The 246132-nt window shown below is 38.3% G+C and overlaps 7 protein-coding genes, 1 long non-coding RNA gene and 1 other non-coding gene across 19 annotated transcripts in view; 1 reads left to right on the forward strand and 8 right to left on the reverse strand.

Moving 5' to 3' along the window:
• Positions 1–30431, reverse strand: part of LOC109039665 (uncharacterized) — a 206515-nt gene extending 176084 nt beyond the window's left edge. The window contains exon 1 of one of the 2 annotated variants that reach the window (XM_019055259.2): positions 29260–30431. The gene's annotated coding sequence lies outside the window, so the exon portion shown is untranslated. The remainder of the gene's footprint in view (positions 1–29259) is intronic. The other variant, XM_019055260.2, reaches the window with a different exon arrangement.
• Positions 21597–21669, reverse strand: TRNAM-CAU (transfer RNA methionine (anticodon CAU)). Its single transcript has one exon. It is a non-coding gene; the product is annotated as a tRNA-Met (tRNA).
• Positions 30432–33385: 2954 nt separating the features above from the next.
• LOC109039538 (uncharacterized) lies at positions 33386–35758 on the reverse strand. The gene is made up of 2 exons (XR_011899127.1): positions 35617–35758; positions 33386–33576 (listed from the first exon to the last, which is right to left on the reverse strand). It is a non-coding gene; the product is annotated as an uncharacterized lncRNA (long non-coding RNA).
• A 5946-nt stretch (positions 35759–41704) lies between these two features.
• Positions 41705–64813, reverse strand: LOC109039604 (zinc finger protein without children). 3 transcript variants are annotated; one of them, XM_019055164.2, is made up of 18 exons: positions 64658–64813; positions 61053–62887; positions 59376–59860; positions 58719–58881; positions 58085–58317; positions 57502–57700; positions 56753–56901; positions 55873–56162; positions 54814–55055; positions 53772–53947; positions 52763–52901; positions 51370–51749; positions 50091–50439; positions 49161–49282; positions 48148–48298; positions 46761–46860; positions 45504–45708; positions 41705–43880 (listed from the first exon to the last, which is right to left on the reverse strand). In XM_019055164.2, exons 2-17 carry the CDS (start codon positions 62875–62877, stop codon positions 45534–45536), a joined length of 5178 nt encoding a protein of 1725 aa, XP_018910709.2. In that variant the 5' UTR covers positions 62878–62887; positions 64658–64813; the 3' UTR covers positions 41705–43880; positions 45504–45533. The 3 variants fall into 3 exon arrangements, with proteins under 3 accessions (XP_018910709.2, XP_072152097.1, XP_018910708.2); XM_072295996.1 differs by having other exon boundaries at positions 41705–45708; XM_019055163.2 differs by lacking the exon at positions 64658–64813 and adding an exon at positions 64084–64575 and having other exon boundaries at positions 41705–45708.
• A 5070-nt stretch (positions 64814–69883) lies between these two features.
• Positions 69884–138092, reverse strand: raw (NDT-like domain-containg protein raw). Of its 5 annotated transcripts, none has more exons than XM_072296000.1 (16): positions 137693–138092; positions 129624–130099; positions 93914–94026; positions 91595–91709; positions 81524–81735; positions 81119–81231; positions 80301–80512; positions 79834–79942; positions 79352–79446; positions 78168–78231; positions 76668–76737; positions 76009–76197; positions 75184–75298; positions 74716–74845; positions 73548–73631; positions 69884–71979 (listed from the first exon to the last, which is right to left on the reverse strand). In XM_072296000.1, the coding sequence occupies exons 4-16, from the start codon at positions 91699–91701 to the stop codon at positions 71836–71838; spliced, it is 1644 nt and encodes a 547-aa protein (XP_072152101.1). In that variant the 5' UTR covers positions 91702–91709; positions 93914–94026; positions 129624–130099; positions 137693–138092; the 3' UTR covers positions 69884–71835. The 5 variants fall into 5 exon arrangements, with proteins under 5 accessions (XP_072152101.1, XP_072152102.1, XP_072152098.1 ...); XM_072296001.1 differs by lacking the exon at positions 137693–138092 and adding an exon at positions 134221–134350; XM_072295997.1 differs by lacking the exons at positions 129624–130099; positions 137693–138092 and adding an exon at positions 95839–96598.
• A 106-nt stretch (positions 138093–138198) lies between these two features.
• LOC109039582 (N-acetyltransferase family 8 member 3) lies at positions 138199–142104 on the forward strand. Its single transcript, XM_019055119.2, has one exon. It carries the CDS (start codon positions 138335–138337, stop codon positions 139121–139123), a length of 789 nt encoding a protein of 262 aa, XP_018910664.2. The 5' UTR covers positions 138199–138334; the 3' UTR covers positions 139124–142104.
• Positions 142105–144851: 2747 nt separating this feature from the next.
• LOC109039579 (ATP-binding cassette sub-family G member 4) lies at positions 144852–187579 on the reverse strand. The gene is made up of 11 exons (XM_019055113.2): positions 187037–187579; positions 166169–166292; positions 159107–159296; positions 158278–158423; positions 154927–155165; positions 153764–153946; positions 152983–153161; positions 151057–151225; positions 150256–150356; positions 149294–149449; positions 144852–148268 (listed from the first exon to the last, which is right to left on the reverse strand). The coding sequence occupies exons 1-11, from the start codon at positions 187107–187109 to the stop codon at positions 147909–147911; spliced, it is 1920 nt and encodes a 639-aa protein (XP_018910658.2). The 5' UTR covers positions 187110–187579; the 3' UTR covers positions 144852–147908.
• A 3228-nt stretch (positions 187580–190807) lies between these two features.
• On the reverse strand, positions 190808–212928 carry yps (Y-box binding protein ypsilon schachtel). 2 transcript variants are annotated; one of them, XM_019055196.2, is made up of 7 exons: positions 212684–212928; positions 210010–210073; positions 197705–197973; positions 194501–194649; positions 193530–193643; positions 191807–191908; positions 190808–190897 (listed from the first exon to the last, which is right to left on the reverse strand). In XM_019055196.2, exons 1-7 carry the CDS (start codon positions 212745–212747, stop codon positions 190850–190852), a joined length of 810 nt encoding a protein of 269 aa, XP_018910741.1. In that variant the 5' UTR covers positions 212748–212928; the 3' UTR covers positions 190808–190849. The 2 variants fall into 2 exon arrangements, with proteins under 2 accessions (XP_018910741.1, XP_018910740.1); XM_019055195.2 differs by having other exon boundaries at positions 194501–194658.
• Positions 212929–214844: 1916 nt separating this feature from the next.
• Smyd4-2 (SET and MYND domain containing, class 4, member 2) lies at positions 214845–238058 on the reverse strand. 3 transcript variants are annotated; one of them, XM_019055246.2, is made up of 11 exons: positions 237930–238058; positions 234582–234797; positions 233749–233920; positions 232059–232188; positions 231046–231257; positions 229329–229533; positions 228249–228489; positions 225063–225195; positions 223253–223460; positions 221390–221602; positions 214845–216589 (listed from the first exon to the last, which is right to left on the reverse strand). In XM_019055246.2, exons 2-11 carry the CDS (start codon positions 234762–234764, stop codon positions 216241–216243), a joined length of 2046 nt encoding a protein of 681 aa, XP_018910791.2. In that variant the 5' UTR covers positions 234765–234797; positions 237930–238058; the 3' UTR covers positions 214845–216240. The 3 variants fall into 3 exon arrangements, with proteins under 3 accessions (XP_018910791.2, XP_072152105.1, XP_072152103.1); XM_072296004.1 differs by having other exon boundaries at positions 237793–238012; XM_072296002.1 differs by having other exon boundaries at positions 237756–238012.
• Positions 238059–246132: the final 8074 nt, after the last annotated feature.

Here is a 246132-nt window from a genome sequence, read left to right on the forward strand (position 1 = left end):
TTGCCAGAGTCGTAATTTTTAAGTAATTCTATATGTAAATGGTCTGTATAGTATTACAAGGTACTGCACAGTGCATGCATTAGTACAAAACGACATGTGCATGGAAAGAAAGTTACGCGAGGCTAAATTTACAGGAAATGAAGAGAAAAAAATAACTTTTATATGATGAATTCGGAGCTTCTAAGGGAAGAACTTCGATGACTGAACCGGGAGCCTAATATCTCAATTGCAAAGTTTCAAATTTTCTGAGCATGCTTCATTTTTTTTCAAGAAGACTGAGCAAAAATATACTCGCACATTGCACTTTTACAAGATAACCATGGAATAGTCTAAGAAAATCGAAGAAAATTTCCAGACATCAAGTTCATTTGTCTGTTTCCTGGAAAAGAGATATGAGCAGAAGTTTAGAAATGTTGTAATTGAGATTTGCGGTTCAGAAATTTAACCACCTGCTTTAATAGTCCTAACCTACTTCGGAAAAACGCGCCTAGCAAAGGAAGCTCACCACGACCTTCATCAGTCATTAATACGCAAATTTTACGCAACAAGTTGCTCATCAATCTTCATCAGGTGAAAAGTAGCGATGATGTTGGAACTTAATTTTTGTCTCACACGATTATACATTGCTCAGATTGTTAGTGGGAGGTCTCTAAAATGAATTGTCTCTGCTTCTATGATGCCAAGTGAATTTCTGTTTTGCACGCTGTAATATCCTGCCGTGATAGCGAAGAGAGCAGTAGGCGCAAGAATGAAGTTTTGAGAAAAAAAAGTTTTTTATTTGCATGCATATCGTGGTACGTAGGAATTGCAAAAAGGTGGCAGAAAACACTGAAATTTCAGTTCACGGCGTGACTCGAAATTGTGTGAGTACACCCCGAGCATATTCTGAATAAGTCATGGAAAATTTACAAAGAGTTTTAAGGCTTTGTGCAGGCAAGGGTTTCTGTCAAAACAGTGAAAAACGACATGAAACTAGGCGACAAGAAATGCAGATCCCTGTGCTGCCGTAATAACGAAGAGAGCAGTAAGTGCAAAAATGAAGTTTTGAGAAAACGGGCTCAGAAGCGTCTGACCGAAAAATTGTATTGAAAGAAGCCTCCGTTCTTTGTCAAATTGCCACTAATCGTCCGGAAGACTCCTAGAAGTCGTATGGATTATTAAAAATCGACTGATTTTATTTCCATTACATGAGAAGGGTATTTTTCATTTTCATGCTAGGTTATTGCTAGGTAAGACAACCGTAAGTGCTATCTTCTGCATGCTTTCGTGGTTGCGTTTTGGACGCACAACAAACAGATTTTCAGGTTAGAAATAATTGGCAGAATATGGCGGCACTTTACTGGAAAGCACTGTTTTCATTGGCTCTCATGTAGGGATGGTCGAATATTTAGATATTCGAATATTCGATATTCGAATCATCGGCACCGAGATAATCGCATCACATTCGAATATTCGCTTCCGAAGTATTCGAAATCGCAAATTCGAATATTCGAATAATCGCATTTAAAAGTGTCAAAAGTGTCATTTTATCCCTTACGGTTCATAAAAAACAAAAAATCGAAGCAATAATCGAAAATATTCGAATATTCGCTTCCGAACTATTCGCAATCGCAAGATTCGAATTCTCAAATAATCGCAATAATCGCATTCGAAAAGTTTCGAATATTCGAATATTCGCATTCGAATTCGATATACGTCCATCCCTACGTCATCCTCATGCACCTGCGGCTGTCTTGAAAAAAACTATGTCATTTTTTGTGCACTTACGGCTTTCACATACGTCTCGTTTTCATTAAATTAGAATGAATTTTGCTGTTTTAGCTGTCTCAGTAATTTCATCTAAAAGAGTTTAGACGAATTTTGAAGAAAACTCGATTTCGAAAATTTTGCACTTACGGATCTCTTCGCTATCACGGCAGTACTGCTCTCTTTGCTATCACGGCAGTTCTGGCAACGTTGCCTGTGTAACCGGTGGGATCCAAAACTGCGCTGGAACCAGAAGCAGAGGACCGAGTCCGTATTTTACGGCCGTCGCGTCAGAGCGGTGCGAATAAGACCCGCTCGGATGCAGCTGGCCGTGGATTAATTTTCAGCCTACCCGGCCCGGCGCCGGAAGAGAGTCCCATCACGGGATGTTGCAAAATTGAATACACGCCACTAAAAAGACTGCATCCAGACTGCGTCAGAGACATGGGAAGAGATTGTTTCAGATATGAGAGAAGCTCGAACTCGGCCGATCTAGAAAAATACTCTAACATGGACCTATTACAATATTCAGGTAGGGCAAAATCAGGAGTTGCTCCTGAAGGAGAATTGGACCACGTTTTGCAATTTGGAAGTATAAATTCTAGCCCGGTTTAAAAACAACGCATGTGCCATTAGTTTCCCTATGCACATAAGCGTTTTTCCAGAAGAGTCAGAATTTATAGTTCAAAATTGCAAAATGCAGTCCAATTAATCTTAAACTGGAATACATTTTGCAGTAATGAACTAGAGTATCTGGCGTATTCTAGGAACAATGTACGTGCCATAAGGTTTCCCAGATAATTAAGATCCAAATATTTATCACAAATATCTATACTTTATTTAGCATGTATACATATGTATATATTTTGCACCAATTATCTCAATCGTAATGTACAGCACCTGTACATTCTGTAATCTAGATAGGGCCGGTGTCGTACCAGCCTACCCATTATTGTCAAAGTAGTTCTTAGTTCCTAGTTATAAGAAATAGAGTTAATACCATGTAGTCCTCTATTCTTTCAATAAAGGAAAAAAAAAAAAAAAAAAAAAAAAATAAGGTTTCCCATGCTGATAGGTGCTTTTACGGCTGAGCCAGAAATATTAGGTCCTCATGCAAAATGCATTCCAAACTCCAAATTACAACAAGCGCATTTTTATTCTTGCATCACAACCTGTGGTTAGAATTTTGCATCGCCGCAAACCGAGTTACGCGTTTCTGCAGTTTCACCATCGAAGGGTTGGGTAAAATCCTGCAACAATGTCTAAGGATCATCCATGTTCCACGAGGAGAACTCATAAAAGAGCGGAAGAAAATGCATGAGTGAGCTGTTTTCCACATTTGCAGATGAGGAGGGACCGTGTATAAATCATTCCCCTTGTGCACGCAACTCCTTGCACTGCTCTGCACAATCCTGTCCTTAATTCCTAGAGTCAAACCCCACGTCTATTCCGTCTCCTTTGCTTTGAAATTCTCTTGTGGGAAGCGACGTAACACATAACAAAGAATGCAGTAAATTTTTATTGACTCGACTGTATTTGACCCACGATGAACGAGAGAGCACCGAATTGAATATTCTTTCGATGGATGCGGTTATGATAAGCAAATAAAAACTACTTTGCGCTCGTAGAAAAATTTAAGAGCCTGGAGCAACTTTAAATATTCATTGGACTTATTCATGAAAAACCACGTTTGTTTAGCAAACGTGGTTCTTTTAAAAATCACGCGAATGTAAACAAGTCAAAACTTCCGCTCCCATAGGATCCCGCCAATTCTGTGCCTTGCTCGGCAAAATATACAAATTGGCGCGCCAATTTTCAAAATAGCGAGGACTACTCGCGTTGAGTGGTCGAGCTCCGGAGAAAATTTCTTGAGCCACCGCCCACCCGCGGCGCGCTATGATCCAAACCTCAAGAATAGGAAGAAATAAGTCGGATAATGACGGAAATTTCACGAAAGTTTCGTAACAGGTGTTTTTCGAGTCGCTAATTTCGAATTTGATGTCAAATTGCCTACATTTTAACACCCTGGCCTATAAATTTCTCGTTTACAAATACGATATATTTCGATTATTATGACACGCTGCGGCGCGGCGTGCTGCCAGATCGAAACGCGCGCTGACGCCTACAAACCTAAGGGGATACTTCAAGCATTGCGCGATGCGTGAAGTATCCAGTTAGGTTTGTAGGCGCCAGTGCGCGTTTCGCGCTGGCAGCACGCCGCGGCTCTCCCGGCGGGCGGGTTGTAACTTGGTTGTGACCGATTTCTTGAGGAGAGAGCTCCCTGGCGGAGAAACTCGTATATCGTGTATTTTTTTTTTTTTTTTTTTTTTTTTTTTTTTTTTTTTTTAAATTACACACTGGTCGTATGAAGCAATTAGTGAACTCTCAACGCTTGATGCGAAGTGTAGTATTGAAAGGCGCGTCGTGCGCCATGCGCGCTAGAAGTTAATGTTCCCGACCGAATTGTGATTCAATTGCATCAGACTTCAAAAGTGCGGAAAATTTTACTTTAAATTGACTCCTCAAAATCCAAAATTGGCCCAGTCTGGGCCAATAAATGATAACTAATAATAATAAACTTTTTCCGTAGAATCTACGTCGATTTTGCGATCGAAGAGAAATTTGTGGAAGGTGCGTATCGATAGTTCCCTCTTTAGAGCGTCATTTTTGGGCCCAGGATGGATTGATTTTGTATTTTCATGCGTCAATTTGAAGTGAAATTTTCCGTACTTTTCAAGTCTGATGCAATTGAATCGCAATTTGGTCGGGAGCCTTGACTTTTAGGATCATGACCCTCCTCCCTTTTACTACCCTAGGGAAGCTGAGGAGGGGGGTCGGAACTGTAAAATATGCGGTCCCATACTTTGTGCGACAGAAAACAACCGAGAAAGAAGCCTGGTTCAGGTGGTCAGAAACACCCTGTATGCAAAACGGATAGCCCCAAAGCACAGAAAGTTGCGTACATGAACGTCTCTTCTGGAGAGCCATTACTAACAAATGTCTCTAGTAACCAAAACTCTGAATTTGTATATTTTCTCTATATTTCAAAAATCTCTTATTGTCAAAGAAATGGTTGCTCTTGATAATGCTCAAACGCTCAAAGGAATATACTTCCCTCAATAAATACAAACAGAGAAAATAAGCTAGGAACCAGCTACGAATCAAACTTTTAATGAGGGAACCGCAGAAAATCTGTATGTTTGCCCTGCCCAGAGCCCAGGTCCCAGGTACAAATAATGATCCTCTTTCCATGAGCCTTCCCAATGATGCCTTTTTTTCCATGAACACGTATACTTATGGACATTAGGAGAGTTTATATCCGCATTTTCATGCTCTGAAAGAAAACATATGGCATAGAGAAGATGACCCGAGCGTTTCGAGGATGAATAGCAATTTCATGGGTGGAAGCAGCCATCAGCCTTTTAGAAAAGTTAGAACTCCCTTTAGAAGATTAAAAGAAAAAGATAATGCTATTTCCATCATGACAACGTTTAAAGTTTCCTAAATCAATTTAGCGTCAATACTTCCGTCCCAGAGCTTGCAATCTAATTGCACCGAATACTTTGTCGGAGCGGTTGAGTTTTTTAAAATCTCACAACCATCGCTGTTTCCGCATATCCTGTCTTCATTGTTTTCGCGTTCGCTTTGTGCAATCTTGAGATGATGCTGTTTGCGTCTGGCGCGAGAAAAATAACAAGCTAGGTCAACTTTTGTCGAACTCGGATTTATCGAGAGCTCCATGCAAACTCCGGAGAAATACTTCCAGCAGAACACGAAATAATTTCTCTCGCAGTGTGTAAACAACATCCTCCTCTCGCGCCCACCCCCCCCCTTCCTCACTCAATCGAAGAAGTGAAACCCCTTCAAAGTGTGCGTTTGCTTTTCCAAATTGGATTTTTTCATCTTGTCGCCGTTATAAAATCCACAAGAGGTAAGTAAGGGAATTGTGGAGTACAAAATTCATTGCAACACACGGACGCAATCCAAAAGATTATGTGGACCGGTAGTGCGGTGCGACGAAAATATTGAAATTAAATTTGATTTCAATAAAATTGCAATTTTTTTATCATTGAATTGCGATGTGGTTACATCATTTAGTCGATTTATGCCAATTTTAAACAATCATCAAAATGAGCTCCATGTGTAAGAGAGGTAGGCAATACGCAATGCAATGATAAATTGCAACTTATTTCAATTTTATTGCAATAAATTAGTTTTATTTCTATCCTTAAAATATTCGATGTACAATATACCTTATGTATGTAAAGTTACTTTTTTTATTTTTTTTAATTTTTTCTTTACGGAATTTTTACTTTATTCTGAAGACATTTATATTTTTAAAACGTGACAAATATTTGTAAAGCCTTTTCCAAGCGACATTAATCTCAATCTCAATCAGCCGCAGTTGTGCAAACAGAAACTGCAAAAATGAATAAAAGAGGGGAAAAAACCAAGAAGCACGCAATCTTTAGTTTTAACCCATTTGTACATCGATCTTTAAGTGTCAAATACGTCAAATTTTGAGCGTTTGGTTGCGCGTACACCTCGCTGCAGCACGATAAAATCACAAAATGTAAAAGAAAAAATTAAAGTGCTTTGGAAATCATTAAATTTGACACGGAACCACCAATATGTAAAAACACACATTATATTATTATTCTCCTTTGATAAATTGATACATATTTTTCCCCATCAATTTAAATGAGAATAATTAATGCAGAGTGTGCAAACATTTCAAAATCATGAGTTAAAAAACACTGACTATGCGAGTATAAATTTTAAAGCCTAACAGAGCGGAGCAGCGCGCCGCGGCGTGCTGCCAGCGCGACAGGCTCACTGGCGCCTACAAACCTAAGTGGATACCTCACGCATTGCACAATGCTTGAAGTATCCACTTAGGTTTGTAGGCGCCAATGCCGCGCCGCTCGCCGTGCGGCGGCGCCTGAAGCAACTATTTCACAACAGAGGTGTTGCACAGTATTATACGAAATTGAACGTATTAAGAATGACAGGCATCCTTTAAAAGTACAGATCTTTCCTCGCAAAATAAATCAAGATACTTATCGTACACGAGAAAAATCTAAGAGCCTTTAGCTGAGGCAAATATAGAGGTTTATCCGGTTCAGGTATAACAAGGTGGGAATTTATTGAAAGATAATTAAGTCCTGTTACACCAAAGAGGTGTAGAGAGTTTTAGTGAATATTGTCTCATGGAATTGACGCTCCCCCATTTTTACCAAAACTCTCAACTATTTATTATTTTCCGTTGGACCAAACAGACAAAACAAAAAAACAAGCAAACCCTCATTCTTCCAAGACATTATACATTTTCATCCAAAAACATCGTGAGCAATTGTCGTTTGCATTTACAAGTGGGCCAATTGGGGCCAATACTTGTGGGGTTATACCCACCACATTCGACCTAGGAACTCATTTTAGCAACAACCATTCCCCTTTGAGCATAAGGAGGTAAGTGGTTTTGCACCATGGTTTCTTCCATCTGAGTTGTAATAGTTTCGTATGCGGTACGATCAGTGAAACTCTATCACGTATCACACGATAGCGTGCGTTTAAACGCTTTATCTCTCGGTCTCTCTGTTTTTTGCCAATCAATGAGATTCAATTACACGATTCCATGTACGGGTCCATTAGATTGAGTTATATTTTAATTTTACGTAGGACAATAGCGTGCGAAAACGGAATGCGAAGAAATGAAAAGGTTTAGAGTTAAATGATTCCAGATGCGCGCGATTGAATTAGGCAGGTCATCCAGATCGGTGCTTTGAATTAATTTAAGTCGTTTATCAATAAATTTCTGACGTGCTTAGTTTTAATCTCCGTGTCGAATCTTATTGAATAATTTAAAGCCCGCCCTAACACTTTTCTCTGGACAAAAAGTAGCTCGAATCGTTTAAAATAATTTAAAATTGATTTAGTTTTTAACATTCATATTTTCTACCCTAGATGGAAGCGAATGAGGACTACGAGTATACGGTCGTAACAACATATTAGTTCTTGACACCTCCTCTCGAGACTTCCAGTTGGATGTAATTTTGCAGAGTGGAACAATCGTACTTAAATTAGCCGTTGCAACATTTGCTCTATACCGATCATTTTTTTTAAAAGCACACCATACCGATTGGATTGCATTTTTCAGAAAGGAATCAAGAGCATTCAAATTTCGCTAAGACTGTGCAACTTGTTTTACATTGCAATTTTAAACTGATCATCTAAACAAGTTGTATCTTTATTTACAATGAACTATGAATTCAATATGAAAATTACCATTGTGAATTTAATTTTCTGCGTTATTTCGGTAATTTTTCTGCAAATAATGTAAGTCAAACAATCGTAGCAACACTGGAATGCTCTTGGTTCCTTTTCGCAAAATTTAATTCAGTTGATTATCGTGAAAGTTCCTCAAAGTAATATTCTGGCTTACAAAATTTTGTGAAAAAAAGCTCAATAATAAGATATATTATCGGTGTTTGAGTTTAAAATCAAATCAAATCGAGGAGGATATCTTCAATAACTAAGTAATATTAGACAGCTGTTTCATGAGGAATTTCATTTGATGAAAACGGTATCGGCGGCAATGAGAGATGTTTCTTAAGGAGAAGACGGGGAGGGAGTGCCCCAACTACCCCACGAGAAAGTGCATAGGAACTATTTTTGAATGAGAGGGATGTTATAAATTTTTATATTGAAAGAGCGTCCTTGCTAAAGAAAGTATTCCTCTATCCTTTTCCTCCCAGCACTCATCCCCTTTTCTCCCCTTTATTTCTTCAAAATTTACCCGTAAATTAATTTTTCTACAATTTGTTCAATAGGTAATTTAAATGGGCGTCCCACCAAAATTAATGACCAAAATGATGATTATCTTTGAGGCTAACTGACTGAATAGATCAGACTCTTGGGTCATAGATTACATTACATATAATATTTTTAAAAGGATTTTTGTCCCACCAGTGGGATTATAAAAAATTACCAATCCTTCTATGAATGCTCTATTCATTACAAGTTCCAAATGCAATGCGTGTGACTGTACCCTCTCTTTAAAAAGATTGCTTTTCACTCAAAATAACTATAATAAATAGATAATGACTAGCAGTAGTATATGCATGCGATTTAATGGCTCCGAAGCAACTATTTACAGCTTGCTTAAAGAGCAGCAACGGTCCATTCTTCTATCTCTCGGCAACCCTGAGCGTGGTTAATGGAGTTTTAATTCCTCGAGTTCCCGCACGAGCAGCACAAGCGCAAAGGCTGGCGCCGCGATTCGCACTTGAATTGGCGAATTGTTGCCGGTGGATGCTCCTTATAAATTCATTACCCTCGACCACGATTACTCTCCCTTGAAAAATTGCATTAACGGTCTTCAGCGTTGCTCACGCTGCGAGGCGGACCGGGCTACATCATGATTTCCCCGATTAAATAAATTGATGCTCAGTTTCCAGGTCAGGAATGTATGTCATCTGTACATTCTATTCGCCGCGTTGCTTTTAAGTGATGAACGTGTCGCCGTAATTTTAAAGGCGTCCGTCTTTCACATCTTCAACTCATTTCTCGATATCACAATGATGGGGTATGAAAGGCGAGTTTTTTTTTTCTTTTTTTGTCGCTGACGCGCTGATTTTGGATGAGCACCAGCGAAGTCGAATCATTCTTCTGATCATAACGACGGTGTAAGTCGGCAATCTTATAACTCAGTTTGTGAAAATTGAAGAATTTCTCCCTTCTCCCCGTGATTTTCCATTTTTAATCACACTATTTGCTTACGAGGTGTACGGTTTGACGGTGAAACTCCGAAACCACATATCGACGGTGTAAGTCGGCAATCACATAACTCGGTTTGCGATGTCTCAGACTTCCTGTCATAATTTATTTTTTAAGTGGAAAACCACTCAACGGCAATTCTTTAAAACTGCTATGATTTTCCTTCTCTGTGCGGAGAAAGAAGGAATGATGTCAATTTGTTCTCCTTGAACAAAATAACATAAAGGCGGAGATTTTCAAACATCGCAAACGAGATATGATATTGCGGACTTACGCCGTCGATAAATATCACTTGCAGGCAAGCTTTTCAATTAGAAAGACCTTTAAGGTTAGTTTTGCTTTAAAAACTGTCCAACTCGGAAAAAATTAAAATCCTGTTTTATTGCGGGAAAATGGACCTCCGTGTTTTGGGAATTTTTTATTTATTTTCATAGGTTTTCCCCTTTTTGTGTTCCATTTTACACTGCGAATATGGGCGCGAACTTAGTTTTGTTTCAAAAAGCGCCCTACTCCAAGGTCTGAGAACGAGCTCACATTGCACCGATAAAGGACCAAAAAGTTTCATATTTTTAGCTATGGAGCTCTTTTTGGGAACCAATTATTACCGGGAAACAATTTTCATTCACCGAAAATTTCTTATTGATTTTGCTCTCCTCTTTTTTCCGTGACTCGCATTTCTTTCCGGAGTTGAGCATTTTTCGAAACAGACTATTTCATTAATTAGGGAGTACAGTTTTGGGACTGTAAGTATGACAAACCATGCATGACACAGCAATATATGACGCATAAATTTCGACGCAGCAGGGATGGCGAAACCTGCCGCAGCAATGTTTTTACCGCAAAGTTTTTTAATGTTTTGCATTACTGTAAAGCAATGTGTTTTAATCTTTTTTGTGTACAAAAAGAAACCGTTTCAATTTTTTGGTTGATCTTGCAAAACGAAAGAAATCGGACAATCTTAAGATTATTGCAATGCTAGCTACAAAACGCAGTCTGCGTGTTGTCGTACCCTCACCTGTGATACAACTATTCGAACATCTACGTAGTTAAAATTGCATAGTCATCAAGATGAAGGAGTAAGTAACTTTGTGCTCGTATATACTTACACGATGTTAGAGGTTAGACATCAATTGTTTTCTTTGAGAACTGAATGAGAACTGTTTTCTGTGCGCTTGGAAGCTATTTATTATCTATTTACTATCCATTATTATATTATCGGTCAAATATAGGTAGGTCTTCACATGGCAATGTACCACGACATTCCAGCAGCGACAGTCCGTATCCTTGGCATCCAAGCAGACAGGTTTTCCGCGCTTGGGATGACTACTAAGGACGTTCAAAAATTGGACTTCATTTTGCAAACAGCAACTACAATTTCTGACTCATCCTCAAAGCGCGTATGCACATAGGGAAACTAATGGTACATACGTTGTTTCTAAACTGAACCAGAAATTGTAGGTCCGAATTTGCAAAATGTAGTCCGCAATCCCTCTGCGTTGGACGGGGAATGATAGTCATCTTCAATGTTGAACTTCTTTAGAAGCCTCGGAACTCCCGGAGGAATTCTTTCCGCTCTATCAACGGTTGGCAATTGGATCGCCAGGTGAGAGACAAAATCGTCGGAAACTGTTTTTTTCAATTTAGAACTGCAAAAATTCGAACTGTTTGCCAAGTCATTCATCCTGTAATATTTTTTCTCCTTTCTTTTTTTTTCGTTTTTTAATTTTTGTTTTTGTTTACTACTGTACAATAAATATTTGTAGTAACGGCTATTATAACAAACTTTTGAAAAAGTGTGAGTTTCAAAAAGATAACTTTTGAAAATATTGATAAATTTCATGTTTTAGAAAACTCGAATTTGATATTTTCCCAATTAAAATTTACGAATAAAGGTGAGTAACAAAGCGTTCAAAAAACTCTTAAACGAACTACTGTCCTTGGTCAACTCTTAAAGTATTGGAAAATATTGTTAAGAAACTTTGTAAAAAAATAAGTAAAGGCTTTTCCGGAGACTTTTATAAATTTATTTTACCCCAAAATTATTCCAAAAAAGTTTTCTGAAACACTGTTTTTAATGGTTTTTAAGAGCTTAGGGAAAGTAAGTGATTTTTAACGGTCGTTGCTGATGGGGTAGGAAAAAAGAATGGCAATCATCCGAGAGTTGGCGCTATTTGGCCGCTGAAGCACAATGCGTGAAATTTACTAGGTCCGTTAAGAAACTTTTTAAAATATGCAATCCACAATTTGTCAAGCAGCCATGATTTTAATAATTAATTGCCTGTTTATCTCCAGAATGCGGTAGTGCGGCTCTGGGCGGGGGCTTAGGTCGCGAAAACTACTCTCCCAGTTCCGGAATTCGGATTTTCCCGCTTCGCTATCTCCGCGGATTTTTTTCATCCGCAGTTTCTCCTAGTTCAGTCTCATTACCAGCATCTTCCTTTTCTTTGACGTCTTCGTAACTTTGCCTAGTTTTGCAGTGTTGCCGGTGATTTTGACCAAAAATATACACGGATCGAATCACCCATGAAAATCTACGACCATAGTTGAGAAGTGCGTGTTCCCATTGCACAGAGAAAAATACTTAAATCACCATCACAAGGAAAATTTACTTTGTCACAAAAAGTGGAATGACTGATAAGCCCATTATGAAATTTAATCACGTCGACGACAAGTTTCCTTGTCATGATGATCATTTTTTGTTGTGACAAGGAAAAACATATCTCCAGAACTCTCGTCAACAAAAAATTATCATCATGACAAGAAAAATTATTGTTGAGGTAATGAAATTCTATCATGGGTTTATGCGTCACTCTACTCTTTTACGACAAGGACAATTTTTATTTTTTTCCGTGTGTAACATTTCAATAACTGCGATTATATTTTATTTTCTTGAAAGGAAACTAATCAATAACCTTCTTGTAAGTTATACGAATAAATTTAAATGAGTTTTGGAAATTCACTGAAAAATGTCAAGAAAAGTGGTTAGTTACCTTATAAAAAAATTAAAAATTTGTCGAGATTTGCAACGCCGAAATGCGGTAGATACGCACATTTTTATTTTAACCATCAGTACAGGGATGGATTGAATTGTAGGCCACACGTTCTCCAATAAAACAATAAAGTGATGAAATCATGTCACAGAACGCATTGTTTGATGAATAATTTAGAAAGAATGTTTGTCGAGTGGGAAACGATGAAAGCACTTTTACGAATGCAACTCTATGATCTCCAGTGACTACCTAGAGAAGCGTCATTTCCTCTTATTGCATGAAACATCACGTAAAAATGTCACGTTTTCATTGATTTATTTTGAATTCTCACTTTATTATGGTTTATGAGAGTAAAGCTGCATCGTTCAATGTACACCTTTGTTGCACTCAATTATCTCAACATATCATGCTTGCGCGTACATATTTCACTTACATTAAAAGCAAAATTGGAGTCCATGAAAATGAAAAAATAACCCCACCAAAAAAACTATTGTAACGGTGATTGAATTTTTTTCTCCATAGCATCGCTGATTATAAGTACCGTGTTTTATATTTCATTTGCACGCGTTTTTAACTCATTTTTCTGAATGGAGATGTTGCATGTGTGAGGAATTTACGATTTGGCTGTTCATTCTTATGTAAAAGTTCGCGAGAAACACGATGGTGCCACTGGTTTTCTCTGAAATCATCTCCCAAGCTTAAAAAAAAGCTCACAACTTGAGGCCAAAATGGAGGGGATATCCCACGCTATTCTGAGAGTTTACCTCTACATCAAAACGAACTCTCCATGCAAAGATAGGGAGCAAATACATTATCAATGATGCCGTGTTTTCAGTTTTAGAGTCTCCAAATAAAGTGGCAGCCCTGTCAATGTATTTGCTCCCTAACTTTGCATGGAGAGTTTTTTTTTATGTAGAGGTGGACTCTCAGGGTAGGGTGAGATATCCCCTCCATTTTGGCCTCACTTTGAGAGCTTTTATTGAGCTTGGGAGATGATTTCAGAGAAAACCAGAAGCACCATCGTGTTTTTCGCGAACTTTTACATAAGAATCAATGGTCAAATCGCAAATTCCTCACACATGCAACATCTCCATTTGCGACGAGCTAATGACTTTCATTGTTAAAAAAGTTCCACAATGAAATGATATATACCTATACCTAAAAACCAACCGTTTTTTTCATGCATAGCATTGAATTAGGGGAAACAACATGAATGATGTCATCTAATTCGAGCAAGGATCTTTGTGAACGTCTCTGGTTTGAAAAATTCAACTTCCTTCTATAATGCAACATTGTATCCTGAAAACTTAAAGGCATTAAAAACTATGGAAAATTTTCTGTTTGCTCTAATATTTCCTCAGAATTTTGGGAAAATAAACTTTTTTTGTCCTACAGAGAAAAACGATGGTACACAATGTAGATGGATACCTATGTACATATTCTTATGAGTCTCAGGGCTCATGTCTTAATGCATGCAGTTCCGTTTGGCAGAAATACGTCCAATTTACTCTTTATAAACGTGTTTTTAAGATCTCTTAATCTGTAAGCGCCCTGAAAAAATGTATCACAAGATCAAAAATGTAGTTCCTTTGGGTTCAAAGCGACAACAATGTAGCTTGATGTCGTTATTTTTTAGTTTCTTGTCCCCATAAAACGATTTTGAAACCCTTACGTTTTGAGTCTGAAAGGAGCTACCTCGCAGAGCAATATTTGAGTTGGAAACTCAATATCTCCTTGATAACTTGCAAGATTGTTTGCTCCCTCTCGTACCTCCGACCTTCATAAACGTTCAAGGAATCTCTAATTGCGGTGGAGGCTTACGCATAATGGGCTTCTCTCGGTAACTACTACGACTCAGTAAATTCAGTCTTAAGGTTGCTTTATGCTATTTCTGCAGAATGCAAGAAGCAGATATTTGAGCCAAATGAATCTGTGGGGAAGAAAAAAAAAACTAAACAAAAATGGGAAGGGCCAAGCCTCATTTCATCAAATACGTGAGGTGAGCATTTATCAGAAAAAAAGAATGAAGAAATGGCTTTAATTTTTCCATCTCCCTGAATCAATTAGGAGATATTGATGGTTAGAAAATATGATATTTTCCAGAGAAAATAATACACACTCTAATTTCCACATGCAAAAAATCAGGGGGAAAAAACTCCTTGCTTGGTATAATCTAATCACTTAAATTGCCCAAACTTCGTAAAATAAATAAGGAACGTTGATACTGTAATTTTGTTTTTTCTAAATTGGAGGAAGATGGGGATGACAATCAGTGACGCCGCGCCGAGCCTAATATCTTGTTTCGATGGTAAAAATTTCAGGAATAGCAAAAAGTAATGGGCTACATCAAACCAGAAACCCTACGTTCAATATCAATTATTGAGAAATCGCCAGCGAGGCAAAATCCTACAATTAAGATTATTGTATACACTTCCAAAAAGTTGGATGGATATTTTTTAAAGAGAAATCAATCTATTTACTGCATGAAGGAAAACAGTTTAGAGTTTCAGTATTCTTAATCCCGATTTTCCATTGAATTGAATGGAAAATGAAATATGACGTAAATGTCGCAGCATCTATTTAGATTCTTCGGGAACGCAATCGTCACGACGTAAATTGCTAAGCAAAAGTAAACTATCCTTAAGTCCTCATAACGAGTTTTTAATGAGTGAAAGAGAGTGAAAACTAAGAAAGTTCTTATGATTTAGCTTTGAAAATGAATCTTCACAAAAAAGTTACAGCGCTGAGTCTTTTTAAAAATACAAAATACCAAAGGAAAAACACAGTTGGTTTTGCAAACACTAGGATAAGTCCGCGCCTACCTAAAAATTTCTAAGATCCTAGAATTTTTTGTTTTGTATCATGTATTTTTCACAGAGGCTGATCGTGATGATTCTTTGCAAGGATTTACATCAAAAGCTGTAAAGTTGAATTTTACTCGAAAGGTCGTAAAAATTCTACTTATATGATTCTACATTACAAACCACCCTGAACCTCCTTTGGTCACAATGTAAACTATACAGAGCCTCCTGTGGAAAGGACCTGATTATGGAACTACTATGAATACAACCTTACACTGCAGCAAAGTTTATGGGTTAATATAACTCGCCAGCCGGGGGTAATTCCCAGATCTCTACTCATTTTTTCTCCCGAGAAAGAATAGAAAATTCAAAAGAGGGGACGGCGGCTTTTATTCCCCGGAAATTAATTTATGCCGCTTAAAAATTTAAGAGCGCCATTAAAAGCCACTTTAAAGCCGCAAAACATCTGTACTGAGCTGACAACGCAGCAAGGATTTCGCATCGCATCCAAAGAAGCCAGTTATTCTCGCATTGGCGCATCTCTCGTCATTCGTTGGCCATTTCACCGTCCAATTCTATTTTATAGCCCAGTTTGTGCTTTCCGCTCAGGTAGCCGTACATCAGTGGCAAGGCGTGAATGATCGATTATCGATATTTCCCCATTTGAAGCTATCGTGAAAAATCGATTATTAAGGAACACCCTGTTTATCGATCCTTTTCCATAGGTTTAAATGGCAGATTAATCGATGAATCGAAAAGCACGCCACGCCGCTGCCGTACATCACGCGGCGTTCCTCTCCGAATCGATGAGACGTAAGACGTATGAGAATTTCGATTGAACAACACCTCTGCAGCTACGTATGTAAACATGGATCGACATCGAGGTCGACCCGACGATGAATCTCCTCTGAACTCGCGTTCCCCGGCGGAATTTATGACCGAAATGGTTTCAATCAGAGTGGCATGAATCAATGCCTCGGGGTCTCAAAGGGGAATCATGCGGTTTGCGCTTTACGAGGCTGGAACTTATCACATTATTACAACCCCCTTAAAAACACGTTTGGTGAAATGTCTGTGGCCTGCAGCTGCCGAGTGACGAGGTACCGATGCGCCCATCCCCAAACGACCGTGCATCCCGAATATTGCAGTGGCTGAAAATGTAGAATTTTGCTGATGCTCGCGGGAATGGAACTCCAGGGCTGAAGACTTCAAATTCAGATACCTAAGCCTTTGCTGAGACCCTTATTCTGGGGACAGAGTATTCACATAGAGGGATTTTGGTCATTTGTACATTTTTTTAGTAATTTTAAAATAGTAATGGCACTTTTTGAGTTTTACACGGAAAAAACGAGTTTAGGGCTGGTACCTGCGCGGAAAGTCCCAGCCCTAACCGGGTAGGTAAAATAATTGCTTCACCTCATACTCCATTGGGGCAGGCCCGGCGCGGGTAGAGCCCAAACCTACCTGCTTCAGGGTTCAGCCCTACTCGGTAAGGGCTGGACCCTATACCAAGGCTGGGCCTGCCCCTGTGGGGTATGAGGTGAAGCAATTCTAGGGCCCAGCCCTAATCTCATTTTTTCCGTGTAGGCTGTCACAAGACTCCTATGACCCTAAGTTAACATCGTAAATTGAACCTTGCGGTGTTTGAGAGGCTCATCCCATAATTTATTATTCAGGGGAATTTTGTGCTTGACATTTTTGCACAAAATTTTGTCGAGAATATCGTTGAAAGAACGAAAAAATTTCGACTTTTAGTGCAAAATCGATGACCCCTCTTTGGTCAAGCAAAATGCTCCAGGAAAGTGAATATTACAAATTTGCAACGTCACGAACCGAAATATTCGATTTGGTATTTTCACCGAAGCTTCTTACCTGAGTGTTAAGCAATGGTCTTTTCCGAGGTGATCAGACAACGTTTATTGTAAATGAAGCTAATTACTACTGCTCCGTGAACGGGATGGTTTATGGGTTCAGGGCTCCGAGAACTCGTCTGCGAAAAACTAATTAAATACATGTACCCAGTAGACAAAGCGTTTAACAGCTTTTAAACTCACACAGCGAGAAATTTTGAGCTGAAATTTTTTCATCCCTTTGTGTTTTATTTTTTTTCTTCTTTTCTTGATGTGTTTCAAAGCAGGGGAAATCAAAGCACGACAACTACCTTTCCATCTAGGCCGCGGACAAGCGTCGCGAGATATCAGTTTCGACCAGTCGCAAACGGCCAGTAAAGACAGGGGGAAAAGCGCAACATAGCCGGGGATTGAGGCATACTCGATTGCTCGGTATTCAACAGCGCGCGATGGGGCTTGGACTGTGAATCCTAAAATCTGGACAGTCACCCCCCCCCCCCCCCCGCCACCCTCCCACAACCCGGCCACGAAAATCGTCAGTTCTCCCGACGAGGTTCCCGGTCAATCGAGGCCGGTCGATCCGTGCCTATCGCGGATTTGCAGAGTACTGATCATTCCTTCTTCCTTGAGTTTCTGTACCTAAAAGAACACGCCGCATCTTTTATTGGGAGTTGACGTGAGGCTTAAACCACCCTAGGCTTCATCACTAGGCATAAAGTGGCGATGACCTTCGAATTTAACTTTCGCCTAACCTGGTTACATACATATAGCTTAAATGAGTGCTCGTTGCGCTGGTCATAGAATCCTGTTTCGGTGCTTGATTCTCGTGGATTAGTTAAAAATAATAAGATTCGTTGAAATAAAGACTTTCTACATTCAATTTTAGCGCCTATTAAGGTAGGCAACCCCAGTGCGTATGAACGGCTGATGGTTGCCTACCGTTCAGGAGCTTTCGGAGGACGATCTTTTTTTTACTCTGCAATTAAGAGCTTTTAGTTTTTGGTAAAACACACTGCTTACTTCCTTTTTTTTATCAATGCATTTTGAAAGCTTTCACGTGACGCAGTCGGAATGCAATAATTTTCATGAGCGCAAAATTTACAGCCATTTTTAATGTACAGATGTTGCGCACCGTCTTTCTACGGAATCGAAGGCACTTGAAATTACAAAAAATGAAAAAACGCTGAGAGTTACCCCCAAAACTAAATTGTCATTTGCATTAGACGTTTGGCGCCAGAGTTACAGGCATATTTCGGGGGAATCCTCAACTTTGATGGGCTGTAGCGCCGAAAAAAGCGTTTTCAGAGAAAACATTTGGACCGCGTTAAACAGAAAGGAACCAAGCCACATCAGCAATTGCCAAATTTAATCGGGCAAGTTAATTTTTTTCATGAAATAAAACGATTGTGCGGATTTTCGTGCAAATTTCAGTGGGAATTCTCCATAGTTTGAAGCAAATTCCTTAAAAATTTCAAAGGAGTCCGCATAAACGATCTCTCGTAAAAAATTAAATTGCCCACTTAAATTTGGCAATAGCTGATGTGGCTTAGTTCCTTTCTGTTAAACTCGGTCCATTTATAGAACAAAAAATTACTTCTTATTTTGACCCAAAAGATCGATCCCTGAAGTCTGGTACATTAATACTATTTATCAGGTAGGAATCTAGTTTCTTCGGGGCGCCATGCGAAATGTCAAATCCAGACATGGGGACGATCCCAAATCTGCGGAGGGGCGAGAAAGTTCAAAAAGACATAAGAATCAATGGAACTTTCCGTGAACTTTGCACGGGAGCCCTCCCTCGGCCCGAGTTTATCCATCTTGTCGGTTGGTGGTACTCGCCGATAAGCTCGTTTAAGCTCCATGCTAACGAGTGTCTCATCGGGTGTGAAGTCGTTTCTCGGTGATGAGCCGCGACTTTTCTCCGCAATGAGACGCCGAGGTTAATGTCACACGACCTCCACTGTTTCGCTTGAGCGAAGCCGACGCCGCGCCTTGCCACGTTGTCAAAACGATGCGATTATTTGCCGAATTGACGTAAGTACAACGAACACGATTTCGAGAAATAGGAGAGAACTGTATTATTCGATCATAGCCAGTCGGTTAAAACTGTACCTAGACCCCCTCCCCCATGGCGGATCCAGAAACACCTCGAAGGGGGGGGGGGGACATTTGGTGAAAAGGAGTGGAGGCCTGCAGGGACAACCCCGGGCTGGAAAAATTTTCTTAAAATAACCCGCTCCGATCAAATTTTAGGCAACTTGAGATTTTTGATTTAAGATAAGATTTCAGATTTTTTTTCTCTTCATTCGTCCTTCTGCTTTTGGCCCGGGGAAGGGGAACGCACCGAGGTGCCCCAATGCCCCCCCCCCCCTCTTGGATCCGCCGCCAGAGCTGTTACATACCATAGGGATTTACGATTCAAGTACATTTTTGTACGTGCAATTAGCGAGAAACACGGTGGTATGTGCCGAGTGATTTCTCCAGAACGAACTCCCACGCTCAAGAAAAGCTTTTAACGTTGAGGCCATAAAGGCAGAGAATAGCCTAAGTAATGGTGATAGTCCATCGCTGAAACCAGGGAAACTTTCCATTCACAGATACACTGAAAAAAATACGCCGGCCGTGAAAGCAGTAGGCCGAAAGTTCCGGGCGTAGCACCCGGAATTTTCGGCCTCTCAGCCCGAAACGGACGGAATGTCCATGTAGTTCGTAACTTTTGTATCAGTGTGGGAAGCAAATACATCGGCAGGGTTGTCTGTTCTAGCCTTGGAGTCCCCACACAAAGTATTTGCCCAGCAAATGCATTTGCTTACTATCTAAAGTGTTTAACCAATTTCAAATATTACGTATTGTAAATGATTTCCGAAATAAAATGTATTGCTGAATAAGTTGGAGATAACACTGACTGATTGTAAGATACAGAGGTTTCTACAGATACGTTCATAATCGATATCAAATCTGGGATATTTCGTCACCTTCCGGCATGAAGGCTATTTCCATTTAAATCTTCCGTCACATTCTTAATGCGCAATGATACAACTATTTGAACTCTCCGGAATGCGTGAGGTATCACGCCGCATTTGAAGGCGTTTTCAAAACAGCCAAGTTCCGATACCCGGATTATCGTTTTGCATAGTTCTTATTATTTTGTTTTCATTTCTAACCACTTGTTTAATTATAATCCTCCTATAAAAACCACCCATTTGCTAAATACAATTCTAGCTGAAGCGCACTTAAGCGTATTCACCACTGCAAAAATGTCACAGGAAATCGACAAGCCCAGCGTGCACGGAGGCTCCTTCCATTTAAATCTTACGTCATATTGTTACGGCGCAATGATACAACTATGTGAACTCTCCGGAATGCGTGAGGTATCACGCCGCATTTGAAGGCGTTTTCAAAACAGCCAAGTTCCGATACCTGGATTATCGTTTTGCATAGTTCATATTCTTTTGTTATATTCCATACCACTCGTTTATTTTTAATCCTCCTAGAAAAACCACCCATTTGCTAAATACAATTCTGGTCGGAGCGCACCTCAGCTATGCATTCACCACTGCAAAAATGTCAAAGGATATCGACAAGCCCAGCGTGCATGAAGGCAGGCCAGCTACAAGGGGGGGATACTGGGTCCCTGGTACCAAGGTCCGGGCCCCGGAGGAGGCCCGTGTTTCCCGTGAAAAACCACTACGAATTCACATGCAACCCTTGTTTCGTAAGAAAAAGTGAATAATTTACCCTAAAAATTTCGCAAAAGGTGAATAGATTTTCAGAAACACGCTGGGGCACTGTAGAATTCTTCTTAAATTTTCAAAGAAGTATACTTCCTGGAGAATTTATATCTATTTTCAAGATTTTCAGTACAGAGGGATACGTTTAGTAACTGCGTTTCATTTTCTTCCGTCGTCAGATGCTGAGAGTCTCCAGTCTGGGCATCCTCGACTTCAATGGCTCATGGCTCAACTCCCTTGCCATAGACAAAACGAAGAGGGAAACATACTTTATGGAAGCTTCACAATGCGTCCGATTAGTCGTATAAATTCTAAAATTTCTCTGGGGATGCCCCTCGGTACCCCCCCCCCCCTCCGTGCTTGGGGCCCGGACCTTAAAACTGGTATCAGGGCCCGAGATGGGATGTGGCGGGCCTGCTTCCGGCCAAAGTATCATAAGCGCCATGCGACGTTTGAAAATTTCAGCCGGAATTTTAATTTTTAGAGAAAAATTTTCGCTGGAATCTTTTTGAAAATTTCACCGAATAGTATAGGCTGCACAAAAAAAATTCAGTGAAATTTCCGGACAGCTTCGTTGAACAATTTCTCTGTCAAAAATTAAATGGCAGCGGAAATTTTTGAATGTCGCATGGCACTTGTGATACTTTGGTCGGAAGGTGACGATTTATCATTGCGGCAATTTCTTGCATGCCATTAAAATTTTGCCCCGAGTGAGGATCGAACTCACGACCTTAAGATTATGAGACTTACGCGCTGCCTACTGCGCTACCGAGGCCTACGAAAGACGTAACGATGGTCAATTTTCTATAAGTTGACGCAATGACGCACCTCATCCCGCCAGCAGCACGGTGGTCTTTACTTTAACTCTTGCGTATCTAAGAAACAACGATCTGATTCAGAGCGATTCAAAAATAATCTGAATAGATCCGACTATAGATCCACTGATAGATGCGGCTTCCCCAGCCCAAAGGTAGGAGATGCTGTGACATCTATGAAACTGTGCCTTTGTCGATCGACAGTGCCGCGGTGAGATTCGAACCAAGAATCTCACGGATTGGTTACGATTGCATATCGACGCCGCCATCCATTGCGCCACAATAAACACTGTGTACCAATTCTGTTGATCTATCGCTTATCCATCAGATGGAATCGCAGTATAGAATCGCAAATAATTTTATCATGGATTCACCATAGATAGATCAGCTATGCAGATCTATAGGCGGAATCTATAATACTAAATAATCAGCCTGCAGGAAACGATCGGACCCTTCACTCTAAATCTGAGGCCTTGAGTAAATCCGCATTTGCAATCTATACTACAAGCTTTCAAGCCTTCTGAAGTTTCATTTCTGGTAACGCTCAGCTCTAGTGTTCTATCCTGCCGATTTTCATGATTTTTTCGGCTATCGATAAGCAATTGTTTCTAGATAAGCCCGCTCTATTCAGATCATGAAAATATGATCCAGGTTTTTGTATATGCCAAAGTTGCGAATTCTCCCATTTAACAAAGGTTTTTCGTTTTTCGTCACAGTTTGTTTGAGCGTTCCACTGGGCCGATTTCCATGATTTTCTGGCTATCGACAGGTGGTAGTCCCTAGATAAGCCCACTTTATTCAGATTTTGGGAATATGACCCATGGTTTTTATATTAGGGTTGACTGGTGAGCTTAGCAAGGTTAGGGGGCAGTAAGCAAAATTTAATCTTTCCGCCAATGAAAAATTGTGGGAATTTCAAATTTGGCGTAAAATTGACTGAACTAGAGATGTTGGATCTTCGCTCTTTCCTACGTTCCCCCATACATATAATCCGATTTTAGAGTGGACAGCCAGGAACCTTACAAGCCACATCTCTAGTTCAGTCAATTTTCCGCCTTTGAAATTCTCACCATTTTTCATCAGCGGGAAGTGCAAATTTTGCTTACTGCCCCCTAACCTTGCAAAGTTCACCTGTCAACCCTAATATAAAAACCATGGGTCAAATTCCCAAAATCTGAATAAAGTGGGCTTATCTAGGGACTACCACCTGTCAATAGCCGGAAAATCATGGACATCGGCCCAGTGGAACGCTTAACAAAGCCATGCGAAGCGGGCCTTGGAGGATGCGAATAAGCGCCCCCCGGACCGGGGGTTGGGCCGCATGGACGCCAGGGAACATAGCCCACCAGTTATTATCTACAATTGAGTCACTTGACTTTTAACCAGCCAAATCGAATTGATACGCCTCCGCTAGGATAATCCCAAAGTCAGTTGTATCTAAAATTCGTTACGGAAACCGCGCAAACCATGGCTTTGCGGCGAGGGGGAGATGAGGAAAGAGGCCCTTGTAAAGTTTTCCCGCGTTAATTAGTGGATGCACTCCCGCTTAGCGCGGAAATCTGTTTATAAAACGGTCGTGTTTCCGCTTACACCCTTGTTTCCGTCTGCGCGCCCGTTTCTGCCCCCGCGACGGCCCGCGCCGGCGGCTGTTGAAAAGTTAAAACACTGGAGTTCGCGTCGTGACTCCGGCTTCCGTGGCCCGGGTTCCGTCGGCGGAACGCGGCAAGGCGCGGAGCGGCGGGCAGAAACAATTTAGAAATCCTCCGGGAGAACTTTCGGACGAGGTTGCCTGCCTCCGACCAACCCTTAGTTTCCTTTCGTGGATTGTGCATTCACGTCGCACGATCCAACAACCCCGGACGTAGTGCGTCCCTTGCACGTGAGTTGACCTGATTGCATATTGATAGTAAGTAAAACTAGAAAAACACGTGCCTTAATTCGGTGTTTCCGAATTTCCGCGTCTTTCTTGAGGAGCTGACTGAAACAGTGGTGTAAATCCAGCGGCGCACGGTGGATCGAGTCAACGGGAAAGTTTGGATATGAAATTTCAGATTAAGAACTTATGTTTATTACGTCACATTTTAAATTTTTAGGGGTGCTGTATGATGCAAATCTCACGAGGAAACCGATGAAACCGCTTTTAAAACCTCAAATTTTGATATAAACTGAGGTGCGAGCTTTTTAAGTTTCGGCATTTCGTCCGACATTTCCAAGTGACTCGGTTCACTGTGCGGCGCGCGGCGAGTTGCACTGCGAGGACGCAGAGTAACCAAGCGCCTCTAATGGTGCTCTTGCATGTGTCAGGAATTTGCAATTTTAGTGATCGTTTTTACGTAAAATTTCGCGAGAGACATGATGTTGCCACTGATTTCTCTGAAAAAATCTCCTAAACTCAAAAAAAGCTCTCAAAGTTGAGGCCATGATGGAGAGATATCCCACGTGTTACCCTGAAAGTTCACCTCTATATCAAGTCAAACTCTCCATGCAAAAGATAGAGGGCAAATACATTAGCAGGATTGCTACTTTGTTTGGGAACTCTAAAACTGAAAACACGGCAACCCTGCTATTGTAGGTATTTGCTCACCATCCCAAGATAGCGTGGGATATAACCTCCATTAAGGCCTCAACTTTGAGAGCTTTTTTGAGCTTTAGAGTTTGTTTCAGAGAAAACCAGTGGAACCATCTCTTCGTTTTTACTAAGAAGACATCTACTGCGCACGAGTAGTTGCACACATGCGTGGGATGTGGATATCTTCAGTCGTTTTGAATCTTGGCAATACAGTCTGAGTCCGCGCCGCGCGCTGGTGAATCGGTGAGTACCTGGAGTGCCAAAACGCCTTCACTTCCGTGCGTATGCAACACGGACATCCGTGGAGCTCGAATAGTTGCATCCAGGCGTTTATAATGAAATTCGTTCAGTGCTAGTCGCATGAGATACTAACTGAGGACGCTTGGCTTGTTCATCTTACACCTCAACTTAATTTCAGCGTCATCCATTCTGCCGTGTTAAGAAAAAACGCCGTATGAACATTCGAGAGTTGCCAAATTTCCTTCGATAAAACATGTATTTTTAACGAAATACATGCATATTTTTCCGTGGAACTTTCAGATATTTTAGATGAAATTGCGTAAAAAGTTGTGTGAAAATTTTGGAAACAAATATTCATGATTTTCTCGGTAAATTCGGCTTTCACTGAGGGAAATTTGACAACGCCTGAAGGTTCATACGGCGTTTTTCCTTAGCGCGGCAGCATTGCACCGATGAAGTAAACTATGCCTAGATTTTATCGCGACATTGTCAATTTTCCGAAAAATGAATTGATAGTTAAGAAAAATAGTACAACGTTGACGATCCTCAAAATCGCAAAAAAATGTAGGTGTTTGAGCGCGATTTGTAGATTTTCCTTTTATGTACATTAATTAACATTCTCCCATGATGTTATTGGGCTACGCATTTCTAACATTTGAGGTTTCTGCTTTTAGAAGTTTGCGGATCTGAGTACCGTCCACCTTATGACACCAGTAAACTTTACAAATGGAGATGGAAATATAAGAATCAGAGCTTATTTGTCTCATATGGTGTTCTCAGAGACTAGTTTAAGGGTATTAAATACAATTTTGATTTTTTAAAAAAATCTGACTGATTGTGGTGTTTTACAATACATTCTCCTATTATATTTTTAAGAAGGTAGATCAATATGAGACATCTACCTGCAAAATTATTAGAGAATATTATCGGAATATCATACAAAACATGGAACAGCAATGATTAGCCATTCATAAAAAAAATAAAAAAAATCTGATCGTAAATTTGCAACGTCATAAATCGAGATACGTAGCTCTGTATTGTCACCATCGATGTGTACGAAAATAATTTGAAGTCATAACTCAATTTTCAGTGTCGTAACACCGATTTCAATTTGTTTTAGGTGATAAAGTTTAATGTCATCTTCCAACATCAAACGGCTTTCATCGAAATCACATAAGAATGCCGCTTGACATGTTCATGAGATGGCCCCTTCATCTTCATCGGTATTTATGGCACAATAAACACCCTGAATGAGCACGGTATTCGCGGAATCTAATAAACTCTGCTTTTGTAAAATTGTGCGAGAAACATAATGCTGACACCGATTCTGTCTAAATCAACGCTCAAACTCATAAAATGGTCTGCTCGTCGATCCGTAATGGGACAATATGTGCGATATTGGGGGCTTGCCTCATTATTCACTCAAGTCTCCTTGCACAGATAGGGCTAAAATACGTGTTGAACATACATTCGGGGTTGATTTTAGGTTTCATGACTACGCTTATCAAGAAATTCAACAGGAGCCTGTGCCACGTAGTATCCACACTGCATAATGAAAGTTCAAACAGGGATAGTGTTTCAAGCTCTCGCACAATCTCGCCTGAGAGTGTTCCAATCACAGCAACAGAGCTCTAGACAAGGTAGGAATTAAATCACCACGTCGTATGTTTAATCTTCAAAATTTTACGAGAAAATCCAATCATACAGCAGGAAGTCTTGAAATCAACCTCTAGGCAGGATACATACATATAAGTGTTTAAAATTGACGTCGGCTAAGTGACAAAAATATAAATGACGTCATTTGTGTGATCTAAATTCTATTCGTATTAGGAGTTGATTCCTCGCCTATAAATTGTATTAATTGTTTTCTACCTTAGATTCTAAAGAGAAACCACTTTATTTTCTGATTCAGAACTTTTCTAGTTGCCCATTCATAAATTTCTGGGACTAAATTTGAGAATCTTCGGTTGGTCCAACAACTGATCCCATGCAAAATTTTTTGTGAGTGGTGCTACAGTTTCTGTGAAAAAACGATGTCTAAGCTCAATAAGACCTATCAAAGTTGAGATCGTAATGCAAAAGTAACACATCACGGATAAAAAAAAGCACGAGTTTGTTGTGTGATATGGACATTTCCTATTATTTGTGGTAGTACACGAATTAATTGTTGTAGTACACGAATTAATTGTGGTAGTACACGAATTAATCTTGGACGTACCCCAATAAATTAGGTTACTAACCCAAATGTTGCGGCACTACCCTAACTTGAGTTGCGGTTCTACCACAATTAATTAGGAATGTCCGTATCATCCAACAAATTGTGGTAGTACCACAATTTTAGGGGATATCTCCTAACACTTTTTTCCGTGATGAGTGTAGAAGAGTCAAAAGGAGATTTTTATATAGCTCTCAGGCATCCTTTCTCACGAAAAAAAGTGAATTGCTGATTCAACAATTCAATTGTTAGAAAATATGTCTGACATTGCGTTTCAAATGTACATTTTACAATAGTTGAAAGCTAATTTAACCACGGGGGTAGTTAAATTAGCATTTTTTTATTGTATAATCAACATTGAAACACGTCGGACACTTTTTTTCACTACAAAATTGTTAAATCAGCACTATCATTTTTTTCCGGGCTGCGATGTATTAAGCTTTGCATTCATAGAGTTTGATAAAAAAAAATTCGAAGTGGAAAATACATCATTTTCTGCCACTCCCGGTACGATCTCAACCATGGGATTCCATTAAGAAATCAACAGCAATTTTTTTTTTTTCATTTGTCCGTACTTTTACATACATTAAGTTGATCAAATCGCAAATTCAGCACTTGTGCAGAAATCCTATAATTTTCAATATCAAATCCTTATTTTTTGAATGCTACTTATCATTCTTAAGAGAAATATTCTAAGAAGAATGGAAAAAAAATACGAGTATGCAAGAAGGATATGTAGCCGGCCTTTAAAAAATGTAAAAGAGGTATATAGGGAATATGCAACATTGCTAGTGGTGCTACTTCTTTTCTAGTTTCAGCATTTAAGTAAACAACGTAAATATCGTAGTTTGATGGAAACTTTCTGGGTCCCTCTCACGTCTTGAGCTTCCAATGAAGGAAACTTACGTTGGTCTAACGCCTCAGTTGCGGGAAAAGTTTTGATTGTGTTTCCGCAGACAACTCAGAGAAAGAAAGAATTTAGGTCCTTTCAATGTAAAATGAGTTCTAGAATTAAACTATTCTATCTTTTTCTAGTAATACAAACGTACGTATACGGATGGACCGGATATTTTTGTCAAAACCCTTCACTAGTGATAAATTACTCCACACAATGAGAATATTCTGACTTTACTTACTGAGAGGATCCTAAGTGCATTGCATTTTGCAAAAAGAAACCAGGAGCATTGCAATGTTGCTAAGATTGTGCAACTTCACCCATTGCAATATAACGATTTATATCCTGAAAAAATATGCAGTTTACATAGTAATTTTGTCCTAAATTTACAGTTTTTAGCGAGTTAAATAGAAACTGTTTAGAGATAATCAGGTATTACTTTCAAGACAGAAGGAGCTGCACAATCTTAGCAATATTGTAATGCTCCTGGTTCCTTTTCGCAAAATGCAATCCTAGTCTGGCTCCTAAAAGACGGTTTTACATTAAGGTTTTTGTCCTTTTGTGGATAGGCTTGCCTATCTGTTTTATTAGACTAGAACAAGAAAGCACGAACATGTTCGTGTCTTCCTCATTTCTGATTTCTGATATTAAATAGATACCTCCTTATGTATTTCCTTTGCCACGGAATCGAGACAATTGAAAGCCGTTCCTTGACATGAGGAACTTCTCCTTACAAATGAAGAAAAATTAATGGGAGAATCCACCTCGAGGAGTATAAAGTGTACATTCTTCAAAATTTGAAAAGAAAAAAAAAATAAAGCCCTGTGTTATTCCGAGTCATTAAAATTTCGTCTCAGACACAACCATCCTTTTACTTTGAATTGCATTTATCGAGGTAATACATTCAAGCCTCATGATATTAATAAAGAAACTAAAAAACTAGGTGTATCTGCTTGCATAACGACGCGTGTATCTTATAATATTGTATTTTACCAGAGAAAAGCCAGCCGTTGGTTTTTTATTTGATTCATGGAACTTCGCATAGAGCCCGCGAGTGGGCTTGATCAAAGAGGATGGCCAATTCAGAAATTTCATCCAAATATTAATTTGAAAATATCAGATAATGTTCTTATTATAAAATAAGATAAGAGTGGAAATTTTGGAAAGCTGCAATTAAGACACTACGGATTTTTGCTTTCTACGTCGATATTAGATCTTATTTATGGGTGGAGTGGGATAACTTGCCCGCATCACCGCATCGTCAGAACAGCATATATTTAGATTATACCCTGCCGAATTCGTTATCTTTTACTTTTTCTAGGCCTTCTCCCACCTAAAATTTACTTTCAATTCGTCTGACATGTAGAAAATCTGCAGCTCAACATCGAATCAATAGAAAGGTTTTCATCCGTGAAACGGTAAACATGCCCACATCCCACAATCATACGCATCACAATGGCGGGTAAAAAATCTGGAAACGCCTTCATATCTCGCTGTATGCAACACGCACATCAACAGAGCAGATATATTTTGCATCTAGGGTTTGGTTACCAGCCACGTCGCATTTGGTCTGTTCAAAGTGTTTCAAACCCTCAAGAAGACATTGCCAAACATTAAAACATTGCACTTACCTTCACTTTCAAAAATTCACCTCAGAGGGCAAGAGATAACGTCTAATGAACGCCGGTAACTCGGCTGGTGAGAGATAATAAAACCGGGGTGAGCTTCACAAATTATAAACAATGTATGAATTTAATCAGAACAATGCGAAAAGGAGATGAAATTATTCGTGTGGAAAGGGTAGTTAAGAACTGGACCGGGAGTTTTATGCCGTACAATTTCGTGAAATCTAGGTCAGCAATTCCATTTGCGCAATTTTTCAAAATGCCGTCACAGTGTACCTACACAGTTTGATTCTTCACATAAGGCGGATTTTTGAAGACATTATAAACATCAGAACAAGGTCTTGCTAAGTAAATTTTCAACTGTACATGAGTTCTTGAATCACAAATGACGAAGTGACAATCGAAAAACGGGCAGAGATAGAATATAGAAATATGCGGACACGAAATGTTTCCTTTCGGATAATGTTCTGTCTGCGTTACCCGAAGCCAGAATGCAAGTTCACAAGCGTTCTGTGCCAGTTGACCAAACCCAAACTTTCAAAACCCGGAAATTCGTTTTACGACTAATCCGAAAATGACCACCAAAAATCCGTAATTATTACGGTTCGCGGGTATCGATAAGCAGTAGTGCGACGCCAGAATACCGAAAAGACGGTAGGAAATATACGGTCTCGCGCGTTGCCGATGGTGAGAATGAAGGCGCCGAAAAACCATCAAAATCGAATCGACTGTTTTTGACGCGTTTCCGTTGCAATTAACATTTCAAAGGAGGGTCGCGCAGCGCTGCATTAATCGGGTCGTCAATTCACAGAGAGAGATATACCGGCTGAGTGCGATGAAAGATTTTGTAGATAGGCGCGTGTCTGGCGTGTTGCCGATACGCCGGGCGAAACTTGGCGAAATGCGTGTTGCGTTCCTCGCGGTCGACTACCACCTGTGTGAGTTTACCGGATACACAGCGAGGGCACCGCCCGGCGAAAAGGGGGGGGAGGTTAGCGTTCAAAAGCCGCGACGCGATGTTACGCCGACGCAACGACCCCCTGACACCCACGGACCATCCCCTAACAGACTGTGACGTCATCGTGGGGACTCCATTGAGGCAGGTTTCGAGTCCGTCGAATTGGGTCCAAAAAATAACGTGACCTCGATTCGTCTTTCTTCGACGAAAGAGCGTAACTGCGATTAAATGTTGCGAATATTCCATTCGCAAATTATATTTTTACTTGGGAATTGTTAGGTTTTTCTAATTAAAAATTTAATTGATTTTTTATCAAATTCTGAAGAAAATTTAAAAAAAAATATCCGCCAAAATTTTTGACGGAAATTGCACTGGTTTGTTCTGGTAGAAAATTTCATTGTCGAGCTGATTTGGTGATCTTGAAATAGGTTACGCTCCTCCGTCTAAAGAGCGCCGTATAAACCTTTCGAAGTTCTTAAGGGCATGTTAAAAAAGGGCTTTCCTCTGCCCCTTCTCAAAAACGCAGGAATTTCGTTCAATTTTTCAATCTCCAAAAAACCTCATGATGAGACAAACCTCTAGTGAAAGCTTCGGCTTAAGTTCAAAGCTCATTTTGGCAATACAGCATTGAGCTTTTTGCATTTCTCTATTCGCAACGCTATTATTTTGAAGTCGGCCGTTTAAAAACAAACTTTTATCGATTTTTTTTTTTTTTTCATTTTCCTGGGCACCATTTCATCTATGATTTGACACTATGATTTAGTGAACAGTCTCGATACTGGGTTGCAAATATATACGGGTGTCTCAGACCACCCGTGCCAGGCTTTTACCTCGATTACATTAATGCGGTTGACGTCTGGGAAAAGGAATGGATCCCTGGAGCCATGGAAATCCAACTCTTAAAGTTCTTTCCTGATTCGACTCCTGTGTCTCAAGCATCATCTGACCTAAAATAACCGGAAAAAAAGCCTGGCACGGGTGATCTGGGACACGGTGTGTGAACTTTGCAACGCTGTATCAGGACTGATCTCTACATCGTAATATCAACAACAGTGTTAATTCCAACGTAACATCAACATTACTGATTAAATTGTGCCCCACTATATGAGAAACAGTCGAAGAAAGTTGATTTTTAACCGAAGAATTGAAAAATATAGCCGCATCAAACGGGTACTTTTTATAATTTTATTTGTTAAACGACACTCGGGGTGGTATAAGACATAGTCCCTCTTATGCTAATATGTCTATCAACATAAGCAACGCGTTCAATACTGATAGTAATATCTTGATACAACTCTTCGTACCTCATGAACACGCGTGTTGTCTATGGAAAAATGGAAGGCGGTCACTCTGGTCCACGAGGCAGCGTGTGGCGCGCCGTTAAGAATAAGTGGTCATATGAAATTCGCTAATAAAAAGTAAGGCAAGACTGGACGGGAAAGGATATTTTCGCGCCATGTTGCCATGTTTACGTATTAGGATATCCGGTCCCACCATCACACCGAGTTGTGATAGCGTATCGCAGCGAGCACGCACTGCTTCATGGGCTAGAAATACTGGAGCACCTTCAATTTTTAGCATGAAACACGCGTGTCCATAGAGCACGAATAGATGCATCTAGGCATTATTACCAATATCGAATGCTCGGATATCATTACTGAAGCGTCCGCGAAAACGCTGTATGAGCAAGCACTCGAGCGTTGTCAAATTCCCTCCGATTAAATTCGAATTTCCTGGAAAACTTGTAAGTTATTATTTTTTACCTTTGAAGAGGTTTTTCTGCGGAATCTAATCTCATGATTCTAAAGATTAGAAGGAAATATAGCAAAATGAGACTGAAGTTTCTCAATATACATCCTTGTTAAAATCGAACTGTTTACGGTAATTTTGCTATCTTGGAATGGAGTTACTATCCTCTGTATGGGGAAATGACGACACAGAAGAATTTCTTGACGGTATCAGCGAAAAAAGCAGTAATTATTGAATGTGTGAATTCAGCAGCAGATGTGAACTTTGGACCATCGCCACCGAATGTCAGAAATTAATCTACAACATGTCCTCAGAAATCTTTTGATCAACGTAAACAAGAAACGTTTGAAGGAGAGTTTTCTCATTTTTACCAGATGTGAAGCTATGTGATGTGTTTTTCATTCCGTAATTTGTAAGCTGTCAATGATCAAATACACAAATGAATATTTTACCAGATGTTGGAGCTCTCGTTGAATTTTTTCATTGGATCTCACGAATGCATCGATGGCCATAGTACATGTGGAGTCGAGAAATAAAAGACAGAAAAAGAGGAGCAACGCATTGGTGAAACACGAAACCACTTATCTTGGTTTACGACTTCACAGACTTCCTGCCATACTTCATTTTTTAAATTGAAAACTATACTCTAAGTCAATTTTTAAAAACTGTCGTGATTTTTCTTCTCTGTGCGAAGTCAATTCTGTAAAAACTTCAAGGAATGATGTTGATATGTTCTCCTTTTTTGAAAAATGGAATGGGAGCGGAGATTTTGAAACATTGCAAACGAGATACGTGGTTTTGGAGCTGCAACATCGAAAGGTTTTCCAGTCATTCAAAATTAATGGGCATTAAATACGCAGATATTCTTACATCTAGTAAGTGCGGAAACTCCATCAGTTCAAACCTTTTTAAAAATGATTAAAATACGCCACTTATTGTAGTTATTCAAAATGCAACACACAACATCGTTCCTCGAACGAAGGAACGTAACTCCATTCCAAGGTTGCAAAATTGACTTAAACAATGCAATTTCTTTCAAGCATGTACCTACGTAATATTCGTCGAAACTTTTTCTGCTTTTTGCACGAGATTAGACGAAAAAACAGTGTACTTTTCAGTTAGAAATTCTCAAAATTCTCCTCTTAAAAAAACAATTTGCCCGAGGAAATTTGGCAACTTTGATTTGTAGTTACGTTCTTTCGTGAGAGAAATGATGACGAAACAACAAAAGCTAAATAAGTGCTTGATAAGTCTCTTTAATGTACAAAAGTTACCTTACAATGTTACGTAAATTCATTTTTAAGAATTGAGTGGGCTGCATTCTTTCCATAAATAAGTAGGCAGGTTAGACGAAAGCGCAGAGATTGCGGATTTCTGCGTAGCACCAACTTTCCTTCTAATTCCCTTGTTAAAACTCCCTGAATATAGCTGTCTCAAACGTCCTCGTTTCAGCATTTTGATAGAGCGTTTCAAACCCGCTGAGCCTTGATTCCAGTTTTACGCTCGAAGTCATCGCACCCGTCGAAAATATTTACCGATTCACAGCGGTTGTTGATGCATCGTTGAGGTGCAGGAGAGTGGTACCAGGAAACAACGCAGTCGGAATCCGTCCAGCACTAAGAAATTGCAAACCAATCAAAATTAGTTCCGAACGGTCACAGAGTTAGTAAAAAAATGTTTCATTTGCATGCAAGTTGTGCTACCTAAGAATCCCCTAGTAGCAGAACCGTAGAAGGAAAAGATAAAGATTATGTACGAAATTTAATTTTTTTTATATATAACGCATGTATACGAAACTGTTAAAAGTGAGCATTTTTATGTAACCATTATATAAAAAAAAGTAATAATTTTTGTGAGCTTTTCGCAAACGTACTAAAAATCTTCTAATTCGCGAAAAGTTCACGAAAATAATGACCTTTTTTTTATAAAATAGTTACATAAAAATGTTCACTTTTAACACTTTCGTATGCATGCGTTATATAAAAAAATAAAAAAATTGGGTATTATAAAAAAAATTACCTTATCTAGCTTTTATCATTTTTCATATATTATGGCCACGTCTGAACTTTGATTTTTTTTTAATATAAGCGTTACACGTTTTTTATATAAAACTACCATTTAGATAACAGATATGTTCTGTTATCTAAATTATCTGTTCAGATATGTTGGGCAAAATAGTCGTAAGTGCTATCTTCTGCATGCTTTCGTGGTTGCGCTTTGGACACACAACAAACACATAATAGTCAGGTTAGAAATTAGCAGAGGAGGGCGGCACTGTGCTTGAAAGCACTGTTTTTATTGGCTCTCTGGAGGAATAATATCACTTACTGCTGTCTTGCCTGAAACTACGTCGTTTTTTGCGCACTTAAGGCTTTCTCATCGGTCTTTTTTTAAACAATTAAGATAAATTTTGCTGTTTTTGCTATTTCAGTGATTTCATCTAAAAGAGATTAGGCGAATTTCGATCGAAGGAAGCTCGATTTCGAAAATTTGACACTGACTGCTCTCTTCGCTATCACGGCAGTATGCTGATTCTGGTTTAATCAATCCATATAATTGACGAATTTAAAAATCAATCGAAGAGTGGACAGAGATAGACTGTACTCGTAGATATATGTGCTTCGATTGCAAATTTACAAATCTGCAACTCTCCACTCACGTATTCTTTTTTCCAAAAGAAAACATATTTCCCTGAAATAATTATAATTTATTTTCAGAAAAATTTGAAGAGACCCATTGGTAAAGTGTTCGTTACGGCCGATTTTATTTAACGGGAGAATATGAAAGTCCATTTTTTTAAAAAAAGAAGTTCTTGAAACTGTAAGAAACAAACATTTTCTGAAACCATATACATTCCACTATCAGAATAATATCTTCGCCACGCACTTAACGCACTTCCCTGGAAAAACGGTGCTTTAAGAACCCATTAGATTCCAATCAGGTTTCCATAGGCGCCCAATGAGATTCACGAAATTCCAATGGGAACCAATGAGTAGTTCATGGCATCCGATAGGAACCTATGGGGATCCAACGGGATCCATGAAATTCCAATGGGGACCCAATGGGATCCATGAAATTCCAATGGGTCCCAATGGGAACCATCATGAATTGCCGGTGGGGATCCAGTGGCCGGCACGGGTTCCAAAGGGAATTTCTCTACGGGTTCCTATGGGACAATTTTACCAGGGTTTCGGGTTTGTTCGATCGTAAAACGAGTTTTGTGTTCAGAAAACCGTGATTAATTGTAATTCTGCCGACGCTTTTCACTTTGCCTTTTTTTTTCATGGTTATAACTTTCACACACTGGGAGGAGTATTGGTATGTTCTTTGATTGATAAGTATTCGGCCGCGCTATGAAAAAAGTCGTATGAGCCCTTAAACGTCGCCAAAAATCCCCCGATAAAAACCGAATTTACTGGGCAAATTGTGAGTAGTTTCCCCCAAAATATTCAAAAAATTAAGTACGCAATTTAATATAAAATATCCGAAAATTTCAAGGAAAAATATGCATGAATGTTGTCTAAAACGCGTGTTTTATCAAGGGAAATTTGGCAACTCTCGAATTTTCTTTCGGCGTTTTTCCTTAGAGCAAAGCGGCAGTATTGTGAGCTGTATCGAAGGTATTAACACTACTTGTTCTAGTCGTAATAACTTACAGCTTTGGCGTATTGAGCACTCCCCTGGTATACTGAAATAGCCATAAAAAGAGCGAACATTAAACTTCGGTAGAAAAGCATTTTGCACTGGATTACTTCGTGATTAAGAATGCGACGTATACACCTTGATGTTTTCACTTCACTGTCAACAGTCATTCAAGAGTAGAGGAGATCGCACACGAGTGTAAAAAAGCGTTTTGTTTTTGTTTATGTATTTGACGAGATATCAGCAACACTGAATTTTCCTTCCAAAAGAGGAGAAAAACAGCTTTGTTGTTTTTTTTTAGAGCCGTAGGGCGCCACAACACAGCTCCAGCAAAAAATCCAAGTTTGTCAGACTGTAGCGCCATACAACCGTTTCAGGACATTTCATCGACGATTTTTCGTCCACGCACCTTTTTGCGTCCCGTAATTTACTTCCACGCGAAAAATAGACGACAGTGACTTTTTCCAAGCGTCATATTTTAGTCCGTATGTAAAATTATATTCACAATATTGAAATGAGAAAATTGAGAGAGAAGGAGGTGTTGTAATGGTAACTCATTTTTTGAATGAAATGTTACCTCTCCTCTTTTGCTTCATCTTTTCAAATTATTGTAATCTTCCGTCGCATTTCTAAGGCGCAATGATACAACTATTTGAACTCTCCGGAATGCGTGAGGTATCACGCCGCATTTGAAGGCGTTTTCAAAGCAGCCAAGTACCGATAGCCGAATTATTGTTTTGCAAAATTCCTATTTTTATGTTTTAGTTTCTACCATTGGTTTGTTTTCAATCCTCCTATAAAAACTACTCATTTGCTGAATACACTTCCGGCTGGAGCGCATTTTAGCTATGCATTTTGGCACTGCAAAAGTGTCAAAGGAAATCGACAAAGCCAGCGTGTATAAGACTATTAGTGTATTTTCCGAAGGAAATACACTATTTTTCGATGGTAATCTTCCGTCGCATTTCTAAGGCGCAATGATACAACTGTTTGAACTCTCCGGAATGCGTGAGGTATCACGCCGCATTTGAAGGCGTTTTCAAAACAGTCAAGTTCCGATAACCGGATTATTGTTTTGCAAAGTTCCTATTATTATGTTTTATTATCTACCATTTGTTTGTTTTCAATCCTCCTATAAAAACTACTCATTTGCTGAATACACTTCTGGCTGGAGCGCATTTTAGCTATGCATTCACCGCACGGAAAAAAATAAATTGCTGATTCAACAATTCAATTGCTAAAAAAAGTGAGTGCAATGTTTCAACGTAGATTTTACAACAAGAAAATGCTACTCTAACCACATTGTAAACTAATTTAACCACGGGGGTGGTTAAAGGGGCATTTTTTTGTTGTAAAATCTACATTGAAACATTGCACTCACTGTTTTTAGCAATTGAATTGTTGAATCAGCAATTTAATTTTGTTCCGTGCACTGCAAAATGTCAAAGGAAATCGACAAAGCCAGCGTGTATAAGGCTATTTCGTTTGTAATCTTCCGTCGCATTTCTAAGGCGCAATGATACAACTATTTGAACTCTCCGGAATGCGTGAGGTATCACGCCGCATTTGAAGGCGTTTTCAAAACAGCCAAGTTCCGATACCCGGATTATCGTTTTGCATCGTTCATATTCTTTTGTTATATTCCGTACCATTTGTTTATTTTTAATCCTCGTATAAAAACCACCCATTTGCTAAATACAATTCTAGCTGGAGCGCACTTCAGCTATGCATTCACCACTGCAAAAATGTCAAAGGAAATCGACAAGCCCAGCGTGCATGAAGGCTATTTCAATTGAGGACACCGCACCAAGAACAGCCTATAACTTGAAACCGCGTTTTGAGAAAAACGCATTTAAAGTTTTGTTTTTGATGTACTGCGCAGACTTTTCTATGCAGGTACCCTGTTTTGGTGTTTTTGGGTGACCTAACCCTTGTATTGAAGGATGCCGGGTAGATTTGCGATACATTTTGGGTTTACACTCTAATATATTTAATTTAAAAAGGCGGTTTAAAGGCCATTATTACACCCAACAGTCATTTTGGTGGCAATATGAAGTATAAATCATTTTAATCACGCATGATTAACGCAAAATGAAAGAATATCGATAGTGAGTAAAGAAAGGGGTAACTAGCACCTTATAGGCCCTTAAGTTTATAGGCCCGCTTATAGGTCGTTCTTGCACCCATCGATCCAGTGGCCTGACTTAACTCGGAAAAAAAAGGTTTTTCGACCTCGAGCCGTTACCTATCTATATTCTATCGCTACCACAGCATAGTCCAGGGTACGTAGAATCCGAAAAGCAGATGGGCGTAATAACGACCTATACGCCTATAGGCTGATCTTGGTGCGGTGTCCTTAATTGTCATTAGTGAATATTTGCTTTTATTTCTATTCTTAAAATTTTCTGTGTAAACTATACCTTACATATACCTTTCTTTTCTCTTTTTTTTAACGAAAATATTACTTCATTTTAAAAACATTTACAATTTTAAAACGTGGTAAATATCTGTGAAACTTTTTCCAAGCGATGGCATCGATATTAATTCTTAATAATGAAATAAAGCCTTAGTTGTGTTGAAAAGAACAATACAAAAATGAATAAAATAAGAAAAAAACCAAGAAGCACGCAATCTTTCGACGGTGTAAGTCGGCAATCACTAAACTCGGTTTGCGCGACGTCGCAGTCCTGTCATACTTTATTTTTCACACGGAAAACTACTCAACGGCAATTCTTTAAAACTGCCGTGATATTTCTTCTCCGTGCGAATAAAATTCTGCAAAAACTTCAAGGAATAATGTCAATTTGTTCTCTTTTAAAAAAATAACATAGAAGAGGAGATTTTCAGACACCGCGAACAAGATATGTGATTCCGGACTTACGCCGTCGATTTGTATACAAATCGACGGCGTTATAAATGGATCTTTTAGAGTCAATTAAGTACGTCCGATTAATACGTGCGTCCATGGTTGCGCGTGCACCACGCTGCAGCTCAGTAAAAGCACAACTCTTATAAAAGAAAAAATTAAAGTGCTTTAAAAATCATTTTTGACACAGAACCACCTTAATATTTACAAAACACACAGTTTGTTTTCCTTTAATACGTATTTTTTTTTCGTCAATTTAAATGAGAACACTCAATCCATGCAGATAGTGCGAACATGTCAAAATCATGAGTTGAAAAGTGCTGACTCCGCGAGTTTAAATATTAGAGCCAAAGACAGAGCGGAGCAGCGTGCTGCCAGCGCGATACGCGCACTGACGCCTACAAACCTAGGTGGATACCTCACGCATTGCGCAATGCTTGAAGTATCCCTTTAGGTTTGTAGGCGCCAATGCGCATTCCGCGCTGGCCGCTAGCCCTTAAGTAGGCTAATCTGACTGCGTTAAGCGAAAGGAACCAAGTCACATCAGCTCCTGCCAAAAATTTGACAGTTTAATTTTTTACATGAAAACGGTTGTGCGGATTTTTGTGCAAATTTTAGTGAAATTTCTGCTTAGCACAAAGCAAATTCTTTAGAATTTAGGTACCTACAAAGGAATCCGCACAAACGTTCTCTTGTAAAAAATTGAATGCCCAATTTTATGCAAGATCTGATGTATTGGTTGCATTGGTTCCTTTCTGCTAACCACAGCCCAATTTTTCTTCAAGAAAATAAAATATGAGCGGATATTTTGAATCACCGCAATGAAGATACGTGTTTTGGCACTTGAGCCATCAATATACAGTATTTACGGTATTTCGTGGGAATGCTCTGAGAATACTTCGTGGAAGAGCACGGTATAAAATAATGGGAGGAAGTTCTTGCATTTTTATTGAGTAAGGAGATGTAAGGATCCCCCACGCCCGTCCCCCCTTCTTAGCCAAAAAAAAATTAGTCATTTTTCTTTTTCAAGTGAAATTCTACGGAAAAAAACCCCAGAGCTCCCTTCCTCTCCTTATTTGTAGGAGTACTACAATAAAGTTCCTCCTCCTCATACTGGCATTTGAAGAACTTAAATTTATTCTCACAATTCACTGACGTAGGTACTCTTGTATTGTCCATGGCCGGATTTACCTACTTGCCGCCCATGGGCCGCCTGTATTTTGCCGCCCTCTTCTCATTCATTCTTTGAAACATCAATAAAAACCATCAAGTGAACGTGCCGGAGGGAGAAGGGTGCATAAGACGCGTTCACTCGTGTTGGACACATTTTTTGCGTAAGCCCTGTCAACACTACTAGCAAAAGTTCACGGAACTTCGAAGGAAAGTTCAGTTCCGTACACCTATCTCTGTGGTGACAAGGCCTTTCATTTGTAAGAAATGAACTAAAAAATTAAGAAAGAACAAACATAAATGTGGTTTAATAATTTTAACTTCCGCCGCCGTGCCGCGCTGACCGCACTGTGTTTGGCGCAATGCGTGAAGTATTCATGTAGTCTTGTAGGCACTGTGCGTTTCACGCCGCGCCGACGGCTGTTGACCGTACTGTGTTTGACGCAATGCGTGAAATATTCATGCAGTCTCGTAGGCGCTAATATGTGTTACATGCCGACCGCCGCGCCGCGCCGCGTCGAAGGCTTCTCCTTTTCATCTCAAGTCCTCGTCATCATTTCTCTTTGCACCGCGCCGCTCCAGGCCAAATTACGTGTTTGGTTTCTCTCTTAACTCAACTAATGAAAGGTGCGCAGTCTTTTGTACCACCGAAATACTTACGACAAAATTAGAAATTAATGAACTCTCAGGAAATGAGAGATTTTGTCACCTATTCTTGTTTGTAATTTTTTTCTGAATCCGATTTTGTTGTACCTGCATTTAAAAAAATTGCAAAATTTGTCGCCCCCTAATTTTGCCGCCATGGGCCGCGGCCCATGTGGCCACCCCCTTAATCCGGCCCTGCTCTTGTCTTCCTTTCCTGATCACTTTCTGATTTTCTGTAAAAACGTCTTCCGCTTCGTCGGCGATTCCAAAAGATTTCAGGGTAAGTATTTAAAAAACTATGGAAGCACTAGTTTAAAAAAGGTGCCTGATATTGACAGGTTTTAAATTTTAATCAAGGTTCTGTACTAAGGATTGTCTTTATTTGGCCATACCAATGGCCAAAGTGCAGGACCACGTACCTCCATGGCAATGTTTCAAAATTTCTACTCCTGTGTTATTTGTTCCACTAGAAACAAGCCACCTTCATTGTTTAAAATTAATACAGAATATTCTGCTGACGCCATCTCCTCGGCCTGGCTACATCATCGAAGCCTGCCAATATATTTTTTAAACTGGTCCCATTTTTGGCATTTTCAAAACATAGTTTCTTTGCCATTTCAAGTTTAAATAAATCGAAAAAATTGCTAGAAGCTCAGTTCACACTGCATTTTAAAAAAATCAATTTTAAAAAATGGGTGCCATTGTAAAAGGAGGGCCGACTTTTAATTTTCATGGAAGAGGAAAAATTGACCTTTCTGAAAAATTTCACATTTCAACTGGCTTCAGCTACACAGCCTTGGCGGCATTAGAATCACAATAAGTACAGCGATGCGATGGAATATTGATAGGAAGGTTTACGGACAGTAGGTCTAGAAGAAAAAGGGCTACCTTCTTCGGTCTACAGTCAAAATGTCTACATGAAAATGCCTATTAAAATAGTGTCTATAGTAAAATATGTCTGCGGTATTAACATGTCTTCGGTTTGATTGCCTACTCCAAAAACGTCAAAGTACGTATTTATGTCGTCTGATAAGAATCTCATTTGAAAGTGTATCCCCAAAGACAGGACGAGACTGTGGATGCTGCAGAAGCTGATGCGTAAAAATTGTGAGTTACACTTCGCGAATAATTCACCATATAAATATCAACATGTATATTTTATAAATATTTTATTTAATTTTTAATTTTATAAATATATTTTATATATTTTTAGTGGCCAACATAAATATTTTGACATTTTCTAAGTGGGCAAACAAACCGCAGACATTTTAATAGCGTAGACATATTTGACTGTAGACATAATTTAAGTAGGCATTTTAATGTAGGCGTTTTGACTGTACACTAAAAAAGGTAGCCCTTTTTTTTGTAGCCCTTTTTTCTGTAGACGTACTGTCTGCATACCGATAGGAAGAATACACATGTTGGAATTTACAAACTTCTTTATTGTTTTCTCTTATAAAAAAGCACATAGAGAAAAGCCGATACAGGATGTTGTGTGAATACTTAATTACAAGTAAGGAGTTGCTTCTTGTTGCAAATATACAGATGCATTAGAATTTACTTACGCCTAAAAATATGATAAAAGTAAGTTAGCGATAATTAATTTAAATTGTTGAATCATCTCGTTACTGACAAATCAAACGGAATAATTTATCTTTAGGTGGGTATTTACAAGACTATGCACTGCTAGGTATGTCTCCACTGCATTTAATTTCTAATAAATAAATGAAAAAAAAAAAAATTAACCTAATCTTCAATTGACCTATGGCTTGAAGGTACATTATACATAACTGGGACAAATAGTGAATATTACTTATTTATTACTTTTAAATACATTAATTACAATATTTTGAATGCCTCCAAAACCAGCACTAACAAAATAGAAACTGTGTTTATTATACAAAATTAGTGCACCACAGAAGCGATTTGATCAAAGTTAAATCACTTTAGATACCCACAATGATAATGTGGGCAATTCATCAATAATTAGATTTCATTTCATATCTCACAGTTATATCAAACAACTGTTACTACGGACCCCTTGCAACTTGAGGCTTTATAAAAATAGCTTCAAAAGCTTGAATCAATAAGAAGCACCACAAACTCTTAGTAAACTGAAAAAGGTTTCCATACCTAAAAATTGCCTCCTTACAAAGCTAACAATGATCCTCTACTTAGAAGTGAGGAAACTAAAAACAGATCAATGATAGAATTTGCTAAAAATTGTGGGTAATAAACATGACTAAGTTCAGTTACTTCAGAGCTATTAGTGATGATCATATGTCTAGTACAGCAAACTGTATCATTTCTTTCAGTGCGATTGAAATTTAATGACAAAAGATGATTTCTATCGAGTAGAGAGTTTTTTGTACTATAGTACTCGCCTAATTGTTTAATTTTTACTAACTTTGGTAGACATTTGTGCTGTCAAATGTATCATACTTGCAAGACAAAAACATTTTGCGATGAACCATGAAGGATGGTCCCCGATTGACCCTTAACAGATATCAAATGGAGAATTTTAAACAATAGATAATGCAGGAATAGATTAATAGCAAAAAGAAAGGTTGCCGGGACAAAAACCAAACCTTCGAAGAATCCAGATAATTACTCTGTTCAGATAGAAAATAACATTTTGGCCATAAACAACCAGAAAAGCTCTATGTGTGACCTTCTGGATCAAGGTTAACCCATTTTTCTCTGAATTTATGAACAGTAAGAATAGTGACAGAGTGAACATTTTTCCTTTTTATTTTGAAGGTGCTCATTATTCCATCACAATTTCAAAAAAAAATTGAGAACTACCAGGTGGTGAAGGGAGGGGGAGTAGAAAAATGTACATGATGAAACTAAAATATTCAGCCTGAAATACCTGTCTTAAAACAAAAGAAAAATTGAAAAAAATCTGGGATTCTTCCACCAACCAATGAGTGTAACTTTAATAGCAGCAAAAAAAAATTAGGTTCTACTTTTAAAAAGACCATCTTAAATTATGATAAAAATAATACATTACACATCACAGCTTACTTGTCTTCGAAGTACGTCTCTTCCTTAATAGTGCGCACGCACTCGACTTAGTTTGAAAACAATCCAATAAGTATTAAATAAAAGATTAAGTCTTGCCTCTACTCAACAGGAAAAAATAGTATAATAGGTCTGTTACAAAATAATTAAATTTGCAAGAGAAGCAACAAAAACATTCTCAGAGGCATGTTGCAGTTATCGCACAGCAATTGTTAATTCAGGGGTTCCCAAATTTTGCGCACGAGACTAAGCCCACTACCACAACCAAAGACAACTTAGAACAAAATATAACCATTGCTTATTTTCAGTAAATGTGGCAAGTACATAATGATTGAATACAAAACACATCTTTGTTGTGACAGATGTCTACTATGTTCCACAAAGTTTCTTTGATTAATAAGATAATAACTTTAGAGATGGGATTCTGAGCGATGAAATAGACCAAAATAAATAAAAAGGTCAAAAAAGTCTGGAATTCCATGAAACTAGGTAAAATAATAATAAAATGTTTAAAAAGTAGATGTAGTTAAAAAGTTGACCCATAGCAAAATATTTAGCGCTGCCCCTTTTCTCCTACAAAAAAAGAGAGAAAAAGGATTATAAAATCACTTATAACAAAATTGATGAGAATATCGGTTGAATGCAGGTAGAGAGGACAAATTCGTTTCTGCCAGAGGGCCATTCATGAAATACATAACGCTGAAAATTCGAATTACTGCTCCCCAACTGTGATGCCTCTCCCCCTTATGGTGTAACTATAACCGTACCCCCTACAGCTATTACATAACGCTCAGTTTGACTTCCCTTCCCTAGAGCCTTACATACTTTAAGAACAGCTCTCAGTTTGATAAGAAAAAAAATGTATCCCTCGTTACGAGTAAATTTCAATAGTTGAGAACTCGAAGTCCTTATCTAATTTTCATGACTTTGGGTCTGCTGCGACTTAAAAATGTTAAAAATTTCAAAATACTTCCACTGCTGAGTAGATGGTCAAAAAATAAATAATAATATCTAAACTTATCTAAATTTACTATCAAAAAATTTAGTTTACATTGCACATTTTCAAAATATTATTACATGCATGTTACGCCTCCTTATTTACACCTTTTTTCAATGGAAATCGTACTATGATACTTAGCTGCTTTTTCCCTTTCTTTACCTCAAAATACAACAATCAGTCTGAAAGAATTTCTAAAAGTCATAATGATTAGAGGAAAATACTTTAGCAACAATTTATTGGGCCCTTTGTATTGTATATTTGTAAATATGGCATTAACTTTGAAATTTACAAGAAGGATTATGCTTACTTTTAAGTGAGGCATTGAACTTAGTAAAAGAAATCTTTGAAAGACATTCTCAGAAATAATGAGGATTGAAGGTTTGATTAACATTCCAGAAAAGAAACAAAAAAAATTTATCAGAACTGTAACTCTCATTTCCACAACTACCAAAGAGCAACAACATTAGTCAAACAACTACGCAAGTTACAAATTTGTGATTGAAGTAACTCAGAATACTAGTTGCACTTTTTTAGATCTCAAAATTGTAATCATTTCATGCAACTGATGAGATTCCTCAAGGGAAAAAATCATTTCCAGATACAAAATCTTCTACAAACAGAACCCAACTCTGACGAAGTTAAATTATTATTCGAAATTCCCTCGAGACTTTAACATAAAAATAATAAAATTTTCCTTATATAAAAAAGCTGGGAACTTCGACACTTACTCGAAAATCATAAACTACTCAGGCTTTGGAAAATTAATAAAATCAGACACAACTCGACAGGGAAACTGCAGGGATGCGTACCTCGGTTTGCGAAAATTTCCTAGCCTTTTTCATTTTCCAACGGAATAATACCCCACATCATCTCTTGAAAACTTTTCTAATTCTTCTTCTTGTTTAAAGGATATTCTGTAAAAGTTTCAAGAAATGGTGTAAGTTTGTCCTGTTTTGATAAAATAAAATGAGAACGGACATTTTGAGGCACCACAAAAAAGAAACGCATAACTGCAGCTTCATCATCAATATGCTTTCTTCAAACCAAACTTTCAGTTCAGATTCTCGGGGTGTTGCTTTTACTGATAGATCAATCACAACAACTTAAACAAAAGCAGATCATCATGAATAAATCTGACGATACAGAGACAACACAAAGGTTAATGACTTTGCTTAATTAGTTGCTGTGATACCTACGATATTCTTGTCGCCATCCCGGTGAGCAATTTACATTGTCAACAAAGCTATATTGACTTCTTTCACCATCTTTATCCGATTTAACATTTTCACAAGAGATTTTTTGTCTAAAGCCATGGTTGAATACCAGACAGGACTATCAGGAACACAAGACCTTTCTGGCAGCAGGTAAAAAACGTCATTCCTTGTCTTCACACTTTCTGGGCTGTAACATGAGAAAAGTTTCATTACTTTGCGGATACAGCTATTTAAAAAATAAGATTATAGAAAACCTTAACTAAAACTGGTAAGGGTTGCTTCTTATAAGCCACCTTAGTTTGATCCTTCCACTCAGAAGCCAAAATGGCCGCTATAATGTGACACTATAGGTCAGTGGCTTCTATTTTTTTTTTTAAATTCATTTTCATCAAGTGCTGAGAGTTGAGATCCCAGATATTTCTTCAGATTTTTTAAACGGAAATTGTCGGAGAAAATGGATTTTGAAGTTGCCAAATCTGAACCCATTCGAAGTAAGATTTTTGGCAGTCTATCATGATATACGCAGGCGAGGTAGTCTCGTCCAGTAAAAGGTTGGCGAGAGGGAGTGGAGGGGGAGATCAGACGGTGTAATCTGCCCGATGATTTGTGGGAGGGTCGATTCCGATTGCTTTTCAAACGCTTTTCAAACGAAAGTGCTTTTTCAAACTTTTAAAATTGCTTTCTGGTTTTTTCATGAGAATTTACATTCAAATGAATAGTCGGATGCACCGCAAAAATGTTATGTCACTGATCCGATCCATTCCTCAAGGAAAGAACAGAGAACATAGATATTTCTTCTTACTTCATATTCCATAAGATATTCCATCTATATACAACTTTCAGCAGCATATGCATATCTTTTGAAGAAAAAAACATATGGCAGTGTGCATTTCCTGAGCATATTATGAGGCAAAAAGTAAATTAAAGAATTTGCCGAAGCACATGATACTCTTTCTGACCCAATATTCTGTGTAGGAAAACTCCCTTCTGGGCTTTAAAAAAAGATTGCAACAACTCCAGTGAGGCAACAAAATACACAGGCGCAATTCACAATAACAGAGGGTTGCAATTGTGAAGATAGTTCCGATTAAAACGCATCAGGAATAAACATGAGGTTTTTTTAGTGATAAAAAAATCAACTATGAAGCAAAAAGAAGCTAATTCCTGAATTGAATGTTTTTGATGGATTTCACAATCAAAAGTAACTTATAAAGATGGAATAAAAGAACATAGACTCACCATTTGGATAGGTAAAATTCATATAATTTGACTGGACATCTCAATGGGTTCTCCTCATTTTCTTTCTGTTCATACATTTTCTTCTTCCGAGAATTGCCATCTAAATAATTAGGGTGGAGATACTTCATTAGAAAAGATTGCATAGCACTGAGATAAAATCAGATGAAGTGAAAGATCAGCCATCGTTAATTTAGGATATGATTGCAAAGAAAAATTACAACACCTCTCTCCAATATTGATAAATTTGTATGAAAGCTGCTGATTAACAAATGATATGGTATCTATATTTGTAATAAACCGAAAGTAACGAAAACTTAATGAAACGAAACAAATGGGAAATTGAGGTAACAAACTTTCAGCTAAATACTTAATGAAAATATAGAAAGTCGAAACTAAGAAACTCACTCACAAAACAAATTTAAAATTGCCGACACATTTCGGAGCTTCCCGGCCCTTTCTTCAAGGCCTTATTCCAACTGTTGGAAATTATCAGTTGCAAGTCGGCAGTCGGAATTTAGCCTTGAAGAAGGGGCCGAGGAGCTCCGAAACGCGTCGGCAATTTTAAATTAGTTTTGTGAGTTTTGAGTTTTTTGGTTTCGACTTTCTTTATTTTCATCTATACCTGTGTTAGTGCATCTACTCTAGATGTCTGTGGATAACTTGCATCCAAAATAATTCTCTCGAATAATGAGCACCAAGATTTTGGCGACAAGAGATAGACATATTTGTTCAGGTTTCCTGAGGGTGTCGGCAGTAAATTAATCATGAAGTCGGTAAATATAATATTTCACCAACTAAAATGCTCTATAGCTGATATGCAATTGTATCTTGTTGTACTGTTTCTTGAAATGTAGTTTTTCTGGAGACACCGTTTCCTTATTTTTTTTTCAAGCTCTGCCCAGTCGTATCTCATGATAGTGTTTTTAGAAATGACGTTATCTCTTATCGGTCTCTTCTATCATAGCTAATTTTTCCTTCTCTTCCTTCATAATTTCATGTTTCTTGCAATATCACATTAGCGGCATGGAATCCCAGTGCTTGGTTTATTATTCATTGTTGTAATATTTTATTTAATCTACCTTGATGATGGCTATTAGCCAAAAAACTTCAGTATATTTCTGTATGGTGATACTGTAGTATAAAAAATTGTTTAACCTAAGAGCATCTAACGCAATGCTTGTGTTCCTCTTAATTAGTATGATGCTAATAGACGAGCTCAACTTTGATCAAAACAGAATGAAAAAGAACTGATACTGAATTTTAATTTTCCTTGTAATGAAAATTACATTCAAGCCTTTGAATCTCCTAACCCATTTGTCAGGTAATCCGTGGGAGAATTCACACTTCTTTCTACAGGCAATATTGATCATCATTCAAAGGTGCTTACCCAAAGAGGATTGCGGCGGATAGAATCTTAATAAAACATTTCGATTTGCTGCAGGTTGATGTTTGCTCGTAGCTGGAACTGCAGCACCTCCAGATCTTTTCCAGTGTTTCATGATGTGTGCAAAAGATAGTTGATTGTGCTCATCAACAGTCTGTGAAAATAAATAAGTTGGTATTATACAAGCTGAACCATTTATACATGCATACACTAGGGGGATACATCCCCTGAACGCTGCGCAGCCTGATCCCATGAAGCAATCGGCGCCATCGAAAGGCCATATCGCTGCCTTTTATTTGTAGTTGCAGCGTTAATGAGATTTATATTTTCATGATAATATTTGCTTAACAAATCTCCACAAAACTTTCATGACAGGAGTAGTAAGAACCTAATGGACTGATCCAGATGCAACATTGCAAAGTTTCAACTAAGGAATCATTATATTACTCAAGGACAATCCCAAAATTTTATAGGATTAATTATAATATAGATCGATCAATGAACCATGTTGCAGTATGACAATAAAAGGAGATTCACAGATGATTGTACAGTGAATCGAGAGGCCAGAATCGAAATCTCCAAGTTACGTGTTACAGTATCCCCCAGACTAGACCTTTTAACAAGATAGGGGTCAAGCACATTGGGTTGGAGCCCCATAAAGGGTGGTTATTTCTCCCTTTGGCACGTATACAAAAGTAGTCCTGCTAAGGATGAAAATACAAAGTTTTGACTTACAGGAAACTGTTGCTACCATAGAGAAAACATAGGGAGTGGTAGCGAGAGAAGAAATGAATAATTCTGTACCAGGAAGCAAACGCAGGTTTATTGGAAGTTGTTTTAGCATTGGGTCATATTAACATGAAGCTGTAGTCACTGGCTGATAGGTTGATGGAAATGTACTTAAAGACTAAATCTGAAGGGGGCTGCCTTGCCACTATTTCTTATATGATTATACATGGACATATGCATTCTAGCCTAAATTCTTTGAGAGTCAAAAAGACTTGTACATTACTTACCGCCAAATTGAAGTGTTTTGTGTTGAAGAACATGAGAGTGTTAAGCAACACATGAGGCGAGTGAGCACCTAACTGTTTACTTTCCCAAAGATGTTCCTCTTCTATGCGCGTAACGATTTGTCCTGGAATTACGTCAAATAATTATATGAGAAAAGAAAGTAAACAAATTCTAACGGTAGTTAGTTACAGGGGAAGCATTGTAATTTTTTTGCGAACAATAACAACTATGACTTCATTCGACAACTATATACTTCCTAAAAATAACAAATTATGCTACAGCAAAAGCGCTGAGATTCAATGGAAGCAGTCTGAATAAATAAGCAATAGGATGGCTCCTCTCCACCACTTTGATGTGATGGTGAATGAAAACTTTTGAAAGTTTCAAAGGCCATATGTCAGTGGCATGGCGTGAATTGCGGTATATCGATTCTTATGCCATTTAAACCTATGGAAAAGGATCGATAAACAGGATGTTCGCAGCGAACACCTTAATAATTGATTCTTCACAATAGGTATAAATGGCATAACAATCGATACATCGCAATTCATGCCATGCCACTGCTATATGTAGTAAATACAAAGTAGTATACAGTAGATGCAAGAGTAAGGTAGAGTCAAAACAGCAGCCTGATTGTTGAAACTTCAATTGGCTTTGTCGGCAAGATGATACAAGATATAGCCCTGTCTGCGCTGTGTAATAGATAGATTTTTGATTCTTGTCCTGCGAACATAAATTTCAACGATCAGGCTGCAGCAGAGCAAAACTTTGTTAGCTCCAGTTGGGCAGAGTTATGCAAAATAGTCTGAGTAGGTCATAGTATAAACTATGAAATTATATCCAAATAGGTACAATGACCCAAATGGCAGCAAACTGAACAAAACAGAAACAGAACAATGCAAAAAGAATACATGAATCCAATGCGAACTTACTTGTGCCATCATACATTGATGAGAATTTAATTCCGATTTCATCCAGTCGATCGGTGAACCCTTCATAAAACGGATCCGTGAACAAATTATCAACTCGTCCATTCTCGTAGAGATAGTGCTGAATACCAAGGCAGAAGTAAAAAAGCGTATCTGGTGCGTACTCTGTTCCGTTGGGCTTCTTGACTTCTTTCAAGAAAAGGCAGAGAGTGTAGCTCAGCTCATCGGGTGTCAACTTAAGGAGATCTGTCTTGAACAGGACCGGTTTTCGCCCAGTTTTAGCACACGATCTCTCTAGCTCTGTGTTTTTCATCATGATCCACTGTCGCCAGGCATTCACACCATAGGTGTACTGAAAAAACCAGATGGTAAGAAGAGATTAGAGTTTGGTGGATCATGTATTGAACTTTTGAAATCATTGGGGCTGTTTCATTGATTAACTCAAACGACTGGATACTAACTGACTATATCAAATTGCATGGAGCATTAAGGCTCCATCGGGAATAACTGCGCTGCAAAAGCGATTGTACAAGAAACTAAGCACACGAGGTTGGTTACCTACCATTTTACAAACAAGCTGCCTGAGCGAGATTATCAATATTTTATAGTTAAAATTTTTGATCTGAATTTAGATGACTGTCACTTGGTAGTAAGGTGAATATAATAATGAGGACCACGCTTAGCAAAAAGGAACCAAGAAACATCAGCTATTGCCAAATTTAACGGGGCAATTCAATTTTTAACAAGAGAACGTTTGTGCGGATTCCTTTGAAAATTTCAAGGAGCTTGCGTTGTACTATGCAGAAAATGCACTGAAATTTGCAAAAATATCGGCACAACCGTTTTCATGTAAAAAATTAAATTATCCTTTTAAATTTGGCAATAGCTGATGCGGCTTGATTCCTTTCTGCTTATTACGGTCCATACAGGATTCACAGTGAAAATCAACATGATCAATACTCCATCAAAAGACAAAAAGATTCAAATCATGGTTGAATTTTTACAGCATCTGATAAATAAATATTAAAGAATCATAGGCCAATCAAGGAAAATTGAACATACTTGAATCATAACTTCATTTATTGATGTAATAGGGTTTAGATTACCTGGTTTACCCCGATGGTGCCTTGGGGCCAAATAAGGAGAATGAGAAAAAAAAGAGTGTGAAACAAATCCCTTACCGACTATTTGAATAATGAAGAAAAAAATAAATTTCACAGGTAAAAGTAAGATTGGTCCAACTTTGATATAAGTAAAACAGTATTGAATTATTAAAACTCACTTTGAGGTTCATGTTGGCGTCAGGCCGAATTATTTCTAGTGGTGGGGATGGTGGAGCGGGAGAATCCAAGCCATCTTGCGATCGCCTAATCCGCTTCATACCAATACTTTCGGCCCCATAACCAGAGGTAGAAGTTCTTTTTCTGGCGGCTTTTTTCATGATTGGTGGGCTTGGCGGATCGATATCGCGACTCTGCTCACTTGGCGGCCGCTCGGTGGGTACTATGGTTGATGGTTTGAGGGTGTCTTCTATATCTGCTAGATCGTCTAGGTGCGGTGCTTTACAGCTTATACTTGATTTGACGCTTACGGTAGGAGATTGATTGCCAGCTGAAGAGAGTGCCCTTGCATCATCTTCAGATTCGTTATGCAAGCTTACATCTGAAACAAGTGTAATTCAATACTTCAGTAAAAAATTGTGTGTGAATTTTTTTAACCTATTTTTTTAAAAAAATAGTCAAGACACTTTCACAAGTATAAATTATATTGTTTGTCATATTCAAAATGCAAAACAACGTATCTTTGTATGCAAAATTGCAGACTTCCTGTCTTACTTTATTTGTTTATTATTTTTTTTCGAAAACTGGTCAAAACAATTCTTTGAAAAACTTACTTGATTTTTCTTCACTGTTGGGAGCATGTATTCTTTATAAATTTCAAGCTATAAAATTCGCTTGTTTTTTGTCGAAAAAATAAAATAGGTGCTAATATTTTGAAACATTACAATGGAGGTACAGGATTTTGCACTTCGACCATCAATGATTGCTACACCAACATATGATCGGTACAATTTTTTCATTTGCTTATGCATTTGTTAGAAGCACTATATCTTATTCTACAATAATTTTAAGTATTTTTTTTGAATTCTCAGAGCACAAACATTTTCCAGAGAAAGAAAAATAGGAGGGAAGAAAGAGTTAAAAACAAATTAAAAGCATACGAGCATTTTGAGTATTTTCATAAACCGCACTTCCAGAAAAAGTATTGCAGTTATTAAATGATCTTTCATGATTTATGATTTAACGAAGGTACCTAAAAGGTCGCGTAAAGGGCTGGCAGCAGGGCATTGACGAAGAGATGTTGTGATATCAGTTGCCCGATTATCTCTGGGAGGATAGGCATATATGGCATTAGGGTGTCGCAGATTGTAAGAGTGCATTGTAGGAGCGACTTTATATATATGCCTACCCATAAAGGTTCGAAGAATACTAAACCTTAGATAACTTGATATAAAAGCTATTCATTTATTCACTCAGTGGCTTATTGTGTATGTGCATTTTTGCGACCATTATCTTGATACTTTTTGGACCCAATCTTCAGAGACTAGGAATAAGAGCGATGTGCTCAACTGAGATAGAAACTGAGAATAGAATGATCAAAAGCAAATTTCATACCTGCACCAATGTCACCTCCCACATCATCATCTTCGTCTGAGCTGCTCGTTACATCTTCTTTCTTTTCCCCAGCGACCATTTCTGCCATCATCAATAACTCTGCTTCAAAAGGATCTTGCGGAATTTTCTTTTGAATTTTCTATAAACATAAAAAAAGTAAATGTTCTCTTCCTTACAATAAAAAAAACTCTGATCCATGACTGCTAAAATCATAGGATTCAGCGTCTTGTATACAATTATAATAGATAAATAGGATGGTTACAAGAGGTTACATTGCTTTGCAATCAATCACGAGTGACAACTTGGAAACCACAAAAGAAAATTTGTATCGAGAGCTTCTTTCCAGGGATCCTTGAAAATTTAAAATCGTTGGCTGAAGTCAGAAACTGCGTACCTCAGATTTTGAGATTATAAGTCTCCGCTCAGGTATTATTTTTTTAAAGGAAAACTAAACTACAGCTTTTATTGAAATTTTTTGTGAATTTCCTTCACTTGTTCTGCAAAATCACACAAAATTGCAAGGAAGCGTTTTTTTTAGTTTCTCTACAGTGATATCAGACATAATCGGAGATTTTTAAACATTGCAATAGAGATACGTATTTTTCCCATGCAACTATCAAAACGCTACTTACAAGGAAAGAAAACTGAAAGTTTCTCAAAAGGTACGCACTGTTGGTGTGACATGAACAACGCTTTTTAACATATATACTTAAATTGTTTAGTCTAGCTTGGGAATACTTTGACTGTTTCTTCAAAATAAAATCCTCTCTTGTGACGTTACTTGTATTATATTGGATTCATAGCTTCAGGCCGATGAGCATACGATTCTACTTTCACACACTTTCATCTCTACACTTTTGATCACTACAACTTTAACTCTCTTTTTACTGGTCAAAAAAGCTTTTTTAGGTTCAGAAACACATTTCTCTCTAAAATTGACCCTAGGAAAACCTCTTTGCACGGGAAATCCTGAATCATGCTTGAGCCCCATTTGATAGAGGTGACTAACCTTGATTTGCTTCATGATTCCTTTGGCTGAATTTCTGGTTGTAGGAATGAATATAGGAACAGGGATTGGTATAGGGATTGGCATTGCAAAAGGCACCGGTAATTTGTACATGGCGCAAGGGAGAGGTACGTATATGGGTACAGGAATAGGCAGGAGAACCTGTTGCGGTTTGTCTTCTGTAAAACAGAGGAGAAAAATTACATATTTAGTAAGCTAAAAAATGAGAGAGTAACACTATAAAACTGACAATTAGAAAGCTGAACTGCAAGTTGGCATTATCTCATTAGAGTTAAAATTAGATAACAGTTGTTGACGGAGTCCTCATTTCAAGGATGCAGAGTATCTGGTAAAAATTGGTGATCAGATCAACGATTGCCAATTGCACTGCACATCAAAATATGAGAAATTTGTTGACAACCCTTACTTCAGTGTGCAATACACGCACTATTTAATTATTAGGTTTGCAAGTTTAATTTTTTATTAATTTTTTTCTTCTGCTATTCTTCAGTGGACAGTATATTTGGTAAAAATCCTTTTGGAGGCATAATTTCAACAATTTAAAAAAATCAACTATTTTTACCTGAGCTATGAGGACCGCATTAAGCAGATCGAGACCAACTCTTATTATCTATCGCAAAATTTCATCAGACAATATATTTTCTTATAGGAGAACTGTAATATAGATTCTTTGGGAAACGGTAGGGGATTACCTCTGTGATAGGAGGAAATCCCCTGAATCTGCACAACCTTCCTCTCATAAAAAAAATGTATTGTACGATAAAATTTGAGAACGGTTGATGTCACTGGGTTCCTTTTTGCTTAAAGTGGTCCATGTAAAATGTTTCTTATTTCCCCTTTTTCCTTTTTCATCCAAAGAAGCAAGAAGCATTACAAAACTAAATACCTAACTCTTCTTCTGCGTGTAAAATTGAAAAGGCCAGCCACAAGTAAATGGCTTACTAGAATTTTCCATGGTTCTTTTATGCCTCAGAATTGAATTAGCATTTATTATTTTCCGTCAATTAATATGAGCAGCACTTACCCTCAGTCTGTGTGGACTTCGTTGTCATGAAAGGTTTACAGGAAACGCCTTTTGTGTTGTGAGATGGCCTACACTGAATAATTTTATTACAAACAGGCTTGGGGATTGGCGGTCGCATTACGATCTGTTGTATCACACCTGTCTTGGGGGTATGACTGTTAGCTTTTGGACCGTTTGCTTGAGCCAGAGAAGTTACTGTGGAAATTACTGGTACGCTGTCTACACCTGTTGATACTGATTTCCTGCAACAATGATTCAGCACAATTCTCGTTATTTCAATTTTAACTGAATTGAGTGCATAAACAAACAATCGTACTTAATACAAATTTTCTATTATCCATTAGATTAAAAGTTTAATGACGTGATACATTTCAAAACTAGGAAGTAATGAGCAGAAAACTTCTTGTTGGTATTTTGTCCTCTCAATTTTATGAGATGCTTCTAAAGCAATTTTGATTTTGCAGTCGATGAGCAGAATATAGATTCCAATTCACTTCCGTAGATATAATGATGGTAGAAATGCGTATCTCTGTTTGCGGCACTGCTGACTTCCTGTAGCTCTCTGTTTTCTGCATGCAAAACTACCTAACATTATTACTTGGAAACTTATGTGATTTTTCTCAACCACGAGAAGAATATTCCATTAAAATTTCAAGCCATGATGTTGGTTAGGTTATCTTTCAAAAAGTAAAATAAGAGCAGGGATTTCAAAACACTGCAATAGAGATAAGCGTTTTTGCTGTTTCACCATCCATAATTATCAAAGTCAGCATTTTTGAGGAGCTGCAACATTCTAATACACTTTCTTTACTGATTCATTTGTTGGAAAATCATTTTATTTTGCTGAATAGTTAAAAAATGATGAAGTCATGACCTTTACAGTATGAAATGCTATACAGCACCATAACAACCAACACATTGAAATTTTAAAATTATTGATTCTTGTCACTTACATAAAAAAAAATTGGAATCTTTGAAGAATGAGGATTCAGATACAATGAGTTCCATTTAAAAACATACGCAGAAAGCGATAAAATGATGAATTCAAGCTGTACTTACTTTGCCGAGACTTTTTTGGGACCACCTACGGGATAAACTTTATGGTGCGAAGCTTTACTTTGAGCTTGGAAGTTCATCACACAAACTAAAGTACAAAAGCTACGTAAGGAGCCGTCCGACATATTCAGATTGTACTGTACAGGCCTTGACAATCCACAATGATCACAATTAATAGACCGAGAGGTTGGGCTAGATTTCTGGTAGTTGGCTAAGCAATTCAGCGAACAAGCAAAGACAGCTGTTCCGTTGCTAAGCACACGCTTGATCATATCAAAGTTGTACTTTTTCACCTAAAACACAACAGATTCGGTGAGTGAGAACAGAGAAAAAAACAAAAGATTCTGAAAAATACAAAGTAATATGTTGAAGGTGCAAATCGTCACCTTCCAGCCAAAGTTATCACAAGCGTCATTTATGTTCCAACGTTATATTGCCAGACATTTCAATATCATTCTAATTTCTTCTTTAACATTTTTATACATACTTTCATGAAAATTTCAAGGATTAATCTTAACGTAAAAAAATTTTGAGGCAAAGTTTTTTGATGATTCACAATTCATTCGTTTTTCCCTAAGAAATTTGAGGAGTTTGATAAGTTTGGCGACTTAAAGTACCTGACCACAAATTGCAGGTGTGATACTTTGGCAGGTTGGTGGCGAGATAAATTTGGAAATCACAACGGAGTTGCAATCCTAGTCATCGGGTTCTTTCCCTTTTCTTTTAAACAAATTTTTTCTTATGATATTGAAAAATTTTTTGCAGCGAATTAACTTGTTTCTTTCTTTTTTGGTACATTAAAGTACCTTTTCCCATCATAATTGAATATGTTTAAGAAAATTTTGCTCTCTCTGGAGAACAGTTAAACTGATATGATAATTACCTTGCACGTGTTACACAAAATGATTCTCCTTTTCCCTAGAATGTAGACATTCATACACGTTTTTGAGCAGAACGTGTGAAGCTCATCTTCATAAAAGATCACATGACTCTTCCTATTGTGATAGTATTTACGACACATGTCACATTTTTCTGAAACAAGCCAAAAAATTAATATTATTTTGAACATAAGGTATATTATCGTAAACTTAAGAAATAATATGTCACACATGAATTTGATTATTTTTTTGCATAATATGTTCAACCTGGTGTCTCAAAGCAACCAAAATAAAAGTTGTCGTATTAGTTTTCTTGAAAAAGAGAGGCTCGAGGAAATTATGGGGAAAAAAGGCTTACTTGGCCAGCTTTTAGCTGCTGCAAATTTTGGCGAAGAGTTTGCAAGGACAAGGGATGTGCCAACATTTGCATCCAATGTAAAACGAAAGTTCACTGATTTTCTGATCAAAAATTTAAAAAATGAGAGTACTTGTAGAGGTTGTTTTTTTTTTGTTGTTTATTTTTCAAAAAAGGTATTTAGGTAAAAAACGAAAAAAGAACTGAAGAAATCGATGCTTTGAAGATTGAGTTTAAAAAAAGAGACACCAAAAACACAATCGATTTTTGACCTTCGTTAAAAATGTGGGGACAAAAGTATATAAATGCTTTCAAATCGACCTTTGTAAAAAAGCTTGTGCAGAGCAAGCTTTCCTTCAAAATGGAAAACTTAAGTGTATGATTTTACGGATTACTTACCACATTCAACAGAATTGGCGAATTTAAAAGCTGCAAAACAAACTTCACTGCAAAGTTTGGTCTCTTTGTTGTTCAACCGCACTTTGACTTTTACAACATTATCATGATTACAAACGGTACATTTCTGCCTTTCAGTTGGTTCAGGAAGATTATTGCTTATAGTTTCATACAGATGCATGCATTGCTGTGTGCAGAAGTCCTGAAAGAAAGAGGAAATATGATGTCATATAGGGCTGAAAACGTTACTTGTAAAATGAAAAGTAACTACGATGTAATTACCTAATTTACAATTCTACAGGTGCAGAAAATCATTTTGCTTTGGAATGTAATCACTGCTAAAACAACTGCCACAAATGGGAGCATTTGTGCTGCTATTAATAGGCTTAATTTCCTGAGTTTTAAAAACTTTTCCCTTAAAAATTTGATAAAAACATGACGAAAATTTACTTAAACTCCATAATACAGAAACAAATTTACACATGACCACAGATTCAATTTCTCTAAACCAGAGTATAACAAAGCAAAGCCATGCAAAGTTTAAATACAACAAGAAAAGTATAGAGTTTCCACAAATACTGCTTACCTTAAATTGGCCTTTGTCACCAACAGGTGCTAGAAATCCTTCAGGTCCTGATGATATGTCTTTTTGACAATAACTGCAAACTTTCAAACCTTTCTTAAATTCTTCCAAACATTGACTGCGACAAAACTGATTGATATCCGTGCCGAATCTGACGCAATACTTGCCAAGACTTGCTTGTTGAACGTCACCCTTACAATTGGCACAATACTTTCCCAGTTTGGTAAGATAAGAACCTGTAAAAGTGTATTGAGTGAAAAACCAAATAATTAATGAAATATCTGACTTTATTACAAACTCTCAAATGAAAAAGCGATGTGAGATAAGAAAAGAGGAAATAGTATAAATAAAAATGGAAAGTCTTAAACAACAGAAAAGATACAAAACTTAGACCACGGATCAGTCAACTTGTATTAGTTGGTCACTATACTGACCACGTCGATGGCCAAAGTGCGAGACCATGTATCTCCGTTTAAGACGTTTTAGTCAACTTATGATCACTCAATCTTATGACTGTTAAAAAATGGGACTTTTCAATTTGATCTTAAATACATGAATCAATAAATAGATAAACAATTCGTCTTACAGAATAAAAAATTCAATATTTAGCGAGCCTAAATGTATAACAGTAACTCACCTAGGCAGGCTTCATCGCAGAATTCCATTGTCTCCCAGAACAATGTGGCTTCGCTCATGACTAATCGTTTTTTGCATTCCGCACATTTTCTTACAAAATTTTCTCTACTAACCATTGGCTCGCCTGGATCAGTGGCGACATCGTCTTGAGTGTCTGCCATTATCTGCAATCATACAGTTGAGAGAATGTGTGAAGTCTAACAGTAAATGAGCTGCTTCACACACATATTAAGTTTGATAAGTATTTTACGTTCTTCAGAACACATGGATTACTTATCAAACACACTCCAATTTAAACTCTTATTTTTAGTAATTTATGATCAGCCTCATACCAAGGCCCTCAGTAATTTTGCAACATAAAGATTCTCAAAAATTCAGTCTCTGTGAAGAAAGATATGACTTTTCCTTAATGTTCTTATCTTCTTATAGTTTACACAGTTTTCTTCCAGTTTGCCCAGTAGGAAGATTGGGCAAATTCCATGCCTCTACAGCTCTCAGGAAAAAGGGTTGTACAGACCACCTTTTTTCAAACAGCGAGCAGAATAATCAAAAAAATTAAAAAAAAAAAAAATAGAGTAGAAATAGCTTTGGAACAGAAAAAAAATTTAAAAAAATAAAATTTTGAGACTACGAATAAAACGCAACTCAGCTTTCTTACCTTCTTCATCTTCAGTCCGGCAGTTTCAGCTGCTTTCCTTCGAGTTCGTCCAGTGGGAGTTGTGTCTAGTTCCGGAGGCGGGGCAATTTTCATACCCTTACCCACTTTTTGCTTGACCGGTGCTAGACTTCTCACAGTTTGAATTTCAGGTAAATCAGGAACAATGCAAATATTTTCTGGCTCGGCTGGTGAACTTTTCTTACGTCCTCTTTTGCCTGGCAGTTTCCCAGACAGTTTTGACGGCTCTTCGTCAATATCGATGACCACTTCTGGTTCTGCCAGATTTATTCCACTACTTTTGTCTGTTGATTTGGAAACCTGTTCTCCTTTCTTCTCTTCTTTCGTAGATGTAGTTTCACTTTTGACACTGGTTCCTGATGATCCGAAGTCATCAATTTCCATGATTTCAGGAGTCACATCAACGATCGAAGGACTTTCAGGACCACTGAATTCATCTTCCTCTTGAGAAACATCAATGGACAATTCTGCAACAATCGAAACATTTAATTACTTATCTTTCCACAAACGAGAAGTGCTATCATCTTTTTCGGAATTGATCCTATCCAAATCAGCCCCTGTATGATTACAAGGGATTATACTTAGAAACATAGAGAATGAATGAGCCTCAAAAAGAAATGTTCACGGTAAACATTTTTTTTCCACTTCAATTTTCTTCTCCCTAGTCATTCAAAATTGCCAGGTGTAGCAACTTGTCTTCTATTCAATTTCTACCACATGGAGCTAAAAGCATTGCGCTGAAGCCAGCACAGTGTAACTTGGGTAGGTACTCTTTTTGTATTGGACTATTTCTGTTAAACAGAACTAAGCGCCAAATTGAGTTCCTTTTGAGGATTTTAGAATCCCGGATAGCGCGTTCCGTCAAACAAAACTAAGCGCCATAGAAAAGCATTGCAAGTATAAGACAGAATAAGCATTGCGTTCCGCAACACCCGCCAATCCAAGCCCTCCTCTCCTTTCCTCCCCTAGGGCGCTTAGTTCCGTTTGATAGAAATATGTCCTATGGGGCAAGTGAAATTTTTCTATTGTTTCTCTAAAAAATGTTATCATTTTCTAACTTTACAAAAAATTTCTTGAATAAATTGGTTTGTTCAAGGGAGAAACTGTTTAATTCTTATTACAAGACTGCCATGAAATGGACCACTAGACAAGGTCTGAACTAGAGGAGATTGTCGTATGCTTTCTCTTTAAAATCTTATGCAAAGGAAAATTCTCTGAGCGGGCACTTGGGAAATCAAAACCTAAACGAAATATTAACATATATTTTCAACACGGATCAAATGGAGGTTAGATATACAAATTACGTCATTTGCATTTGTGCCATTTAACCAATAATGATTATAAATTCACAAGTCTTGTTTGGGAATTGATTTCCAGACTTTCCACTGAGTGATTTGCTTTTCATGAAATTTTGAAGAGAAAACATTCTGCGAGGTACTTTGATTCACATCATGTCTAGAGGTCCATTGTCAGGAAAAATAAGACAAAAACTCAAGCTGAGATTTTGATAAGGTTTTCCTATGAAAATAAAGTATGAGCAAAAATTTAAGAAAATTTCGGTAATTATGCACATTAATTCGGAGTTAAACTAAAGGAGAGGGAAAATGACCGATAGAAAGTATATAAGAGTAGCTAAGAACTATTTTAAAAGTATCTTACCAGTAACTGTTTTCTTCTTTACACTCTGCTCTGTTGATCCAAGTGCTCCAGCTTCAACAGATTTACCAATAGTTTGTACTACTTTGCCAGCGGCAACAGACACTTCTGATTTATCACCAACTTTAGACGAGTCTTTATCTATTGCTTTTGATTCTGAGGTTAACGTTTTCGACTCTCCTACAGTTGTTGCTGTTTTGGATGCTGCAGAATATATTTTGGTGATTTTTCCAAATTTATCCGTATCATCCAGCTCTTCCTCTGTTTCTGAACCATCATCAATAATAACAGCTGTATCTCCTTGTTTTCCATTCAGTTCTTTAGACTCGGCAGCCTCTTCAGCTAAGTCTGTAGTCCCTTTTTCTTCTAAAGGCTTTTCACTCCCTTCTTTCTCTTCTGAACCATTTTCAGATCCTTTCTCTACTTCTGAGACTTCAGAAGACTCTTCCACTTCCTGGGCTTCAACAGGCTTTTCAACCTCTTGCAAGATACTAGACGACGTTTCTGCAGCTTCAGCAACTGTGGAAGATTCGACCAACTCCGATGATTTTTCTGTTTCTGATGCTTCTTTATTGATTTCCTTATCGTCAAGGGTTTCCTCAGTTGCTTTTTGCTGTTCAGTAGAGTTTTTAGCTTCTTCTGCTGTTTTTAAGGTTTGAGCAGACTCCTCTGGTCCACTGCTAAATGGATCTTCAATGTGCTCTTGCATACTCCTTGCATCTGGCTCTCCATCCTCAGGAACAGAGTCTTGATCCATATTCAAAAAGCTAGTCGACTCTGTTGGTTCGTTGCTATGCCCATCTTGCTCAAACGTGTCCGCCTGGTTGTCAACATCATCATGGCTCACAGGTTTATCTGTTTTGTCTTCAGAGCATCTCTTACTGTTTGCATCATCGATACTTTCTAGATCTTCCGATTCACCGTCTTTTGAAGAAGGGTCGGTCTCTACATTCTCAGCAGAATTTTCAACAGCTGCACTTAATGGATCTGCAAAGTCTGCACGGTCAGTGCTTTCACCTGGACTATCAGGGGCAACAATATCTGCATTTTCTAAATTATCCGCTGACTCAGAATTTTCCGTATGATCTGCTACATTTTCTGCGTTTGAAATAATTGTTCCTTCAGACTTTTTTGCTAAACTTTCTTCACCACTAAGATTAGAATTTGTTGATGGACTCTTTATATTACAGGGCGCCACATCTTCACTACCTATTTCATTACTCGAAATCTTGCTGTCTTCTTCAGCCAGATTCTTGAGTTCTGCGTCATTTGGACCCTCGCTCTCTTCATCTTGCATTGAAGAGTTTGAGACAGGACTGCCCATATCAACCGAATTAGAGTCTTGCACCTCAGGATTAAGAGAGTCATTGCATACTTTGGAAGTGTTGACTTCATTGTCATCAGTCTCAACCTCCATATTATGATCTGAATCCATATTAACACCTTCTTTCTCACTTTTTGAAGCCTCTATTTCAGCTAAGGCATCTGTGATATCATCAGATTCGACAGTTTTGGCTTCAGCTTCAAGGGCAACTTTTTTTGAAACTTCATCTGAAACTGCAGGGGTTAAAATGGGTTCAGAGCTGGTGTTGTCATTTTCTCTGCTTCCTTCAACTATGGAATCTAATTCGGAACAATTAGATTCTACATTATCTGCGGAATTTTGAAGATCAGACAACTTAGATTTTAGTGTAGAAATATTATCACTTAGCAGATCATTATTGCTGTTGGCGGAGCCATCAGCTTCCTGGGAGGCACTACCGTTTACCTTATCGGAGGCTTCATTTTGATGGTCTTTTGTTCTCAATTCATCAGCAACTTCCTCCATTGTTTAATACCTGAAAAATAAAAAAGAAGTGAGATTTGTTGGCTGACAAAAAAAAAAACGCTATACATGAGATGGAGGGATTTGAAAATTAATAAATTTTGCCATTATTTGAAATGACGTTACTTAGAACCTTCTGAGCACGAGAACTTACAAATGAAACTTACAGTTGGCCACCTTCGAAAAAACAAAGGGGCGCTAAAGAATTAATTTTTCAGCATTTTCACACAAGTTTTCAAATACAGATGTGGAATTGCTTTGTGTCAAATCTGTGCGTACGAGCTTCTGATTTGGAATTTGACAAGTAAATCTGCATCACACTATTGTCCTTTTGAGGAATTTCGGTTCTCTTGAACAGACGATTTGTGTAAAAGCGAGTATGAGGGCTCATGGTTTTGTCTCATCTTCCCAGCCAATGCCCAATGGAAAGCCGTCCTACATTAACAATCTGATGCTGCTATCGTTCAACTAGATAGAATGTGTAAAGTAGAATGATAATGCAAACGAAACCGTTTGCAAATCAGATGTGTTCTCTTTGGCAGACGGTTTGTGCAAAAGCAAGTATGAGGGCTCATGGTTTTATCTCATCTTCCCAGCCAATGCCGAATGAAAAGCCGTCCTATGTCAACAATCTGATGCTGCTATCCTTCAATTAGATAGAATGTGTAAGGTAGAATGATAATGCAGTCTAAACGATTTTCAGATCAAATATGCAAATAGCTTCTCTTCTTACCTTCGCTGATAAGGGATATACTTAGATCACATTCATTTCTGATGTTGAACGGTGAATTTTTAAAAGCGTGACAGCAGAAAGTTCAATGCACAAGCACAACCTCATAGCCGATTTTTTTGCAAAAAATTCCTGTCAGTGGCGTGGCGTGAATTGCGATTTATTGATTGTTATGCCATTTAAACCTATGGTAAGGAATCGATTATTAAGGTGTTCGCTGCAAACACCCTGTTTATCGAACCTTTTCTAAGTATAGGTTTAGGTGGCATAACAATCGATATATCACAAAGCACGCCACGCCACTGATTCCTGTGGCATTTGATTCACAAACTTCAACTCTTGGAATTGAGTACTTAGAGGGTTTATTGTAATTTATAAAATTCAAGCCAATTTTGGCCACAAATGTTTTCGATTTCAAACAAATGACAGTCATTTGTAGTTTGATATTAGGCGTCAAAGGGTGAGCAACTTCTATTTACCGTGACAGGTGATTAAAAATGAGACTGCTGATTGATTTGGAACAAGCTACTGACGTCTTAACATTGGTTAAACCTTAAGAATAGAATGCAGTAAGTAGAGGTGCATAAACGCTACAATGATTGATTGTTAGGTGCGACAGAGGCGGACAAAGCTCCAAAGGAGGAGACAAAACGCAATGTCTCTGATATTTGCCAGATAAACCAATTAACGGAAATAAGAATGCAGCCTGTAGCTGAACAGATAAGACTGAGAAGATATTGAATGGATAAAAAATGAGTAATCGCACAGGACTTAGATCCAAAAGAATTTAGATTGGGCATTGTTTATAACCTCACTTTCAGGATTTTGAAGGTTTATCAGGCAAAAAAACACGATTCATAATTGCTGTTGTCTCGGTAGCAATAAGAAGAAAATTAAAAAAACAAAATATACTTAAACAGTCGCTTTTTCAGAGATCGGAGCACTTTATCAGATATAATATGTACACAGAGGAAACATGGAGACCGACTTGGATTGTCAAGAGAAGTCACCGGGATAAACAATGAAATTTTCGGAAGATGACACGATACTCACATGAAACTAAACATTATTATCTTGAGGGAAGGAACAATAACACTTAAAAAGTAACGTGAAAAGCTTAAATATTTAAATGATAAGATATAATTTAAAGGAAATTAAAATAAATGCACGGGCGGTACACTGAACCCCGGAGTAATCGATGCTAACTAACACCGTAAACTCATCAAAATGCGTCGGCGCTCACCAATCACCGCGAAAGAATGGGCAACAAAGATGCCCGCCAAAACAAAATGCCGTCTTCGCGCGAAATTTCGAATCCAGAGACAATTCGAATCCTTGCCGAATTATTTGATTCATGATTGATGCAATTTTACAGTGAAACAGAGGATATGCCACCTTGATTGTTGAGATTTTAATTCAAGATGGAAAATTGATGATCCTCTTTCGCATTCTAAGAGTGCTTGAAAGTAGACTGATTCTGAAGTCCGGAACCCTATCCCCCCCCCCCTCCCTCCTTAATGAGAACTAATGAACGGTCGTTATTATTTGTAGAAATTGGGGATTTATGATTCAATAATGCTACTTTTACCGTATTTCAAGTTTTGAGGGTCCTATGAGAGTGGAGCGGCCCCTCCTTTTTCCCAATACCGACCCACCTTTACCATTATCCTATCAAAAGGTAATGGATGGAATCTGGCTATGAATGGTGAATCTTGTAAAAATTTCCAGTCCGTATGCCCACTTTAATTTTTTAGCAATATGGGCATGATGGCTTGAAGTTTTAAAAAAATTATTGGACCAATTTTTCAGGAAATTATAAGTATCAGTTTAGAACTCGTAAGGAATTATGTACCTACTAGGAGTTAGAATTTGGAATGGTAGTAAAAAAGCTAGAAAATATTTAAATTTAAATATTAAATTGTTCTCTAAAAAGGGGGGGTGAGGGCGGAAGGTTGAAAAATTACAATTGAAATTGAGAGGTAACCAGTTTAGTCACCCACATGACAAGACAAATTTTTGTTTTCTAGTTTCTTACTTGATGGCACATTACTTCGGGTTAAGAAGTAGGTAAACCAAACAGATAGATTTTAATAGTTTATCGATGATGAAATAAAAAATAAAATGTTTCTCCTGACTCACAAAAATGTATTACTCACGCACTTAGGTAGCTTCAGCAAATTCTTAGGGTTCCTTATTTTTTCTTCCTTAACTTATCAGCATGAAAAATGTACATTCTGTGGCCGATATTTAGTTAAAAAAATTTAAAATAGATTTTCAACATGATTGACATAAAGTTCCTTTTAGATCTTTAAGCGTCTGAAAATATTAAAACTTTTCCTTTTTTTGTTCTTAGAAACGTCTGATGTTTACCTCAAGTTTCTTATGCAATTTTTTTCTCTTCTTTTTCACTCAAGAATTTTATATCTTCCCTGTATGACATTTTTGCAGGAAAACCAATGAGACTTTGTTATCTCTGTAGATACGTATTCAGGGTCAAAATTATCCAAGAGTGTGGGCAACCAGAATCTTTTTGCATACTGTAAAAGGCATCCTTGGCATACAGAGCAAACTTTAAAACTCTCAATCCCTCTCATCCTTCACTAAGGTACCGTTTAGATCTATGCCCTCTTTTCCAACGCTCTGTCCTAAATTGGAAATTGGGGTTTATCTGAGCAGAACTAAAAAATCGGATCATATAATGAAAAAAAATAAACTTTAGACAATTATGGGTAATACTTTTTACTGTTACTCATGGTTTATGCTTCAAGTTGTTTTATTTCTTTGAAAAATAGTGTCTAATAAGCACTTTAGATTTATTTTATTTTTTTATGTCATTTTTATTTTACATTTATTTTCATTCCTATATTTGCAATATAATGCCTTCTTGTTCCCCTGGTGATAAATGAAATGTTGGTGCTTTAGGTACCCTTGCACATTGAGAGACAAATATTGAACTCAATTTAAACTTTGAGTAAAAGAAGGCTACGAGCAAAAATTTCCTGATTGCAAGTTAACAAGCTTCAAGTGCATTTTATTAAAGTAATTGAAATTAAAAAAATTGAAAAGTAATTGAAAGAATGCCTCTAATCAACAAAGACACAAAAACAGGATTGAATCTTGGGGTGAATTGAAGGAGGAAAAGACATTAAATGCAAAGTTTTTGCAGTATTCTCTTTATTAAAATTTTTCTGCACCGGGAAGTGAACAGTCAACAAAAACAGCAATAAAATTAAACATCAAGGTAGTTGTTTCAAACAACTGAACATTGGCAAACTGAAAAACGAATTTCAAAAATTTGAAGGGAACAACTACTACTAAAACACCGGGACTGTATAAAAAAAAAAGAGTTGACTTACATACAATGGTAAAGTAATAATTAAAAAAAAAGAAGAAAAAAAGAGAGATTCTATTATATAGTCATAGCAAGTGGTTATATTTACAAAAAAACTGACAACTAAAAAGTCTATCACAGAGAGAGTATTTCTTACTTTGTTGCATCCATCAATTTTCTATGCTCAACTTACACTTGCTGCTACATTAGGCACACCTTCACTTACAATTTTTTGGAAAAAAAGCCAGTGCTATAAGTTTTGCAGTGAATTTAAGTGTATTAAGAACAAATCCAATTTGCTTACTGATAATCTGATTAAAATAAGACAATTATCTGTAGTACCAAACTGAAAAGAAACCAAAAAACTTTTCTCTCTACAAATGAGTCTTGCACTACAAGTATTCTTTCCCCAAGAAAAATATCAACCTCAGATTTCATTTGCTCAGGCCTGACACCAAAAGTGTTAAACATAATCCATCAAAAAAACTGGAAATCGTTACCAGTTTTGCAAACCCACACTGATACTGCAGAAACGAGTTTCTCGATTTGCGGCATTGTATAGTTTCTGTCATATTCTTTAATTTTTCTTCTTTTCTAAATGGAAAACTATTCGACCTCATCCCTAGAATACTTCAGTGATTTTTCTTCTTTCAGTAGAGAATGCTCTGCAAAAATTTTAAACTATGCTGAGTTTGAAACACCATGATCGAGCTTAGTGTTTTTGCACTTTCACTGTGGAAATTTAGTTGGACTGAAGCAGTGGTTTGTTAAAAAGATAATTGGAAAAACCTTCCTTTTCATAATATGCAATTCTTCCTGCTATACTAATAAAGAAGTAGCAATCTTGTTGCTGGTTCAGATTGGATTTGCTTTTTTATACACATATTTGTGTTATTCAGAGGTTTTAAATCTTAAAATAGATTTAGGGTTCATAATTAATTTACTTTGAAAATATAAAAGTAGCAAAATTTAAGCAACTTGCAGATGGAATTTTTCTGTTTTTTAAGAGAAACATTCTTGTTCTCTCACAGAAAAATCATCTCAGTGCTTAGTAAGATTAAAAATTAAATGCATAGGTCAGTAGGTTTTAATGCGTTAAGAATTATTGACAACTTACTATTCCATAGACAGATAGCAATTTAATGATGTGTTGATGACAAGGTGAGTGACAAAGAGTAAAATTATACCACTTTGAGGCATAATTCTGAGAGAAATAGGGCCTTAAAGAAAGTTGATCTATTCAAATTTGTTCCTACTCAAAATTAAATAATTTTTATTTGTGACAATGGCTTGGCTTTTCTCAAAGTTATGTCAATCCTTGTATGAGGTTATATTTGGTTTTATCTTAGAGTAGAATGATTTATCAAAAAAGAAATCAATTTCAAATATTAAATGAAAACAACATAAGTGTGTATTCAAAGTTCCTGACTCCAATTTTAATTAATTTTTTATACAGACGAATAAAATCAGATGGATCAAAATCTGTAACATCTATTGCTTTCTTCTGAGTCTCATCTTCTTGGCATTTCATTTTTTAGTTGCGAAACCAACTACTTGACGTTTTCCGTTGAAATTTCATCTTGACTATTTTTAGTTTTTTTAAAAAATTGGAGAAATTCCTGAACGATCAATAGGTCCCTTTTTGTTTTTTAAAATGAGCTGTGGGATACCTAAACACAAGACTTTAGTAGATTGTAGGTAATCTTGAATAGACTCGGCTTGTGTCCTCATCAACACAAATAATGATTGCAACTGAATTGGAGTCAAGAAATTTAAGGAAGTTAAGGTAACACTTTAGATTTCTCTCAGCCGAGATTTCATCGAATTGAGACTTCCAAAACTCCTTCAAAGGAACACCCAACAGAAAAAAATGAGTTATAACACAAAAGCTGACTAGATCCAAATATTACAATAGATTACAGACTAAATATCTTTCATTGAAACTGAGTATTGATTTTAGTAAGGCAACATTTAGAAATTGAGAGAGAGAGAACAAATGAAAAATTCAGCTTCACAAAAAATTAAAGACCAGCCTCAGGACGAATCAATTTTAAATGTTTACTCTCCAGCGAGCCGATTATTGAAACTGATAGACAAAGCTATAGACAAAGACGACAATAGGGAGTTGGAGCGATCCTATTGGTTGAAGTGGGTGGTTGCTCATGGACATAGGAGAGTAAATTATGGACTAACTGTCAGGTCCCTCCAGGGTCTCCGTTAGTTAGTCTATTCCTTCCGCCTTAGTCCATTAGCAACCACTCGTTTCCACCAATAGGATCTCTCCATACTTCCTTTGTCTTCTTTGTCTATCGCTTTGTCTATCACTTTCAATAATCGGCCCGCAGGGAAGAGAATCTAAAACTGCAAGAGTGAGCACTGACACTAGCGGCCCACTTGAGGAGAGGCATTATAGTACCCAGACAACCTACTCCTTTATCTTTCTAGATCTTTGCTCTCCCTCTTTACAGGAAACATTGTGAAGTGATGAAAGAAGACATACTTTATTCGCTGCAACGATTATTTTATGTTAAAGATTTTGTATCATTTGCGTCACTTTTTCATAAACAATGAGAGCGAAATGGGATAGAAATCCCCTTAACAATTGTTTCACTTTTGCCGTAACATGCTCCAAGAGCAGTATGATTATTCCTTAACAATACTGCAATAGCATTGCAAGATTGTGCAAAAAATGAAACAAATAAAAAAAGGCCAGGCCCTGTTAACAGAAACTGAATCCAAAGGAATTACAATTGTTACGAGCTGTTCCGGATTGTTTTGGTGAACAAATTGGGTCTGGAAAAAACAGTAAAAAAAGTCTGTTTGCCCCTCCACCATATGAAACAGATGAGCTCAGTAATGTCACTGACTGAAACTCGAAAAAAAAAGACTTCCTTAACTCTCTGAAAATGTGTTTCAAATGCCAAAAACTCATAACTGAACAAGACGCAAACATTTTCAACTTTTAATGTTGTCATTGACATTAACCTTTGCCTTAAAAATTAAATGAAGAGTTTGAAAGACACTATGGATACATCTTGACATAACTAGGTAAAACAGATCTAAGAACATCAGAAAGATTTGCAAAATTTCATAACAATTGACAGACCTCTATGTACAGACACGGTTCAAAACAGCAATCATAATTAGATCCTTTTTTGGTTCCATTGATCTTCCTAATAATTTAAACTAAAAAATGATGATAAAAACCAAGTGAAGTTCTGATCATTAAAAAAATTGAGTGATTGAAAAATTCCAAAAAAAAGTCAAGGTTTAGGTGGGATGCCGATGTTCTTACTTAAAAAGTCCACTGTCACTAGAGATGGAAGACCCAAATTCTTCCTTGAACACAGTTTCACACACCTGCACTGTCTATTAGTAACAGTAAATCTTAAGTACTATAATACAAATCCAACACTGCTCACTAATGGACAATTAGACTGGGCAAGAAATCAAGAACCACAGCACATGCTTTCTCATCAAAATTATAGCATAATGAGCGTGATGGAAACTTTCAAAATTAAGTTGTAAATAGGAATTCAACATTCCTAGTTTCACAGTAAATTCAAATTTACCACTAATGAAAAATACGTGGTCAATGTAGACCAAATTAGGCATTGAAATCAACCTGTAAGTTTAGCAAATAATTATAGCTTGGTTTTACACATATTTCCTTCCTCTTCTGATACAAGATACCTTTGATTTTGTCAAAAAAAAGGTTGAGTACGGCAAAATTCTTTCATCGAAATTAGTTTAATGCTCAACCTGACTTGAGTAAACTATGATTTTTTAGTGAACAAGAAGTATGAATTAACTTACACAAGAACAGTTGTTAATACTCAAATTTGGAAAGTTTTGATATGTCCATTGTACACTATGTAAAATTTTGATAAGCAAACATAAATTGCGGTTTTTAATTTCTTACCATGTTTACTGTCCATTGAACAAATGAGGCAGTCCATGCAAAGTTAGTAATTTAGATACAAAGAAAATACAAATAATCTTTAAAACTTTCACATCATTACAAAAATCATGCAATTTTTAGATAAGAAGAAAAGAAAAAAAAAAGCTGCTTAAAATAAGTATAACAACATAGTGATGTTTTGACATGGCTGAAAATGTATAAAGCTTAAAATAATGAAGGTAAATGAAGTACAGTTTTGAGATTCTAAAGTTTCTTGCACAGCGGAGACAAGGGCATTCTTGATCAGAGCACGAGAGGGATATAGGGTTACTCATTCATGGTTTCATTCACTGAACTTTTTCATGACTTCAACATCATTCTATAACCTGCTGTCTGAATTTCAATTTAAATGAACAAAAAAAACCTTTAAATTTCAAGATGTATTACAAGCAGTCATGTTGAGACTTCTCTGACTTAAAATGATTTGTGACAGGAATATATTGAGTGCTTTGTATTTCAGTCAAAAAAATTGCTTCAAGTAAGCAAAAGAAACCAGCCTATGAAAAATCAAATTCCTTGAAGTGTTCATTTAATACTATATTTATAATGTGTGTCCCTCTGTAAAAACATTAAATGATCATGAAAAAGTAGGCCATTTTGAATTGTGCAATCAGAGTAGTCTTTTGCAGGGAAAAATTCCGTCTGTATATATTATATTACATTACACAGAAACAAATTATTATAAACTGAAGAGTGTGCACCTCTCCAACGTGCATTTCCTCTGCACTCTAGACAAAGGTGTCTACATTGTAGATTTTTACAATCACTGACATTACTGCCGATCCTTTTCATATGAGTTCCATATAGGACATACAACCCTATGTATTCATTATAAAACCACCCTACCAAACCATGGAGGTTGTTTGAAATTTACGAGTCTGATGGGCTGGACATACTAAAATATAATGCAGAGTAATAAGTAGCCTGAAATATTCAGGATTATGGGCAAGTGGAACTGACTCTATTAACGGCACATAGTAAGGCATCATTTAAATTATCAAAAACAGGCAGAGATTCCTTTTTAGCAAAGTCAGACAAATAAGATCTTCCTCGATTGTAGTCAGAAATAGCTGCTGGTGAAATCTGAAACAATAAAAGGAATATGTAATTCAAATTAGAGGAAATTAGCGTGTCAAGTGTAAGGCTACTTTAAAAATCTTTCTACGACAACCAGAGAGAAATTTCAGGAAAATCTCTCATGGGGTTAACCTGAGATAAAGAAGGATATTACATTCCCATTCCAAACGGAGAAGTATAAACTATCCACAAGATGCGTTCTAGGATCACTGCATAATAAATCATTAGCTGAATAGTCCATTTTCGGACTTGTGACGAGATCTGAAGCGAGCCAAAACAAACCTTTCAGCAACGCATTTGAAAGGTTTTTGGGGTGAATTCCTTCCTACCTATTTAATGTTACTGATACTTTGAAAATCTCCAGTTCAGAACACTAAAATTCCCAAAAAATTAATTAAACCTGAAAAAACTGACCAAATTTTATGGTAAACCAAACTGACTACGGCAGTATTGTCCATTGTACATACAATAGTTTAGTTAGTTCAGATTGGAGGGTATGGATTCGGTCGACATGAATCGATCGAAAAATGAAAACGTGAATCGATCGACATGAATCGATCGACAATGGTTCGATCGACAACCATGAATCAATTGACAAACCCGTGAATCGATCAACAAACCTGTGAGTCGATCGACAAACCCGTGAGTCGATCGACAAACCCGTGAGTCGATCGACAAATTGTTCAAAAAACCGGTGTCGATTCGATCGACATGAATCAATCAAAAAATGAAAACGTGAATCGATCGAAAAATGAAAACGTCATTCGATTGACATGAATCGATCGACACCGATTCGATTGACAGTTAATTTAAAAACACCCATATCGGTTCGATCGACATGAATGGATCAAAAAATGAAAACGTGAATCGATCAACGTGAATCGATCGACACTGATTCGATCGACAACCATGAATCAATTGACAAAACCGTGAATCGATCGACAAACCCGTGAATCGATCGACAAAAGCCATGAATGGATCGACAAAAGCCGTGAATCGATCGACAAACCCGTGAATGGATCGACAAACATGTGAATGGATCGACAAAAGCCGTGAATGGATCGACAAACCCGTGAATGGATCGACAAACCCGTGAATGGATTAACAAACCCAGTGGATCGACAAACCCTCGAGTCGATCGAATTTTGTTGATCGAATCGGTGTCAATCGATTCACGTCGATCGATTCACGTTTTCATTTTTCGATCCATTCATGTCGATCAAATCGATACGGGTGTTTTTAAATTAACTGTTGATCGAATTGGTGTCGATTGATTCATGTCGATCGAATCACGTTTAATTTTCGATCGTTCATGTCGATCGTTCATGCGATCGATCGACACGGTCTTTTAAGAATTTGTTGATCGAATCGGTGTCGATCGATTCACGTTTTCATTTTTCGGTCGATTCATGTCGATCGAATCGACACCGGTTTTTTTAACAATTTGTCGATCGAATCGGTGTCGATCGATTCATGTCGATCGATTCACGTTTTCATTTTTCCATCGATTCATGTCGATCGAATCCATACCCTCCTTCAGATTTTACTTGAATTAGGAAAGATAGAATACATACCACTTCTCCTTTAATTGTTGTATTTTTTTTCATCATTTGAATGCTCAATATCACTTCACATCCTTGACCAATATAGTAACTTGCCTGAAAGAAGAGAGATATTTACTTACTAAAAACAGATAATTACTGCCCACATTAGAGAGTTAAACACTATTATGAAGTTAATTGATTTTTTCTTCTTTTTTTTTTGAAGACAGCATCGCACATACTTCAATGAGCCAGTTGTGCTGGTCATGGAATCGTGTTTTGATGCTTGATTCTTGTAGATAAGTTAGAAATAATAATATGATCTGTCTAGACTGCAAATATCTACGTTCAATATTAACCGAGTTATTGCCTTTGAAAAGTTGGGTTTTTGACGTCATCCACCACGGTAGTGACACCCTCGGTTCCTTCCACCTTGCGTTTATCAATCAGGGAAACACACACTAGCACTGGTTACTCACCGTGAAACTCGGATGAAAGCAAGGTGAAAGAAACCAAGGGTGTCACTGTAGCGGTGAATGACATGAAAAACTCGACTTTTCAAAAGGATATTGCGGTCAATATTGAACGTAGAAAGTTGCGGTTTGGACAGATCTTACTAATTTGTGCTACTCTACAAAAATCAAGCATCAAAATGCAATTCTGTGATTAGCACAACTGACTCATTTACAAAGGTTTGCAGTAAAATGGGAAAAAATTTTAGATTCTTCTTCTGATGAAAAGGTACAAATTTTATGTCAGCATCAGCAGATTAAGAGAGTTATTTGAGAGCCAATCGATCAATCGATAATTTCTGGATTTTGAGACATTTCTGCAAATATCTCCTAACATCACATCATACTTTAGTCCATCAGACGGTATAATTTTACCTTCCCTCTTCTTAACAGCAATGTTGCCAGAATGTCTGCCTGCGTTGCCCTTTTTAATATTTACTTTATGTCTTGTAGCTGTTCTGGAATCAGTGCAATATTCTATTCTATTCTATTGTACTCTATTCTTTGGTCCATTAGGTTTCTGAAAAGAAGATTTGCTGAGACGCACTTTGAAGTACTCCAAAAGTACACCCCTGATAAATATTGCAAACTAGCAGGGCAGTCATCGTGTTAAGTTTCCAAGTTCCGTCAAATGGATATCTATGAATCCTTGTTAAACGGAAAATAAAAAGAAACAAAAGATAACTTACCAAAGTCATTGTGCTTAAACCTCGTGTGGTGGCTGGAATATGGAAGATCAACACTTGGTACTTATCAATCAGATTGATACCTTCTTCGTTCTTAGGGAACCTTAAAATGGAGAGATTCACTTTTTTCATCCTGAAACATTCAATCATTATTGATTAGAGATTGCTTTGTAAAGAATATAAGAGGTACCTTACAGGTTACTTAGATTGACATAGTGAATAGCATTTAAATCAGTTTCAAGTGAGATTATGATGGGAGAAGTGAAAATATAACGAGTAAAACTAGTCTGATGATTGACATCTCTAATATCCTGAATGATGCGGTGGTTCATGGTTAAATTCTTCTACTCTCGTCTAAAGTAAGTTTTAAGATTTACATCAACTCACTGTTCACTAAAATTTTCATGAAAAGGATACATACTACTTGATATTTATTTGTATGAATTGAATTACTGTGTGGTTAGTACTTACTTTGGCAATGAAGTAACCATCAGATCCGAATCACTGATATCGCCAACTAAGCAAAGATCTTCTCGATCATTGTTACCTTTCGATATAACATTGTAACGCCATCTAACAACCCATTCTGGAATAACAGGAAAAATTATTTATATTAAATAAAAAAAAAATACTCAAAATGTTTTGCGGTAAACTCACCATTAAAACCAAGAGGAATTAAGGGAGGTTCTTCCAAAAGTGGAGAATTGCCATGTTGCTATAAATTAAAAGATTTCCAATACTTTGCAACATTTCACTGCAGAAACTTGTGACAAAAGAGGTTTCTATCCTAGCATAAAATATACTAATCAACAGGGTAAGTCAGCAATTAACTCGCTTTGCGACGTCGCAGACTTCCTGTCATACTTTATTTTTTAAACGGAAAACTACTCAACAGCAATTCTTTAAAACTGCCGTGATTTATCTACTCTGTGCGAAGAAAATTCTGCATAAATTTCAAGAAATTGTGTCAATTTGTTCTCTTTTGAAAAAATAACATAGTGACTGAAATCCTCTTTGTGTTTTTTTAGGCATCTCTGCTAAAAATTCAAATGATAAAAGGCATGAGATATTATATCAGGTCGTTTTTAAGTTGACACATCTAAATGTATCTAAATATTAATAACAGTCACAGTATTATTGTAAGCTGTGTCTTTTAAAGCCCACGCCAAGTACACTTCACACTCACATAGTAAACAGATATTCGAAAACGAAACTAGTCCAGCCATCATTTAAAGTCATGCAGCAACTCCAGGCATCACAGACAAGTAATAAGAATAGCTTAATGCTTTAAAATACCTAAGACTTTGTCATGAATGTTAGTAGAGAACTGCTTTAGACGAGATAAAAAGAGGTTAGGGGGAGAAGAACTTGAAGAAATCTCACTTTCTGCATCGTCACTATTCAAAGATGTTTTCAATCCAGAGAATATTGAACAAAATTGAGAAAAATTTATCTTTACTTCTCCAATGTTACTTTCCTTGGAACCTGAAAAAATAGGAAAACAAATTGTAGCTTAAATCAGCAGGAAAATGTAAGTATTGTTCACAGCACATAGAACAAACCAATTTTATAGGGAGAAATTACTTTACTTCTGCAGAAAAATCTGAAGAGTATCTTCTAATTTTTCAACACAAAGATGAGGTAAAAAATTAACAGGGATGACACTTGACTGAAAAAGTTATTTCATCTAAAAGACAATGCTGTTTGATATCCCTAAATATTAAGGTGGTATACAATTTAGATTTGCAAAAATAGGCATATTTGAATTACTACACTCAATAATGGTACGATTTCACTATTGATGCTGTTTGTTTCTATTCTTTGATACATTTTTTTTTCCTTTTCATTAACAAAGGAAAGAGAGAAAATTTTCTTAATGAAAAAGGATTAAAAAAGAGACAATATTATAAGGATCTCGAACTATCGAAGCACTATTCCTTGTGATTAAATTTTACCTGTTACTTGAGATGAAATTCCTCGTAATTCTGTTTGTGATAGATTATGTTTGGTCAATAACTGACAGACCTGGAAGGGAATCAAAACGAAAAAAAAATTAGAGTTAAATACAGGAATAAATCTTATTTTGCCACTTCAATCATTATACTTTTTGATCAATTCTGCGGGAGGAACAACTTTGTTACGGCCCTGGAAAAAGTTTGTAATAGCCTGCTTTGATAGATCAAAATTTGAAGTATATTTAGGTATCGCTTTCAAGATAAATCCTTAGTGTCGATGGTTTCAAGAGAACTTCAGTTGGACTTAAAAAATACTGATGCATTCATACATGGCTGCATTGCATATTTCGATAATTGACGCATTGTATTAAGCCTGCCAGCCTTATGATAATAAGCTAAGATAATATGACTAACATTATTCCTGAGGGAACTCCAAAATATTCTTTTTTCCTCGATGATTCCAGAACTTATCATAAATTAGTAAATATTTTCAAGCTTGGCCATACTGGTAGAGCTGAGATGAAGAAATTTGCTGGAGATTATGGTCTGCCCCAGATACTGAGGTAAATAGAGGACACCGGCCTGGGTAATTATTTGAGCATTCTAAAAGGAGGTTTTTTGGGTGAATAAAAATAAATATGAACGAGAAATGAGTCGCATAATAAACTCGAACTTTCAAATTATCTCGATACAGTAAACTTCAATATAACAAATTTTTGGGGACTGGCGAAAAAATTCGTTAAATCGAAAACCGCAGAAAACCCGATTTTAGGCCACAAATTTTTTTGAAATGTTCGACTTTTTCCAGTTTTGTGTACACACCCCCCCCCCCTTCATCTATTACGATATATGGAAAATCGGCGGGAAACACCTGATTAGCTCTTGATCAGTAAAACTGGGCAGCGGTAGTGAGGAGCGCACGGCAGGGGTTGAAATCTTACTGATGACACAGCTCACGTAGCTCCTTAATCACCCCGTTCACTCGAGGAAACATGTGTGCCTCGGAAATCCCCAATCCCGCCATATTCAGAAAATGACCTTTGCACCGACACCGACGTACAGTACGCGGGTGAAGACAAGTATGCTTTCTCCCCAGCGATGTTGCCGGGCGCGCGGAAATTCCCGTGCATTTGTTAAATCAAGGTTGATTTACATGGTAAAGTTCGTACTCGGACCGACGATTTGCTTCGTAAAAGCGAATATTCGTTGTACCAAGTTCATCATATAGAATATATTTTACATTGAAAATAGGGATTTTTTCAGGACCGCGAAAAAAATTCGTTAATTCGAAGAATTCGTTGTATTGACGTTTGTTACATCGAAGTTATACTGTATTTACAAAAGAGGCCAAATTTGTTTCGGGAGCCTAACTGCTCCCATCTTCAGCAGGTGACGACTCATTCAAGTTTGAGTTTATTATGCGACTCATTTCTCGTTCATCTTCATTTTCAAAGTTTGTAATCTTGTAAAAAAGTTAAAAATAAACATGTTAAAACTTACATCAGAGAGACTAATTTCACCACTATTGGTTGTATCAATTGCGCTAAATACTTTTTGCAGATCTCTGGAACAAAAGAAAACAGGAAACATTATACAGAATTTTATTACAATTTTCTAGAAAAGTAACCTTTTTTGGTAAGGGTAGGAAACGTTTTAAGGAAAAGCACAAATATCAAGGATTATTACTAACTTTAAACACTTCATGTCGATGTTGATCATAGGCTCGATTTTTTTCATAATTTGTAATTTTAATGGTATTTTTAGACTTTTTTGCTTTTATAATTAAAAAGATCCAGGAAATTATGCAAATCAGGCCATTTTCACAGAACAAAATCTTCGACAGGTATTTGAAAAAATTATTAAAAATAATTGTTTGCACCAAATAAAGATTTTGTTTGCATAGGTTTCTTGGCGCAAAGGGGATTGATTTTTTTCAAGTGAAAATTAAATTTGCAGAAGACTGACATCTTGCACAATATATAAGGTCTCTGTTGGCTTGATAGCGAATGGCGTTGCTGGATAATAATAAGCTCTTCTTAAATCAAACGAAGCTCAGCTAGCATTTTATCTTATGCCAGCACAAAAAAAGAAAAAAATAAGAAGAAAAAAAATTATTTTGAGTGTAAATGTAGCTGCTGATTGATTGAGTGGTCATGAAAAAGTCCCAATTATCTTTTTCTTTTTTTATAGAACTTTGAAAGAGAAGTTCCAATCACACCAAGCTAAAATCGACTAAAGTTTTACACCTGCAAATACTTACTTACATCAATGGTCAAAAAATGTAATCCAAAAACCACCTGAGTTAAATTACCAGTAAATACATTTTTTTTTTAGTTGAGGGGCTTAGAGGACAAGGCGCATAAATGCAGTTTTTGCAATTTCAAGAAGTACGTGTTACAAGTTTCGAAACTACACGGATCCTTATGTCAGAAAGGAAGTTCAAACTGACTTTTTGATACGTAAAAATTGGAATTTGGGCGTGAATTTTTTACGGCAAATGGATTAAGACTAGTTTGACTTGAAATCATTAGTATCTCATTTTTTTCAAGAAATGCACTTACTCGCCTTGTGCTCCAAGCCCTTCAATTATGCTTGCGCCACAAAATGAAAAACAAATCTATTGGTTAAGTTCTCAACAGATACTTCTTAAATATTAATAAAAGAGACAATTTTTTAATACTTACAATTGTTTGTCAGGAACTATCAAAGAATTATTTTTCAAAAGTTCAACTGAGTTGGAGTATTCTAGGTCTGGGACTTTTTTGTTGTCCTGAACTATCTGGAAAAAAAAAAGATGAATGAAATATTCTAATAATCATAGAAACAAAAAAGAATAAGGAAAATGAAGAATTTCGATTAACTAAATTAAAAATCTAAGAAAAGCCTGTATCTCTGTATAAAAAAAATTATCAATTCAAAGTTTTTTTGAGTATATTATGGTTAACTTCGAAGAGACAAAAACTTGGGATGATTCCGCAAGCAGACACTGCTACCTCATTAATACTCAACTCTAATTGGCATCAATTAGTTGCTACTGGGCTCAAGTGAGAAGTTTATCAAATGGGATTGAAATAGAGCTTTATACCTGAAATTTTAAAAATTATTTACACAATCTTAAATTAGCCAACTGGCGAATTTTCTCCTGCTCAAATTTAAAAATACATACCTTAGCCGCACAACTAACTGCTAGCGGAATGTTGTCGAAAACTGAGATGCCATGTTTCTTTACTAGGTCTTGCAATAGAAATTGGGCTAACCGCAAGTCATCGCTCTCTCTGAAATAAAATAACATATATTTGAGTATTCTATTGTAAAATAGAAAGTTGGCTTGACTCTTTCAGTTCAATATTTTACAGCAATCTTTCTAAACATATTATAATCAGAAAGCAATGTCAGGGCTTTGTTGTTGACCCAGATATTTATAGCTTTATTTACTGCACAACAATTATGAAAGTGAAAGTCCACTGCCAGAATTTTACTTTTTCTCTACAAAGAGATCAAAAACACACTAGCTCCTTGAAAATGGATCAAACTACTGACAAGGTCTCATGAACAAGTTTCTCAAACCATTTACATTTTAGGATATTAGGTGTTCCGAATAAGGGACACCATGACTTGAAGGGTTGAACTAACATTTGTGAGATCGCCTCGCCGTTGATGATGTTGCCAGGCTCTGCGATGGACATAACGAGGACCAATTTACGACTATTTCCCGCAAAGAAAGCCGTCTCGATGATGCCTACCACATTTCGTGTCCTGTCATCCAAGACGTACAACAGTATGGAGGCTGCCTCCTTAGCCTGGTGTTCCAACTCGATCAGCTCTTGCCGCCACTGGGACACTTGCTAAAACACAAAAAATAAGTTTAGATTACCTACAATATTTTATTTTGATGTAAAAAAGTCACAAGACATTGAATTAATTCTGAAGGACCAAACAAGCGATCAAACTGTTTGCACATTCGACCTGATCTTTTAAACTTTTTATAAAGTTAATTATGACCCAATTTAAATGGATCATATTTAGCAAAAAGGAACTAGCGCAAATGCAGTGTTGTAAGAATGTTGCTTCTCCATAATTTTTTAAAAAATTTCCCAGAATAGCAAATTGTTTTGGCTTCCCACCAAAAATTGTGAATTCTCCAGGAAAATAACTGTGAAAATTGTAATACTGTGCATATATTAAGTATTTAAAAAATTGAAGGAGAAGTTACACGATTTTGAAAACACTGTAATCGTACTGGTTCCTTTTCGCTAAATGAGATCCAAATGGTCCTCTCAGAGGTGAGTGTTTCATTATCAAAACTTTGAGAACAAAACTTCATAACAATGGTAGAAAACTGGAAAAAAAATTATTCAAACCATTCATTTTCTACTGGAGATTTGGAATCTCAGGAGTGAAAACAAGCAATATGTAATTTTCGCATTCAATTTACATTTAAAAAGACTTACAGGATTATAAAATGTGATCCCCAATTTGTTAAGGAGAGGAATGGCGATGTCTTGCCTCCAAGTGGTGGGGTTGCACGATCCACCCAAAAACACATCATTTTTGGGTATTCCTTCTGTAAATAGATAAAAAAGAAATCATGGAACAAACATTACATAATAAGATATTCAGCAAAACGGTAACTTGAGCTGAATATCCATTTTTCTTTTAACAATCTTAACTATTTGGTTAATTTTAAACTGGTTTGTTGGATGGTTTTCTTTTTTTCACTGGAATATTTTCTGCTAGTGCTTGGGATACTTAGCTCTTGTCGTTATCATGGTGACTATAGAATGATGGGGTTTTTTGCAAGTTGAAAATAGTTGAAATAAATCAAGAGAAAAACGTATTTTAGAAGTTATCTGTACCTTCTGTGCTACTGGCAGTTTCAACTGGCGAGTGGTCAATGGATCTAACTCTCTCTTTCACAAGGGTTTCAGCAGCGGTGAAATAAAGAAAAGATCCAACTGAAAATAAAATGTGAAATGTTATAAACATACTTGACATTTTCCTTGCTTTCCTTTTTTTATGTGGACCATCTCTCTCTAGTAAGCGAGACAGCTGTGCGGGAAAGGGAACTCTGAAAAAAGAAACAATTATAAATTCAGCAAAGAGCAAAACAAAAATATGATACTTGATTATTCACGAGATACACGAGAAATTCAATCTGGAACAACACAATAACGAAGAGAAAAATAGCGAAGAGAGAAAGCATTTAAATGAATCTAATGAAGACACATTAGAAATTCAGGTCAAAATTCGATGAAATCTTAAAAGTTGAGTGTAAAAAGAGAGGCTGCATTATGATTCATTGGTATTTTCAGCTTCTACTGGGGCAAGAGGCAAATTGGTCGACTTTTTTAGTTCTCTGATTCTGTCAGAGAACTTTGCCAGGAGTTTTTTTTCTATGGTTTATTTTTTTAAGAGAAAACCAAGCAACATAAACCCTTTAAACTTTGCGTGAATTTTTTCTATGAAAATAAGGGTCATGCTCACGAAAGTTTGAGGCAGAATTGTCTAGTTTTCTCAGAAAAAAATTAACATGAGAGAAAATTATGTTACGTCCGACAGAGCTTTAGTTTAGCTCCTTCCTCCGAGGTTATAAAACTACATAAATGCATGAGAAAATATTGTAATCCTTCGTAGTAGCTGGAAAAAATCGGGTGTGCGTGTGCGCGCGTAAAAGTGGCGGCGGGGGGGGGGGGGGCTCTTGGGATGCTTATGAGTTGTGGGATTGTTGAGAGTGAAAATTGGAATGGGTGCGCTGTTGTGGCGGGATGGGAGAGCGAGGGCGAGGGGGGGCCTTTGTATTTTTAGAGTGTGATTTCATAGCTCCTTTCCTCCCGAATGATCTCTATTTCTGAAGCTGTGCCTCGTGGATTCGTGAGATCATCCAGTTGCCTCCCCCTTACCCCTACACCAGCTCACCAGTCACCGGGCAGCTAACCGATGACTAAATTTATCGGAATTTGATTGTAAGAGATTTGAAACAGCATTCCTGGGAGTTCCTTGGACTCGGAGGGTGACTTTTTCTCCTCTAAGGGGAGTTTTTCTCATCTTGTTTTTTTTTTCAATTATAAAATTTCGTTAATTTTTCTCATTCCTGGGAGTTCCTTGGACTCAGAAGGAGGCTTTTTCTCCTCTGAGGGGAGTTTTTCTCATCTTGTTTTTTTTTTTTTTCAATTATAAAATTTCATCTATTTTTTCTACTTTCTGGGAGTTCTTTGGACTCAGGATTTACCTACTTGCCGCCCATGGGCCGCCTGTATTTTGCCGCCCCTTCACATTCGTTTTGAAACATCGATACAAGCCATCAAGTAAACGTGCCGGAGGAATGGGGGTGCATAAGACGTGTTTACTCGTGTTGGGCACATTTTTGGTGAAATCCCTGTACACTAGCAAATGTTCACGGAACTTTACGCGAAAATTAAGTTCCGTAAACCTATCTCTGTGTGGACGAGACCTTTCATTTATACGAAAAGAACGAAAAAATTATGAAAGAATTAACATGAATGTGGTTTTATGATTTTAATTTCCACCACCGCGCCAACCGCACTGTTTGGCGCAATGCTTGAAGTATCCCTACAGTCTTGTAGGCGCTATGCGTTTCTGCTGACCGCACTGTTTTTGACGCAATGCGTGAAGTATTCATGCAGTCTTGTAGGCACTATACGTTTCACGCCAACCGCTGCTGTCCGCACTACGTTTGACGCAGTGCGTGAAGTATTCATGGAGTATTGTAGGCGCTAATATGTGTTTCATGCAGGCCCGCCACAAGGAGGGGGATACTGGGTCCTTGGTACCGGGGCCCGGGCCCTGGAGGGGCCCGTGACGCAGGTGACAAACCACTACGAATTCATGTGTAACCCTCGTCTCGTAGGGAAAAGTGAGCAAATTACCCTAAAAATTCCGCAAAAGGTGAATAAAGTTTCAAAAACACGCTAGGGCACTATAACATTTTTCTTACTTTTTTAGAGATTTTCAAGATTTTGAGTATATGTAGAATGATATTTTTAGTAACTGTGTTTCATTTTCTTCCGTTGTCGGATGCTAAGACGCTCCTTTCTAGGCATCCTCGACTTCAATGGCTTAACTCCCTTGCCATAGACGTACGAAAGGGGAGTCCAGGGGGGCCCGGCTCCCCATAGAATTGAAAATTATCATCTGCCCCCTCAAAAAAAAATTTATAGATGTTTTGAATGCAACAATTCGAAAGTTTTTGGTGCTGAAAGTAAACAAAAAGTCGTAATTATTCTGCAGAAATTGATGGAAAATCTGCATCATACGAGGGCTGTCCCAAAAGAAACCGGACTTTTGTCATAGAAGGCAAACCGAGCGTCGCAATGAAGTTTTCTTGAGTTTGTTTGAAAGCTGATAAGCTACTGGACATGCTTGTTTTTACAGAATGCAAAAATTCTTCTTAGTAAGGAAACTACACGCTTCGGAATAAAGGAAAGTCAAACTCGAGTTGCGATTTTTGTCTTTATTCCAAGAAAAATTTAGATAAAACTTAAAAAAAATCCAGGTTTTAAGTTAAAAACTTCGTTGCTCTCTTATTCAAATGCTTAGAAATAAGGAAATTAACATTTTAAGCAGCACACCGAGTCATCACCTATCCCCTTCAAAATACTCGCCAGCTTTGTCGATGCATTTTCGCCACCGTTTCTTCAATTGGGAGAAACACTGTTTGAAATCCTCAGGTTTGAATGATCGCAATTCCTTCAAGGTGTTCTCTTGAATTTTCGGAATGGTTTGAAAACGTCGACCTTTCAAGGTAGATTTAAGTCGTGGAAATAAGAAAAAATAACATGGAGCTAGGTCAGGTGAATAAGGGGGGTGAGGGAGGACACTCATGGCATTCTTTGCCCAAAATTCGCCAATTTGGAGGGATGCATGGGCAGGTGCATTATCGTGATGCAGAAACAAGGAATTCTCTCTCCAAATCTCGGCCCTTTTTCTGAGGACATTTTCACGTAATCGTCTCAGAACACTATTGTAATATTCGCGATTAACAGTTTCACCTTGAAGGAATTGCGAGCATTCAAACCTGAGGATTTCAAACAGTGTTTCTCCCAATTGAAGAAACGGTGGCGAAAATGCATCGACAAAGCTGGCGAGTATTTTGAAGGGGATAGGTGATGGCTTGGTGGGCTACTTAAAATGTTAATTTCCTTATTTCTAAGCATTTGAATAAGAGAGCAACGAAGTTTTTAACTTAAAACCTGGATTTTTTTTAAGTTTTATCTAAATTTTTCTTGAAATAAAGACAAAAATCGCAACTCGAGTTTGACTTTCCTTTATTCCGAAGCGTGTAGTTTCCTTACCAAGACGAATTTTTGCATTCTGTAAAAACAAGCATGTCCAGTAGCTTATCAGCTTTCAAACAAGCTCAAGAAAACTTCATTGCGACGCTCGGTTCGCCTTCTATGACAAAAGTCCGGTTTCTTTTGGGACAGCCCTCGTAAGAGCTTCATAATGCGTCCAAATAGATTTAAAATTTCAAAATTTCCCGGGGAGGCCCCCCGGACCCCCCCCCCCCCTGTTCTAGGGGCCCGGGCCAGAAAATTGGTACCAGGGCCCGAGATGGGATGTGGCGGGCCTGGTTTCATGCTGACTGGCGCGCAGGGCTTCTCCTTTCCATCTCAAATCCTCGTCATCATTGCTCTCTGCGCCGCGCCGCTCCAGGCCAAATTGCATGTTTGGTTTCTCTCTCAACTAGACTAATGAAAGGCGCTGTTTCTTGTATCACCGAAAAACGAACAACTTAGAAATTACTATACTTTCACTCTCAGAAAATGAGAGATTTTTTCGCCTTTTCTCGTTTGTAATTTTTTTTTCTGAATCAGATTTTTTTCTTGATACCTACATTTGAAAAAATTACAGTATTTGCCGCCCCCTGAATTTGCCGCCATGGGCCGTGGCCAATGTGGCCATCCCCTTAATCCGGCCCTGGATCAAATTACGGACAGAATCTTCTGAAAATTGGAGAAGAAATTCACGAGTTTTCCTGGAAATGCGTGATTTTCTAAGGAAATTTGGCAACGCCTGATGGTTCATACGGCGTTCTTACTTAGCACAGCAGAGTAGTGCTGGGTCTCGAATATACGTAATTTTCTCTGGATTCGACAATGCGCCAGCTGAGATTGAAGCTGTCGAACTCAACAGCTAAGGCCAAGTGGATGGAGACATGCGTGATATATCTAGGCTAAATTAATATGGTAGCAGTGACGGTTTAGTTCGCTTTGGTTCAGGTGCCGCCTCTAAGTGATCCGATAAACAGTGCTCGACTGCTTACAATCTATGGAGATCGTACAAATTACGACACCACTCAGCCGAGAAACGAGGCGTTGGAGACAACATGATGTTCAGCGCTGAATTATCTTATTGACTCAAGTGTGAAAGCTCTATTTTTGATCCTCTGAACTTGCTTACTATCGGTTCTACAAGAACTGGAACTTGCAGAAGCTCCTATTGCCCTTCTTCATTCACTTGCTTTGAGACTTTCATCGGATTTTGTGGCACGGCTCGTTTGGTGGTTAGAAATTAAGTCTGTCCGGCTGCATGACATTTGCGCACATTTTCGTGCCGATAACGCTTGCGCACAATTGAACCGATAACGCTACTGCGCACAATGCACGATTTGCTAACGTCGTAGCATACGAAAATTTATAGACTGAATAGAGAACAAGCTGAAGGACTAAATAAATAAATTCGTAAATTAGCATTTAAGTAAGGAATAAGCAGCGACTCAGGGTGTCTAGTATTTTATAATTTTGAAAAATCCTGATATTATCCTGATTTTTCCTGAAATTTTATAAAAAATTCCTGATATTTTCCTGATTTTTCGACGACTCCTGGCACGGTAGGCAAAAAGCAGTAAGACTTCTCCGCTGAGGAAATTCGCGTTAGAAAAATTCCTGATAAAACGTCAGATTTTTCCGATTTTCCTGATTTTTTCCTGCTCGGCCAAAATCCCTGATATTTTCCGGGTTTTCCGGTTTTACCTGATGCTAGCCACCCTGACTGTAAAGAAGAAAATGTTTTGAATGAACTGAAAGATTAAAAAGGGGAAAAGAATAAGAAAAAAATAATTAAATTTTGTCACACACTTGGTCTTTCAATTTGTTCTCTATTCGGTCTAAAATTCCGTATGGTATGGTACAATGTTGCCAACTAGTGTCTTGTCCGCAAACATGTCTTTCAATAAAAGTGCACAAACGTCAGACGTTATCTGTGCAGTGAATGTGCACGAACGATTTACATGTACCGAGCGGTGCACGGGCAGAGATACTCCTCCACTTTCTACACCGTAGCTCTTTTGACGAAAGAGCGTATCTCTACTTGCACATGACCCTGGAATTTATGGAGTTATATGGACCCTAGGCCTCACCTGGAAATCGACATACGCCCTTACACCAGAGGAGCTACGATATGTCAAGTAGTGAGTTAGCATCAAAAAGACCATAGGTTGGTAATTGAACTGTCATCTTTCCTGTTGATGTCTTAGGCTAGCTATGCAACTACAAGTATCAACCCGCTTAAACCATTGGTTGTATAACACCTTGTAAACAGTTTTTGAGTAAGTTTCCACGGAAAATGCACCACTTCTGTACAGTGGTTGCATTCTTTTCCGTTTTCTCGAGCAGAAGGAGGGGGAAAGAGCTTCAATAGATGCGTGCAAGAAGGACAGAGAAGGACTCGGTACACTGAAACTTTCATAAGAGCAGAATAACGCGTAGGTAATTTCTTTCAGGAAGTGAAATGCATACATGTTTGTCGCTTTAAATACGGTGCTCTCTGGCACCTAACCGCCGCAATCCTATTCCATTCCATTCTATTCCTTTCCTTTCCATTCCTTTTTCATTTGTAAGAAATCTTTTTTATTATTTTTATTTTCATATTTGCTGCTTCTCCAAGCACACGTTTAAAACTCTTTTCAATCAGGTTTCTGGTTTCATTTCGACTCTTTCACTCCAATGCCACGAAACTCGACGTGACAGCTATCGACGCTATCGTCCTATTGATATCCACTCGATGTATCGAAGGTCCATGACGTCACGAAAGGCATTTCTATTGAAGCTCATGCACGCGCTATACGAGAGCGATGACAGCGTGGGGTTTCAACGGTAGAAAATCAATGCCGAAACGGGAATCATTGACTATCGATAATTTCCCACTTGAAATTATGGTAAAGAATCGATTATTAAGGTATACCCTGATAATCGATACTTTCCCATAGGTTTAAATAGCAGATAAATCGATTCATCGAAGAGCAAGAGACGCGACTGCGCGGAATAGCGCGGGCGGGCGACGAAACGATTAAGCAAATGCTTAGAATGGACTGTTAGTGTTAGTAAACAAATCATGTTTTGCTTGGGTAGAGGAGTGCCATGCCGCAGCGGCCGTGTCTAAATTCGAATCTTGCCTCCTCCCCACCGCTATCCCCCACCTCAGACGAACGCAGTGTTTTGATCGGAGATCGAAAGAAATTAATGCATGCTTTCTACGCCTCACATAGTATATGCCGTACAGACTTATTGCTTTGAAATTGAATCGACGTATGCGCAAACGCCCGATGTCCAAGACAGCAGGGCCGGATTCATCTACTTGCCACCCCCTACTCATTCGTTTTGAAACATCAATAAAAACCATCACGTGAACGTGCAGCGGGCAGGGGTGCATAAGTCGCGCTTACCCGTGTTGGACACATATTTTGCGAAGCCCTGTCAACATTACCAGCAAAAGTTCACGGAACTTTGCGCGAAAGTTAAGTTCCGTGAACCTATCTCTGTGTGAACAAGGCCTTCCATTTACAAGAAATGAACGAAAAAATTATGAAAGAACAAGCTGACCGCACTGTGTCTGACGCAATGCGTGAAGCATTCCTACACTCCTACAGTCAAATAGGTGCTGTGTGTTTCACACCGACCGCTTCTGAACGCACTGAGTTTAACGCAATGCGTGAAGTATTCATGCAGTCTTGTAGGCGCTATGCGCTTTACGCCGACCCGACCGCTGCTGATCGCACTGTATTTGACGCAATGCGTGAAGTATTCATGCAGTCTTGTAGGCGCTATGCGCTTTACGCCGACCCGACCGCTGCTGATCGCACTGTGTTTGACGCAATGCGTGAAGTATTCATGAAGTATTGTAGGCGCTATGCGCTTCGCGCCGATCCGACCGCTGCTGACCGCACTGTGTTTGACGCAATGCGTGAAGTATTCATGAAGTCTTGTAGGCGCTATGCGTTTCATGCCGACCGCCGCGCCGCTCCGTTCCAGGTTGAATTTGCGTGCTTGGTTTCTCTCTTAACTCGGCTCATTAAAGGTGTTGTGTCTTGTATCACCGAAAGACGACAAAATTAGAAATTAGTATACTTTTACCCTCAGGAGATGAGAGATTCTGTCGCCTTTTCTCGTTAGTAATTTATTTTCTGTATCCGATTTTTTTCTCTCTTTTTATGATACCTACATTGAAAAAATTGCAAAATTTGCCGCCCCCCAAATTTTCCGCTATGGGCCGCGGCCGGGCGCCCGGGCGGCCCATGTGGCCATCCTTTTAATCCGGCCATGCAAGACAGTGTTTCAGAATTTGAGTGGACAATTTCGTTGCAACTTATCGACACAACATGGTTTAAGACGTTAGGGATGTAGAACAATTTTATAAATAAATAATCTTGTTAATGTAATCAAACGCTTACAAAAGGGATCGATCCTATTCATCAGTGTCGTGGGACAAAAAAAAACCCAACGCAATTATGAAACCCTGTGTTGGACAGAGGACGTTTTCGCATACGTCGATTCAATTATTGCTGTGCTTGAAAACGGTGTTTTTTTCGCTCAGGAAGTAAACAGTCCTGAGTTTAATGGAGGGCTTTGCGGTGTTCTCATGAAACCTGAAATTTGATAAAGTTGAGCAAAAAATACCTGAAAGTGGGAAAAATTAGCCAACTGATGTAACACGGCTTAGAGAATAGAGGGGTTGCACTTAAAACAAAGCCAAGGGCTATGTAGACATATCGTCCGTTCCGGGCTCAGAGGCCGAAAGTTCCGGGTGCTTGAGTCGTGGCTTCGATTGCTCCGGGTGCTATGCCCGGAACGCGGATGATACGTCTGTATAGCCCGTAAGTACGGCTTCTACGGCCGTAGTTTTTTTTTTCAGTGTAGTTACGGATCATTTAGCGCAAAGGATATACCCGAACACTTCAAGAATTTGCCTTTGGCATCAACAAACCACCGGCATAGTATGACATTGAGAGTCACGAAGTAAGTTTCCGAATCGAAATTTTGGGTCGAATACGATATAGACGAATCAAAACTTCCCAAATGGGGCGGCGGTAAGGAATTTTGGTAGGGTTTCATCCGTGCGTAAAATTTCGCGAAGGAAACCAAAAAGTTCGTCAGAAGCTCAAGAGACAACCTGGCAAACACATTGTGCGATTATTATTTCACCTGTTTACACTTAGAGCTAAAACTACAGAATCTATTTAGCCCCATATAAGGTAATATTTATGTGTACAGTCTGATCAGATTATGAACACAGCACGTCACGGAACAAATATTCCAGGGCGAGGAAAAATATTAGACAATCACGGTCACTTGTGAATGAATGAGACAGATTATGTTTTGCGTAATCAACTTGAAGAGGCTTGAATCAGAACGCTTGTTTTCGGTTGTAAGACAAAAGGAGGAGGAGGAAAATAATTTTAAACGGCGTCTCAGCTACTTGGTGAGTGAGTAAAAATTCTTTTGAGCATTTACTTAAGGAGACTTGGAACGGACACATCCGTCAAAATTGGAATTCTTTCCTGTTCTTGATATTGACACCACGTGTTATTTTGCGATTGAAGATAAAATTCTTTGTTGCGTTCCACAGGATGTGAGATACTCAGAGGAATTTACTATTTACACAGAAATAAATAATCAAAATACTTAGTTTCCCATCTGCGATTCGATAAAACCGGGTCGGATTTTTCAGCGCGCAAGAACATAGCATTATTGATTGAAGTGACTTAAAGACACCAAATTCCTATCCACAAGATGACGTGTTTCTCATTCAGCAACGCATGGTGAAACTGGTCGATAGAGAAAGGTTGGACTTTATGTAGAGATTTTTAAGGCTTATATCTTCATTGATACAAAACATAAAAGTTCAAAAAAAGGTTCTATTGGTTTTTTAGTAAAATTTACTGGAAAAACAACCCCTAAAATTAAAATGTGACGAGAAACCAAAAAATCAAAATTTGATATTTTAGTTAAAAAGTTCATATCACAATCAGATCCCTCCCGATGGCTCGATCCACTGTGCGGCAAGAAGAAAGAACTATTAGCTACAATCCATAAAACGAAATATTTCATAAAATCCAATTCGAATAGGAGTGTGTGCTAACTTTTGGGACCAGGATGACACCATCTTCTAGATTATGATAGCAGACATTACTGAACGAAAAAAAAAGGATTGGATGATTTCGACACAGTTGACCTAAATTGACGTTGTATGCTAACATATGATACGGTGCACAGTGGAAAGAGTCTTTGGAAGAAGTCGGACAAGAAATTTTTGACAAAAACGGTAAAATTTTACGTTCATCTCGTCACAATTTTAATTTTAAGGGGCGTTCATAATAGGAAATTTTACGAGAAAACCAATGAAACTTCTTTTAAAGCATCAACATTTTATATTGATGAAGATATACGCTTTTCAAGTTTTTAAATCACGCCCGACCTCTCCCATTGACTCGATCCACTGTGCGGCAGCGCATCATTGGTGCAGCACCGATTAGTTAGAAGACCACTCCAATAAGTTGGAGTACAAGTTCAATAATTTTGCCGTGTCGTACCGAAAAGGTGGTGCACAACACCAGTTTGGGTTAGCCGTGTTAAAATTATCCAAGCCTATTTTTATAAAGATTTTAAAGTTTAAGACAAAAAGAGACTTACCCTTTCTCATAGCATTTTTTAAACTCAGAAGTGAAGGTACATAATTCGCTGAAAGTCAAGTAAAGGCCAGTGCTCCGTTTTCTACATTTTTGAACAGACTGAAGCATCTCATCCACTAGAAAAAAAAGGACACGAAGGAATCAGTTAGACCCGAGATTCTGATAAAAAAAAGTTCACATGCAAAATCCTAACAAGAATACTGCCATTTCTATGAAGGGAAAGTATTTTCAAGAAAAGACAAGTCTAAGGACAGGAATCAAATAGGAGGCCTTTAATCTTCCGGTAATCTTGAAACGGTTGCAGCGTGGCGCGCAATACAACGTTTTCACAACGGCGCCTTGAAGCAACTATTCGTGTTCAATGGATGTGCGTGTTTCATGTATCATGATATGAAGGCGCTATGGCTATCCTCGAGCCATTAGCTACCCATGCTGCCGAAGATACTTTCCACACAACATATGTGTCATTAGTTAATACATGCAGATAGGTGCTTTTATGGATAAGTCACAAATGTTAGTTTCTTATCGCGTGATAAAGTCCCTTTAAAGTCATCTTAAGAATAGACCAGGAGACAAGGTACGGATTTAAACATTCTGGTACATGTTTCTTCACCGACATTTCACACAGAACACGATCCGCGCGACAAAAATTACTGAAACTATAACTCCTAACTATGCTATTTGTCGTCTTTTAATGCGTTAATTCATACATCCTGCTTAGGAAAAGACAGAAATCTATGAGAGTCAAGTCGCGCACTAAAACAGTCTCGGCGGTATGAAAAGATGACATTCTCGACTTCGGTGATTCGACTTCGATGTTGCACGTTATTAGCACTTTGAACGATAAAAGGTGGGGAGGGAAAATTACTCTATTGTACTATACTCTATACTATATATTCAGCACGTATAAGCTTTTGTAGTGCGCGATTTGTTTCAAGTAGGCGACTTTTTTTCTAGTAAACGGGGAATTAAAAATTCCCGTGGCCTACGCAAGCTAGAAACGTTCATTAATATCTTACTTAGGAGTTGATTTCAGTAATTTACATTAAGCGAATCGTGTTCCGAGTGAAATTTTGCTTATGAAACATGTATCAGAATGCTTCAATCCGCACCTTATATACAGGTTAATTATTGCACTATGGTCCTTGTACTATGGGAAATAACGATTGCAATTATTCATTCACAAAAGACAGAAAATGAGCAGGAGGTCTTTGATCTTCCAGTAATACTTGAATCGGTAACACTTCGATCGTAAATGAATGGTACAAAGCATCAGAGGCGCAGGCGCGGCGCACAGTGGATTGAGTCAATTGGAGAGGTCGGCCAAAATTTGGAAACTTTAAAAGCTCATAACTCCGTTCGTACAAAACTATGAGGATGTATAAGTGGTTCCAATAGTTTCCTCGTGAAATTTTCTGCTAGACACACCCCTTAAATTTTAAAATTTGACGAATTAACATCAAAATTTGCAATTTAAAGTAAAAATGTCATGTCCGACCTCTCTGATTGACTCGATCTACTGTGCGACGTCCGACGCGACGAATTCACAACGGCGCCTTGATGCAACTATTCGTGTTCGATGGATATGCGTGTTGCATGTAACATGAAATGAAGGCGCTCCGGCTATCCTGGAGCCATTCGCATCCTACTCTGCCACGAAACTTTCGCACAGTTAAAAGCTAAACGGCAAATATTTTCGTTTGGTGCAAAACTGCATCTCAAGATGAGAGGTTTCACTCTGAAGCTTTTGTTTTTTGAGAAATTTTGCTTTTTTTTTCTGTTAACGTCAGACTTAAATTTATTCTACTTTTAAACCAAAACTACTTGCTACCTCCGGTGCCTTGCTCGCAACTCAGTTTAAATCGCCATGCGATCCTTTGAAATTATTGAAATAGATTATTTCAAGGAATTTCCATGGATTCTTCAAATAATTTTGTAAAAAGCATTGTTACAAAGCCTGAAACTTTGGCCTCTATTACACTATTAAGATTTTCAAACAAATTCAAGACAGTCTGTCGATGAGGATCTAGGTCTTGATCAAAATAAATTATCTACAAATAACTGTGGATTAACAAATCAGAAGAATGCAAAGCATTAGACCGCTTTAAAATATCTCTGAGCAGAATAGATGCCAAAGTTATCACTCCGGTGTTGAAGAACGTATTTTAAAATAAGTATTTTTGTAGTTTTACAAGTGATCTGACAAAATAATAATGAAAAAGAGGGTAAAATGCAATTTAACGTTTTAATGTAGTTAAATTCATTGATCTCTCTTCATCTCTATTTAACTTCAATAGAGCAAAATGACCAAAAAACGTACCTTGATCGGCCGAAGGATAGGATTGCAGTTCATGAAGAATGACCGCTAATTTTTCATACGGGACTTCGCTGAAAGCGGAGCCAAAATTTTGGCTCCATGATTCTAGCGCCTCTCTGGAACAAACAAAATTTCGCAATTATCAGACTGATTTTTGATAATATACTGTTTTTCAAACGGACACATCATATATGCTGAAAAAATGAAAAAAAAAAAAAAAAAAAAAAAAAAAAAAAAACACAATCAACCTTCATAGTGCGGCTGAAACAAAATTGGTGAAATCAATGGAAAAATTCAAAATGCATGGAAGTACAAGAAAGGCAAAATTGAAAATGATCATAAATGAACAGTACGCAAAAGACAAGTACACTTCATGTTCTTTGCAGTGAGATTGTACTACAGTGGATATCGGATATAACGACATCGGTTATAACGACATATCGGGCATAACGACGTAAACTGGTCGGTCCCGGCTGAAATCCCATTCATTCAATGTCTTTATGTATCGGTTATAACGACATCGCATATAACGACATATCGGTCATAGCGACGGAGTTTTCGCGTCCCAACAGATGTGATGATCGGTTATAACGACCTGAGCGACAGCAACAGAGGCCGAAGAGGAGAGGATCTCGTTTCCAGGCGCCCTAGAAGCCATCACAACTGTTCAAAAATTCCTAATTTTGAACTCAGAATGGAACGATTCCACTTTATCACACTTTACGCTCGGCCCATAGAGCGTTACAAAAAGGGTACGCGAACACGATTGTGAAGCAAAAAGAAATCACGGACTATTATTCAAATTAGAAGTTTTATACTTCTTCGGTATTCCGCATATGTATTGCAAACATAATGTAGTGTGTAGTGCATGTATTCTCAATATTATAAAATACCTTGTTTTTACAAATTCAAACAAAGTGTTTTAATTAAAATTAGTCCTAGAATAAAAAAATAAATGAATTAAATAAATATTCAATTCAAATAAAATTAGATAAAACTAATAAACAAAGGTGTTACTGAAGAGATAATGAATCAGCAGCAAAATTCACCGGGCCCTGGAATCCCACCTACAGCACAGCCTTGTTCTCAGTTCTTTAACATAGGGTACGTGCGTAAAAATTCCACTATCGGTTATAACGACTATCGGCTATAACGACCGAATATGGCTGGTCCCTTCAAGGTCGTTATATCCGATATCCACTGTAATTAGTTTTAGATGTGGATGTTGTTGATTGATAATGTGCTTATAAAACCGATAAAAAGTAGATTTTTCGAAAAATACGATTGCGTTATTATTTTTACATCAAACATTATTAAATACATCATCCTTAGCTGGGATAATGGAGTGGCATGAGGCAGTTGTAATGTTCCAATTTTTCATTTGAAATTTCGATGAAATTTTTTCGAAACATCATTCATTTAAAATTGTCGACGAAAAACGCATCCAGTTCCAACATGCAAGGAGAAAATCTGTCGCAAACATAATATAGATTGAATAAAATTACTTATGAAAACCTTGTGTGCAGGCAGCAGAAAAAAATTAGGAAACAGTGAATTTTTATAAATATCCTAAATGATGAAAGAGCGAACTTGAACTTGAGTCATCTTGAGAAGGTGGATGAAAATTTCCTCTAAAAATTAAGGTATAATTGAGTAAAATCGAGAGAAAAGTACACAATTGTTTCCTTTTCACTTTAAAAATTTACTAACACTCATTGAAACTATGGTGGCTGGAATTCTACTAGATCTCTTTCTATCACCTTTCAGCAGAAGCGTTCAGCTCCTCATCGCAATAAAGTTCCCCGCACTAAAAAATTACTATATTGTAGATTAAACTGCGATGACAATGGATCATACGATTTGGGAAACTTTCAGAGACAACTGAAGTTTAACTTTTATGGAGTGAAATTTCAAGAAACTCAACTTACTCGACACGCCGACGCTTTGAAAGAATGAACAGCGAGCTCATTTTTAAAAGGCGCGAGTTGACGAGATGACATACGCTGACGTTAACAGCCAGGGTTCTGATGCAGTGATCTCAATCCAATATTGAAATCCAACGATGAGGCATGTATTGTTATATTAATTGATAAAGAAATGCTACCGATACAGCTTAGGGAACTAGAATACCATTGCAACGATCATAATGGGACCAAATTCAATACACCAAAAGTTTTCGCAAATCTGATGCTGAGAACTAACCCCTTTATTTTACTTGTAGCCAATTTCATTTCCTAATTCAAAGTCGTCCTTAGTGGAAGAAAAGAAAATGTTCAAGGTAGGGATACTCCTTCTTATAAAAACGTAGCTCACGAACAAAGTAGGGAGTTTAAGGTAAAATGACACTTGAAAACATTAGAAACTAGAACACAGATTTGCTGACAGTTACTTGATTACACTGACATAAATGAGAAGATCTCTGATAAAAATAAGTATTTCCCAGTACGTGAAACAAGGTGATAACAATCTCGTTAGAATTTGAAGGCGTCGTGAAAAAGGTTGAATATCTTCATCATAATCAAAATCCGCCTGCTGTAGTTAAAAGAGATGCGCGAAAGGCTTTGAATTTCCGGCAAACACGAAGAATTAGAAATTCTGAGATCGCGAGAAAATTTACGCGGATCGGAAATCGGATTGACGAGCGACTGGTTAGCTTAGCGAACGAAGACTGACTGCAATTTAAGCAGAGTCCGTCTAGATGGAGGGGCAAATTTTGCTGCACGACGTCGGGAGCTCGTATCAAATTTTGCCACTTGAGCAGGATTACGTTTACGTACTCCAGTGATTCTTACAGAGCAAACAGAAATCTCAAGAGACAGCCTCAGCCGCGGGTAAACAACCTATCTCCGCTCTTCAGATGAGGACGATGAGATGCTACTCCCTCCTGTTTCAACCTTGACGTCACTGTAGGATTTCTCCTTGGTTCAATCCAAACAAGCGTAATGTGTGGTTTTCCGTGGGAAAATCAACCTCAGTTCCCGTAAAATTCAAAAAGAGTGTTATTGATACCGGCAAAGCTTCGAAAAAATGGTTCACCGAGGATTTTGGAATACTGGACACCAACAACTGGACGTATTTAAGCTAAAAGGGTGAGAAAGATGGGGTATACTACTTGTGCATGCTACATAGGAAATATTGTATAATCGATGGATTGCAGTGACTGCATTACTGCACATAAATGTGTTCAAATGAGAAATGCCGCCTGATGACGCCACAAGGCGGCAGATTTTCTCACTTCTTTCTTTTGAATTTATTTTCTACAATTTCCCAAAACCGAAAAAAGCACGAAAAACACTGCGAGCTTTCAGAGGCAGCAAAAAAACATATTCGTGCAAATTTTCCATGAAATCAATCACCGCATGGCTGAATGTCTAAAACAGCCGACTCGTGTTTAAAATGTGCTCACTGGAAAAAAAACACATTGGATCTAGAGTCCAGACTCTTAAAAACATCGACAAGAAAAAGTACTCTTGATTCAATCAGAATCTACCATAAATCAAGAACCAAGCCTCTTAATTTAAGCGGATTTCGTTTTGATTCAAGCAAAAATCCGATTGAATCAAGAGTATTTTTTCTTGTCAATGTTTTCAAGAGTCTAGACTCTAGATCCAATGTGTTTTTTTTCCAGTGCTGCAAAATTCTGACGAAAAAACCGCAAATATCTCGTAAAAATCAGTAAAATGAAAAGAAAGAAAAAAACGCGGATTCAATAAAGCATGTAAGTATTCTACTAAGTATGGAGTCGCCAAAATAAGTTAATTGTCGTCAGAGCCAAGAGACCCTCCATTAGTTTCTTAATGGCAACGGGTGAAAGCTTTTCCTTTCGCGACTCCAAAATTCACCCGTTGACTTACCCAATTTGTAAGTGGATGTTGAACAACGTGTTAGGTATTTCGTTTGGCAAATATACGAAAGTTTGGTAAACTTTTTTTGGCTCAATATGTCACCCAAAGCGCATCATCCACCGAGTAGGTATGATGACTGTTGGTCCCATACGCAATTTTCCATGAGGAAGTGTTGCATCCCACCAGAAAGTAAAAGTTTCCACTTGTCGCGAAAAGGCTAGTGAAGAGTCTCTTGTGTCTGATCGTCGCGCAAAAGGGTAGCCATGAGCGCGCGCGCGAAGAGTGAGGAAGAGAGTGGGGGGAGAGTGGGGACGAGAATGGATCAAAATAATCACATTACACCAATTTTAACACCCCTGGAAAGGTCGCTTTCTCGATGGATGAATGTCGCAAGTTTTGCGTCTCCCGTCTGGCAGCGGAATTCGGTTCCGAGCCGGTGGCGGAAAATTTGAAATGCAAATGAGTCTGCGACCGGAGCAGAATAAGATGACGTGAGATTTAATATTAGCTGGAATTCGAGGGAAATGAACCGATAACTCATGAATGCGAGCAGTGTGAGGAATTAGAAAATCAAAGCTCCCGACAGAGATTAAGGAAAGTTTTTACTCCTGTATTCGCCTATTCGTGTCATTCCACGACTCCTAAAACGAGGTCCTCAACATTGCCGTGCTAAGGAAGCACGCCGTAAGAGCATTCTGCTGTTGCCAAAGTTCTCCTGACAAAATACGTATTCGAGAGAAAAGTCAAGCACATCTTTCATTAAATTTTTAGCTGTTTTAGAGTGAATTGAGGGCAAAATTGCTTGAAAAATCGGAGGAAAAATGTTTAAAATTTTCCTGCTAAATTTCTTTTTTATTGAAAGAAATATGGCAACGTCTGAGGGCTCATACGGCGTCTTCCCTTGGCACGGCAGAATGAGCGAGTGTGCTGGTTCAGGGTGTCTCGTTTTTTTTTTTTTTTCATTTTGAGAGATCCTGATGAAAGCCTGGTTTTTCCTGATTCTTGACTGCTAAATCCTGACTTCATAATTTTTCCAAATCCTACTATCAAAACTACACTTAGGGATGAGCCCGGGAAAGCATTGACTTAAATGGACGACAGGGTCCATCGCAAAGTGTGGTTACATCTTTAAGTCAGGAGGCCAACGAAACCGTTGTTTCCCGAACGAAGAAACGTGCCTCCATTCCATGATTGCAAAATTAACTAAAACTATTCGATTTTTTACAAAAGTGTACGTATGCAGCTTTCGTTCAAAAATTTTTTGATTTTTGCATGAGATCCGAGGTAAATTAGTGACATATTCAGTTCGAAATATCCAGGAAATGTCCTGGTAAAAATGAAATTTGAAAACATGGAAATATGGTTACGTTTTTTTCGAGAGAAAAACGACGAAATAGGACGGGAGGGGAGGCATTAGAATGAGAGAGCTCTTGCAGTCGCGGAGAGCAATAATTTTGTTAGAAAACATTGTCCTTAAAGGGAGTGGAGAGAACCACGAGCTAAGCGAGAACAGAGTCAATGCCTCACAAATATGACTCAAATCTGTGATTCAGCTCCTGGATTCGAACCCATGCCCTTTACATACAGAGACTAAGACTCTAGCGTATGTGTAGGTGAAGTAATGCCGCGGCAAAAGTCGGGGAATTACGATCTCATCGTTTAATCTTGTGTAAAATGTTATGAGAAACACGATGGTGTCACGGGTGGTCTATAAAATTAATTCCTCCGCTCAAGAAAAGCTCTTAAAATTGAGACCATAATGAGCGCCGCGCTCTTAGTGTGTAGAAAATATGGACCGCATTTTGCAATTAGGAACTATAAATTTTGGCTCACACTGAGAAAAAACTATGGTTTATAAACCTATTAGAGGTAAATATGGAACACCTATAATAGTCGTAAATAAACTAATGATTCTCGGTCTGTGAACCATACTAAGGTCTCTGTACCTAATTAATGTACAGAGACCATAACTAAGGTATATGTGCTATTATTATATGTAGAGGTACTACTATTAGTGGTGTTCCATATTTACCACTAATAGGTTTATAAGCCATAGTTTTTTCTCAGTGCATCGGAAAAACACTTATGTGCATAGGGAAACTAATAGCAGATACTTTGTTTTTAAACCGGACCGGGATTTATAGTTCCTAATAATTGCAAAATGCAGTCCATATTACCTTCGTGCTCAATCGATTCTCTCAGAGGCACGAATGGTGTCTGAGACAATGTATTTTGGAGACTTTGTCAAATTACTGCTGCAAGTCAGCGCTTAGATTTACCTGATGATGATTGATGACCAAAATGTTGGAATATTTGTAGGCAATTTCAGCCTTATATGCAAAAACTCGCTTTGCAAAGTGCTCACGCCGCCGGCTTTCGTGGATTTGTCATTTGGCGTGTTTTTTACGAGACAAAGAATTTGAACTGCGTTACTAGCAAACCGTGGGCATGACGCGTAAAAACTTCTTAGTCTGTAATACTAATTGACATTTTTCGCTGTGAAACACGGTGAAATTATGAAGTTTTCCCGTGGAATTTCAAAACATCACTGCTTGCAAATGTTTCAACGCGCCAAAGTGAGCTTAGTTGGACGTTATTTGTAAACGAGGAACTCATGCACTCGTGCGGGTATCCACCTTTCCAAAACATCCCTTTTATTCTTTTTTTCTTTTAGGTGCACGAGTATTTCTAATCACGAGATATTACATTTTTAATAATAGCTTTATCGATTGGAGTGCGCGAATGGATGCGAATTATAAAATCTGGTGGGTAATCTCACTGTTTGTCCAACACTGGACAGCTGTCGGTATATGTAGATGAGATTTTTTTGCCGTTAAGTCAGACCACTTAAGAAGGGGCTCTCGAAAGTAATGTACTTAAAAAACTACCTACTTAAAATAAATTGATATGACGAAAATAAAAACTAGGAAACTTTCCGGAGAGAAGGTATAAGAGTGCTTTGAGTCACACTCGGATTGAACACGGATCAGTGTTCCCAGGTGCTCCTATCTTAAAATGTCCGTACGCTCTCCGGATGAACTCGGGGAGGCTCGTGTATATCCGTGCCGCTCCGTGCTCCGTCCGTGTTCCGTGAATTCCGTTTCCGTTTCCGGTTCCGGCTCCGGCTGTTTTGTTGTTTTGTTGATGATGTTGATGTTCTCTTGATCTCTTGTGACATTCAAGTACCTATGTCCTCTAGAAAGCATTGACAGGAAAAAATAATCGGAACAATTATAGGTGCCTACATCAAAAAGCAATAATTCAAAAGAAAGGAGCTGACTTTTCATGAAATTCATAATTCCTAACCCATTGAACTGATTGAATAACACATAAATTAATGCAGAAAGGTCCTGTATGATACCTGGGTTTTATTCGTGGCTTCCTTATATCAATAACATTGGCGAAATTGAGAAAAAAAAGTAAGAAAAAATGTCTGAGTGATCAAACACAAAAGCACAACAATACAGAAAACAAGGACGGACCTTAAATGAAAAGGCTGAATTTTGATAAGAATACAATATAATTAATGCGAAAAGTATCTAATTTGTTCCCGAACGATACCCGGCTTTCATACTAAACATAATTGTATCAATAACTTACGCAAAAGTAATAAATATTGCAAAGAAAAGCGGATTAACAGATGCACGGACTGGGCCGGGCGGGCGCACGGACATAAATGAAATGACTGAATTTTGATAAGAATACAATATAATTAATGCAAAAAGTATCTAATTTGTTCCCAAACGATACCCGGCTTTCATACTAAACATCATTGTATCAATAACTTACGCAAAAGTAATAAATATTGCAAAGAAAAGCGGATAAACAGACGCACGGACAGGGCCGGGCGAGCGTACGGACAAAATAAGATAGGGAAAAATTTTCCCATAAGGTTTTTGTCCGTACGCTGTCCGCGCGGGTATAGGGAATGTCCGCGCGGCGCGGAAATATCCGCACGCCTGGGAACACTGACACGGATTGAAGTGACTTATTATTTCTAATCCTGAGATCCTGATAGGGATGTAAGCGTAACCTGAGTAGGGTTTTATTTGCTGCAAGAAATTAAAGTTTTCTGGTTCCGCTTGGCGTGAGTTTTAGTTGAACTGTATTTGAATATTTTAAAAATTAAAGTAAATTGATAGGGCCGAATTTTCAAAAATCAATTCAATATGAATTGGTTTCATAATAATTAGAATATTTTCTAAAAGAGCGCAGATTCCATTTTCTTACGGGATGGAGGAAGGTTTTTTTGGCTGTGGGAAACGAAACAAATTTTTGGCCCCACTTCACTCTCAGAGCTCAAATTGAACTGTATTTGAGAATTTGAAAAAAAAAAAAAAAAAAAAGTACATTTACTTTTAAATGTTTTCAGCTTATTTTGGAATATTTTATACTTCAACAATTTTAATGGAAATTTTGAATGTTTGAAGCTAAATTTTTATCTTCTTCATAGAATGTAAACAAAGCAATAATTTTACCCCGAAATTTTACGAGGGCGTGTACGAAAACTGGCTTTCGGTGGCCGCCCCAACTTTAATTTTTTCCCCTTTTTAGAATTTTCCGAGGACAAAGTTCTGATGAATCTGTCATCCTCCAAACAAGAAAGGTTCTGAATCTGAGCGTTGACTTCCGGAAGTAAATTTATACGATAGGGAAGATAGCAGTGCAGGCTCTCTATAATATACTGTCACCAATCTGTTTGGATGGACCAAAGGCTCGACGTGCGAACCATCATTTGCGTCTGAAATTATACTCATTTTTCCACTGGAGGAACACCGGCGGAGCATTTCAGATTTCTTTTTGATACTCTTGGCAGTTTGTGACCTAACTTCATAGCCAGTTTTCCTGACATGAGATCATCTGGTGATATCATGCACGGCGGCGTCCCGTCGCCATCCAGAAATTACTCATCGAAGAAAGGTTTTTGCGGAAAATAGGATGTTATGATCCCGGGATGAAGATTGCTGGTAACAGGAGCAGCCTCCTGTTGCGCAAACCAAGGGTCCAGTGTCGCCACATTAGTGCTCTTTAAACGAAAGAAAAAAGAAGAAAAACGTGGGGCCACTTAAGCCATTTTAGAATAATAACTGAGAATTACCTGCGCTCTCTCGGACTTCATTAGAGGTGAGACTGGGGTCACCTGCGTCCTTTCCGAAACATTAACTCTTGATTTAAACGGGGTTTCTCCTCTTGTTTAACGCTTAAAACTTAATGTAAAAAAAAACTTTAAACCCGAGAAACAGGTTGATATTGATGAGAATTTTTGATAATATTGCAGCAATGTATAGTGACAGATCACCCGAAGTTTGCAAGTTTAAATATTCACGGTAAAAGAACAAATTTAAAAAAAAACGACAAGCCATGAAGAGTGCAAGTTTCTACTTTTTTATGAGAACTGAATTTTAAAAACTATACGTAGAAAGTAACAAAAAATGACCTAACTCAATACATACACTTGCCCAATTTCTCTTCTAAGTACCCAAAAGTGTGGAGATATCTTATCACGAAAGTAGAGTCAAGGAAGTGGAGCGTCGAACTCCAATCGAATCTCCCTCGTTAATACCAAAGTAGAGATATAGAAGAATATATTTAATCATATTTAAGTGCTGTACTAATAAAACAGCACTTAAATATATGTAAATTAATAAATATAAAAGTATATATGAGTAATCATGAGAGTAACACGTGACGTATAACACCCAAGGCGCGAAGTGCTTCGGAGGGTTCGGAATGAAGTGGTTAGGGGCGTGCGTACCCCTTGGCTAAATAATAAAACACATCGTTCCCTCTGATAGCAAAACTTTGATAAGCGTCAAATAATTAAAATCGCGAAAGTGCATAAGTCATCTAACACCGAATTCACCACGCATTTTAGTGTTCAAATTGACAACGTGGTTTACTTCAAGGGATGGAGTGATGTAAGCGATGTGGGTGATATGAAACTATCAGATCATCACTGATGAGTAATCAGTATCATATCTCGTTGCACGAATGTGTCATGGGAAGATCATCATTACTGTTATCATCACTTTGGGAGTTCCGAAGCGTGCTGTTGACGGTGATTTGCCGTTATAAGGGGAGATAATCTGCATTTATTTCCTTAAGCCACTACTTTTTAACAAAATTTTCAGCTGCAAACGTGCTTGACCCAACTTTTGGAATTCGAGGACCGTCAAAGAAAGCAGAGATTCCGTATAGTCAAAAATTGACGCGGAAGAAGTAATCTAGTATAATAATTTTAAAAATTCAGAATATTTTCCTAGGATTTTCTAATATTTTACATACATGTCCTGACTTTTCAGACAGAAAGCCCGGATCCTTGTTATTATCCTTGTTTTTTACGTATAAGAGTTTACCTATCTTAACTAACAAAGCAGAGGGTTAATTAAAAATGATGAACCCTTTTCTATCGGCCTGAGATTCTCAATTTTTGTGATAAGAGCGTAATTCTTTTTCGGTACACAACAATGCCGACTTTCTAGCTTTAAATATTCAGTAAAACTGCACTCCTGTAAAATCAGTTTATTACACGCCCAAAATTAAAGAGAGGAAACACGTAGTGATTGGTGTTATTACATGTGTAACTCTTACTCTATTAAATAAAATCATGAGGGTAACGCTTAACGCATGACGTTAGAGGCGTGAGCGCATCAGGGGGTCAAGGGGCGCATAATCCCCTAGTTAAAAACTAATTTATATGAAAAAACTGATTAGCATAGGAAATCCAAAATTGTTTACAATACATCAACCTGGAACCGCAGAAATGAAATGGGGAGACAGTTCCTCATAAAAATCTGAAAACCTGATGACTATCGCGGCAGTCGTGAGCAAGGGTTTCGGTAGTTAAATTTCAGGCGTGAGAAAATTCGGCTGATTTGATCATGACCATCATGGAATGACGTAATACATATTTTTAACTTCACTTCAGCGGATTCTCCCGGACAGAGATGATGTCAAAACTAACTTCTTAAATCGCAGTGAGAACCATCTCCGAACGTCACAAATTTTGCTTCGTTTCATTTTCGAGTTCATTTTCCTCATCTCCTTTTACATTTTTCCACCCATTCGTCAATTGTAAATGCATGTAAACCATACATATGCTGTAATTATGAATACGATGCAATGATGCGATAAAAACATGCGCGGCAGGGCTAGCCGCGGCTGTCGCAAGGGTCAATTGTCACCCACGCAAACCGCGAATTTGCCTCCCCATCTCACCCCCTTCTCATCCCCATTTGACCGATGATTGGAGTGGAGAGGAAGAAAAAGAGGGAGGACAAGAAAAAAAGAGGGATAGGAAAAAAAGACGAAGAAGATAAAGTAGAAGATTAATATGAAAGAGGCGGAGGTGAGGAGGAGGAAGAAAATGAAGAGGAGGATGAGGAAGAATAAGGAGCAGAGGTTGAAAAAGAAGTGAAAGGGAAGGATGAAGAAGAAAGAGAGGAAGAAAGGAAGAAAAATACAGACATGCAAAGGATGAAGAAAGGAGAAATAGAGGAAGAGGAAGAGGGAGAGGTGGTAGTGGTATATATTTATTTTTAAGAAGTGCTTTGGCAACTTGGGCCGCCGGGATAAAGGAGAGGAAAATAATATAAAGAAGAGCAAAAATGGGAATCTCTGAAAAATTGAACATGAGAGGAAAAAATGCAAAGGGATATTCGAGAAAAAATAAATGTTGACGCCGCGCTCCTACAGTTGACATCCTCATATTATTGGCGCCCAACGCGACTGCGTAATTCTTGGGCCCTCCGCGACAGGCCTTCCCTCCGGCGCAACAAAAACTTCTAATCCTCTTTAAAAACGTTGAATTATTAGAAAAACAAACTGAAAAATGAAAAAGCTTTTAAAATTTGTACGGAGTGATCTCGTGCGAGTGTTGAGAATTAACATTGTACTTAGATCACGGGAACAATGTTCACCCTCGTCCGTGTGATTCACGCACTGCTTTCACATCGGACATGATTTAATGAAGCATTACTAGCCGAACGATATTCAAACATTTTACTGAATTCCTGAAGTTGCAAAATCGGAACCTCTACAGCTGTTGGTGGAAAGACAGAGATACGTTGCGTGGAAAAGCACAATTCGTCTGGCAACCTGGAAAAACTCGAATCATTTTACCGCCCCCACAGCCGTCTCCTTTCTGATATCAGCGTCTAAAATCGCAGCGTTTCAGTGTGCTTGTTCTAGATTTATGAAATGCATGCACTATGTAACTTGCGTTGGAAGTTCAGTTTACACGCGAGGTAAAATGATGAAAGCTGGCGCTACATAGACTAGACGCAAAACCAATTACTTTGAGCTCCTACATGAGGTTGAAATGGAATCGAGTCTAAGAGAAAAGGGAGAAAATACACGATACTCCCATGACTGAATTTCGACATGGAACTTCGTAATACACTCTGACTAGCCTGAGTGAAAATTCGCGTAAAACTCGATGAAACATGCAACTGACACCCCCCCCCCATCCCCCCGGTGCTCCTAGATCTACGTAAAAATATTAAATCTAAGATCATGATGTGTCCCTTCTACGATACACTCTTTAAACTTGACGCCCTTTCATCGAAAAATGCCTCGATTACAAAAATACATTTTTCATGTTGCACTGGAAAAAAAACACATTGGATCTAGAGTCCAGACTCTTGAAAACATTGACAAGAAAAAATACTCTTGATCCAATCGGATTATTGCTTGAATCAAAAGGAAATCCGCTTAAATTAAAAGGCTTGGTTCTTGATTGAAGCTAGATTCTGATTGAATCAAGAGTACTTTTTCTTGTCGATGTTTTTAAGAGTCTGGACTCTAGATCCAATGTGTTTTTTTTCCGGTGCGGGACGATGGGTTATGGCACCGGTCTTAATGGGCCAGTTGCGCAAGTCACAGAATCGTGTTTCGATACTTGATTCTTGTAGATACCTACGCTAGAAATATTAAGATCCGTCCAAACCGCAACTTTCTACGTTCAATATTTACCGAGAATCGAGATATCGCCATTATCGCCCTTTGAAAAACTCGGTTTTCGACGTCATCCACTGCGGTAGTGATACCCATGGTTTCTTTCACCTTGGATTAATCAATCAGTAATACACACATATGCACTGGTTGCTCGACTTAAAACACGGATAAAACTAGGGTGGCAGAAACCAAGGATATCACTACCGCGGTGGATGACGTCAAAACCCGAATTTTTCAGAGCGTGATGTCTCGTCTAATACTAATTGAACGAGGTAAGTTGCTGTTCGTACAGATCTGATTATTTCTAGCTTATCTACAAGAATTAGGCATCAAAACACGATTCTGTGACCAGCGCAGAGATCCATTATGACAGCATTCTCATGAACTCGGGCGGAAAACACATTTTCACAAACGGGAACTGCAGATTTGAGGCGAAATTTCTCAGCGGGTTGAAGGGGTGGATTGTGAATTCCAAGATTTTGCAGGAACTTGAAAAATGTATTGAGTGACGTCATTCCGGAACAGGAACTTGAGCTTCGTTCACCTCGGCGGCGGCGTGGCTAATTACTTGCTTTGTGGATGATTTGGGCTTTCGGAAAAACTCAAAACATTGGTAACCAGACGCCGGCGATTCCGTCAGAGCGCATCGTTTTTAATCGATGAGACATCTGATATTACGTAAGCAGAGAACATCAAACGCGCGCGCGGTGCCAATGGGTCTAGCAACTCCGCCGCGTCACACCATGAAAAAGCGTTGCCAAATTTCAACATTGATGGAAGAAAAATTTCATCGGAGGTAGAGAGAGGGAAGAAAGCCTTTCTCTTTTTAGTTACACTTAAAAATTCCACTTATAAACGGACTGAATCTCATGTAAAAGCACTGATTAAAAGTCAGTGGTTTGAAATCAGTGCATTGTAGTACTATCAAAGAAATGAATTTCACAAAGCAGGGACTTTATCGGGAAAAAATTGCAGAGGGTGAATCCGTTGAAAATATTTGGAACTGTGGAGATACATCTTTCAAACTTAACTGCACCTTCATCAAGCGATTTAAGTAACAAAAAGAGGTCCTGTTTAGTGTGAATTAAAATAAAATGTAGTTTGAATCACTCAAGAGTTCAATGAACTTCACTCCAGGAGTTGCTTTCACTGCGCATGGTTCCCCCGAATTAGGTGTATTTCACTCCTTTGGAACTCCTTAACAGGCGTTATTCATCGAAAGGAAAATATGAGCAGTGCTATCTAATATAATGTGCTACGGGGAAAACGCAGTATGAGCCTTTAAAAGCTGCCAGATTTCCTTCAATAGAATATGAATTTTCAGGAAATCTTCCAAATATTGTTCACCCAATTCTTCAGCGACTTTAATACGCATTGTTCATAAATTATTTGACATTTTTAAGGACAAACATTCGAAAATTCTCGACAAATAATTGTTTTATCGTAGGAAATTTGGCAACGTCCAAATGTTCATACGGCGTTTTTCCTTAGGACGGCAGTATACCTGGGGCCGGGCATCAGCGGCAGTGGCCGATGATGTCACCTGAGAAGTTTTAGTCATGACATCAGTCCGCACCAATGATGGCTACTCTTCGCTTCACGGGGTGTTCAATGGTACTGGATGCGTCTCATCCCTGCTGCGATGAAATCACGCGGGTAAACAGAGACAAAAATTCATCGTTCACATCGAACGGAATTAGTGCCTGGATTTTTGAATGACCCCCTATCAATCCCTATATTGCGGCAATGTAATTTATAGATCAAGTTCATTCGATAACGAGTCAACGATCGATCAGCCGGGTCGAAAAAAATGCCGCTGGTCAATGAACTTCTGCATGGTCCAATCATGAGAGCCCAAGAGATCGGTGCCCTCAGTCCGATGGCGCACAGTGGATCGAGTTGATTAGAGAGGTCGGACATGAAATTTTTTATTAAAACCGCAAATTTTGATGTTTCTTTCGTCACATTTTTAATTTCAAGGGATGCTCACTGCAGAAAATTCACGTGGAAATCAACGGAACCACTTTTATAACCTCAAAGTTTTGTATAAACGGAGTTATATGCGTTTAAAGTTTCCGAAATCTTTCCGACCTCTCCTATTGACTCGATCCACTGTGTGGCGTAGCCGGGGAGAGGAGATTGACGAAGTTGGTCCGGAATATCTTCTCCGCAAACGTCTTATTTCATGATTTTTAGGATTTTTTTAACGCTTAGACCCTCATGACAAATCTATGGCAGTGTTAACATTACCCAAAAATGAAAAAAATTTGACAGCCTATATCCCGCGTCCAATGTTTGCGATGGAAGAATACGACGACAAGAATATTTTCAATTGAAGGAACCCAAGAATAAATGTCTTAATTGTATTCTCAAAATAATTGAGCAGACAGGTTGGTTTAAAATTAAAGAATTCTTTATGCCTCATAAAAAGTTGTAAAATTGAGTTGAGAGAAGTTGAAAAATTGAGCTTTGATACTAACATAAATACAGAGTCATACTAGGTCTACAAAATGTCAGATCCTATAGACTATTAAAATCCAAGAAAATAAATACGTAGGGCTAGCAAAACTTGATAAGAACAATTCAATTAAAGTGAGACTTCAGTTGAAATTAATTACACGTTTGTTATCGAGTACTAATACATTTTGTGATTTCATTCTTGAGCCGGTCTAAATTTCAAGTTTACAGTTTCTGTAACCACCGAATAACCGATTTTCCGAAGAAAATACACTATTTTTAAACATGAACTGGAGAAAATTTGAAAATCATTAAAAAACCGAACGTGTTTTCAGATGTATTAAAAAGATACCTTAAATCAAGACCATCCTCTTCCTACGTTACCGGTTCAGTCAAACTCGATGATAAAACAAGATCGAGGCAGTTTGACTCTTATGGACACCCTGTGTAAATGATAATTGCAATCAAACTTTTCCGCCAAGTCGGCGAGTTTTCCGCCTATTGCAAAGCCGCAAGCCGGAACCGATTCAGCAAATAATCCAATTAATTCATCGGGAACCGGAAGAAACGTTAGCGGTTGGACAAAATCGTTAAGCAAATTTTAAATTAGACCGTTTAAGGCTAATTTAATCGCTTCCTTTAAAAAAAAAATAAAATAATTAAAAACACTGAAAAATAGTGAGAGAGTACGAGTAACTTGCATATCGACGGTGAAACTACCAAACCACGTATCTCGGTTTGCGACGTTGTAGACTTACTGTCATACTTTATTTTTTAAATAGAAAACTACTCAACGTCAATTCGTGAAAACGTCCGTGATTTTTCCTCTGTGTGCGGAGAAAAATCTGTGAAAATTGTAAGGAATGATATTGATTTGATCTCCTTCAAAAAAATAAAATGCGAGTGGAGATTTTTAAACACCGCAAACGAGATACGTGGTCTGGTAATTTCACCGTCGATATGATAAACAGAAAGGAACCAAGCCACATCAGCTATTGCCAAATTTGATTGGGCAATATACTTTTGTACATGAAAATGGTCGAATGTAGGAGCGAAGTTCATTGAATTTTCTGCATAGTGCGAGGCAAAGTTCTTTAAAATTTTAAAAGGAATCCGCACAAACGTCCTCGTGTAAAAAATTAAATTGCTCAGTTAAATTTGGTAATAGCTGATGTGGCTTGGTTTCTTTCTGCTAAACGCAGTCCAAATGAACCTCTCTACGGAAAGGAGCTGTTACAGGAACGACTATAAGTACGATCCGGACATTTTGGGATCCAGCAATTTGGCAACACCGGATTTCCTCCATTTTACTCCATTTAACTCCATTTAATCCAATGTATCGATTCTTGGAGGGGCCAGGTGCTCCGACAAGAATCGATTATTTAGCATAGGTTTAAATGGAGGAATCCAGTGTTGCCAAATTGCTAGATCCGCCCCTGGATCCGGAGCACTGGTCATCGTTTGCAATCCGCGTGTGTCGTGTCGCGGTTATGCACGGCGCCATGATACAACTATTCGACCATTGGTGCTGGTTATATTGCTGTCCGCCGAAATTGAAGGCGCACGACTTACGGACTTCACCATGAGGCAATTCCGCTTCATTTGGTTAAGATTTCCTCGAAGCTCTTTTCAACTCAATGTAAATCATATGAGTCCTCCCTGTGGAAGAGAGCTGTTGAACACCTTTGAATACGGCCTTAGGGCTACAAATTACAAAAATCCCTAAAATTTATTTCCAATATTAAAAAAACCACGAAATATGCGGCTCAACTCATGCAAATTACACTTACGGTACAATTACGTACAAATTACAATTGCAGAAAATTGATGATTACACACTTGACATTAACTGATGAGAAAGTATGTAATCAATTCACACGCCCGCACTGAATCCCCCCCCCCTCCCCTTCATTCGCGTTGATGAAATATTATCTGACTGAGTAAATACTCCGTGAAATTGTATTACATTCATACACCCTTTTGACTAGTTTTCTTGGCTCCGATGAAACCGGGAAATGATACTAATTACCAACATGTATGCGTCGAAAGTTGCGGGTGAGACACGAATTCAATTGAATGTGCGGCACGAAATTGAGGGCTTAAGTAATTAGGACTGTGTTCCGTTAAAAACCTTGTGAGAGGCGTGAAAACTAGGCGACTTGCTTTGAATTATTGCTGCGCGGGCAAAACAAACTGTCACACGGTAATTACATCTTCATATTTCTCGTTGGCATTATTATATCCGCTATTCCAAGTCTGTTCCTTTCGTGACGACAAACTGCCCTACTCTCTTTAAGGAATTAGGACGCAAATACATAAGAAAGTCGACAGGGTGCAAAATTCAGAAAATTAAAAAAACAATATATGATACTGAATCGAAATTTCACGTAGAATACGATGGAAACATTACATGTTTTTAAATTCAATTAATAAGTCACCGAAACACGAGGATTTAACGGATTTATTCAACGTAACTTGGAATTCGTTGAGGAGAAAAGAACCAAGCCAATTCAGCTATTGCCAGTTATAATCGGACGATTCAATGTGGATTTTTGTGCAAATTTCTATTTTTATTTTCTAACTAGCCTCACTATCTTTATGTTTTATGCTGCACTGGAAAAAAACACATTGGATCTGGAGTCCAGACTCTTAAAAACATTGACAAGAAAAAATACTCTTGATTCAATCGGATTTTTGCTTGAATCAAAACAAAATCCGCTTAAATTAAGAGGCTTGGTTCTTGATTTAAGCTAGATTCTGATTGAATCAAGAGTACTTTTTCTTGTCGATGTTTTTAAGAGTCTGGACTCTAGATCTAATATGTTTTTTTTTCCAATGTGCCTGATTTCCTCTCATGTTTTGACTTTTCAATAGCTAACTACACAACGAACCGTTTCGAAACTTCTCATTAGTTTCTCCTAGATTGTGATGAAAATATTCACAAAATGTTGAGTGAGAATGTTGCTTCATTTTCCGTTACAAAATCAGAACCTTAAAGGAAATCAGGCAACGTCTTGTACAGTTAGGCGACTTTCTGGTTAAATCCGTCTGAGAGAAAAAATGGCGCATTTTTTTGCTTGCTCTTTTCTTAATACTTCTCAGATGCCGCCTGCCTGAAGGTTAATTGCCAGAAATCGTAGGGACGGAGAGAGAAGTGGTATTAGTTTTTCTCAGAATAAATACTTTAGCTACGGGCATACGTCGCACGATCGTTTTTTGAAGGCGGGAGATCTGTCGAACGCTAAGTCTCAGCGTCAAATCCCGATGGAGAATCGCCTTCAAAAGACACAGCTCCATCCACCGTTTGAACTTTTCTTCTTCCACAGGCCATGATTCAATACCTAGGAAAAATGCTCGACTTAAAAATCCCTGGTAAAAATTGGTAATAGAATCTGTGTTCCAAAATACCATAGACCTACAGCCGGCTGTAAGTTTCCAATAGCTTCTATAGCCGGCTACACAATTTCTTTTAGCCTTTTATAGCCGAATTAAGCAACTCACAGTCAGGCGATAAAGTGTATGCTAAACGTCACTAATTACGGATGCTAGGACTTAGTGAGTTTTTGGACCACTGCTCTCTTTTTGGGCCGTGGTATCTTGATTTATTTTGCGAGGAAAGTTCCATACTTTTGATGGATGCCTGCCATTCCTAATATATTAGAGCGCCTTCAGTTTCGTATGATACTGTGCAATACCTCTGGTGTGAAATAGTTGCTTCAAGCGCCGTGGCACGCTGCGGCGCGGCATTGGCGCCTACAAACCTAACAGGGATACTTCACGCGTTGCGCAATGCGTGAAGTATCCCTGTTAGGTTTGTAGGCGCCAGTGCGTCGCCGCGCCGCGCCGCTCCGCTTTGTGTTAGGCTCTAATATTTAATCTGGCGGAGTCAGCGTTATTCAACTCATGATTTTGAAATGTTTGCACATCCTGTATGGATTATTCTCATTTTAATTGATGAAAAAAAATACGTATTAAAGGAAAATATATGGTGCGTTTTGTAAATATTAAGGTGGTTCCGTATCAAACTTAATAATTTCCAACGCACACGAATTTCTACACAATTTCTTATAGCCTTTCATAATCGATGGCGAAAAAGCAACAGCCAGGAGATGAAGTGTAAAGCCCGCCGATAGGAACTATAGCCCGGCAGCATAATTTTTTATCGCTTCGTATAGCCCGACCGTATGATTTTCTCCGCATTCTACAGCCAGCTATATGATTTTTTGTAGCCTTTTTTAGCCGGCTATAAGAATTTCTATGGTATTTTGAAACGCAGCTCTTCTCGCCAATTTTTACCACGGATTGGATGAAACCAAGATGGAAAAACCACGATATGCACTACTCTGCCGTGCTAACGAAAAACGCCGTATGAACCTTCCGGCGTTGCCAACTTTTCTTTGATAATACACAAATTTCCTGGTAAACTTATGAATATTTTTCAACCAATTTTTTCGATAATTTTCTTCGCCATATCACTTCAAGTTCCTGAAAATTTAAAGGAAAAATATTCGTGAATTTCCTCGAAAATTGGCATTTTATCGAAGGAAATTTGGCAACTCTCGAATATTCATACGGCATTTTTCCTTGGCACGGCTGTACTGCGGTGGCTAACATCATAACTGCCGTCCAAGGCAGCAACGCCTGAACTCCATTATCGATATTTCCAATTTTGTCCTGACAAAATGTTTTATTACACAAAAACTAACGAGCATTCATCTTCAAAAATTCTTGAGTACTTATGGCAGACTACTGAGAACTCAAACTGAGAAAATGGAGCTGAGAGGATATTGGTGTCTTTCATAAAAGAATAAACTGGGAAAAAAAACACATTGGATCTAGAGTCCAGACTCTTGAAAACATTGACAAGAAAAAATACTCTTGATTCAATCGAATTTTTGCTTGAATCAAAATGAAATCCGCTTAAATTAAGAGGCTTGGTTCTTGATTTAAGCTAGATTCTGACTGAATCAAGAGTACTTTTCCTTGTCGATGTTTTTAAGAGTCTGGACTCTAGATCCAATGTGTTTTTTTTCCAGTGTAGTATGTGTGAAAGGAAAATGCAAAATCACGAATGAAATTTTAGCGTTTTTGCTGTGGATAGCTTAAAAAGCCGTTTTGTGTTTCGGAAGGCCAATTCTTTCTTTGATATTTGACGAGGAACCTGGTTATTGGCATGGTATCATTCCGTTTCGCTCGTTCGTACACTGAAATCAATAACCAACGTAATACTGACCCATGAAAAAATTAATGTGACGAAAAATCAGTTGAGAGAGTTTTGAATTTGAGTTGGACGTGATGAAAATGTTTATTTTCGCATGGATTTGACCGTGGCGCCGCGTCAAGTCGGAGAAACGTGCGGAGGACTTCCACGGCGAAAAGCGTTCCGTCTGCGAAACAGGAGACAGCCTGACGCCTAACTGCGCGGCGCACAGTAGATTGAGGCGATCAGGGAGGTCGGACATGAAATTTGTAACTAAAACTGCAAATTTTGACGTTTCATTCGTCACACTTTAACTTTTAAGAATTGTTTCTAAAAGGAAATGTCGCGAGGAAACCAATGGGACCACTAATAAACCATTAAAGTTTTGTATGAACGTAGGTTTGAGCTTTCAAAGTTTCCAAATATTGTTCGACCTCACCCATTTGACCCATTGACTCGGGCCACGTTGCAGCGCTGCGGCATTCGACATGGCTCAGAAGGCTCCGTCAGACACTATGACAGTGGCAATAATTGCAAGTTGGCAACACTGTTTTTTCTCCATTTAACTGTTTGTTACAAACACCCTGTCTCCCCAAAAATCGATAGATTCGATGGCTATAATTGGAGTATTAACATTGTTACCACCTTGCTGGAATCGCCACTCCACGATGACACCTCTTCCACGCTACGGTGTTATCAGCCCACGCAAAAACTCGCCAATTCCTCTCCGTATCAATAAAAATTTGCCATTATCAACAATGGAGATGTTGCATGTGTGAGGGATTTGCGATTTGACCATTGATTCTCATGTAAAAGTTCGCGAGAAACACGATGGTGCCACTGGTTTTCTCTGAAATCATCCTCCAAGCTCAAAAAAAGCTCTCAAGTTGAAGCCAAAATGGAGGGGATAACCCACCCTACCCTGAGGTCCACCTCTACATCAAAACAAACTCTCCATGCAAAGATAGAGAGCAAATACATTAGCAGGGTTGCCACTTTATTTGGGGACTCCGAAACTGAAAGACGGGAACCCTGCTAATGTATTTGCTCCCTATCTTTGGATGGAGAGTTTGTTTTGATGTAGAGGTGGACTCTCAGGGTAGGGTGGGATATCCCCTCCATTTTGGCCTCAACTTGAGAGCTTTTTTTGAGCTTGGGAGTTGATCTCAGAGAAAACCAGTGGCACCATCGTGTTTCTCGCGAACTTTTACATAAGAATCAATGGTCAAATCGCAAATCCCTCACACATGCAACATCTCCATTGAAGATTTGGAATTTTCCGTGTTACCCGCGACGGCAACCCTGTTCCTCATTCACGTAGGATCAACGCCTAGGCATAAAAATGCGCACTTATACTAATCGATTTCTTTCCTGCAGATTCATCAGCGTAAAGAAGTGATCATTGTAACAGTCTGACACGGCTAATTGGTAATAATGATTGTCCATCGACTAATAATCCACCGCTGGTTTGGTACTAAAGATGTCACGCCTGTCCTATTGTTTTATGCTTATTGCCGATGGATTAGTGTCGCTGCTTGGTCATTGTAACAATAGCGACATTCATAATAATTGAGGGCATATCATCGGAGGCGCGGTTTGCGTCTTTTATCGGTGATGATTAACTGATATTTAAGATATGACGAAGACTGAGAAAATACGTTGGCAGCTAATGTACGAGAGAGCATTCCACTAAAACCAAGGTCTACATGCTGATTCTTTAATCAGACAGTTAATCAGTTTAATCAGTCTGATTGAATCCGAACGGTTGTTATAAAGTTACAGAATCTAGTTGGTACTGCGGTCAAACTGTAGGGTAAATGAATCAGTGAGAACGAAAACAGACGAAAATACACCGACTCAGTTACTCGAAAATGCTCAACTTCCATTAAACACAGTTAATTTACACATAGGTCATTGAAGTTAGCGCATCTGTTCCAACTTGGACCTTTATAGTGTCCATAAGTACTTGTCTTTCGGAAGCAAAAGTATTTTTCTAAAGCTAACTTCTTCACCTGTTGCGCAGTTTTCTGTGTGTCTTTGCTAATTTTCATTTTTTCGAAGTGGCGTGTTTTCGTTCTCACTGATTCAAATGGACTTCGTTAAGTAGAAAGGAGCCAAGCCACATAAGCTATTGCCAAATCCAATTGGGCATTACAGTTTTTACATGAAAACGGTAGTGCGGATTTTTGTAAAAATTTCAGTGAATTTTCTGTACGGTACGAAGCAAATTCATTAAAATATTCAAAGGAATCCGCACTAACGCTCTCTCGTAAAAAAGTAAATTGTCCAGTTAAAGTTGGCGATAGCTGATATGGCTTGGTTCCTCTCTGCTAAAAGTGGTCCAAATAGCTGTTTTAAAGTATTAATAACAGCCCGTTTTGCGTAAAGGAACTGATATTAATGTCAGTTGGCTATGCGCGGTTTCAAATTTTGTTTTCAATCGTCACTTAATAACCTACACCGTTTGCAAATTGAAAAAGGAAATTAGCGTGTGTCTCACGTTTCATGTTACGTTATGGAGCTTGCAAGTGATGTGTATTTACTCAACTTTGCTGCAATTTGTCAATTTTGCACAAAGACAATTGAAACCGATGTCAATGAACTAAGAGGATATCGACGGTGAAACTACCAGACCACGTTTCTCGTTTGCGGTGTTTAAAAATCTCTGTTTTCGTTTTATTTTTTTCGAAGGAGAACGAATTGATATCACACCTCATAGTTTTCACAGGATTTTCTTCGTACAGCGAAGAAAAATCTATTAAGTTATCACAAATTGACGTTGAGTAGTTTTCCGTTTAAAAAATCAAACATGACAGGAAGTCTGCAACGTCGCTAACCGAGATACGCGATCTGGTAGTTTCACTGTCTATGTGCAATTTTATGTGCATTTTTGAATTACGCCTCACCAGAGAAAACGGTTCCTTAAGTTCAGATAGAAACATGTTGTTTATGATTTCTTACTTTTGGGTTGAAGATTACATTTTTTTAAATCAATTCACCAGTGAATTTTTTTTTAGAATTTTTTACTCAAGTATATTTGTTTTATTAAAGGTACGAGATTATGCATTGTATATTAAAAAAAAATTCGCACGGTACAATCAATTAAATGATTCGTCATCATCAACATTTGACACCCATGAGAACTTTTTGAAATGTGATCGACGAAACAGTGCATTTGCCATGAAATCACCCCGACTACATTTCCAGCTTAGAACACAGTTATAGTTCGTTTTCCAAAAGAAAACACACTATTTTCCTTCTGTATTTCTAACTTTTTTTAAGCATACGTGAATCAAGATAAGCATGTAAATTTGTTCTCTAGAAGACACTTAAGGATAACATTTTGGCTCAGTACCAGGGAAACAAGTCTAATTTCGATGACCTCGATAATGATGTGAATTACCTAAGGATTTTATGATCTGTGATATTAATCTGCCGATGCCAAGAAACGACTTTAAAATGCACGCGACGTATGTCTTCGACGACGAACCTACATCTATAGAGTGCTGGCAAAATCTTCATTGGAACATACGAGTTCATACAGGGTTTCCTTTATTTCTTCGAGTGCAAACATTTTCAAATTCCTTGACTTTCCTTAACTTTCCCAGGGTGTCTACTAAAACAGGCTGGCCAAAAATCTGTGCTTTTAATGTACTTTTCCAGTACATACCCAAGAAATGTAGTATCTCCTCAACTGAAAAATTCAGTACTATTTCAGTACCTCCACTTGACGAAATTTGAAAAATTTCAAAATTTTGAATTTCTCGCTCAAATTGCGACAAAAATGACAAAAAATTCCGGACATTTTTGCAAAATTTCTGCACTTTTTCAGTACTTCCGGACCGCCCTTAAAAATCAGCACTATCCCCGGGCTTTCCGGACTTGTAGACACCCTGCTTTCCCTGATCTTCGAACGAAACTTCCACTCATTTTTTATTAGTCCCTCCTTTTTTTTGCATTGATGCGCTGGCTTTCTGTAAACTCCGGACGTTTCTATTTCTTAACATTCAAACTGAAGAGAGAGATGCGTAGTGGTTAATCGCGCTCTCTGAAATGGAATCGGCTGAAGTTGTCCAGTCAATTCCCTGACTTTTCCCTCAAATTCCCTGACTTTTCCGGTTTTCCAGACAGCCGGCAACCTAGCCAAAGCTACAATAAAAACTATTGTTTTACAAGGTTTTCCGATATTTTTTGTTACCTACATGTTTAAAAATACCAGAAAATCCAGGCCTGCAGCACCGCGGTGAGAACATAGGCAGGATGCCAATCAAGTTAAGTCACAGTGTCTACAAATTTTGTCTTGGAGCAGATAGGCATCCAAATTACGAATGCTCTTACTACTAAATTATAATTTCTGAGTTTGTCGCTCGCTTATTTCACGACAAGAAAATTTCCCCCTTTTTTTTCTTTCCATTCCAGTGTACAAGGAGAGCCGCATTGCTACTCGGTCGTTCAGTTTCGATCACGCAATAAGCGCCACCGGGGCGTGGCCAAGTCATTGAATAAAAATAGAATATAAATTGGGGATAATGAAGTGACGTCAGAAAATATAAATTAGGTATTTTCCACAGTTGTGGACACATAGACGCTAAAATTTTGACCGATTGTACGGATTTCGATTCAGGCCAATTTTCAGGAATCTACAGAGGAGCAAGTGACACATATCAAACACTTACATTTCGAATTTTTTAAAAAGGCCAAAAATCAGTACTTCCACAGTATTTATTCAGTACATTCCCAAAAAATTCAGTACCGCCTCAAGAGAAAAATTCAGTACTTTCCCAGTAGCTCCATTTGACGAAGTTCGAAAAAATTTCGAAAATTTGAAATTTTCGCTCGAATTGCGACAAGAAAGACGCAGCCACATTTCGATAGTGGCTTTAAGATTAAATGACTGCGGAATCGCAATCCTGTAGCAAAATAAACTCCAAGAATGAAACTTGAATGTATTTGTTTCTGTTTGAACCACTTTGTGAATTCGATATTACATTCACGTGTATCGAATAACGTAGTCACTACATCTGTCTTTTACAGCGGGCTGATTGTTGAAATTGATAGACAAGTGATAGACAAAGAAGACATAGCGAGTATGGAGCTATCCTATTGGTTGAAATGGGGGGGGTTCTGATAAACTAAGGGGGTAAATGAAGGACTAACTAAAAGGTCTCTCGTGGGTTGCCGTTAGTTAGTCTATTAATATACCTCCTTTGTCCGTTGCAGCCTCCCGCTTCCACCGATAGGATCCCTCCAAATCCCTTTTGTCTTCTTAGTCCATAGCTTTGTCTATCAATTTCAACAATCATTTTCCGCAGTGCTTAGATTGTGAGAGCACACTGGGGGAAAAAAAACACATTGGATCTAGAGAGTCCAGACTCTTAAAAACATTGACAAGAAAAAGGACTCATGATTCAATCAGATTTAAGCTTAAATCAAAGGAAATCCGCTCAAATTAAGACGAGGCTTGGTTTTGATTTAAGCTAGATTCTGATTGAATCAAGAGTACTTTTTCTTGTCGATGTTTTCAAGAGTCTGGACTCTAGATCCAATGTGTTTTTTTTTCCAGTGCATCGTCTCTAAAACATATTGTCTCTGGTCGTAAGAGGCATAGACGTCAAGACGTCAGGATAAAACGAGTCCATTGCAAAGCGTCACTGTTTTTCGCGAGCCAAACGAACTTCCTGGGCCACATAAATTAATTAGCGCAATTAAAAGCTTTCCCTGCCGTCAGGTCTGGGTGCCTCTGTGACTCTCGATCTCCTCAGCCTGGCGGTCATTCACTTTTGTGACCCTGTATCCGTAGCCAAAGAAGATGCGTGAGTGTCTACGATTCGCGCGGCGCGCGGTGCGTGTTCGCGTTGTGATCGTCGTCGTAGTCGAGCCGCGCTCCGCGAGTCGTTTTATTTATACGTGGTGACGTCACTCGAAGGTGAATAAAGACGTTGCGACTCCATCGTTCCGTTCGCGGATGCTCGACCTCGCTCCGCAGCTTCCCGCGCCCCCGCTCGACGACTTCGCCAGCGTGACGTCATGATTCAGAATTTCAGTGTGACGTCACGGTACCCCAAAATCGACGGCGACCCTCGCGCGACGTCACGTCACAGGCATCAGGGTATGTGCGGCATAATTCAGAATTTCAGTGTGACGTCACGCTACCCCAAAATCGACGGCAACCCTTGCGCGACGTCACGTCACAGGCATCAGGGTATGTACGTCATAATTCAGAATTTCAGTGTGACGTCACGATACCCCAAAATCGACAGCAACCCTTGCGCGACGTCATGTCACAGGTATCAGGGTATGTACGTCATAATTCAGAATTTCAGTGTGACGTCACAATACCCCAAAATCGACAGCAACCCTTGCGCGACGTCACGTCACAGGCATCAGGGTATGTACGTCATAATTCAGAATTTCAGTGTGACGTCACGATACCCCAAAATCGACAGGAACCCTCGCGCGACGTCACGTCACAGGCATCAGGGTATGTACGTCATAATTCAGAATTTCAGTGTGACGTCACGATACCCCAAAATCGACAGCAACCCTCGCGCGACGTCACGTCACAGGCATCAGGGTATGTGCCCAACTTCCGATTAACATCACCGCTATTGACACCGAGGATGGCGTTACGAAAAATTGATAAGAATTCATTCTCTTCGAAATTGTATGTACCTTAATTTTGAAAATAACAACGTCGGGTTAAAACATCAAAAATAAGCGAGATATTTTCAAAAAACGGGATTGTAGGTAATTTTTGGGCCATTTTTTCAAAATGGCAGCTAGTACGGCGGAAATATCTGTACACAAATGCGAAATTCGGACTCAACGTTCAAAAAATGCATAGGAATCGCTCTTCAAGAAGTTTTCGGGAAAATTATTCCCGAGAGATTATTTGATGCCCAATTGCCTGGACTACGTTGGGTAGGATTGGTTCTAATGCGGATACTGGGCAATGACGGAGGTGGTTTGCTCCGCAAAACGAGACTTGGGCGCCAAATGACAAACGAGGCGGAACTGATCAACAGGAAGTCAACGCAGTTGCCCGTCCCGTCGTGTCGTTGTGTCCACCACACGCCACGCACACCCACCACTTTCGGAAACCATGCTGCTTCTTATACAGCCGTGCTGAGGAAAAGCACCGTATGAGCATTCGAATGTTGCCAAATGACTTATTTGAAATATTTATTTCTCAAGAAAGTTATGAATATTCTTTCTTGAAATTTTTAGAATTTTTAGATCGAACTACGAACGAATACGAAATACTCCTAAAAATTGGAGGAGAAATATTCACAAATTTTCCTGAGAATTCGTGGTTTGTCGAAAAAATTTTTTGCATCGCCTGATGGATCATACGGCGTTCTTACTTGACACGGCAGTATTCTCCTTCCATCGTTTGCTGACACCTTACAGAGGACGTTCCATTAAAATATCTCGAGTCGGTCAAAAATGTCCCACGCTTGGGATAATGTACCATTGTCCCCTTGATAACGAGTCAAAAAACAACCTCCGTCTTTTTCTATCACCCGCCAGTTTTCCGAGATAGTCAGTTATTCCCGAGAAAGCTTTCCTTGCCACTTTCTAGGCAAAAAAGTTAAGAATTTTCGTGATCAGTGGATGAATGATTATGGTGTATTCTGTGTCACTGGATCTGAATATGCCTTCAGATTTTCCTCCATTTCCCTCCAGGCGTCCAGAGAAGCGCTATTATATCTTGGACTAACTTGAACCTAACCTAAGCTGCTTCTCAAGATGTAGGGGAATTCATTTGAGAGAAGGGTGATTTTTCTGAAAAACTGGAAGGTGGTGAAAATAATTTCTGGTTATTTTGAGATTCAGCGGCTCAAAATACACTAGACTCATCCGGTACAGAACTGGGAAACTCTCAACCTTTTTTCTTGAAGAGCGGCAAGGAAAGCTTTCAACGGCATTTCTAGATAACTGGAATTTCTTACTATCGTACGTAAGTTTGTTCAAGAACTCTCTCCAACGCACTCAGAAAGAGAAGAAAATAAAATAAAAAAAAACATGAAACTTACAAATTGACGACTTGGTGTAAAGAATGGTGAGAGGAATGAAAAACTTCTTTCTTACCTGTAACATACAAAAAAATCTTGTAAATCAAGGGAAAAGTTGATAAAAGCAGAGAATAAAAAAAATTTTAGAGAACATTTTGCAAGTAGGAACTACCATAATTTCTATCCGATTCGTAAAAACACTTAAGCTCACGGAGCAACATGCTGGATCCTAGTTCGATCCGTGCGGTCGCATCTGGTTTCAAAAGAGGTTGCGAATTTTCAATCCAGGGCTTTGGTAAATGTAACCAAAACCATACTAACAATTTTAACCGCCTGTTTTGGTTACGGCGTGTTCTACTTCTCATAATAACACAAACTGCCAATTACTTTTCACTGGAAAAAAAGACACATTGGATCTAGAGTCCAGGCTCTTTAAAACATCGACAAGAAAAAATACTCTTGATTCGATCGGATTTTTGCTTAAATCAAGAACCAAGCCTCTTAATTTGAGCGGATTTCCTTTTGATTTAAGCTTGAATCTGATTGAATCAAGAGTATTTTTTCTTGTCAATGTTTTCAAGAGTCTGGACTCTAGATCCAATGTGTTTTTTTTTTCCAGTGTGCTTACTGTGTAGGGCCCCAAAAATTGGACCGCGTTTAGCAGGAAGGAACCGAGCCTTATCAGCTATTGCTATAATTTTAACTGAGCAATTTAATTTTTTACAAGGGAACGTTTGTGCGGATTCCTTTGAAAATTTTAAATAACTTTGCTTCGCACTTTGCATATAATTCACTGAAATTTTCACAAAAATCCGCACAATGGTTTTCAGGTAAAAGGTCAAATTGCGCAGTTAAATTTCGCAATAGCTGAATGGCTTGGTACCTTTCTGTCTAACGCGGTCCAATTGGTACTATATTGGTAATCGCAGTTCATTTTGCTCAAGCGTTACAATCGCAGTGGGCTGAAATCAAGGCTGCCAGGTTAGGCGATAAAATCGACTATTTTACGAGGGGCTATATGGGGGAGCAATGATTTTTCAGGACTTTTTGGCAACAACGACCGAAATCCGCGCTGACGTCTTGGTCGGGAGACGGAGAGGCGCACTCGGTGCCGAAACGCGTCGAAAAATATTCGAAAGTGTGAAAAATGATGATGAAAATAAGTGCAGGCGTTGAGCCCGATCCGGAGTGATGACCGTGTTGGCATGGACGTTGGGCGTAAAATGATTGGTTGCAGCTTCTCAGTCCATATAAATATACGCTCTTATTTTTCTTCCCGCCGCGGCCCGGCCGGCGCGTATAGGTGGAGATGACATCATCTCGCAACATAAACAAATGCCCTCTCTCCATACTGCCGTACACAGGAAAAACGCCGTATGAGCCTTCAGGTGTTGCCAACTTTCCTTTGATAAAATACGAATTCCTATGTAAGTTTATAAATCTTTTTCTTCCAATTTGTCAGAGAATTTTGTTCGTATTTTGATTTAAAGTTCCTGAAAATTTCAAGGAAAAATATCCATAATTTTCCTCAGAAATGAACATTTTATCGAAGGAAATTTGGCAACTATCGAATGTTCATACGGCGTTTTTCCTTAACACGGCAGCATAGGAGTAGGGATCGCCCCGCGCGGCCAGCTTTCAGTAATCCGCCCGGGCCTCGCCACTTATTCTGCCGTGCTAAAGAAGAACGCCGTATGAACCTTTCGGCGTTGCCAAATTTCCTTTGATAAAACAACAATTTCCTGGTAAACTTATGGATATTTTTCCTCTAATTTTTCAGATAATTTTCCTCGCAATTCCACCAAAAAGTCCTGAAAATTTCGAGGGTAATATTCATAACTTTCCTGAGAAATGAACATTTTATCGAGGGAAATTTGGCAACTCTCGAATGTTCATACGGCGTTCTTCCTTAGCGCGGCAGTATTCCCCCTCTCCTTTTAAATAAAATACCCGCGGCCCACTCGGATATATTTAGATTCTTATTCATTCGTGATTTCCGTAAAATAAACAGATTTCCCTGCACTCCGCCGCGCCGCCCCGGCCGCACCGCTTCATCTCCAGAGACGCTCCCGACGATTTGATGAATGGACCAAGAGAAACGTTTGTTACGCTATTCGCTCAATTTTCTTCTGGGTATATTTGGATTACATTTTGCAGTAAGGAACCACTATTTCTGGTCCATTTCAGAAACAACATATGTGCCATTGGTTTTCCTATGCAGAAGGTGCTTTAACAGAAGAGCCAGAGATAGTGGTTCCTTATTGCAGAATGTAATCCATTTCGTCGTTTCCCTTACGAAAGAACGTAACTATATTTGGATTACATTTTGCAACAAGTAGCCACTATTTCTGGTCCATTTCAGAAACAACATACTTACCATTGGTTCCCTGTGCAGAAAGGAGCTTTTATGGAAGAGCCAGAGAGAGTGGTTCCTCATTGCAAAATGTAGTTCATTTGGACGATATTCTGCAATAAGGAACCACTATTTCTGGCTCATTTCAGAAACAACATATGTGCCATTGGTTTCCCTATGCAGAGAGGTGCTTTAACAGAAGAGCTAGAGACGGTGGTTCCTTATAGCAGAATGTAATCCATTTCGTCGTTTCCCTTACGAAAGATCGTAACTATATTTAGATTGCATTTTGCAAAAAGGAACCAAGAGATTATTGCTAAGATTGTGCAGCTTATACATTGCTTGCAATAAAATTACTGAAACCTTGCAAAAAGTTAAATCTACCATACTAATTTTCGTATTGAATTTATAGTTTATACGTGGTAAAGATAAAACTTGTTTAGATAATCAGTTTATACTTACTTGCAAGGTAAAAAAATTTGCACAGTCTTAGCGACATTGGAATACTCATGGTTCCTTTCTGCAAAATGCAAGCCATTTGGATCGCGTTTAGCAAAACGGAACTAAGCCACATCAGCTGCTGCCAAATTAAAAACTTACGGGCAATTTAATTTTTCACGAGATCTCGACGCGCATGAAAAACAGCGCAGAGATAAACGTATTCGTATAGAGTTACTACACGTACGCGAGGATTCGGGAAGAAAAATTAAAAACGAGACGCTCTCTCCTATCCTCGGCTGTGTTGCTCACATAGCCCTTGAAGCACTACAACCAATAAGACGAACGAAACGGACTCGATATGGATATAACACGAGGGAAAGGACGCGCGTTCATGACGGCGCAGAGATACAACTATTCGTACTTGATGGATGTCCGTGTTGCGTGTGCAAAATTGAAGGCGCGATGGCGCGAGGAGTGAACTCGCAGTGCTCCGTTCCATGCTGCTAGTGAGATGTCGCTCAGATTCGGGAGAAAAGTTAAAAACCGAGGATGGCGGTTAAAAATCTACGAATTACAGTTTCGAACATACAATAACAAAGGGCCTGTTTCATTTCATGTTCTTGACACAACACAAACAAAATCTACACGGAAAAAATTAAATTGCTGATTTATCAATGCAACTGCTGAAAAAAGCGACTGCAATGTTTCAACGTAGATTTTACAACAAAAAATGGTACTTTTAGCTCACAATGGTGGTTAAAGTAGCATTTTTTGTGTAAAATCTACGTTGAAACATTGCAGTCACTTTTTTTTTAGCAATTAAATTGTTACATCAGCACTTTAATTTTTTCCGTGTCATGGTTAGAAATTGACAGAAAGGTATCATTTTACTCAAAGCAGCAGCCTTCGCGCGGAAAACTCGAGACTAAGTGCTTTTTTCCTTGAAACGACTTTAATTTTTGAGCACTTACTGCCTTCTCATATGGATCTCGTTTTAGTATATGTTACGGGCAAATACCCAAACCTAGGCTCATGGCGATATGCTTAGGCGGATCGCGAAAGTCCACGAAATTTTGAGCCGACTCCACAACAAACGCAGACTTATGGATTTGCCCGGGCAGATTGCGATGTGACAAAATCATGTGGGCAAATCTTGCGAAAACCACCATTTCTTCGGATTTGCTCGGCTTACTGATCTCTACAAGGAGAAAAAAAACTTTGTGCATGGGACCCGAAGTTGAAGTCATGTGGATCTCTGAAGTTTCCGGATCACGCATCCGAAAACTTGAGGTCCAGCTGCCGCAGTTCAGGTCAGACATGAATCAGTGAGAACGAAAACGCACCAACTCGGTAACTCGAAAATGCCCAATTTCCATTATACAGTTAGTTTACATAAAGGTCATTGAAGTTAGCGCATCTGTTCCAACTTTGAGCTTTAAAGAGTACATAAGTACTTGTCTTTCGGCAGCAAAAATCTTTTTCTAAAACCAAACTCTTCACCTACTTAGCAGCTTTGTGTGTGTCTTGATTATTTTCATTTTTCCGAGTTGGTGTGTTTTCATTCTCACCGATTCACAACTGCAGTACTTCGGTACATACCGAAGGGTTCGGGTCACACATCTGAATGGAAATGTTGCATGTGTGAGGGATTTGCGATTTGACTATTGATTCTTATGTAAAATTTCGCGAGAAACACGATGGTGCCACTGGTTTTCTCTGAAATCAACCCCCAAGCTCAAAAAAAGCTCTCAAAGTGAGGCCAAAATGGCGGGGATATCCCGCCCTACCCTGAGAGTCCACCTCTGCATCAAGACAAACTCTCCATGCACAGATAGGGAGCAAATAAATAAGCAGGGTTGCCACTTTATTTGGAGACTCCAAAACTAAAAACACGGCATCACTGCTAATGTATTTGCTCCCTATCTTTGCATGGAGAGTTTGTTTTGATGTAGAGGTGGACTCTCAGGATAGCGTGGGATATCCCCTCCATTTTGGCCTCACTTTGAAAGCTTTTTTTTGAGCTTGGGAGATGATTTCAGAGAACCAGTGGCACCATCGTGTTTCTCGCGAACTTTTACATAAGAATCAATGGTCAAATCGCAAATCCCTCACACATGCAACATCTATATTACTCCGGTACTTACCAAAGTACTTCAGATTCCTGACCCGAACTTCAGCGGCTGGACCTCAGGTTTTCGGATGCGTGATCCGAAAACTTCAGAGATTCACATGACCTCAACTTCGGGTCCCACGCACGAAGTTTTTTTCTCACAATTAGTGTGAAGTAAACGTTTCCGCCATTGCTAAGATCCCAAAGGAGGGTCTCTTTTTGTCTCTGGTGCGAGACAGCCGGCAACAACGATTAAGGTTCCGAAGGTCTGCCACATACCTTAACGGGAAGCCTTACGAGCGATTGGGCCGCCTGCCGGCGCGTCGTGAAATTGCTATGATTTGAAGCGACGAACGACGCGGCGCACGGTGGATCGAGTTAACAAAAGAGATCTGACAAAATTTGGAAACTTTCAAACGCTTATAACTCCGTTCATACAAAACTTCAAGGTCTTAAAAGTGGTTTCATTGATTTCCTCGTCAACTTTTCTTCAGAAAGCACCCCTTGAAATTTATAATGTGACGAAACGAACATCAAAATTGGCAGTTTTAGTCAACAATTTCATGTCCGACTTTTCTGATAAACTCATTCGCTGTGCGGCGTCCGGCCCACGCGAATGAGGCGATGAGGTGACGAAGGAAATTTGATTCCGCGGTCGGAAAAGTGACCTATGGTACGGTATGAATTAATTTCAGTACAAATAAATAAAGAATAAGAAAAGGGGGAAGAGGAAGGACATGATTCCAGCGACTGACGACGGTGCCAGGAATAACAATGAGAACTTAAAAATGGAAGAAACACATCAAGCTAAGTATCTGGAGCGTGCGGTTTTGAATTAATTGAGTTTCCTCCGCGGGTGGAATTTTATTCAAACGCACTTCGGACTTCTTCAGTGGCGTGGCGTGATTTGCGATATATCGATTGATACGCCACTCAAACCTATGAAAAAAGATCGATTATCAGGGTGTTCGCAGCGAACACCTTAGAGATCGATTCTTTACAATAGCTTCAAATGGCGATACATCGATAATCGATCATTCACGCCACGCCACTGGACTTCTTCTGCCGCACCAAGAGAAAACGCCGTAGACCACCGTGCTAAAGAAAAACGACGTGTGTACATCCGAATGTTGCCACATTTCCAGCGATAAAATATGAATTTTTGAGGAAAAACATGGGTATTTTCTATGAAACTCTTAGATAATTAAGATTAATTTGCCAACAAAATTCTGTGAAAAATTGTAAGACAAACACTGGAAAAAAACACATTGGATCTAGAGTCCAGACTCTTAAAAACATCGACAAGAAAAATATCTGATTTAATCAGATTTAAGCTTAAATCAAGAACCAAGCTTCTTAATTTAAAAGGATTTCCTTTTGATTTAAGCTTAGATCTGATTGAATCAAGAGTCCATTTTCTTGTCAATGTTTTCAAGAGTCTGGACTCTAGATCCAATGTGTTTTTTTTTCCAGTGAATATTCACAGGTTTCCCCATAAAATTCGTGTTTTATGTAAAGGAAAATGGCAACGGCTGAGAACTGATACGACGTTTATCCTTGGCACGGTGGAGGAAGCCTTAGGATATTACCGCACGATTCTTGAGATAAAATAAAAATTTTCAAGGAAACTTGTGCATATTTTCCGCCCAATTTTTCAGGTAATTTTACTCGCAGTTTAATTTAAGGTATCTTGGTTCCAGTAAATAACATTCATACATTTTCCATCAGATAATCTTTCTGTCGGAGGAAATAGGGCAATATCTGAATGTTCATACGGCGTTTTTCCTTGGTATGGCAGTCCTTCAGTGAGACCGTAAATCGCGACAATTCTGCCATGGTCGGGTAAGGATGCTGTATAAACATTCGAAGGTTGCCAAATTTCTCCTGACAAATCGTCGATCTTCAGAAAAATTTAAAAATATTTCTCTTCGAGATTTCCAGAGACTCTCTATAAAATTGAAAGAAAAAAGTTGATAATAATTCGAAGAAATTCACACACGAATTACCAAAAAAATCATCAGTAGAAATTTTGCAACATTCGAATGTTCATAATGCGTTCTCACACGGCTGTCGAACGAAGTTGCATCTAGAATAATTTGAAGGCGATTTAAGCACCCGCAACAGAGATTTTACACCTAGAAAGAGGAAGTCTCCAGGGAAATGTTGAATATTACTTCAAAAGAACCATTGAGAGGAGTCGTTTGAATTGGTTTTCATCATCCTTCTTCAGAATAATACAATGTAACTATACAGAATTATTAAAAGAAAATGTATCTGAGCAGACTTGCTTTGCTGATGAAGAAGAGAAAAGCGGGAAAACATGTTGCGTAATCTTACCTTAACGAGCAGTTCTGCAATTCCACCAAGAATCATCCAAATGTGCAGTTTAAAATCGTCAGAAAATGAGTTCTGCAGCGATGACACAAAGCGAGAAATCACCCGGACACTATCTCATTCTTATCTGGGCAAACTAGTTTTGAAGGAGTCAGAAAAACGAGATTCAGGAACGATACATTCTCTCCGTCGAATTTTATTTTAAAATGATATACTGAGCTCTAAGGGACTGAAGCACAATATTATAATTCGTGATTATTTTAATTTTCTTTTATTTTTTTCCCTTCTTCTCTTTTCGCTATTGCGGTTGACGTAGGATCTTTATAAATGTGCCGAATGGTGGATAATTGCTAAGATCTATCCAAAAATACACTTCATGACTACTTTTAATGCTTCGTAGACAATTTTTCACAGATCTCTTTCGGTGGGCATCCTTGCGAAAAGCTACTTTCGGCTGATGACGAAAGAGACAAGGTCACCTGGAACACACATAATGGTATAGTTTTAATAACGTATAGTATAGTGCATTAAAATGGTATGATTTTAATTTCATAAATAGTTCAATTGATTTCTTATCTGGTGATGAGCTTGTTCGGTAAATTCTGGCATTTTTGAAAGATAGAGGTGGCTCATTTGAATTTTTCCGAACTTTTTTGAACGGTATTAGGCCCCAAAAATAAGTTATCAGAGTGCTTAAATTCGTAGCTTGTTTAAGGCTCCATTCGATCTGAAAATGCGAACATATAGAACTTTCCTAACTTTCATCGGGAAAAATATTTTATCGGAAGAAACTAGGCAACGTTGGACTGCTCATACGACGTCGAAACACAGCATGGGCCTCATTGCCCCATTATTCGATGCCACGATTATTTTAACGCGAGTTCGAATAATCGCGCCAAGCACAGTGCGGCCGGCGCGGCGTTGAACGCATATTAGCGCCTGCAAGACTGAGGGAATACTTCGCGCATTGCGCCGAACAGTGCGGTCGGCGGGAAACACTAGCGCCTACAAGACTGCATGAATACTTCTCGCATTGCGCCAAACGCAGTGCAGTCGCGCAGTCGGTCAGTTAACGTGAAACGCACATCAGCGCCTTAGACCACGCATTGCGCACACAGCACGGTGCGCGCTTTAATAGCGAGTTCCACACGTTCAAACTAGTGGTTCAGTCTGGGGAATCGATGCGGGTGTTGACTGTTGAGGTTCAAAGGTCAGCGGGCTGATGACTTTCGAACCAAAACTCCGAATCAACTTGTCTCAACGAAACATATCGCTTTCTTTGATTTTTAGATGAAGAATGTGAAAATTTTGCCGTTTTAGATGTTTTTTTTTTTTGTAAATGCTCAACAGTCAAAACTCGCATCGATGCCCCTAGACTGAACCTCTAGTTTGACCGTGTGTAACGGGCTATCGTTTGTAATTTCTCGGTGTCAGGCCCATCACCCGCGGTGTGGTGGACACAATATCCTACTGCCTGTGTCACACTATCAAAACACTCCCATCAAAATTTCGAGGTCCGGATGCTCGCGCAGCAGTTTCTTGAAGCTATTGTGAGCTACGAAACACAGAACGACGAGGGTAACACGAATGGAAGAATTCAAAGGCATTTTTGTGATACCGAAAAAAAGAGATTTTTTTAAAATGAGAAATTACGTAAAAACTCGAGACACGGACGCTCTTTAAACTCAAACATTAGGGTAAAAACAAGCTTTCGTATTTAAGTTTTTTAATAGTATACTACAAGATGAGTTCTACTCAAAATAATCGACGCGTCATGTATATATTAGATATGTATTTTTCCCCCGAAAATATCACTTCAAACTTTTATCCGTAATGCCTCTCCTTTAAGAAATATCGAGTGATTTGATTCCGAAATTTGTGAGTACTCCTAGGAATCACTACTTGACTTATTCCAAAATTTGTGAGTGCTCCTAGAATCACTACTTGACTTATTCCAAAATTTGTGAGTGCTCCTAGAAATCACTACTTGACTTATTCCAAAATTTGTGAGTGCTCCTAGAAATCACTACTTGACATCTCCTTGAGTAAGCTCCGCATATGACGTTTTAAATACAGATGAAGAGCGCACAGAGATTTAAAGTCATTGGAATTTTCCTTTCTTTCTTTATAAATTTTGGGAAATGACGAATTAAAAGATGTAAATCAATCTTCGATCTTCTCTCCTTCGTGAAAGAACTGAAACGCGAAAGCTAAAATTCTATGAAATGCATTTAACCCACATTCCTTGGCAGCGGAGACAAATCAACGCGTCTTGGCTCGAATGAAGTCGTGAACACAGCGTTTTATCACGCTTTATTTTACGATCAGTGGGGGCCACGAACTTTCGGATCGAGAAAATGAAGCAATCGAGATCGTACGGATTTTTTGATCCACTTCGAGCGATGAAAATTTGAAGTACCAGAGCTGCCGTGCTAAGGAAAAACTTCGTATGAACCAGTGGCGTGGCGTGAATTGCGATGTATCGCTTGTTATGTCATTTAAACCTATGGTAAAGAATCGATTATTAAGGTGTACCCTGTTTATCGATCCTTTTTCATAGGTTTAAATCGCATAACAATCGATGTATCGCAATTCAAGCCACGCCACTGGTATGAACTTCGAAATTTGCCAAATTTCCACGGATAAAATATGTAATTTTTAGGAAAGTTGTGTATATTTTCCCTTGAAATTTTCAAAAAATTACGATTAAGTTGCGTGAAAAATTGTCCGAAAATTTAGAGGAAAAATATTCACAGATTTTCTTGAAAATTCGTATTATACCTGAAGATATTTGACAACACCTGAAGGTTCATACGGCGTTTTTCCTTAGCACGGCAAAGAGATTTAGTATTTCTAACAGAGGGTTCGAATACTTGAGAGTGGTATTAATAAAACAATTTCATTCCGCATTTAAAAAGACTGGATCATCTGTCAGCGACAAGTAAAGCAAAAAAGTGTTCTAATTTTTGTTGACAATTCGAAAAATGTCTCCTAAAATATTAAAAGACGCAATACTGAAAAACCCGTCCTTTCCTCCGAAGGTTATGACCATTCAAAAGGAAAAGTAAATAGAAGTCACGGCACCCTGGTTAGTATGAACCACGGGATGTGTGAAGAACGAGTTTTTTCCACACATCTGTCCGCATGGAAAACAGACTCGTACACTCGTACAGTTTATTTACGATCGAAGCTCCCTGAAAACTGCGTAATTCCGATCTCGAACTTTAAATAGCTCTTGCGTCGACAATGTTTATAAGCTTAAGGCTTTCTTGGTGGCAAACTACGTAAAAACTATTCCTCAGAGTGCTTATAAAAGTAATCGCCGATGGAAGCGAATACCTCTGTGTATTACGGAGAAGCCCCAATCCTCAAAACACTTTTTTGACAGAGAGGAAAAGAATTTGTAAGAGATTACTTCGGAAGGTATGTGACTAAGTATCAAAAAAGGAAATAGAAAGTCGGACATTGGAGTCATGAATGCAGTACGCAAAAAAGAGGTATAATCAATGGCTGAACTCGGAAACCGCACGTATTTCGAATGCGGTGTTTCGAAATTCACGCTCCTACCTACTCTACGTTTTCAGAAGGAAACGAGAGAACATCATTGCTTGAGATTTTCACAAAATAATTTTTAAGGAGAGAAAAAAATTACGTTGGTATCTTCTGCCTTTAAAAATAAAGAATATATATTAATATAAAGAGTCTGATATTTCGCAATCGAAGATGCGTGAAACTAGAGGAGCATGCATTTCAGTAGCAGCACTTCAAAATTTTATTTTGCATACATCTTCTAGAGAAAACTACGTACGTCATAATGTTGTATGAGATTTTTAGAGAATTTTTTCATGATTCAAAGAAAATGATAAAATTCGATTCATCACTATCGATTTGCGACACGGTCTGGAAGAGAGGCCCTCACGAAAAAATCTCTCGTCAAATTAATTCCTCCATTGACTTGGTTTCCTCTAACATGGGGCTGATCACTCACAATATATGTAGAAATATAGAGAGAAACAGGTCAGCTACAGCTAGAGTTGCCTGATTTCTTCTTAAGTTTTATTTTTTCGCCAGAAAACAAAGCAACATTCGACTTGAAATTTTTTGAGTAGGTATATTATCCAAATAATTGGCGGAAAATTCAGAGAACGTATCAAGGCGTTATGTTGCTCAGTTCTCTACTGCAAAATGAAACATGAGAGGATTGGGGCAAAAAGCAATGAAGTTAGGCTGATTATGGTTGAATCCGACGATATCTGCGTGAGAATAATGCTTTTCGGCACGCCGCACAGTGGATCGAGTCAATTAGAGAGGTCGGACATGAAATTTTTGACTAAAACTGCCAATTTTGATGTTCATTTTGTCACATTTTAAATTTTAAGGGGTGGTAATGTTACAAATTTGACGAGGAAACCAACGGAACCAGTTTTAGAACCTCAAAGTTTTGTATAAACGGAGTTATAAGCGTTTAAAGTTTCTAAATTTTGTCCGACCCCTCCTGTTGACTCGATCCACCGTGCGCCGTTCTATGATTAAATGAAAGAATATAACGATAGGACACGACTACAAGCCGGAAAACGCAGAGAGAGGAGATGAAGTGTACCTGGGCCTCGAGTTGAGCTGCTGGACGCGGAAACGTGAAAAACCCCGCGGTTACTCGGACAAAAAGCGCGGAAAGGATCGACCTCGCTCACATGGAAAGCAGCGCCAAACTGGCGCCCGCGAGCCAAACAAAATGTTGGGTGGCGAAGGCGGAGTGCCGCGAACGTGGGAGAACCAGGGTCGCCAAACCGTCTGAGAATCGAGCTTAAACTGCCGTGCTAAGGAAGAACGCCGTATGGACCTTTGGGCGTTGCCAAATTTCTTTCGGTAAAACACGAATTTTCCTGGAAAACTTGCGTAAATTTTCCGTCCAATTTTCCAGAGAATTGTCTTCGCGATGTGATCTAAAGTATCAGAAGATTTCAAGTAGGAATATTCATTATTTCGTCTCAAAAATCAATATTTCAGGAGGGGAATTTGGCAACTCTCGAATGTTCATACGGCGTTTTTCCTTAGCGCGGCAGTAAAGCGATCCATCTCTAAGTGACGGTGGTGAGGAAGAGGACATCGCACGGTTACGTCGGGTACCATTTCCATTCATTAATAATTGGAAAGCGCTTATCTACGAGCTATGATCGATTTAAAATGAAGTAGAGGCTCCAATATCCGCGATTCGGACTATCCGCGGTTTCTCCGGACTTGTTTCGGTTTACTCTTAAGTCCCTCATTCTCAAGGACTATAGGCCATTCAGGGGGCTTTAGTATTAGTAGAGGTAGGTAAAAAGAGTCTCAATTATCCGCGATTTGGATCATCTTCGGTTTTGATTCTCAACGAACGACTTAAAAGTCCCTCATTCTCAAGGACTATGAGCCATTCAGAGGGCTATAGTAATAGTAGTGGTAGATAAGAGAAGTCTCGATTATCCGCGGTTTTTTCGGACTGCTTCGGTTTGATTCTCAACGAACGACTTTAAAGCCCCTCATTCTCGAGAATTAAAGACTCTCAGGAGGCCTTAATGGTGGTAATAGAGGGTAAGTAGAGTCTCAATTATCCGCGGTTTTTCCGAACTTGCTTCGGTTTTGATTCTCAACGAACGACTTTAAAGTCCTTCATTCTCAAGGACTATGAGCCATTCAGAGGGCTAAAGTCATAGTAGTGGTAGATAAGAAAAGTCTCGATTATCCGCGATTTGGATCATCTTCGGTTTTGTTTCTCAACGAATGAAGTAGAGGCTCCAATATCCGCGATTCGGACTATCCGCGGTTTCTCCGGACTTGTTTCGGTTTACTCTTAAGTCCCTCATTCTCAAGGACTATGGGCCATTCAGAGGGCTATAGTCATAGCAGTGGTAGATAAGAAAAGTCTCGATTATCCGCGATTTGGATCATCCGCGGTTTCTTCGGACTGCTTCAGTTTGGATTCTCAACGAACGACTTTAAAGTCCCTCATTCTCGAGGAGTAAAGACCCTCAGGAGGCCTTAATAGTGGTAATCGGGGGTAAGTAGAGTCTCAATTATCCGCGGTTTTTCCGAACTTGCTTCAGTCTCAATCCTCAATGAACGACTCAAAAGTCCCTTCTTTTCGAGAATTGTAGGCCATTTACGACGCCTTAAAATATCGGGAGGAGCAGGCAAAAAGTTCTCTGGCAGAGCTACTGATTCTAAAGAGCATGGAATATATCCCCAGCCCAAACACGTTGCGATTCTATGCCACTAACTTTAATAAACAATTTCCTCTAGAAATGATGTTTGCCAAAATAGTGGAATTTATTTATTTTTAACGAATTATTACATGTCTGTTTAAAATTTCACAAGTGTTTTTAAAGAGGCTTTTCAAATACACCTTTTTGATCATTTTTCCTGCCTAAATAGCTTAGTTACAGAATATCCGCAGTACCTCCACTCCCAATCACTGCAATCGAAACTCTGGTGTAACAATAATAATTTATAATGGATGGAGGGCAGCGAGTTACCTACTCTCAGTGGTACTGAGCAGCAATGATGCCCAATAGTCACAACTGCACCAAGTTTGGCAGAAATGCAATAAGTCACATTGCGATAAAAACTGAGGGGGGGGGGGGGTAGTTTTCCAGTCGAATAGTCGTATATTTTTTCTATGAGATATCAAAGGTCAAGGAACTTGAGAAGAGTCATTTATACTAGTGCTTGACATCGTGACTTGTGGGAAAATAAAACTTCAATCCTCTCTTACGTTAAAACTTGATGCATTTTTATTGAACTTAGTCCAACTCATCTAGGATGGGGAGATTAGCAAGCATTGTGGGGAGCAAAGTGGGTCCGACCTCCAAGGTCCCTCTTTCCTACGCCGACGACTGACACATCCGTAAGAAATCATTGAAGTATTTTTGGGGTAGGAATTTCTGAAGCCTACTGATACATCTCAGTGATATTTGGTGAAATTACAGTTTAGAGCTGAAGAGAGAAGAAGAGACAAATGTTACATCAGAAAACAGCATCATTCAACATAAATTTATGTGGTAACTAAATGGGCCAACTGATGTTGACGCATTCAGGGTGATGTGACTTCTTTTCTTTCTCCAGTTCTAGGACATCTAAGGGAATACTGAAGAAACCAAAGAGACCTCAAATAACTGACGAATAATACAGAAATTTGGACTGGAAAAGGCAGCATTGGCCAGTTAGATGTATGAGATTTAGAGAGATCTAAGACACATTCATAGATCATTTGCTGACATTTAACTTGCAAAGAGGTTCTTCCTACCTCCTACTGAACGCCACTGACAGCAACATGTTGGCTGCTTGCGGGAGGCTTGGCAAGCAGGAAATCTGACCATGAATAAAAGTTTAGCATACCCACACCCCCGAGCTAGCTGCTTCCAACCCTTCCTATTGCTTAAGTCATTCTTGATCAAAAAATATCGACACATTCAGGATCATAAATAGAAAGAAAATACTGCTACAACGAATAACTCTTGGTTTTTAAACAGTGGAGGATTCACTAGTAGATCCCTAGTAGATCGTGAGTCTTTATATTAAAAAACAGGGCCACATGTTAGATGTTCAAATCAAGCGAATTGATGCAGCAATCTTCTTTCGTAATCTGCAAGCTGGTGACATTCTTTTCTTCATAATGCTTTGCATTAGACGTATAATAGCTCAATTATGTACCTAAAATCTGTGTTGTATGAGCACACATATGTTAAAGCTTAGTTTATCAAATCGGGAAGTTCGGGGAAGTAGAAAAATCTTGGTTCTCGTTTAGAAGCACTTAGATGACACCAACTTTATTGATTCATAGAGTTTGTTTACATGTAAGTATTTAGTTTATTCATAATGAATTGGGAAAAATGAAGTTGCATAATCATTGCAACTTCTGTAAAGGATGAATTCGGTTCCCGAGGCTGAGTATACCCACAACAAGTTGACGATAGAAATGGGTTGTACTTATCAGCGGCAGCTAGAGGATATTATCGGGCAGATGAAACTCAGTCGTCATGACTCTGTGCGAGACCTAATTGAAATGCAAATAAAATGAGACATAATAAACTTACGTGGGCAGGAAAAGAAATTCCAAAGAGATCAGTCCAAACTGATGACAACCTGGCTGATTCACGACTGTACCGTGTTGAGTAACTTCACGCGAGCTCATTCAGAAGCTAGGCGTTACGACTGAAACGCTTCTGAACTTCGAGCCGAGAAACTTTGACCGAACTAACAACGAAAGATCATGAGAACACGTAAAAAAGTGGAACAAGGAACATAGCTGCAACGACCGTGAGTTCTTCAAGATGTCATGGAATTGTCTCTAAAATCGAAACCGTTTCGTTCGAAGTCAAGATCTAAATGAGTCAGTGTAAACGAAAAAAAAAATCTGGAAATAGTCACTGATAAATTACGAGAGAACTTTATGAACTGTACATGAATTACTTCAGCTTTCGAAAGGGAGAAACCTCAAGGTCTTCACACACCGTGATACAACATTTCTTATCAACGCGCATGCGCCAGAAAAATGTAAATAATAACATAACCTAACTTTGTTCATTCTGTTAACGTAAACAATCACGCAATAACGCAATCCAATGGCTCAATTTTTAGAATTAGAACAGACTTTCTTTTCGCAATCCTTGTGTTCAGTTTTGTAAGTTTTCCTAGTTCCCTGAATTCTTCCTGTTTTTCTCTTTTCTATTGATGCAATGGCTAGTGCTATGAAATCATACATTGTTATTCGGGACTATCAACCTGGAGATGAACTGCAATGTCAGGAGGTTGTTAAAGAAGGAACAATGTCAACTGTGAATGCTGCATTTTTTGCTGGCCTAACACGTGAGATAACTTTCGAACTCATGGTCTTAATGTCTGCACTAATGTTTATTTTTTTTGGTTTTCCGTTTAGTGTTTGCTTTGCATCTATTCCTGTTGTTATCGCTCTTATGTACTGCTGTATTTACGCTGGACATTCATTCAAAGCGATGGAAATGTTGGGTGATCTGTCCAATATTCCTCGCGTCTACATGTCTAATGATCACACAGGGTTTTGGGTTGCAGAAGTTTTAGAACCCTGTTATAATTTTACGTCGCCAAAGAACATTGATTACTCCATTATCTCACAGAAGCATTTTCGATGTTTAAGCCTTGACTTGAAACAGTATCGGAAAAAAATAATTGGAACAGTCGGAATTGTGAAAAGCCGTAATTTTGAAAATTTTGCATGGCTCCGTCGCATGGCTGTGTCCTCTGGATACCAACGTAAAAAAGTTGCCTCCAGTCTACTGGATGAGGCCCTTCGATTTTGTGCCAGCAAACACTATGTTGCCGTAGAGTTAATAACAACTGAATGTCATGATAGCGCTCGATCTCTTTATTTGAAAAAGGGATTTGAGCTCAGGCAAATTTATCACAAAAAATATGTATGTAATATTGTTTCAATTTTAATTTTCAACCTATACTTTAATTTGAAAAATTTCAAGCTAGTGGAACCATAATTTTTTCTTTGTATCATAGATGGTTTCACTCTTGTTTAATTTTTGTATTTTACTCATAATGGAAAAGTATTCTTATGGATGAAAAAGCCTCTTTGCGATTTCATTTTTTACTTTTGGACTTCTAGGTGTAAACAATGTGTTAAAATAGGAGTTAAGTAAGTACCAAAGTATAAACATCTTTAAAAAAATCAAAATCTAATTTATACTATGCTCAGCTCTTATGAGCCACAGAACCAAAAATTTTAGTGAGGCATTCCATCCTCAAACTTGTTATAAAAGAAATAATTTTCAATTCCCTTTTTTTACACAATTTTCTGTGGAGGGAAGGTAGGCTCCCATGCCACCTCCTAGTGCTGCCCTTGACTGTAAATTGGTGCATTAACAGGAAGGCATTTCAGAGTTCCCAATTTATTTGAATGTCATTCAGTATTTTATAAGTATTCATATTTTGTTCAATATAAAGACACTTCTATTCTCTGTGATACTGTATCGACTGATTCTAATGCTCAAACTGTTGCTCTGCACTAAAAATTTTTTATAAATATTTCATCTGCAAAATTAATCAAATTCTGTTAGTCAGAGATTTCCATTAAAAAATTAAGATCCAATTATTGAGATAGTTTACCTCCAATGAAAGTAAACAAGCTCATCTGCGTAGGTATGCTCACAATTTTCTGAAATTACATACCCACTCGCAAAACCATGAGAATATTACATTTTTTTAATTAGGGAAACTTCTGTCTAAAAAAAATTGTGAAATCAGACTGATTTCACCAATCTTTTCCCTGTGGTTCCTGGTCCTATCAATTCCTTGTTCCCCACCTTCACTTGGGCTCTTTGTTGGTTTGTTTATTTTTTATTAATTTTTCTTAAGTTTTTAGTTTTAAGAGATGGCAAAAAATGTGAAAAAGTTGCAGTCCTGAAGCTGGTAGCTCTCTGGAAATCGAGCAGACTTTAACGCCAAGATGATAATTGTAAGGAATTATCAACAATTAAAATTAAAAATTAAGGTCGACATTTTAAAAATTTTTAATGACTGGTGTTAAGTTTAACCCAGACTGAGATTACATAAACCCCTACTTTCTTACTCTAACACATACTGTAAGTTATTGCTCAGGAAATCAGGCTGCCTGCATTTTCAACATTTTTTAACATTTGTATTCATTGATTTTACCTCCGATCATTATTAACGATGGCCATATGCATAATCAAAACATATCACTTTATTATTATTTTTGCTTAAACAACTTCAGCAATTTTCCCTGTTATATGTCACATATCAACGGTGTAAGTCGGCAATCACATAACTCGGTTTGCGACGTCGTAGACTTTCTGTCATATTTTATTTTTTAAACGGAAAACTACTCAACAGCAATTCTTTAAAACTGCCGAGATTTTTCTTCTCCGTGCGGCGAAAATTCTTCATTAACTTCAAGGAATGATGCCAATTAGTTCTCCTTTAAAAAAATAACATAGAGGCAGAGATTTTCAGACACCGCAAACGAGTTATTTGATTGCCGACTTACACCGTCGATATGTTGCTTTGTCATTTTTAAAATCATTCTGACATTCAGTGTGTATTTCATTTGCGAAGTAGCCAATCATTTCCTGATCCTATACCCAGGATTTTCACAATTTTTATTTGTCCAATACTCTCTCTCGAAAGATATTGCCAACATTTCTTTGTGATCTGGGTACATTCATACTTATAAGACTGAAGTCCTGTGAAAAAGTTGCGCCTTATTTGAATTTTGTATCCTTTTTTTATTATTTGTTTCTTACTAAAGTATTGAATAATGTTTGCATCCTTAGAATAGCTGAGCTTTTATTTTGTTATATATTCTTTAATGTAAATTTGACTTCTTGAGTTCACATAATGGTGAAACCCTGGAATAATTTACATTTTGTCCATCATCCAAAAAGACAATCTCATGAATGAATGCTGATTTTTAGCTCAAGTTAGAACAGCATTACTGAAGTTTGTGATTCCAAAAAATCATTCGGTCAAGAGTTCCCTATTATAGTAATTTTTAATGAACAACCACTTTTAAAGTGTAATTTTTATTTATATTGAGATTACAGAGGCTTACTTTCACTACTAGCAACGTCGCTATTCGACCAATGCCCTCTGACTATGGTGCCTTCATAAAAGCAATGAGCAATAAAACATCCACTATTGTTTCCTTTGTTCACATCAAGCAATATATCTCCAATCAGCAAAGTGGGGGCAAGTGTATAAAATGAACAGTAGTGTGGTAGTCCAACATTTTCTGCCAGTACTTTATTGTCCCTCCCTCAAAAGAGAAAGACTCATCATTCTCACATTAAGTTTTCTGAATATTTTTTTGGAATGACAAAAGAAAAGGACATGAAAGTTCACAAGACACAGGTGTTCAGTTTCGCGTTGTGAGGATCAAATGTGACAGGTAGTTGACCATATTTCAAATCGAGTTATAGGCTCTCCGCGGTCACTATTGAACTACATAAACATGATTCAGCAGGGTCAACTTTGTTTTTTCTCTCTTTAATATATTACTATGCATGAGTTTGTGATTCATTTTTTAAGTTTGTTGTATTTTCCGCCTATATTTTTATGATGTTTTATAATGGGACTTCATTTTTGCACTGAGAAGCCACAAGCTTTGCAATACTGCCAAGATTGCACAATTTCTTCCAAGGAACTTCCAAGGAAAATCCCGGAGCTTTGATTTCTTTCTTCACATCAAAACAAGGTTAATTAAAAGAGAAAATTACCTACTCATTAATTTCATTCATTGATGTGCTTTTATTAAATTTGTTGCAAATGCAGAAACTGTACAGTCATAGCAAAATTGCAATGCTATTGGTTTTTTGCAAAATTTAGCCCAATTAACTATGGCGTTTTTGATATTCTTAAATCATTGTTGTATTCATAGTTAAATCCAATCCTATTGTGATTGATTACTTTTGATCTATTATAAATAAAAACTTTTATCCCAAAATGTTCTTTTTATTTTTTAGTTTGTCTGTCCAGAATTTTTGAGTTGGTGCACCAATTTAAATCAATTTGAAAGAAGAATGAATGGAATGGAAAAACACAATTTTACAAAAAGAATCTTTAATTGTTTTGATTTACAATATCAATGTAAAAAAAAAAATGAAATATGATAGAAAGAAAAAACTATTTTTAGAGTCTGTAAAAAGACTTCAAATTGAATTTACAATTCAATAATACAGATTATTAAAGACACAAATATTCAGAAGCTCAATTTATGGAAAAGGTTAACAATAACACGCAAAATAATACTAACTCTCATTTTCGCTTAGTTTCTTCTTCAAGTGGGAGAAAAAGCAACCTAGAAGTCCTGCCAAGACTTCAGTCATCAGAAAAATTGCTTTGACATGGATGTGAAATAAAAATGTTTATAAAATTCAAAGAACCAACAAAAATAATTGGTGAGGTAATAGTTGGTTGAAAGCAGTTTCCAAATACCTGACAATGTCACAATTTCATCCAATAATTTTAAGACCAGCTTTTCCAATGTGTAGGGGGTTAAGACTAAGGCACAAAATTACATTTTTCACCATAAAATTTTAATTGTACCATAAAATAATAATAGGTTGAAAGAGAAATTGATTTTACACTTATCTAAGAGCGGTGGATCAAGTGTAACAGAGGCGCGCAAAGTAGCATGCTAGAAAAAAATAAGTTGGGAGTTGTCCAGAATTCAACTAATCGTATTTTTTCCTGTCAAAAAGTGAAAGTTTGGAACTTGCGAATAGCTGTTATGCTTAGTCTTAAACATGGAATTTTATGGTTGAGTAAAACTTCAAACCTCTGTTTAAGAGTTCAAAGTTGTTGCGCCACAGTGCGCTTCTGTTAAACTCTGTTCAAATGGTATCAAGAATAAGATATCATTAAATGATATTTAAGTATCCACAAAAAAAAAAAAAAAAAAAAAGTTTTATGCTTAGGTGTTCTGTAATTCACACTTTCAATCATTGCAGTGTTTTTGAAAGAAAATAGCGAAAGTTTAAAAGTAGATCTCATTTGCCAGTGGGCTGATTACTGAAATTGATAAGCATAGAAGACAGAGAGGAAATGGAGCAATCACATTGGTTGAAACGGGTGACTGTTGTAGACTAAGGAGGAAAATTATAGTCTAACTATAGGGTTGTAGTCACTTTATTTATTACTTGCCTAATTTGCCCATTACAACCACACACTTCCACCAATAGGATCGCTACATTTTTCCCGATCTATTGCTTTGTTTATCAAATTCAATGCTCAGCCTGCAGGCCCATTTCTAACTTACTCCTCATTAATAACCAATTTTTTTCAAGGTATGAGAGGATGGGAAGTGAGTTGCGGTCACCACGCTCAAGTAACTCTTTTCTCGAAGTAAAATAACACAAAGGACTCAAGAATTATGAGATCAAACGAACCTAAAAAAGGCACTTTTCCCTTTCCAAATAAAAAACCCTGAGTTCCTTAGGACAGCATAGTTTTTCCTCTATTAGTTCAAATAAATAAAAATGAAAAATACTTGAGCTCATTTCATGCACCTTATTTTCACCGACCACTCAAACTTGCAAGGATCTTCAAAACTAGGAACAGCATCTCATTAGAGGCAAATAAATCTGCCATAATTGAATATGGTCAGATGCAAAATAATGTACAATGTCCATTGCTTTTACCATACTGATCCAAGCATTTACATATGATTTAACAGGTTTTGAAGAAGTTTTAACTAAACAAACAGATCTTTGCAAATTTAATTCAATGTGAAATCAATAAACGAATCATTAAGAATAATGACGGTAAAAACAGCAAATTAATCTAACAAAGCTTAAATATTTACCGGGATGGAAAAAGACGTTCACTTCTACCAGAGCCATGGAGTGGATGAAAATACAAATGAGAGTGAAAATTTTAAATTCATACATACAAATAAAAGCAGCGCAAATATTGCTGAAGCAAACGTTTAAAACTTAACAAGACAGATTAGATTTATGTAGTATGCAGTAATATCCAAAATAGATATAATTCTTATAAGAATTCATTTCTAAAAACAGAGTGATGAATTCTGGAGGGAATTCTTAATGTAAACATGTAAAATGATTTTCATGTTGAACCCACCCAGCAAAAATGTTGTCACAACTTCACTGCCAAAAATAACATTACAGCAACATTATTTTCTTTCCTTGCTGGTTGGGAAGACTTGAGCATGGCAAACTAATCATTTTCACTTTGAATAGCACCATGAAAATTAAAATAAGAAACAAAAAAAAAAAAGAATTTGATTCTTCTAGGAATACCTATACTACCAAAAACCAAGAAAAAAAAAACAGAATAATGATTTCATGATTGTAAGATTAGACAAGAGAAAAGAATGGCCTGTATTCAGAAAGTAATCATACCTTAAAAATGAGAGAGAAATTGTGGAGGGCGGGACACAGCAATACTACAATAAAAGACTACTCACCGCTTTTTGAATTTTTAAAGCTTGGCTTCAGATTCAAATTTTGTGGCAGATTACATGGAATTTTTCAGAGACGGAAAAAAAGTTTATGTGTACTTATTTTAGAGTAAGACATAAAAAAATCTACTCTTGATCAAAAAGAGATAGCAGACATATAAATATAAATCTTCATTCATTTTACGATCAAATTTTAGTTCAGCTTTATTTGCCCGTATTAATATACAAGGATTTTCTGACATTCTTTTTTTCTTATTTTTTTTTGGGGGGGGGGGGGGGGGGAGAGCTTGAAGCATCATCAGCGTTGGTTGTCAAAACAGAAATTTTAGCTAACGCTCAAACTTTTAAAAATAAAATATTTTGAGAGCATCTCCTTTTGAAACAGTAAAAAAAGTCTAAATGCCTTGTAAATACACAGGCACATTCAGTTGAATTCTACCACAAAATTTTTACTCAAGGTTACACAGTAGTTAGAAAATAATAATAAAAAGTACAATAAGAAGAATTACAAAATTGATTTAAGTGACATAAGAATTAGAGTAAGTACTTAAATCATCAATTAAGTCATGGTGTGATGAAAGCCACTTAAAATATAGTTTAAGCACAGCAAAATATAAATTAAAGATAGCAGTCACTGGCAAAATTGCTTCCTTTTTGCATCGAAGCATCTCTTCATCACTTTGAGTTCTTGATATTGCCTACACCTTGTTAGAACCAGCATACTGAATACATTCCACAAATATGATAATAAGAACCTTAAATATTCTCTAAACATTGTCAGGACATTAAAATGACCACTCCAAGAGTGCGCAAAATATTTTCAGAGCACAGACTACGCATCAATCTGAGAATACTGGTAGTTGAGAAAGTCTTAGAACTATGCGATAGCTATTATCAATGAAGTGTATCTCTGGACAAGGCACAAATTAAAGCACTACCGTAAGTCTTCATTGTCTTCTCTTCAAAATTTCGCCAGAAAAACAAGTCACACAACTGGAAGTCTAGAACTCAACTCCTAAATAAGATAAAAGTGTCTAAAATGAACATTGACTGGAATGACAAAAACACAGATCACATCATTTGTATGATCTTACTTTCTTTTGCTTTGTGTTAAAAATACTTGTTGATAGCTCGTCCAGGAGTTGGATCCTGAACTTCTTGTTGTAAGAATCGTTTTCTACGTAAGGTTTTGAAGAGAAAGGATGTGAAGTCATTTTTCTAGTTGAACCTTCTCTAATGGCCCACTATGTTCTAAAAAATTGGTGGAATTCCAAAGATAGATTCACCTATTTTATTATTTTTTCTAAAAATATTCAGCATGCTTTCAGAAATAACACTATTCTGAGTATTAAAAATGCAATCAAAGAAAGAGGAGGCTCAGATGCTCACACGATTTTGATTAATAATAATTTTTTTTAAAAATTTAGGAACAAAAATAACAACACAAGACCAATGAGACAAGACAAATACGCACAAAATACAACAGTTAGCCTTCAATAAAATGATTACATTCGTTAAGCCATGAAGAATATTTTACTTTTAAGACCTCAAAAATTCAATGAGATAAACAGTCAACTCCCGCTAAGTGTGAAAGATCGGCCAGTTTCGTGTTTTCGCCCATCAGAAAATGATTCGTTTATGTGAGAAACCTTGCTAAGTGAGAATGGAGCCTCGGCTCCAATACATTCTCACTTAGCAGGAATTGACTGTATTGACATAATTTCCCAAAATTCAAAAATGAATTCTTTCTGGAGAACAAGAAAATTTTACTAGAGAGTCTTCATGTTTGGCAAGCCTGATTCCAACACAAAATCTGCTGAATACCCAAACTTTGAAGACTTTAGCACCAACACATTTTTAGTCAAGTTTAAAGAAGCGGAAAATCTATGGTACCAATTTGTTAGAGCTCTTTTTATTGAAATTTTCAGTTTTCTTTTCCTCCTTTTTTTCAAAACTAATTATTAAAAATAATCTAACTGAGGGAATGACATCAGCTAAGAAATCAGATGGCTCATAGATTGTAAAACAATTTTGTTCTGCACAAAGAGGTACATTCTAAATTGTAAGATATACAGTGAGGGGTTTTTTTTCTTAACTGCCTTCATTAAATAACTAGAGGGGAAAAAAAGGCTTCATGGTTGACCAGACACTTAAAATGAGTAGCCAAAACTGATAGCGACTGCTGCAAAGATTACATATACTCCTAAAAGAGCACAAGCACATTTTTCATGAAAAAAAATATATATATATTTTAAAGGGAGAGGAAATTATTAAAGATATCTGACTACTCAGAAGATCAACTAAAGAGTGGCGAAGTCCCTCTGTAAAAAATTACAACTTAGCGCGTTTTTGTTTTGATTGTCTCATCATAAATGGTAACAAAATAATTTCCATCTTTTTGAAAGTAAATAAAAAGTTCATCAGCAGATGAAAGTAAGAAAGAAAGCTGAGAAAACAAAAATCAAATAAATTTTACAAAATTTCTCCTTTAGAAGCAGAAAAAAATAATATCACGCACCCTCTAAGTTCTTCTCTTTCTAACTTCCTCGATAATATGACCGATTCTGAACCATTTATGATAATTTTCAATCCTGGATAAGTACAAGTTTCACAAGGAGTAGTTTTGTACTAAATAAATATTCAGTTACATTTAGAATAATTGTACAGGCAGTGCTTCTTTTCAAAAAGCAACATGAGGGCTAAAAAGTTTTGATTGGCAACATTTAAAAGAATCGAAAAATGCAAAAGGTCTTAGAATGTATAGCTGAATTTGCGCTTGCTTTAGAAAAGAATTCCATTTTAAAAGTGGACATTATTTTTGCAAGGATACAAGTAGCAAGAAAAAAAGCACAGTAGAATGGATACAACTTTGTTGAAATAGACAGCAATACACAAAATAATACCTGCATTTTGAAATACGTTCTTCATGCACATCTGAGAATTGACACGAAAATGAGAACAGCTTTCCTTAAAATAAAACTGTTCTAAGTAGATTGAATCCTGAGCAAAATTAGTGGGTTCAGTTACGTTTAATAACTATCAAAAAAATAGTATAACGTTGGTTCTACATAAATAGCAAATATTCCTCTGTTCATTCCAAATTAACGATTGCAAAATATAGCAAGTTTTCAGTTAATCCACATGGATTACAAGGGTACCAAACATCGCTCACTTCAACAGTTACTTTCATACAGGAAATGGCACATAGTTGATCATTCCTTGGCCAATTCTCAAAACGTACGGATCAAGTACAAAAATCAAAAAGAGTTAAAACACAAAAGTCTTATCATTTTTCACCACACTTCAGTTGTAAATAATGACCTTGATTACTGTAAGGTTGCAAGTTTAGCTGTTTTGACACGCCATTTCAAGACAAAGTATAGACCAATTTTAGCGAAGATTAGCAGCGCAGTAAGCACGCCAAGATCCAACCAATAACTACCCTTATCCATACCAATCTCTTCCAAAAATTTCTTCGGAGTTCGGTAATAACAGAACATTTCGCTACAATCAAGGGACTTTCGCCCATAGCCATATAATGAGAGCGTCACAGCCTCCAGCCCATAACGGAATATACTGAGGTAGGAGAGCCATTGCAAGTATGGAGCCAAGTCAGCCAAGTGGATGAAGAAACCAGATATCAGGAACATCGGCATAGTAATGGTGCAAGTTATAAACAGGGCCAGCTGTAAAAGAATAAATATAAATTCATTAAATTAATATTTCATGAGAAATCAAAAACATGAACAAATCAAAACATAACTACATCTGATTAAATCTGATTAGTAGGAAACATATAAGGCTTTTTTTAATTTTGGCTTTTCTTCTCTTCTAAAAGCTCCGAAGAAGGTCAAATCAGGATATTCGAGCTAAGCAACTGAGGTTAATTCCCAGAGAGTTTAAAAATGTTAAGTAGTTAAGTTCTATGTTTAATTTAAAAATGAAACGTTTTGAGAAAATTGAGCAACTAAAAATGCAGTACGGTTGATTCTGGGTTTTTCAATTTTCTGATGCGAATCATTATGCAATACTGCATCTACCTCGTGATACAATGAAGCATTTATGCTGAGCATGTCAATGGATCGCAAATGGAAAACGTGAGGGTTCACGACAATTTTCTTCAAACCAAAATCAAGAACTTTCGGGGAAGTTTTAAAGAGTTTTATTTGGAAAAATCAAGGATTTTTAATGGTCTTTCAAGGATTTAAAAAAAAAAAAAACATTATCAAATGCTCTCAAGAATGAGCAAAAATTCTTTCCAGAATGAGCAAAAATACTTTCAAGATTGAGCGAAAATACTCTCAAGAATGAGCAAACATACTCCTTACAAAGTGCGTAAATAATGGACGTTTCCTCTTCCTGTACCTTAATCCTCTGTCACCTATATGCGAAGAAGCAAGTGTACAAGATACAAAAACTGCAATTTTGCACTCTGAGAGTTTCCATGGCGAAAGAAAAAAGGGTCAATCTTCAGATCTGACATAAACGAAAGAACTAGATGATGTAAAATTCAAGTTTTCAAGTACATTCAGGCAAATTCTGAAACTCTATGTTCTTCTAGAACATGGAAATTTGAAAAAAAATATTCACATATATTCAAGGTTTCTTTAAGACAACATGCAGCCTGGATTTGATTCATTATGAGGGGAAAGGAGAAGGAAAGAAAAAAAAGTAAAAGATGGAAACAATGCTAAGAAATGTGATTACAAACCTGAGGATCAAAGATGGTCCCTGCCACAGCACCGATGTTTTCAGCGAGGCAGTTTAAGACAATATTCACAGCCCAAAACATGAGAAATCGATCCAGTTCTTGCGGCTGACCTGTTAGCCAGTACGCAATGGTGAGGAAAATGGTGGGACAAAATATCTGTGAAAATCAGCGCATTAGTAAGATTAAATTTTGAATGAAACAAATAAAAATTGTTTTGGTGAGGTTAATTTCACTCAGGAAGAATTGGTATCTTACAAACTACTGTGCGAAAAAAGACCACAATATTTTCAGTGCTGCTGGCATGAGGCGTGAGCATATTGCACATTCAATGTGAATACATTGGACCAAATTTAAAGACATTTTGCAGCATCAGTTGCAAAAATCAAAGATAAATGCAGGTGGCAAATTTACAAATCAAAAGCCTTCATTTGAGAAATTTGAATGAATACAGTGGTTAATTTCAAAAAGCAACAGTCAGACAAAATATCCGACCATATTTGAGGGGCTTGGAGGACAGGGTGCATAAGTGCAAATTTTGAAGAAATCGAGGCGTTAATGATTTCAAGTAAAACTAGTCTGAATGCATATTCTGCGAAAATTTAGTTCCCAAATTCCGATTTTTTAAGCATCAAAAAGTCAGTTTGAACTCCTTTTCCGCCATTAAGTTCCGTGTAATTTCGAAACTTTAACTTGTTTTTTTGAAATAGAAAAAATTGCGCTTATGCGCCTTGCCTTGTCTTCTCAGCCCCTCATTTTTGCTTTCCTTTTTTTTCACAATTGAAGTAGGTAAAATAAAGGCCACCAATAATATTTTGATTATCAGACAAAATGATTATTAAGATAAGATAAACTCTATAACTTAGGTTTATTCCTAGGATTGTCCTGAGTCACACATCGAAACAAAGAGATTTGAAATTTCTTAAGTCATAAAAAGGCTAATATTTCAAAATTACAAAACTCACCTGAAGAGGTAGATCAGCAAGGCATTTTGCAATGTAGTAAACAGGAACTGAATACCAGTTGTTGAAATGCTCTCGAATGAAAACAGATGCCTCCAGAGGATCTGAAAATTAAAGAACCAAAATATAATAATAAATTGTGAGTAACAAAGTAATTAGGATTTTCTTGTAAAACTACTAGAAAGGTTACTTAAAGGTTAAAGGTACTTTACCCTAGGAGAATTCATTTCCTTGACTACAGTCTGATGCGAGAGAGCAAATTTAAGATGCAACAGTTGATGCCAGACTATGACTCATGGCCTAATGGGACTACTTAAGCTGTGACAACTCGTTTTGTTAGTAATAATACTCTCCAGAATTTAAGTTGAAACCAATAAAACATCCTTTTTTATTATTGGATGGACGGATTTAACCTAAATCAACCTAACTGCGTTTCACATTGCCTAATTTTCTCTTGTGTTTCATTTTTCTAACAGAAAGCTAAACTACTCAACACCTTTAATTTTCTGCAAATTTACTCTCGATTATGAAGAATAATTGCAAATTCAATTTTCAGTGTTGCTTGGTTTCCTATTATAAAAATAGAGTATCAGAGATGATTCCGCGACTTCTGAAGTAGTTGCACTGATTCCGAAGTCAGTGATTATGTTGACTATTTATTCATATCATCTTTTGCCAAAGTAGGGACAATTTTACTTAACTTCAGTGATGAGATACATGAGGCTTCAGCAAACATGACAACATTCAAACGAGACAAACTGATGGTTATGAGTGGTGCTACTTAGGAACAAATGAAAAACTTACAGATGAGAACCGTGTGCATGGCAGTTCCATAAAATGTGAAGATCACAGAGAAAAATACGCATGAGAAATTTGCTGAGAGTTTGCTGGCATCATTTCCAAAATCTTTGAAGGCAATTCCCAAGAAGAAACCAACTACTATGTGGACTATGATTCGGAATGCAGCCAATTTCTACGAACAGATAACGTGGAGCGTAAATTTTTAAGAACACAAATAAGAAACAAAAAAAAGGACATGAGACCATCAAAGGATACAAATAGAAAACTAAAGATTTTTCTCTCTTCGTCTCCCTTTCATATTCTGTCAAGACCAATTCACACAGGTCAGTTATTCCTGTGGACAAGTCCTGGGACCCAACTCCTCAGTGACTTGCAATGCATGTTGTGTGGGATCATTTCAAAATGAGCCAATTTCTAAACAAACGGTATTACTAGTCAGGAATCTTCACCCAAAAACTCCCAAAATTTCAGGATATCTTCATTTTGGTGATCACAGGATGACTTAGGATTTGACCAAATATTGATTTCCTCGATAATCGTACTTATTTAGGTTTGTTACAAATTTGCCTTATACACAGAATTCTACAACAGGTATAATTGGGCCTCCTAAAACATACATTTCAATAAAGACACTGATCTATGAGGATCATACTCATAGGATCTATAACATTAACATTAGGGCTGTGCGAGCCTGGTTTTTTGGATTCGAGCCGAGTTCGAGTATTTTTTCACTAAGTCGAGCCGAGTTCGAGCTTTTTCGAGCTTTGAAAATGACCCTCGAGCCGAGTCGAGCTCGAGTCGAGTTCGAGTAATTTCGAGTTTTAAAACGTGATTTAATCTATTTTCTACAACAAATAATTTCAAACAAGACTCATAATATGATATTAATAATTATTGGCGATGACACACTAGGAAGGATTTACACTAAACTTACAAAATGTTCGGCAGTAACGCGTTAAAATAACTTCCCGCGGTTTAATTTTGAAAAGAGGACAAAACTTGGCAAGAAGCGGCGTGGCGCGGCGTACATGAAAGGAACTTCGGGCGGCACAAGTAAAGGCTTTAGAGCCCATTTATGCACGCAATTCGTGTCGCCGGCGGCAGTTGTCGCCGCGACGTTTTTTGGAATCGCGCGACTCCTATTTTTGTAGCCGCAGCACCTTTTTTCTGCCGCCGCGACACCGTTTTTCTGGAGCGCAAAAGGTCCAAAACACGTGCTCACTTTCAGTTTTCCAAGCGGCGGTCGCCGCCGCAGGTTGAAATTTGTCGCGCGCATAAATGCGCTCATATGACTCCGTGTAGTTACAAACCGCGCGCGCGGCAGGAAATCGCCGGGCGGTAGCGTGTTGGCGCTGCGGATGGTAGAAATTTGCCGACGAGACTCTGATGTTATTCAATCGTAAAATGATGGCAAAACTAACAATAGTTTAAGTATGATTGAAATGTTTGGAAGTTGGACTCTTTCGGCGTTTCCGGCTCAAAAAAACTCGAAATACTCGAAAAAACTCGTGTTGTTGACACTCGAGCCGAGTTCGAGTACTCGCTCGAACCTAACCTAACTTTCGAGCCGAGTCGAGTACTCGATACTCGGCTCGACTCGACTCGAAATTCGAGTACTCGCACAGCCCTAATTAACATCAATATCCACAAAATTCAAAATTTAACCAAATCTTAAATCGACCCGTTATAACCCAAAATAAAAGGTTTTTTTCTTTCTTTCTTTCAATTTTTTATATTAGTCATTACCCTATGCTCAATTTCCTTCCAAGCCATGAGCAAACCGCCAATAGATGGCATCCAAGCTCTAGTCCATTTGAGGGTTACTTATCACTATTGGAGTTGCTATAAATACTCATGTAAGGATGTATTTAGACAAAAACTGAGAAATTAGAGGGGATGAGCGATAGAATACGAAGTCTGGCCACTTACAGGGTCTCTGAGTGTAGATGCAAGAGATCTCCGGAATAGAATTGAGAGTTGATTACAAAAGGATACAGGATATCGTCTAATTTTTCCATGTGATACGACCTCAACACTTTCTTCCCCACTTGATTTGACTCCATTTGTTTTCAATTCAATTTGGACATCTTCTTCTGTCAATCTCTTCTCTGTACAAAAACCACACAGAAATTATTTAATTTCAGTTCCTAAGGCATCGATTTAATCTTTCATTCAGAAGACATGATCCAAAAACTTCAAGACAAAAGGGGACACTAAAGTTTTATTGCAAACACCTCGACTTAAAAATTTTCGGTTGTTTCAAAATTGACAGTATAACTCTTTATTGGTTCTGTTTATCTCTTTTAATTAAAACGGTATAAAATAGGGAAACTTAAGTTCTGGATGACCCTCCCATTTAAGAAACTTGGTGATGGAAAATAATTTACATGTCTTTTAAACTACGAATGTTGACTGATTCGTTCAATGAGGAGTTATATCCTCTCTCTCTCTAGCTGTAAAATCTAAGCTGGAATTTGAGCATTGTGTTCATCTTCCGCGTCAAAATCCTCTCAAATATTTATGATAATCATTAGATAATAGCAGCACTTCCGGTTGAAAAAAATCCTGACGGTTGAAAAATCCAAAAATTCAATCGATCATACTTTCATCAACTGTTTTCATACAATTTTTTGTCTAAATCTATTAAAATGATATGAGAGTACAAAAATTCATTTAAAAAATAAGAGCTGATGTATGAACTTTCACGTACCTTCTTCTTTAGCTGTCCCGTTTGCCTCTTTTTTCTCATTTTTGTAATAGACAGCCTGTTTGTTGCCAATAGATGACAATTTATCAAGAGAACTTTCATCTATTTCTTGTTCGAAACGGGCTTTGTTTAGAGCAACAAGGGAATCAACAAAATCACCTCTTTCTCTGCATGCAACTTCGAGGGCTGGAAAAAAAATTGTTGGCGGTCAATTGAGAAGCTCATGAAGAAGGAAACATTTTTTTACAAAACCATTTCTACATTCTACATTTTCACTTGTGAAAATTTAGGCAGTGATTCTCTCACTCCTATCACGCCATGCAGTAAGTTAGAGTTTACAAAAAATATTTTCTGAGCAAAAATTGAGTATAAGTTTTTCACTGAGTCTCGTGGAGAGAGAGGTGAGACTTCAAGACTATTTTCTTCAGTTCCGAGTCAGTGTAATTTGTGACTGGATTTGTGAAAAGGAACCTCATCTTCCAGGAGAAACTTTTCTGTAACTTTCTTCATAAACATAAACCACGCTTTTCTATAGTCAAAAAATTATGTAGGGTTAAACTTGAGCCAGAATTTCCAGATTTTCTTCCTCCTTGAATTTGAAAAAATTTAAGGAAAATTGTCCCCCAAGAGATAAGGTCTCTTTCCATAGATCTGGTCACATTTGTTTTGTTTTGTTTGTTTAAGCTTCCTCTTGAAAATTCTTGTGATTTTTTTTCTAATGGAGAAATACTCTGTGGAAATTTAAGGCAGTTTCAGTAGATTCCTTAGTTTTCCATTTAAAAACAAATGAGTAAAAGTGGAGAATTTAAAACATTAAAGCCAAGATGATACGTTTCCTAGTTTCACTGTCAGTGAATGAAAAAAGCCATGAAGTTTTTTGCTGTTCATTTCCCACAAGCACTTTTTTGAGGTACATCAAAGAAACTACTCCAGTTTCATATAATTGTCAATAGTTACCTAAAAGTTGATTATATTGATTGTTAATAACTTGTCTTGATTGTTTTTCGGCACTTTCAGTTAAAAGGAACTCACTTTGAGAGACACTTCAGAAAAATTAGTTTACAGCTTTTTATTTTTCTTCTTCATTTACCAAGAAGAAACATAGAGTTATGAAATGTGAGTGACTGCAATTAAGAAGAGAGGGCCATAAACATGATAAGAATTACCGAAATCAGCACGGTTGTAATACTGGGGACATTCTGCACCAACTTCTTTAAATGTTTCGACAAGGCTGTTTAGAGGACCATTGTAAAGAACCTTCCCTTCCGTTACAATCATGACGTCATCGATGCATTCCAGAAGTTTGGAGTTCGGTTGATGCAACACCACCACCACTGTTCGTCCTTTCTCTGCGAGAGATTTCAAATGCTGGATCAACTGATATGAAGCCACACTGTCCAAACCACTAAAAAAATAAAGAGCAAAAAAGGTTAAATTCTAAATGACTATCTATACTTTCTACATGTAATATGATCTTTGTTAATACAACGGTCTTTATCTAAGAAACTGAATAGTGATTTAGCTGGAACGTTTAGCAACAGCAGCATTAATTCCGAGCGATATACTGTCAAAAAGGAGAGTAACTACTGTCAAATATATTTCAAAAGCCGAGGAAAACCTAACTAACAATTTTGGGAGAAAAATTGACTTATTTGCATTCTTGACACACTTGATGAGACTCTAAGAGTGAAAGAATTGGTTATGATATCAAACACCTGGCCCAAGATAAAGATTTTTAAATTTACGAAATACACTGCAGGCAATGGAGTTATGAATGGTTTTGCCTTCTTCCTCGAATCGATGTAATTGCGATTTTTGGGTCCTCGACTAGAGATACAGACATCTCTTTACATTTTCTGTGAATACAGGGTGATCCAGGGTTATACGGCCAAACAGCAGGAGCCGAAACACCCCCAAATTCGCTCTTTAAACTGGGATTTCAATTTTTTTAGATAATTTATGAATTCAGGGCATAAAAATACAGGAAAGTATTTTTCATGAGATTTGGTTTACAACCGTTGCCAAAATTCAGGAAAAAAGATTTAATTTCCGAAATTTTGGGGGGCCGTAGCTCCGAATGGAGGCACTTTTGGAAAAAAAAATTTATACAACAAAAAAGTCTTATTTTGACCCACAGAACAAGCTCCTGCAGTCTGGCCGTTTAACCCTGGATCACCCTGTATTTTAAAATGAATGAAGAAAAATAATGGAAGATTTTAAAAGTAACTCCGTCTGTAACTCTTGGTTGGTTTTCTTTCATTCTAACACAATTTGAGCGGAGATTTGCGACGTCGGAATCGAACGTGCACGTTTTTCCACTTCAGTCAATATTGACAACCGTAAAATACGCTACTTCGGAGGTGAAGACGGCAACCCGTTGCGTTCCGGTTACGGGTTCCGAGTTCCGAGCACATTTTTGTGGGGATCCGTGATACTGATAAGTGAGTCTGACAATTAGATCACACGAGAGGACCTTGAGCATTACAAATGAGTGGCTCGCCTGTCGCCCGCACCAGCCCGGCAAAATCGCGACCTCCACAAATTTGGCGCCCCCCGTTCATGCGCGCTGCGTCCAGCCTTGAGCCTTGGAGTCGGCACCAGCATTGCCACGCCAACGGGAACCCTCGCAAGAATTGAGGACCTCGTGCATACGCCTCTTGTACATCGAGTGACGTCACGCAAGTTCGTTCGATAACTTGGCAATGCTGGTTGCGTCGCGACGCCCGGCTTGCACACATCGTGGCCGGCATGTTGCCGCATGGCTTTTCTCCTCCGCGTCTCATTCTAACGCGCTAATCCCCGATCGGCAGACATATTATGATGCTGTAACTTCTTCAATAATTTTGACCTAAAAACGGTCTATACCAGAGGAAAACAAACATCGTGAAATCAGACAATTTCACTGAAATATTCGTTTCTCTCTTCACACGAAAGGAAATGCTGAACCATTACGCCTGAAAGCAAGTTTAACCGGCAAGTGCCGAATTTTTTTTCTTTCGGAAAGCCTTAACTTAAAAGTTAAAACTTTAAGATTCAGAACACGAAATACTGATGTTAAAAATAAAAGACCTATTCTTAGAGTTTCATACAATGTAAAATAATGAAAAAATTGTCTTCGTGTTTCGAACATAAATAGAACGCTGTGAATTGCCTCTGGCTAAAAGGTGGCAACTTGAACTAGAACATCAAATTTCACTGGCTTTCTGTGACTTTTTAGGGGAAAAAACTAACTAGTATTGGCAAAATTCTCTGACTTTAAGGAGAAAACAGAGAGAAACGACCAGTATAATTTCTTGACTATTTTTGGAAAGGCGAACACCTCTTACCATTGCATTAATACGTTGCATATGACGGAATATTTTTGAAAGTTTGATGATAAAAGTATACAGCCGGCGAGCGCAACGCGGCCATTTAAGGCAATCTTCTCTTCAAATGAAATAATTCCCTGACACTTAACCCTCACCTCCCGGATATATTTTTCTTTTTATTAGTTTAGGAAAGAAACCCACTGATTTTTCCGGATTTTCCGAGCTGTCGTCATCCTGAGCTACAATCTGGACCGGCGCGGCGGATGCAATGTAATACTGTGGAAGAACGCCGTATGAACATTCGAGAGTTGCCAAATTTCCTTCAATTAAATGTTTATTTTTGAGGAAAGATATAAATATTTTACCAAGAAATTTTCAGGAACTTCAGGTGAAATTGCGCACAAAATTATCTGAAAAATTGGAGGGAAAATATTCATAAGATTACCAGGAAATTCGTGTTTTATCAAAGGAAATTTGGCAACGCCTGGAGGCTCATACGGCGTTCTTCCTTAGCACGGCAGAATAGTAATGGTAACGCCTTAATGCAACTATTCGTGCTCCAGGGATGTCCGTGTTGAATACGCACAAAAATGAAGGCGCTACGGGGATCTTTCCAATTCCCATGCAGCAATATGCGCGGCTCCCTTATACCAATAGTCGACGATACCGGCTACGATGAATTTATTATAGGGGGAAAAGAACGGACCCCTGCTCCCGTTTTTTTTTTGCTTACACATCTCGTTTAAAATTATATAAAAAAGTTATTCTATTAATTATATTAATACATTAAAATTGTTCTCACTTGACTGAAGAACAATAAAAATTACGGGGATCAGAACATTCGCAAAAACTATAGGAATTAGGGCTCCTTGTCATCAATTTGAACGGGAGCTTAGCAAAAACATTAACAAAATCATACAGCAATGCCGCCGTTTCGGAAACCAGAAAGCAGACACAAGATGCGTACATGATCGAAAATTCCTAATGAAGGATGAGAATGTAAATGAATTGAATAGAATTATGAAAAATTTATGTCAGTCGTGCTTATACATGCGATCGTTCACACAGAAATCCACACGTGATAAATCACGGTGATGCTATAGCGATGTCCGGGTAGGATCTATTTTAATTTTAAAGTCATCATTCATAAACCCAAGACATACTGAGTTGAACCAAGACTTATACTGATGAGTGTTCTTGCTTGCTGACCTTGTGGGCTCATCGAAAAACATGACGGGTGGATTGGTCAGAAGCTCCACAGCAATGGACAATCGTTTCTTCTCGCCTCCTGAGATGTTGCCCACTTTAGTTTCCAGGGTTCCGTAAAGTCCCAGAAGTTTGGCGATGTTTTCAATCTGGAATGAAAAGAATGCTGTTAACAGAAACACTCCGATTTGGACCGCGGTCAGCAGAAAGGAACCAAGCCACGACAGCTTTTGCCAACCAACTGCAACTGTGCGATTTAAATCTTTACACGAGAACGCTCGTGCGGATTTTTTTTAAAATTTTTAAGGAATTCACTTCGCCCAATCATTAAAAGTTATAAAATTTGCAAAAAAATCCGCAGAACCGTTTTCATGAAGAAAATTAAATTGCCCAATCAAATATGGCAATAGCTGATGTGGCTTGGTTCCTTTCTGCTCAACGCGGTCCATTTAGACCTTCCAAAATGCAGTCAATGACTTGCTGTTAAAACTTAAAAAATGTGGCTCAACTGAGATGTTTCAAAATTTACGTATCCACTTTCTTTTCAAAGAGAAACTAACAAATGTTATGTTCTGTTGTCTTCACAAAATATTTTTTAAATGGTAAACATCTTGTTAAAAACTCACAACTTTCACTTTTATTTTATCTCACCAAAAAAAATTATAAAATATATTTTAAGGCGATATATATGAGGCGAAATAAAATTAAAAGTGAGTGGTGAGTTTTTAAAAAGGTGTTTACCATTTACTACGTACTTTCGCTGTTTGTTCTAATTTTTATCAAAATATTTTTTGTAAGTCGAGGAAAAACCAAAGAAAAAAGCAGGACTTACAACTTGCGCTCGTTGCTCTATGGTTTTTTTCTCGCTGAGTTTGAGTTGGGCTGCGATGTCCAAAGTTTCTCGGACGGTAAAGACGGGCAGCATGGCGAACTCCTGCGTGATGTAGCATGACAGCTTGCTAAACTCGGCCAGATTCCTTGGCTTTCCGTTTACGGTGATGAACCCCTGAACGCCAAACCTCCTGCAACCCCCGGATGAAAGATATTAATTTTCTTGACAAAAGCGAAAAACGAGAACCAGTGATGAGTAACCCTTGTGACAACGACTGTTTGAAAAATTCGTTAAAATTCATTCGTGAAATTGGCGTAAAGATGGTTTAAAATAATCATTTTTCAAAGAGATTTATAAAAAAACAAAAATTCGAACATTTTAAATGCTGTACGTGAGACCACGATAGATCTTTTTGTAGTTTTTCTTCGACACTCATTTAACTTAAATTTTCACACTTGTAAATTTTACTAAACAAATAATGACAAGGGTTTCCTAGAGGATTCATTGTAACAGTTTTTTTAAGTTGTTGATACGAATTTTCTACAAAGCACTTTTCTCCACAGTCGTTGCTGCTTGAGTCATACCTAGAATCGATTTACTAATGAATTGGTTTCTTTGATGGCATGGCAAATGGAATAAATTATCCATAGAGATATCAAGATCTGAGGATTATGGATTATTCTCAGTTAAGATAGGTATACAAAAAAAAAATAAAAAAAAAAAAAAAAAAAAAATAAAAAAAATGAATGTGAGAAAAAAGGAATAGTTAATTAGAATAGACAGATATTATGCTCGCCGCCCTTACGATTGATTTACTTTTTCTATACTTTTTTTCGAAGTGCTTCAGCGGGCCTGTATCAAGTTCGATGTACTGCAGCAGTATCGCATAATTAATAGAACTTTCCAAATGCGATAAATAATGCCGACAAAAAACTATGGGCCACATGAGATGGGAATTGCGACATGAACCGGTTTGGTCCTCAGCACTTCAGCAGTCGGCAGTCAGCATCCACGTCGCGAAAACTGGCACAGTGCGCGGTGTGACGAAAATCCGAGTTAATCCTGATTAGGTTAAGCAGCCTCATTGCGATCTCTTGTACCGCCCGATTGTTACAATTTGAACCACGTTTAGCAGAGAGGAACCAAACCACAACAGCTATTGCCAAATTTAACCAGGTAATCTAATTTTTTACAAGAGAACGTCCGTGCGGATACCTTTGATAATTTTAAGAAATTTGCTTCGCACTGAGAAGAAAATTCGCTGAAATTTGTACAGCAAGTTGCACAGCCGTTTTCATGTAAAAAATTAAATTGCCCAATTAAATTTGGAAATAGCTGATGTGGCTTGGTTCCTTTCTGCTAAACGCGGTTCATTTGTGACTGTGTTGAAAGGGCGAGCGGATTTCCGCTAGAGCCACGAATCCGAGCAGTGGCGTGGCGTGATTTGCGATACATAGATTGTTCTACCATTTAATGGTAGAGAATCGATTATTAAGGTGTTCGCTGCGAACGCCCTGATTATCGATCCTTTTCTATAGGTTTAAATGACATAACAATCGATGTATCGCAGAGCACGCCACGGAATCCGAGCGGAAAAAGTGAGGACGTGCACCTTTTCACAGTTGAAGAGCACTGTTTTGTATGGCGGCGACTGCCCGATCATAATGTTTTAACAGATACACCGTGATCTAAACGTTCCATATCATCTCTGTAACCCCGAGGGCTTTTGACCCTTTTCAGGATGATTTTTTTAAAATGTTGAAGAGTATAGCTTAAGTCGTTTTCTTCGACCTAGGAACACCAACAAAATTTCAAGTCTCGATCACAATTTGTTCGAAAATTACAGAGGGGATGTCCAGGATTGCTTAATTGAGATGAAAAATATGGAAGATGGGAAATTTTCGTGAAGTATTTCATAAAATTTCACCAAGTTGCACTGGAAAAAAAAACACATTGGATCTAGAGTCCAGACTCTTAAAAAAAAATAAGAAAAAGTACTCTTGATTAGATCAGAATCTAGCTTAAATCAAGAACCGAGCCTCTTAATTTAAGCGGATTTCGTTTTGATTCAAGCAGAAATCCGATTGAATCAAGAGTATTTTTTCTTGTCAGTGTTTTCAAGAGTCTGGACTCTAGATCCAATGTGGTTTTTTTTCCAGTGTGTGAAAAATATGCAACATGTTCTCAGGGCCTGGGTATGCAAAACGCATTAAGAAACACCAAAAAGCGAAAATCATTTACTTTTCATTTAATTTTGTACTTAATTTCGAAAAATATATTTCACTGTCCATATTTTTTTGAAATTTCATGAAATATTTTATGTAAAATTTCAAGATTTTATTTTTCATGGAAAACTACGACCCTGGATGTCTGGTGTTGGTGGTGCTACACTTTTGGATTAAACCCTGTACGTACATTGAGTTAATAATGATTCCGAACTCCTTAAATACTTTGCACACAGGCAGTGGCGTGGCGTGAATTGCGATATATCGATTGCTATGCCATTTAAACCTATGGTAAAGAATCGATTATTAGGGTGTTGGCTGCAAACACCTTGTTTATCGATCCTTTTCCATAGGTTTAAATGGCATACAAATCGATATATCGCAATCCACACCACGCCACTGCATACAGGAGCAATGACGTTTTGTAAGATAAAAATTATACATCGTCTTTTCCCAGAGCCAGAACATAGCTCCTTTCAAATGTTGCAAAAGAAAAAATTGCCCAAAAACAAAGTCTGACTACTTTTAGCCAATTTTTCAATTTTCAGATTTTTTTATTCAGTGAAAATCATGACGAGTGGCTGAATATTGATGATATTCGCAATCCCTTCCATTGATGAAAGAGCGTTGACTAAGCTTGACTAACAGGTACGAAGTTTCCTCGACATTGATTGGCAATTAACAACCTACAACCAGACGATAAATCAAGCTTTAAAAGTATTCATTTTCTACACAAAGTACTCGCTGCGACTGGCGCTTCCCGAGTCGCATCTCAACTTTTATGATATTTGGTCATAAAAAAGTCATAAAATTGGCCAAGCAGAACGTTATTGTACATGATTGATGCGATCAAGGGTATACTGCTGAAGAGAATTGAGAAATTAAATCATTTTTGTATTATTACACGGAGCAACAAAAAATAGAAAAAATGTTCCAGGCTTGGAATGAAGTGTGTTTTTTGAGTATTTTGATCCTGTCCCGAAAAGTTAACAAAAAGTCTGCTTCTTCAATTGGATTCTCACATTCAAACGCAGTGGGAACTGTCTTGCCCAGATATTTTAAATTATTTGCACACTTCGAATGATAAGTTAGGTGCCTGATTCATCAACTGGGCTGGAACAATGTATTATTTACATACTTAAGTACAACTTTCCGTATCTAAAATCATAACACTAGTTTCATTTTAAAGGCTGACCAAAGGGTTCCGTGGCATGAGCCACATACACTATCGAATATTATTGGAATGGTTTATTCTCACATACTTGTAATGTCCCCCTCTCAGCCAGACATGTTTTAATATCTTGTCCTACCTACCAACAACTAAAATCCAGATTTTTCGGTCTTATTTCTGAGCTCAATACCGTGCTTCATACTTTCAAATTTTTCTCATCAAATCCCTCCCTTTTTCAAACGACTTAACCTCCAAATTTAATTTTCTTTTCTCTGTCCTTTCCTCCAATTTTTTGATCTATGCTGTAGGTGTTAATGACCCTGCTTTGTTATAAAGCACCCATAAATAAATGTATAAAACAACAACACGATAAGATCCGTCCGGAAGTTGACTGCCAACAACTTCTTAAAAACACGGCGACCGGTAAATGAACCGCCATCAATATCATCAGGCGAAAAATGGTGTTAGCTCCTAGAATTTCCTCTCACCTAAATTAACTTTTCCCTCACCTGATTGCATTGGCCCCCACAGGATTATGTTTGAGCTTGGATCTAATGCGATAAAAGGGAGAATTTCTAATTTTCTACCAGGGTATCTACTAAAACAGGCTAGCCAAAAATCAGTACTTTTACAGTACTTTTTCAGTGCATTCCCAAGAAATTCAGTACCTCTACAATAGAAAAATTCAGTACTTTTTCAGTACCTCCGATTAACGAAATTCGAGAAATTTCAAAAATTTGAATTTCTCGCTCAAATTACGTCAAAAGTGACAAAAAATCCCGGACCTCCTTGCGGAATTTCCGCACTTTTTCAGTACTTCCGGACCGCCCTTAAAAAATCAGTACTTTTTCCGGAAATTCCGGACTTGTACACACACTGTCTACGGTTACGTTACCAAAAAAAAGTGTTTAATTGTAAGTACATACAGGTCAAAAAGGATCCGAAGCGGAAAAGTGAAGATAAGACAGGACCGGGTCAACGCTTTGCATACTTGCGCCGATTAAAATGTAATGTGCAAATGAAGTTCTGATTGCAAGACACGCGTGCGTTAGTCGTCGCTTCTCTGACGTAAGGGCGTACCTAGATTTCAACGTGAGCCCTGTTCTCTGTATGAGTACATGCTCTCCAGGGCTCATGCGAAAATAAAGATACGCCCTAACGTCAGAGGAGTAACAAAGTGCCTCTCAGATTTATCGCGAGCGAATTAGCCCTGACAATGAGATACGCTACGATAAGTCCCGGTTTATCACTTTTCGATGTAATTATATGTATAATATCCAGATGATGTATGGATAATATTATATTCACGTGACAAATTTGATCAGCCAAACATAATACAGAGAAAAAACACACTAAAAACCGGGGTGCAAAGTGAAGAGAAAAACTATACTATTATCGTGGTACACGGACTTTATATGTCCACTTTTTTTACGTCCACAGACTTTTCGTCCACAATTTTTACGTCTACAGTTCTAATGCACACACTATTGTAAAGTCCATTACTTAAACGTCCACTGAGTAAAGTCCACTAAAATCAAATTCAAGCGTTATATTTCAGTCCGTGTGTAAAATTATATTGACAATATCGAACTGAGAAAATTAAGAGAGAATGAGGTGTTGTTATTGTAACTCATATTTTAAATAAAATGTTAATTTCTTCTTTTGATTCATCTTTTCAAGTTGTCTTTAGTAAATACTTGGTTTCATTTTCATCCCTGAAATTTCCGATGTAAAATATGCCTTAAATTTCTTGCCTACATTCTTTTTTTTTAAATGTAATTTATTACTTCATTTTAAAAACATTTACATTTTTAAAACGTGGTAAATATTTGTAAAACCTTTTCCAAGCAATGCCATCGATATGAATCTCAATGAGCCGTATTTGTGATGAAAGAAACTATACAAAAATTAATAAAAGAGGAAAAAAACTAGAGGCACGCAATTTTTTGTTTTTAACTTAATTGTACATCGACCTTCTTGAGTCAAATACATCCAATTTTGAGCCTATAGTTGCGCTTACACCACGCCGCGGCACAGTGAAATCCCAAAACATAAAAGAATAAATTTGAATGCTTTGGAAATCATTAAATTTGACACGGAACCACTATTATATTTACAAGAAACACATTATATTTTCCAGTAGTACATATTCCTTTTTCATCAGTTTAAAAGGGAATAATCAATGCAGAGAGTGCAAATATTTCAAAATCATGAGTTAAAAAACGTTGAAACTCCGCAAGTTTAAATATTAGAGCCTAACACAGAGCGGAGCGGCGTGTTAGCAGCGCAGAACGCGCACTAGCGCCTACAAACCTAACAGGATACTTCACGCATTGCGCAACGCTCCTAGAGTCTGTTCTCTTTCATGATATGATTCATGAATGAAATGTTTTTAAGAATGAAGGTAGTAGTAGTATGCATTTATTTTTGAGGTGGTTCCTGTCATTTAAATGAGAAGAAAAAAATGTGGACATAACATGTCCACAATTTGGACAATTTTGGACATATTCATGGTTGGACATTAAATCATGTGGACTTCATAAAGACTGGACTTAACGTTTAGTGGACATAAATAGCGGTGGACATTTATCTAATGGACGAAAGGTAGGTGGACATAAAGTCCTGGAAGCATTATCGGGACGTTTCGGGATTAAAATACTCTTTTTCGAATGGTAACAACTTACAATTACGAAAAGGAGAGACGCCGCTTAACAGCAAGGCTAGACTAATAACAATAACAGTATGATTTTTATTCGTTGTCATCGATTTAAACCCAAAAATTATCCTATAGCTCCGAATGATATGTGGTCATGGCCTTTTAGGTAACCTATATGGATAGTTATTCGAGCCTTTGCTGCTGAGTTCAGTGAATTTTTCCAAAATGTAGCAATGATTGAACGTATTTTCGATAGAGTTTCATATCAATTAACTTACATAAAGTTAGGGTTGCAGGAATTTTTTAGTCTTCTCATTTGCCGGGCTTCATGTTTTAAGAATCCCTTACATTCTTTTTCTTTGAAATTCATTCCAAATTGCCGAAATTTTACGAAAAACGCACAGATTTCTCCGCGAATATACGAAAAACTCGGCAATTTCCCAGATTCTGCGAAAAACACGTAACTTTCTTCGCGATTCTTCGAGAAAACACGCGATTTTGACACTGCTGCGAGCTGCCCAGCCCATTTTTCAATCAGGATCGCGTGATCAGGAAGTTTCTGCATCCTTGTATAGATTGTCTTCTCTACGAGTTTAAAATTAACCACTGCACGGTTAAAATAAACGGTTCAGCCAATTTTTCTGAAATTCGGAACATTTGCTGGAAATTACCATACTTTAGCGCGTTTGGAGTAAAGGGGTTGGAATTTTACTGAGAGTCCAGCGCATTTGGAATCAGAGGTTCATTTTCCACGGTAAGACGATCAAAACACTATCTTGCACATTTGTCCGAGTTCAGCTTTTTATTTTCCTGGAAGAATATCGTTTAACCTTCCTGTAAAATTTTTCGGGTACCTTCATTGGATACCTTTTAAGGTTTAACCAGAGGTTGAAATTTTTAGTACAAAAATGCCCCACTATCACTCGGATTGTGAGATGCTAGTTTCTAAGCCTTGAAATCCCCCCCCCCCCCCAAAAAAAAAATAAAAATGTAGGTGGTGCTTGACTCACTTGAATCCGGATATTATGTGAAGAAGAGAGGTTTTTCCGGCACCGGAGGGACCGAAAATGGCAGTGAGGCGCCCCGGCTTGAACCTTCCGCAGCAGTCATCTAGAATTGGAGCTTTACCACTTCCTGAAAACAATTAAAAAACAAAATTAGATTGATGGAATTGGAGCCAGGCCAAAAAATTGGATACTGGCGAAAGGGATACCTGATCAAACACATTTCCGGTATAAATAATCAAAGCTACGAGATAGACAAAAGTATTGGATATATACTGAAGATTAGGATTTTATCCTAATCATTGGGGTTTACGCTGGTAGGATTAACCCGATGGATGTTCGAGATTTTGGCGGGTACATTTCATTTTCAATAGGAGGGTCTATTTTATGGATCCTCATGGACATTGCGATCAGTGCACAAAAAAACGCTATGTTCAAATTTAAGCATTACCTATGTTTTTTCATTAAAATTTCACATAGGATACGAGCAACGAAAATTACTGGAAGTAACTTCTAACAAAGACCTTTTACGAATCATTAATTGGACTGCATTTTGCAATATGGAACTATAAATTCTAGCCCGGTTTAAAAACAACGTATGTGCCATTAGTGTGCACTATGCACATACGTGTTTTTTCAGATGAGCCAGAATTTATAGGTCCAAATTGCAAAATGTAGTCGAATTCAAACTTGCACAACTATGAACAACGACGTGAAATTTTGACGAGAGAACATCATACATACATCATATTTCTTAAATTCGCAACTTGTCTAGTGGTCCATTGTATAAGTACACATCAAAATATTATTAATAGAAAAACAGTTGGACTAATTTTTGCAATTAGGAACTACAATTTCTGGCTCATCCGTGAAAACACGTAAATACATAGGGAAACTAATGGCACATACGTTGTTTCTAAACTGAGACCGAAATTGTGGTTCCTTTTTGCGAGATGTAGTCCAGTCTTAAAACGAAAATCAAATGGAAAAAATTGAGAAAGAGTGCACTTTGCAGTACATATTAAAAAAAGAAACGAAGAAATGGACTCAAGCTCGCAGTTTCTACGTCGCTGAAGAATTTGCGATAAAAAATGAGGTAATGAGGCCACTTTTCCGGAAAACTATCCTCCGAGTCAGAGCTAGCTTCGCCCGGCATCCGAGCAGGCAAATTAAAATACAGCGGTTCGCTCGAATTCAAAAGACGACGCGTTACTTTGCTTTGCATTTCAAATTAGTGACGTATGAAGTGTCAACGCACCGAGATGACGTTTACCCGACGGAGATCTCCATTCCTATTGGAGATTTTTTTTTTACATTTTCAAAAGTGCATCATTCCAAAATCGGTGGATCTTAAAGAACACACGATCCACCTATTCAAAAACTCATTTATTATCACGTTCACGTTGTTGCGAGGCTCGCGGTGAAGATACAACCCACTTGGAAATTTTCTCAAACCTTTGTTTAAAAAAGAGAAGGGAGGGTCGTAGGTCGTGCACAAGCTCATGCATACATTTTTAAAATTTACACTTGAAAAGGACAAAACGACGTTAGGTCAGTACACCTGAATTCGTTATTGAGCGACGGTAAAATATTCAATATAAGACCTATCCCCAAATGCTCGTATAACTTTCCGTCTGGTGGTTGTATGGCGGGCTGAAAATTGATTGAATTCACGTCATGTGTGTTGTCCCAGCCTCCGGACTGCAGGAGCTTGTTTTATGGGTCAAAATGAGAATGTTTCCCTCTGCAGGATTTTTTTCTTCCAAAACACAGGCGGATCTAGAGGGGCGTAAGGGGGCGTGCGCTCCCCCCCCCCCTTCGTCCGAAAGAAGGAGGAGGACACCGAGGGGAAAGGAAGGAGGAAGGAACGGAGAAAAAAAGAGGGAAGGACGCTTGTGCTTGGTAATTATTCGTGACAAAAAGATTCAAACTGCATATTATATGATTTCTTTCGTAAATGTTAGGGGGGGAGGATCCCCAGGATCCCCTCTCCCCTCCCCTTTCAAAGTGTCCGGATCTGTCAAAGTTCCGAAAGTGTCCCTAGATCGAGCAAATGTTGTTACTTTACAGATGATGGATCATAAAATGAAAGGATAAAAATAAGATCTACTAAGAAAGCTACTTTGACCTAACTATCTATACTTTTTTTCACCAATTTTTCTTCTCCATAACTACCAACTTTCCTCCCAAATTTAAAAAGTTGGATCTGATGTGCGACCTTCCTCCTAAACCTGAGAAAATGGAACCTGGTGCAATCAAATGTGAGAAAGGTTTAAACTGTCAGTTTAATTTCTTTTTCTTTTTCTATTCTTCACTGAAAATAGAGTCAAACTGCGTTGAGAAACCAATGGAAGGTGAGAGATTCTACAACGCGTTAAATGCGCTCCAGAAGCACGGGTTGGGGCACCCATAGATGTGCTGTGCTATAAGCAGTGCGATGACCACAACTGAAGGTTTCCTTTAGCGCGATGGTATTTGATTCGGATGAACTTACGAGCAAGTAACGAGACGACGCGACGTGAGACGTGAGTCTTGAAACTATTCGAAGAAGAAAAAAAAACATCGTTTACAGTGCAATTCATGGCACTCGACTGCCTTCATATGGGCACACAGTCTTGCCAATTTTAAGGCGGACAAAACCGCTTCTTTATAAAGAGCATTTAATTTTATTTGACCACATATGAGTCGAATCACTCGCATGCTGCATTATACGAGTAGAGAAGATTGAACGCGCTTCGCCGATACCAAACTATGTCGACCAAATCGACGTCGAACTGTCTACTAGAATACAGATGACTAGATTTTTCGTATCAGGGTGTCACTGTGTATGTGTTATACTTGGCTAAATCAGAGCTCACTACGTCAGTCTTTGCAACGTATCGGGGGGCTTCCGATCCCTAAAAAGTCTTATAAACACACGACATACATGGCTCACGTGCTACGAGGATCTTCGTGAATGCCACAGTTTCGACATGTCCATCTACTTTTGCCTACACATCGAAATGAAGGCGAAATGTGCTGAAAAACGTGGTTCTAAATAAGTTACACAGCCTCATTATGAGACATACTGATGGGTGCGCGACGAGACTAGCACCCCATTAGGAGGGTAATTCAACGTTAATGTGTCCAGCATAACGTGATATCAACCATCATGGCTATGAACTCCAACTCATAGGTAACAGTGGCGTGGGCGGTTATGCGATATATCGATTGCTCCGTCATTTAAACCTACGAAAAAGAATCGATAAACAGGATGTTCGCAACAAACGCCTTTAAAATCGATTTTTTACTTCAGCTTCAAATGGGGCTATCACAGCTACCACAGCTTTATCGATATCTTCAAAGATATCGATAATCGATCATTCACGGCAAGCTACTGATAGGTAATAGGATTAATGCAGTCGATGAAGGAACGCATCTATTGTAATAACTTGGCAAAAGTGCAAGTCCTGCAGAGGCTATTGGAATTTTTTAAGCATGTACGTAATTTCACACTCTGTAACGACTCGTAATAGAGGCGTACGAATGCAATTGACAGCTCTGACCCGGCAACCATTATCACACCGACGTTTCAAACAATTATAAAAACAGCAGTCCTCTCTGGAAAAGGAGGAGGGCAAGAGTTTCAGAGCAGGTTTTTTTCTCTTTATAATTTTAAGCTCCGTGGATTTTCAGGTTTCATTAAACAATTTTCGTTTTTATAGTCAGTATGGATCCAGACAAGCTGGGAGATTCTGAGCTTTTCCAAGCTAACGTTTTTGATGCATTGTATAACCCTGGGTGCTTGAGGTCCAGGCATGGACGTGCAGGCAGGTTGCAAAGTGCGCATGCGCAGCGCAGAAAGAACATTATGCGGCTTAATGATACGAATTATGAGATCTCATCACCATTATTCGCCGATGGTTGGTCTCGGTTGCAGTAAATTGCTACCCATCGTCGCCACCGCTGTGAATCAGGGTTGCCACAACATTTAGAATAAGAAATTCCCTGTTTCCCTGACAAATTAGAGTAAAATTCCCAGGCAATTGAAGATATGTCACATGGCAAAAAAGAAATCATTTGAAATGGATTCCGAGCAAAATTTGTTGTTCTAAATGTCAAATCCATTCTAGAGAGCTAATGGTGAATTAACAATTTTTCCCTATAACATTTCCCGGTTTTCCCTGACAGTGGCAACCCTGTATGACCCGTATTCTGTTTCCATATTTCTTTTATCAACGGCCCTAATAAAAATGAATTGTAAGGCCGTATTTATAGTCGCTCCTCAAACAACTCCATTCTTCAAGAGGCCTCATCCTTATGGAAATCCTTATGGTTTAAATCGTGATAAAGGAAGGTTTAAGGAGATTCTTGACGTAACATCATAAAATTGACAATTTTACAAAATTGCAAGTTAAATTCTACAGTACACCTTAGCAGATAGACTTTTGCAAGAGTTTCCAATCATTTGCCTCTGAAAACATTTTAATTCGGCTGATTCGCCCACTTATCGTTGCTCCTCTGACGTATGGGCGTGCCACGATTTCCACATGAGCCCCAGAAAGTATTGATTTATACGTAAAACAGGGCTCAGTGAGATACACGTCACGTCAGAGGAGCGACATTATGCGTTAAAGCTTATATATTGGACATTCCTAATGAGCTCAACGCGATTTTCGTGCAATTTCACCCACGAGAAGCAAACTGAATTGGCTGGACTGGCGTGCTAAAGAAAAACGCCGTGTGAGCCTTCAGGCGTTGCCAAACTTCTTTCCTTAAAAAAACGAATTTCATGGGGAAACTTGTTAATTCATTTCTTCCAATTTTCAGCAATTTTTTTTTGCAATTCAAACTAAAATATCGGAAAATGTCAGGGTCTAACATGCATAACTTTCCTCTAAGATACTAGATTTATCCGGGGAGGTTTGTTAACTCTCGAATGTTCATACGACGTTCTTTCTAAGCACGGCAAAGTATATCTTGTGTGCAACAGACCCGCTGTAAAGGAGAATGCGAGGAGACTTTGCTCTGCTAAAAAAAAAAAAAAAAAAAAAAAAAAACCGATTGCATCGAGTGACGGAAAGCGAAAATTCATACCAATGTAGCCTTGATCTCTAAACATGTGTTCATAGTATCTGCACAGCACCAGAGATGCCAGAAATGCGAGTTACTACATAGAAAAAGTGTCAAAAGTCGAAAGTTTTAAAAGTCTGATGTGTGCGTGGAGCTTGCATGCACGTTTTACGCAGGAGACCCGTGGGCCAAACTATTACAAAACATCTTATTGTATTCCAGAAGCATCCGAGAGGAGAGAACTGACAACGAACAACAACGAAATAAAGCACAATAATCAGAAAATTGGAGATTCTTGATCGATGTGATACTGCTTATGACGCGCTCAAACTTAAAATATAGTTTGTGTAACGCTGCGTAATATCTCTCCTCGTCTGCCCCTTAACATAACGTTATATTACCTTATAGCTCCTGCACCTTACATAACGAAAAATGGGCAGAATTCAAATTACCGTATCGGATTTAATTGCGTTTGCCTTATCTAAGTAATAACGGCAAAAAATGTGCAAGAAATGCACGTGATGATATAAGAAAAAAGCACGCAAAAAACCTTGTAGCTTTGTTCTTTTGCAAATGTTTTTGTGACTTGTCTTCTCTGGAAAGTTTTCAAATATTCTGATATACCTTTACCACGCTAATTTATGACACCATGGCCTTGCTCCTTCGGACATCGTAACCTTCCGGCCAAAGAAACACAGGCGCCATGCGACATTTGAAAATTTCCGCCATTTTTTCACAGAGAAATTGTTCAACGAAGCTGTCCAAAAATTGCACTGAATTTTCTTTGCGCTCCCGATGAAATTCGGGGAAATGTTCAAACAGATTCAACCAACAATTTCTCTATAAAAAAACAAAATGGCGTCGGAAATTTTAAAAGGTCGCATGACGCTTGTGGTGCTGGAAGGTGACAGATTTTAGCAATTTTTCTACACAGTCGCAGAAAAATGCCCTTCCTCCCGTTGTCTTGCGGTGTGCATATTACAGTATTACACCAAGTAATACCTGGGCGGCCCTTGAAAATATTCAATCAAGGCTATTAAAAAACACTGCATCCAATAATTCTTCAACCCCTTTTATAGCCACGTAATGACAATGGAAAAGTTTCACCTAGTAAATGGTAAAGGCACTTCCTCCTCTCATTGAGTTACATAATTCAGAGACGGCGCCCTCCTGGTGGTAACTCTTGCAATTAAATGAAAATCACTCAGTACAAAGAGAGAAAAATGAGAAAATCTCCCGTCCGAAGGAACCGGTTTTTATCCTATTAAAATTAGAGGTGATCCTTCTTGCGCTGGAAATTTATTTACGTTGAAATACGTTGGTAATTAAACAAGGCGTTTTAACACTGAACTTTTGCCAAGCACACATGAAGGGCGGTCTGCCCGATCGCAAAAATGAATGCTGGTGTTTTAACGGCGCTGATCAGATTTCTTTCAAAAGTTAGGTTCCGCACAAAAAAAACGTAAGTAACAATGGAAATCGCCGAACCGCATCAGAGACACAGGTCTGCATCAATATTTTGAGCGCGAAATCTGTCGAAATTGATCGAATATCAAGTTCTGACAGAAAAATAAACAATTTTGACGTTCCGCACTCCGCAGCAAGATTCCTAGATTTTCCATATCTTCGTACACATTTCAAAAACTTGTCACTTGGCTTGGTGAGCGCACATGATGATAGACATTTCATCCCAGAGACCTGTCGGGAGGGGCGGTGGGGAAGAAAAAATAATGGCGCGAGATAAAGAATCTGTACGCCAGATCAACATTTTTTCCGCACATGGATGCACTTTGTCTGTACTCCCACGACAGTATTTTGGACATATTTTTTCGTGGCACTATGTGGGCCACGAAATTTCTAAAATCATGTCACGTGGGCACTATGTGTGGCGAAAAGTATTAGGGAAACAAACCTTTTCGGAAACCAGCTTAACTTTCGTGCGTGCAAGTGCTCGTGTCATGAGAAAAAAAGGGTGATGTATCGTTTATTCCCAGCTATAAATTATTACCCATAGGCTTCTAAAAAGCCACAATTCTTCCATGCAATTAGTTATAACAACACGGGACGGTCACTTCGAAACCCTATTGAAATATTCAAAATCAATCGGCCTGCTTTCCGAAGGACGAAATCACTGGCAATGTTCGACCCAGAAACATGGCATTTTTTCCAACCATATCCAAACACGATTCTACGACTGCTATTCTACTGACCCAATCACGAAAAAGGCTAACAAATGGTGTTTAGAATTATTGCTTTTTATAATTTCCTGGTTTGTATTTAATTCCTCTTGAAAATTCACTGATGAAACCCCAGAATTTTTGCACATTTTCTTCTCGATTCTCTAGGAAAAAACAAGAATTTGTAATTCCACGGGTAGGCAAAAAATCAAAAATTCTCAGAAAAATCGAACGGAAAATATTCACATGTTTTCCCGAAAATTCGTATTTGATCAAACGAAATTTGGCAACTGACGAGGGTTCATACGGCGTTTTTCCTTAGTATGGGAGTATACGGCGACACGTTCCGTATCCTCTCCGTGATTGTCTTCAATAACGCTGGGCTTAATTACATTTTAATCGGGCCGCTAAAAAATCACACTGTGATTCCGACGCAGAAATTCATGGAACCGATGCCTCCGTGCGTTTCGCAGGTATGCAAATAATAATGATCGGGTCGCGGGGATGATTAAAATTAATTAGGGGGCTCCGACGAGTCAAATTAAGATGACGGAGAAAAAATGATAGCATCGAATAACAATGGTTCGCCCGTTGCCAGTGGCGTGTCAAGCATGGCGAGAGATCTGCCATTTCAGGGTGTCTAGCAATTTTCAAAAATAAAGTTCCCTGACGGGGTAAACCCAGACGGGGGATGGTCAAAAAGCCGGGGAAAATTTTAAAATTCGCTGACAGACAGAAAAAATAATTCCGTGACACTTCCCTGGCAAAACGGAAAAATATTCACAATTTCTCGATATGGTTAAATTGATTATTGCAAATAAGAATTTCTTCATGTTTCAGGAATATAATGTCATAAACAGAGCAAAACATATGGTGGCTAAACTAACACGAGATACGTGTGCCCCATTTTTAACATTTAAAAGACATCAGCGGAATTCAAGTAGAAATTTTAGTATATTTATTCCATTTTTCTGAAACTGGATTCATCATCAATTTTTAACGAGAAAAAAATCCGTATTTGTCGATTTCCCTGACACAAAAATCGCTTGCAAAATAAAATTCCCTGACATCCCGAATTTCAGCGCATTCCTTGATTTCCCTGGCACAAAAAAATTTCCCTGAAATTTCCCGGTTTTCAATGTCGCTAACACCTTGCATTCAAACCTAAAGATAAGGGTCGAATATAAAGGTTTTCGTAATTGATTCATTACCAATGCTTCAAATAGGAAAATATCACTAGTCGATGATTCACGCCTCGCTATACAGTGCCTCTAATGTGTCTAATACAATGTAATGTAACAGTCAATCTAATGTAATGTAATCTGATGTTGTGGTATGCGACTTTGGCCTCATTATTTTTCTTCGCCTACACTAGATCATGGCTTAATAAAGACGCTAGCGGTTTCTACGAAGAAACTAGGAACAATGTGCCGATTATGTAAGGCGTAATCAGCATCAGGTTATCAGAGGTTTCTGCACGAGACTGATCTTGAATTGGACGTAATTCTATCAAACGGAACTATGTGCATTAAGACATGAGTCCTGAGACCCATAAGAATACACGCATGACAGGGCTCACATCATAATGCACATAGCTTCGTTTGATAGAAATACGTCCAATTTTGACACAGGCGATACACGAACTTGCAGCTTTCAATTTTACCGCGGTTTCCTGACGTAATGTGTCGATGCATTGAGCTTTAATTCATACGTCTCCGTTCACGGGAAAGTAGACCTTTGTCCACGGAAATTCAGAATTGAGTTGTTGCAAGCGAAACATACCTAGAACTCTAGAAAAGGGTTACAAAAATTTCCAGACAAAAAAACGCCGAAAAATGTAGAATCAAAACTGAGTAATGGCGGAAGTTAGCAGTCCAAAGCGTAAAGTTTGGAGAATTTTTTTTTTTTTTTTTTTTTTTTTCCCTTTCTTTCTTGAAATTCTATTTTGCTATGTTTGGGGTGCAAAATAGCAGACTATAGAGCAACTTCACCACCCTTTATTAACAGAAAAACGAACTAAACCGATTGCATCTCGCTTCAGTACCAACTACATAGAGGCTTTTCTGTCTAAAACTCAAAATGCGATTTTTTTACCCACCTTAACCAAAACTGCTCTGCTAAAATCGCTACTGAATATGTCAACATATGAATAATTTTGTACGTCATTTGATGCCTTTCTGATGGATTCAATCAGATCAATCTAACTTTAAAGTGGAGCAATTCATAAGTTCATTCAATAATTACATTCTAGCTTGGGCTGGTTTTGTGTGACTTATGACAGCGTTTTGAAGCTTAATTAGATTTATTAGAATTCCAAATTTTCATAGGACTAAGAAGTTGATCAGTTATTCGGCGATCTGGCAAATGATAAATGGAACTTGCCAGTGGCATGGCGTGCTTTGCGATAAATCGATAGATCTGCCATTTAAACCTATGATAAAGGATCAATTAACAGGTGTTCGCAATGAACACCTTAATAATTGATTCTTTACCACAGCGTCAAATGAGGAAATATCGATTATCGATCTATCACGCTCCGCCTAGAGTCCCTTTATACTGAGAGTCAAGACAATTCGGCTCATGGATGTCACAAACGGGAATAAAGGTTACAGAAATTGAACGTTTTTTGTAATCTTTGATCGGCCCATTCTCAAATGCCTTTCTCCGTTCCTCCTCTCATTCCGTTTGTTCCTTGCCGAACCCGTAATTCCCTGGTCCATTCCAGATTATAATCTTTGCAATTGGTGAAAATGTAATCTTTATTCCCGTTTGTGACACTGTGGAGGCCTAAAATACGGGAACCAATCAGAAATGGATTCAAATTGTCTTGACTCTCAGTATAAAGGGACTCTAGCTCCGCCAATGGAACTTGTAACTTTTGAGGCTCTGACGCATCATAGAGAAAAAAAGGAGGTGTTTGCATTTTGAGGTTTGTTTACCCTGTGACGTAGGTCGTCACAACCTGGCCAGCGCAATCCGGAATTCGAAGTATGAAAAACGGACCATAATGCCCCATTTTTTGCTTAAATCAACTCGTGATGTAATTTCAAGCACTTTTTATAGAATGACTTTTTTCCATAAATTACACCATTTCCAAGAAAATCGATGATAAAAGTCGCTGTACCGACCTACGTCTCCAAAAAATCCAAGATGCCCGAGATGCAAACACCTCCTTTTTTTTCTCTATGCTGACGCATAATGATTCAAGAACTTGAAAAGGAATCACGATCGCCGCCCGAAAATTCATTGACTTCCTTATTGACAAGTTCTACTGCTTCATGTGCTCATCATATGGGGTGCACTTTTCTCAAGATCATTCATGACGGAAAACTTTTATCTTTATTTGCCGGGAAAAGTGATTGGATTCAGAGGAAAAGATTCCATTTAAGTTATATCTATGCACGAGGCTTGAGACAGTGAGGCATTTATTAGACAAGAAGAGACATAATAGAATAATCCATGAGATCCTTGATTTGATGAAACTGAAGCTAAAATTATTTATCCTTGGATTGGCTAAAATTGGCCTTAGATTTTTGCTCCTCTAAGCAGTGCTCCAATTTCACGGTGCTAATGCCGAATTTCGTAACTTTTCAGATTTTCCTGAATTGTTCCCGGAACTTTTGAAATTCCCGAAATATTCCGGATGTTTTGCATTTTCCAGAACTTTTCAAAAAATCTGAAGAGTCGCGGAACTTTTGACGGTCATGGGATGGGAGAAATCAGCACAAAAAAGTTCCGTATCCCGGAACTTTTCGACGATCATGGAATGGGAGCCCGGAGCACTAACACTGCCTCTTGGGCAGCGGGAAGAAAAGTACATCGATACGGAACAAAAGCTAAATCAGGATTTCACTTATAATTCTTGATAAAACACGGATTTATCACAATTCCCTGTAATCAAGTTTCAGGTATCTTATCCCAAAAAGCTCAAAGTATAGAGTACTGACACAATTTATAAGTAAGTATGTTACTAAACACATTTTTTTAAGTCTTCCACGGACATGTTACTCTACGGCGGAAAAGTGGTGCACATCACTAACTGTCAGAAAAACTTGTGATAAATTCATGTATATTTGAGTGCATACTCAATTATAAAGCAAACCGAAATCAGCGCTACTAAATCAATATGAATTTGTTAAGTACCTACAGTGAAAAATCAAGAATATATGAAAACCTTAACACCCTATATTAAAAGTTGCAGGATCAGAGCGTAAAACATCACATCATTCACATTCGATTAAACGATGAATTTTTGCGTTTGCTTAAGTTAAGCTTGCCACGGTGTACGGTTGTGAGAAGGGATATTTTGAAAAGCGACAGCTGAAACGTGCTTTTAGACTTATTGTTATAGTGGTTTGATTCCGCTTTGAATCACAAATAAAATGTGTGATCAGTATTCTGCCGTGCTCAAGAAAAACGCCGTATGATCCATCAGGCGTTGCCAAATTTCCTTCGACAAATCAACTATTTTCAGGAAAATCTGTAAATATTTCTCTTCCGATTTCTCAAGTGATTTCGGTCGTAATTTGATCTAAAATGTCTGAAAATTTCAAGGGAAAATATTCATAACTTTTTCAAAATAAATATTTTCTGAGAGGAAATTTGACAGCTTTCGGGTGTCCATGCGGCGTTTTCCCTTAGCACGGCAGTGTTACAGCAAAAAGTGTTCCGTATTGCGAAACTTATTTCCTTCCGTTAAAAATTCGCCCCAATAACCAACTCGTTAGGTAAAAACAAACTAAAATTGTGCTGTCACTGAAACAACGGACTCTTTAATCTTCATTCAAAGCATATTTATCTGACTCGTGCGAGTATATGATCAATAAACAGAGTCGTATCACTTACATGTAATGACTCGAGTTAGAGTATTATCACTAGAGATTACATAAAGTGGGCAATTATTACTTTCGGAAGGCTTACACGACTGGGTCAGTATGCCACTTTTGTTTAATCGCGTTTTCTAATAAATGGGGACAGCGGCTATAATATAGGGTGCCGAGAAATGACACGGTATTAGTGGAAATTTTTATCTCCGACTTCACTTGTTTCGGCAGAAGCTTCGGGTATCGACACCCCACCGCACCCACCCCCACACGAAAAAAAGAAGTTGGAAGTGTGCCAAAAACAGAAACTTACAATTAAAGTGCAAAAGAGTGAGCGGCCAAATGTTACGTAACTGAAGACTTCATAATGTGTTGGGGGATCAATGAACGTTTTGTATAAGGAAAGGATGCATTGGGGAGAGTAGTTTTCTTACAGCGAAAAAACGCAATGAATAATAATACTGTCAAAACAGAGCAAAACTTTTTTGCTTTTTACAGGGTTGCCACAGAATTTAGGAAATAAAATTCCTGCCATTTCCCTGATTTCCCTAACACATTTTGGTAAATTCTCTGACAATAATTGATTACGCCAGATGATATATGAAAGACGTGATTTGAAATAGTTTCCACGCATATGTTGTTCGAATTGTCAAGCCCATTCTGAAAAGCAAATAAGGGTGACCTAACAATTTTTCCCTGACATTTCCAGGTTTTCCCTAACATTCCTTGATTTTCCCGGTATTCCTTGACCGTGGAAACCCTGTTTTTATTGTTTTTTTTAAATTGTACATACTGTTCGTTACCTAAATAAATTGCTTGGAGTTGTGTTTCTGGGTGGATAAATTTACTTTCAGGTAAGTGAAAGAAGATTCTGTAAAAAAAATAGTTATTCTGAAGAAAATTAGAGAGAGTCTTGCAATCAATTAGTTTAAATGTCAGTTATTTCTCAAAGAATGCACACTCTCGCTCGCATGAACTCGGAGGTGGAGGGTAGAAGATGGAGTTGGCAATACCAGCGGGCCGATTGTTGAATCGTTATCGAATGTTCCCGATCGATCAGTGGCGTGGTGTGAATTGCGATATATCGACTGTTCTGCCATTTAAACCTATGGTAAAGAATTAATTATTAAGGTGTTCTCTGTGAACACCCTGTCTATCGATCCTTTTCCATAGGTTTAAATGACATAACAGTCGATATATCGCAATTCACGCCAGACCACTGCAATCGATAAGTCCCTATCTTAACAATGATTTTAATCGATGAAGGTCATTCGATATCGATTTAACAATCGAGCCGCAGAGGATTTGCGACTTGATTGACTGTTCCTACGAAAAACTTCACAAGAGCCACGATGTTGCCACTGTTCGGTCCAAAATCAATCTAATGGTGAAAAAAAAGAATAAGAGTACACGAGCTAGTGACCAATGCCGATGTTGAATGACGGTGACAATTTCATTCGTTCAATGCATCTATTAGACGCACGCATTTTAAACACTGCCAGGAGGCTACTACATACACATTACTAATTTTCTTTGCAATGATAATACACCTGGGCAGTCTAGTAACTATGCCATTCTTTCCGTGCCTCTAACTTTTAAAAAAGCTCATGAAAGTCAACCTCTAATTTCAGTCTAATTTTCTCGGCATTGATACGGACAACAATGCAAGGTTGTCATTATTGTGAGCTAAAAAGTATCTTTATTGCAATTATCGTGAGTTGCACCATCATTATACGGCCTCAACTTACAATGCGTTTGTGAGCAACTGCATGATAGTTACTACTCGACCAAAAAATTGAAACTGTTGTGTTCCTCGCAAAATTCTTACAGAGACGATTCAATTTCTCGAATCACGTATATGCTTGCGCCGAGAAAAGAGGATGGTTTGGGCGACAGTGATATGAGTAATGTAATCACCAACAGACTCTATGGTAGCAAAGCCCGGAACTCTAATCAAAAATGCACCAAAAGTATGTTCAATGCTACCAGATGTGTCGTTATTCTTCCTCCCACGTCCCACCTCCTACTGATTCCTACCTCGGTCAATTCCACCCTTACTTTTTTATTTAAATTTTTTTAACTTTAAGCTTTTATTCCAGTTGAGAATGGACATGTAATTGGCCCGAAAACGTCCTGATTGCGTCAATTTTTCAATTTTCCTGTGTCGTACCCCGTACCAATGTTTTTTAAATGTATAATTGTCTCGTTATTTTTACCCTACATTATCACTGTGTCAATAATCAACTCAGTAATTTGCTGATAGAATTTATCATACTTCTTGTGAAATTTGCCTTAAGTACTTTTTAAAAACATCTGAATTTTTGAACCTTTATTTAATGAGCTTCATCGATATACAGCATTGCTTGAATTGGGATTTTTCGATCAAGGTTATTTGATATCGATTCCAATAACGATTTAACAACCAAGCGGCAATTCTTGCAGCATTTATTTCAATTAAATTCATTGTTTGCGCAGCATAGAGCGGAGCATTACGCGTTCATGCCTCGCGCCTTTAATTTTGTAGATGCAACACGGACATCCATCGAGCACGAATAGTTGTATCTCTGCGCCGTCGTCATCAACGCACATCTTTTCCCTCTCTTCATTTCCAAATTGAATTGGTTCCGTTTGTCTTATTTTTATGGTGGTGATTCGAGGACTTTACGTGACCAACACATCCGAGGATAGGAGAGATGTAATCGGGCCTCGTTTTTTAACTTTTCTTCCGAATCCAAACGACACCTCATTGGCAGCATGGAGCGGAGTATTGCGCGTTCACGCCTCGCGTCATCGCGCCTTCAATTTTGCAGATGCAACACGGACATCCGTCAAGTACGAATAGTTGTATCTCTGCGCCGTCTTGAGGTGTGTATCTTATTTTTGAAATATAAAAAAGCAAAGGTTAAGTTAAACCTGGGCTCCTACGAGTTGAAGGGTTGCCAGTTTCGGATCAATGTTTAGAAGAAGGTATAAAATGAACAATAAATACGATCAGCTTAGGGAGGATCATCATATGATCGCGAAATATCTTAGCATGTCGAAAGACGGGAAATTTGCGGAAATCCTGACGGTTGAAGCCGGAAATTTGCGAACAGACTTGCAACAGGGTCTCGCCAACTGACCGTGACTGTATATGAATGAATCATATCGAGGAATGAACACAATCTCTGAGGGCCTTATTTTTTAAATGTCTCGATGTCTCTCAAACAGTGCTGCATTAGTGATTTAGCATAATTTATTCTTTCTCGTCGAGTTTTTGTCTGCGTATGCATGTCACTGCTATCGCTCCAGATCAGAAAAAAGCGATGGAAAAAGTTCATACCCTTCTGCAAGTATTCTCGACCTGAGAAGTGTCATCTGGATCTGGGGTTCCTCAAACGAAAATTCAAAATAATTTTCAATAAAACGATCTGTTTTTACAATGACTGAAAAATGCTAAAATATTTTACAGAATTTAATATGATGGCGAACGGAACTACAGAGATGCGAAAAGATATTCGCGGCAAAAATGGATTACAATTTTAGTCTCATTTATTTCGTCATTCGTAACAAATTCCCTGACTCGGAGAGAAGATCAAAGTACACATTGTGTCAAAATTTTTGAAAATCAGCCAGTTTTTCTATTTTACTTCATTTTACGCTAAATAAAACGGGGAAAAAAGTTTTCCATCAAAAAATTTCTTGACGTTTCGAGCATGCCAAGGTCTGCATATTATCTGCAACTCTGTGGGGCAATAATCATTCTGTGAAGAGGCTAAAAATTCGACTCATTACAGCGAAAAAATACGTTTTCTTATTACTTATATTCTCATTGGACTCAAGAGATATACCACTTGCGCGTCCAAGAGGCGAATAATCATTTCAATGATTTCAGTCGTGACACATCGTTTCCTTGTCACAATGAAAGCTTCAATGTTACTGCGAAATGTTCAGGGTTGTTACCACTAATAAAAAACTTCATTACAATAAAAAAGCTATTGTTGTCACACTAACATTTTACTTGTCACGATAAGAGTCGCTTCCTTGAAGTAACGAAACTTTTTCTTACCACAACGAAAAACCGTCAATACCTAAAACGGTTTCCATTACTAAAAAGTAGAGCATCACAGAAAATTAGGTAACATTTGACGTAGTTAGACTAATTCCAGTTAAATCCGTCCATTTACTCCCAGGGCATATTTTTTTAAGTCCGCCACGCGAAAAACTGTCACGTCTTTAAAAGAACGTAGCATTGTGTGACTGAAGGTTTCTCTTGGGCCCTCCCACTAATAAATGGTAGGTGCACTAAATAATCGGTAAGAGGATGTGTGTTTCCGCAGTGATTTCAAGTAGATTTAAATTTAAGAGAAGCGTGAGCTACAACAGAATAAAAACCTTCAGGAGAACAAATTGAAGAAACCACGCGCTGTTTCTGTTTCCTGAACCAGTTTTCCAAGCCGAGCAACACGAGTGTGAAATGATACGGCATTTGAAATACATTCATAGAGAGCTGGTTGGACTAAATTGATAAAATATAGAAAAAGCGGACCCTACAGTGAACGTCGCATAAGCTCATACTGGTGAAGCCAATCGTGATACGCCCATTTTCTCTACTTATTTTCTATCCTTCATTTTAGACTTTCCATTTCAGTCCTTCGAGTCCTATTTCATATCTAGCACCCTTCTTATACCCTCCTTACCCTTCTCGTACTAAGTATATTCGGGCCTATTAGCGGCCCTCATTAATCGCCACACAGTGAGAAGAAACGTCTCTTAGATCTAGAGTCCCGCCTCTTAAAATATTTGAGAGGAAAAATTACTCTCTGACTGAAATCCGCTTTAATTGAGAGAATTGGCTCTCAATTCAAGCAAAAATCAGATTGAATCAAGAGTATCTTTTTTTGTAAATTTTTTTTAAGGGTCTGAATTCTGGATCCAAGAGAATTTCTTTCCAGTGCATGATCAAACTGTGCTGGTGACGCAATAATATCCAACAAAATCGTGCTAGTCTGCTAGTAGCAAGTAGTTGTTCAGTCACAAAATGAGCATTAAGGTCAAAGCTCCGAGGTCAAAAACAAAAGACTCAAGAACTAAACCTCGATAGAATTCTATCAGAAAACTTACTTAAATTTAGCCGCATGATATTTAAGAGGAAGGAGGAAAAGAGAGAAATAGAGAAAAAATTAGTGAATAGGAAAAGAGCAAGCTGAATTAAATAATTCTAAAATAAAACCGTCATGCTTGTGCTTAAATACTTCATGAAAATGCTGATTAAGAGGTTAGCGAGCTCTCCTTGTCGAAGCATTAGCTGAAAAAGCAATTTTCGCACGTGCCGGAAAGAGCTGACCATCGTCATCAAACCACCGCCCAGATGTCCACTTACTAATAACATAATGGGATGTATTGTAGACAGACCCTCTCCTTTTCCGAATCATAGATAAAATTGGTGGTGAAAAAACGAGAATATCAAGGACGACTAACGACACACCGTTCAATTTTCATACAAATCCCTACTTTCCCTAATACTATTTTGGGTGAAATAATCTAAAATTTAATACAAAGCTGGGGAAACACGTGTCGGAATTGTAAAAAATATAACTACTTAGGATCAATGCCTTAAAATAGAAAACTCGCCGGAATGGAATGGGACTAAAAAATTTATGGGTGCTCAGATACGACGAACAGTTCATTCATTTGCATGAAAATTACTCAAAGTCAATTTTCAAAAACTTCCGTGATTTTCCTTCTCTGTGCGGAGAAAACTCTGTGAAAACTTCAAAAAATGATGTTGATAGGTTGATTCTCCTTTTTTAAAAAAATGGGACCGGCAATTTTTAAACAACACGAACGAGGATATGTGGTCTGGTAGTTTCACCGTCAACATGAATAAGCAATATTGTTGCACGCAAGACGGCCTGAGAAGTGAGAACAGCAGGTGCAATGACAAAAACACGACAATCTCTCCGATTATTGTGCTATTCCTCTGCAATATATTTTTACTTTCTCGTTATAAAATGTCAGCATTTCCTCTGATAGTGACATTTACCTAATTTCAAAGGAAACAAAAATACCGGGAGCAGCGTGAGGGTAACTGATTGCCGGACGATCGATCCAGTCTGAAATGTTAAATAATTGAGCACAGTGGAAGAGAAACGCCGTAAAGGGGAAAAATGATGAGCGCATAACGTCAAATAATTGGAATCTGATGAGATGATTCTATGATTTGTAGTCAAGGCTCAATCATTTGACGATCCACATGTCGAAGCGTAACACTAGCACAGTGGTACACTTAGGGAACCAGAAAATAATTAGGGTTGCGACCTCTGTTAAACGCGTGAGGGCATACAATCGTGCTGGCAAGAGGCTCGAAGATAATGAACGAATCTGTTACGAATAGAAAAAAAGATGTGAACGTCCTCACAACAAAAAACTGTAATTTGGTCAGTAATTTGGACAACTTTTCCTGTTTTGATACTGAAAAAACTTGCATGAATGCTGCAACGAGGGCGATTACTTTAACTCTCGAACGATACGCTTTGCACGGCGGTTTTTTTCGGCGCGACGAGTTTTCGGTCATCTCCCAGTAGGAAGGAGTATGTAGCCTTGGTTGAACGTTACAGGAAATGCTTCAGAGCTTGCACAAAACCAAAAGCATCTTGTTGAATTTGACGAGGAAATTAAGGGGAGGAAGGAGGCGGAACATCCTCAAAAATGTCACAGACAGTGTTCCCAGTCGTGCGTAAATTCCCTTGTTCTCCTCAAAAAACAAACGCCCCCCCCCCCCCCCCCGAAATTTGAAATACAATAATTCCAGTGCTAAGATAAAATAGCCGGACTCAGTGGATGGATTTGAAAAAATGAGCAGAGGCGTCATTGTGATCAAATTTAGGGGGAGGCAAAAGTTGATATGAGGAGGAAAATTTACTGGTGGGGGGGGGGGGCTGGACCCCTCTCTTTTCCTTTACAAAATTGATGCTTCTGAATGCATAGATATCAATTGTTACTAACACTGTACATGTCAGCCATTTTAATTCTCCGGGAATAAAGTCAAAAGTAGGGGCACACAAGACCCCAAAATAGGGGGGGGGGGGGGATGTCACCTACTATGTAACCATTTGCCAGCCGTAAGAAAAAATCCATTCCAGAACTGTTGATTCACCCACAGTTTCCATGGGAGGGGAGACCAGAATAGTGAAAATGGAGGGTGAGATTCTCTCTAAAGTATGGGGAAGAGTACCCAGTTCCCACTCCCCTTTTTTTTCATCTCATCCTCCCCCTCATTCTCTCTCTCTGTGACTATAGAAATAAATAAATATGATGAAATTCATTATCAAAGAGGTCATGATATTAACTTTGGGCCAAAAAGAGATTACCTACTTTATCTTAATTGTTAAGTAGTCCTTCTTTAAAAGGAACTTGGGCAAAAATTTTAATTACTCGATAAAAAACCATACCTCAATAAAAAATTTTGTCTTAAGAGTCCAAAAGTAATTGGGAATTTACTTTGGTGGAGATTTTTGCTGGAAAAGTGAGAGGAGGGATAGGATTCAGCCAGTGTTGCCTTTCCTGCAAACGCAGAATTGGACAGAATAGTGAGATTGACAGGTCATAAGACCTGACTTAAAATTATGCTTTCCTTATGATTGCCACACAGAATGGTAAAGTAGCTCACGTTGTCAATATTTTATGTACATTTCAAGTAAGAATGGCATGTGACTTGACCAATATTCAGAATAATTCCAAAATGAAATGTGATTGGATTTAAGACAGTTTTGGCAGTTTTACTTACAGACTCTGTTTTAAACAAATGAAGTTTAAGAAGTTGGTACCTGTCCAAAAAAACGTGTTGACGAAGTTTGAGGTTAACGTTAAGGTACAAAATCATAGAATAAATAGACTAACCCAAAATGTGATAGCAAGAGAAAGGCAAATTGATGGATAAAGTCAGAGAAAGAGGGTCTCAAATTTTGGCATAGTACATTTCGGCTAATGTTCATTTTTTTTTAAAAAACCTAATGAACAGTTTCTAGTGAAATTTTTCGTGAATTTCATGCTCTCATAAAAAAAATCACACTGAATTAGGAAAATGATAAAGTAGTTTCCTAAGAAAAATATGGAACATAATTAGAAATTCTTAGACGTTGTATTCTTAGGCGCATTTTTCACATTTGGCCTTAAATTGTCAATTACACTCTAGAAATATTTAGAACTATTCATACTAAAAGAATACAGAGCGCGCAAATCCTGTGCATAGTTTATTTCCCCTTTAATTCAATTTCACACAAATCCTCGTGGAATAAACTGATTCATTAATTGATTTCTAGTACTAGACGGTGGATGAGATTCGTTTGCCTATCAAATAATATGTCTCCTTATCAAGAATAACGGAGGGTATCAGTGACCATTTGTACCAATCATGAGTATCGACTGGTCGATTGTGAAATTTGAACAAATGGTGCTTTTTCTGATGTGACTGTTAATGCTCTTTGTGTGTACATACCATGCACGAGCACTATTTCAGACTTCTGTCTTTCATGCAAGTATTTTGAAACCTCAAATTCAAGTGATTCTTGAATCAAGTCAAATTTTTATTTCCTTGTGATGCAAATTTGAAAATAGGTAAATCAAGCAAACTTGAAGCTCAGTCAGGATTAAAATCTACATGATGTGAGACTATAATGCCCATTATATCATTACTTTCTTTGAGAGCACATGCTACACAGCTGGCACTGTCGAGCATCCTCCGAAGTATTTTCCGTTATCTCATTAAATAAAATTCTGATCTACTCATGCGAATACTTGTAAATTAAAACAGATGCTATGCATAATGTGTAAGCGCTTACCTCTGCTTGTCGGGGTGTATGTCAGGTGAGAAAATTCCAAGAGAAGAGAAACAGGGGGTTTAGAGATTTCCATGATAAGAATTGGAGCACCAAACTACTCCACAAAAGTCTCAAAATGTCCACGCACTTAAATTGCAGTGCCACTGCTAGAACCAACGGGGAGCCATGCCCTGAGACACTAATACTCGCACTACTCAGCAAATTATCAAACTTGAATGTTTGATAACGCCTGAAACACTTTGTCACTCGACCACTTGCACTAAATTCTCGGGAATGAAAATTGAGGAAATGAGCTTTCACGGCGTTGACACAATACACTTACGAGCTTTGATCTTTCCCACATGCACCGAAAATTATTACCATTGACTAGAAAAGGGCGACAAAGAAGGAAAGTTGTAGAAATAAAGGAGCGATTGCTCAAATTGGACTGCACGCCAGCAAAAACGAGGACGCGAAACTGATGTTTGTTTACATACACGATCCCTCTACGGAGAATGGACAGGGAAGGGAGCATGCGCCAACCGGAGAGAGGTGTACCGCGGACAGCCAATCAATGGACAGCGGACAGTCCGGACAGCACAGACAGACGGATTCCGGACAGCCGGCCGAAATAAATAATTCACCACGATCAAAACCGGACAGGCACGCGCGAGTGTCTGAGAATGGGAACAAAGAAAATAGATTAGTGATTAGCACCGTGAAAAAGCGCTTTACTGCAATTTTCACGACCCAAGGTCATTGATCAAACACTGATATGCAGGTGGAATGATAATACTTAGTGACTAGGGGATTCCGCCCTAGGGAGAATATTTATGGGGAAAATTACTTACTTCTTGAGAAATTTCGATGTTCCGATTGAATTTATTCCTGCAAACCCGTGGACTTGTCCAAGACCTCTGTCCAAACCCCTCATTCCTTGCGGCCAATGACGCTTGACATGAGGAACTCCTTCAAAATGAATGCTAGGCAATATGTCATACTGCTGCATTGCAAATGCTCTACGTCAAAGACTGAAGGCGTTCCCCCGGCAGCAAGCACAAAGTGAACTCTATTTTGCAAAAAGGAACCAAGAGCATTCCAATGTTGCTAAGATTGTGCAATTTTCATTTTTTGCAATCAAACTAGTGAAAACATGCAAAGAATGAAATTTACTGAGGTCACTTCCGTCTTGAATTTATAGTTTATTAGGGGAAAAGATACAACTTGCTGAGATGATCATTTGATATTTCCAAGGTACCTACCTAAAAAAAGTTGCACAATCTTAGCGACTTGGGAAAGCTCTTGATTTCTTTTTGCAAAACGCAATCCAAGTATCTAAAAATTAACAATGAAGTACCTACATACCATCAAAAAAACTGATAACACTCATCACAATCGCAACAATTCGTGATGGTATCACGCTTAGTTGAAATGGAAAGTATGCTACCAGTCACTCATGTCAGGGGTTCAATTCAGTTTCGAAGGGTCAAAGAAGGAAACGAACACTTTTTGAATAGGGCCATGACAACTAGTGTCTATGAAAATCTTACCCCCCAACCGTTTTTGCACCCTCTATTAATTAAACCTTGATGCAATGATATGAATTCTAGTTATTAAGAAAACACCCTGGGGCTGGATAAATCACTGTGTCCTGTTCGTAGTATTCATCTTCTTTGTTTCAAAAGCTAACCACTGAGTATCATTATTAACCTTCGACTATTAAAAACAGACCTGCTGTCTCATTTTTCAAAAAAATGGGTCAGAAATAATTTATTTCCGTTCAACTAAACGAAAAAAGTAAAGCATTTACACCAGAAACCGCTTCAAAGCCGAGAAAAGGTGTTCCGAACATGAAAATAATTTTTCAACTTAGTTCCTGACATTGGGTCTAATGGAGGAACAAAGCTTAAAACCTTCTTGTTACAAACTAATAGTCAGTGTGACATAGTTCATAACTGTAAAAGCGTTATGTTTAAATCATACTTATTTTGCAAATGGAGAAATGTTCCTTGCCTTTCGGATGTTTAGGCCACAGTAAGGACGGATCCAATCTTTTTTTTAAAAAAATTTTTGGTAACATCAAGGACTTTTTCATTCATGGGAGAACAAGGTGCACAGGAGCAGTTTTGGGTATTTCGAAAAATGAGTTTATGAAGTTCTGAGATAAGGGATCCTTGTGGCGGAAAGAAAGTTCGAACTGACTTCTTGATGCTTAAAAATTGCAATATGGGAGCGAATTTGTCACAGAATATACATTAAGACTAGCTTTACGTGAAATCGTTATTATCCCAATTTTGTCCAAAAATGTCCTTGTGCGCCTTGTCCTCCAAGCCTTAAAATGTCATAACTTATCTACAGTCTAAAATTCTGGAAAGTTGAGGAACAATATTTGGAACATGAAAGTAGTCCTTAAACGTCCTGTACATTGAGTCTCACAGAAATGAAAAACTTCACATCTCATCTCCCTTCAAACTTAATGCAACTGTGTGTGTCTCTGTAGAACTTGATCCATTTCAGCTCTTGAAATAGAGTAGATATTTTAGTTTGCACATGATTAGAAATGGACGTGTATATGCTGGACAGAACTTATCAGCAAAAAAGTATACATAGTTCAAGCATGAATGCCTTCGAAGTAAACTGCCCAGCAGACTGATTGTTGAAATTTTGTGTTTGTCGGGTGGCCATAGATGACATAGGTTAAAAGATGAAGTGTGATTGGTCGGATATGTTTTATCGCTGCTTTGGTCAAGTGGAATGGACGACATACTGTTGGAAACTTAAAAGGTGTCTTCAACTTGTCATGAGTTCCACCCAACATAAGCCCGACAAAGCAGCGATAAGACATATCCAAACAATCACACTCCATGTTTTAACCTATGTCATCTGTGTGTAACCGACAAACGCAAAATTTCAGCAATCTGGCTGCTGAGGGTGTAGAATTTTTATTTTTCAAAGATACGACTAAAGTTCAGGGAAAAATGGTAGTGTAAGTTGAAGCACTTAAGAAAAAGCGTCACCTTTGGATTGATGAGATTCAGAAAAAGGCTCTTTATTAAAAAAATCAAGTTACAAGATCAACTTGTAAACACAGAAACATTCTCTAGTCTTAACATTAATTTCATAAAAATACTGTCGTTACAAATTTTATAAATATATATTTGTAGAAATATATATATGTATAGGTGTAAAAAAAAAGAACATAAATCATACAATACTGCCAATAAATAAGTAAATAAATATTTCTCTTATACAATACTGCGAATAAATTAAGTAAACAAATTTGTGTTTTAAACAACCAAAAGATTAAAAAACAGATTAAGTCGTTCCAGTTGAAGTAAAAACAAACTTTGATTCAAACCTTTAGTCGATTCTTGATAGGAGTGGGAAAAAAAAATTGTTTTGATGATTAAAATCACATGCTCGATAACGGATGTCGCGCGATGGGATTGTAAAAACTGATACAGAGATTCGAAAGACTAGAAAATTAAAGTACGATGAAAAAAAATTTGAGGTACAAAAGAGCCTTTTACGCAAATGCCGAAGCGATGTAAAAAAAATAATACGATGATGTCACAAACTGATATCCACTACGTTGGTTTCGAAAAAGGAATTGTGCACGCAAAGATTTTTAGTTTTTTATTATTAGAGAAGATGGTATTTCTTAGAGAAAACCCTTCGTGTTAAGAATAATGTCAACTATCTTTCATATCAGACACACAAAATGAAGTTCAAGTCCCCTTTTTGTTAAATGCTCATCTTTTAATTTGATGGGAAAAGAAAGAAACAAAAGAGTACTATCAAAAGTTTTATTTTAAGGGGTTTAAAGGTACGATTTTAAGCATTGCTTTCTGTGGTGGTGTTCTGAACAGATTGAGCCGCATCCTGAAACAAAAATAGAAATAGAATTATTAATACAATTTGATTGACAATTACACTTCACAGAGAGAGAAAAAAAGTTGTTGGCAATTCTGTCATTTTGGAAAGTTGTCAATGATTTAAGTGGGTGCAGATTTATATGTTATCCATTTTCTTGAAATAGGTGTGGTTTAGGGAAAGAATCATACTTCAGACTGTTAAAAATTACATTTAGCATTAAATAATGCAAAAATAGGATACAATACTGTCTTCTTACACAATACTTTGAATGTCTAATTTGGCAAAAATATTGACACAATATTCTAATTTTGCAAAAATATTGATGCCGTATTGCAGTAAGATGCACAAGTAAAATAATACATATCTTTTTCCTTCTTCTGTGGTTACAATCTTTTCCTTACAGCTTGCGGCCTGGCAATTGACTTCAAAGAGATATTTTTATCAGGAGATTGGATCGACATGAATTAGATCTATACCTGAGGAGTAAGAGTGAAATTTTGGACTTACTTGGACCGCGTTAAACAGAAAGGAACCAAGCCACATCAGCTACGGCCAAATTTAATAAGGGCGATTTAATTTTGTACATGAAAACGGTTGTGCCAATTTTTATGCAAATTCAGGTGAATTTTCTACATAGTTCTTAGCAAATTCCTTAAAATTGTCAAAGAAATTCGCACAAACTTTCTCGTGTAAATAATTAAATTGCCAAATTAAAATTGGCAATAGCTGATGTGGCTTGGTTCCTTTAGGCTAAACAGGATTAACTTAGCCCAGAAGTAAATTAAAAGAGCGTGAAAAAATCATTATGATAGTGAAATACACCTCTTGCCAACAGCATCTGACAATTGGTGCTCATTCACTTAAATACAATCCTGAATTAAAGGGATCACTGATGAACTATCATCGAATACTTACACTGGCTTTGCCACCTTCCGCAGATGTTGATCGTGCTCCGCCTCGTCCACGGGAGAATCGTTTACGGTACGGCTGCCTCGGTCTCCCTTCTCCATCACCATTCTGCAAAGAACAAAGTAGATGATACATTAAAAATTGAAAGTTTCAAAATTTCAGTACCTTCAGAACTATGTTGGGGAGGAAGAAACAGTTTTTGACAGTATTTGAAATGTAATTTGCAAGTCTCATTCTTTAAAGAAGATTCATGGAAATGGTGCATGAGTAGGGTTGACATAAAACCAATTGAGAGAGAAACTCTGAAGGTCAAAATAAAGTTGACTGTCCTGGGGTCATGGGCTCAAGAGGAAATTCTGAAGGTCAAAATAAGACTTGGCTATCCTGAGAATACTGGTTCAATGATCAAATTCCTTCAAGCAACAGGGGTGAAAAATTACGAATTAAAATTGGTATTTAATTCATTAAAAGCCGATCTCTAATTGAATCAGTGAGATCGAAAACACACCCACTCGGTAACTCGAAAATACTCAATTTTCATTAAGGACAGTTGACTTGGACATAAAGGTCATTGAAGTTAGCGCATCTGTTCCAACTTGGACCTTTAGAGTGGCTCCAAGTACTTGTCTTTCGGCAGCAAAAATCTTTTTCTTAAACTAACTTCTTCACCTACTGTGCAGTTTTGTGTGTGTCTTAATTATTTTCATTTTTCCGAGTTGGTGTGTTTTCGTTCTCACTGATTCAATTGTTGACCCCAGGAACTTTGCGGCAGATAGCAGAAGTGATTGTGAGGGAGGGAAAAGAGTCATTCTCAGGAGCCTTTCTTGCTTGAAGAATGACAGGGAGAGGGTCATCAGAGAGAATCGGAGTTCACACAGCGCTTTAATTGAAGATGGAGGAGAGAGGGAAAAAAATTGAGATATTTTCCGCCTTCCTTCAAGTTAGTTAAAACCTGCCTGAGCTAGCTGTACTGCTTCCTTTAATGATGTTTCCTTTCTCTGTACAGAGAGAGAGGGGAAATATCATTAAAGGAAGCAAAGGAAGGAAGGAATTGAGCAATCCAAATCTAATTTACAAAAGCTTGGATTTTCGAAATAGAGGTTGTAACTTAAAGCGCAAGGGATTTGGTGTGCCTCAAATTTGTTGAATATGCGACACAGGCAGTCTTTCCAGTAAGGAAGGTAAAACTAAAAGAAGTTATTCACTCAAGTGCCTCATTTAGAAGTTGTGCTTCCTGCTTCTACATCATCATCAAAGACGGAGGACTGGAATACCTAAAAAAAAAAGGACTACCGTCTCTCAAAAGAATATGCTCACTCTAGTTTGAACATTTCTAAACGGGTTTTTCACTGCACTCGAAAGACATCATGGAAAAATAGTGAAAACATCATGCTTGAAGTAGTGCAACAAAACCTCATCTGAACGAAGGCAGCAGCATTTGATCCACAATCCGTAACCTGACCCCAAATTTTGTTTGCTTCACTATAATTGATGATCAAGTATGAATCTGAATACTTCTTCTTCAAGAACAGGAATAAGAAGAAAGAAACAGACAGAAATCAAGGAATAGAGGGTTACTTCTGGGGCTATTTCATTCAGATGTGGTGAAAATCATGGAAAAATGATCATGAAGTGTCAGCTATCATCTACCCTTTTTATCTAGGCTCCTTTAGATAGAAAACAAGGGAAGCACAGACAAGTAAAATGACTAAACAACAGTAGTACTTACGTTCATGTTCTCACTTCGTGGACGGTATGGGGGGCGTCCTCCTCGGAAGTTACGACGGAAGAATCTACGTGGGGGACCTCCTCTTCCTCTTCCACCCTGTATCGCTCTGTCTTGCTGTTAACAGAAAATTCACTCAGGTTAACATTGGACACATAAGGATAAAATTTTCCCTTCCTCGACAAAAGAAGCTTGTCTCAGAATTAGGCTGACAGGCACTGAGCGCCTTTCCCCAGTAAAATTACCCATGGTTTGATTATAATGGACAGATTTCACAATCTTCCTCTATTCAAAAGGGGAGACTTGGGATTATGTATATAGTCTTTCTCCATGGTTAAGGCAGTATCACGCAATCCTTAACAAATCTGGAAGATTTTTCAATTTTTTCTGAAACGTTCAATAGTTAATTTCCTGTATTGTTACTTTTATCAATGAAAATACAGTCAGTTTTGCATTTTGGTCAAGGTTAATAGCAACAGTTAGCTTTGAACAGTTGTGCGTTGGTGAGGTGAAGCATTACAATCTCTTGCATTACGAGGAATAGGGGTCCTAGTCGATATCTTTGATTCTCTTGGAATGTTTCATCTGGGACTAACAACTTATCCAAGCAATCTATTAGACATCAAATGCTTTGATACTTCTCAACGGCGAGGAATTACCGTTTACAACTTGTAAAGAGTAAAATTTCCAACTTTAATTTTCTCTTCTTTTCCAGGACCTCCTTTACACTTTCCACTGCTGCATGAACCATGCTTATAGTGAGAATAAAAAACGAAAAATGAAATTTCACAAAAATAGAATCATTCAACAGTTGACAACGAGTTTTCACCGAGAGCTCTTTTGAAACATCCTCTACCACTTCATTTCAGTATGTTTCCTGGCAAAAGAGTGAAACGTGAGCATTAAGTCCGATGAAAATGAATAAAAATGGATGGCCTAGACCCAGAAATGAGCAAAAGAGGTTATAGACTTACGTCTTCGCCAGGCTGCCCATCTCCTCTGTTGTATGGTCGGCGAACAGAGCGGTAGCCGCCGTAGTTGTTATACCTTTGGCGTGGTCTGTAGCGTCGGCCACCTCCTTCGTTTCCGGAACCGTCGTCACCTTTGCCCTCGCTCTCATAACCTGAAAAATCCACAGTGGGCGTGATAACTGATGTGTCACGAGAAAAAGGATATCACTTTCAAATTGTGAAACTTGTTCCTTCATAGAAAATTACATTGCGGCTGATTTGGTCGTCTTTATAAATTAGATATTTTCAGATATCTTTCCAGATAGTCGGGTTGAATCAATCTGATCATCAGCTACTCTCTACTTCAGTGATATAATATCGTCAACAAGAATGCAATTGGACAAAGATTATAATAACACTACACAGACTTTTATAGCCCTCATGCAGCATAATTGTGGCATCAGGAAGGTCAGATCTGGTGCACAGCTAAAAATAATCATCAGGCATTCAACAAAATCAAATGGGAACAAAAACTAGTTTTTGTTCAGTAAAGAACAGGTATAGCTAATTCCGTTCAGCAAAGATTATTCTAACTTTAAACAGCCCTCATGCAGCATAATTATGACATCATGAATGTCAGATCTGGTGCACAGCTAAAAATAATCATGGGGCATTTAAAACCATCAAAAGTGAACTTCAGCAGGGCTTGTATTTTATATCAGTCCTATTCCTAGCGGTGCTAAGAATACTTGAAATTATCAGATGTGTTAAATTCACAAAATTTAACTACTGCAGTGATAAGCAAAATTACTGACAAACAACATGTTTTAGTATTCAGAACCTTCAGACGGATAATGGGTTTCTGTTGATCCTCAGAAAAACTCAGAGTGGTGCACAGAACATTTAATCATTAGGTGAAAAGAAAAATTACGATCTAAAACTTGATCAATTGTATGAAGCCCTAATTTTCATCCATTTCTTTGTCATCTTTTTCTCTCCCTGTTACCTTCAGAAAAAAAATGGGTTTCAGTTTATCCTCAGAAATACTCAGAGTGGTGCACAGAACATTTAATCATGAGGTAACAATTAATGAATAGTAATGGGATTACGGAGAGACTCTCATAAAGTAATTAGCTGATCTCTGAAACGATATCATCTGCTATGGTTGTTACCTTCAGAAAAATAATGGGTTTCTGTTTATCCTCAGAAAAACTCAGAGTGGTGCACAGAACATTTAATCATTAGGTAAAATCAATTAAACGCTTATGATTTCGTTTCGGTGAGGTTTTTATTGAGTTATAATTGCAAATCGTATTAAAAGATGTTTTGCGGCAGCAATTCATCAAGCTGAGGTTTGTCCCTCTTTTGTCTGATAAGTTCAAATCAGTAAATCAAGGCTGGATTCTAACAGCACCTAAGAAAACTGACCGTATATTGCTGTAGCTACCCTGTATCATATCAAATTTAAGATCTCAGGCACTTATAAAGTAATTAGCTCATCTCTGGAATAACTTCTATTGATGTCTTCACCTTCAGGACAATATTGGGTTTCTGTTTATCCTCAGAAAAACTCAGAGTGGTGCACAGAACATTTAATCATTAGGTAAAAATCGATTAAGGGCTTTCGATTTAGATTTGGTGAGAAACTTGTAAATTAATTAGCGCATTTCTGACATCTTTTCTGTTGAAGTTTAGACTACCTTCAGGAAAATAATGGGTTTCTGTTTATCCTCAGAAAAACTCAGAGTGGTGCACAGAACATTTAATCATTAGGTAGTAAATTAATTCTTGAACATGATATCATAGTTGCTGGAGAGGTGATACTGCTGAATTATCTACTGATCACAATATTAATACTGTCTCATAAATTTTTGACCTTCAGGAGAAAATTGGGTTTCTGTTTATCCTCAGAAAAACTCAGAGTGGTGCACAGAACATATAATCATTAGGTAAAAATTGATAAGGGGCTTTTAATTTTATTTCGTTAAGGCTCTTGCAAATTAAATGGCTGAACTATGTAAACAGTATCTTCCTACTGAAGTCATTGCCTTCAGGAGAATAATGGGTTTCTGTTTATCCTCAGAAATACTCAGAGTGGTGCACAGAACATTTAATCATTAGGCAGTAGAAAAATACTTTAGTATAAAATCGTAGTTGCTGGGGGGTCAATACCATTAGATTCATCGACCGACAAAAGAATTTTCACTATCTGCTTGCCGATAAGGGGAGTTTACAGCAACAGTAACAGGCAATGAAATGCGGTATTAAGCATGGTTAAGACAGGGCTATTTCTTGTCTTATCAAGACGACAGTTTCAATCCTCAAAGTCGCTGACGATTCTATACCTTCAGAGCGTTCTCACAATTTCTGTCCATCCTACAGAATACTCAGTCGGACCATCCATTTCATCATCAAGTAAACTATTGTCAGTACCTTGGAGACTTTCATCAACTTATTCCCTGAACTTCAAACCTTAAGTGCAATCGTTTTCATACAGATCCTAAATTTCCTTTCCGAAAAAAGTGTGTCCTTAGAGCCTAATAATCATGAAGATAATTCATTGTTTCAATATCCTGATTTTCAGCGTTTTGGTCTTTCATTTCATCCAGAGTTGCCAAAGAATGTAGAAAATGAAATTACCTGACATTCCGCTGATTTCCCCATCACACTTTTGTAAAATTCCCTGACGATTGGATCAGTGAGAACAAAAACACACCAGCTCCGAAAAATTAAAATAATGAAGACACACGCTGAACTGCACAGTAAGTGAAGAAGTTAGTTTTAGAAAAAGATTTTTGCTAGCCGAAAGACAAGCACTTGTTGACACTTCATAGGTCCAAGTTGGAACAGATGTGCTAGCTGCGATGACCTTTCAGTAAATTAACCTTAAGGGAAATTGAGCATTTTCAGGTTACCGAGTTGGTGTGTTTTCGCTCTGATTCAATTGAGGTTATGCCAGATGGTTAAAAAGACATAATATGAACTAGTTTTCAAGCAAAATTTGTTAGTCGAAACTTCAAATCCATTCTAGAAAGCAAATAATGGTGACTTCACAATTTTTCCCTCACATTTCGTCATTTTGCCTGACATTTTCAAGCAAGTTCTCATTCAAAATTCCCTGACATTTCACAGTTTTCCCTGACTGTGGCAACTCTGTTCATCCTTTTTTACCAACACGAGCCTCTAGAGTGAAAATCGGGGGTTTTGACAATTGGCTTAGATAGATACCTCCTCTTGGTGGTCCATAGCCGCCACGACCACGTCCTCGTCCTCCATAGAACCAGCTGCGGTAGTTACGGCGGCGGTCAGCAGCGTATGGGGATCCTTTGACGGCTTCACCACCGGGTCCAGTCACGTTAGCAGCTTCATTGCCTTTCTCACCGGCAACGACGTCAAATTCAACGGTTTCGCCATCTCCCACGCTCCTTACGGCTTTGCGGGGATTGTTCTTGACAATAGCAGATTGGTGCACGAAGACATCTTCTTTCGTGTCACTCCTGAAACAGAGAAAAATAGAGTGGTCAGAGAGACACTTAGAGATGGTCAAAATTTAAAAAAAAAAAAACATAAACACTCACTTTTCGTAAGTTTTCATAGAATTGGCACACAGTTAAAAGGAATCGTAGGTTGTTGACAATTGGATTGCATTTGGCAGAAAGGAACCAGCGCAATTGCAGTGTTGTTAAAATGTTGCTTCTACATAATTAGCCAACAAATCTCCCAGAATAGCAAATAGTTTTTGCTTTCCTACCAAAAAATCGTTAATTTTAGGGGAACATGATTGTGTGACTTTTACAACTGTACATGAATATTTAGTATTTTAAAAAGAAGTTGCACGATTTTGAAAACACTAAAACCACGCTGATTCCTTTTTGCTGAATGCGATCCTATTATTCCATAGTACCCTAAAAAAGAAGGGCAGTGTTCTACAAAATATTTTCATTCCTTGACTCTCTTTCCCCCTTCCTTAAATTTCTTTCTACTTAATGTATTACAGTTCTTCTTCAGTGCATTTCCAAGAAATTCAGTACTTCTTCGCGGAAAAATTCGGTTCTTTCTCGGTGCCCACATTTGACGAAATGCGAAAACTTTCAAAAATTTGAATTTCTCGCTCAAATGGCGACAAAAATGACAAAAAAAAGAAAAAAATTCCGGACCATCTTGCGGAATTTCCGCACCTTTCCAGTACTTCCGGACCGCCCTTAAAAAATCAGTACTATTTCCGGACTTGTAGACACCCTGGTTTAGGATGTCTATTAATTCAGGCTGCCCCAAAATCACTACTTCTGCAATTCTTTTTCAGTACATTCCCAAGAAATTCAGTACCTTCTAAACGGAAAAATTCAGTTCTTTTTCAGTACCCTCATTTGACGGAATGTGAAAAATTTCAAAAATTAGAATTCCTCGCTCAAAATGCGACAAAAATGACGAAAGAAGGAGAAAAATTCCGGACCTTCTTCGGAATTTTCGCACCTTTTCAGTACTTCCGGACCGCCCTTAAAAGATCAGTACCACTTGGAGTCAAGGCTCCAAAAAGTTCGGTGCATCAACCGAGTCAAGTCGGAGCCGACCTGGAGGACGGAGGATTCGCAGACACGCGCTCGACGTCGGGCCAGGGGCGGCGGGGGGATAAAAATAGCGGGTAGACGGGATTTGGCGGGCCAGACGGAACGGGGCTGACTCGGTGCACTTCGGGGAAGTTCCTCGGGTCCCGGCGGGAGGGGGTGGGGCCGGGGGCGCAGGCGACGCTCCAAAAGCGAGGGGTGCACGGTCGCCGGTGCAGCCGAGACCGGGGGTTTCCGACGACGCCGCACCGCGCCGCGCCGCCCGGCGTCGGGTCAATAACCTCGGTCACCTCGTCCGGGTCCGCCCCGCGTTGCCGCGTTCCCCGTCTCGGCTCCGGCAAAGGACCGCGTTCCTCGCGTTCCCTTTCGCTTTCCTCGTCGTCGCCCATGAGGAAAAGGAGCGCCGACGAAAGCGAAAAGCCGCGACTCGCAACGATTGGCAGCGAATAACGCCGTCCCGGGATCCTGGGATTACGCCGTCGTTAGCCTAGGTCAGTGACGCTACGTAACAACCCGATTGGAGCGCACGCCGCGGAAGGCACTCCGTAAACGGGGAAGTTCTACCGTGTTTTGTTTCTTTCTTTTATTTTGACATTGAACTTAACTTCTTTAGGCCTTTTTTCTGTTAATTTACCTGAGGCCTTCGCTATAACTTGGATTACATTTTGCAATGAGGAACCACTATTTCTCGCCCATTTTAGAAACAACATACGTGCCTGGTTTTCCTATGCAGATATGTGCTTTTAAAGGAGAGCCAGAGATATTGGTTCCTTATTGCAAAATGTGATCTACTTGTTCCTCAATAATACTGCCGTGCAAAGGAAAAACACCGTATGAGCCTTCAGGCGTTGTCAAATTTCCTCCAATAAAATACTAATTAACTGGGAAACTTGAGCAAATATTCCTTCAAGTTTATAGGGGAATTTTATTTCTCATCAGATCTAAATTACCTAAAAATTTCAGGGAAAACTACTCATATCACTCCTCAAAACGACGCATTTTAATGGAAGAAATTTAGCAACTCTCGAACGTTCATACGGCGTTCTTCCTTAGCACGGCAGAATATAGCTTGCTATTACGTCCCCCGGTTCGTAGAGCTGATTCGCCCAAACTTCGCTAGTCAAGACAAGGCCCTAGGATATGAAGAGTATTCTCGCCAAATTTGAAGTTTCAGCGTTGCTTAGTTATCTATTTAAAAAGTAGTAGAACATTAAAGAAAATCGGGAAACATCTAATGTAGTTAGGATCGTTCCAGTTAATTCTGTCCAGGACAAGCGAGGAAACCGGAGAAAAAAAGGTCGCAGGCAGATGATAATAACTTCGACGCTTCTATACTAGAAATCACTGCGGGTTATTACGGCTTTCGGTAATTGCTTTAAAAACGACTTTTATCAGTCTCTTGCCGCAAAAGACCTAACGAGATCGAATTAATAGCACGATGCGATAAGGTTAAGAAGAATGGCTTGGTGTATACAGGTACGACTCAATTCAAATGGATGGAATTTTGGCAACCCTTCAACTGAGACAGCGATGCATTGCGTTGCCTTTGCTGAAACCGGACGAATTCCGCTACAGCTCGAAGTTCGCCTTGAAGATGCGTCAGGTTTGCGTGCCTTTTCAGATTCACTATCAGTCGATGGCTCAATATTGATGATAGATTTGGGATCGCTTAGTAATAATACGGGTTAAGTAAGTACCCCCCCCCCCCCCCCATTCTCTCATTGACTGCTTTTACAGATTTCCCGTCAATTCTCTTCAGAAACGGAATGGAGGGATATACCTTCAGACTCCCGTATTTTGACAATAAAAAAAAATATGTTGGTTTCCGGATGTATCCAGGATTTTTCCGGTCCTCAATGTTGTTTTGTTGAGTCATCAAAAAAATCGAAGAGGCAAAGAGTCCACGCAAAAAGTTTACACTTTTCTAAACTGCGACAGAGGATACCTTTTGGATGTAGCTTTTCCGTGTAAAGTGGATGGCAGAATCAAGATGGCGGATCTTCTGTCCCACTCTAGAAGTGCGTAAACTTATTTGGCCTGGACTCAATGCGTTCTCAAACCAAGACGCGCCTTAGAGACTGGACTTTTTAACGAACGTTTAGGTACTACAAAATAATTATTGCTTACAAATCGTACGAAACGCAAAATATTTGAGCAATTGTCAACGATTTCGAAACCTTCGAACCTGATAGTTGGATAATAATCTGTATTCTACTTTGGCGTCTACTGAGCGATAATTCGACTCAAATAGAGCATATTATAGACGAAGTTACTTTACCAGAATCTTTAGCACTACATCATGCACAATACAAGAATGTAGTGACTCTAGACTGGAATGGAATACACAGTGAATTGGATTAAATTTTGCAATAAGGAACCACTATTTCTGGGTCATTTTAGAAACAACATATATGCCATTGGTTCCCCTATGCAGTAGAGTGATTTTATAGAAAAGCCAGGGGTAGTGACTCCTTATGGCAAAAAGTAATTCAATTCATCCGTGAGTAAAAACATTTTTCCATGAGGGCCTGAAAAATGAATGAAATTTTTTTTTTCCTTCCACCTTGCTATCCTTATATGGCCGGTAACGATAACGTTAAAAAAAACTGATCATTCCATAGTTTCATACATAAAATGGGGGTAACGATGGGGTTTACTGCTTGTTGGCGTTTGTGTGCCCTTGACCTCAAGACCCGCAAAGCACTTAACCGATTAACGATGACTGTTGCTGTGTAATGAAAAACGAGCTGCATGAAATAATGAAATATGCGATTAGGACATGCAATCCCCTACGTAAGCATTTATCGACACCCAACATCCTCGTCAACAGGGATCGGATAGGCTGATGGGCCATGAGGTCATGGTTCTAGATCAGCTGCTCAACAGGGGGTCTGTTGAAACGAGGGGGAGGGGGGAAAATGGTAAAAACCGCTTTAGTGTTGCAGTTTTTTTTCGTTCATGTCACTCCGTCTACTTTGACGACTGTATTCTACTTTGGCGTCCACTGAGTAAAAAATTGACTCAGATGGAGCATATTGTAGAAAACATTACTATACCAGCGACTTTAGCACTATATCATGCATGATAACAAGAAATAGTGACTCTAAGCCTGGAACGGAAGGCAATAGGAATTGGATAGGCTGATGGGCCATGAGGTTATAGTTTTAGATCGGCTGCTCAACAGGGTCTGTTGAAAGGATAGGGGGATGAAAGTAACAACCGCGTAAGTGTCACTGTCTCTTTCGATCATGTAATTCCGTCTAATTTGACAATTGTATTCAACTTTGGCGTCCACTGAGTAAAAAATTGACTCAGATAGAGCATATTGTAGAAAACATTACTTTACCAGCGACTTTAGCACTATATCATGAATGATAACAAGAAATAGTGACTCTAAGCCTGGAACGGAAGGTATCAAAGTAGTCATGATGATGCGAGATTATAAAAAAAAATACACTTTTTGAACTCTTACGAATAGATCGAGCTTGCAAATCTGAGAATATCAGTTCAGCGGGTTTAACCGGAATCAGTCTTCTACGTTGCCTCATTCATATGATCAATTTTTCTCTTCTTCGACAGAGAACGTGATTACTTAACGCATTTAAACTTTACTAGATGAGATAAATTGGACTGCATTTTGCAATTTTGACCTATAAATTCCGGCCCGGTTTAAAAACAACGTATCTGCCATTAGTTTCCTATGCACATAAGTGTTTTTTCAGATGAGCCAGAATTTATAGGTCCATATTGCAAAATGCAGTCCAATTAATCATGTTCTTAACGCTGCAGACTATATCTACTGATCTTCGTCGATTTGCTTAGTTTTCTCTAAAAAAAAAAGGGGGGGGGGGGAGGTCCGCTAAGGATGACGTAATTTTTGGAGGGGGGCATGGCGGTGGATACGGCGAGGTAGGGGGGTCGAAAAATTGAAAAAAGGGTGTCTCAATTTGTGGTCGGCCCCTTGTGTGCATAGGAAAACTAAAGGCACATACGTACGTAGTTTCTACCCTTGGCCAGGAACCGTAGTACCAAATTTCAAAATGTGGTCCACTTGATGATCAAAATATGTTTCAATCGCCGTGACCAAGAACTGCACGGAGAGAAGCGACACGGAGGGGGCTCGGCACCCCCCCCCCCCCCGAAGGGCGGGGGATTATTCTACCCTTAAGTGGAAAAGCGTCGACCGTGAGAAGGATAAACTTCGAGACTTGGCACGGGAAAACGGTCGTTGACCGCGCGGTGCGAACGGGCGCCCGGTTGGGTCCGATTCGATGTGCAATTGCGTTTTCATTGATTTTCCGGGACGCAACCCCGGAGTACACAACACAGCATCCCCGCACCTACTAACACCCCCCCCCCCCCACCATTGTGCCCAGGCTGAAACGGAACGGAACATGATACGGCTGCTCAACATTCAGCATCATCTCCGTCCAAGACAATATGCAAGGTGTCTACAGGTATTTGAAAACCGATTTCAGGACCTTTTCAGAACTTTTTATGGACCCTCGGAGTATTTTTGTCAAGTCAGGGTCTACACTTACTGCTAATTTAAATAAAAATCGAGTCCATCCTCGTGAAAATTGCTGATGGCTAGAGGAATCCATGATATGTATGTATGATCGGGGACACTTTTCTACGTGAGAACTGCACTTGTACTCGCGAAAACCGTGAATTTTTAAATTTTTCGGGACATAGAGTTGAATTTCCGGACTTATTCGTGACTTCGGGACTGGTCATGCAAATTCCGGACTTTTTCAGGACTTCCGGGACCTGTAGACACCCTGAATATGTTCTAGAGATCCCGCGCCAACGATCTAAGCAACGTAATCGTCAGAGGTAAAAAGTTAAATTCAGGGGCCGAATTTTGTTGGTCCTCCCTCCGGAGTTAAAGACACTTAGGAGGAGTTTCGACTGCACTAAGTCCGGCTCAGCGCTTTAGATTGGTCGGTGGTGCGGTTTGGACTCATCAATGGATGTTGCACCTCCACGTGAGAACCGACTGAATTCGGCCTAGAATTGATTGCTTAAGCAATTTTCTAAGCGCACGCAATTCGCCGAATTATGGCTGATTGATTTGGGGTAATTACTGCTGGGCTGACGTCATCCTAAAAGTGCAAAAATATACTGATTCTCTTCTTCTGCAAGTTTGAGATTTGGTGTACTGTTCATAATTTCTCGCAAAACAAAAACCAACAAAACTTTAGTTACACCTAGGGACTTCCGTTCACAAATCACCTTGCTTGTGGGGATCCCACACTATTATAAGAGCTGAGCTTTCGACACTTATCAGAATTTTCCGATAAAATGAAGCATGTTCTGAACATTTTTTCTGGAATCACCTTGAAATGTTGAGTTGCTCTAGCTTGAAAAGAACAGAGATTCGAGTCGTTCTTCGAAGCCGCAGAAGGCTTTAGAAAAGTCTTTTTCACCAGAGCAGATGAATCTCGAAAAAAGTGGAAGATGCTGAATACAAGAACACCCTGATCCTGCGGCGTCAATTTTAGGTCGAATAGGTGGTTGTGCAGTTTCAGTGACGAATCCGTGTCAAGGGCGCCAGATTCGCGCCATAAATCAAGGTCGTCTGACAGCAATAGCGACTCTTTCGCATGCGAACACCCCGGTAAAATCCAACGCGCCAACAAGGCAGCACCGCGCATCGAACGAACATGATCGAGGTGACTCAATTCAAATTTGACGGACGGGAAAACAAGTAGACGGGCGCTCCTCTCGTTTTCGCAATACCGTCCACTTTTTTAGGCGCCACGATGGCCTAGCCTCCCTCCCTCCCCCCCCCCCCCCCATTTCTAGTTTTAGGCAACAAAGTCCCATTTTAAGACGCATTTGGCGCATGGCACCCGATGAAAGCAGAGCACTGTTCATAGTAAGTACACTGGAAAGACAATACTTCCTCTCTACCCTAGGGGAGCGAGAAAGTAATAACACATTGGATCTAGAGTCCAGACTCTTGAAAACCTTGACAAGGAAAAGGACTCTTGATTCAATCAGATTCAAGCTTAAATCAAAAGGAAATCCGCTCAAATTAAGAGGCTTGGTTCTTGATTTAAGCTTGAAACAGATGCGCTAACTTCAAAGACCTTAATGAAAATTGACAGTCTTCGATGAAAATTGAGCATTTTTGAGTTACCGAGTTCGTGCGTTTTCGTTCTCACTGATTCAATTAAGATGATGAATTCAGAAAAAATCTCAGCGAAATATTTAAACCTACGAAAATGAACTCCACTCCTTCCGGTGTTCAAATAGCGATGTTCTTAGGCATGCCTGGAGACCACGTGGAAAACAATTTAATTAGGATCGACACCTGTTCGACAGGCGGTAAACGTGGAGAGAGGAGGGGGTAACAGGCGGGGAAAAAAAGTTTTCGACAGCGGATTTCCACGACTTCGGAGGAATCATTGACTTCAAAATGGAACAGATAAAACGCCGTTTCACAATCACGTCATTCAGCGAGTTATGCCACTGAAGAGATTTTGTGTACTGTTACGTGCTTGAGCCCTCCACTCGAAAAGATGACAACGATTCACGGTGTTGTCATATTCGTGACCCTTAGTCCCTGGATGTCTATAGTATTTTAAACAAGTAGACAGAGAATGATCAGAGAGCATCCACTCACAATTTGAATTAAAATAAGTTTTGAATGGAATAAAGTTCAGCCGTAAATCTCCTTTCAAAAATTTCAAGTCGATAAATTTTTTTTTGATGGCGATGACAGTCGTCGAACTTCGTCCTAAACATAGTCTTACGACGGAACAAAACCTCTGAGCTCATCTCGGTTCGAATTTCATTTCCTCTCATTTCCTACAGCCTTTTCTTGAAAAACATAATTTATTTGGTTCTAAGGAGGTGTCTACTTTTCCAACTTTCGTCTTTTTCTTCAAGGCGAACTCCACAGGGATCGGAAAATTTAAAAAAAAAATAATTATCTTTGAGCAAAGAGAGCAGAGGTATCCGCTTCAGAGCACCCGTCCCCTGATGAATCTATATCTCTACAAGGTCTTGATACTACAACATTTTAAGAGATTGTGGTCGGTTTGGATCACGTTTCGACGTTAACGTTAGCGCGTCGTTACGTTAACGGCAGGATTACCACAAGTTACCCAACTACACCTACTTCAAGTTTCACGGACATCGTCCAAAAACCAACCCATTTCCCATCGATGTCAACACCACGGTCGATTTATGAAGTCTACGGTCAGTTTGGTTCAAGATAGCGACATTCTTTATCGTATAAAACGAAACCAATTTCCCACCAATACTACACTAAATTGATCTAGGAGAAGGTGTGCACAGATGTGCACGTTCAATTCCGCGGATGAAGAGTGAGGGGAGAAAAAAAAATGAGACTCGGGTCGATTTCGGCAACCCTGAAAACGGAAGGGAGACGAATCGATGTAACGAGGCGCTACCGAGACAAATGCAAATAAAGTACTCTCTCATACTTGAGATGAGATAAGCGACAAGTTTGGGAATAGCACCCCATCCTACCTGTGCTGTGTGATGAAATAGACCAAAGAAGAAGAAAATAATGGGAGGGACATTTATTAGGCGTGTCGAAGGCGTTGCCACGTGGGATTCAAAAATACTTATTTCACTAGTTTCAAAAAAAGGAGAAAAATCGAAAAAACGAATTCGACAGAGTTCAGCCGAAAATGTTCGATTTGGAAACAGTTTCAAAACTGAAAAATGTTTGATGATGGAAAAAAAAAAATTTAGACGCATGTTATGGAATTTCAAAAAAGAGCTCAGTATCTAAAGTTATAAGACTTTTCAGACCATACATGATTCAATATAAACGTTCTTTAACATTGGAGTGTTCGCTTTTAAAAAACTAACAGAACTTCCAATCCCTCGGAGTCATTTTGGGACCTTTCCCGTTGGAGATGTAAAAAATAAAAATGAAAGCTAAGATGGGCGTGACTCTAAAAAACTATTTCTCCACGATAGAATGAAACTTCCAATTTTTCCGAGTTGGGCAGTTTCCGAGGTGACAATGTCTCCCAAGTGGGAATACATATCCTAGTAAGCACCGTAAATGCCGAATACACGTGGTTATCCTCCGTGTAGTAAAAACTTGTTGGGTGCCTAACAAAGGTGCGAAGGGTTGGATGTGACCACAACGCAAGATGCCAATGAGCCAATGAGGAGAACTGTTCAAAGAATGACAGAATATTGCCCGCTTCTTATAAAAGATGCCGGAAGCTGCGAAAAAAATCCTCACCGAAAATCTTACTACGGCGAGCCGAGATAATCACCGGCGCACAATGCAGTTCATCTCCGATGGGGTTGTTGAATGATCAGCAGCGGACCGATTATTGAATCGACCTTGATCGATAACTCCTTTTCTTCACAACGCTATATATCGATCAAGTTCATTCGATAACGATTCAACAGTCGAGCCACACGACGGACGCTGGAGTCCGGCGCGAAAATTCCGGTTTCCCGGGCCCCAACTCGGACCAGACTCGCCGGCCGGCAAGTCAATGGCTCCTCCGAGTACAACGAAGGAAAACCAAGAATGGATTCTCAAGGTTGCACGGGGGGTCCGGGCCTTGGCTCCAGTCAATGACTCGACTCCCGCGGGGGGGACGAAGGGAGGCCCCGAACCCGCGAACGAACTATGAAAGGGGGGGGGGGGGGGGGAGGCACGGGGCCGAAAACTCTGAAAGACGCAATAAGCTGACGCAAGGAAGAATTCCCGATCCAGCGGCCGGCGAAGCTTCCCGGCTCCATTCCCGCCGCGGACGCCATGACTCCCAGATGCGCCTCTGTTGCCGGCGCCGTCCGTCGCACCTTCCGAAAACAAGACGCACGTGCGTGCCTGGCCTTACCCTGCCGTGCTAAGGAAAAACGCCAATGAACATTTGAGAGTTGCCAAATTTCCTCTCGGAAAATAGTTACCTTAGAAGAAAGTTACGAATATTTTTCCTAGAAATTTTCAGAAACTTCAGGTGAAATTGCAAACAAAATGATCTGAAAAATAGGAGGAAAAATATTTACAAATTTTCTTGAAAATTCGTGATTTGCCGAAGGAAATTAGGCAACGCCTGAAGGTTCATACGGCGTTTTTCCTTAGCACGGCAGCGTGCCTGGCCCTACCCTGCCGTGCTAGGGAAAAACGACGTATGAACCTTCATTGCCCAATTTCCTTTGATAAAACGCGAATATCCTGGTAACTTATGAATATATTCCTCCCAATTCATAAAGATAATTTTGATCGCAATTTCACCTAAGGATTCTGAAAATGTAAAGGAGAAATATCCATAACTTTCCTCAAAATTAAACATTGTATTGAAGAAAATGTGGCAACTCTCGAATGTTCATACGGCGTTTTTCCTCGGCACGGCAGTACCGAATTCGTGCGCGATGTCGTTTCTGGAGGACACGAAAGGAGGTGTCAATCTTCCGTGATTCCTAAAATTTAGACCTGAGTCGCAGCGAAAACTACGTCTATGATTCTCAAAGCCGTTCGTCAGGGAGACAAGTCTACTTCAATTTTAAAATTGCACGCGCGGTTTCGGAAGCCTCAGGGTTGCCATAATTTTTTAATTCTTAATCGTCAAAGTCCCTGATTACTCATGCTTTTACCTTACTCCAAAATGTTTGGATTATCTGACTTTCCCGTAAAGCTTTCATTTTCATTTTGTTCCTCAGAATTTCACTCAGTGGTGTTAGACGCACCTTAAAATATTCCATGGCTTTCCTGGTTTTCTAGACAGTCAGCAACCCTAAAAAATTTATAAATCTTCGAGGGATTTCAGGGTGCAGACAGGATTGCCATTTTCTAGTCAAATTCCCTGCCCACTTTTGCTTTTCTTTAACTATTCCTTGACCTCCAAACAAAATTTCCCTCTTTTACTTTCTTTGAATATGCTAACTTTTGCTTAGTTTCTGGCAGAATTTCCTTGTTGTATGGAAAAGGCATTCAGTAGCTGATTGAAAGATGGCTAGCCTTGAATATGACCAGAGAGGGTAAGCAGTAGGAGGACCAGTGATTGGTGGATGTGTCAGAAATTACCAGACTTTTCTCAGCCGTTACAAATTTCTTAACTTTCCCTGATTTTTCCAGTTTTCCAGACTGCCGGCAACCCTGAGAGGCGTCTCGATCAAGCAACCGGGAATTGGGGGCACCCTCTTGAAGCTGTAAAACTGGAGGAACTCAGTCAGCTTTATCGGAAATAGAACAAAAAGCTGAAAAAAATAGAGGTATCCATCCTCTCGTTCTCATTTCTCTCCAAATTTCCTTAAAAAACAGGGGATTTTTCTGGAGTCCGCAGGAAAACGTCAACTTCATGTCCAATTTGAAGAAGCAGTCCAATCTGATCACCAAGTTGGAAATCAATTAATTACAGACCGCTGAGGGAAGAAAAGCCTGGTTTTATAGCACAAGCAGGGAAATCGGGGTTGACTGGGTTAAATTGTGATGCAGTATTCGACATTGCCATATGACTCATTGAACATTGAGATGCGAGAGCAAATAAGATGGGGTGACAAGCACCTTGAAAAAGGAGTACACTGAGAACAGTTTGTGGGACTGCGTGATGACTACAGACTAAGTGATAATGCTCATTTCAGGAGCACCAGGTACAAATATCCTATGCATGAGGGAGGATGCTGATCTTGTCTCTGGTCAGATGAGGTATCTGTGAGATGATGGCGATCGAGGCGGATAAAGGATGGTGGACATATTTTGGACCCTCTTGACATCAAATAGTGCCGAGTGCATGGGCCGATTGAGGCCGGAGGACTAAGTTTGACTCACTGCGCACCATGGTCCGCCCTCAAGTTGCATCTTCAAAAACCCGTACCCTTCTGACATCACAAGTCTTCAAGATGGCAGCCAAAATTGAAATGTGACCACCATTCTTTTTCCGCCTTAGATGGTAATAATCTGACTTCATTGGCTTACATAGAAGTAGAATTAAACGGACAAATAAAAATTAGGATTCTTACCGGTTGATGAAACCGTATCCGCTTTTGACATTGAACCACTTGACAGTCCCGGTGACCTTGTTGGCTGTAACAGAAGACCAGAACTGTGAATGATAAAACTTAGACATGGGAAAAAGATATGCCCTGACACAAAGAGAGGATTGATCAGAGATACATCTTAGCTTACACTGTTAGAAGCTTAGACGTAACTGATGAGCTGATTAAAAACTTTTGAGGTCACTTGACACAAACACCCAGAAATTCAAGCCTGAGATGCACAAGCCCTCTTGAGGCATGGATAGATGCTTGAATGTTGAGACAAAAGGATAGCTTTAGATACAACATCACCAATTGTGCTGAATTAACAAGTTAAGTTCTGCTGCTTTAGAGGTAATGTTGTAGGTTTTAAGAGTTGACCATTGTTTACTTTCGGTTTGCAAGTGTTTTCGTGTCACTACTATCCACATGAAAACATTAGACTATTGCAGAGGCGAGAACACAAACTTAGATAAGTATTTAAATGCTTTCTAACCTTGTGACTTTGTAATTTTAAGCTGAACAGAAATCACAACAACATAACAGACTCGAATCATAAGTGATAAGTAGTTTACAAACATTACGATTGTGAGGCGGATATTTTCAAGGTGGATAGTAGCGAACGCTACTTTGTGCAGAGGCCTGAAGTGGTCGTCTGCACTTGCAAACCGGAAGTAAACAATGGTCAACTTATCTGACAACACCACTACTCGACAAACTTCCTGATGCACAGTGAGCGAGCTCAGATTTCAACCAACTGCCTACGATTCTCTTTCTGTTAAGAAGCTTCATAGATCCCTAAGGACTCTGATCTCATCTAAATCACCACTCATCAGAGTAGTCATATAATCGCTTAAAATACTTAACACATTGAGCAGTGCTACGAGTGCAGAAAATAAATGAACCGCTGTTGGTGAACTGAAGACAACTACATGTAACTTGCACATATTTTTAAAATGATACAGGCGTGCAGTAAGAAGAATAATCTCTTATATGCTACGGTAAAGTTTGATTACATAACATCATTGCCCAGGGTGAAGCTCCGAGAAATGGTGATAGATGTACTTTCTTGCGGGACGTTAAAATATAGTACCACGACTCATAACGGGGCAATAGGGAAACTGAAGAACTGCTTGTGATACCAGCTACGTTGAACAAAGCAGACTTTCACTTGCACATGAAATAGGGATAATATCAATGACTGGACTTGGAAATCATATTCAGGGTGTCCCAATGTTTCCACTCCCACATTGTTTCTTAGGAGGAAGCTGAGGAACGAGGCAGTGCTATTTAACATTTATACAGAATACTCTCCTCCTGTACAGAGGAATTCATGGAAATTTTCAAGAAATTGAGCGGTCCCGTTACCCAACCCTAAGATTTAGTACGGTGGTCAAATAGCTTCATAGCATTGCAAGCCAAAACACATAGTTCCCAAGTTAGATGATCAGAATAGAATCTCAAACCTACCGAAGCACAAAATATGTAACTGCTGGCGAAGTTCTGTTGTGGCTTCAGGTTGAAAGAAAAGGACCAACTATACTCGCATAACAAATAATTGTTGAGCCTGGAGGTTGGACGGCTGTCGACAGAACATTCAATCTTCAACGATTTACGTCACATTACTATTTAGCATCCAATAATGTACTGAGGGGCCCATAAAAGCATGGCGATTGGCAATTCGACTCTCCGCTTCCAAAATGGGGAAAAACCACAATCTAAAGTTCCCTGAAAAATGTGACCTTTGAGCCCTGGGAGAAAAGCCTAACATACAATTCAGATTGGGGGTCAATTCAAACAAAATGCTAGCTATTCAATAACGGTAATTAGTGAAAACTGTGACTACATTGAAATATGGGTCAGGTGGTGATACAAAGAATTAGTAGACTCATCAGATGAAATGTTTCATCAGAAATTGAGTGCATGCTTCACACCAGACAGTGACATGAAAATGAGCATGGGATTGGGCTTCGGAAAAGGCCTGAAACCCCAAGAGGCCAATTATGTGTAGGACTGCTGAGAGATACTACTCTATCTTCGACAACACTTAAAAATTCAGATGAAATCATGGTGAAAACTGCAAATAAGTGCAGATCGAGACATAAAATGATAGTTGAGGCGCCCAACGTGCTTGGGTACAGATAATGGCCTTCGATCCGTCCGGTTGAAGGCCGGGTGCGGGCAGCCATGGCCGTGCACGCCGCATGGGTTTCATCGGCGGAGTACAATGAAATAATGAGGAGTAAATTGAACTGGAAACAATCGAAACTGTAGAAATAACTTTCAGATTGACCACATGAAGGAGTGACAGCCAGCGATGGCTAAAATTCAAAACGTGAGCATGGAATAATACGCTGATAGACGGGGGCCTCGCTGCACCGCGTCACGTTTTCGGGCAGGTGAAAATAAGCAAATTGGAAGAGAAGCATTCAAATAACGAATCGATGAAAAATTATTGACAAAAGCTGGGTGAAAGGTAGGATTCAGAAAGTTCAGTAGAGAGAAGTTCAAAGACAAATTCATTCTTATGCTGTAATAGGCCGGTCGAGACAGCGGCCATGAAAAGGCGTCGGAGAAAATGGTGGTGTTACGGGCAATGACAACTTTCGGGATTTGTTATAGTTTCAGAAGGGAATTAGTAGCGTGGAATTTCTCTTACCGAGGACAGGCTTCTTAGTTCCTACAGCCTTGGGTTGTTCGGGCTGCTTTTCCGGGTCAGCCATGATGTCCTAGATGGTGGAAAGGGTGTTGACACGCCGAGATGTTCGCCTTCTTCACTTCAGCTAGGTTGAATTCCTACTCAGCGTGCACAGCCCGCGATCCCCTTGCAGGCGGGCGATACGCAACAATGGACAAAAAGGAGGGAGTACCGCTCTCGTCTCCCATTGGTCCAATCGACCATCACGTGACGAATCCAGTGATGCAGGTAGCAGATGAGTAGAATGAATTATTTAATTTGGCGCGCGACCACACGTGATAGTAGGGTTCACGGTTCTCGGCCCTCCTTTGTCTGGGTTTCCTCGAGGTTCTTTATTCATTGAAAGGATGATTTATGTTAATCAGGCGAACAAAAACACTGGAAAGCAACAGTGTGTCCTCGCCACTTTTCGCAGGCAGTATCGTATTGTTTCCTCCTCGAAATTCGCGATAAAAAGGGATGGATGGTTGGTAAATGAGGAGGGGGGGGGGGGGGAGGAATCGGCGTGCAGCCGAAAATATTGATGTTTTTCTGAAAAAAATTGAATCTGTTTCATTTTTAAAAAAAAATTTAATCTAGATACCTCCTTCAAAGTTTTTAAGATTATTTTTGAATGGGTGAAAAAAGTTCACAGAGAATTTTAAGAAAAATTGTGGGTACATGCGGTTCCTTTAAAAGAAAAACCACATGATCAGAGATAAGCAGTGCTGCAGTCAGAGTCACCCATTTTACGACTTCAGCCATCAAGGCCCTCCTTAGTAGCAATGACTGTTAAAATTACTTTTAAAAATTGTGTTAATTTTAAAAAAAAGAACTAAAAACACTGCGCATTGCAAGCACTGAAAAGCTGATACTTAAAATTCACAGAAAATGAATACCCTTAGATTTCTTTAAAATTAATCTTTTAAAAATCTAGGCACTGTTGTTCTCCAACATTTAAAATGTTTAAAAAAGTGTTAAAAAACTTAAGAACAAATCTATGCAGGTTTTTCAAGACCTTTCTTACGTAATTTTTGATTTTTTGAAAAGCAGGTTTATGGTTGATTTTCTAAAATGTATAGTCCTGGGTTCATTTGGCTCTCCTTAGAGTGCCTTACGGTTTTTAATTCATACTGTATTTCATTTTAATTTGCATAAGCTCACTGTTCAAAAAGTCATAAGTGATTCATGTACTTTGATTATTTTTCTAAATGCAAAAAGATGAACAAAGAAGGTCATCAACAAACAGGATCTGTTCTACCAAATTTGCTTTTTGAAAAAACTTATGAGCTAAACAGTGTTCTGTATCCATGTTTTTGGCCTCAGGAGGTTGCTGCAAAAATACTTCCAATTTTGATGCATATAGCTAAAGCCAAAAACTGCTTGCCTACCTCAGATTGCAATATTGTAAGTCTCTGCTCATGTTTCATTTTTTGTAAAGAGACCTAACCAACAGTTTCTTTAGAAATTTTCTACAAATTTTTTTTACTCATTGTTTTAGAAAATCACCCAAAATTACAATGAAACCTTTCAGTGGTTTTCCTGAAAGAGAAAAAATTCTAGATAATCAAAAATTGCATTTGAGATACATGTTTTTTGCTTTCAGCCATCGAAACATTCTATTTCTTATAGCGGCAACCAATGATATTTGGACTGAGTTAAGCAGAAAGGAACCAACCCACATTTTGGAAAAAATTGAGCAATAAATGGTTTTGAACTCGATCACTGCTCAGTACTAACTATCGCCAAAAATTCAAAGTTTTTGTAAGAGTAAATTTTGTAGAAATTGAACTTGGAGTTTATCTTTTACATTGAGTCTCATGCAGGACCCAAACTTTAAACCTCTTTTTCTCGGTTTGATCCCGATGTGGCTTGGTTCCTTTCTGTTTAACTCCGGTCATTTGATCAATGATAATTTAAGCTTGAGAAATTCATAAGCCCTGAAGTCTGCTGAGGGCCTTGCAAGACACAAGTGGCTTTAAAGTTTCAGAATCTGAATGTTCTTCTGGAATACTTGAATACATACATTAAATTCTTCTACCCTACAGGTTTTCGATGTCAGCTTCATTTCCGTATGAAATAAGGAACATCTTCACATTATTTTGAGGAATAATCTTGTAAATCGAGAAAAAATTGAAAAAACTTCCAGGTAATAAAACTTACTCTTTATTTCTAATACTGTCTGTTTCAAAGTTACAAATCATATTGACCTCAAACTTATTAAAAATTTCTATCTTAAAAATGCATCTATTGTCACAACAAATGTCTCAATAGTTGAGTGATTAAAAAGGGGCTAATGAGGCTATGCGTGAATGCATTGGATATGCACTAACACTTCCTTGAATTCTTCCCAATTTAAGTTCTGAGGAATGCCAAAAAATAATGTGTTATCGTTCTGCAGAGCAAACTAGCTGAACTCCGACTGGCATCACATCACTGGGGCAGAAATAATAGCCAGTTCTTATTTCTCCTATCGAAACCTTACAGGAATGTGCTCTGTTAAAAATAAATCTCTTCTGAAGAAGCCATTGTATTTATTTCGGTTCTTTGTCAGATAAACTTAAGCTTAGTGTTTTCATTTTCTGCGGGTGGGTAATGGTATGTTACCAAAAACACACCCTTGTATTTACTTAACACCCTCTCAACTCAGAGGACTGAAATACAAGAATGCTTAGCTAATAACAAACCATTGCCCACCTGCAGATACCAGCAACACTAAACTTACATTACCTCCAACAAATAATTAAAATACACAGCTTGAGGACATCACCTGCGCTTGAGCAATATTAGGAAAAACAGCATTTTTAGCTTGAGGAAACTAATTCAGAACAAAAATCCTTGAGGATGCATCTCTGTACCCTTAAAAAACTTGCTGAAAATCAATCAAATCTAGAAATGACAAGGAGGGTGGAATTCACTACTCATTAACTCCTTTGAACACATTATTGGCTCTGAAAATACTGACATGATCAACACCTACAAGAAAGTCGGTACGTGAATAAGGCTCATGTAAACTGAACGTCAATCTATGCAGCCACGGCTAAATACATATTAGGCAATGGCATGTTGGCAATGGTATCAGATGCCCGCGCTTGACATCCTTCTTCATCTCAGAACAGCATCAAGCACCAGCGAATAAAAGATGAATATTAGGGTGAAAAGATTGTTCCTTTCATCCATACATTATGATTCCTCAGAGCTCTACAATACATCCCAAAAACATGTTTTCTAATTCTAGTTTGAACTGTCATCTGATTACTGACTCTAATAGATTATAATGAGTATAATTCCTAATCGCAAAGTGGTTGTAAAATTATCATGATGTCACAGCTAGAAGTATTGCTGCGGCAACATTAGTGCGACGTTTTTGTAAAATTATTTTTGGCAGTTGCAGGGTGGGTTGTGATTTGGGAATGTGACAGGTGACAGTGCCTGACACTGTCATACCCTACGGTTATGTTTGCTGGAGAGCACTTTCCTTGCGTCCATCTTAAATCGTGAAAAGAAAGCAACTTAGAAAGATTAAACCAGAGATTAACCTATGGGAGAATAATTTTACTTCCATCATTGGCCCAGCATATGCGCAAAGCCTCATGAGCTAGAGTCAAAGTTTTCACAGGGGGGATACAAAGAGCTGACATTTCATTTGAATAAGCTGACAAAGAGGAGATGGCTGCTGAAATGTTGCCTCTATCGAGTTCCTTTTTGCCTTCTTGATATTTTTTATCCAAACTATGTATGAGCTCCTCTGTCTTCTGCAAAAATGACGACTCTGCGCAAAAACCGCAGCTGGAACATTTGATGTCCTTTTTGTTCGACTTCTGTTTATTATTTTTGTTGATACTGATTCTGGTTAGCATTTTTCCACAGCCATTCGGACTTGGACACCTGCAAAAACCAACTGTGATGAATATTGAACACAAACCAAGTTACTTCATTGTTAAATTTCAGGCGATGATTAGCTTGAAACAAATGTTACATCTTTGTAGGTAGAAATATAAAGAATGAAAAAGGGGTGGGTGCAAAATCGACAAAATTTCCCCCCTCATGGATGTTGACCAAATTTCAGTATGTCATTCCTCACTATGGGATACGCCTTTTCCCAAAATTTCACGGCCTGAAACGAATTTCTCTCCGCGTAGCAGCGTTGCCAAGTTGAAAACCGTCGAGTTCCATATCTTTTGAACGAAAAGAGATATTGAGATGCGGTTTGCGCTAAAATTCTCCAAAAATTGCGTTCTTTCGATATATGTACTCAATTTGATCGTTTAGGTAATTTAAGATTGCAATGATGCCATTTTTCACACTTTCTTAAGGGTCAATTTTTTTTCAACCCTAGTACATCATCAAATGCCGGATTCTCGATTCGAAAAAAAAACTGTTCATTGTATTATTCGTACTTTTCCATTTCTTTTGATATATTATAGCTCCCAGGGAAACGATTAGTAACGGAGATATGAGCAATCTAAGTTTACGCTCCGCGCGCGCCGACCGGAATCCGGGCGCCGCTCGCCGCTCTGAGTCGTCTGCACACTCCCTTTCTTAAGCTTCACGAGGTCATTCCTATGTATTTTTTTGCGTACTTTCCATTTCTGGCCTTTGAAAAGGGCTCCGATGAATTTTTAGGGGCCTCGCGGTCCATTGTTGCCATTTTTTGCTCGTATTTTGGGTTTTTTCCCTATTTTACTCACAATTCTACTGAAAAACTTAATTTAAACGGAAAACTGTGTGCGTTGAGGGAAAGAACGTAAAGAAGAAATAAAAATTCATGTAAAAATTTTTCCTTCGTTGCCAAATTTTCGAGAAAAATCGTACTAAAGAGCCAAATATTTGAAAAATTGGATAAATCCCCACGCCATGGTTTATGAAAGTGGGGCATAGCTTTCATATTGACGTACTTACGTAACAGATCTTACCTATCTATACAACATATTAAAAAAGCATAGTTGTATTTGGATTCCCACGATCTGAAAATTGTCCGGGATGTCACCTTTTGCGGTCTTTTCTTATGTGTAAGGTAGATCTTTTGAATGTTTTTCGACCTTTAGTCATCCTCCGTAGGGGTGTATCGTAACCATATGTCGTAGAACATAGAAGGTTTTAGGAAATGAATAATGACTTTCATGCAGAATTGAAGAGCTTTTCCGGAAAAAGGGCACATACCGAAAAAACGTGTTGTGAGAAAAACGCATTTGAAGTTTTCATTCTTACTTTCTGGCCACTGATGATGACATACATCGGAACTGGGGCACTCATATCAACGTTCATACACTCCAGAATGAATAACGGCCATTGGTAAAACTTACACTTCTTCCAGTGTTGTGGGAAGAATTTTTTAAAATTATTCGTTATGTGCCCTTTTCCTGGAAAGGGACCAGTGGTCATAGGTTTTGGCTTTTGAAGCTGAATTTTCGAGACTTCAACGAGTTTCTAAACAAGAGTAAATAATTCCGATTGACTAATAAATAATAATTTCGATTGATAACGCGCGGGTGGATCATCTTCGATCATTAATAATGAAAAAGACTGCGAAACACGCGAAAAAATCGAAAAATTCAATCTCACACGAGACCATAAAAAAAAATCATTAATAATTAAAAAAATTCACGTTTGACTGGTGCAACGCGTAGAGAATCCCTACAATCCCTGCAACCCGATGCTATAGCATTGATTAGCAGAATCAGTGCGATGCATCCTGTAGTGAGGGATCCTTATCAGCACCCATCACCTCCCTGCCTGCCCGCGCACTATCTCCTAAACGTCGCGGCGAAAGTACCCAGAAGCAAATAGATGAAATACGTCTGTGACCCCTGACTTATTCTTAGCCTCAAAAAACGTGGTCTCGTAGCTCCAAAAATTGATCAATTAAGCTGAAACTCGGGGCATTGGTACATTAGGATGCAAGGAATCCATTTCTGTCACCTCCGATAGAGGGCACATACGCGTATGTGCCCTTTTTCCGGAATGCTCCTCAATTGTGGGCTTCTCTTCTCATGCAGCCTCTCTGCCTCTCATCTTGGGGAAGTGGCCCATAGCATTAAGTCATACTTAAAATTATAATTATAAAATTAAGTCGAAGTCATAATTCACTTTCCTAGAGACATCTTCGTCATAATTAATCCAATTTTTGGCACTTTAGGACGATTTTTCTTGAAAATTTGGCAACGTAAGAATAAGTCCTTACGAACGTCAATGATGTACTTTTTTACGTTCTTTTCAAAAATGAAAATTACAGCAAAAATACATACGATACACCCCTACGGAGGATGACTAAAGGTCGAAAAACATTCAAAAGATCTACCTTACACATAAGAAAAGACCGCAAAAGGTGACATCCCGGACAATTTTCAGATCGTGGGAATCCAAATACAACTATGCTTTTTTAATATGTTGTATAGATAGGTAAGATCTGTTACGTAAGTACGTCAATATGAAAGCTATGCCCCACTTTCATAAACCATGGCGTGGGGATTTATCCAATTTTTCAAATATTTGGCTCTTTAGTACGATTTTTCTCGAAAATTTGGCAACGAAGGAAAAATTTTTACATGAATTTTTATTTCTTCTTTACGTTCTTTCCCTCAACGCACACAGTTTTCCGTTTAAATTAAGTTTTTCAGTAGAATTGTGAGTAAAATAGGGAAAAAAACCCAAAATACGAGCAAAAAATGGCAACAATGGACCGCGAGGCCCCTAAAAATTCATCGGAGCCCTTTTCAAAGGCCAGAAATGGAAAGTACGCAAAAAAATACATAGGAATGACCTCGTGAAGCTTAAGAAAGGGAGTGTGCAGACGACTCAGAGCGGCGAGCGGCGCCCGGATTCCGGTCGGCGCGCGCGGAGCGTAAACTTAGATTGCTCATATCTCCGTTACTAATCGTTTCCCTGGGAGCTATAATATATCAAAAGAAATGGAAAAGTACGAATAATACAATGAACAGTTTTTTTTTCGAATCGAGAATCCGGCATTTGATGATGTACTAGGGTTGAAAAAAAATTGACCCTTAAGAAAGTGTGAAAAATGGCATCATTGCAATCTTAAATTACCTAAACGATCAAATTGAGTACATATATCGAAAGAACGCAATTTTTGGAGAATTTTAGCGCAAACCGCATCTCAATATCTCTTTTCGTTCAAAAGATATGGAACTCGACGGTTTTCAACTTGGCAACGCTGCTACGCGGAGAGAAATTCGTTTCAGGCCGTGAAATTTTGGGAAAAGGCGTATCCCATTGTGAGGAATGACATACTGAAATTTGGTCAACATCCATGAGGGGGGAAATTTTGTCGATTTTGCACCCACCCCTTTGAAGTTAATGAAAGAATACCTGTCTAAAGTGTATTCTGCAAAAAAATGGAGGTGGTTTATATTTGAGGAGAGCCTGGAATCTATTAAAGTATCTCCTCATTTCCTTCCATGAGTTTATTTTGTGTTAATTTAAAGAGATTCTCCAGCAGACCAGTGTATTTTCCAATTATCATTTTCCTATACTATTTATGTGGTATGATGACCATGGAAAGTGCCTTCTTAAGGATTGGTTCAAATAATTTTTCACTTTTCTTAGACTTTTTGTTTTTATTGTAGACCCTGAACAAGTACTTAAATTCAAGAGCTCGCTACGTTGCCATCGGCATCAAAAGTTGAGTTTCCCTTAGAATTAGCACTTTTTGTATGATCTACAGTAAGGACAAAATTAATTGTTTTTTTCCTTACCGTAGACCATACAAAGATGCTAAGTCATGGGAAACTCTACTTTCAACAACGATGATCTTTAAATTTATCATGAATATAAGGTGAATTAGTGAGTTCTAACAAGTGAAAAATGGTTATGAACATTTAAAACTTTATTTTCCTGGAATTTAAGTGCCCCTCAGAGTCTACGGTAAAGACAAAAAGTTCAAAAAAAGTGAAAAGTTATTTAAACCAACCCTTAATTGCTTTTTTTTTCTATTTACGGTGTATCATGAATGGTGCAGAATTTTCTTTTCACGATGCCGTGTGCTACCCAATGATTTCATTTTATTAGTTCTAAAAGATTTCAGATAATATTTTCAGATTTTCGGCAGGTTTTTCAAATGGAATTCAAGTATGAATTGTTTTAAAAGATCAACAGATCTAGATTCAATAAAACATTACTTCTAGCAGTGCTGCTGTGCATTATTTTTATGAGTCACCCTGGAAACACTGAAAAAGAATATGCGTGATAATTAAAGGAAATAAGAGGTTTAGAAGAACTCTGAAAATGGTTCGTTCAGGCAACGAAAGATAAGATTTTAAAACCAACAAGAGAATTTAGAACAATATACTCAACAATTCAAAATTAATGTAAACTATTAAGAAGGAAGCTTTAAAGAGTTGTTTGTAAGGTCATAAGCTAAAAAAAATTGAATCACCGAATTTTCAGAGTCAAGATGTTTGCGAGTCAAACATGGACTACTTTTAATGGTTTACCACGCATGCCTTCCCTCCTGGTTAATATGTAATCTTATTTGTAGGTGTGATTACCATTCAAAAATCTGAGAACTGCTATCATTAGTGCTTATAATTTCTTTTTAAAACAAGCGAAGCAACCAATCATCACTTGCTGGAAAGTATTCTATGTAAGGTTTGCGATTATCTTGTACTTTTTGAACATTTGATTAAGATGTGAAACAAACTAGAATAGAAATAGAATCACAGTAAGTACCTGATTTGATAAGTATCATCAAGATTATCAAATAGAGGCCAATTTTCTAGACATGCTCTGCATTCACATTGAAATCTGTAGCGAGACAGAAGGGCTCGTTGTCTCTCAGTCCGTGCTCGTTTCGTAAAGATTGGCCCATAGTTTTCAGTGACAGCTTCATTGGTGGCCAAAGGACGTAGAGCTTTCAAGACAATTTTGTTTCCAACAAAATAACTGAAAAAATTAAGTTCAAGCCTCTTGATGAGCAAGAAGAATGACTAATGACTTTTGAACCTGACTAAGATCTTACAATTAGCTGCAAGCTGGGGTTGAAATGAAAAGTCAGATGTTTATCATGATTGAAATGTGAAATTCATAATCAGCAGTCAGGAAAAAAAAGAAAATTGAACTGTGGTACTGGGAAAATAAAATAAAATATGTTAACTGGGGCTGATATAAAAATGAATTATAAAATTTAAAGATATAGGATAAATTGACAAATGGAGGAATAATTGGATGGCACTTATAAGAATCAGCCTAACTCGTTGCCTACGAGAATAGAGAGGCCATAACTACGATTCTATATCGTCACGCTAGAAAATGAAACTCGGCAGCAATTTAGCATGTGTTCTTGCGGGAGAACGTACGACACATGTTCCTTTTGTGCTAATATCTTTTTAGGGGTTGATCTGATGCAAGAATTCTTGAGAAACTTTTCAAAAGAAGATTAAATTTCACTTCAGAAAACTGCCTAGTCCATAAATTACATTGTCTGAAAATTGAGGAGATAAAAGTTGAACACTACTAAATACCAAAAATTGTTACCCCACTAAGATTCAAATGCGTCACTCATGCAACTTCGGCCGATCAACGGCGGCTCTGATTGGTGAACACGGCGACTGCTCTACTAGTTTGACATCACGAAACCAAGTAGTTACATTGTCTCCATTCTCATAGGCAACGCCTGACTATGTTGCCTATTGTTTATTTTTTTTCCACGTTATATTTTATTAATAGAAAACTAAAAAACCTAGCCCCTTGAAACTTTCAATGCTTTCTCATAGGATTAAAAAGAAATCATCCTAATAAAATTTCTTGTCAGAATGTTGCTTGGTTTTCTTTTTCAAAAATTAAGCACGAGAGGTAATTAGGCAATGCCTGGTCTAGTTCAGCTGATTTTGGAAAGGATGAGTTTTTAAACATAAGCTGTCCCAAATAAATGCAGGGATCACAGTCAGAAAAGAACTAAAAAAGATATTGCGGTATAGTTTCAACAGTGCTAGGCAATGTAATTGCGTAGATCTGTTAAAACATTGCCAACAATGTGTGTGCTATTAATTTCCTAAATCACTTACTAATCAACAATTTATTTGACACAAGTTTTATCTTGATTCGTACTCTTAAAACTGGAATTGTTGCGTTTCTTCTGGGACAGCTTGCGTGGTGAACCTACATTACAGAATCTGCATATTTGCTCAATTTTTATGTGTTCAATACAAAATGAAGCCAGAATAAATGTTTTGGTACTAGGAATAGTATAATTTAGAAATCTGGTGCCTTCTATTTTCCCACAGTGTAAGTAAAAGTGTTTTTCAGTGATCAACACAATTTTTTGTCTGGTGACGCTTGATGAGTTACTTGTTGACTTATCTGTTATACAAACAAGACCCATTTTGACAAACTTGCTTGATGAGATATCAAATAAGTATTCATCAGTTTTCCTTTCACAAATCGGATTGTTAACTTTCAAACATCTTCTATTACTTGCGATAAATTTGTGAGAATAGGAAGAGCAGGGTCTCAATCTGGAATGCCTTTCGTCATGGCATCAAGATTCCTTGGGCAATACTCCCAAAAATCATTGGATGAAGTAATAAAACTTACCGACTTACTGCAGGATAACAGTCATGATTGAAATAAGAAGCTGTTGGGTAAATGCCAACTGCAATGTTATTATGGTGGATTTTGCAATAAGCAGCCTCAGTTTCCGCTTTCACAAGCAATTCGTAAATCTCATGCGCATTGAATTGCAAAAGCTGTAAATGGCGAATGATTAGGCTCCCAATAAAGACCTCAGTTGCGGATAACTTTTCTGAGCAAAAAAGAAGAAGAAATAATCAAAAGGGCGTTTTTATCTGTAGCCTGCAGTGCAAAAAAGAACTCCCAAGAATACTTTATTTGAAATTAGAAAATAGTGTCGATTCTGTAGCTTCCCTGATAATGAGTGTGAAAACAAGTACTGATGTACATTCAAAATTTTCTTTGGAAAAAATATAACTGATGTTTTCAGAGATTAAGTATATTTTATGAACGACAGACAAGCAAATTTTCCTTCCTTTCAAGCAGCAAAGGGTATCATTTATGTAGTTTTTTGCATATTCCCAAAAAAAAACTTGCGTACAGATATAGAGGATTAACAATTTATTAATAGCACTTCAGCTCAATGTTAGTAAAATTGCACAAAAAATCTAAAAGTTAAAAATTTACTCAGTGCGCCCCTGTCTCTTAGATTTTCAGTTTACACAAAATTGAAACGAAATTCAAGACTATAAAACAGGATACAGACGCCTTTGCGTATTGATGAAATGAGGAAAAAAATTATGAAATGTTTTAGGTGCTGTTAATATTAAGAGAACGTGGAACGCTTTTTCTGCAAAAATACTTCTGAATGGATTCATGCTTGGTAAATAAAGAAAAAGAAATATATCCTTATCTCGTGCAAGAAAATGACCGCAACAAACTGCTATGAAGTTTGCAATGAAGTAAGAGTCAAAGAAGTGGTCAACCACTTAAAGAAATTGTCCTGCAGTTGCTTTATATTGAACTTAAATTCAATATTCTAATACTTAATTATCCTAAACAGAAGTCTCACCAAGCGTTCAGAGAATCCAAAAGCCTTATCAGTGGGCTGATTGTTGAAATTTTGTGTTTGTCGGGAGGACATAATGACATATCTCAAATGGCGGAGTGTGATTGATCGGTTATGTATCATCGCCACTTTGTCTTGCCTTTGTCAGGTGGAATTCAAGACAAGTTAAAGGCACCTCTTGAATTTCGGACAGTATGTCGTCCATTCCACCTGACAAAGGCACAACAAAGCGGCGATTGGACATAACCGACCAATCATGCTCCGCCATTTAACCTATGTAATCTATACCCGCCGGACAAACACAAAATTTTAATAATCAGCTTGCAGATTAGTCTCTAAATGGGCCTCTTGTCAGGTTATGAATTAAAGTACTAAACAGCATTTTTTCTTTTGAAAACTGCATGCGGAAAACGAATCGTACAAGAAAGTCTAAAATCAACTCCTAAACTTGATTTAAGTCGACGATGTAGGTCCGCAATTATATAACTCATTTGCGGTGTCTGAAAATCTCCGCCTCTATGTTATTTTTTTAAAGGAGAACAAATTAACATCATTGCTTGAAGTTTGAGCAGGATGTTTTTCGCATAGAGAAGAAAAATCACGGCAATTTTAAAGAAGTACCGTTGAGTAGTTTTCCGTTTAAAAAATAAAGTATGACAGGAAGTCTGCAAAGTCGCTAACCGAGTTATGTGATTGCCGACTTACACCGTCGAAGTGTTCACACTTAACATTGATTAAAAAGCAAGATTGTTGAGGCAGGGTCTTTCAAATATGTTGTTTCTATTTATCCTATTTTAAATCCCTTCAAAGAGAATTCCAAAATACCTGTAAAGGAAGTTGCTTCTAGACCAAAATAACCAGATTTTTTCAGAATATGAAGAAGAAATAAAGACATCAAGGTGCGCTGAAATAGATCCTCCGATGATCTCTTATCAGAATGAGTCACAAGATTGTAGAGCTGAAAAAGACATAACAAATGGTTGAATGCACGAGCCATTTTCAGAAGAAACATCGTTCACTGTAGCAAAAAACCATGTAAAATTGCAATAGGACTTAGATTTAGTTAGGATTTTATGGAGTGCTCAACAATTTAACAAAAATCTGCCAAGGTTCCACCGCTCTATGATTCGCAAAACTTACAACTTAAAATATATCACTGCAATGCAGCTTAGCATAGTTTTCTATCAAGATTAATCAATATTTTCATTCAAAATAGTTGAACATTTTTTGATGGTACATGACGCAGATTCGCAGAGCTTTCTTCCGAGTTAAAAATGAAAAAAATATAAGGCAAGAACAACTACTATGCTTTAAAGTTGAAAGGAAAGCGCTCAAATAGCTATGATACTCCAGTGCACCAAAAATAAACGTCGACCATTCATTGAACAACAACTCGCTAGACAATAAGCCACTCTTTACTCCTGTCACCCCTGTATCTTCAATGAAATGAATGAAATGATTGGGATTCCTCGATTTTTGCTATATTATAATGTTCTCCATGTAACGAGGCAAATTCCCCATTTCTTCAGAAGGCACATACGTACTCTGGTATAAGATAAGCCAACGTTACTGTAGTTGCCGGAATGAGCTCGCCGGGATCCTGGATTCGGGCGCCAATTTAAAAAAATGATCTGTGAGTTTGAAAGAGGGGAAGAATTGATTCAAAACTCTTGTGTCTCAAATTTACAAGAAGAATGTCCGTTTATTAGCTAATTTGGAGGATCCTACTCATCAAAATAATTTAGCCGAAATGCCACTCACTAACGTGCACTCAAGGCTTGAAATTGCAGGATACATTTAGAGGAGCGGAGAGTGAAAGCTGGCGAGATGCGGGACTCACTAACGTGCACCTCAGACAGAAGAGCGAAAAAGAGGAAAATTGAAAGACAGAGGGCTCGACGAGATGCTACTCACTAACGTGCACCTCGAAGTCGAGAACAGAGTTAAAGGAGATGCAGAGAAGGTGACCCTCCGGAAAGGAGAGGGTAAAGAACAATGTTTGGCTTAGAGGGCCATCAGATTGATATGAAAGCTATTGAAAGGACGATCCGACATTCGTTGCAAAATTTTTGTTACAAGAAAAAAATAATTAAAATATAAAATTTACAGAAATGGATGTAGAAAAATTTCTAAGAAGTTTTATAGTAGTTTAGGAAATTTTTACAATTTTTCGTTTTGGAGTTTAAATCTACGGAAAACCCTGATTTCGCAGTTATCTTCGAGAGAGAAAAAAAAGGAAACAGTATTCCATTTCTTTTCATTATTCAACAGTGATGTACCGTCACCGGGCGTCGTGCGCGGTGTCGCCAAGCGTGACACACTTGGCGCTTTTTGGGTCTACAAAAGAAGAGGAAAAACTTAAAGGGAGAATTGGAAATTCTCGTTACACCCACCCGCTGTGAGAAACTACTCAACAGATCAAGCTGTTTAGCATGAGGATTCATTGGATCTTAAAGAAGGGCCTAATGTTGGGTCAGTGTTTTTGAATTAATTAGAATCATAGATACGATCTTGGCATATCAAGTTGAAATTTTGCAGAAGCTTTCTTTCAGTTTTAGGGAGGTGACTTTGTGGTGTCAAGCATTCCTTGATCAATCATCTGAGAAAATACTTGTATGATATTTCAAAAATGGGAAGTTACCTCTTTTTGGCGATTTCTAAGGCTCCTTAAGTCATCTCTGCCTGAAGTGCAAAAATTAAGCAAAGGTTTGTTAGCCTTTAGCCAAGTGATCATTTATGTTCTATATCCGCTCAAGTGTATTCAAAATTATAATAACCACCTTGAAAAACCCATAATAGCCCGTCTGAAACATTTACAAGTTGTGAGGAGACGCCCAATTTCCCCAGACAATTTCATCATTAGTGTGGGAAATTGGCAACATCAAGAGGAGCACTGACTCCATGGAAAACGCTGATGTTTACTGCAAAATGCGCATACCCAGTGCCTTCACCATGAGATGTGGCGGATAGCCACAGGGGCAAAATTGGGGCGCTTGCAACTCGCCCTACTGGGTGCCACTATTGATATTCCGAAGGCATCAACCTAAACGCGCACCAGTGAGAAGCCTCAAGGGGTTGATTCACTCCCTTGATCTGCCACCTCTGCTGACCTCTCCACAGCGACCTTTATTGACTTCCCGAAGGCATCAACAGAAAATCACCAGGTTAGAGGACTCGAACAAGGAAGGTGATCCCACCAAAAATTGATGCTAAAAAACTCATCTCGTGTTGTGCACTTATTCTATTAAAGTTTTTTCTTCTTCTCCTGATACATACGCACAAGCTGGTATACATAAGCTTGAGAAGATCGAAGGTTAAGAAAAGGGGGGATGAAACTTGGGAAATAACACTAGAATACTTTCGGAGTCCTGTCTGATTGTTAGGGCTGCCGTTGACGCGAACATGCAAGCGTGAGCTATTAGCATACCAGCCAGACAACCGTTATCCAAGAGACTGACTTCCTTGAGCATCGGAGCAAGTGGCCCTACACTGGAGTTGGTCGGTGCCACGCATGCGCATTTTGCACTGAAAATCAGCGTTTTCCATAGAGTCATTGCTCATCTGGACGTTGCAAATTTCCCTCTTTAATGATGAAATTGTCTAGGGAAATTGGGCGTCTCTTCACGAAGTAAAACAGTGCCACCAGGTTAAGAGTACCAGAGGTGACTTGTTGCAAGAAAGGTAATGATATCACCTTAAGTAAATGACTTGTTATTCACATAGGGTTTTCCCCCTAAAAATCCAAAATTTTTGGGTAGTTCAAACATACAAAAAATATTTCGGAATTTTTATTGAATGTCAAAGTTATCTGAGATGTATGATCACTACTTTTTCATGGACAAGTCAACTCAAATGTTATTAAGTTGGCTGCACAATTTTACATGTAAAATTATAAGTACTGACTAATTGTGAATTATTGTAGCTAATGAACTATCTTAATTTATTGTGAACTAAAAAAGGATGGACTTATCTACTTGTTTCCACAAGTAAGTGCGGTATTTCATTCTCTACCTGAGCATAGTCGCAGGATTTTGGATCCTTTAGCTTATCCTTCACCCTAAGAAAGAAGTCGAGTTTCTGCTGTGTGATGATTCGAAGAGCGATAAAGCAAAGAATACTCATGCCTGCACCAATCATGAGGTCCAAATATTTACACTCAAACCTATGGTATGAGCTTGATGCCTCCTCCATGCAGTCTACTGAGCAAAAGGAGACCCCGCTACAAGTTGCACAAGGCATTGGGATTTTGAGTCTGAAACAAAAAGAGGAAAGAATAAAATTAAGGTGGAAAAAACCATTGTAAAGGATTAATTGTCTGCACTATCATGAATGAATGAGCTACATGACATTTTTGGAAAGAAAAACTTGTATGTATCAAGGTAGGGGTGAGATGGTTGAACTCAAGAGTTCACGATTAGTTTTTTGCCCCAATATTGTAAATTATCAACATATAAATAAGTAGTAAAAGCATCCGTTCACCCCACCCATCCCAACTATTTTTGTTTTTCCCCCGTTTCGTTTTCTCTCTTACTAGGTGTTAGAATTTCAATAAAATTTATACTGATTTCGTGAGTTCTGTGACTGTAATCCGTTTGTGAAAATTCTTGTGATTGATCTACATGATATTGGTATGTATTGATTTGGGGAAAACATTTATTAATTTGAGGATAAAAAAATAGTTGGGATGGGTGGAGTAAACAGATGCTTATACTACTTAAATATAATTTTCAAAGTCATAAAACTATCACTTAAATTCCTTCATCTGTCTTCTGTCACACCTTTCAAATGTTGAAAGCCATGAAGCTCTATTTTCTTCAATTTTGGAACACTTACCGTTTGCCCAACAAATATTAACATTAATATTGCTGTTGGCTTTTACCAGTCAAGAGGGAGGGCTTTCTTTGAAGGTTGCGTTGATTGAAATGAAAGTGACGGTTTCTGCAAAATATATTCCTTTAACCACAAGGAACAAAAGAACTTTTATTGTGATTTGTCTATGGATAAGATTCGTCAGCGAGGGCTTCTGTTAATGCCTGAGGAGCAACCACATAAAAAAAATCAAAGTTGCAAACAAAAATTACACATAGGTACCTTTGAAAACAATGATGGCAGTGTGTGCCACATTTCTCAGGCAGCAAGCAAGCAGCAAATGCATTTTCTACAATCAGGGTATCACCTGCTTTTATTGGGTCACGAGCGACAAAAAACTTTCCCCCGACCTTTGTTTCAGTGAGCCGCAGAGTACTTGATGCACATGGAAATTCAATGAGAGGCCCTTTTGTCAATATAGGAACTTCTGTAAGTATTTAGAATAGATTTTAATTCAACTTCTTCTCACAAAACAACTATCCCTTCTTTAATTAAGAGACACAATTGTGAAGTAGTTTCAAATGAAAACATTTGAAGTTTGTCATGGATGCTAAAGTTAAGTGCCTTTTTGGTGATTTCAAGGAAATAGTGTCTAGGTACAGTTAAAAATTACAAGACAGATTATTACAAATTACACAAATGAGCTTGAAGCTTAAATTATTAGGACAAAAAAGTGAACTATGTGGTTCATTATTTCACAAAATATACTTAGAGATGAAGTTCAAAACGAATGATTTATACTTCCATTTTTCGAAGAATTTTTGCTCAACTCTTTCATCCATGACAACTTCCATTAACTTCTACTTTCTTTTTAAGAATTTTGCGAAGAAAACAATGCAAAAATGAAAATTTCAAACATAAAAACCGAATTAACATGCATCAAATGGGAAAAGGAAAACAAGATTACTTTAAAAGAAGTACTATAAGCCTGGTTTTCCTAGGACCTCCAGCTCTGCCCCACAGAAATTACTGCATGGCAATCCCCACCGCTAATCTCTCCCCTGCTTTTAAAAGGAGTTGTTATACTAAAGCCTTGTTTGATCTGCCGGTGCTGAGACTGCCTTAGGCTCAAACTCTGGAGTTGGCAAGTCACAGCTCAACACAAGTCTGATCATAAGTTTTCGTAAGTATTGCTTCTGAAAGAAAATGCTCCTGTACTTCTTCAAACACATGATGCAAATGTGTCCCCAATATTCAGAGAAAACATATCAACAAGCGGAGGTCCTGCAAGTTAGAGCAAGGCGCAGGTGAAGATTAGTGCCTGCCTGGCAATCTTTGTAGGACAGAGGTCCTGGGTAAATTGGACCATAGGAGCTGATCAGAGTTTGATACATTTAAGAGATTCGTGATACATAGTTACTTCAAATTTGGGACAGGAGTCAGCACTCTCCGGAAAAATCTGATGAGGAAACTTAGAAATGGAGATGGTTAAGACTGCTTCTACTGACTCCTTGTTTTTCAGCCTTCAAAATATGACTAATAGCTGGTTTAAAATGATAATTCTGAGGGGAAAACTTGCCATTCAGAGAATTAATGACCTCTTTTTGTAAACGGCAGCATCAGTTTGAAGGCAAAGCACTACGTGCAAATATTAATATCTAATTGCTGTAAATTTTGAAGGGCGCCAATTAGTGTATGAGCAGTAATTTTAATCAAGCTGCAAACAATGGCTTGGTAGACGGCAAATTAAGATTCAACAAGCATATCCACAGAAATGGATGATGAAGGAAACAAGTAATTTCTTTCGACAGCAGCAATTTCCAAGTAGCCTATGAGCAGTAATTTATGAAATCAGGCCTGAACAAGAGGGTAAAAAATTGGACTCCCAATTAAGAAGTTGGTTTTTGGTGCCTGTAAATCAAATGAATAGTGTTTCAAAATATAGATGTAAAAACGAGGGAGAGAACTGCAATCAGCTAAACAGTGAAATTAACCTTACTGTGTGAATGCGGTTTATTTTCTTCAAAGGGCATAAGCCTTGGAACTTCTTTGATTTTTTCCCTTAATTTGGTTTTCCACTCCTTCAGCAGCGCGTCATCTGCCGGAAAAGCTTTTTCGACCCATTTCTCAAGAATTAATAGTGTCAGTTTGCCCTTGCTATTTTCTTTCAATCCAAAATAGCACTCAGCCATTCTCCAATAAGCGTCTGCCCTGAAAAGAAGCAGAGAATAAAGATTATTCATTTATTATGGTAAGAAATGCAATCATACTTCTCCACCGTACTTGCATTGTGAGGCTGGGTTGAAAGGAAGGTAAGGTTGATGTAAAAAATTGAAAAACAAATTCGGATGTGTTATCAGTCTGATGGCAAGCTAATGGAAGTGTATGATACTCGTTGCCAAAATAATGTTTTAAAAAAGGAGGAAGACTTCAACTGGGTAAAACAAAAATTCTTCTGAGAAAACAATAGAAAAAAAGGTGCTATTGAAGATGAGCAGAACTGTTGAAGAATTAAAGGTTGCCAGGTTTTTGAAGAGGTGGACGTGGACATCAAGATTTTGCCGCCTTTCTATGGACTATAGAAATGGGTCCAATACAAAACAATTTCAGACCACAGCCTGATTGTTGGAATTTATGTCGGTCGACAAAAATCGAAAATCGATATGTTACACAACACAGATGTCTTATCTCATCTTGCCGACATGTCCAGTTTACGTTTTAACAATCCGGCTGCTGGGAAACTCACCCTGAGCAGCAAGGCAGATAAAGAAAGGTGGTCGCATTATGAGTTGAGCCGTCATTTTAAAAGCTGTGACGCACAGAGGGTACATGCTTTGCTACGCAATCAGGATGTACCCAAAACATACCCGATGCCGTGTGACGTCAAGAGGGTACGAAATGCGACCCCCGTTCTTTATTCGCCTTGCCTGAGCAGTGCATAATTTTTAGATGGCCATTGAACTATAAAACTATTATTTGATGATTATAAAATTATTTTTGTTGGATACTTACTTCAGATTTTCGGGTAGACCATTCTTGAGACAGATTTGAACATCGGAAAGACAGAAAGAGAACTCTCCTTGACTCAGCAGAAGATGAGATCGATCCCAAAGTGCTGAGCACCATTCTGATTTATCTGATCCTAGGAGAGGGAACACACAGGGATGAGGAAAAATATTGAAATACTCTAGAAATAATTCATAAAACTTGCTGTATTAATTGCATTTTCTATCCTGCTTTTATTACCAGAAGAATGTCTCTTTAATGTCGAAGGTGAAAAATTGGAAGGTTCGTATTAAAAGTTGTGATAACCAACTTCTGGGCAAGCAGAAGGGTATCTAATAAGCAAACGGTGTTCAGCTATTCTACGGATTAATCTACAACAAGGACTAGCTTCGTAGATCTAGAATTATCTTGAAATATGTACTGAGGCATGTACAGGCTTACCTGAATGCAATAACTTTGAATACCTAGCAATATATAAAAAAGTAATAAAAATCATAAACTGAAACCATAGTATCTTAAGGTTTTAACAGACTTAAGAAAATTGGCAATGTCTGACAAAGACATAGTCTCAGAACTCTGTGGTCACAGCACATGAACATTATTTTCTCTCCTGTTCGCAAGTGAAAAGGAAAGTTCTTGCGCTCAGCATGAAATACTGGGGCATTGCTAATCATGCAGGTGTGCGACAGGAATCATGAATTATCTTTCTTCTGGAGTGACTTTGACACTTACACGAATCAGGAAAGGGTGAATAGAGATATGAGCAGTCGGAGGACCACAAATGCGATCAAATACAGCCACTTTCAAAACCGAACACTCAGCGAAGTACAGTTGCACATGTATGCATTACGACGATGTACTATGTTCATACTTTAAAACCATCCTAACTTTGAGAATATTAAATATATACTGCAAGAAAGAAGCTGAAAAGAAACGGCGACGACCAGAACATTTGTTTGGATTTTAGGTTATGTTATGGCACATGCGTTTGGGTCCATTTCCGCTTCCGCCAGAAACTCCCGCCCTCTCGCCAGGCAGCACTTGGCGCGAATTTCAAATTTAGAAACCCCTCTCCCCTCCTGTCAACAGTATGAAAACACAATAAAAAGGAGGAATCTTCGCCGCTTTCAATTTTTAAATCCTTAAATACCGAAGCTGGGCTAAATTGAACCAAGAATTACTAAAAATACGTGTCACGCGGGTTTCATGGGGCCGGCACATACGAGCTGCAGACAAAGGTCTATGAATACATCCTAAAAAAGAATCACGCATCAAATTGAATAAAGAAAGCGATCGAAAGGAGATGCGTATAATCGGGCCTTGTATATTAACTTTTCTTCCGAATCAGAGCGACACTTCATAAAGCGGAGCATTGCAAGTTCACGCCTCTGGCCATCGCGCCTTCAATTTTTTAGATGCAACACGGACATCCATCGAGCACGAATAGTTGTATCTCTACGCCGTCACCGACGCGTGCCGTTTCCCTTGCTCTATTTCCATATAGTGTGTGTTTTCACTAGGCACTTGGGATTTACTCCACCTCTTGTGCTATTCTGACAATGGAGGAATGTACTTTTTAAGTTACCTTATTGAAACCAAAAAATACGTATTTTATTTTAAAAAAATATTATACGCCCATTAATTTTTTCTCTCTCTTTCTGATCCCTTTCCATGTTTCAGGTAAAAAAATTCTTACCTGTTTGGGGGGCTTTCATCACACTTTGCGTGAGGAGAAGCAAAGCTTTTTTCGGCTCATTTTCCTCCAAAAAGGCCTTTCCTTCTTTCCTTCGCTGAGTTGATATGAAGCTCGATTTACCCCGATACAACTCTTGAATATTTTTAAGAGTCCCATGTAGAATTTCAGTGGTCTGCAATATAATATTATGGCAAAAAAGTAAATTAGGTATATTATTATTTTTTTTAATACAATGAGTACTTAGACATTAAAAAATAGATGAAACTGCGATCACCCAACAAAATAGCCCCTGTCCCCTTCCCCATTCAATATATAATTATACTAGGTAGAGTCAGTCATAGCTTACTTTTAGACTCAAAATTGACACTGAGAATGTTAAGATTGAATTTTTTATACTGATAACGAATATAAAAAAGGATGAGTTGATTTTCAGGATTTTTCGAAAAACTTTCCAGCGATATAAAATTCTAAAATTCTCAATTTATATTTAGGTAAGATGCGGTGAAACCCTAAACTAAAATGTGTAGAGTCATTTAGACCTCGTTTAGCAGAAAGGCGAACCAAGCCGCATCAGCCTCTGCCAAATTTAACTGGGCAATTTAATTTTTTACAAAAGAACGTATATGCGGATTCCTTTACAAATTTTAAGGAATTTGCTCCGTACTATGCAGAATATCCGCTGAAATTTGCACACAAATACGTACAACCATTTCTGTGTAAAAAATTAAACTGCCCAAATAAATTTGGCAATAGCTGATGTGGCTTCGTTCTGTTAAACGCGGATATTGAAAGCTTTGGTGGGACTCGAAGCAGAATCATTGACAACCACTCACCTTTTTATTATTAAAGCATTCAATTAGCTTCTGTTGATCGTCGTTTATTTTGTTGAAATTGCTCACCCAGCTCCTACCAGCTTCTTCCGTAACAGCTTCGATAAAATCCTTGAAAAATCCTTCTTTTGTCGAGTACAAAGTCGCAGAGTGGCATATGGCTGTGTAGAGAGTGTCCTCTTGCATCCTACGCCTCAAGGGACGTTTTTCAGAATTCCCCTGTTGAAACACGAAGTATGAAAGCACGATGACTGCATGAACTAGAGACTAAACTGAAAACACCATGTTGATTCACTTAGTATTTTCTAAAATTTTCATCATGGAAGCCTTAAAATGCGTCCAAATAGAGTTAAAATTTCAAAAAAATTTCCGGGGGAGGCCCCCCGAACCCTCCGGAGATAGGAGTCGAGCCAGGGTTTTTTGACACACTTTATAACATGAAGGAATGGGGAGGGGGGAGCCCCTTTATAACCTTATACCTACACCTATGTATAAGCCTATATAAGAAACAGGGGGATGTATTATGATCGAAAAAAAGTTGATAAGTTTATACTGAAAAGAAAGGAGAAAAAACCTTTGCTGTGCGGTCCTATAGGCGCACACCTTGGCTCGCCTATGGTAAATCCGGCCCTGTTTTTGAAATGTAGTAATTTCGAATTTTGTTTAGCAAAATAATTAATTACCTATTATGCAATGTTATCAGTGATAAAAAGCACGGTAGTTACTAATATTATAACAATTTTTTATCTGTAACTCAACGGGCTCGGCGAGAATATTAGAAAGCTGAGGGTCTACGCCCCCTGACAGCTTCGCAGCCCAGCCTCCGGCTTCGCGCCTCATGCGTTATGTAGTGCCTAATAGGGACATCGATTTTTGGTGACATTCTAGGTCTCAGATTACGATAGTGGGTATAATTTTAAAAAATGGGGTCCCCTCCCCTTGAGAGAGCTTATAGTAAGGATGTGGCTGAAAATAAAAGCGTAGTTCTGCCGTACTAAGGAAAAACGTCGCATGAACATCCGGATGTTGCCAAAATTCCACCTATAAGACATTTATTTTTAAGGAAGTTTATGAAATACCTTTTTTCCTTGAAATTTTCAGATACTGTTGATTAAAGAGCAAATTAAATTCTTGGAAAAATCGGGAGAAAAATCTCTACAAATTGCCTTGAAAATTCGTATTTTATCAGACGAAATTAGCGCTCATACGGCGTTCTTCTTTAGCACGGCAGAGTTGGCATATAAGTATCAAATTTTTTGACGGATAAAGCAAGCACACACAAAATTGGACTACATTTTGCAATTTGGAACTATAAATTTAAGCCCGGTTTAAAAACAACGTATGTGCCATTAGTTTCCCTGTGCACATAAGTGTGTTTCCAGAAGAGCCAGAATTTATAGTTCCAAATTGCAAAATGCAGTCCAATTAAGATTCGGCATCAGGAGACTCCTGCGATATATTTACAACAAACAAAACACACAGAAGGAAGAGGAAAAATGAAAAAGAAATGGACGGTATATTTTCAGCAATCAGTATAGGAAAACCATTAGACTTACGACTTACGGAACTACTTAAATGTTGGTAGATGGAAATATTCCGATAGTTTCTAATTTGTAGAAATCGTACAAATAATGCTTAGAATGACTCTCTAACAGCATTCAGATTTCGTGCTTCAGCAGAGTATGATACTTCGAGTCATTTTGTTTCTCTACTTCAATTATTTGTTGTTTTTTTGTTTGTTTTAATTTTAATAAAATAATGTATGTAGATGTCGAAGGCAATTAGTCAAATCAGGCATTTTATCAAATGCCTGGGCCGATAGTCAAATTTTGACAGTTTATGGAATTCTGTAAATGTATGGCGAGGATTCGCGGGTTTTCAATATTTCGGGAAGAATAACTCTCCAAATCCGTAAACTCTCCTTGTTCCTTCCTTTTTACACGTTTTTAGTACATTTTGATTTTAAAATGTTAAAAATTCTATGATTTATGACGTGCTGAAAATTTCGTGATAAATCCCTGATAAAAATTTGGAGATAAGAGCTGCGTTTCAAAATACCATAGGAACTCTTATAGCCGGCTAAAGAAGGCTACAGAAAATCATATAGCTGGCTGTAATGCGGAGAAAATCGTACGGCCGAGCTATACGAAGCGATAAAAAATTATGCAGGCGGGCTATAGTTCCTATCGCCGGGCTTTACACTTTATCGCCTGACTGTTGCTTTTTCGCCATCGGCTATAAAAGGCTATAAGAAATTGTGTAGATATTCGTGTGCTTTGGAAATCATTAAGTTTGATACGGAACCACCTTAATATTTACAAAACACACATTATATTTTCCTTTAATACATATTTTTTTTTTATCAATTAAAATGAGAATAATCCATACAGAGTGTGCAAACATTTCAAAGTTATGAGTTGAAAAACGCAGACTCCGCCAGATTAAATATTAAAGCTTAACACGAGGCGGAGCGGCGACGCACTGGCGCCTACAAACCTAACAGGGATACTTCACGCATTGCGCAACGCGTGAAGTATCCCTGTTAGGTTTGCAGGCGCCAATGCGCGTTTTACGCTGGCTGCCCGCCTGCCGCGCCGCAGTGTGCCACGCCACGGCGCTTAAAGCAACTATTTCACACCAGAGGTATTGCACAGTATCATACGAAACTGAAGGCGCTCTAATATATTAGGACTGGCAGACATCCATCAAAAGTACGGAGCTTTCCTCGAAAAATAAATCAAGATACTACGGCCCAAAAAGAGAGCAGTATTCCAAAAACTCACTAAGTCCTAGCATCCGTAATTAGTAACGTTTAGCATACACTTCATCGCCTGGCTGTTGCTTAATCGCCATCGGCTATAAAATGCTATAAGAAATTGTGTAGCCGGCTGTAGAAGCTATTGGAAATCTTACAGCCGGCTGTAGGTCTATGGTATTTTGGAACATAGATTCTACTGCCAATTTTTACCAGGGATGTGCATTCAGGTCTTAAAATCGTTTAAAATATTATCGTAAGTTGCATATTTTTACACTGAATTCTTTCTTACAGGGAGTGACGAATTATTTTGTCTAAAATTAGGATAAAAAATCAAAATTTCAATCGGAGTAAGAATATTTGACTATTTGCCTTCGACATATAATATACTTTCTTCAATTCTAAAATTTTCGAGAACTTACCCTACAGGAAAGTAAAGCTTCCCAACCGGACACTTACATTAACTTAAACTCAATACTGACAAGCAAAACTCTTCACCAGCGTAAAACCAAACAAACAGAAATAGCATAGGTATCGTAAAAAAAAGCGAAATAAATATTCGAGGTAAACTTAGAGAATCTCAGCAAGTTGCTTACAGTTAATTATCGAAAATTAACCTCACGGAGTAGAGCCGCGACACGTTTTGAGGAGCCGTGCTCTATCAAGAGATGGGTTGTGACTGACAAATCGACCAGAGGCGCTCAAATCGGGGGTTAAACTGCTAAAAATATCGGCAACTTTCATACAGTCTCGTTCTAAAATTGGGACTTGAGCGTATTCAAAGAGCCGCCGCTACCCCACCGTCCACTCCCACTCCTTGCTGTGACTTCCTTTTCACGTGGAAAAAATTGAGAGTTTAAGTACTTACATCAAAGAAAGTGAAAAGTAGAGAATTGCGTGTAACAGTGGCGTGGCGCACATGTAAGCAAGGGAATCACTGATTCCCCTATCTTCTCTCATTAGCTATATTGTATGGGTAAATCTTTTTCGAGTGGTGAAAATTTAAAAGATGACACAGAAGAACGAGTTGAGTCAATTATTCATAATGAAAAATTGAAATTTTGGTTATTGCCCCGAGATTATCTCATGAAAAAAATTAGCTCCGAAGCTCATTTTTTCATCTCGATGTGTAAACTGCAAAATTCCAAACGCCCAAACTTCCAAAGCGAGAAACGCGTGGCCCAAAAGCTCAAAGGGGAAGTGTCAAGACTCACCCTAAAGACGCTTATCTCTGAAAAAAGATAAAACTTAAGAAGAAACAGATAAAAACTTGATTTTTGTTAACGCGCCTTAACTTGAATTTTTTGCGAGGAACTCCAGGCTGGCTTCGAAGTTTGTTCTTTGAAAATTTCGCAGTTAAACGTCTAAATTATTTTCCAAAAAGGGGTGAAATCCGATCCAAGGACGATTAATTAAAGTAGATTAAAGAAAACCCTACGAATCTTGCTTAGGTACCTAATTTTTTTGCGATTTCGCAAAGCGGGAACGTTGCGATACAATTAAACAATCCATGCATTTTGCTGACAATTGAGAGAGTTCCAGTAAAAATCAGTAATAGTTTATTTCATCGGCACTAAGGTAAACCGGCTCCACGGATGTCCGTGTTGCATACGCACGAATGTGAAGGCGTTTTGAACGCAGGGTTTTCGGGGGTTCTAGGGTTTAAACGCTTTATCCGCGGCACGGCGCACAATGGGTCGAGTGTTTGGAAACCTGAAACGCTAATTATAACTCCGTTTAAACAAAAGTTTGAGATTTTTTAAGTGGTTCCATTGGTTTCCTCGTAAAAATGTTCTGCCTCAAGTAGCCCTTGCAATTTAAAATGTGACGAAATAAACATCGAAATTTGCAGTTTTAGCCAAAAATTTTATGTCCGACCTCTCCAATTGACTCGATCCACTGTGCGGCGGCAGACTGTTGCTAACATACGAGGATCCGATTTTCGCAACTTTCAAACGGCTCAACAATCGAATCAATGCCCCATTTTGATCGTGGAAACAGAGCTCTAGAGGAGAGGTTGACAAAAGCCCCGAAGAGGCAAATTCTGCATGCAGGGGGTGCAAAACATAAGAAAAAAAATTGTAAAAATATCTTGATTCTGATCAAAATTCTCCAAAAAACTCAAGTCCCACTTTCAAAAAAATAAATTGTAAAATCTGGAGAGGGTGCTCTCTTCTTCCCAAACGACAACCCTGGCTGAATGCCACCACCAGAACCTCAAAACAAACAATTAAAAAATCGCACAGACTCTTCATGCTTGAGCCGCCCTCAGCCTTATTCGACCAACGAAGAGTTATCGACCAATAGGTCGATTGTCTTATCGTCATCGAGTAACCTCTGATCGAGCTACATCCCTATGTTATCAATGCTATCGATGAGGAATATTCGACAATCGACTCACAGGTCCACTGCGCTAAAACAGGGATCTAGCAATGGGGTCGTGGTTAGCCCCTGGCTGGTGCGGCGCCCTCGCTCGTCGCCACGCGGGCCGGCACGTGGGCCGGCCCGGCGCGTGGCTCAACTTGTATTTGTCATCGTAAATAAATCGCTTTTCGCTCTCCACTCTCAGCACTTCCAAGTGTTTGGACCACGTGTTCCGTGTTTCGTGGCCATCTTAGTCGGCGGGCTTGTCCGGGGGAACCTTGTGAAGGGATTAACTTTTGTGGTCAGTTGGTCAACTTCGTCGGTTTCGAATAAAGTAGAGAGAAGGGACACCGTGTCGTGCACCCCCATTATGCCCGCTGCATCGGGTCAAATGGATCCTCATCTTCACTGGAAAAAAACACATTGGATGTAGAGTCCAGACTCTTAAAGACATCGACAAGAAAAAATACTCTTGATTCAATCGGGTTTTGGCTTAAATCAAGAACCAAGCCTCTTAATTTGAGAGGATTTCCTTTTGATTTAAGCTTAAATCTGATTGAATCAAGAGTATTTTTTCTTGTCAATGTTTTCAAGAGTCTGGACTCTAGATACAATGTGTTTTTTTTCCAGTGTTTGGCTCAAATCACTCTGGATACGATCGATGGATTTCGATTGGGGAAACCAAATCGCCCATCTCTAGTTGAGTGAATTTTTTTGTGAATGGAAAAGAGAGCTACGTCAAAACCATCACGAATACCGCCGTGCTAACGCCGTATGAGCCTTCAGATGTTGCCAAGTTTCCTTCGATAGAAACCGAATTTATTGGAAAATCGTGAATATGCCTTCCCAAAAGTGTCAGACAATTTTGGACGAATTTAATCTAAAGTATCTAAAAATTTCACGGAAAAGTATGCACGAATGTCGTCAAAAATACACGTTTGCTTTAGGGAAATTTGGCAACTCTCGAATTTTCATGCGTCGTTCTTCCTAGCACGACAAAATAGGTCAGCCGATTGGTTTTAGCCAAAACTTGTCGTGAGGTAGGCGATGCAGACAACGAGTTTTCAAAACGGTAATTGAGGGGCTTGGAAGATGAGTAAGGTGGAAAAGTGCAGTTTTTCACGAAATCAAGATATTAATGATTTCAAGTAAAACTAGTCTTAATGTATATTTTGTGAAAAAAAATCGCTCCCAAACTCCAATTTTTAAGCATCAAAAAGTCAGTTCGACCTTCTTTCCGCCCTAAAGACCTGAAATTTCGAAACCTCTGACACGTATTTCTCGAAATGGCAAAAACTGCACTTATGTGCCTTGTTTCCTAAGCCCCTCAAATGTTCTGGCCTATTTCAAAAATAGAAAACGACGTACGTGGCAAAAAATATTGCGCAAAGTCTACACCGTCTCAAAATTCATACCAATTCGGCTATCCTCCCTAAGAGATCGTCACCTTCCAGGCAAAGTATCACAAGCGCCATGCGACGTTTAAAAATTTCCGCCGCCATTTTATTTTTTTACAGAGAAATTGTTCAACGAAGCTGTCCAAAAATTTCACTGAATTTTCTTTGTGCTGCCGATAAAATTTAGTGAAATTTCCAAACAGATTCAACCAACAATTTCTCAGTAAAGAAATAAAATGGCGGCGGAAATTTTTAAACGTCGCATGGCGCTTGTGATACTTTGCCTGGAAGGTGACGAGATACTGTTTCAGTAAATTGCAATTTACATTGTATAATTATAATTATTAGATCAGAGTGTTGTGTATGTTGTCTATTCACTAAATTGAAGGAGCTCCTCTTGTTGAAATTTATTGACGTAAAATTGAAATGGGTTGCAACCCTTTTTTTCCTTGTTTTTTTTTATTTGCAAATTGTCTAATTTACTTATTGGGAATATCGACGGTGAAACTACCAAACCACGTATCTCGTTTGCGGTGTTTAAAAATCTACGCTCGCATTTTATTTTTTTGAAGTCGACCAAATCAATATCATTCTTTGAAATTTTCACAGAATTTCTCCGCACAAAGAGGAAAAATCACAGAAATTTTCAAGACTAGACGTTAAGTAGTTTTTCATTTAAAAAATAAAGTATGACAGGAAGTCTGCGACGTCGCAAACCGAGATACGTGGTTTGGTAGTTTCACCGTCGATATGTAATAAACAATTATCTTGTTGATTGATTAAAATCGGCATTTTTGACCAGGTGATTACAAATTATTGCAATTTTGTTGCATTAAAAAGCAAAATTAGTCCAATATTTTCATTGCACTGTGCTAAACTTGGGTCACTGTTTTGCACAACGTCATCACACGTTCATGATGAAGGGTAAATCTCTCTTTAGTCGAGTTTTATTTCCGTAGTACGTATACTCAATGCGAAAAAGCAACGGGTAATTATTTAGCTCTCTTTTATTCTTTTTTCACTTGATTTCGGTTGTGTGACAAGTTCAGACGCATTTCTTCGGACTCCCTGACTCGTTTCTCACGACAAAAGTTACAGACTTGAACCTGGTGCCAAAATTTCGCTTAAACGTTTACTAATTGAGGCTGCGAAGAGACATGCACTAAATTCTTTCGAGGGCGAAGGTTCCACTCGGTTTAAACTGGTGGCTTTGAAGCCCTCAACACCTCTGGTTTTCATTGGCTCTCCTCATGTCTACGACCGACTAACGACGTCAATGAATCACCAATCAAATGCTCTCTCAGCCCGCATTTCTTTTTGCTTTCCTCTCACTTCCTACCTGTGAAGAAGGTTGCCAGGTGAAGTTAATGTGATTCCAATTAGGAGGAGTCTGCAATGATTTATTTTAGCTTTCTGCCATAATGTCGCCCTTAATTCAACCATTTAAATAAAAAAAAGAAAAGAGAGAAAGTATGGCCTTTCTTAAAACATGAGAGAAAATTTAAAGCAGTGAAACGGGCCCAAGAAAATGTTATTTCTTAAACTTTCCCAACAGTTCTCATCCGGCTCAGAAATAATTCCCAAAACGGCAGCTCAGCTTTTAGATAATTGGCTTCGAATATTTATATTGGCAATCGTTCGTGGTGCATAAAATAAATTGGTTTCAACTCCAAGCTATGTAGGTTGATCTAGCAGTTGAAATAAGCCTCATTGGCCAAGTTTTAACGCAATTACCGAACTTGTTTATTTACCCCAATTGATTATCTTTTCTTTTGCGCTTCTTCAGTGTTAATATGAAACAATGACTAGTGGAGCCCATGGCCGGATTCACCTACTTGCCGCCCATGGGCCGCCTGTATTTTGCCGCCCCCTTCTCATTCGTTTTGAAACTCGATAAAAACCATCAAATGAACGTGTCAGCGGGGGAGGGGTGTATAAGACGCATTTACTCGCGTTGAACACATTTTTTGGGAAAGCCCTGTCAACACTACTAGTAAAAGTTCAAGGAACTTTGCGCGAAAGTTAGTTCCGTAAACCTATCTCTGGGTGGACAAGGCCTTCCATTCATAAGAAATGAACGAAAAAATTATGAAAGAACAAACATAAATGTGGATCAATGATTTTAACTTCCGCCGCCGCCGCGCGCCGCGTAGACCGCACCATGTTTGGCGCAATGCGTGAAGTATTCCGACAGTCTTGTAGGCGCTATGCGTTTCACGCCGACCGCTGCTGAACGTACTGTTTTGGACGCAACGCGTGAAGTATTCACGCAGTCTTGTAGGCGGCAATGACCGCACTGTGTTTGATGCAATGCGTGAAGTATTCGTGCAGTCTTGTAGGCGCTAATATGTGTTACATGCCGATCACCGCGCCGAGGGCTTTTTCTTTTCATCTCAAGTCCTCGTTATCATTTCTCTCTAAGTCGCGCCGTTCCAGACCAACTTGCGTGTTTGGTCTCTCTCTTAACTCGACTTATTGAAGGTGCTGTCTCTTGTATCACTAAGAAATGACAAAATTAGAAATTACTATACTCTCAGGAAATGAGAGATTTTGTCGCCTTTTCTCGTTTGTAATTATGTTTTTATAAATCCGATTTTTTTTTATATACCTACACTTTAAAAAATTGCAAATTTTTGCCGCCCCTTAGATTTGCCGCCATGGGCTGCGGCCCAAGTGGCCACCCCCTTAATCCGGCCCTGGTGGAGCCATATACAAACGCATTTTTCAAGTTTTTCAAAAATGTCGAAGTGCGCAACTACTAGACCACGTTTCTCGGTTTGCGACGTTGCAGACTTCCTGTCTTCCCATACTCTTTAAATAGAAAACCACTCAACGTCGATTCTTGAAAACTTCCGTCATTTGACGGAGGATGAGGTTCATAGGTCTTCTTTGTACGATGAAAACTCTGTGAAAGCTTCAGGACTATTGGTTTGTCCTCCTTCAAAAAAATAAATCGGGAGCGGAGATTTTGAAACATCGCAAACGAGATACGTCGTCTGAAAGGTTCACGGTGTACTTCTTTTCAAAAATGGCGGACCCAGGCTTGATTACTCTCATGCCCACTTTTTTGGGGAATTTTCCTCAGTTTTGGGGAAGGACGTTCATTTATGAAGATTTTTTTTTTCGACATGTCCACACTCTCTCTATTCAAGTGCTGTGCGTAACATTTAAACCCCCCCCCCCCCCCCGGATGACCAAAATTCATGAAAAATAATAAATCTTGAGATTTCACGTGAAATATTTGATGACATTTCAGAAATTTATGAAAGATGTTAAAAAATACCGGTTCCTTTTCATGTTTCGCAAAATGTAAGAAATGTGACTTTCTTCTATTTTTGTGTGTTTGTGTGCGGGTTGGGTTAGCATACTCTAGCCCCTGAAGAATATAAAATATTTCACAGCCTTGTGTGATTTTTCAAGGTGAATTAATTCAATCAATTCATTAACTGGATTGCCGTTTGCAAAAAAAAAAAAAAAAAAAAAAAAAAAAAAAAAAAAACAAGATTATTCCAAATGGTGCTTGGGTTGTACAACTTACATTCTTTGCAAAAAATTACTGAAATCCGGAAAAAAATTAAATTTAAAGAGGTAACTTTGTCTTGAATTCATAGTTTGTTGGAAGTTAAGATAAAAGTTTAGATGATCTGTTTTCGCAAGGTGGAAAAAGTTGCACAATCTCAGCGACATTGGAATGCTCCTGGTTCCTTTTTGCAAAATGCAATCCAATTAATCAATTGTGAAATTTACTATACTTCCCTGAAATTTCCAATCTTTCATTTCTTTCTTAAGTTCATGCCACCCTGGGCCCCCTGACTTAAGCTATTTTCTCGGATATCCCAGGAAGCAAATTAATAAAATGGGATATCCATGAATATGGGCGTGTGTGAGATATTTTCCTCCCTTGGACTACCTCAGGGATGAGATCCCAGGGTCGGACAGCCTTGATGCTCGATGGGACGCGGGAAGCGACCGGAAGGGTAATATTTGTACTTTGTGTGGGTGACGGCAACTAATTGAGATTTCACGCCGCTTTTCGGCGGGGCCCCGCCCATGGCGCCCTCCGCCCCGGCAGAAGCACGGAAACGCCCACTCGCCCTGGAGGGCGAAGGCGCCCCCCCCCGCCCCTGCGCGATGTGAACGCCGGCGCCGTGGCCCGTGCGAGCAACCCTCGAGCTTCGAGCACCCACCCCCCACCCTCCACCACCGGAACGAACCGGTGTCATCAAAGGCTATTATTCTATTTTATCGCTATCTCTCCTACTCCACATTCGCCGCTTGTTTTGCGGTTGAGTACCGTGAAGATTTATGTAAATATTGACGCGATTTAATTTTATTACCCGTTCGGCATCTCAGCCCTACATTTCCACGGTAAAACGAATCGCCACGGACGTTAACTTGCTCTCTACCCTATCGTCGTTTTAAGGGCGGGTGGGTAGAATTGCGTGAGAAATACGTCGATGATAAAAAATTAGTATCATGGATCGCATTTAGCAAAAAGGAACTAGCTCGATTACCGACGGTGTTTTGAAAATGTTGCTTCTTCATAATTGGATTGAATTTTGCAAAAGAGAACCAAGAGCATTCCAATGTAGCTAAGATTGTGCACTTTTTTTCACCCTGCAAGTATTAACTAGATCGCCTGAAAAAGTTGTATTTTTACTCCCAATAAACTATGAAACCAAGACGAAAATTACCTTTGCAAATTTAATTTTTTGCATAATTTCAGTAATTTTATTGCGAAGAATGTAAGTTGCACAATCCTAGCAGCATTGAAATGCAATTGGTTCCTTTTTGCAAAATGTCATCCTACTATCTAAAAAAATCTCTCAGAATAGCGAATAGTTTTGGCTTCCCACGGAAAAATTGTTAATTTTAAAGGAAAATAATCGTGTAAATTTTAATACTGTACACAATATATAAGTATTTTCAAGAGAAAAGGAACATTGCACGATTTTGAAAACACTATAATCGCGTTTGCTCCTTTTTGCCAAATGCGATCCATGTTCTACGTACCATGGATGTTAGATCTTTGTTTTTT

The sequence above is a fragment of the Bemisia tabaci genome, chromosome 2 (assembly GCF_918797505.1).
Source record: "Bemisia tabaci chromosome 2, PGI_BMITA_v3".
NCBI classification, from domain to species: domain Eukaryota; kingdom Metazoa; phylum Arthropoda; class Insecta; order Hemiptera; family Aleyrodidae; genus Bemisia; species Bemisia tabaci.

Coding starts and splice junctions, on each gene's coding strand:
- raw (XM_072295997.1), bottom strand. CDS start 95,879: ATGAGCTCGCTGTTCATTCTTTCAAAGCGTCGGCGTGTCGA. Junction 91,710..93,913: donor CTATCCTTCGGCCGATCAAG/GTACGTTTTTTG, acceptor TTTTTTTTCTAG/TGGATGAGATGCTTCAGTCT. Junction 81,736..91,594: donor AAAAAATGCTATGAGAAAGG/GTAAGTCTCTTT, acceptor TTCTTTTTTCAG/AGTTCCCTTTCCCGCACAGC.
- Smyd4-2 (XM_019055246.2), bottom strand. CDS start 234,764: ATGCAAGAGGACACTCTCTACACAGCCATATGCCACTCTGCGACTTTG. Junction 229,534..231,045: donor AAATAAACCGCATTCACACA/GTAAGGTTAATT, acceptor AAATACTTACAG/AAGTTCCTATATTGACAAAA. Junction 221,603..223,252: donor TGTTATCCTGCAGTAAGTCG/GTAAGTTTTATT, acceptor TAATTTTTTCAG/TTATTTTGTTGGAAACAAAA.
- LOC109039604 (XM_019055164.2), bottom strand. CDS start 62,877: ATGGAGGAAGTTGCTGATGAATTGAGAACAAAAGACCATCAAAATGAA. Junction 59,861..61,052: donor AAAGAAGAAAACAGTTACTG/GTAAGATACTTT, acceptor CGATTGTTGCAG/AATTGTCCATTGATGTTTCT. Junction 55,056..55,872: donor CCCAAAAAAGTCTCGGCAAA/GTAAGTACAGCT, acceptor TCATTGTTGCAG/GAAATCAGTATCAACAGGTG.
- yps (XM_019055195.2), bottom strand. CDS start 212,747: ATGGCTGACCCGGAAAAGCAGCCCGAACAACCCAAGGCTGTAGGAACT. Junction 210,074..212,683: donor AACTAAGAAGCCTGTCCTCG/GTAAGAGAAATT, acceptor CTTCTGTTACAG/CCAACAAGGTCACCGGGACT. Junction 194,659..197,704: donor CTATGGACCACCAAGAGGAG/GTATCTATCTAA, acceptor CGCCCACTGTGG/ATTTTTCAGGTTATGAGAGC.
- LOC109039579 (XM_019055113.2), bottom strand. CDS start 187,109: ATGGAAATCTCTAAACCCCCTGTTTCTCTTCTCTTGGAATTTTCTCAC. Junction 153,947..154,926: donor TTACAACCGTGCTGATTTCG/GTAATTCTTATC, acceptor TTTTTTTTCCAG/CCCTCGAAGTTGCATGCAGA. Junction 151,226..152,982: donor CATCTACACTCAGAGACCCT/GTAAGTGGCCAG, acceptor ATCTGTTCGTAG/AAATTGGCTGCATTCCGAAT.
- LOC109039582 (XM_019055119.2), top strand. CDS start 138,335: ATGGCTAGTGCTATGAAATCATACATTGTTATTCGGGACTATCAACCT.